We start from the raw sequence: 237,963 nt of genomic DNA on the forward strand, positions 1-237,963 counted from the left end.
CGCACACGCGGTGCTTGTAAACATTCAGACACGAGATTTTTCCCAATCAAAATCCACTTCCACTTTTTTTTTTGAAAATCTTCCAAAAAATAGTAAGCGAGCGGGAAAACGCGAAGCGAGGGCGAGGAGGGAATCCCTCCCGGCGCGGCGCGGCGCGGCTCGGCTCCCTCGCCGCCCGGTGCCGCCCCCCGCCCCAGCCCGAGCCGGAGCGGCGGCCGGGCGGGCGCGGGGCGAGGTCGGGGTGGCGGAGCCCCGCACGGCGCCGGCCCGGGGCGGCGGGGAGCGGGGGGCGGCGGGACGGCCACCCCGCGGCGGAAACAAAAGGGAGGCTGCCCGGCTCGGCTCTCCCCCCCCCCGAGAGGGTGCCGCGGGGCGGGCGAGGCGGAGGGGCGAGCCCGCCGGCAGCGGAGGGGCTCCGGCCGCCGGACTTTGGCTCGCCCCGCAGCTCCCGCCCGGCCGGCCACGGCGTCCGGCGCCCAGCCCGCCGCTCCCGCAGGAATTTCTTCGCACTTTGGGCCGGTTTTGCCCCCGGCAGCCCCGCACCTAGCCCGTGCGGGGCGGCTGCCGCCGCTCCCGGTGCCGGGGCGAGAGCTGCCGCTCTTGCCGCCAAAGAGCGGGGCGAGCGGGAGGCGAGTGGGGAGAAGGGAGCGGGGCACGGGCGCTGCGCGCCGGCGGGCGAGGGGCACGGAGAGAAAGAGAAGAAAAGTGATCAAGGTGATTAAATTAGAGAGGGAGAAATTACCCGGAATGCCGATAATCCCGAGCCGGCGTTGAGTTCATTTTTTTTTTCCCCCGACTCGCTCACTCGCTCTCACTTTTATTATTTCCACACTCCCCCGCCCTGCTCTCGCTCAAATTAAAAATTAAATCCGTGAAGGGGAAATTAAATAAATTGCTCTCCGGGTTACTTACGTGAAAATTCCCGTTTGCTTAAGTGCTGGGGTTTGCCTTGCTTGCGGCGCGACATGGTGGGTTGGTGGCTTCGGTGGCTTGTGAGTCGCTCGGTTCACATCGGGAGAGACGGGTTAGAGAGGAAGGAGACTCCAGAGAAAATATCTTCATCAATGTCTTTTGACATCCAAAATAAATTAGAAATAATACAAAGATGGCGCAGGGAAGATGAATTGTGGGATAGCAGTCATGGCTTTTTTTTTTTTTTTTGTGCAAGGGAAAAAAAAGAGAGAGAGAGAGGGAGAGGGAGAGAGAGGGAGAGAGAGAAGGAGAGAGAGAGATGAAAAAAATGGCAAAAGCCCCCCTGAGCTGCAAGTTCAAGTGCGGACGTGACGTCCCTGCGAACTTGAACGTCAGGAGCCTGGATGGACAGAGACATACAAAACATGGGCAGGGCAAGCCGGGGAGAGGGGAGGAGGGAAGGCGAAGGCAACACCAATGGACACTCATCAGGGGCTGGACATGAAAAAGAGAGCAGGACAAGCCAATGGACAGTGATCGCAGGGGGGAGAGGGGAGGGGGCGCGGCGGGGGGGGGTGCACCGGCCGCCCGGCGCACGCTGCCGAATGGAGCCGGGGGGCCGGGGGCGGAGGGGGCGGCGGCCGGACCCGCGAGTGGCCGCGGCGGAGCGGGTGCAGGAGGGGAGCCGGGAGAGGGGCGCGGGTGGGGAATTGAACACGCACACGCGGAGAAAGAAGGGAGGAAAGCGAGGGGGAGAAAGCGAGCAGGCAGGCAGGCAGCGGCAGCGCACGCACACCCCCGCTGGAAAAGCAAAGCCATCGGGGAAGCCAAAGGCGGACAGGGAGGGCTGCGGGGCAGGCTGGCCTCGGGATGTGCCGAGGAGGTGTGAGAGCTGGGGGAAGCCAGGTAGGACCGGAGACCACCCAAAAAGCAGGGGGGGGCCATCCGGCTCCCGGCTTCCCCGCTCCCCCCCCCCCCCGCCCCCGCCCGCCTCGAAGCCGCAGAGTCCCCTCCTCCCGGGAGCCGCGGCCCGGCCCCGGGGGACGGCGGCGGCCCCGCGGAGAGCCGGGGGGCTGCCGGGGCTCGGCCCGGGGCCGCGGCCCGCGGGAAACTTCGGCGGGGAGCGGCGGGCCTTGCCCCGCCGCCCAGCCGGGCTCCGTGCCCCGGGGCGGCCCGGGGGAGAAGCGAGCGGAGTTTCGGCAGCGAGGAGGCGGCGGGCACGGGAGGCGAAGCCGCAGGAGCGGGGCGGGAAGGGGGAGCAGCGGGGCGGCGGGACCTCGCAGCTTTCCCCGCCGGCTTCCCTCGCCCGCCTGCCCGGAGCCCCCCTCCCCGGCCGGCTCTCCGAGCCCTGCCCGCAGCCGGCACCTCCTAACGAAAGCGAAACGCGGGACTGCCGGCGGCGGAGCGGCGGGTTGGCACCGGGGGAGGGCGGGGAGGCGGGGGGAGCGGCGGCGGCGGGAGGCACCGAGAAGTGGCTGGAGTTGGGAGGATGCGGCGGCGGCGGCTGCAACTTCGCCGAAAACGGAGGGAGAGACGCGGAGGCTGCCGGCACGGGGCGGGAGCAGGTTGCGGTAGGAATAAGCTCCGGAGGCGAAGGGGCGTTCGGAGCCAAGTGCGGCTGCGAGAGGGATAACGGAGCCCGGGACGGAGGCGGGGAGCCGGAGCGGCGGGAGAGCCGGGCGGGGGGGCGAGGAGCCGCCCGCCCGCCGCCGTAAGACGGGGTTTAACGCGCGGCGCCGCGATCGCCCTCATGCCGCCCGGGGAACCGAGGGGGCGGCCGGGGACCTGTTGGCGAGGCGAGCACGGCGGCGGAGCTGTCAGAGGCCGGGGCGAATCGCTCCGACGTGGGACGGTTTCAGCTTCCCGCCAGCAGGTCCCCCCGCGCCGCCCGCGGCTCCGCCCGCCGCCCCCCCCCCCCCCCCCGCCGCCGGGCAGCCCCGCCGGTGCGCGGAGCCGCGGGCGGGCCCGGCCGGGAGAGCCACCCCGGCGGCGCGGGCTGCAGCGGGGGAAGCGCCTGTCCTGCGGGACTTCCCGGGGGACCCGGCCGCAGGTGACAATAGCCGCGCTGCTCGTCCTGGGCGCCCGCCGCCTCTCGGGGCCGGCTGCTGCAGCCCCGCGCGTTCGGCGGGCGCACCCGCGCAGGCATGCGTGTCTAGCGGAGAGGTGTCTGTACGGGGCTTGATTTATACCTAATGGCACGTATAAAGCTCTTCAAGGTGGCTGCAATGTAAAAAGTAATGACTTTATTACCCCTGAAAGGTTCTGTGGTTCACAGTTAACAGTCCTCTGAATTACAATTCATTACGCAGTTGCGCGCTCTCCCAAGCCAGCCTGCATCAGAATACCTATCTGTGGTTATTCCCAATAAATAACGGGCAATGTTTCATTGATTTTCTTTTAAAAAATCATAGCAAATTAAGCACTTAGTTACAACTAAATCTGTTTTATTATCGCACCGTCTTGGAGATTCCAGAGGCGACTCCCCAGACCGCATCTTAAAACCTACAGTCAGGAGCTAATTTTACAGATGCTTTCATGAATGGCAGCGAGGATGTTCCTACCATTAGCATGCCCTTAATTCCAGCACCGTAAAATGCTTCAAATTAAATGGAAACTCGCTGCCTCTAAAAACAATATTTCGCCCTGGCTGGAGAATGATTAATATTAGCATTTGATCGCAACAGTGCTGTGCTGTCCCCGTCCCCCCTCCCCAGCGCTTCGCATTGTCATGTGATTGGAGGGAGATAACAAACCTCAAGAAAGAAAAGGAGTCAGAAGACATTTTTAACACGGCATGACCGCAGATTAATAATGCAGGTGGGTTTTTATTTTATTGTGTTTTTAGGGGAAGGGAACGAGGCTGTTTAACGAGCAGTCGTGGACGCGAAGTAACTATATTTACAATCCTTGATGTGGCTTTCGGTGGGTAATAAATTATGACAATATTAAAATTATTTTCTGGCAGCCCAGTTAACTGCGCTGGGGACCCTAAAGCCCTTACTGATTCCATTTATGCCTTGTAATTACGGTCCACGGGCTCTCTCTAAACCCTTTGGTGTATATTGTGTGTAAACTTTTAGCTAATAGACCTTTTTTGAATGGAGGGACTTTTCTCGGTACTTCCTGCAGTATATATTCTGTCTCTGATCTCTGTATTTAATGGCCAAGTCCTGGTTTATGCTTTATAATGTGTTGACAAGTTTTCTAACAGACTTTCTGAAATAATGCACATATATTCACGTCGGTTAGAAACTCCACAGTATTTTTAGAGTCGAGTAGATCTATATCCTAATGCACTGAGAGGGAGTGTAAATCATAGAGGATTTCATAGCCCTTTCAGTAGTTTTCTGTATGAAGTATGAGCAGCGTGGCCTCCAGACGTAACCTTTTAGAAAAAAAGACAGTGCTTTTATTTTATGGTGTAAAGTGCTTTTAGCTTCAGGGCTCTGAACGTGAATGTGGTCAACAAACAGCTCTTGCGAGGGACTTTGCTACAGCCTCAGCCCCAGCGCCGGGGCTCTGCCTTCGTGATGGGGAGGGGTACGGGGCCACCTCCGGCCGCCGGACCGGGCTCCCCGCCCCCCGGACACGCTCCCTCCGGGAAAGCCGCCCCGTTGCAGACCGCCCCAGGTAGGGGGGGCTCCGTGCCCCGCCGGCCCCGAGCCGAGCGCCGCCCCCCGCCGGGACCCCCCGCACACCTCGGCCCGGCCAGCCCCGGGGAAGTGGGGCCGGGATGGCCCCCGCGCTGCCGGCCAGCCTGGCGGCGGGGTCAGCGCCACGGGGACCGCTCCCGCACTCCGGGCCGGGCCCGGGGGGCGGCCTCCGAGCTCGCCCCCGCACCGGTGGCAAAGGCAGGGCCGGGCGCCGAGCCCGGGGGGCAGAGCCCGGGGGCGGCCGGAGGCGAGAGTGCTTCAGGAGAGCTGTGGGAGCAGGGGCAGTGCACCCCCCCTGCACCCCAAGCGCTGCTCCTCCTGCATCGTCCCCTCTGCTCCCCGCGCCCGGCGCAGCCACCACCACCGCACCTCTGGCACACGGAGCATCTTCAGCCTCTCCTGTGCCTGTTACACGGCAGTGTCACTTCACTCGGTGGTACTAAAGAACCTAGTGAACGTGGTGGGTAAAAGCCGTTAGAAATGCTTGTGTACTGACTGCTAACACCTAGAAATGCTGGTAGATGAGAAGGGCGGGTGAAAACAAACCCAGGCCAGCACTGAAGGTGACCCAGTGATTAGGCTCTGAGGACTGACACAAACTTCTGTGTCACCTTCTACTCCTCCACAACCTTTCTCCGCCCAAGCCATGAAGGATGCCCCACAGTCCTGCTGCAGCGGTTTGAGCTGCTGTCACCCCCAGCCATTTACCAGCTGCTCTTTGGCCACAGACTCTCAGCCCCAGAGCAATGTCAGCTGGAGGAGTTGTGGCCCCCCATCTCCGCTGCACGTGGGCAGACTCTGAGGTATACGCTGAAACCAGGGCCATGGTGGTTTTCAGGCTGCCTACGAGGAGAACCCTCAGAGAAGGGTCTGCCTCATCAGCTGAGCAGCCATCCCGCTTCAGTCTGTCCCCTGGGAACCAGAGCCCTGAGACACCAGCTAACGCCCTGGAGCAGCTGAGAGCAGAGGTGGGCACCCATCCTGCTCTGCTGTCCCAGGGCAGGGGCAGGAACCTGCAGCAGCAGGGCAGAGTGCCCAGGGGAGAACATTTACACCATAGGTATTTAACATTTAAATCTTGCCAAAATGTATCTGTCCCTTTCCTCTGTGCCTCAGCACTCTGCCTGGGAAACAGTGTGATCCTCCCTCCAAGCAGCATGTGAGATGCTTAGAGGTTGCTGTAGAAAGGAGATAAAACTGCCTAAAATTGAGAAGCGTGGCCTTCCTCTGTCTCACAGACAGGCACTCCGTGGCCCTCCCACACAGGATCGGGACCCAAGGGCGCAAAGGATCGTGACACAGTTTGTACCGCATACTGCTGTCCCTGCTTATCTGCTAATTTAGTGACAGACTTGGCAGTGGGTGAGTTCAGCAACTTTGGTGGGCAAATGTTCCTGCTTCGAAGCTCCAACTGTCATTCATTCAGAGCAGGAATCTCACTTGCCAACTCCGTACAGAACATTAGGACCAAATACAAATTCCAAAATTCTGCCAGTTCTCTAGAGCTGGGCTGCATTATATAACGGCAGATCGCGCGGGGTGCTTTCCGACACTGACTTGATAGTCTCAATCAGGCGGAGGCAACGTGGGTGGAACTCTTATCATACCAGGCTGACTCTCTGTGAATGAGCAGAGGACTTGCACGTTCTAGAAATAGTATGTGCATTAGTATTCCCACATGAGAAACTTGGGCACACTGCTTTTCCTTTTCTCTCCCCCCCCCTTCCCTTTTTAATAAAGGCTCAAAATAAACTCCAATTCTGCAAGCGCTTACTAACAAGCACAGCACGCACAGCAGCGAGTCCGTGCAGGATCACAAACATCTGAGCGCCAGGTGACAGAAAGATTTCGCTATCGGCTTGCCCTAGGCAGGACCCAGAATAAAACTCTGAACCTGGGGAGACGTTTTCCATGGGTTTCAGCAAGGTCTGGGACTTCAGCCTGCCTCTGCTTGCACAGCACCTAGCACAATGGAGCCCTGTACCTTGACTGGCCTTTCTGGGGATGACTATAAAATAAATGGCACAAAGCGCTCAGGAAACAGACTTTTGAATGGCAAAAAGTCACCTCTGAAGCATACAAACAGTTTTGTTTGTGCATGCGCAGACAGAATAAGGCAACAGTAAATGCCCATAAAATCTCATTTTTAATCAAATCTTTGATTTTTGCCAAACCAGTTTTAGTTTGTACTGCTCTTGTACTTCCTCAGCTATTTGTCCTTTTGTATGTTTAATATTTAGGTATCTTTTTTATAAGTAAACATGTAACGTGCTCCTGGCAGTTTCTATCCCAGGTTTCAAGGCAACATGATTTAAACTCCGTGCATTTAAAACCTCCCAGAACTTGACCTATAATGCAAATCCGTACAGTCTTAATTATAGTAGCACCAGCAGCCACCGCACGAGTGAAATAGTTGAGCTTTCGTTACTAAAGAGGCACAGTAGTTAAGGTCTGTCAGTGCTCCTGTTACAATCCCCATCTTGAAGAGGTTATAACTTGGGCTGTGTAAATTTGATTGAGCTGAAACTTGGGACTCAGACTGTCAGTCCATATAGGGAATTATCTTATGAATAATTGGCTAACCCATTGCTTGATTCACAGACCTTTATAAAATGATTTTTAATGGGTTTTAATGTTTTTTTCTTTTACTGACATCTAGGGTATGAATTTGGTACTTCTAGCTCTTCTGAAGCTCCATACTGAACAGCATATATATATAGGTACCCAAGTTAAAGCCACAGCTACCCAGAGGAGTTCCTGGGGCACACGTGTCCCACTTGCCCACCTATGTGTACCCATACACCGATAAGAGACTGTGAACAAGAAATGGCACTTAAGTCTATCTCAAAAGAGAGTCCTAAATGTGTAAGATAAAGAGGGCATAAAGGAATCGAACAGGAGGGAACTAAAGCTCATAAAATGTGTTTGCTTTGTACATCAGCTGCATCACGAGATGCTGCTGGTCACACACCTCATCACGCTGGGAATGGAAAATGCTCACTGAACCCATGATCCAAAATACAGCTCTGGCACGTTACAGCACAGTGTATAGGTCAACTCCATTACCTATAGATGCAGCAAGGATAGCTAGGGACAGGAAAACATCTGGCAGGCCGTTGGTCACTATCATCTTTGCTAACAGTTTCTTATAATCTTTTCATCTTCCTGGGCTTTATCTTCCCCCAAAAAACATGTGGAAGTGGGTCTCACATGTGCATTGGCATCACTTTAAAAGGGATGAGCCATGCAACTTTGAACATTGAGGGTAAGCTTAAGTATCACTTTGTGTTACAAAGGATTTGACTGACAATTGCTCTCTATAACACTTTTCTCTAGCTTTAAACTTCTCAGAGGCGGTGTTTATCACTTCAAATCACAGTAAGCTGAAGTGTGCATGGTTGGTTAAGATGCAGACTTGCAGTTTTCCTTGACCCTGACAGAAAAATACAAGCCCAGGGCTAGAAAGATGAGCCACAGGCTGTGATCACACAGGTTGCTCTCATGGAGCCAGACCCCACAAAGTTTCCATCCCCACCTCACCAAATGGGTACAGAGCAGGGACACCATGCTACATGCCCGAACTCATGAGCATCATCTCCATTGGGTTCAGGAAGTGTTTTGACCAAGCCAGGCTGCAGCATTGGGCTCTCTTACTGCAGGGTTATTGTGCACAAGTCACAGTGAAGCAAAGCGCGCTGAGAAGCCAGGCTCCTCAGCAAGATATTCCACACACCCAAATCCCCCGTTCATCAAGGCTGCTCTATTTGGCCTCACAGAAACTGATGATGGCACAAGCACAGAGAAGTCAGTCCTTTTGAGTCACTGCTGAGATCCCAAGTAATTTACCTAAGCAGGTCACTACCTTCAAGCCTATGAGCTTGAAGGAAAACAGGTCATCGACACAAAACATCTTTTTGATTCATTTTCTGACTCTAGCTCCTAAGTTTGGGGAGATGCCCAGCTAGCATGAGGTGAAGAATTACAGCCAATTCAGGCCACAGGGAGATAGCGCCCAGCAGCACAGAGGCAGCTGAACTCGGAAGGGATAAGCAAGTCACATGGATAGCAAAGGCTAAGCGAGGCTCCCAGCCCCGCAGAGGCAGACTCTTGGGGAGTTTCAAACCAAGAACAAATACCGAGGTTTAAACTAGTCACATGTCCAAGGACGGCACACAGTCACACTTCATCTCCAAAGTATCTGCTCATCAGTGAAGAAGGGCAGGATTGCTGGACACACTTAGTCTGATCCTGACCAACTAAAATCTGCGGGGTGACTACTGATCTTTTAGCACAGCAGTTGTTTATGAACAAGATCTTCTCAGGATCGTAAGGAGAAGCTTTGCACACTTCTGTGCAGGATTAGATCCAAGGAGGTCAAACCCTCCCTATGAGGAAATCTGGAAAGTTCTACTCTGTATGTGGCAGGTGGGAAAAGGAGGAATTGCAGACATTTTGTCTTGAAGAATAAATCCAGCTAGAGCTCAAATCAATTTTAAACAGAAGTAGAATAACAGAAATAATTTGCTAACCTGAGAAACCAAATATCAGCAATCAAAAAAAATCAGTTGAGAAATTTCCATTGAGAAATTAGTTTTGCTGCACAGGATGGGGAAAGATATAGCTGTTTTCTTGTATGCTGCTGAACACAGTCCTTTCTTCTTCCTAGCACACTTGGTGTGAGGGACAGTAGAGAAGGACAGTGCAATAAAAAAGGATTTTCCTCCTCTAACCCTGCTCAATATATCCCCTACCAGAGGAATCTACTTGGCCTTGGGTACTGCAAAATTCTTAAGCACATATTTGTCTTTGGGCACATCAGCTGTACTTACATGCTTAAAGTAAGCGTGTACTCAAGCATGCTGTTAGATTGGCGCCTTAACATCTTCTGTAAATAATGTCTATTACATCGCTTTTTAAAGCTTCAACTTTTAGTCACTGAGGATGCACTGAACTGAAATTTAACATACACAATCATAATTCTCTATATTCATTTTATATTACTATTTCAGGTGACATTTCGGTTTAGCTTTAGCAAAGAAGAAATGCACACGCTTTGCAGAACATAGCGTAGCTTGTGTGATGATCTAGATGAAAAAGAATTAATTGTTGAGATAGCAGAGATCTTTCTCTGCATTTAAAAGTAAGGAAAGCTTTACCATGGGCTTTCTTCTTTGCCATATTTGTTCCATGCATTTATTTCAGCTTAATTGTTAGAATGCTTACAATAATATTTTAATGCAACTCTCTGTAGTCAGAAGAATGTATTATCATATAGCCCAAAGCTGCACGGAAGGACACAGTGCTGAGGGGCAGCAGGAGAGGTGGTGAATAACCTGTGATAAGAGCCCACTTCTTTGAGCTGTCTGGATAGTTTTGCCACCATTTGTTAGTGTCAGCACAAATAATTTTTATGGTACAGTATGAATTCTGACTGCAGTGAAAAGAACGGTTTCTACCACCAGTATGAATAAGATTTCATTCAATTAAAATAACGTGCAAGTACATTGTATAGTATTACATAGAAAGCTGATGTGCATTAAGTATGAATGCTGGAGTTGGGGGGAGTTATTGTGCTAATGCTATTGTTCAGTGAGCAACTATTCCCCAGCATGTAAAAAAAAAAAAATAAGTAAGGGAAATTAAATACAGAAATCAGAAACACGTACAATGTTTGATATTATCATACTGAAATTAATGTATTCACAATTTAGACTTTAATTTGCCCTATTGTATTAAGTTTCACAGCATCTGAGCACCTAGAGAGAGAGAGAAATAGAAGTAAACACATGGAGAGAGAGATCCATAGCCTATCTGTGCTGAAATACACCACCCTCAGAGGCTGCAGCGATAGGCGCTGTGGATAAACTCTGGGGAAACACAGGCCGTGTCATAGCACCAGCCTGAAAGTGCTGCTCCCCACCAGCAGCAGGGAGAAGTTTGGTCTAGATGTGGCTGGAGCGGTGTGGTCTGCTGCGACCCTCTGCTCCTGAACAGCTTTGGAGGGCTCCTCAGCATGGGGGTGAGGCGAGCTACAGCCCCCCAGTACCCCTGGTTCACGCTACCCAGAACTGAGGGTGTCTGAAGGTGGAGGGATGTATGGGGACGCAGCCATGGCAGTTCCTAGGAGGAAGGCGAAAGTGTCTCGGAACTGAGGTGTATCTCAGACAGCCGTTGTACTCGGAGCCAATAAAAATGAAACTATTCTCTACTGAGACCTAATTAGCTTTTATATTCAAAGCCGTACTGCACATTTGTACATTGCTTATGAGCAGGACTAAAAAATATATGTACCATGACACTATACTTTTTAAGTGTCTATTGAATGCTTTTCCCATTCTCCAAGGATTGCCTTCTTCTTAGATGTATACATTCAGCGAATACGACGAGGCTAATTATTTTTCCCTGAAATGATCAGTGCTTGTCTCTAGCAGTTTGCACAGAAGCATGGACCTCACATCTTCAGCCTGGGAACTTAAAAAAAAACACAAACCAACAACAAACAAAAAACACACACACAAAAAAAAAAAACCCCAACCAAAAACCGACCAAAAAACCACAACTGCCTTCGAATCCTAAGACAAAAAACTGTTCGGTAAACAAATTTCCTGCCACAGGCTTTACAAGGCTTACTCTTCTATCAGAGCCCCCGTGCACGTCTGAGCCTTTTTGCTATTTTTTTACAGGGGTTATATATTTTTTCTGTTACCTTTCCTGCCTGTAAAGCAATCACGGAGAACGGCGGGAGGCACCATCAATATGCAAATTGCTGCCAGATAACTGGTTTCGCTGGTTCCGCCTTGGGAAGCGGCCCCGCCGCCGCGGGGGGGATCCGCGGGGCCCGGCCGCCCCTCCGCGCCCCTCCGCTGCCCCCTGCGCGGCTCAGCCCCGGCGGGGCCCCCGGCGCAGGGCTCGGCAGAGGGCAGGCACCGAGCAACGCGCTCCTTTGATTGCCGCTAATTCTCCCGAGTCGCGCCTGCCTTCCCGCTCGCTCCCACGGCCTGGGGGGCTTTTCTCCTTCTGAATCTCTTTGGCAAGGGGGACGCGAGCCCCCGTCCCTCGGCCTGGGCGGCACTGGCAGCTTGCTGCCGCCTCGCCCTCCGCGCACGGGCAAGGTTTCTGCGCCTCCCCCGTCTGCTCACCTGCGGGGTGCTCCCAGGCGAGGAGGGGGAGCAGACTGGCTCACCCTGAGCTCGGGAAAACCTGGGCACGCTCCCGGACAGCTCTGCAGTCTGAAATCCATGCCAAGGCCCTCCCTTTTCTAACGCAGCGTTTGGGGGGTTAAAAGGAACCGCTGGTTTCCAAATTAAAATGCACGTATAATTCACAGGTAAACGTTTGCAAAAGTACACGAGACCATTTTAAAAATCACAAAGAGAAACTGTGATCTGGGTTTGCTCTGCTGGTAAATTCAAAGCAGCGCTTCTTATTACACTAACCTTTTGCAAGGCATCCCTCAAAACCATGGACTGCGCATTTGGGCATCTAAAAAAACCCCAAAAAACAACCAACCAAAAAAACCAAACAGCCCAAAGTAAACAATACAGCTAATTTGTAAGCATTCAGATGTGCAGTAAGTTTAACACAAACATTCCTGTCGGTATGGCGGTGGCCCCATATAACACAATAAGATACAATTCAGACCTGTGACGGTCTATTGCATGCATAATATGCGTTTTTAAAATTGCCTGGAAACGTATTCATACGGTGAAATCTAATAGTTCAGGTGGAGCTTTTACTCTTGATCAAATAATAAAAATTGTTAGAGACCACTCTGTCATCTCATTGCTTACCAGCTTCCACGAGGACTGTTTTACGTTCCCATTTAAATAGGACAGGAGAGCAAGAAGGAAAACATAAACCACAGAAGAGTTACTACAGACATTAACTTTTAAGCCAGAAAAGCAAGAGAGCTGAGAAAGAAAGCAGGGGAATTGTCTTCATCGCTCTGCACCCATGGAGGTTTCCTACAGCTGAGGCCTGGGGACGGCAGATCCCATTAGGGCAAGGTTGCGCTCATCAAGCCCCAGGAGCTGCCTTGGGCGAGGTGTCACCAAAATACCTTCTTTTTGTGCATTTCTGCCTGCCAGGGCAGGGGATTAGTGTGGACAGACAGAGAGAGCTCGTGGACAGATGAGACTCCCTGTGGGACGGAGTGGGTGGCGATGGCCTTGTCCACGGAGAAGGAACCTGAAGTGCAGACTAGTAATAGTAATGGTGATTACTATTAAAGCGTGGAGCTTTTCATTACTGAAAACTTCAAATAACCCTCCTGAACTATATTTGAGACGGGCTTTTTTTCATGTTAACTCCAGGTTTGATTGCTGGAAAAGGTTGACTGCTAGAAAAGGAAAAGCAGTGCAGTGCACAGCAGTGAGGAATCGAAGCCCTTCTTTACCAGAACCCCTGCCATATACGTACTGTCACTCACCTTCCAGACACTCAGTACAACCATTCAATCTATTGAATCAAGAGACTGTTTGATCTTATCTGCATCTGTGAGCTGACTGTCAACCTGCTTAGGCTGCATATTAAATCATCTATAGTAGCTGTATCAAGCTGGGATGATCTGTTAATTCTAAATTTATTAACCCTTAGAGTGCAGTCATCATGTTTAATCTAGTGTAGCCAGCATTTATTTTACAAGACTAAATCCTTCTTTAAGATATGGCTGTACTGTAGGTTAAAGAATCAGTAATGTGGAGGAGAGGGTGACTGGGAAGAGCTCACTTTGATCTCTGAAAGCCAGCTGACAGCATCGCTGCTCCAAACATGTAAGTTGCATGCTTGTGGCACGCTCGTGCATCCAGTGTGCGGTGGGGGGGGTGCACACATGTATGCACCCAGTAACACTTCCTTGCAGGCTTTTGCCCGAGATGAGAGAGGAGAGGCCTCGAGCAATGCCCGAGCCTCGTGTCTCCACAAGAACTTAAAAATCAAAGTGCCAGCATGCCACCACAACACAAGTTGAGGGTGGCTGCAGGTAGAGACCTGCAAAGGCCCACCAACAAACCTCTCCTCCAGGTCAGCTCCCCGCTTCTTGGTCTGTAACTGCTGTCCGAATCAATTAACAAACGCCCTCAGAGCGCTGAGGACCACAGCCGCTGCAGGACTCGCAAGTCAAGTGCTGCTGTCTGCCTAGGTACACATGCACCCCCACTCAGACGCATATATGTATAGAAATGATTTTGTGTAGATACATACATACACATCAATATGTTAATCTGTTCGTTACACACACACATCTCTCCCTGCCCCTCTCTCCTGTTATCTATTATCCTTGCACATTGCCGATGGTTATCAACATATTCACAGCTTTTATTTCAGTTGCAAACTGCTAGGCATGCTTCCTTTTTTGGTAATCACGTGCCTGGTATCTCTCTAATGTAGCCTAATAACAATTTTAGCATTCAGATGAAGCGATTTCATTCTGTGACTGCCTTTTCTATTAGATTTGATTCTGAGAAGCCCCAGTGGGTGCCTCGGAGGCAGAGATCTATCTGTGAGGCTGCAACCGATTCAATAGCAGCCTGAGCTAACCTTGACCTTTCCCTAGACCCTGCTCCATCTGGTGCCAGCCTGGTCCCCCCCTTCTCCTCCTCCTTGCTTCGCAGTCAGCATTGATCAAGGCGGAATCGAGCGTCTCTCTCCCTCCGAGGGCTGGGCAGTCGCGGAAAGGACGGCACATTTCAATATATGGAAATGATCGAGCCTCTTATGCAATCATAAACCTACACAGAGCCTCGTGATTTGATATTTCATTCACCTCCAAAGATTCTCCCCCCTCCCTCCCGCCAGCAGGGATTTATAAACTATAAGACAACGGCTTTCCCCAACACCTGGAAATTATAAAGCTTGCTGTTTATTGGGAATGAAAGCCTGGCGATTGCAGCCGATGTACTTTGAGGTTTATTTATTTATTTATTTGCCGCTCGCCCGGCGCGCTCGGGGGTTTGGTATTTTTTTTCCCCAGGGTGGGTGCCCCCTGCCCCGTTCGGGCGGCGGCCCCGGCCCCGCGGAGGGCCCCGCCGGTGCCGCAGGCGCAGCGGCTGCAGCCTGCTCCGGCCCCGCCGGCCCGGGGCCGCGGCTCCCGCGGGGCCGGGCCGCGTCCCGCTCCGCTCCGAGCGGGGACGGGGCGGCTCGGGCGCGTTTCAATGGCTGGAAACGAGCAGCGGCTCCGGCAATGAATCGGCGCCGGCCGCTTCGTCACCTTCCCAGTTCTGCTTCGGTTTCTTCTCTGCTCCCCCGCGCTGGCGCTCGGCTCCCCGCTCCCCCCGGCCACGCACCACGGGCTCTGCCCCCCCCCCCCCGCGGCCCTCGGCTCCCCGCAGGCGGACGGCCGAGCTGGGGGGTGCTGGGGGGCCGACAGGGGTGCGGAGCCGCTCGGCGCCCGGGGGCTGTGCCCGCACAGAGCGCAGCGTGGCTCCCAGCCGCCGCGCCGCCCTCGCTGCTACGACGTCCGCTTCCATCGACAAGCAATTTTATTTTTCTCCCGAGGAATTCTGACATAACCACTTTTTTTTTTTTTTCCCCACCGCATACCAGCCTCGAGATTATATAACAGATTATGTAAAATTATAATTACGAGATAATATATGCAGGCTCTAATTATTATATAGTTTCCTGTGTATCTATAGGAACACGGCGCATATGTTCAGAGTCGGTTCTGCAATATTTGCATAGCCAACATTTCTGGCTGTAGACGTGGTGTAGAAAAGGAATGGATAAATAGTTGACGGCACACATGTATAAGGGAGATATATTACTTAACGGGAAAAAGTACCTGGAAATACATTTCTCTCTGTTTTGAGGAATTTGGTTTGCTTTATCTCCACGGGTAGTAAAAAATAATAGGAAGAAACTGTGAATTACACTGAAAAAATAGATATATTCAATTTGTCAGTTTAATATTACACTTCCTTCCTGCAATGCTACAAAGATTTAGAACATTTCCAAAACTTTCAGCTCTAATCTGTGTCTTGGGGTTTGTTTGGAGGACCTGCCACCACACGCCGGCTACAAATGAGTGTCAATTAATAACAAAACCCACTCTTCCTTATTTCTGCACTCACGTAATTTAACAGGTTTTGATAAAACCACGGATGCAATGGTGAGAAATTTCCAATGCATGTAGTATTAACAGTTTTCATTCTAAAGCACCAAAACTTCCTGAAATAGAACTGCTGAATATTTCTTTGCTTTTCCCAATGGCCATCTACACGTAGTTATACACTTGAAATATGAAGAATATTCATCTTAAAAAGGGGGGTTTGTTTTACCAGGAACCTAGCTGATGGAAACAATCTCAAATCTAGGCAGCTGAAGTAAGTACACTGTCTTATTTGTGGCCTCCAAAATTAGAAATAATTTGAAAGAAGAAGTAGGAGAGTTTTTAGCTAGTGCTTTCCACCACGTAAGAAGTAACTGGAAATCATTCACCCTTATAACGCAACAGGATTCATAAACTCTTTGCTTTCTGAGCTACCTGAGCAACGACGTAACCTCTGCAGAAGTGCCTAAGCCCCCTTTGTTGTTGAAAAACATATTGTACTTATTAGTAAAATGTGAAATGGCTTAAAAAACAATTTGAGCTATGAATTGCCATCTGCTCAATGGGGGGAAACAGAAAGTAACTGAATATATTTTCTCACCTTTTTTTATAGCAACATAAACAACGCTCCAGAACACTATAAACTTCTAGCTGTACAAAAGGCGTTGGTACAGTTCGTCATGCTTCAGGTCAGGACTTCGTCCACACTGTCAAACATTGTTTCTTTTATTTATCTGCAAATGCCCCAAAATGTTTTTCCTTCCCTATTAAAGTTAGATGTCCTTTTTCATTTCAGGGATTAAAAGTTTGATCCTGCTTCCCACATGATACTCTGGAAACTGTCCCTGATAGGGAGCTAGCCTGAGATGCGTGCATGCCTGGAGCCGTCAAAATAAGGGTAACGCAGCATATACAACTTGTTCTGGTTCTCCGCGTGGGAGGGTAAGAGGGAAGAGTTTATCTTACCCAGCTTTTATGTAGGGCTTTGTATTGCTAGTGTCCATCGCAAAAGAAATTCATCTTTCTGCTTTCCCCGTCCCTTTTTGCAGAGAAAACCGGAGGAACCAAACAGGACTGATTCCTCTGGTATCAAGCTTTGCCAGTGCTGAAAGCACATTCCTCCAGTGCCTGCACACTCGGTGACCTCGCCGGGTGCTGCAGGGGCAAGGCTCTGAAATGGGCTGGGAGCGCAGGGAGGCCTCTGCCTGTCCCAGGAAGGCCACACAGCAGCGCAGTGCCTGCCCAGGTCTACGCCAGGAGCAAGTTTCCCTGGGAATCCATCCATACTGGCACCTGCCGCTCCCCAAGACTCAGCTCACAGCGCTAACGCTCTAACGGAAAGAACAAAACATATTTTTGTTTTGGTTTTTTGTTTTCCTTTCTGTGTAGCTGGAGTTATTTCTTTGCTCTCTTTCAGCTTTACACACCTGGGAGCCCAGACTTTTTTTAACCTGTTTGTTTCGTTTCTTGCTTAACAGCAGCTCAGCTAACCTGCCCTGAACACTCTGCTCCTACCAGCTACGGATCGGAGGGGAGAGCATTTCTGGAGCGCAGGGAGCCATCAAACCAAATGGCCAGGTTCAGGCACGTGGAGGACGTGAACTGGAAGACCTTGGGTTGGAGTGAGTTTTGCAAGGGGCGTGAGGACAGCAGAGCTGTGAACTGTTATGGCTCCATCCCACAGGACAAGCACATGTTAGACAGTAATCCTGCAGTGCAGAAATTGTTTTTGTTTGCCTGCCTAGTGCCCAATGCTTTCTCCTCTCTGAAAGACCAACTCGTCAAAAGCATCATTTAAAAATATTAACAATACGAGGAGCAGCTTTTCTGCTCCCATGGAACTTGGCAGGAGTATAAATATGCAGTAAGGGAAGAGGGGAATCGAAAACTTAATAAGAAATGGAAATACAATGGCATACAAGTAGCCTGCACCCCTCACATTTTAATTTCTACCAATGTCCCTAGCAGGGCAGGGCACAGCAAACTGCCTCAAGATTTATATGCAAAGCGTGTGAGCTCATTGCAATAGCTGTATCCTCGCGCACGCCTAGGTGTTCTACACCTCACATACAGATCACCCTGTAGTATTAAGATTCAAATCGCCTGTCCTCTGTCGCTAATAAAAATGAAATATATTAGGGGAAGTTTGAATACAGTGGCTTGACAGAGCATGTCATGTCTCACACATGAAAAAACGTTGTGAGTGTGTGATCAAAAAGTAGCTGCCCATTTTTGTGGCATAAGATTTTCCTGTTTCAAAAGGCAAAATGTGTGCTTTGAGACAAGGTAAGCCTGAACCCTTAAACTGCTACGGCCCCCAAGAGTGCAGCGTGAGGCCAACTCAGAACTCCCTGCTACGCTGAGAAAAAACATACATTTTTATAAGACTCCCAGATTTTCTTTTTGTTTTCCTTTTCAAGTGTGCAGAACATAAGCAAAGCATGAGGACCTGTGCTGTACTTCGAGTGGTCCTTCTGTGACTAAGAAGTTACCGCAGCAGAACACCACCCTACGGTGGAAGCTGCCAACATCATCATATTAAGGGTTTGTCAGTGTTTCCATTCTAAGCCTGAGCCATTCTAGCCTAAGGGCTAGACCCTACCAAGGCTTTCTTGAAAACAGCATGTCAGCCAGGTAGATAAGCACATCTCCTGAGAGCTGACAGGGCTGATGGCTTTTTCAGCCTGTCCTGGGCTTGGTTTTTCAGGAAAGCAAGCAGCCAGCCAGACTTTGGGATGGAAAGCGTTTGGGACAGTGCCTCTGTGTTACAAAGCAGCCCAGGACAGACATGCGAAAAGCAGTATGCCACTCTAAGTGAGATGCAAATAAAGGAGAGGACTGTCATTAAGGAAACACCCAACAGGTTATTTTGTTCTGCGGAAATGGCTTTTCCAGTTTCCAGCTCCTCACCAGTGCTCACTCTCTGTTGGAAACTGCACCCCTCCCCTAACTGAAGGGATAGAACTGATTCACAAAGGTGTATTACAGCTCTAGGTGCTGGAGTCAGAAACATTTGTAAAGCCTGTTCGGTGTGGATTCATGCAACAGGCAGCGACTGCTCCAAAAATTGCCTCTGCTTCTAGGAAGGATGCTTTCAGAAGCTGCCAAGAGCCCAATCCCAAGTAGCCTCTGGGAAAAGCCCCATGGAAGTGCATCAAATATGCCTCCAAATCCACCTCAACAGGTAGCCCTGATGCTGGTTTCTGTGAAACAGCACAGACTCTGGGGTGCCCTCTTCCTCCTGAGCTTGTCCTTCCTGAGATTGGGCTGGTGGCAGGGGAAGATAGAAGAGGAAAACTTAATGTGCCACTGCTTGTGCCATACCTGTTCTGTAGATAGTGTGAGGACTTTGTTCCTAGGGTCTGTCCGTGTGGTGCCATTCCTGAGCAATAAAAGCTCACCCACAAGGTATTTTAAAGCAAACACTTGGTCTTATGAATTCCTTAATACTCCTGTAGCTAGACAACAATACCACAAATAGTAAACACTCTAAAAATACCCACTCAGTGTAAAGACCCCAAGTTCATGTACCAGCTCCTTCGGCCAGCAGGAGACAGGACCCCACAGAGGTTATGTGTTCATCTCATGGAGGAGTGACTTCTTGTGTCACTCCTCAACAATTCCCCATGGCAAGAACACCAGCACAGTTTCCCAAAGAAGAGGTGTTTCAGTGACCCTTGAACTTGGTGGAAAGGTGAACTGGCCGCCAGTGCGGTCTCTTAGAAAGTAAATGGAAGTGTGTCCATGGGTGTATGTGCACTGACACATGTGTGCATGGGGGTGTGGGTCAGGCATCAACTATTCTAAAAAAATTGTGCTCTACACTGTACTGTTTTCTTAAATCTTTTTGTGTTCTCTGCACAGATTGTGTCCCTGCCTTCATCTAATTTAAAAAAGCAGGGCCACTGAAACAGCCTCAAGAGCCAAATACTATGTCTGATTCATCAGAGCACATCATGCACAAGAGCAATAGCTGATTTCATAAGATACCTGGGGGAAAAAAAGAAAAAAAAAGTCTTTATCGTTTAAGATCAGAATTTGCTTACCAGGGTTGTTATTTAAGCTGAGAAATACAGGCAGAAATCTGTAAATCTGACTTTAAATTACTTTGTTCTGATCTGTATTATTGTTCTTGCAGTTCTCTCTTTTTAGGTGACTTTACGGTAGGCAGGCTCGAGAAAACACAGGACCAGATACTCCGTGGAGATTTGCATCCTAAGCTCTGAATTCCCCAATTTGGATTTTGTTGGTTCAAACACAGATGCCCCTTTTTTACTTTTGAAACTGTTTATTGTGTGAATGTAAAATAATTACAGAAACCAGGTGTATATTGTACTTATGGAAGACTTACGTTACCTTAAAGAAAAAGAGCACTGTGTGGAGCTCTTTTTATTTTTTTTAAACATGGTACATTCAATTAATTCACGCCATTTTATATAATTTTACCTTTATACCTTCCACCTAAAATGAAAGCAATATCAATTCATAACCTCCTTCTAGTTCAAATGATACAGATAAAAATTAGGTCTCTTACTCTTTTTAAAATTAAGTGTATATTCCACTAAAGGTACAGGTCTTTTTTCATGAAAGCAAGTGCTATTTACCATGTGTGGCTATTTCAGTGAGCTAAATATTTATTGAAAACTCAAAGCATTCACTGGCCTCATTTTCTCTAGTTGTTGCTTTCAGATTAATAAACCTGTTTCCTACTTAAAATGAAAAAAGAATTCAGAAATGTTTAGCATGAAGTTGAAAAAGTAGCAAGAAAACGACTAACAGATACCAGCACATTGCATATTTATTTTGTCCTGTCAATTATTTTTAAAGAATTCCCTGCTTATGGAGGAAGATTTTTAAAAGACCTGGACTATCAAATAAAGATGTACACAAACACCAGTTTCTTCATTTTTCCTCATTTTAGAGAAAGTGAATCTGAAGGGTTTGGTTTTTGTTTGGTGTTGTCCCCCGCCTTCCCCTTATTATACTTTTACCAGTGCTGGAAAAAAAAAAAATCACGTTTCAAGGGTCATAGAATAAACCAGCATAAAGAGTTTATGACTCTACAGCGACGCGTTTATGAAGCTGAATACTCATCAGCACTTGCAACATTTGGAAATCGCAAATATCAGACCTTCTTTGCAACACTTCAAAGCAGCAGCCATGTGTAAAGTTCCATAGGTACCAGCTACTCCAGGGTCAGCGGTGGCTCTGAGTAAACACTTTGAGAGGCCTAGACCTGGAGGTAATTTCAATGTGTTTGTATCCAGTCATGAACACACAATCACCTATTGAAAGTGTCTGGCGTGGAGTGCAGACAGATGGAGAGCACAGAGGTTAGTACAGCCAGGCCTTGGACTGACCTTTGCGGAGAGAATTAAATCAGTCTGACCTTGTTGTGAAGCCTAAATTATATCCATAGACCCCCAAATAATGCATCTTTAATACATCGCTGCCCTCTTTTTATCAGCCTTTTTACCTCGAGGGTATCTTGTTTGCTAACTACTGATGTTAAATTGCAGCTATTTATGCTTACATTTGTGACCTTGGTGGACATCTTGTCACATTTTTCATGAACACTTGAAAAAAAAAAAAAAGAGAGAAATATTTATATTGAGAGACTATATAAGACTAAGGTCTTGTTTCACTTAGGCATAAAATAAACATGAATAGGAAAAGAAACCTGCTTCAACCGGAGGGCACTGTATTCATTGTATAAGTCTAACACAATAGTCATTGTATAATCCTGAGCTTCAATATCATCCATAACCTATCATCCGGACAGCCTGGAAAACAGAGCGGTGCCACGTAACAGGATTTCCAGTATCTTAGAAACACCTTTTCTTCTAAAGATATTTTTAATATTTCAGGATTTTTTTTTCAAATTCAAAACGCTACTAAGAACAGAGTAACCCCCGTGACACCTGTCAGTTTTGGTAATCCAGACCTCTGGACAGAAACAATGCCGAGTCTCCAGGCTGGGATCTCAGCTGGGAAGCAGCTCGGTGCAGACTGGGCAGCGGTGACTTGGCGCTGGGTTAACTGTGACAGCAGAGGAGCCCAGTGGAAGCTCAGCGGAACTGCATCCCTTCCCGCCGGCGAGAGCTGCGACTTGTGCTTTACCGGTGTACCTTGCCCCAGCAAAAGGTGCTTGGATAAAAAAATAAAAGATCTTGGTCCAGGCTGTTGCTTTCCAAGGACCTTTATTCTAAGGTGCATTGAGTTCCTTTTCGGTTTTTGTTAATTAAAACAAAACTCGGGTTTAAACTACAGAAAGGAACAAGGTTTTGTTCCTCTGCGGTTAGTTTGGGATTTGGGCTCTGCCACCATCTGTCTTCGTACTCTTGGGCAAGTCAGAGGCCCGCGACAGAAAATCCTCTGGGAACCTCCGTATGGAAAGCTGTGACGCCACAGGTTGGCCAAGTCCACCGTCCGCAGGGGTGGCACCACACCACCTCTGGGAACGCTTTTCCCGGCAGTGGTGAGCTATTAGGGTGGCTCACCCATTTTGCGGAATCACACCTTGTGTCCACACAAGAGATGCTCCCACCCCAGGTTTGGCACTGCCACCTTGCTGACCTCATTTAGCTCTCTAAGCCAACAAAAAAAATATTTGCTACCTTTTGCCGAGACAGTTTCCTGCTGGTTTAGCAAGCTGCATCAAGCAAGGGAAGGGAGAGGTGAGCACCAGAAGCAGCGCACAACAAGAGCACACAGCTGCAGGGCGGAGAAGAGAGCAAACCTGTGCAGTGCTGATTCAAATCAGCTACAGAACCACACCATTAAACTGCTGATGAAGGTTAAGTTTGGTCTAATACTTGGCACTGAAGCAGATGAAATGCAGGAGCACAATGCTTTCTCCCAGCTTTGCTCTGCAAGAGGAGCAGACAGATCAGTAATTCCTTAAACTGAGAAAAGCCCAAACCATCAGAACCCTGCTATTTGCATTGCTAAAGAGCTGCTCTCCAGGGTGGGCTACAACGATAACACTCCTCAGATACACTGTTAAGAAAGGTGTTTATATGCTAAAATAAAACCTAATACTTTACCTCTTCCCTGTCAAATGAAACACATTATTCTCAAAATGGATGCAATGTGGCCAGCTCCATCCCAAACTGCCCACTATCAACTCTTCAAGAAACTCCTTCCTTACCCCAGAACCGAGCTTTGGGATCAGATCAGCTACTCAGCATCCTGCAGATCCCTCACTGCTGATACAGGCACTAAGTGTCCCTAATAGTTTTGCCTGTGCTGAGGGAAACCTGTCCCCCAAAAGTAACGACTGTTGGTGAAAAGCAACTAGACACAGGAAGAGTCACAACTGCATGCAATGGAAACTAGATGTTATTTTAAAGGGGGTTCTTCAGCTTACAAGCCTATAGGTTCTCCTGAGACCTGTTTAGGGCTAATCGCTTAAAAAGTAGAGGTCAGTGCAGCCCATGGAGCTGTGTTACTTGCATTTTCTGCCTGCAAACATGCTAGAAACCCCCAGAAATGCAAGTTTCACATGGCCAAAAAGCAAACTGCAGGGCATGAGCGCCAAGCTCAACCATCTTTCCTGCGGATCTTCCAGATATTTTAAGGGTCTTTCAGATAAATACAGATTCCTGTATTTCAAGGAACAGGACCAGCAGCTGACTACAACAGCAACCGGGTCTGTCAAGTCCCCCGAAGCCAGGATTACTGCTGCTGTTGCTGTCACAGAGTGAGTGCTCGGGGTGGCTGCTGCAGCCCAGCTTGGAAAAGCAGCTCCCTTCTGACAGCAACAGTCTTTCCCTAGCTTCTGACCTCTGACACCTCCAAGGTCACCAAGCCTGGTCCCAAGATCTCATGGCTGAGGCAGCAAAATTCAGTCTTGCCAGCCCTGCTGAGAAGTCTTGCTCCAGCTCTGACCCCACTACTCTTAGCTCTTCCTCTTATTTTACGTAGTTCCCACGTGGTTCTTGAAGGTGTATGGAGCGAGAAACAGAGCCCCCAGGAATAAGTACATACCTATCTCTGTTTCCCCAGCCATGGAAGAGGCAATCATGGGATGGAAAGGATGTGGGGGAGAAACAGGCTGGGGGAAAAAAAGTTCTGTGTCTTCAAGATCATTTAATCCTCCAGGGTTTCAAGCTCCAAAAAAATCAAGCCCAATCTAAACAGTTATATAGGAAATAACTAGTACAAACTACTGCCTACTTCCTTTGGCTACACAAAGCCAAAAAGCAGTGATAATCACACTATTTGATTCCATGATCTGATTCCTGTGTTACCTTATTTCCCAGAGACTATAGCTCTGCGTACCACAACATGCCTGTCAAGATGTGGATTTACAGGTTACGCTGTAGTAGAACCTGCTGGTTTTCAGCTCCAATCGACATTTGCTTGTTGGTACATGCCTGATGGAGTTGCAGTCCAGATTAGGAAACATTTGTTTATGCCCCAAAATCCCCAACATATTTTTCCAGCTCTGTTCCCAGTGCTAAGCTCCATGCCACTCCAGCTCTCTGGTAGTCAGCTCTCATACTGCTTCCTGGTATAAAATTGATTAGAAGCAGCATGAAATGTCATCAAGCTGACCCTCGGGAGGCTGGGCCCAAAAATAACAGATGGGAAAAGTGGCCTTTTGATTAAACTTTCAGTTGCCAAAAACTGTACATTTCCCCTCACCGTGCATGTGCACACACGTTGCAAGTCAAGAAAAGTCTACACGAGCTGCAGACACAACAGTGAATTTAGTACAGATCTATTCTTAACAACGTTAGTGTTGCTGAAGTCAGCAGGATTCTTGCCATCAGCTTCAGGGGTGGCAGGAAAGGGGTCCTTTGTTCCACTTTTTATTTCACATCTCTTTCTTCCTGGTGTTGCTCAGATGATACCAGAGAGAGGATGCGAAGGTAAGGCAGAGCAGGCCCAGGCTGGCTGTTTGTGACACAAGAGCTGATGGTGGGGGTGGTGGCAGCTTCTTGGGAAAGCAATGCAGATTTTCAGGTATTCTGTGAAGCCCATGCCAACGTGTTTTCCTGGGGGGAGGTGGGTGAGTGAGGTTTGTACCTTTCCAAGGAGCTGCAACTGTTAAAAAAATGACTCGAAAGCTCTTCTGATAGGGTCCCAAGACACCCAGGTCCCACTGTGGGGAGGCAAATGAGCCACAAAGGTTTTTGGTGGGAAGAAAAACAACAAAGAAAGAAACACAGCCTCATGCACACCTATACTGATATGAACCTCTGATAATACAAATCTGGTTTACATATTCATATATTTTTATGTCTGACTGTTCCCATTTCAAAGAGCCTTATTACCTAAATTGCTGCAGAATAGTCAGATGCAAAGGAATGAGGGAAGGATGGAACAGTAGACTTTAGAACCTGAATTTCCAGGCCTGGGTAGCTTTGCCACAGTCTTGTTTGCATAGGTTTTTTACTCTATCCTAAGAGTGCCAGCTTACATTGAGCCGCTAGTACATATAGCATCTATGCTAGGGATTAGTAAAAAAGCAGCTTGACTAGGGGTTGCAGGACAAACGTTTATGTCTTCAGGTCCAACATTCAGAGCTTGTCCCTCATGCAGGTAAAACTGGTGATATCCAGCAACAGACCACGAGCTTCTGCGGTTCTGAGAGCAGCGTACATCAAGATTTATCACTGCTTTCCGGGACAGTTCAGTGCTGTCCAAGACCAGAACCCGCCTCTGTGAGGTTGTGTCTGGGCCACAGCAGGATCCCATGGTTACTTTTTTGCATGTCGGCAAAGCCACAATCAGTCTAAAACTGTGTTTGAGGCCTACAGATGAATAACAATAGCCAGCCATTAGAACAAATAAAGACTACCATTATCCCAAAAAAAGGGCTTGAAATGAGCCGGCAAGAGCTAAGGTGATGTATGGCAATACATATTCATTCTGCCTCCTCTCACTCACACTTCTCTTTCTCTCTTTTCAGTGGATCGGAGGACCGTTTTGTCTTAGGCCCAGCTGTAGTTCCTCAAAATTTGGGGAGGGCAGCTCCCTTACTACACTACAGGTTGTTTTGGGGTTTTTTTTAGACTCATTTTCTCTTTCCTTTCCCACTGTCTTTGACCACTGAGTTTGCAACGTGTCTAATAGAATTGAAAAAAATAGTTTCCAAAAGACTTTTCTAGTAATTCCCAAGGATTTCCAAGTCCATTATTGAGAGGGTATTTGGGAAGCAACGGAAAGAAAGAAGAGTCACATGTGCATGGTAGGGCACATCTGTCTTGAGCAGGGAGTCAGGATTCAGGCAGCACAGTATAGTGTACCTATGCGAAGCCTACACACCCATAGCAATCTAAGGTAATATTTTGGTCATCAGGTGGAGACCCCAAGTACACAGTGGTTTAAGACCAGATTTGTGAGAAGCAGAAATTGGAATCACATTCTAGGGCTGTTGTTTAACATTCTACGTATGTGAGAGAGAGAACGAAAGAATAAGAATTATCTTTAAATCCCTGCTAAATCATGCCCTGCTTTCTCAAGGCAACCTCAAGCTTTAGTAGTTCAGACAGATTCTCTAGCTGACAATTAATATTAATGGGTAGATTTCACAATGTGGCATTATCACACTGTGAGATGGGTGGGCATACCATCTGGGTTTTGGCAGGTATTAGATGTAATCAAAGGGATTACTTGGCTCAGGGAGAAAAAGAAAACCTTGGGTTTGTTTAGGCCTTTTCTTTTGTTTGGATGCAGCTCTAGGTGTACTTAACTATTTTCCCCTTGTATCTTGTTTCTTGTGATGAGCATTTCTGAGTTTACATGGGAAACAAGAGCCAGATAGTCAGCATATTTTATTAGTCGAGTCCGTCCGATTTGCCTGAACACTTCTCTCTCAAGCATTGTTGTTTGGGATCGATTGTCAGCCCGTTTAGGGGTCAGCTGCTGCATTTTAGAAGGTTAAGCCGCGAATATAAACGGTGCAGGAATTAAAGGCAAAATATATTTAGATAATCAACCAATCGGACCTTTTTCAAGATAGAAGCTGAAGAAGTCAGGTGTGCAAACAGATACACACGCGAAGAAACAGACTTTGTACTCTTCTTCCCACAAAGCAAATACTACAGTGCCAACTTTCCGGTGGGTGGGGGGAAGAAATTCCCCTCCCTCCCTTTTCCTCCTCCCAACCCAGCCACCACAAGCTCCCGAGCATCAGCAACACTAAACGGAGGAGGTTAAGTTTTAAACTTTGGGAAAGCTATTGATTTGGCAGCCTTTCTCCTCTCCTGGCTGTGCCCCAGCTGATTGTAACTAAGTAATCCTCATCAATCTGTGGTAATGCAGGACCATGTTTATTGCTGTAGTAGTTAAGTTGTTGTTAATTTTACACTAAACGGTTGTTATGATGATGAATGAGTAGCTCGAGCTGCCACCCAGGGGACTTCAGCCCATACAACCAACAAAAGGGAGATCCAAAGGGAAGACCAGGGAAAAGCCAGAGCGCCCACGCGGTAACATGGATCTTATTTAAAAAAAAAAAAAAAAAAAAAAAAAGGGGGGGGGGGGGAGAAAAAAAGTAAAAGGAAAAAAGCTGATCTTCAGGTTTACATTTGAATTTGGATGCTTGGGGGGTAAAAGGTGCTGCCTAAGCGTAATTGCAATTCTTTTACATACCGGCTGGGATCAAAGAGGGGAACGAAAGTACAAGCGATTTCCCTCCCCGGCCCACTCCGGCCTGGCAAAGCAGCTGCTGATGGGATCCTGCCCAAAAGCATCACGCTCGTCTGCTCTTGAAAAAATTCCGTCCCTCTCGGGGTTTTCCTCCGGCGGGAGGGTTCAATAATGTAACCAGCCAGCTGCAAACGGCGGGCATGAATCACCGGGAAGCCTCCGCCACCGCCAGGCACTCTTCGGCCGGCAGAGCCGCTCCGCGGGCCCGCCCTGCCCCGGCCCCCGGCCGGCCCCAGCCCGGGGCGGTGCCGCCGCCTTTTGTCCCGCCGCGGCCGCCGCGTCCGCGGGCAGGCGGCGCCCCCGTGAGGCCAGAGAGCGGCGCTGCCGGCCCCGCGCTGCCCCCCGCGCCGCCGGGCGCCCCGTCCCCCCAGCGCCTGCCGCCCCGGGCCGCTGGCCTGCGGCGGGATGCGGGGGCTCGTCAGCCCGAGCAGCGGGCCCCTCGCTACTGCTCGCACCGCGGAGGGGTTTCCCCCTCCGGCTGGATGATGCTGAAGGACGACACGGATGGACAAGCTGAAGGCTGTAAATCCGGGCACAAAGTTCTTCCACCCCCCGCCCCCCCCCGCCGCTTCCTTTGGCTGCCGTAGGAGCGTAACGGCACCGGGAGGCATACCGACACTGCTCAGTTACATGGCAGCTCATCCTCTCCCCTTCGCTGGCCCGAGGAACTGGTACGGAGTCGGGGTGTACCTCACGGTGCAATAGCCACGGCTGGGCTCGGGGAGCCCAGGGACATTTCCCACCCTGGGTTCAGAACTGCAAACCCCCTCCAAGTGAACACCAGCAGATCAAACGGGTCTCTCCAGGCCCCAGCTGTAACCCTGCTGCGCTCCACAGCTTGGCACTGCTGGGAAGAAGCGCCCAAGGCCAGCCCTCCATCCCACAGCACCCTCGGACACATTCCACGGAGGATGTGCCCACAAGGAAGACTGCCCTGGAAACACGCGTGGAAGGGGCCCACAGAACGTCCATGCAATGCACTCCCCCAGCCACCCGCATTTACCCCGACAGCTCTCACACATCAGCACGCAGGAGCCGCCGCCTGCACCATGCAAGACCGTTAAAGTTAGCGTACCCTCCCATGCCAGGTTATAAGACCAAGAAATAATTGGGATTGCAGCAGGTGAAGTTTTATTTCCTTGCATCTCTTCAGTCTGATTATGGACATGAATGTACAATTTTCCCAGCCATTATCGGTCAGCCGGGTCAGGTGGCATTGCATTTCCATTCTGTGTCAGTGCTCAGATTGAGCGAGACAAATGAAATGTGGCAATTTAAGCTGAGAGGCCCTGGGGGGGAAATAATGAGAGAAGCCAGGAGCTACAGAGGTCCCCTATGAGGGTTCAAGGACCAGCTCCCAGCTGAAGAAATTAGAGGCCAAAGTCAGAACTTGAACATTATAAGTTTATCAGGCTTTTCTTTTCCCTCCTCCGCCCCCGCCATTCTCCTTTCATTTCTTCCCTGCCTGCCTCCTGCCGTCGTTCACTAAAGGGCTGCAAGAGGAAAGGCTCCATCAGGCCACAGGAGAGGTAGAGAAGAATACAGACGCCTTTCTGGGTCGGAGCCAAGTGTGTTAGTGGGACAGCAGAGGAACCACATTCAAGAAGAAAGAAATACATCTTGTCCAGGATCAAAAAGAAAAGCCCACCACAACTAATCTGGGCTTTTACTTCTAAGCAACAGCCAAACATGGGAACAGTTAAGGGTGTGATCAGAAGGTAGCAATCAGTATGTCTTGCTATCTTACGTTGCCACACCCTAGGGATGGGAAAATACACCAAACAGACCTTCTGATCCCAACAAAAGCCATAACTGAAGGGTTCAAGTTCAAGAAAATACTTATCTTAGAAGATTATTGTAAAAAGTTAAGTCTCACAAAGCCAACATTGGTTAAAAACCCCATCAGTATCTCTACTGGAAAAAATACCATGCCTGTGTTGCCTAGATGGTGCTTTTTCCCTGCCATGACAGCACCTCCAAAGCTTAGATTCAGCATCCACAGGAGTCCCCCACTTCTGAGGGGCGACCCATAGCAGCCCGCAATGCTGGAGTTACAGTAAATAGCTCTATTGTTGGGCAAGCTGTTCCTCAGTACCAGTGTTCCTCAGACCCCAGGAAAGCAGCTCAAGCCCCTGAGAACCAGAGGGGGCCAGAAGACAAGATTTCAACATGCTCTGACTTTGGCCCATCTCCAGACAACACTAGGCTGCTCAGTAAAGGTCCACAGTCTTTTCTGGGGGACCAGAGCTGGGCAGCTCAGAGTGATAATGGTCCAGGTTACATTTCAACATGCACACATGCCCTAGAGCCTGACTTATCTGGATAAAAGTCAGATGTGGGCAAGTCTCATGACACAAGACTCCTCAAGAATGATTCCTAAGATTTTAAAGGTGTCCATCTTTATTTCCCTATCACAACACGTGAAGCATACTGGAGTGTTGAACAAGAGTGCCAACAACTAGGCAATTGTGAGAACCTTTCTTTGGTCATGCCACCCATCCTAGATTTCCATGACCGTTAGCATCTCCAGACTCTTAGCCTAGTAAGACAACCATCCCTCTCCAGACTCTTTGGGACTCCAGCTCCAAAGGGTCTATTGCATGAGCATTCCAAGGGCTGGAAGCCTCCATAAGCCATATATATGGCTATTTTATACTTCCCATACTTATAGTGAACATGGAACCTGGCATACAACTCAAAGCATCACCATGGTAGCCCCCTTTCCAGATAATGCCAGCCAGCCCTGTGCAGAGATGTAGTGGTGATAAACAGGATTCTCTCATGAATGCTAACACCAAAAAAAAAATTCTAGATGGCACTGAAAGCTCAGCAGCCTATCGCTAACCCTCTGCACATTCAGCTGGTACCCATGCTGAGTAGGTGACATCTATCCGTCTGGGATTCAGAGGTATCAGTTACAGACGAAAAGCATCACTCCAAGTACCAGACAAGTAAAGCACTCCATTAGCTTGCTCCATCTCCTTAACTTCAACACCACAGTACAGGCACTGCTCCTACACATTGTGTAACTACGGTATTTGGACTCTTGGAAGTCTTTTCTATTCACAAACTTTGAAACTACCCACACAATGTTTCTGAAGATGGCCCATTTCTAGTGCAGCCTATCAATTCAAAGCAATGCCTGCCTTAAATATACACCTCATTTACAGATTTAAAACTTTAAGGGCATATAGAAGACTACCAAATGTATTTTTTTTAAAAAACCACCATAACTCTCGATTACAAACAACAGATATTCTTCTATGCTCTTAAACTTCACATAAAGCAACAGAGTACACCATTCTCAAAAAGAAAAACAAGAAATAGCATGCTTATGCTGTTTCAGACACTTAGTTCTTCTTAGACCTCCCCCACGGCACTCTGAATACTTTGCAATTGGCCACAGCTCACAACTGGGCTCTGCCATACAGTCAGCTGCCTGCCTCCACCTGCCAGCTTTATCTGGGAGCAGGAGGGGATATGTGACAGGCAACCTTTGAACTCTTGTTCCCCAGCTAGAAATAAGGCTTCATGACATCAGGTGCCGAGCAAAAAGACAACTTCTGCCACAAATTGCTTGTGATCTGATGTGTTCCTAAGGCAGTGGCCAATATTTACTTCCTGTTACGATTAGCTGCAGTTGGACTACTGAAAACAGACAAGCACATCAGCACTCCTTAAAATTAACGGCTAATAAAAGAAATAAATGCTAGCTCTTCCTTATTGACGTGGCCATACCTGTTTTGAGTACACTGTTACTACCTTCTGCTGTAAGAGGAATACAGCTCCTATGCCACATGGGCCTCGCGGTACCCTAAACTGTAAGAGGACACACAGAGAGCCCTACACAGTGGTGGTCTCTGAACATATTTAATCATACAACACTGGTGTTATTGTACGAAGAAAAGGCATGAGCTGGAGCATATGATATTCAAGTCTTTTCACAGATCTGCCATTGCCTTTCAGCATTGCTTTAAGCAATCAACTCAGCCATCTGCATTTATCCCCCCCAGTCAACATGTAGCGCATATGAAGCCAAAGGACCCGATTCATGGCCACCTTTGTGTAAGACTGAGTTCCCTGCTGGATTATCCTCTGTGTATATGTATCCGAGCTCCCACGCAAGACTGCCTTTTGCCAGGGTCTCATGTCAGTGACAGGCAAGGAAAAGGGGCTGCTGGGTGGTCCTACCCCTAAATTATTTGCTGACTGCTTCCCTAGGGACCATGGCAACTGTGGCACAGACCAGAGAATCCCTAAAGACAGCACTGACTTGGGTAACAGCCAGCCACTTGCAGGAGAAGAAAAAGGGAGAGGCCCTTGTGTTGGCATGGGGATGAGGTACCATCCCAGTTCTGTTGAAGCCAGAACCATCTCTGGCCCCAACGATCTACACTCTAAATTAAGGGCCAGTATCCATGTGAAGAAAGGAAAATGAAAGGAAGCAGTAGCAATGCGAAGAGGATAGGCAGTTATTCCTGGCTCACTTGCTCTTAATGGAGATAGCAATACCTCACTCCTTGACAGCAAAGCAGGGAGACTTAATGCATGGAAGTTTGCCAAGTAAATTGAGATCTTTGTACAAAAGGCACTTTCGACATGCACAACTTCTGGCTTATTAAAGCAAAACAAAAAACATTCACCTTGAAGAGTGTTCAGAAATTAGGAGCCACAGTTCCCCGTGGCACAGTGCCCTGCATGATTATTTAAGCTTGCACGCATCCAAGCAGCAATGCTTGACTAGATTAAATACCTAACACACAAGGTGGAAAACAGTGAAGATGCAGGACTGCTCCGTCTCTTCCACACAATTTGCCAGTCATTCTCCAGGGCCCTGCTCTGTTCCCTTTGAGCAACATCTAAGTCAAACAAGGCATTGCATTGTAGCCTTATCACATAATTACATCTAGTATAAATGCACGTACAAGAGAGGAAGGATTGCAAGTAAGTGGCCTATTCAGAAAGGTCCCGGAATACTTTTTGTGCAATTTTCTTCTCACTTCCCCATCCCTCCCTCCTTCTGAAATGGCAGGTAACCTGAACAAGAGCAGTGTGTGAATTGATTTGGAGGCGATCAACGCATTGGTGTTCAGCTCTGGCCAGCTGCCGTGTCATTGATTGCCTCGGGATCGATTTGCACACCATTCCCGCTCAGCACACCTGCCAAGTCAGATGGAGAAGGAACAATGAAGTGAAAAGAAAATTATGTACTTGTGGTAGACACTTTCACCTCACTCCACATCCTCCCTCGGGAGAAGTTGAGGGACCTGGACTGATTTCAGTGCTACTTTTAGCAAGCGCTAGGAGAGAAGTCAGTACGAAAAGGGGAACAGCAGGCATACATACACACCCAACAACCACCACCTAAAAAAGTTAAAGAAACTAACATTTCTGCCTATAACAGAGGCAGAGGTACAGCAGGCCAGAGTTTTGCTGGAGAGACCATCTGATATCTGCTATACTCACTAATATGGTCTATTGGTTGTCCTCTGTGGAAAAAAATAAAGGCTTCTAGATAGGGCAGGTAAGTCAGAGTTTGATCAGCAATTGGGATACTGTCCATGGCAGAAGTTAGTGGTAACTTGGCTCATGTAAGAGGTATGTGCTGCTAATGTGTCCTTATTGCCTGTGCTTTTTTCCTTTGCAACCAGCAGGTTCTGATGTTGCAAACTTGCCAGTTATGACGTTTTTTTCATCAGATTGTGACCCTCTGTCCCCTCCATGTCATCGCTGCTCTCCTGGAGATGGCAGGATTCTTTGTGCCAGGTCAAAGATGTGTTGCAGATTGATGCAAAAGCTCTGCAAAGTGGCACTTGCAAACACCTCCTGCATTAAGAACAGTGAGGAGTTACTTTGCCCATCTTATTTCAGTTCTCTAGTGTCACATGGCAAATTCTCTACTTAAATCCTGGATAACTTCAAGTTAAACGTATCCCATTTCTACTGTCTTCCCCCCCTCCCCAAACACAAACCAGCGTTCAGATGGATTCACTACCTTCATTTCCAAAACCCCACACTGATTCTGGCAATATTTTTCCAAAAATTGCTACAGAACTCAACTCTCATCAATAATAGCCAATGACTTTCAAAAGACCTGGTTTCTTATATCACTTTTTGAAAATGGCTGTTAGGCTCCTAAAGTAAACTAGAATGCACTGCAGGTAACACCAAACTGAATAGGAAGACCTAGATGCCAGAAGACAGAAGCAATCTTAAAGCAGATAAATGCATTAATAAGGGAAAGCACCATTCTGGACTATTACAGAAGATGCTCTGAAAGCAAACTCAGAGTCAGAAAATTCCAATCTACAAACTGCTGAAAGCAGGAAATTATAATCCAGACAGTGTCCCCCTCTGCTTGCCACACTATCTTTTCTCCCTTATGCATCAGCTATTGGTCACCCTTAGAGACAAAAATATTGGGTTAGAGGAGACATTCCTACATTCTTGTCTGTGAGGAAATCTAATTTTCACAACATGTGTGAAATGGGTGTTATTTTTCCTTCCTAAAGAGTTTGGAGAAACAGGCAGAGTAATTAAAGGTTACACTTTCAGATACTGTCACTATTATAGTTATTACACAATACAGTCATACTATTACAGTCACCAGAGTGTTGTGTTCCTCCAGTTTTGGTTTTATCAACTAGAGACACTTGCTTTCTAGTTTTCAGGTACACTGCAGGCTCCTTGTGAAATTTGGGTCCGAGTAGCCACCTATTTAAAGGAGCTAGGTAACCTTTGTGTTGTTATCCTATTTTCAGAAGAACTCTGCTTACGTTTAAGTACTGCCAAACAAAACAACCTGGTACCATAAACTGACCACCAATTTATAGGACACTGTGCATAACAGAACCTGGTGAATGAAGAGAAATTTTAAAAAGCACAGAACTATTACAGAGTTTTGTAAAGGCCCTGCCCTTAGAAACCCAATGCATTTATGACAATGGCTGGTAGGCCCCAAGACATTCCTCTGTACACTCACCGACGGGTTGTACGCCACTCGGTGCTGTTGACAGACAGGGCACAAGTACTCTCTGCCCATACCATCATTTTGAGTTGCGGCCAGGGTACAAAGGTGCTCGAGCAAACATTATCACAGGACTCATGCTGCCTTCTTTTCACAGGTGAGATTGAGGGCTTGGGCCCTTCATCTCACCACACTTCAGATATTCACATAAGTGTACATATATACACTTACACACATATTTATGGGTATATATACAGAAGCAGCCCACCCACCTCTGTGCTACTTCTAGATTCCCTTTAGAAACCATGGGAAAAAAAAACCCAAGTCTTGGATATGTAACTCAACCTAACGGAAAGAAAATGTAACAGTATTCCCCCCCCCCCCCCCCCCATCTACTATACAGGAAATTTAAATAAGCTGAGGTATCAATACCTGCAAGGCAGGCATCCACATTTAGTCAAGCAACTTCTGTCCTTTTAGGCTCTTCTACAGTAATTAGTTTCAGATAATAAAATATTAATCACCTATTTCCAGGCAGAGTAACACAATAACCCTTCTTTCTGCCCACCTTTTCCCTCTGGGCTCTTCTTGGTCCTTTCCACCCCACACAGATTACAGAGGTAATGTTCCTTGCTTTTTGCCCCAGCCATTTTACTCTGTGCTTTGATTTCCTCTAACATCCCCTACTGTTTCATCACATCATCTTCAAATGCCTTGTTCTGAGCTTCCAGCTTCTCCTCCCCACTCACCCTTGTTTTTTCCCATACAGCCCCAGCACCCTCAGTTCTGCTACTAAGCCATCACTACTGTCACACACAAACAGCCACATGCCCAGAAGGTCCTCTCTCACCTTCACCCCCCCATTAACTCATCCTGTAAGGCCCTGCTCTTCCTTGGCAGCATGACACAGGACTCATTGCTTTGGTGTTTTCATGACAGCCACAATAAACTGATAATTAAACCAATAATGAAAATGTTATTGACTATTTAGGTACAACCAGTCCACATTACACAGTTTTTTAACAGCAAGTAAAACAAAAAGAGCAGCTGAACACAGTGATAAGTGATTTTGGAGGTCTCATTTTCCTGAGCTAAGAAACAAAACTGTGCTAAGCATCTATCCTCCAAAAACTTAAGCTTTTAAAGAAAAATACATCAGGACACCAAAAACATCTGAGGTGACCCTGCAGTGGTATCAGTGATTTCGAGTCTCAGATACAACTATTTTTTAAAAGAAGAAAAGAGAAAAAATGCACTTCTTCTGAGTACAACCTTTTCTCCATTGCTTGTATGTCATTTATGCTTACCGGATCAAGTTCCAGACACAGGCAGTAGGGATGAATAAGTCCTTAAAGTTAGTTTCTCAGAAATATATTGCAAAGTCATGATTTCAGCTTTCCTCAGTTCCAGTGGATTGCCAACTATCCCCTGGGTGTTTTCTGAAACTTGAAGAACTTCCTGAAGAATAACTAGCCTGAAGACAAAGGAGACTTCAGAGGAGGATGGAAGACAAGAAATGTTTTGAAGACGGATTCTGATAGAAAATACCTGAAGGCAGCTAGCCCAAAAGGCAAAGAAGTGCAGTCACCACTTCTCTCCACCACAGGATGCTGTTGCATGCATCAACTGGAACACAACTTCCTTTATCCTGGTGGCTGCTGGATAGTGACATAGGTATACATTTTAATTTTTTTTCAGTCCAGCATAGTAACACTACATCTTATTCCAGCTTTTGTATAACTTCAGTGGAGGTACACACCTAGAAGGTTAAAATGTCCCTCTGAACCCAGGTTCAGAAATACAACCCTAGTCCTGCTGCGAACACAGCAAAGTTAAGAATGTGCAGTCATACTGCACTTAAAATTGCGTGGCTTCTCTGTTGATATATTGTGGAGTGAAGCAGCACACTGAGCATTGACGCAAATGTCAAATTACTAAGCAGCTCTGCATAAACTTCCTCCATGGCTCACATTAGACCTGGTATTTTGGCATATCTTAGGTGCTCTATAGAAGAGTTATTTATAGAGTCAAGGCTCCAAAAAATATGTTCTGTACCACAAGCTTTTGTTTCCTGCCTGAGAAAACAGAGCTAGTCTTTCCAAAATGAAAAAGAAATAACTATGACACGCTGAGCTTTAGTAGTGGAACAGAAAAAGGTTCATTTACCAGTAATCAATCCCATCAAATGTAGTTGCTTTGAACTCAGTTCTGAATACAGTTCAGCATGAAATACATCCATTCTATGAAACATAAGAAAGCAAACATGGCTGGATGAATCACAGTTGGTTGTGAAACAGAGGGAGAGGGAGCTTGCTCTGTCCTGTAGGATAAAGCAAGTCTTCACCAATCTCCCCCTTCATTCTGATCATCTGTAGAGGGGAGTGGATTGTGGTAGGCTAGTAACCTCCAAAACAAAGCTTCTTGTACATTCTCAAAACCGCTTCCCTTCTGAGGACAGCAGGAAATCTTGTCGCCTCACTCACAGCCAAAACACGTAGCCTGGTGGCTGCCTCTGTTCTCTGTATACCTTGTATCAAGCTGACTTGGATCATCCCAGGACATCAGAAAAATTCCTGGGCCACTCTACTACTTCTATGGTGACTTGTTTCTCAATGTTATCTGTAAAGCTGAAAGCTAACCACAGAAGAAAAAGGGATTAATGTAGGGACTCTGCAGATAATCTACTGAAAACCAGCTTGAACCAGAGAGTTGCAGGGGGTGGAAAGGAGGGGTTAGTTTTAGAAAGAAAGTGAGCTCTCACTTTTTTTTTTTCTAACAGTACAGCTGTCCAATCCAGAAATATCTTTCTCCCTACAGATGTGGCTATGACTGATGCAGCTCTATTTCTCTGTGTTCAGCCATGTCCACACACAACAGGTAGTGCTTTAATTGTATTATAAAAGACCCTGTGAAGACAGTTAGGCCATTGACAGATAAGTTCTTCACAATCCAACTGAGGACAGTGCTGCTGTGAACTGTTCCTCCCCATCCACTCTTCTGCCAGCGGAAGAGATCAGATACTCACTTTCTGATGCATGTCAGAGTCAGCCGGGTGAGTTCAAGCCAGCTGTTTGAACTGGTTAAGCTAGACAGGCTACTTGAGCTTGAAGCAGATGAGAGGCTTTTGGTGCCGATGCCTCTGCTGCCTCTATGGCTCTGCCAGCCACCTTGGGCAGCAATCAGCAGTATTGCCTTTGGCCTGCATGGAGGGAACAGGGAGAGGGCACCTCGCCACAGCATGGCATTGCTAAGGGACATCAGTCCCTTTCAGATATTCCTATGAAGGAATAAGGATGGGCAACATGGAAACAGGGCACTTTTGCACCAGTGTTTCTACCTCCACATAAAGGTTTATATTTGTTAAATTATTTGGATTAAAAAAAAAAAATCACATTAAGTTTCAGCTTTTATGCCCTCACATTTATACACACACGCCAGCCTAAGATAACATCTTTGAGATTAGTTAACTGACAGAAAACACAAAACCTTACTTTAAGCAACCCATTTTATACTGTAGGTAGTTAATTAGCATTCCCAATTTCTTTGAATCTTTTTCAGTTTCACTTACATTTGTGGGCTATGGACCAGTCATTAAAGGTTCACTGTAAGTATCAAGTATTTCATGCAGAGAGGAGACCACAGAGTATCTGTGCACTGCTCTACCCCTTACAATTCTGCATAATATTAATTACGAACTATTCAGTTTGTGAAATCTGTGTCACAGGAGTTACATGCTGTTGCTTCTACTCCTTAAATGGACTAGTGTAACTCTGATAAGGATCTAATTGAAATCAGTCTGTTGCTTAAGGTTATCTAGATGTTTCATGTACCACGCTGAATCATGGCTTATGTGAGCTCACCTTGTTGTATGATACATACAAGTCCTATTAATAAACTTACCCTTGTATCCTTGCATCTGGTACCTACGATCCAAACCCATATTTTTTCACCTACAAATCCAAGCAACAAAAGCCAGAGATGTACATACTACTCAAACAGGTAATTATTCTGTTTTCCAAAGATTCTTTAAAAAGAATCAAGGTTTTGAGAGCTGGACACCAGAAATGGGTATTCAGATTTATCATAATGTAACTGACACAGAAAACTTGTTTCTTGGATGTAAGCAAAGGTTTAAGCCAAAGATTTGGGCAACTCATTTAGAAAAATTCAGTATGGGGAAGCAGCTCTATAAGCATTGACAAAAACTCGTAGATCTCGCACACATTTCTTTTTTCCTTTCACCTTCCACTCTCTTCTAAGTTGCTGAAAGGAAAAGAGTTCAGATTTTGGAACAGACAGGGATGTATATCCCAGAAAATTCTGGGTAATTGTTGACTGAAAGTGAGCAGCTGCTCAGACAACACAGAATCAGCTACAGGTTTGAAATTGATATCAAAGAAGCTGGCAGTCAGTAGACTCTAACGTGTGGAGCCCAGAGAAGCATGGAATAAGAAAATAAATAAAAAAGATGATAAACCTAATCTCTAATCTAATCTAGAAATGACACTGACAGAGGTCAGAGTGTGACTAAACCTCAAGCTCTTCTATCAAGAAGATCAAGAGCAGTAACATGGCCACTACCAAAAAGGGCAGGAGAATAATAAGGCTGAGACATCATCAATCTAAGCCCCACACCACTGACACACTAAATTCAAAGCCAGGAGCTCCGTTCTTCCTACTTGATGTATTTTTTGAGCCTGAACGGCATATCCCAGTTCTATGATGTCTGAAATTTTTTCTGCTGTTTGACTGTGAAAGAGAATCTTCAGTTCATGCCCAGAGGTTTAACCAAGACAATGAAACCTACCCAAGTCAGAATCTCAAATAACAACCAAGAAATGAAAACTCTCTCACTTACCTTGGGATGTTAGTACCAAAGCATAACAATGGCACATAAGAGGTCAGCATCAGCGGTTCTGCTGAGAGCATTATAACAGAAAAAAAAATGGGACAGTGGTGAATAGCAAAGAGAGTGGGATTTGGAGCTGCTGCAGGGAAAGGAAGAATATAAAGGAAAAGAAACAGAAGAAAGGAAGGGAAATATACATTGGTCGTAAAAGAGGGCACATTTTCCTACAGAACAGGGCTGTAACGAAGCTCTAAACAGCAAGGAAACAGGATTATCACTAAAATAGTGAGCACACTAAGACATCTTTGTGAACTCCTTCCATCAACGCCAGTAGCAGTGCTATTGTAGACTGAAGGAAGGATAGTTTTACATTTACACATTAGCTTACAGATCAAACCTAAAAGTACAGATAGCTATTCTGCACCAGATTACTTTTAGCTCACTAATTTAGACAGATCCCTGCATTATTAAACCCATGAGCATCTGAGGAACAAAGTAAAGCAGATGCTATTTCAGGAAAACAAAACCAAAACATCTGCCTTTTAAAGTTTAAACTATTTGAGGCCTGTCTGGCGAAAACTGTAAGACAGTTTTGCTGTTAATGACACTTGCGACTGGAACGAATTACTATGCATCACACAGATTCCATCATGCTCCACCACCGAGAGGTCTGTACATGCTCAGACTGAGGGAGGAATGTTCGTATCTGCATAGCTTAGCAGAAAAACTCAAGAAACTCTGGAACTATTTGAACCAACCAAGGAAACAGGCCAATAACTGGCTTTTGCAGGTTGCTTTTCTTTGAAAGTTTGAGTCTCTTGGCAAACGCATCAAGAAAAATAGAAGGAAACTACATTAAACTGAGTTCTATTTTCTGTTGTTAGAATTTAAACCTAAAAAGTACTGGCAAAAATAAAGGGCTGATCTCAGCACTCTCAAAATTCAGAGAGGTGGGAGAAAGGAGTACAGGAAGGGGTGAAATGTAGGTCAGAGGATGGTGTCTGAAAAGCACATGGGAAAAGCAGAAGTTTAAAACTGTTTATAACCTAACAGCTGAAAGTGAGGCCTGTAACGAGTAGCTCAAAGCAGACAGTCTCTGAAACCTTTTCTGCTGCTCGAGTAACAGCTGAGACTGCAGATAACAATATAACAACTAAATCACAATTTAACAACTATAGATCTTAAAATATGTATCGAGCCTGTCTTTTTATGGCGAATGTTTTGCTGTAGGTTGACAGTGATGGACACACACTGGTGCTCACCACATCTCCCTTCTCCCAGACCTCGTTCGGCCCTGGGGAAGCAGCTATGCAAGGCCCCAGTGAAAGCCTCTGGCTGCTGGTTGATTAGTCCTCTTCCCCCCTGGAGTCTATGGCCAGGGTGCAACCTGAATCCAGAAGAAACCAGAGCGAAATACAATCGTGTTGAAAACTCTTCTCAGTGCTCAGGTACCCGTCAGCAGGTCTAGCTGCCTTCAACCACAAGTGCAGCACTTGCCATTTCTTCTTTATCTTTCTACCTTGTGGTATATTCTTGCCAAGGCAACTCAGCACAGTGCAGTAACATGTCCCCATGTCCCTGACCTTCTCGTTTGCTGGTTTTTTCGGTAAACTGTGTCACCTTTTCTGCTCACCCTCTGCTTTCTACTGTCATTAAGGACAGTCTCCACAGCACCACTCCAGTACACAGCATGGCACCAGAGATAAGCTGTATCAGCAAATACGATGGATAGCTAACAATTATATGACAGTTTTATGCCTGAAGAGTTCTATAAACAGCATATGCCATAACTGTATTTAGAGCTGGACTTTATATGGAGTGAAGGTGAACCCATTAACTGCTTGATTATATCACTAGTCAACAGTGAGATAGCCATTATCTCATGAAAATAAGTCTGGTATCTTTGGGGTTTTTTTGCAGATACATGGGAACAATTCATTTGCAAAACAGGACTGAATTTGATTTCTGAAAGGTAGTAACAGGGCTCAAATCAAAGAATAGTTTATATGTTCCACCTTCTTCTATAACCAGAGACCATTATTACTGTGCTTCCAGAAAACTTGTCTGCTTTTACCTCCCATTTCCAAACAGGTGTACCTGTCACTTAAAGAACGTTAATTAAGATGGATCCATTGTGATTTCAGAGTACTTTTTGTCTAAGCTTGATAAATTTATCACAGACAGCCTTAACAATACATAACGAGTTATATCTGCACTTTGTGCAAGTCTATGCAATTAATTTTCTATTTGTGAAAGGAAATAGAAAATGAAATATTGTGCCCTTTCTAATGCAGAGGCAGATGTAATAAATGGCTTTGGCAAACAGTTGTCAAAGTATGTTAACTAGCCTCTACAAATCTTTTCCTTCCCCAACAATAGTTTTAGGGCTCATGATAATTCACTTCCCGTTTTTGTCATACTGATATGACATACTGAATTTGCTGTATCTAGATAAAAGAAACATAATTGAATTAAAGTTGCAAGCCAATTGTCTTTGTCTTTTAACCACTGGCTTAAGAGATCCCAACTGCAGATTAAAATCCACAAAAAGCTGCTCTTCTCAGTGTTCCCACTGGAGAACAATACTCTCACCAGAAATCTGGTAGGCAAATGCTTGAACAGAAGCCTTCCCAGTTCTGGAAGAGGGCAACAACACATACTGATCACTCTTCTTTCAAAAGGAAGAATCACCGTACCCTGTGCTTCTTGTCAGCATCCTCTTTGGGTGGGGACTGCAGTACCCGCACACTTCAATCTGGACTTTGCAATGGACTTCAACACCGTTAAGTCTTACCCGTACTGTCAGAAAATATCTAGAAGAGTCTCACAAACAGAGCATTTTACCCTGCTACCAGGCCATCAGACATTTTGCTGCAGCTTTCAATTATTCCACCAATGCAAACAGCGAATATCCATAGGGCAGACCTAAAGAGCACGTCTTCTGTTGTTTTCAAAACATGGGAAATGATTCACTAAAACCAACATGAGTTTAATCATTTAGTTTGCCAACTTTAAGCTTTAAAAGATTAAGAAACCTTAAGATGAAGATCACCAGTAATGCCTTGAGTTTGGCCCTTTGGAGCATTTTAAAGTGTCTTTGATTATATGACCACATATATTGTACCCCTGCCACCAGATCTCACTTTCATTCATGACCTGCGAACGCAAAGCACGTTTTTTCAAACCTTTAAGTTCTTCCACCCTCTCACATGATTAAGGTCAATTAATGCTGCCCTGAAAACAGGCTAATATCCTGAATTTACCACAGAATTACTCTGTTATGTTAGGCAACCTGTAGTAACAGTACAGCAAAATTAAACTCTTTATAATTTTACCAGGTTAGCACTGTATATATTTTACCTACATCTAGGAAAGAATCTGTGGTTACAATGGCAAGGAGGACTCCAAACACATAACCATTTAATTAAAACTTGCATCATTCTCTGTCTTAACAAGAAATCTGAATTAAAGTTCTCCAAGCAGTTTTGACTCTGTCTTTTTCTACTTTTGGAGGTCTTGCAGCTTTCCTATAACAATTGCTTTTAACTTTTGGACATATGTGATATTAGAGTCTTGCTGTTTTGCAGCACCAAGTGATTTGTAAAGCCTGAAATAGTATAGCAGTCAAGGACAAAACAACAGTGCACAGAAAGAAAGCAACACCAAATGCTTGTACGTCATCAGTGGAAGTACTAAGCTACAATAACTTCCTCAGCATTACACAAAAGAAGAAAGCACCACCGCAGCCGCCAAAGCAAAACTGAAATGGCACAGCAGTACAACAACCATACCATTCAATCTGCAAGTACACCAAGGAGAAAGAACACTGGGTTAAAAAACTCAGCATGCAAGCCACTGTTCCACCTAAACAAGTGAAGTCGTGAATGCAGCAGCACTATTCTTGCAAAAAAAAAAAAATCTATCCTCTTACAGATTCAGCATTGCAACACCTAAAGACAGGGATGCAAGCTGTTCCACAAGCACAGAGGCACACCTAAGCAGGGAAGATTCCAGAACCAGTCTCCTAAACTGGCCAGGCATGAAACATATAGGCATTAGTGGCATTTCAGCATCTCTGTCTCTACACAAAGATGATCCCCCACAATCACAAACATCAAGTGAAAGTTTCCTTCCAGCATCAAAGCAATTCAGCATTCAGACCAATTTCCCCACGCAAAGAAACAAGTAGTAAGGGAAAGTCCCTGGAGTAATCAGCTACTTACTGGTTCGAGTACTCCCCTAGGAAATTCACATTCCTAATCTGCTCAATTTGAGCAGACATGCAAACTTCAGTTCCCTGTACCTCAGGTGAACACCTTAATCACCAGACTAGGTGTTTTGGACAGTTCTCTCAGCCTCCCCTCTTAAGTCACATTTCCACGTTGTATAAATAGCAAACCTATACACAGAGTTAGAGAGCAAGCATATGCCTCTCTGAGCCAACAGTAAGGGCCTGTACAGGTCAAAGTTTGGGTCCCTAAAAAGTTGAGGGAGCAGATCAACCATGTTTTGCAAGTGTAAGTGGAATATAAGCATCTTTGAAGACAACAGCACCCATACACGTGCACACACTCAAAGCCCCAAGCTCAGAAAGGACTGAAATCTCTCTGATATTACCAAGATGTTTCTGAGATACTTTGATATCTTCCAGGGACATTACACCTGAAAACAATCTAGCCAACACCTGCTTCACCAAGTACCCATCACATCAGAGAAAAATAATGGAAGCAATAAAATAAATGCTGAAGAAGGCATCATTACTGAAGTCACAGAACCCACAAACTGGATAAGCAGCATGAGGCTATTGAAAAGCTCGGTAAATTGCATTTTTGCACAGACAGAAATTTTGCAAAGCCACTGAAAAGCATTCATAAAGAAATAATACCTGACTCGGCAGAAGCAAACAGTCTCTGCACTCATTGCCAAAGACAGATACAGGCATGAGTTCGCCTCACTGTATGGTGAACATCAGCAGGTGGATGTAGATGGCAAAGAATGCCATGTGGGACCTGGCCTGCCACGTAGGAATATTAATGTCATCAATGACATCAGCCAAAGCAACCAACAGGACCTCTGACATTCAGAATCAAAACTGATGGTGTTCTGGTGTACGGGCACAGGAGACAGCATGGCAGAAGAGGTGGCAGAGCTGTATCTTCAGGTGTTTCCTAGAAAGCACTAACATAGTAAAGTTAAACAAGTTGAAACTGGAAACTGCAGTAAAACTATACACAGCCCCTCCTTACTTTTATTGCAGGAGGTACAAGCCAAACTTGAAAAGCAGCTCAGAAGATACCACAGCTGAAAATACAGCTGGGGTCAGAGGTTATTAGGATTTCTTGACCCCATCTCTTTTGACCCTCTCAGATACAGACAAACTACTGGTGTGAATAGCAGACAAAACTGCAACACAGACATGGTGAATTCAGTGCAGCACAGCCTTCCTGAGGAGCTGGTGAACAAGGACACCATCCTCAGGATGCTGCATGTGAAAAGGGGGTGTTCAGTGAAGCAGAATGTAGGCTTTCATTCCCAAGAGCTGAACAGTACTGATGTCAGAAAACGCATCCATCCAAACAGAATGGGCAACTGCTGCAGCACTGCCTGAATGTGCAAGTTGGTTACTTGTAGTCCAGGAGTGGAAGAAGGAGCCAGAAGTCACAAAATGACACTTTTTAAAGCTTACAACCTGGGCTCAGCCAGGGCTGGCATGCACTATCATAGCAGGTCAGTACAACTGAAGTCCAGTTTGACACACAAACACTTCTTTTTCTACCCCCATTACACACAGTTAAATGGAAATAGGTACCCAAAATACTTTTACCATGTGATGCAAAAACTACTATGCTGTAGTTTTAAAATACAGGCAATAAAATAAATTAGTAAGAGAATCATACTTGGCTTCTGACAGCAGTGTGGCAGCGTGAAGATATGGTACCTATAAAAGACCTTGAAACAAAACCAGAAAATAGAATAGAGACAATAATAGGCTCAGCATGCTTTGATTGCTGCTCTGGAGGCTGGGATGGAAAGAATATGAGAACAAATGCTACAGGACCAGTTGTTTTACAAGTGCTTGTAACCATCTTTCTCTCAGGATGTCTACTCAAAAAGACAGTAGCTCAGAACATGCTACCCAGGAACAGTGTAAATACTGTATGAGCTGAGCAGGCACGAAGTCATATACGAGGCAGTCAAATCATAAGGCACAGGTCATCAGAAAGATGGAATCCTCTTTCTACTGTTCTGGAGTAGAAGCCCAAGCGTGGAAAGTAATAGATACTGTATGCTGGCCAAGCATGTCAAATGATACCAACGTCACAATGAGTAAAAATGAGACACATGAGGAAGTGTAAGCAAAGCAACAAGAAGTAGCTGTGAACATAGACAAGACTCCTAAGAGACCATGAAGTGAGACAGGAACGGAACTCTGACCCTGTTGTATTTAAGTCATCATTATTGTAAATGAGTACTCTGACTTCTGAGAACTAGACAGGTAGTCTTTCACTACCACAATAGTCACCATTAAAAAAATGCTTTGTACTTATGGTGTACCACACCATGTAGATTCAGAAAATAAGTTTTCAGTTACCAAGAAAAGACAATTTGGCTCCACCACAGCTTCACTGTACCCCATACACATCAAAAGGTCAAACCAAATTGGTAAGTTATGAACAGCAAAGATAGGCAAGTCATTCCAGACTGAGGAACATCTGGGAAGCTACTGAGAACAGCCCTGTGCAAATTTTTCCTCTAGACGCACATCAGTCCCAGTGCTGGTCTCCCAACAACTAGTAGTAGGTAGAAAAAACAATGGATGAAAGAGAAGGGGAAAATGTGCAACAGCCAAAACCTACCTAGGCTGAAAAGATAGTGACCAGAACTAAAATCAGACACAACTTAAAATTATTTCCTTTGCCAAACCAGGCACTCCTAAGTAGTGCTTTGAACAGACAAATTTTCATTCTCATAACATGGCCATGGTTGCATCTTTCTTACTGAAGCAGCAAATATGTTCGCACACCCCATATGTATCAGATGTACACATGAATGTGGAAAGCGAGAAAATACTCACTTGAGCTGAATTTGTGGAACAAAAAAACCACGTGTGCCAGTAAGCTCATGAATGTCTGGACACTCTTTCAAAATCCCCCAGAGAATAAAGCACAGTATCGAACTCAGGGAAATTTCAATTTACCAATCAAATAAACAGATGCTTTAAAAGCTGAGCTCACTTTGTATGTTTGTGCATTCAGGTGTGCATACACATGTAATATTACAACCCTTATGGAAATAGGGTAAGAAAGTTCTGTAAGCATGTTTACTTTTCATCGAAGATAAGCACAACAGAAAGGAAGTGATTCATACTTGCCCAGAAGGCAGGCATTCTACTGAAAATACATGTGTCTATGGTTATGTCTAGGAGCCTTTAGATAGGTACTACTCGTGAAGGAAATATTAAAGTAAGCTTTAGAGCATTGCATTGAGGCATAGGTAACAGACTAGTTGTGGCAGCCTGGAGCTCAGCAGGGGCTAATTTATCCTGCCAGGAAGTAAATCATCATGTAATTAGTGGAAACACCAGTCTTTATTTTGGGGGGTGAATGGTAAATCTACCACACAAGTTGTTAACTAAAGTAAGTTTGTGAAATACTTCCACTTTTTCCACTGTCATGAAAGAACGCTTTATTTTATTTGCAGAAGCTTTTTTGGGGGGTTGGGGAGGGGGCACAGTGCATGTGTGTGAAGAAGTGACTAGCAGACCATGCTTACGTGATAGGTCACAAGAAGCAGGTTTCATGCATCGAGACAAGAGGGGAGCTCCACCCTACCCTAAACTTCCAGTTTCAGGTCTTGACTTCATGGCAAAAGTCCTCAGAGACCCTCCCAAGATTACTGCTTCCTCTTCTCTGGTAAAATAAAGCTTCTGCTTCTCTCTGCTGCTCTGTCCTTCTTTTGGGACATAGTTAAGTATAAGCAACTACAGTCTTTGAAGTCTTTCCTCTTCTACACTGGGAAAAATTAAGCCTTCAAATGAATTGTGATAGCAACATCCCAAATGAAAACAAGGGGCACTGTCTCCGCCAGCATTGCTTTCATAGTGACATAGCTATGCTGACATAGATCTGCTGATAGACATCGATAGATACACTATATCTCGTAAATCGCAGCTTGTACTGGAGTAATTTAGCTCAATTATGTTTTAATATAACACTTGCTTTGTTTAACGGGCTCGCATCTTAATGGCATTTGCCACAAACAGGAGCCAACTACCTCCAGTCTAGACAAGAGGTCTGCTACCCAGGAGGGTGCCATTACTCGAGGTGAAAATACAGCCGCACTGTCACAGCCTGCTCCTCACCAAGTGCCTGTCAACTGAGGAATTTACACAAACTATCTTCCAGTAGCTTCATTAGTTACTCAAAGTTAGCTCAACTCTTTCTACAAAGTGCTGAACCACACCATACAATCCCACCCAAGGCTGCTCCTCAGTACTGTGACCCTTACTTTTTGAACTGGCTCTTGCTCTCCACAGAGCTGCGTTCCTGCATGTTCTGACATGCACAGAAGTGGCTAGGCAGCTGGGCATTACTAGCATCGCAAGCAGATTACCACAGTAACACCTAGGTGAGTTGAATGAGGTGGGCCACTGCTAGCTCTTCAAAGCATTTCTCAGGGCATCCCTACTGAACAAGCACGATCACTTATTTTTGAAGACGACATTCGCCACCACAGAGGCTAAGAAACACTAACGCATCATATAAAACCATGCCAATACAAACCCAACCAAGAAAAGAAAAAAATCAAAAATCAACTACATGCTACATTACATAGCAGCACTGCTTAGGCTGCCAGTTCCTGAAGATATCACTTATTTTATTGTTCCACATTCTTTAATTGCCTAACTCAGCAGAGTTCTGGCTAGCTACTTGGGCTTCTGGGCACCATAGGATAAATATTTAATGGTACCAGTAGCTCACAACAGGTGAACCCAACCTCCAGGCTTTTCCTGGTTATCATAATGGGGGCTTCGTGTCCTTCTCTCCCACCCCACTCTATTCCCTTCACTTCTTTTGTGTCTCACCCAACAAGTTGCATTCTCAGTGAATGATTTTGCAGGAGGGGGAGAGGGGAAGTAAAACAAATATAAAAACACACCAGCAAATACAGTATGAATATTTTAGTATTTATGCAAAGCTGTAAGGGTTTTTGGGAATTACAACATGCCCTTCCTCCCAAGGACCTTCAATTTAATTCATACAAGCTGTAGTATGTAAGGTGAGAGTCAATGTAAGTGAAAAGCAAGAGGACACTGCAGTGAGAGATTATAAAGCACCCTAAAGCTTTCACTGGAGCAGGGGGAAGACTAGGACATTTAAAATCCTTTCAAGCTGAGGTATTACACGAGATATTATATCCCTACCTGCACCATTTCCAAGGTGGTTTTTATCCATTTGTTTTTAGGTACATATGCATTTCTGACTGAACTTCAAAAAATGGAACTCTGCAGTAAAAAGACTTATAGACTTACTATAGCAATGCAACACCTACACAAGATTTCTTGGTCAGGTTAGACAGGTGAGAAGAAAAGTAGGGCAAAATGCTTCATAAACTTTTATTTTCGTAATTCTGAGACTATTCATCTTTGAGAAGTGTAATGGTTATGCAAATTCATACAGGTGTCCACCTAAAATTGCTAGTTTCAGAACTCACATACCTTAATTTTGCAATGATATATGCAAACAAATGCTGTTGTTGGTGTGTCAGTGGGTAATACAGGATCTTTGCACCCAGATGGAGAAGGATCATAGTCAAAGTGTTTACATGAACTGAACGAAGGCCGGGGAAAAGATGGCAATTTCATTTCAAATACATCTAGGGCTTTCTCATTAGGCCATGAAACTCACAGGTATTAATCACGAAAATAGATGTTCCTTGCCCCTAGGTGCGACACAGTTCTTACACAAGAGAAATGACCAATACAACTCTTTCTCTGATCAAATTACCGAAGATGAAATGAATTTTAAAACAATATCCCAGGTGGATTATGCATTTAGCTACTTAAGAAGAGACTTTGTAAGGACCCCCATTTATTACTTTGAAAAGCAAAGCCAGTTGTTGCCAATAATTAAGGCACAATCTTGCTCATGTCTCCCCTTAAAGGCACTGGAGCTGAAGAGCCTATGGATAATAGCCAGCTGCCCTATTGTACCTCGCACTTTGCTTTGAAACAGAAGTAAAACTAGGTAAGTTACATGGATTCTTTCATCAGCACTATTATGCTGACCTATTATAGAAAAACACAAAACAAATGTTTCGCCTATTGTCATTTAAAAAAATTGATAGAACTAATCCTACAGATGCGTACTTACCTATATGCTATATGTAATCTCAGTAAAATAATAAAAAAAAATATCACTGAAAGGCAGATGTTTAATTAGCTCTAGACCCACAATTTAATAGGATTTCATTTAGGTTGGGCTTCTCACGAGTATAAAATGAAGCGTGTGATGTATATTTGCAGGATTAAGGCTTGTGGGCTGATTGCCAGACCTACACTAAAGCTCCACTGGGGTTGTGTGCAGCCAGAGCTGCTCACACACACGCTGCACCCTCCAGCAGCAGAGCCTACAGTGATACAAATCTTTTGTGCCATTTGGCTGCCTCTGTGGCCACTTCCTCTACTCCACTTTAGCCAGCCCAGGACATTTTAAAAAAATAATCACAACTCTCATTCCAAAAATATCAGAGGATTGGTTTAAAAAGCATGACATTAGCAGCCAGTTAAGAAAAGAGGGTATCTTTTCTACGAGAACTGTACCTTCTGAACTCTTTTGAAGTCTCAGTCAATGGAGCCATGTCATGTTTAGGACACATTTTCAGGCTTTCCTTCACAATGCCAGCAGGGCTAGAGAGTTTGTAACAACAGCTCTGAATTTCAGAAACCTCACTGTTACAAGAACTGGTGCTTCAGTATGAAAAAACCCACTAAACCAAAAAAAATCCCCACACATGGTTGGAAGTAAGATCATGAGCAAAAGCACTACTGTTCTTTAACACAGACTACAGAAATGCGACCTTTCCAGCCCCTCTCAATTAGCACTGCTCTTGGCCTACCCTTCTCCTCACCACGTTGTACACCCCTGTCCTCTTCACTGCACCTAGAACTGGCATGGGTCAAATCCCACAGTAAGACATCTAAAGAGTCTGACTGTCAATGTGAAAGCTTTTCTGCAGACTTAGGTTCTTGAACCTACTTATACTAGTGTGCGACAAGTTCCTGCGACACTGTAAGGGAGGCAGGGTGGACCTTCAGCACACCAGCTTAGGTTTCAACTGGTCTGGAATCACAGTTACATTAGCTACAGCCCAACAAAATCAAAGCCACCAGTATTCAAGTGTCCAGAGCAATTATTCGCCTTGAAGAATGTTTTCAGTTTCTAAAAAGCATAGAAATAAGCTCGTCTTTCAGACGTGCCACAGTAAAACAGCAGAGCTAGTGACAGCAATCTGCTCAAATTTACCTCAATGTAATTGACAATAGCTTTTGGCACACCTGACAAATGCAAGAGGGATGGTGTTTTAAAACCACATCTGAAGTTCCCAGTGCAAGGGTTGTTATATGAACATCTTTGTAATTACAACAGAACTATTACATTTTATATTCAAGTAAGCCTCAATGAAGTGGCAATTCTGTGTAACATGATTAATACCCAACAATCAAGAGTTTCTTGCTAATCTGTGTCCACATAGCAAAGCCTGTAACCTAAGCAGCACTGAGTGAACTTGGAGCTTTGATGGAAGATTTTTAGGACACTGAGAACTTGATCCACGTCCCTCAGAAATCTTACAGCTTTTTTTTTTTTTTTTTTTTTCCCTTTTCTTTTTTTAAGCTGACCCCAGCAAACTCTGGCCCTGGAAGTGCTGCAGGCAGCCATAACTAAGTTCAGTAGGTAGCTCTTCCTGCAGCAGAAGTGACCCAACGCAGTACCAAGAATTTCCTAGAACAACATAGGGATCACTGGGGCTATTCAGCTAAGGATCCAACCACTATCAAGATTCGTAAGTAACAACAAAACCAAAGTGATGGCAATTTACAGGCACTTGAGTCCAGATAATTCAGGCAAATTCCAGCTTCCATGATTAGATTGTACTGTTTCCAAATTACCATTGTAATCAGAAACGTGTTTCTTCCTGAAGTGTGGTAAAGCCTCACTCTGCACCATTAATCAGCTGCATGTTTAGGTGTTAGGTGACAATCAATCTATGCCATTTGTAGTGTGTTACAGGACTAAAAGGCGTTCTATAAATGAAGAAATTATCACTAAAAAAAAAAAAAGGAGTAGTGGCAACAGCACTGAGGGGAATGTTTTGTGTGTGGTCTTCTTCTCATTACTGTTTTCTCCCAACTTAAAACAAGAAAATAGTTAAAAGAAAATCAAGAGTGAAGGAGGAAGTACAGGGGAATTACAACTCTGAAGTGTTCCAAATAAGAAAAAAAAATAATATGGAAAACTGTACCAAAAGGAGTACATGAAATTAAACTCTGAACTTTTATAGACAATCTACAAGAGCAAACTGTATGATCTACAAAATAATTAATTCTAAAGCTAATTCATATGCCTATAAAGTACTAAAATATAAAGTGGCTACTCCTGAGGGTTCTCCATTTTTGTTAACTTTTTAACTAAAGACAAAAATTTTAAAGGCATATTAAAATTATTATCTATCACTAAATTACATAGTATACAAATGTAAATGTGATCACACCACACTTAAACTCTTATAACAATAAACTATTCTGTTTTCTTCCCCCGACATTTACAAAATTCATTTGGAGGAGTAGGATATACCTTACAGAGATTAGTGATAAATCATGTATTTTTAATGAATATCAATAGGAGAAACCCCAGGACATAGCCCACCATCTAATTTGATTAAACTGTGCTTAAGGCAACACCACCTCTCTGGCTGGGGAATAGCACTATAATGACTTTGTGAGCATTATTGCAGGCTGTTTTAATGATTTAATGAACTGCCTCTATATTTAGTTCAATAGCCTTAAAATGATTAGTGTTTAAGAAAAATTAGCTCACTTTGATCTGATTCTATTTGATAGTAAGTTTAAATAACCTAACCCTTCAAAACACAGTGGAAAAAAATTCCTAGAATCACAGCCAGCTAACTGCTAGAAAACATTATGGCAATCATTAATAACAGTTCATTTATGTTTAGCTACAGCATATGGAATGACATATTCATCCCCCAAGATGGGACACAGTAGCATACATTAAGTTGTATTATATAATTTTTCTATATTTTTGATGTGAAAGATGTATCAAGAAAGAGCCTCCTGTGTGCCCATGTAATGCAAAAACCAATTATTCCTCCATCAACAGTACCACTTAAGAATTTTAACCTGTGAGTCCAGAGTATGGTTCTGCTTCTCAGTGAGATGCATGAAGAACTGATAATTACCAAGGCAGGAAGATGAAACGTTGGCTGAGGCTCTGCCGCTCTCAGATGTAGCGGTAGAAGCAAGGTTACGAACCTGGAACTACTCTAGGAAGGGGCAGCATGGCTTCAGAGGTAGATTTGCAAATAGAATTTGCAATCTACCATGGCTGACAGCTATGTGTATGACTAGTGTACAACGGTTATTGGGGAGCATGCTACAAAAGTATCTTTTGTTTACATTTCCTGCATGTTCCAGAAAAGAAAAAAGTTACCAGAACACATGACCATTCACACAAAAGCAAAAAGCTGGGAACTCTGTGAAAAAGGAAGCTAAGTTTATTATACAAGTATATTTTATTTCTGTGCTATTACTTCTATGGCCACTACTATACAGCACTATCTAGAGACTGGAGAACTGCATCGGGATTCCGGAGACCCAAACTATGCTTGATGGCATTAGTCAGTGCTGGCAAGTTTGAAAACACTCAAGCCATGAATGCAGCACAACCCTGTTGCCAAGAAAGGAAAACACAAAAAAAAGCCATAATGTTAAAAATGCAGTTTCCAATAGGTGGCTTATGAAGTACTAAACTAAATTGTAGCTGCATTGCAGCAGCTGATTTTCTGGAAGAATGAAGGCAGAAACCATCTACTCTGCAGGGTCTTCCTTGCTTTTAGCCTGTGTAGACACAGCGTGATCCAATTCCAAGCCAGCCTGGGTGTATCACATTAGCACCCTCCCTTACACCAAAGGGCTAGAAGCAAGACCACAAATGTCCAAAACTGCAACATGCTATGCAAATTCAAAAGCAGCCACCCAATCCAACCAGGAATCAAATCTAGGTGTGGAATTCCTCTCAAGAAACAGCACTAGCAAGCAGATTCTTAGCAGTTTGTAACAGATACCTGAGGGGAAATCCCAAGTACAAGCTAAAACAAGATACCTATGCAAGATACTCACAGATCTTGTATTCTGTTTTTACACTTCCCTTTTCCAGCTGTGTTTCTAGCACTATAATTATGACTAAAAACCAAAGGGCTAGTTCATAAGCAGTTCAACTATCATTTAAAGTGAACTCAAATTTAATAGGCAGCAAGCTCCCTTCTCTGCCCCCACTGAAAAAGTGCAAATAAGTATATGTCGCCTACCAACCCACTGTAGTAGCTGGCAAGTTGCAACAGTAAATCCAGGAGCTGATCCCATCACCCCAATGAACAAGTCTCAGTGCCCCTTGGCAAGAGACAACACCAGGCAAGTTGTAAGTACAGGAGTTAAATTTACTGAGGGGTAATTTCTTGGTGGGATTTATCTGTATAAACAGAGTTAGGGTATATCCAGGACCATTATATTGCCTTTGCCTATGGTTATTGCCTCCTGTCTTGGTGCCTGTTCCTGATTTCCAGCCATCCACCAGGAACAGCAGGCCGCGTTCTCCCCCAGGCTGGGTTTCCAAGTTATTTCATCTCGTCTCCTTGTTCCTACAGTGCCTTTTCCCACCCCTCTGATTTCTACCAGGTTGGTCGCTTTGTGTGTTCAGTAGGGACTTTCCAATGTTTCTGTCCAGCCTGTAGCAGTATCTGGGCCTACTGCTTTCTTTCCAGACTGACAGGACTGACCAAGATCTTTTCCTGATAGATTTGATTTATACTGGGATTTGGTTTTTATTCTGACAAGCATCCCTCAAGATGAGCAGAACTTCTATTTTTCAAGAAGTTCCAGCTCTTTTAATTTTTATTTTGTTCCAACCTAGAATAAGAAAAACAAGTAACATTCTATGGAAGTGACATTTGGTGAGAAATTGTGGCTACCCACATGTGCCATTTTAATGTGAATTATTGTCAAAAAGTATTGTATAGTTGATAAAATACTTTATAATATTGTATACTTGAACTCACATCTTGGTAGATTAATACGATTACTTTCATTCTGCTTTGAAACACATCAAACAGTTCAATAAGGCATACATTGTCCAAATAACTCGTACTATTAAAACACTGAAAAATTGAGTTAATTTTCTCTCTTCCTGTCAAAAGCTAGTCAGCTTGACAGTCCCATGAAACATTTTGATTTCCACTAAACTGCATTTTCTAACAGAAAACTGTTCCATAAAAAAAAAAAGTCAGCCAGCTCTAATGTGCCTGAAGTCTATGCAATTAAAAAAGTTTCTAAATATAGCTTTAATCATGGCCGACCCCAATCTTCTCAGAAGTCCTTGCCCTCTAGGCCATCCCAAAGGGATGGGAACATCCAGTAACAAGCCAAAAGTCTCATGACAGTGTATTGACCCCATTTGATATTTATCTCTAGCCATTTGTGAGAGCTTCCCATGAGCTTAATTAAGCTCATTCATTTCCACAAATTGTGGCATCCTAGAAAATATCAGGCTTTCCTTTGATAGATGAGATTCAAATGTTCAAAGTCTTATGGGAGGCTAGGTGTCTCTCAGGCTATTTGACAGAGTAGTTCATGAAACAACTTATCTAGTCCCTCCCCTCTAATGTGGAAGTGAAATACACATAGGATTTTATCCAGTCCAATGCAGACCACAGCAAAAAGCCACTTGCTACAAACTTTGAAAAACCATACACATACATTGGGGAGGAAGCTATACCCTTTAAGAACAGGAGCAGTGCTGCGCAGCCACAAAATTATTCCCATCCTTTAAGGGGATATTTAGAAGGAAAGACTCTTGCATCAAGAAGAAAAGATTTGAGAAGCAAACAGGGTGAGTGTTTCTACACTGGCGTTTGGCTCTAAGTAGTTTTTCCTACATTATATTTTTCTATTTGTGCTATATCTGACTGCCTTTAGCAAAGCTGTTTTGTGAAACAAAGCCCATTTGAGGGGACACTGTAACAGTTTTCCACTATGCAAAACGCTGCTGCAAAGATTCACTAATTTTATTCAACACAGAGAAGACCAGGAATAATGGACTTGGATTCTTACATATCAAGTAAAGATAGCCAAACGTGAACAGATGAAAGCAGGAAGACTTAGTTTTTATCATAATGGTTTTAAAAGGGAAGCCAGACAAGCTTCTCTCTCAAATAACAGGTAAAATTGATCCCATCTCAGGGCAAAATAACATGCTAGCAAATCCCTCAGAGTTGCTTCAAGCTGGGTTTTTGTTGTTGTTTGGGTTGTGGGTTTTTTAATATAAGAAAATCCATGCTAACTGCAGGCTGGAAAAAGCACACCTTAGTATCCCATAAAAATCTCTTCCTAATATTAAACATAAGCAGAAAAAAAATCTTTTCCTAACACAATAACCCCCCCCCCCCCGATAACCTAGCTTTCATTTATTTCACAGCAAAGTGTTCAAGCACAAGGTATAAGCTTAAAACTTGTCCATTACATGATTTTTCTCCCACAAATGTTTTCCTTTACAAAGCTGCTTCAGTCTAGTGTGTGCTCTCTTGAAGACCAGTGCTAATATAATAATATTTTCCTTTCTTGCACATATTTAAGCACTTCATTTATTTAGGAATCATGGTTCATAATTCCTATGATATTGTAATTACTCCCTACCAAGGAGTTCAGGCACTTCATGTAAAGGAGAAGCATTTGGTCCCCACACTAGTTCCATCATTCCTTATTTATCCAGCTCATTTAACACCTTTTTTACTGTTTTATGCATATTGAACACCAGTATCACCTCAGCTGTGCTACCACAGCTACACCACATCTAACTTGAAAAACATTTTCATCTTGGGGTCTTTCAGTTCATCCAGCACCTCAAATGAAAGTTTTCTTCCCCCGCCCCTTGTATTCAATCATGAAATATCTTGTTGCTATAGCACACATACAGTGTTCTGTTCTCTCCAGTACACAGAAGCGTAGGATTTTCAGTGCTTACATTGTTCTGGGGTTACAGTGAGTCCGTTTACCAAATTGTTTGCCTGAAACAGACAGCTACTGCACAGGTATCAAAGCATTTGATTACTGTAAAGCTTTGTTTTCCAGTCAGCAAGAAATGAATGTATTTAAAATGTTCCCCTAAACACCATTTTTTCTAGCGCAGAACATCATACAAGACTTCTATGAGAAGTCCATCTGTAGAAGCCAAACTTCTGGAAAAGCTGAGATGTATAGTCTTTCACAGAGAGTTCTGAATAATTAACTTTTCTTAGACCACCAACACTACATCATGGACTGTTTCCTAACAGTGGCTTCTGTACCCTATAAAAAGCAAATAGGGTTTGAAAGAGTAACTACATCTATCCAGTTGCAGTGGAGCATGTGGAAAGGACACCAAAACAGACTTTCTGAAGAACATACTTCTGAGGTCCATGAGAACATCCTATAGCACAGAGAAGTGGCAGTTCACTAAGTAAAAAATGTCACCTCTCCCTCCTTGCCTGCAATCCTCTGTCAAGCCCCAAAACATAAGGTCAGAACATAAATCAAAACAGAGCATCTTGCACACTCTACTAGATAGTACAGTACCACATACAAAACCTTTTCCAAGTGACACGCATTTCTTTTGTGTTTGGTGCCACTGTTAAGTCTCTTTTCTTGCAGGAGTTAAAATAAGTCATCTTCTGTAGCCAAAGCAGCCGTTTTTCTTTAATGTTTCCTCTTTCTAGACAAAGCTTGCCTGGAAAAGTGTAATGGATATAAACCAGCCCATCTTAGATTTTATACTTTGCTACACATTTATTATTGGACTTCACAAATTTAAAGTGGCAAGATAAGACATTTCACATAGATGAAGGTATCTGTGGATGAAGCTGTCTAAAAATCACCAAAGTAGTCAGTCAATGAGTACTGAACAGCTTCAAGGAAACTCAGCCACAAGGATCCATTTACACAGATGCTGATGCCCTGAAGTCTAAAAGAGTGGCTGGTTTGTTGTTGGTTTTTGGTTTGCTTGTTTGGTTGTTGTTTTTTGGTTGTTGTTTTTTTTTTTTTAAGAAACATTTGTTGCTTTGTTTTGGCTTTTCCCTCCCCAATTATCCATGTATTTCAGGACACAACATGGGCGCAGCAGATGAAATCAGTACTGAAGGGAAAGGGGTGAGAAACAGAGCAAGAAAGAAGCAGTTTTGCTTCTCCATATCTTGGCCCCATACCTACAAAAATAAATGGCTTGTGGACAGCTAACGTAAGGTCAGCAAAGCTTCCACTATTAAGCAGTTGCAGCTGGTAGGGATTTCCTAATTCCCCACTTACAGGAGTCTATCAAATTACTTGTTTAAATTCATGCAGATCTGGGATTCAAGATACAGATTTTAGAACAGCAGCCACCAAAAAATAATACTGCACCATAAAACCAGAAATCCTAACTCAAGCTGCAAGTTAAATTATAACAGCAATACCTCCAAAAACTGTGCTTCCTATATTATGCTTTTAGGCACAAGGCATGCACACACAGAAGTAGTCAAAAGCTAAAAAAAAAAAATGAGCACCAACCTTATTCTGTCAACGTTGACCTATTTTGTTCAGGTCTAACAGCTCAAAAAGCTACAAATTTGGTGAAATGTGGATTGTAAAACTATAACACTCCTCAATTACTTTTTGTTGGCCAGACAGGCAAACCTGTCATTTGACAACGCATCATGATCCAAGATAGTAAACTTTATCACTCAGGGGTCATGAGAAAATGGCCACAGGTACAGCTTGCTAACCTTCACTAGGTAATTTTTCACAGTTATCATCCAAAAAAGCGTAAAAGCATAGAAGATACGTTATCTTTGAGCTCAGTTTATTGTAACATGGGTGAGATTCCCTATAAAACCACTTACCAAGTAACTGTTGTGTGTTCTTCAACACAGAAAGTCAAATCAGTAAAACATCTTGACAGCGTGTCAGGAATAAGACTACATGTCTCCTTTCAGAGACTCACACATTATTTATCATGCTGCTCTGGGTTGCCTTTCCTTACCACCCACCACTAACTCCAAAAGCACTTCCCTACTTAATTTCTTACTTACTACAATATTTGCTCCAATACTTGAAGCCAAAGCTTGGCCTGCGTTTTCCCAAATAACAAGAATCCTTTGGAGTTTTGCTCTTATCTGTGAGATAAGTAGACACTTGACCAGAAAATGTTGGCTTACGTTCACCTTCTGCGTGGTATAGGATGAGTAGTTCCTGTAAGGGAGTTTGAAGATCAGCTTAAATTCTCTTAATTTTCCTAATAAAATTTTGTCCTAGTAAAGTTTTGCACTACATTCATTGCAGGTACAAGCTCAAAGACTGGTTTCAGAGCTCCCTGGCTTTCCCTCTCAAGGATTTTGGGTTTCTTTCCTCCCCTTTAAATGAAAACAAGGTCTACTGGACTATGGTTTCAAGCGAAGCACGTCCAGCAGCCCACGTGGAAGTTCACAGCCAAGTTGACATGCAAATCTTAATACCAGATTTGAACTCTGTACAGAATCAAACTCAAGTTTAGTATCAAAACCTCTCATGCCAATTCTTACTTAAACTGGAGTCCATTACACTGCTGGGAAAAGTTATCCCTTGTGTCATCCAAAGACTTTAACACAAATAAGGACGAGGTACCCAAAACTTCTTTTGGGAACCACAAAATTATTATGGGCTGAAAAGTATCATTGCCAGCTTGAATTAAAACAGGAAAACCTTAGCAGAGTGCTGCGTACCCAGTTTCCTCTAAAACTGGGCAGACACAGCATTCATTAATATTATTGAAGAAATCATAACTTTGTCCCTCATCTGGATTAGCCAGAGCATGGCGGTGACAAAACAGAAACAACTGTCATCCTGACAACTTCATAGTGAAGTCAGTTAAAGGACCTGTAATATGAAATGCTGAGCTCTCACAAATCTGTTTGGTTAAACATGAGCTGGGCAAGCTTGGCCCCCAATTGAAGCATTTTCCCAGTACAATAGCTTGTCCTTAGATTACTTATTTCTTGTTAATCTAAGTCTGTTCCTCACAGGAGTTAGATCCCTGCATTTATGCAGCACCTGGTTGCTGTTATATTCTTCCTAGTACCGTGAACTAGCAGAAGTTTTAGATACTTTTCAGTTTCCTGATCACCAGGTTGCTGGGTTTCTTTTTTGTTTGTTTGGGGTTTTTTTTGTTGTTTCTTTTTTTTGTTGTTGTTGGGGTTTTTTAACTTCCCTAGCTCTTTGAGACAGGTTTGGAACAATATAGATCTTTCACCATGTAATTAAAGTCTTACCAAAATGACTTTGATTACTTGGATTTATCATTGATAGCAGAGCTCCAGAAATTAAAACTTATTCCATGCTATCCCAAAAATGATTATTCCTGACTGTTTGTACGGCACTTCAGCCTCTCAGTTTATGACCTGATTAATACCTCCCTACAGTCACAGCAAGCTCCTTCCCTCCTCCTTTGCATTTTGGAGTTAGGTCTGACCATAGGGCAGCGGCAAACACAAGAACAATCTACATAAATAGACACTGTGTGCAAGGCTCCTATTCTGAAATAACTGAACTGCACAGTTCTCTGGACCCCAGCACGTGTATGTGTAAATTACATATTCCCAGGAACTTTAAAGCCAACAGCAAATTCAAGCAGTCAAAACCATCTCAGAGATGCCAAGCTACAGCTCAATAAAACAATTACAGAAGCAGCTGCACAGTTTCAAACTCACTATCATTTTCAGAACAGAATCATCAGTAATAAGGGGAACTGTTCAAAGAGCAGCCAAAAGCTTCACTGGTTTCCAGTGACACAGAAAACGTTGTTAAAACCAGAGTGAGCATGAGGAGATGGGACAGATCTTCGGGAAAAACATAAAGAGCCTGACTTGCCCAAGAACCAGGTGATGTGCTTCACATCAAGTGTGGCAGTCATTCCGCTAGCGCCTACTCATTTCTTACACACATCCCTAAGCGCACTGCAGGATCAAGGCAAGAGCACTCAGCTACTCATATGTCTCAATAATACACGTGATGGGCAAGTTACAATACTAAAGAGGAGGACCAGGAACAAACAGTTGCTATGCAATAACAAGTCTCATTTGAGAATGCTTCCATTTGTTCTTGTACCAACCTAATTTCGGGGTAGTCCATAAATAATTCATTACCCAATTTCTATTTCATGGTGTGTGAAGATAATTTATAGTTTGTTGTTTGGGTGTTTGTTGGTTGGTTTCGGTTGTTGGTTTTTTTTTTGAACAGCTGAATATCTTACACTCCCTCCCACCTGCACAAACATACTCCAAATACAGCAACATTTCTTACTACAGCATTTTATTTTCCAAAAGGCCACTAATAATAGATTCCTAATATAAGGCCATAGGAATAAATTAGCATTTGTCTTAGGAGACCTACTAACTTGCAGTGGAGTAAAACCATGCCCAAAGCACACACTCGTGCATCATCTGATCCAACACAAAACTGCAACCTTTATATTTAAATCCTTCTGTAGTCAACCCTAAGGAGCACCACTTGGAGTACAAGTAGAGTAGTACAAGACAATCATGAAATGGAAGAATTCCCCACCCCAGACAGCAGTCCTGAAAATGGTCATGCTACGTGTAGGGGAATAATATGTTTGCAGGCAGAATCCCAACAAACGTATACTCAGTCACTTAATAAAAGAAGCAGACTGACCACCTTGCCTCTGCATTTTCTGTCCAACTTCTAACCTTGTTTTTAATCCTTTTGCCATTGTTTTGCTTAGTGGGTTATTTGCAAATTTTTATCTGCTCACATTTTATGTTGAGCTGATGATGAGTAAGGATTATACTTAGCAGATTCCTTCCTTATATTTAGAGCTACTCTTCGATAGTCCATTGTTCAGTTCCTCCTATTCATTTACACTTAATCTTTTTCAAATACCCAGGTCCAAGTCCCCATAAGAGTATGTCTACACTAGCAATTTAAAGCATAACGAGTTTGAGTACTTGATGCAAATATTTAATTCCAAATTAACCTCCCACCCTGGCTAAGTAGAGATATGAGGAGCTCAGAAGCAAGTGCTTCAGGCCAATGATTTTCTTCTGTTGCCATGAGAAATTTGTCAGTGTAAACACTGTCTAATTCTCTGCAGCTTAGTGATTACTTACACATTTGTTGAATAAGTCGTACCTAGTAGTGCCTTGCACCCACTTTCCTCAAATATAAATGATTACAGGAGGTGACTGGCACTGCAGGAAGATCATTGAAATTTTTTGTTTGTTTTAAAACTAAATTATTTTAAAGCAGCTGTAGGGATGGCCATAAAACTACATACTTCAAAAGATCTGACCCCTTAACCTGTTTGTTGTGCTGGTGTCTTCTGATTATACCTTCTAGCATGAGAAACGCGTTTATCCCAACCCTAACCACTGGACTACACCTAAATTAGATATTAAGGTATAAAAGACAGAATCTTGGTTGAAAAATCAGCATCTTTTTAGCACATGGTAACTAAAATAATCTATAATTTTAGGGCAGATAAAAGTTGTAATTTTTATTTGCATTAGTTGGATAAAGTGAATTCCAAAGAGATAGAAATGATTCTTTAGGCAAAAGAAAAACCTATATAACTTCAGAGTTTGGTTTTTTTTGTTGGGTTTTTTTAAAATGCAGTTCCTATGTTTGCTTCCCCCTAGTCAATCCAAAACATTAACGGTAAAGCATATTAATTACCATGTACAGGAAGACTTTACCTAATCATATGGACTCTAACAAGTATTTTCTTCACTAGAGCAAATAAAAATATTACAAATACCTGTGAGAGGCAGAGTAAAATTTGGTTATAATCAGAAGTTATCAGCACCAGTTTGAACCTGTTTGTTAACAGGTTTAATCCTTGAGTGCTCAGGCAAACTCAGAAGTGAATATCTTGGTTGACATCTCTTAACACAGATGCCCAAAACCAACATCTTCCTTTATTTGCCAGGGCAAATTCCCAGGGTATCAGTAGTTTCTCAGTTTCTAGAGGTGCTTCTAGATTAGCTATACATAAGGGTTTGTCTTTTCAAGAATTTTTTATAAGAAAGCACAGTTTGCCCAACTATTACTTGGCAACTCTACATATGCCAGATCAAAGTACAATCAGTTGTAGTAAATCTTATACTAGACTGGCAGGACTTTGTCATGTATGTATTTTCATGGATATATTAAGAACTTTGTTCTACATTATATTTAACAGACAACTGGGCGGGGGTATATATTCTCATACACAGCGAGTGTGCACGTAACTATGTGGCGTGCATTTTCATCAATGAATAAAAGCTTTGGGTAAACCTTAGGTGAGATAGATAAAACCTCTGTCCACAAAATAAGAGATTAAATTAGTTTGCAAATCACTTCTGATGTTTAATATTCTATCTGTTGTATTTGCATTGGCTAAAGATTTTTTTAACTTGAGCAATTTCTGCTCTACCTAAATGACATGTCTAACTATAACACTTATTTTATGACTTATTTTTCATTTGTCTGAAAAAGCAAGAATGCCCCCTTTTGACAATTCCATATATTTCCCCTATAAGGCCAGGAGAGGGAGTAGTAGGTTGTATTTTTCCCCAGAAAAATCAACACTCTGGATGCCCAGTATTACATTCAGTTCCCCAGCAGACAGATTGCATCCTCTGTTCATTATTCTTTTTAAAAGACCACAGAGATGATTGGGGGTTTTTTTGGCCAAGAAAACCTGAACTTTGAGATAAAAGCATCTGCCACAAGAAAGTTTCTGACAGGAACTACACACTTTGCAAAAAATGAGTAAATCTTACACATTGATGGATGGAAAGATATGCAGGTGTCTACTCAGATTAATCTGTGCAAGCTCTGTACTCACCCTGCTGAAGGTACAACATAAAACCAGATCACCTGCAAACATGTAATTGTGCAGATGCTGGCCAAAACATGATATTAAGGTAAAATAAAACCAGATCCTGCTACTCTTCTGCCTTTAGCTATACAAATTCTAGTTAAAAAAAAAAAAAAGGCAAAATACATATTTTTCCAAATTTTGAGGCTTTTGTACTACTGCTGATGGAAAGCAAAGACTTTGCATATACTTTTGCTTCAAGTTCATCTGCAGTGAAACCTGAAACATACCCTATAATTTTTCAAGAATTCTGAAAGATTCACCACCAGATCTTAACCAATTTAAATTCCTGTGTTTGTAAGATAGTCTTTGCGAGCTCTCTAGAGAGATACTGCTGAATGACTTGGTCTTCCAGAAGGTGACTCAGAAAGGAAGGAAAAAAACCCCAAAAGGCTAAAAAACTTACTTGTGTATTTTCCAGCTCTTCCAAAGGGCTATTATCTCAGTCTGAAAAACAAAAGGGAAAAAGCCCAAAAATGAAATCATAGAATGTATCAAACAAGGTATTTCCAAGAGAGACACAAACAACATGATAGAAGGCACTAGTCTGATACCAGTTTATGGTTATTGTCCCCCACATCTCAGACAGCAGAACTAGAAGCAGAATAGCTGCACAGGCTTGGACCAGAGAATCTGCTTCTCGTGACCTCAGGGACTGCCCAAGTGACTGACAAGCTGAGAGAGGAATTAGTTAGGCAAGCCACCCACAGAGAGCAATGCCACTTTCGATCTCTCACACTGAAATTGAGTATTAGCAGTTTTGAGGGTGCTGGGCTTTGAATCCTCATCCACACTCCTGGATTCTGTTTCTCTAGCTCAACTAAGGAACTCCTTGTACCTGTCTGATCCTGAAAAACAGAGATGACTGTACTGTTCTTGATACTCCTAAGTCACCCTACATAATAACTAAGTATTATCTGAAATTGAGGCTTCCTCCTCCAAGAGGCAAAGGTGCTTATGATACTTGATGTACAATATACAACAGTTATGACAATCGCAAAATATCTTACTCAGCTGGAAAAGCACAAGTGTCATTCGATGCTGCTGGCTTAGCAACTGAAATGACAGTTTGGTGGCAAATCTCAGGTCAAACCTGGGAGAAAAGTTTTTACCTGACCAAATAAGGAAGTTTAAAAAAAACACCTAAAATCACACATGCACAAAGTTAACCTACATCTGTCAAAGAAAGAACATCATAGAATTCTGCAGTATACTTCTGCAAAAGAAAACTCTTTCTTTCATGAAAGATCCTTTCTGCATGAGAGTGAAAAAATAATTTGACTGATTTCCAACTTCAAGTTTTGGACCATCAGATAAGTTTCCTCTAACAGCACTGAGTTACTGGGTTTAGAGCACTTACTACGAGTCACTGTGGCTTGTTGAAATCCAGCTACCTCATTTTCAAAGAGCTGTATGGGTATTTAGCCACATAACTCCTATTAAAGCTACATTGTGTTAAAAAGAGGCATCCTGTGTCTTAACTACTACAGCGCCTTGAGAAATTTTAAGAAGCTACATTCATATTACATTCTCCCCTCTTCCATGAACTAGAGGAAGGAATCTTCCTTCTCAAACAATATTGCTTGCAAACTAAGATTTCACACATTGCATTAGCAGCATTCACTACTAGTAGAGGCCTTACCCATTTAAAAATTACAGTCTTCACAGTGCTATAGAAGGACTTGAGGTAGCTGCAGCTAAACTGTTTAAGTTTGACTACATATACAGATTTTCACCAGCTCAGAGTCTATCTCATTATTTTTCAGTGACAAGACCTACAAAATTAGCAACAGGAAAAACATAAAACTAAGCGGTTTGTGAAGCATGGCATTGAACATGCTATTTGTGAACTGTCACACTGAATACCTTGTGCTTTATCACTCAGCATAATTTACTTTAGTGTGATGTGACTTCACTCACATTGATATTTTTAAACTATGTTTTGCTCCCTAAATTCTTTCACAAACATTCTGAAGCATATTACACGTTACCTGCAGCAGGGAGTGTTCCAAAATAAACAAAGGTCCCCTTACATCAAAAATCAAAAGCAACTTCAAGGAAATCTTTGCCATCACTCCATCTTTTGCTTGTCCTTCCCATTTGGCAACAGCTAAAGCAGAAGCCATAAGTTTTCTAGCAGAATTTGAAGAAACAGTTCAGGTTCAAAGCGTACCACTTCAGTCTGAACTTGGCTCCATATCAAATCCTGTTCCACTTAGGTAGGCTGCTCACTTCTTAGTGACTTTCACCTTTTACAGTAAAGCTATAGTTTTAAAAGTAGCCTTTCATCTTCCTTGTATTATCCAGTTTTTTTAGTTGCCTACACAGCAGCAGGCTGTATTGTTTCCACTCCTCTTTAATGTTACCAAAAGTTTTGGTTTCTTCTTTTATAAGTGCAAAAGTAGTACACTCAGTTTTGTTTCCAATTTCCTAAAAGATGGCTGTGATCACAGATAATAATCACTTTATGAAAGACTCGGAAAATTAATTTTCATTGTTTCAGACTTTTTCTCCCACCTCCAAGGACATTCACTGCTACACACCTCTGACCACTGTTTTCATTATTAAGCAGCTTAGTGAGGATATTACTCTGATTTAGAGAATGTTTTACTGGAAGCAAGTTCCTAAGAGCCTCTTTCCTACTACATTCAATGTGTTAAGCATTCACTATCAGCTTTGGGATTTACCAAGAACTCAGAAAAGTCTGTTCTTATTCTCCATCAAAGATTAGAAAATACAGGTATTTCTATAGTTACAATGAACTAGTTTCTGGAAATCCCTTTATCAAGAATGAACTTTGCTTCACTGAAATTAGATTTTCCTTATTGTTATTTTTAAAATTCTCAAGATCATCTAGGCAGTATTAAAGGGATTCCACTAGTGACTATGCAACCAGCATTTTCTATGCTCTTTCTTCTCTCAGGAAACTGAAGCCTTTTTTTTTTTTATCTGTTGCCGGTCAAGAAATATACACTAGACTGAAAATCTGCTGTATACTTTCTGCAAAGCTGCAGGGCTGGAGGTAAAGGCTGAAGAGCACAGAGGTTTCTTTTCTGATCTTTTTCAAGTCCTGCACTTCACAATGGCAGGCACTCCTGAATGCTGTTAATTACAGTACATTATGAAACCAGCAATTTGAAAATCTATTCTCTGCCTAAGTAGTTGAAGGCAATTAATACTTTTTATCTTCCTATGTGCTTCATTGATGGGGTACATGAAAGGTAAAATGGAACAAATTAACTTGTAGTTTAAAAAAAACATTCAATTTATAAAGTTACAGTCCCAGGAAAGAGTTATGGCAGTCTACACATTAGTCTCTTCCTTCCCACACGATACAGAAGAATTCTACATAAGTAAAAAAAAACCCCAAAACACCAAGTTGCTGAGCTACAGGGTAAAAGTTCTAGATCTGTGTATGTCACCACTTCAGATCCAGCCTTCAGGAAAGACCTTCACTCAGAACTTACATTGTACCTCATACAATTACGTAACAAGATCTGCACAGTAATGAATCCTTTGGCAAGTAGGTTCTTCCCACAGCCATGACTAGCCAGGGGCGGAGAACACACACCGCAAAACACCTAAATGCTTAATCACATCATTTACGTCTCAAAAAATTAATTTTACTTCCTGTTTCTTGCCTCAAGAAATTTTGGGTATTGAAAGAAATCCTAAAGCAAAACCAGACACAGATGCTGTCGCACTCCTGTGGATGCCACATTGAGGACAATTCTCACAGCAGCAAGGTCACTGTAGTTTCATTGCTAGAAGCTCTCAGCCCTGAGCTTAGAGCTGGACTCTTCTCTTGCTATGCTTGTCAGGCAGGTGGCCTGGAAACTCCATGGCATAGCCAGGAGGGCCACATGCAAAATAAGTCAGGTTAGAGAACACACAGAGTCACAGAAAATTCCACTTCATAAAGTATGGCACATGTAGAAAGATTTTATGCCTAATAAAAAACCCTGCAGAAACCTCTGGAGCCTAAAGTTTATACAAGAATCATTCATCTCAGCAGCAGCACACTGAAGTGACACAGATACAGTATACTAATCACCCAAACTTCAGTGTTAACATATGATTCATGAACAAGAAGTTCAGCACACAGTACCTATTGCTTTCTAGGATTATTGCAACAAATTGTATTTATCCAAACTGTAGAGTGTATTCAGTGTTACTATTCATTTGCATTATGCAACAGTCCCCAGGAATATTACAAACCTGATGGTCATCCATCAGGGGAAGGAACCAACAATCTAACGAAAGAGATACTTGCACATATGTGAACAATCTGGCAAATTTACAGGCACATTAAGACTACAGTTATTCCTTCCACTTCCCCTTAAATGTTGCAACTGAACAACACCCCTGCCCCCAGTTCTCAGCTATCTTAAAATAGCCCACCCTTTTCATGGCTACATTGATGTGACCAGAATTATTTTCTATATTAAGCTGTGTATGATTTTAGCTGTGTAACTCTAATCTTTGTAAGTGCTGGTTATTTGCACAGGTGATACAGCAAATCATGTATAGCTGAGCATTAAAGTATGAGTTTTGAGCTCACGCTTGTCCCTGATTTCACACTAGGGTAAAAAAATCCCTGAAGTTTAGCAGATGAAAACATAATTAAAAGCAACCTTGCACACATTAGCATTATTTCCTAAATATCTGAAATAAATATTTCTGTACAAAATAGCAAAGAACACTTGGAGACTCCTCTTTGAAGAATGACCTGAGCCATCCCAGAAAGGGGTTACTGTATCTAGTTACCATCAATTAAGAGCTCCTCAGGGAAAAAAAAGAGCGCTTCAAAGATGGAAAACTTAACTGGCAACAAATTCCTACTGAATCAATTTTCAGTAATCTCAGAAAACAATAACAATACATTCAAAATTTTCAGAGCAATCTTCCCTGTGAACACCTCCCTTTTGTTACATTGCTGCAAACAGCAAGCAAAAGGAAAATACTACAGACTAAAATGAAATCTGTTAATAGAAAAAAGACCAAATGTACCTTATTTAAGAGGAACCAGGTGGATGAAAGTACAATAAAGACACAAACTTGACTGCTAGATACACAGTAAAAATTTGTGATCTCCCATAGAATGGGAGCTTATTTGCACAATTGCCATTTTCTTCTTTTCCTACAACACAGAGAAAATTTTAAACAGGAATAAGTTATATTTATAACCACCTGGAAACCCATTGTATTTTGGTAATTTGGTGTACCCGCAAATGAACCCTGTGTTTGGGAGCTCGAAACATTTCAGTGTTTCCCCACACAACGGAACACCCATCCCAGGCACTACATTCCTGAAGGCAGCCTCGAACTGCCTTATTTACAAGCACTCTTCATTAACGTTACATTCATGCTTTCTACTGTTCATTTTTGTTCATCTTTTGCTCTTGTTTTCTGCTCTCTCACTCAATTTTCACCTGTATCTGAGAGACTGCATAACAGATGTTCAAAAAATTCTAACATAATTGGAAGCACTTTCATATTTGTACGTAATATTGATTCTGTCCCATACATTTGTTTGCCAGTCATCAAGGCAAAAGCAGTTGGATATGCATATCCACATGTACAAACACAGATATGCAAGAGGTCCTAAACGATACTCACATAAACTATATAACTGTAATAATTTTGTTCTCTGATGTTTCTCCTCTTTTCTCAATTTTTCAGCCCATTACTTGTCACTTCCTTTTTCAATTAGAACTAAAAAAAGAAAACTTGTTTATGAGAAAGTCAGCAGCATTACTTCCACACTTGCACATACCAATGCCCTTATTAGACAACTCTTCAAGCAGAGAAGAACAATTATTTATCATTTACTTTATCAGCTACAGTGAAGAAGCCCCGTGAACAATGCACCAGGCTGGGTACAGGTGCCAAAACCACAAAGCCCTTCACCAGAAGATGAGCTGTAGCTACGCCTGTACTCTTCTTATACCGCTCCTCTCCAACTACTCTATATTTTTACTTCGGAAGAATACGGCAGTAGGCTTTAAAGTATTTCCCCTTCCTTGAAATTTGGAGGTATAAGTAAAGCAGAAAAGCCTGAACAGTGTTTATGTCACTACGTTTTCCAAAGGTTTCATCTCTTTCATTATTCTATAATACAGTCCATGTAACCCCTGTGAGCTGCCCCTTCACGATTACTCAGGAAAAACACCACAAATATAAAAACATCAAATGGAAAGCCCAGAATGGAAGCAAGCATACAGAGAACACCAGAAGATTGTCTTTACCTTTCATTTTCTCCTTCCCCATTTTCAGTATAAGTAATATGGGAACACACACACACTATGGGAAAATAGAAGCTGTCAATTACAAAGGAAAGTGTTTTCCTTTGTAAACTCGATGAGACTGTGTCCCCACAACAGCACAGCCCCACCTGGGCAAAAAGCATACATATTTGGATGCACTGCCATCACAACAGGCCATATCAAGAACTGGTTAAGACCAAGCACACCAACACAACCGCTCTAGAGCTTTCCCAGCTAAAGAGGTGAGCCTCTGTTGCTTCAAGCACAGGAAACAAAGTAGATGAAGCCAGCCAGCTGAGAGTTCTCTTCTGTGGGCTCAAGTTTACAATCAAATTGATTATTTTAACAGATCCTAAGTTACCACGTGAAGCTGAACAAAATACTACCACATAAAAAGGACGAGAAAAAAACAGCTTCAGCAAGATCTTACTACAAGGTTAATGGATAGGAAGACTTCTCCCAATTCTCAGACAGAATTGGGGTGTTTCAGTAATTATCAGTATCCATTCCTCTCTTTAAAGTTTCCCTGCAAGCAGCAATCAGAATTATATACGATCTCTGCATGAAACTAATGAATTCATGACAAAGACGACTCAACATGTTAAGAGATAGTGCATCAGGGGTATTAGCATCAGGCTTTAATGCCCAAAACCAGTCTCACAGCCACGTTCGAACTATAATGGAACTAGAACAGATACCAGTGCTACACAACATCAGCTGTCCAAGGACTTGGGTACCCACACCCACCCAGAAGAAAAGTAAAGAACAATGCAAAGATTAAACAGATTTGTTCTCTTCCTCTATCAAGAGAAAAATAATATGTTTCTGCTCTCTATGTAAAGCTATTCATAAATAAAAATACAGCAGATTCAGCTGTAGAAACTTCTATTCAGGTCAAAGAAAACACTTCTTAAACCTTACCTAGTTACACTTCTTCATTACTACTATAAAATAAATATTACCTCTAAAATGAAGGTAGTTTGGTAAAGGGGGGAAAAAAAAGTACAAGGGCATATCCCATTAAATTTGGGCAATACCTTCCTGGTAGCTGTTTCCATCCTAAGAGACTTCCCGAACCAACACCTAGCACATAAGATCTTTTTTCCCTTCTTCAGGTGTTAGCCAGCAGAGATCACTCTTCTTGCCATTTAAGATTAACTCTCTAGAATAAGCGCACTTCCACTCAACTTTCCTCTCTGAAAGGGAATACCTTAATAAACTGCAACAGCAAAGAATTTTATCCACATAATACCTTTGGAGGGTACCAGAGCTCAAATCAAATCTTTACAGACCCAAAGCATCTAGGTTGTCTACAGGAGATGCAAACACTTCAGAAGGATGCTCAAACTCACCGCCTTAGTTTCCCTTTACAGCAAAACCCCAAGAAATTCAAGAAACCTACAATTCCATATGCTGCTGCTTATGCAAATGCTAGCATACATAAACCTTGTTAAACAGCCCCTTTGCTTGCACTTAGCTGTCAAGCATCAAAGGCCCTTTCTGCACTTCCATGTAAATTAATATCCCTATGCTATGTCTGATGCATGCTGGTGGAATCAAAGGAGACTCTTTAAGGTCAGAGAAGATTGTTGTATGGGCAAAAATGAGTGAAGAGGAAAGGCAAATGGTGCAACAAATACACAACATAGGAAACAGTTGGAAAAGCAAAAAATCCTCAACACCCTCCACTATTATCTTGCTAATTCCTAGACATTTAAGGCTGTACCTCACTATCATATAGCAGAATACCAGAGTCCTTTATACGACTGGCTCGGGTAACCAAAGTAGAAAACAGCTAGAAATAATACTGCCATTTGATTAGAAGAGAACTGGTTGCAAGTTTAAACACCATTTTGATTCATTAATCTCCAACAGCTAAAGACAAACCTAAAGCAAAATCAACACGATTGTAAACTAAGCACTCGTATCCTGTGGCTATTTTTTGGCCTGCTGAGAGAGAACGAGCTGATCAAAGACAGACACTTCATTGAGAGCAGCAAGATTAGTGCTGCTTCAGTGAGCTCACAGTTAGTTCCTATTAACTAACCTGTTTCAGAAGCTGGTAACACCGTAATTTTAGCTTCAATTTGAAGTGAAACAAGGGAGTGACCCCTCCTGCTGGCATTGCACCTGCCCTACAAGCTAGTGCAAGTTTATGCATAGTCTTTTGTTGTTGACCAGATGAAGAGCTGTAACTAATTCCACATTAAGGGGCACAAGCATTCAAGACTTCCCTGGAAAAGCATAGCAGAGGTACTGTTCTTCTGGCCCAACATACAGTGGCAAGTTGAAATCCTATCAAATGATTGCAGTTAAGCTAGGAATCCACTACAACCGATTGTGTGAGGAGCTAACAGCTACCAGCAGCAAGCCAGCCCAGAAAGACATACCACAGTTCCAAAGTCATGCCCTGCAAGGCAAGCCTAGTGTTCCAGCAGCAACAGTTCAGATTGACTTAAAATACAATTATTTTTTTTTTATGCATTATTTCTGAGTAACTCATTAGGTTAATCAATATAACCACATCACAGAGGAAAAAGTTATCAGGAAAAGATTTTATTCAAACTTTGGATTTTTCTTATAAATGCAGAGGAACTTATCTGTGTAATGTACCATATTTCACTAGAGAAAGATTTTTGTCAGCAATAATTTGTGTATATATGTTTAGGCCTTGATGAATATCAGCTAAAAATAACATGAAATTCAATTCTGGGAAGCTGCATTTTGTAATAAATGTTCTCAAGATTGACTAATCTATCACATTATGTGGAAAGATACATGGTAAGAGATAACACTGAACAGTAGAAGGTGGGGTTGAAGACAGATTTCAGATACATTGATTTAAGCAAGTGGCAGTTGAAGGGGGGGTGTAGTAGTTTGTTGGGGGTTTGGTTTTTTTCTTTTATCTTTGAATTTCAGTCATTTTACTTGAGGGACATAGTTCTATATTGCACATTGGTATTTTTTGTCATGTGATACTTCAAATATGTGATGTGGACAATATTTTAATATCACACAAGGACTTTCTCTGTAGCAGTCTCACCTTTCAGTCAGATTTTGTATGTTGAAGCAGAAAGGTTCAGGTGCAGTAGCTGGTACATAACTTTTCGTGATATACCTAAAATTCCTCTAAAAATCTGTTTAAAGTTTCACTCTCCTTTTAACAATTAAAGTATTAGAACATTAAAATGTAGTAAGAGTCATGAAGCACTTTGCCAAATAAGATACAATAAAAAACTTTTTGGGCAAAGATGTCTTCTTTTATGGTTTGCAACACATAATTCACCCCAGGAAAAAAGCTACAAAACTAAGAAAACAGTAAAATACCACACCTCTTCCACTCACATAGGCACATTGTTCATTGTTACCATCATCACATGACTCCAGCTACGCTCTTCCTCATAAATATCAGCCCCTCAGAGACATCCCGCTTAGTAAAAGATCTCGAAACAAACAGACAACCAACAGTGCCAGAAGGCCAGCTGATGGGTGGTACGTGCGTTTATAGGAGCGATCTGAATGTCCCCACCTGTCAGGGGCCGCGGGCCCGCCGGTCCCTGAGGAGAGGGCCCGCGGGCCCGCCGGTCCCTGAGGAGAGGGGCCGCGGGCCCGCCGGTCCCTGAGGAGAGGGGCCGCGGGCCCGCCGGTCCCTGAGGAGAGGGGCCGCGGGCCCGCCGGTCCCTGAGGAGAGGGGCCGCGGGCCCGCCGGTCCCTGAGGAGAGGGGCCGCGGGCCCGCCGGTCCCTGAGGAGAGGGGCCGCGGGCCCGCCGGTCCCTGAGGAGAGGGGCCGCGGGCCCGCCGGTCCCTGAGGAGAGGGGCCGCGGGCCCGCCGGTCCCTGAGGAGAGGGGCCGGGGCGGGGGAGCACGGCGTGCGGTGCCGCCTCAGCCTCGCAGCGCCAACAGCCGCCAGGGGGAGCGGGAAGGCGGATCTGCCGGCTGAGCCCCGGCCCGCCGGGCGGGCTCCCCTGCGCCGTTGGCTGTGCGCCGCGGTGGGCGTCGGGAAAGAGGCGGTGGCGGCGCGCAGTGTAGAAAGGGCGAGGGCCGTTAGATGGCCGCCGCGGCTGGGGCAGTGCGGCGTGTGCCATGAAGGATATGTGCGGGTGAGGCGGCGGCCCCAATCCTTCCCCCGCGTCTCGCCCCATGAGGGGTGTGGGAGGCTGGGGGGGGTTTGGGGTGAGCCTGGCCTCCCCTTCTCTCTCCTCCGCCCTGGCAGGGATGGCTTTTTTTTAAAAAAAAAAAAAATCATGCGCCTCGAATTCCCCGTGTGGTGTGGCACGTGTGCGGGCGCGGCCCGGGAGCTCTGCTCCGGCGGCTGGAGCCTCGACGCAGGACTGGGGCTCTGGTGGGCGGAGCCTCGCGTTCGACGCGGGACGGGGGCTCCCGTGATTGGACCCCTGCGTTCGATTTGGAACGCCGTTGGGTTGCCATGGCTGCGGGCCGTTGTCATAGCGACGTCCCTACCGGCGACGGGCCGGTCCGGCCGTTAGACGCGGGCCGCCTACCGAGCGGGTAGCGCCTCTGCGCTCCTGCTGCCGGTTTGGCGGCTTCGGGACTTGTCCTGTTGGTTTCGGTGGTCCAGCAGCGGATTGCCAGCCATCTCCCCGCTCAGCGGGAGGGATGGAGCAGGCCCAAGCGAGGCGACCCCGTCGGGCCAGGGTCAAGACCAAGTGGCGGCCGTTGTCCCTGGCCCCGGAGGGCAGCACCCCTGCCCTGCCAGCGCAGGAGCAGCAGCCAGCGCCTTCGTAAGGCTCTATAGGCATAAGTGACAAAAAGTGGGACAACCTCTGGTGTGAAGTCAGGGGCGGTTTGAGCAGCGGCAGCTGCGGGTCTGTCCGCCGGCGACCGTTGGTGGGGCTGGCAGGGCAGCGGCAGCCGGTGGAGCTGTGCGCTGCGCCGGGCAACTCCCGGCAAGGGTTGGCGGAGCGTTGGACCGCAACAAACTTTTGATTTTAAAATTGGTGTTTGCTGTAAACACAAGGCTAAGGGATGAGCGGCTAGTGTGCCGGCTGTGTTACTTTGTGTCTTAAGATCCCGCCTGCGCTACATATGCCCGGCGGTGTGGTACGCTTGAAAGAGCAAAGTATGTTACTATTATCTTCTTCAATTCCCAAAGCGGAATGAGTTCTGTTGGGTGTAAGTTGGTCTTTCAATAAAAAACATTCCAAGCACCATGTTCGTCAACTTTTAAGTTGTGATCAAACTTTTGGTAGTACATGCAAGCAACGGAAAATTGTCTACTATTGACTAAAATAATTTGATCTTAACAATACCCAGTATGTCTAATTTATATTGTCCTTTATGTCAATCTCTAATTATAGTTTCAATAGGAGGAATGGGGCAATGAAAGGCAGATGGTGCCCTTCTGTAAACTGGTAAGATCTTGAATACCAGCATAGTCTAAAACCCATTCTTGTTTTGTGCAAAGGTTTTGAAGTACAAGTGGTACAATGCACATAATACATAAAGCATGTAGGAACTTGCTGCTGTAGGTGTTTTAATTTAGATGTAACACACAGCAATTAAGCTTTATTTCTGTATTTGTTATGAAAATGATATCATAAGAAGGAAAATATTAATTGTGAATAGTTGGATTTAGGAGGTAGACACATGCCTATAAACAAGGAAAGGTAAATTAGGTCAGAGCCTAGTTACACTTGCAAGTGAACAGCTCTTCTGCCTGGGCAGATTGGTGGATAGGGCTCAGTCCTGGTACCCCTCGGCTTTTTAGAAAACACATAGAAGAAAGTTTGGAAAATAAGCTCATAGAGAGGAGGTGGGGGGGGGAACCCACTAGATGACTAAAAGCTATGTCTGTAGCTGGATAAAGCTACTCTGAAAGAGAGAGAGAGAGAGAAATCCATCTTCTCTCGGTGGATGAGTAAAGGCAACAATTAGAAATAAGGAGCTGTAATAGCCTGTCTTTTTATTTTTTAATCAAGTATTAAAGCTGGTTTTTGAGCATTTCCTAATCCTATTCTAGCCAAAAAGGGTCTGATACTTCAAATAGTTATAAGGATGCCTTGACTAACTCGGCTAATATTTGAAGTCATCCCTATGTGAAGCAGGAAAATACCTAGTTTGAATAATGGCATAATTAATCCCTTTAGCCTTAGGGTCTGGATATGGACTCTGACAAGCACAATGAGTTGTATAGGTCTTTCAATGTGTCTCCCCCTTTTCATACTAGTGTATCTGTAGAGGCCCTTGACCCATTAAGTACCATTCTTAGCTCCTGTCCCACTCCTTTCTCTTTCCCGGTTTCAGCTGCTAATGCAATGTAGGGTTCTTTCTCAATTTTCCCCTTTCTAAACCGAGGGTTCTATGGTGTAAGAAAAAAACCCAAACAAACCAAAAAACCAAACCCAAAAACAACTAACACCACCTTTAACTTAATGTTATCCTGCCATGTGAGTCTTCTGCTGGTTTTGATTGCAAGTAAGTGTAAAAGTGCAGGGCAAGCAGAGGGTTGGAGGTGGAAATTATGGCTTGCTGTGACTGGAGTTCCAGGAGCAGTCACCCCACCCCATGGGTGTCCAGACTCGGGTGCCTGGTGTCCCGCTCCACCTAACGGGGCAGTGAGCTAGCTAAGTCAGATCCGAGCACCCACTCCAAACGGAGCTTAACTTGTGCTGCTTTATATGCTGACATAAAATCATAGAACAGTTTAGGTTGGAAAAAACCTTTAAGATCCTCAAGTCCACATACATCTCTTGGATTTAGATAAAACAGATGTACAACAGAGGTACAACTAAGCCTCTGAACTATAAAAATTGAATACTGTTAGGAGCATGAGGCTTTCTTAGTAACATTAGGTGCAGATTGGTTGAGGTTTTCATTCATACTCTTCCATAAATAAAAACAAGGTAACACTGAATTTACTGCATCAAATCTGTTTAACAGACAACTTTGTTGTCTGTCCTTCCTCTAAATTAGGGGTCCTCAAACTTTTTACACAGGGGGCTGGCGCGCGGATGAAGTGCCAGGCAGCCATCTGCGGCTGCTTGGTTCCCCCCCAACCCCCGGGGGGGCGGGGGGGTCTGTAAATACCAGGGGCTGGATTGAGGACCATGGGGGGCCGTATCCAGCCCACGGGCCATAGTTTGAGGACCCCTGCTTCAAATCAACTATAATGCCCTTCCAGAATCAGTAGAAGGATAGCAAATACATTTAACTAAAATAAGCCAGTGTTAAATTGTCTTGTTTAATGTTAGCAGGAAGCTGATGGGAATATCCTTAAATCAAAACTGATACGAAACAGAAATGTGTCCAGACCTTCAGCTGTATGTAGTGTCACCTGGAGTAGATTTCAAACTCTTTAATCTCCTGGTGATCAGTCCTATCTAGAGCAATGCAGATAAGTTGTATTAAGATGGTAACAACTTAGATCGTTTCATATATCCACAATTATTTTCTTTTAAAAGTAGTTGTGAGTTCAAAGTTAGGTCCAGTTATCTAAAAATCATAAGCAGGATTTTTTGCTTTGCTGACTTATGTTAACGCTGGGTAAAAGAACAGAAGTTGATTTGGAAACCTCTAAGCTGAAGGGTGGTTTCCAATAATATTTTTTTTTGGTTTTGTGAAGTCTTCAGTATTTTGTTTTCTCCCGCAGTACTCCTAGACAGCAGAACCAGCCTCAAAAGTACTACGGAATTACACCTCCGACTAGCTTTGCTCTTCCTAAGGATATAGACCGCATTCATACTCAAAAGCTAGTTGAAACAATGAAACATTTTGGGGTATTTGAAGATGAGGAAGAACTGAATCACAGGTATAAAAAAACTTGTTATATGTTATGTTATATGTTAATGTCTTGATTTGCCTTTTTTTTTTTTTTTTTTTAAGGCAAACTTAACAGGAGTTTTCTTTTGCAGGAGGGTTGTTCTTGGGAAACTGAGTAACTTGGTCAAAGAATGGATTTCAGAACTTGGTGAGAGAAAGGTAAGAATTTTTTTGTATGTTCTTATCAAAACAGCTGAAACATCTTTATTTCTTTTAAAGGCCATACTAGTAGGATTTATGCTAAAGTTCATCTTTAACTTTCTTTTGAAGTATTGAGTAGAGCTGTAGTAACTGCCATTGAAATAAGGTATAAAAGATACTTCAGATCAAGATCTTGAAGTCTTTGGGGCACCAAATTTGTGAAGTGGCTCTATAGGTTGACTTGTAGCAGGTAACAAAGCTGAAACAGCATGTTGTGAGGGGAGATTGATGGTAAATGGGCACTAATCTTGCCCCAGACAGTCTACAACACTCAATCTAGCTTGAGATCATTACACACACTAGACTTGCCTTTTGTGTAGCTCTTAGATTGTGTTAATTCATGTCCATCTGCTGCAGGGAAGACTAATAATAGGACTTAATTTGTGTCAATTAATGAAAGAACTGCTACGTTAATCTTTTTTTGAGTTGCAAGCACTTCAGAAAAACAGTATCAGTCTATTAGACTAACCCCTTAGTACAGGAGTGAGAAGACATTGTTCACAGAGGCTGTTGTAGTCCTTCTAAATAGCTTGTATGCTAGTTAAGCTTGCACATAGGTCAATGTATATCTTGTATTTTAAAGTAAACTCTCTCTCTTCTACCCACAGAATCTTCCCCCTTCAGCAGGAGCAGCAAATGCTAGTGGCAAAATAGCTACATTTGGTTCCTACAGACTTGGAGTACACACTAAAGGTACAGCTTTTATTGTGTGGTCATAGTTTTAATGTTTGAAAGTGACTTTCAACAGTAACAGTAGAAATGGAATCTCTTTGCAGGTGCTGACATAGATGCTGTCTGTATTGCTCCTAGACATGTGGAAAGATCGGATTTTTTTCAGTCATTCTTGGAAAAACTGAAACGTCAGGAGAAAATAAAATGTCTAAGAGTAAGTTCTTTCCTTGATAGAAACATTCCTTGACCCATAAGGTCATAGCATCTCAGGCTCAGCAGAAATTAAGAATATGGGAGACTAGAGCACACTGTCAAATGTAGACAGAATTTTTTAGGTTTCTCTGGATGTTAACCAGGAGTAAGATAGTATCTCTTACTTTTCTTCTTCACTATTAAGGTAAATACCTTATAGCCACTGATACTGATGGTTTATTGCACACTATTCATTACAATACATGATCAGTCTCTGTATCTCTTGGCTAAATAATTTTTTGACACTAGTATTAGTACTGTATTAGTGTTATACCACTTGTAGCTTATTAACATTATTTATTTTTTTTAGTTCAGAAGCACCTCAGTCTTTATACTGAGTAATTCAGCAGTATACATTCTGTATTTTATCATAGTTTAAGAAAACACAGTCAAGTAGCACAAGATGTTTTCTTACATTTATCGTCTTCTTCACAGGCAGTTGAAGACGCCTATGTACCTGTTGTCAAATTCGAGTTTGATGGTATTGAGGTAAGAATTTTGTTCTTTTTCTTTAAATAAGAAATTGTTTTTTCTTGCTTTGGAATAGGATAACTTTTCCAGGAACCTGTGACTGTGATATATTACAAGGTTATTGGTACCTGACAGTGTATCCAGGAAACTGTAATTAAACAGCCTGGCCACAACCTATCCCAGAAGGCTCTGGAATAAAATGGGAGCTTATGATGAGATGAGCCCCTGGGCAGCCTGGCAGGCATGGGAACATCAGGAACATATTTTTTCTAAACCTGTGCTGTAGACCAGGGTGGCCTGCTTCAATAGCATTTATCTCACAAGGATTGTGCAGAGTGGGACTAAGGGCAGTGTCCTGGCTAAGTCGTCTTAGCTCGGACAGGCTAGCGTTCTATGTATGAACCATGCAAGCAGACAAAATGTTTTGCTGCAAACGAAAAATGAAGTGGTCATGAGACAAAGATCTGGAAAATGAAAAGCAAAAGTACTCATGATTCCTGCCTGCGGTTGTCAGCTGCGGGAGTCCTTGTACCTTGAATACATCTTATACAGTGAATAAAGACCTGCGTGCTGTAGTACCTAAGCAAGTTACTGCCTGGTATCACTGTCATGAAGACAATGACCTTTCTGTGGCCTTTATCTGGTACAGACATTTACAGAATAATTGTCTTGCCTCAGACTGTACTAAAACCCAGGTACTTCAGGATCAAAAGGGCTTACTGCTTAAAGAAAATGCTCTCTCCTTTGCTGAAGTATAGCTGAGGTGAATGAGCTTGTATCTTAATGCCATGATTAATTCTAAGTTCCCTTTTAATGGAAATTCTAAGTTTAGAGTAATCTTTTCAACTTTAAAAAACCCCTTTCCCTAGCTTAAAAAGGAGTGATGCAATGAAGGTTTTGTAAATAAAATACAGAACTCCTAGCAATTTTCTTGAGTTTTCTGACAAATAAATCTCTTGGGAGGTGTATTTATAGTCATGTAATTCTAAATCTAAATATTAACTACTCTTTTGAGTATTAACTATTCCCCACTAGTGTGCTGTTCACAAACAGTATGGCATGTTTACTGATGGTTGGCACTTTTTTTGCTTTTAAGATTGACCTTGTGTTTGCGAGACTGTTAGTGCAGACTGTTTCTGACAATCTTGATCTCAGAGATGACTCGCATCTGAGAAACCTGGATATAAGATGTATACGGAGCTTAAATGGTAGGCATATTTACGAATCTTTAGAAATAAAGTGTTATTAGAATTTGTGTAGAAGGCCTGAGTTTCTGTACAAGATGCAGAAACTCATCTCATGTATACTGAAGACCTGAAGAGGTGGTGAGTTGTTATACGTTTCAAGGAGTTGTGTGTTTAGATAGACCTTTATTTCGTGTTTGATCAGGGTGTGTGCATTGTTTTAGTTTGCCACAGACACTGCTTCAGGTGAATACGCAGAGGGTTTGATAGAGAAGAATGTGTGATAGTTCATAAAAAAAGATATTTAAAATACCTGAAGCCTAACTTGCTCACTGTTTAACACTGACTGGTTTAATTGTTCCTGGCTGTCAAAACAGCCCTAGCTTTTGGAATCCTGTAAAAAGGCCTTATTAAAAATTGTTGACTGTGGTCTAAACTATGAAAAAGCTGTTGAGGGCACCAGTTACCTGAAGTGATACTGAATGTTAGGTGTAATCTATAATTTTTAAGGTAATATAAAGCAAGTAATCCAAACTTGTTATCATAGACTTGAATGATAAACTGTAAGCTATGGATCAAGTGTAGTATCAAACTGACTTGTACCTGTTATTAGGAAGTTCTGTACCTCAACCTCTTTTCTTACAGGTTGCAGGGTTACTGATGAAATACTAAATCTAGTGCCAAATAAAGATAACTTCCGGCTCACACTCCGTGCAATCAAACTGTGGGCCAAACGTGAGTAATGTATTTATTCCCAATCTTTAAACTTTTCAGAGGCGCATCATCTTGAAAAAAGACCATTAAAAGTGCTTCAGCTTTGGATAGCTGATTAAATGATAGTTTTTAAACTAAAAACTGCATTTTGGGTTAGATGCAAGGTCTGTCTATGTGGCAGATTGTGTGGCACTTTGTGTAAATGGATGTAGAGGAGGGAGAAGAGGGGAGTGCCTACAGGACAAGGTGCTGCGATGCTTATCAGGAATGCGATTACAAATGATAAAAATGCCAAGTATAAAACTCAATATGTAAGTAATAAGAAAATACCATTTGCACGTGTGGCTAGAGCAGGCGCTAGAAGAATGACAGAAATTTTCTTAAGTGAAATTGGAGTAAAGGAGGAGCTATGGCAGTGTGGTAAATGTCAGAGTAACAGTATTTTAGGAAGTGGTGCGGTAACGATTCTTTTCCTCATCCCTGTAAGGACCAGCCATTTTGGCCTTGTTGCACTGCAAAAATAACGGACTTTGAGTCTGAAGTGCATTAAATATGCTATAGATAGTGAAGTTGGTAAATTTGAAGGAATATACTTAGGTATTGAAAGACCACAGGCTAACTGCAATGTATCCATCCCTTCTAGAGCGCGGCATTTACTCCAACGTTCTGGGATTTCTTGGTGGAGTTTCCTGGGCAATGCTAGTAGCAAGAACATGTCAACTCTACCCGAATGCTTTGCCTTCTACACTTCTTAACAAGTTCTTCTTGGTTTTTTCAAAATGGTAAGAGATATTGTTTGTTATAATTAGCATAAAGCATTAACACTTTAGAGGTCATTCTTTCTGTAAGATTTACATTGACAGTCCTACCCTGAATTACATGGCAACATTTTAAATGGACAGTTACTTACTGGCTTTTCTTTGTAGGGAATGGCCAAATCCTGTAATGCTGAAACAACCTGAAGAGAGCAACCTTAATTTACCAGTATGGGACCCTAGGGTATGTAGACATTGAATTTGGAAACCTTTAAACTTTCTCCTAACTTGAACTGATACTAAGCAAAATTTTTTAATATCCTAGGTGAACCCCTTGGACCGTCATCACGTAATGCCTATCATCACACCTGCCTACCCACAACAGAACTCTACATACAATGTGTCTGTGTCAACACGAGCGGTAATGATAGAGGAGCTCAAACATGGTAAAGTTCTCTTCATGCTTATTAACTGAATAAAAAGTACAATTCTTGCTATGAAATCACATTGTCTGAATTTGTTATATTCTGTCAGGTGTTCTGCCCTGTTAGGTAGGCTAGGTCTCTGGGAAGTACGCCTGTTGCAGGCAGTAAGGGACCGGTTTTACAATGAACTGTTGTAGTAGACCTGCATTGTGTCAAGGGAATTTCTGCTTTCTGATCTGGCAATTACTGTTCAAAACCCTTATCTTGTGAAGTTTATATTGTGCTCTGCTAGTCTTAAGAACTAAATGGTAATATGGTTTTCAACCTTAATTCTAGGTCTTGCAGTTACAAATGAGATTCTCCAAGGAAAAGCGGACTGGTCAAAGCTCTTTGAACCACTAAACTTCTTTCAGAAATACAAGTATGTATGAAACCTATTGTCTGAACTTGACATCGCTTAATTATTAGCACAGTGAGTTTTAACTTGCAGTCTAAACAGAAGATGGTATTAATGCTTGTTTTTCAGAAACCAGAGGTAGTCATGAATTTTAGTAAAGATAGGTATAGGGAAGATAAAAAAACTGTATGTGTTATGCCACTGACACTGTTTATTAGAAAAAATCAACTATGATACTTAGAATGCAGCAGAACACAATTTTAAAGGATGTAATTGGGTTTTCTTCAGTTAATACTGGTGCTGAATAAAGGATACAATCTGCTATGTCTGGAATTCATATCCTATACACTTAAGGCAGTTTTGGTTTCACTTGAAGGAATATAAAGTCCTGAGCTAGTATATTCATTTTCCTTTTCTTCTAGACATTATATTGTGCTGACTGCTAGTGCCTTTACGGAAGAGCATAGCTTGAAGTGGTAAGTCTTGCTTTAAATGTGGATTCAGTGCATAAGTGAAACACAACTCAATGTTGCAGTTTATTGTTAACTGTATTAACAAATGAAGTATTAAACTGTGCAACTAGGCTTGGAATACTAAGTGAAGCAGACAGTTCATCAGCAAAATTACCTTCTCTTCACAAGAAAGCTTTTAACATAAATCTTGCTGTTTAAGAAGTTAACCTAAAGATCTGAATCATGATGAGAAGGAACAGAGGGTTAGTGTGCATATGCCTGAAGGTCAGACGTGCTGGGTCATCTGGAGAAGCAGATGCAATGAGTCCAAGGACACTGCTTCCCCCACACTGCTTCAGTTAAGATGATGTTCCTTGTTGCAGAGGCTGAAGCAAATGGGAATTACTTGATGTAATCAGATGCATAATGGAGCCTTCTAGAAACTGCTCTTCTTGATCTTTGGGGTAAAAAGGAGTTTTGCTGCACTTCAAAATGCAGCCAGAGGTGCTGGGATCTGCTTCTTGTTGATATTTTCATCATAGCTTATAGGCTGAAGTGTTGTATCTGAACTGTTAAGAGTACAAGTTAAAATTATTTGCCTCTGTCTTTGGAAAATTTAAAGCTCAAATGTCATGCAGAAACATCTCAAACTACAGTGAGCGTGGTATAAAAATGCGATATCTTCTCAGCTGAATGAAACTTACCACTGATTGATTGGTTAGCCAGTATTGGTTAGCATATAACTACTGCGCTGGTTACAGTCAAAAATGAGTAAAATACTCTTGTTCTTACTAGGGCTGGCCTTGTCGAATCTAAAATTCGTCTGCTGGTTGGAAGCTTGGAGAGGAATGAATTTATAACCATTGCACATGTAAAGCCACAGTCTTTCCCTGGCAAGCAAGAACCCTATAAACAGTGAGTTTCATTACTTCTCTGAAATACAGTTTGGCCAATGTTTTGTAACTTCTTTATATGCATTCACCTCAGCTCATCTGTGAGAGATGTTCAATTTTGTAGGCATGTGCTTTAACACATAAGGTTCTGAGCCTGTGAAATCTTTTCAGAGAAGGGAGAACTTCAGAAAAGTACTCTGAGAACTTCAGTTTGGGCTGACTCTACTCTTTAACTGCTGTGTAGTTGCAAACTGTTTTGCTTATTCCCTTGTTGAGAGTAGCTCCTAGCATCCAAATAACTGCCATCTGTGCATCAATGATAATTTGTGAATCTCTTTTTTCAGGAACAGATACGTGTCAATGTGGTTCATTGGAATCGTATTTAAGAAAGCGGACAATTCAGAAGTTGTTAATATTGATTTAACTTATGTCATACAGTCATTCACAAATACAGGTAAGCTTATATTTTGTTCTGGTCTGGTAAGGTTTCTTTTTTTTATTCTAGTGGAAGTTGTTTCATGAAGTGAGTTATACTTCTGGTATTAGCTATTAGGTATTTCTATAGAAAGCAACATATAGAAGATCAGCTTTAAAAGCATACTATTTTGACACAATGAAACAGACTTTCTAAAGAAACCCTAAGTAACTTTGATGAATACCTAATGCAAATGTCCCCGCTAAGCTACAACACAATTCCATGTTAGTTTACAGGCACGCTAGCAACCTCAATGTGCTGAAGGAAGATATGAAGATTGAGGCAACTTATGTGAAGAAAAAGCATCTCCACTATTTTCTGCCTGAAGAGGCCTTACAGAAAAAAAAGAAGGTATGATACAAATTTGGCTCTTCTAGCAATATTTTCTTTGCTTTAACAATTACTTAAAGACTTTATTATTTTAACTGTGATTACAGCAAAGTATGACAATTTACAATCAAAATATGTATGGGCTTCAGTACAAAACGAATCCTTCAGATGGAAGCTATTTGGACAGTTCCAGAAACATGGACTCCAGGACACCAAAATACTCCTCTTCATTCAATAAAATATCTACATGGGACACCTCTCCAGCAGAGATACAAAGGTTAGCACCATAACCTTAGAACTGTGAAGCTGCTGCTTTTAACTGACTCACAATGTCAATGAAGTCTAGGATTTCTTGTTGGAATCTGTGGATTGTAAGCGTGTGGAGGGCTCTAATGGCTTCAGGAGCAAAGCTGGCATCTCCTTTGGGCACATGGGCGGGAGACAGGTTAAAGAAATCTTTGACAAAATCAAACATACATTAACACATAGGAATGAAGAATAATTTGATATCAGAGAAATTATTTGGTCTTAAATATAAATCCCCTTAGGTTAGTGTGTAACTTGAAGCCGGAGTATTTTATGTGTAGGTAACCATTCTTTCTAACAAAAGTATGGTTGATGCCAAGCAGGATTAAGTTCTAACACACAATCTTGATCACAGAAACACTGGAGCTGCTGCTGACTTAGTGGAGGGGTATGAGATCTTGGGTGGGAAAAGTTTTTCACTTCTGGGGAAGTCTGCTTGTCCAGAAGCTACTTCAGCACAGGAGGAATATGTAATCTTGAGAGTAATAGCCCAATATTGCCAAATGTGTAATGCCTGCTGTGTTCAGGCTTTTGGATGCTGTAGGAGTAGCATAAAAAAAAGTGCTGGTACGGATAGAACAGATAAATCTAGCACTCTGTGCTGCTTTTAATGAATGTACTAAGCTGGAAAACAATACTGGTACATAGTGTTTTCTTTAGCGAGTCTCTTAAGTATGTATTTGTGGTCTGATGTTCAGCAAAATGAAAATACTGTGCTAGATTGCCTGTGAGTTTGTTGTTTAGTAGACTTGGTGACAATGAGCTTAGAAGGTAGATGTTTGTCTTGCCTGTACTTTCTGGCAATGAAATGTATAGAATTTGGCAAACTAGCATTTTATGACTCTAGCGTCTGACTTTTACAGAAATTCTATGTATCTGAGATGTAACGGTACTGGTGATCAAGAGAAGATGCCTTGTGTATTTATGCCATCAGTGCCTAAGGGACCCTCCGCTCCTGTTGTTGATTCACGTATGTATTGAAATAGTGAGTGGAATGCAGTCTAATCTCATGGCCAAACTAAAAGCTCACTGTCTCCCACAGAAATGGAGGCTACAGTTGCAGTGAGAGCATCAGGACCTCCAGCCGGTTTCACCACTCCAGGACCTAACAAAACTTCTCAACTTGGAGCATGTTTTGTCAAAGGACAGCATGAATTCAGCAGGACTCCAATTGCGGAGCCTAATAATGCTGTGCCTAAATGGCCTTATTCACAGAACTCTAAGGGATATTATTCACCTATATCACAAGAATACCCAAAAAAAGCAATAAGTGGAGACAAGGTAATGAAGGGGGTCTAGGCCAGGGAGGGTTTCAAGTAGTATTAATTATTGATGTAGAATGAATGAAATAACTGAGAAGAAATGCATATATGCATCCCCAACAGATTCAGGAATCTAAATTTAAGCATAATGATGGTTTTACCAGGATATAGGTATGAGGAATTGCCTTGAATATAATGTACAGCTATTAAACAAATTTTTTTTCTAAAATCTGGTATTAGTGACTACACTGTTTCTGGTCCAGTGGCAGGGTCTGTAGATACTACTGTGTTTACATATTACTGCAGTGACCAATTATGGAATGAACTGACTTATTTGGAAGCATTTCATAAAATTAAAAAAAAACTTATCTCAAAATGAAGAGGATAAAAATACAAAAGCATGAGCTAATCTTGTTCTGGCAGATGATTTTTGAATGCCTATTGAAAGTTTTGCTGCTTTAGAAATCAGCAGCCTACTCAATAGGTTGTCCATTGCTGAAAAGACAGTGTGGAGCTGTCTGTTAAATCTTGTTTCTGTGGAAGCTTCAGATTAATGTTTGATTTGTTTTATTGCTATATATAAATCTTCTTAAATAGCTGTTCTAGTGGCTTGACCTCTGATTTGAGGCAGAGGCAAAGAATAACTAGAAAAACCTCAATTTTGACACTTGTAAAGAATCAACTTGTGGAACTCTTACCTTAGTATTGAATATTTCAAGTACAGATTTCAAGGTTTGGGTAGCAAGACTTTTTGAGAGGCTTGAGGTTCCTGTGTCGTAATGGTAGTCTTGTCTAAATGTTGTGTTAAGGATGGCCACTAATATGTTTAATGTGTTGACTGTAAGCTGTACCCAAATATGAAGGTAACTTTAGTATAGCAATTATTTTGAGTCTCTGTATTCTGTTCTTCCAGTTAACCAGACGGGACTCTGTGTTCAAAGATGCTGGCAAACCACAAGATGTCAGAAGATCTATGGAAAATGTAATTTTGAAGTGGTATTACTCAGTGGGCTAACTGAAAAGCTGAATGGGCTGTTCTAGTGTCTAGGCTACCTCATATAATACTGTACACATTTATTGATGTAAATTGAAATATGCTTTTTAGTTTAACTTACTTCAGTCTTTATTTCCCAAGTATTACACCTGTATGACTTATCTTTTAAATGTTACTATACATGATTTGGTAGTATCTAGCTTCTTGTTATGCTTGAAATTAGATTTGATTTTATTTTTTTAGACCGCTTGATTTACTGATGTGAACTAAAACTACTACAAAGACTAAAGCATTTGGCCTCTCAAAGGGAGGATAAAGAGCTTTATATTAGTGTAGCTTGACACTGAAGCACAAACTTTTGAGGGCACACCCTCAAATCAACATATGGTCTTGTTGGTAAAGTGAAAGTTGAGAGAGATACCTGAAACACTGTGTGTGTGCTTATAGGGCTTAAAAAAAAAAAAAAAGTAGAGGTTGTCAATGCATGTATGTATTTAGTTTTTAAGTATCCTAGCTGCCAGACCTTGCTGTTTCTCAAGTTGTGAACTTGACAGTACTGCCTCACAAATCCTTTATGTTTTTTTTTTTAGGGTGGCCTTGGAGGAAAAGCCACGCAGGTTCAATTTGTCAACGGCACAAGATCACAGGTATTATTTATTGTCCGTTTGTGTTCATAGGTAAAACAAAACTAGAATTTTCATTTCATGTATATAGATGTGTATACTACTAATGTGTAAACTTGGTGGTTTGAAGTAGTTGGTAAGTTTCTGCCTGTCATGCCTTCACCAAACTGAATAGGTGAAAAATGACCTTCCAGGTTTACTCACAGAAGTGAAGCCAAAGTTTCCAAGTTATTAGACTTGAAAACCCATGTACTCAAACACTGACACAGTTTGTCTCCTGATTCAGCTTTTTTTCTGAAGCAAAAAATCTGTACTCCTTGCAGATCTTTCATGAGGCAATCTGAGCACTTAAATACTTGTATGCTGATTTCTGTGATGTTACTTGGAAGCTTTGAAGTGTATAAGTGGCTTTAGCTCTTCGTCATGTAAAATGTTGTGAAAAGGAGGGTTTTAAGACTGGAAGTAATCTGGACAGCAGAGGTACTCTCTTTTCCTGATCCATGGATCTGAGAACAATGGTAGCTTCCACTCCTATGCTGTTGAGCAACATGCAACTTACTTGCCCCACTCAAGAATATAATTGTCTCCGTTGATGCCAGGAAAGAAGTGTGCAGAGGGGAAAATGCTATTGCTCTGTAAACTGGTGGTAACTAAACAAGTGGTGTGGTGAAACAAATATTTATCTGTAAATGTTTGGGTTTGGGCCATACTGTTTTGGTACATAAAACCTTTCCTAGTTGAATGTAACATTCTTTATCTGCTGCTACTTCTGAATTAATGAATTTAAAACTTTTTTTTCCCCTGTGACATCTTTTTGTGTTGTAGAGGCTTTCCAGTAACGAACTACCAGATTCCTCATCTCCTGTTCCAGAAAATAGTGTTAATGTTGCTAGAAAAGCCATCAAATTTACTCTTAGTAGATAGTTGGTATTTCTTCAGGTAAAGAATAACTTGTTTATAGTGTTCCAGATTATCAATGTGTACTGTAGTTACCAACAAAGTATGGAAGGTTACTGTTGCCGTACTGCAGTTGGCCAGTCAAAAATCATGGTCTTATTTTACAGCATTGTTATATATTTTGAACTACTCTTTGCATTGTCTTGTAACTTATCCTTACTAATCTTTTTTTAAAGTCTTAACTTTAACAGCTTTTGAAAAAGCTACAAAATCAACCTGTCCTGTGACCTGGATTCAGAATGTATGTAAACAGGGTTAACCAGTCACTGCAACCACAGTCTGGTTTCAAGTGTATATGAATGTGTTTGTATTAATTTGTGGCTTCCTTGTTCATGTGCATATATTGTTCTTATCTTAAATTATTTTCCCGTTCGGTGCGTGCAATCCTGTGTATCTACCACAATGGTGCTCAGCTTCCTCAGTGAGTGGATTTCCACTGTCTAGCACAGTCATGCACTGCACAAGTGTTGCTTCCCATGGAGGCCCATAAATAATGTAAATATTGAAGGAAATGCAGCAGAGGATGCTACCAAGACGTGGAGATGATAGACATGTCCCATGCCATGTTATGTGATGATTTTTTTGTCTTAAGATTGATCCAGCATGAGACTTGAGGGTTTTCTGTTGTCACTGGGTAGTAAAAAAGCTAAACTTGGAAGACATAGCTGAAGATGCACTTAAACATTGCAACAGCTGAGGCTGTTGTGACACTGCTACCCATCTGCAAGCTGCGGTCCTGAAAGCAACCAGCGTGCAGAAAGTGGCCTCAGATAAACCCTGAAAGCTGTTCTAAATGGCTACATGTAAACTTGTAGGTCTTAAGACCAGTCCTGTAAACTGATAACACTGCTTACCCAGCTAAATGTGTTTGGGTTTTTTTAGGGGTTGGGAGAGATTCTGATCATATGAAACAAATGTTATGCTATCTCACTATTGTAATTTCCTTATCACTTGGTAATTTTGTAAATGAAGTTGTATTTTTTCCAGAGTATTTTTGTATGTGCTATAAAATACTATCTTCCAAAGAGAAATTTAAAACCTTCAGTCTCTCCTTTTTTTAACTCAGATGGGATCTGCTTAAAGAAACGCAACAAACAAAACAAAATGTGGGGCACTGCCACAAAAAATATGCTCTTCAAAACTGTAATGTCAAGCTAGAGTAAACTTGAGGGGACTGGGGACACTGCTTTCCTGCTTCTGGTATTTCCACGTTTTGAATTAACACCCTCTGAATAGTGTGGTTTGCTAACTGTGTTGACAGCTGAAGCCCCAGCTCTTTGTGGATAACAGGTACCCCTGAATTCTTTTAAAAGGAGTTATTTGGCTTAAACGACAATTCTGAGCTCTAATCATCTTAAGCATCCACACAAATCCCTAGTGACAATAACCGAAGGAGTAAGAAGAGGCATGTCTCTTGTAAGGGCTTTGTTCTCTAGCACTGCCCCTACTGCACGTACTCCAAACTTGTGGTGAAGGTATGACTGTATCGCAACAGACTTTGGTTTTTTCCTTATGACCTCTGGCTTCCAGCTTGCTTCCAGTGCAGTTTATAGCTTAGAACATTGGCCTCAGTGGGTTTGAAAGGTCATGTTCTTCTCTCTTCCCTCCTAAAACTTAAGACTGCAAGGCTTAAGTTTAGCCACTGGTTAAAATTAAGAAACCACTCATGTTACTTACGTAGCTTTTAGCAAGACTGCAACTTGAGTTTATAAAATGGTTTTAATGGTCACAAAACTGAGGTAACCATGGTACTCAAATATTGTCAAGTCTGTATACTAGTTACAGTATACATACAACTTCAGCACCTGTGTAAATAAAAATCCGTCATGAATTTGGAGTAATTAAAGCTGAAGTAGGTGATAAGATAAACAACAAAGCAAATATGCAAAGTGTTTTGTGATAATGCACAACCTGGTAATATTACCATGCTTTTAAACAAATTCTCCCGCAAAGACTGTTAAAGGCTATTTTGTCCTTAACCTTTATGTCAACACGTGCATATTTGTAACTAGTCTCAAACAGACCTAGCTAATGGGTATCAAAGTATACGCCTTTACACAGATACTTGCTTTACAGTTATTTTCTGTTTGGTCTTACCTTTTTTTTCTTTTGTGTTTTTTTCTTTTTTTTTTTTTTTTTTTCCCATCTCCCTCTTAGGGTTTTTAAGAAGAATATTTAGGAAGAATGTAGGTTACTAGTTTCTTGGATTTGATTCAGCATAGGCGCGAACACATTTTGTTTTAACTCAACGTTTGATCCAGTGCAGCGTGACATCACTGTTCTGGAGTTTCCCTGGATGTTGCAGAAGTTCAATACTGCCCCCGGATTATTCAGCTTAGATCTTACTTCTTTCAAATAAAGTTCAGACTTCAATAATTAAACTTAAATGTTCTCCTTTCCTTGTGGAGTTAAGTCTTCTGTTAAAGTGGTTGCAAGGAGAGTTACTCACGCTTACAGACTCAGCGAGGGAGTCTCTGATATCAGACTTCCTACAAACTTTGCTGTTTTTTAGCTGATTGCTGTAGGTATGGCTTGGAGGTCCAGGTGGAAGGGGTGAGGGGTGCGTGATCAAATTCCTTAAAGAGGAGTGGTTCTGTATTGAAATTGTTTATGGTTAGTAACTTTGAGCAAGAAATTCCACTGCAGGAAGTAACTTCTTCTGTAGTTTTACGTGTTAGGTATAAGCAAAGAAACAGGTAACATGAAAGTTACATGCACTCCTGCTGTGGTAATGGATACCCCTGTTGAAGCTAAGGCTTATATATATTATATATAAAATATATTTTATACATAATATATATGTAACATGTTATATATGATACATGATATATATAATATACAGTATATGTAATATATAATATCGTATATATAATATATATTATGTATAATATATAGTGTACATATACTATATACTATATAGTATATATACTGTATACTATATAGTATATATTTTATATTTATATATATATATATAAAGTGTCTATCACCATGTTGATAAACATTCTTTGGAACCACTCTTGACAGTTTTTTGAGTTACCTTTTGCCTTAATGAATAAAAAGCAAAGGCGGGGGGGGGGGGGAAATTGTTTATCTCGACTTTGGAGGGAGGGGCGTTATTAATACTGCTTCTGTGTAATACTTAGTGACATAAGCTGTTTAGCCTAAAAACACAAGCAAAAATTCCTAGCTGTGTATTTGTCATTACCTCATCACACTTCTTATAAAAAGTTTGGCCTTGTGCATTATTCCAGTAAATGAAGAGCTGTGGTTGTAGTGTGCTGCGTATCTGTGCGCAGCCGAGGGACTAGTAATCGCCCTGGGCTGGAGGTGTTATTCATTATAGACGGTTAATTTTTTTTAAAGTAAATATTTCTTGTATCAGAGGCACTCGGTGCCTGGTCAATAAAGGAAATCAAGTGGCTGTAGGGAGCACCTCCCCCTGAGCAGTACCCTGCTGCTGGGAAAACCGGCATCTTCCCCTCCCGCAGGACCCTGCCGGTGGGCTGCCCCCCTGTCCCCCGTCCCTTCCCCCGGCAGCGTGGCCGTGGGGCTGCGTGCCCTTCCCCAGCGGGGAGAGCTGAGGGGGCACGGGGAGCTGTGGCGAGGGTTTCATGCCGTAGGGCCCAGGCGGGCTGGGGCCGAGGGCTGCGCGTGCTGTGACGGTGCTGGCATGTGGCTGCACCGCCGCGGTGCTCGGGGCCGGCCGGGGAGCCCCGCTGCAGCCCTGCGTGGCTGCTTGGCCCCTGACCGCTGGCCGGGGCGACTGCCGCAGCCCCCTTCCCTGCCGCTCTGCCTTCCCTCAAGCCCTGCTGGGCCAGGCCCCACTAGGCAGGGTACCGCGGGGTGCTCTCCAGCCCGGAGCTGGTGGGCTGTTGAGTGGTCCCCGCTGGTCATCATGGCCCCCCTTCCCGTGGCCAAGGTTTCCCTCAGCCGCCATCCACCCATGGGTGCCGAGCTCGGAGCGTGGCCCAAGGGCCCGGGGCTCCAGGCTGCTGGCCTTTGTGTGGGCTTTGGGGGGGGGGGGGGGGGGGCGGGGAGGGGAGGGAGGATCTTAGCAAAACAGTAGGGTGGGGGCTGATTTTTCAGTTGTTCCAGAAGGTTCAGCCTGTTGATCTCTCAACTATCTGACCTTTGAGAAATTGATAGAACATCAGACTGGGATTGCTTGTCCTTGGGCGGTTCCTCTTTGCTGGGAAGACCCTGTCTGAATCATCCTGCTCTCCTCACCTAACCTTGTTCCTGATTCATGCCTCATCTGATTCTGGACTCTCGCCTCTTCCTTTCTCACCCAAATTCATCTGTGTTTGAACAGGGTGGTACAGTGTTCTGTGCTGATGGAGTGAAAAATCCCAGGAGTCCTGAAACCCTAGGTGAAATAACCTACCCCGTTTCAGTTCTAGTGTGTGGTCACCTGGCAACCAGCGGACCGTCCAGCTTGCTCTCCCCAGGATGTGCCATGGAGAGAAAGCTGAAAATTTTGGCTACTTAATCAGGTCTAGCAAGCGTGTGTAACTCCAATGTTTGCAAAGGTTCAATACATGCCCAGATATGTCTGTGTGTTTTTCAAAGGAAGAGCAAGAAGTCCGGTAGTGACACCAGCACAGCCTCTGCGCTACATTTCATGTCCCTGTTTCTGAAATGTGAAGAAGTTAAGAGTTTCTTAATCAAAGTTTTACGAATTGTTTAAATATAATTAAAGCAGTATATGTTCCCCGTGATCATTCTTAGAAATGACTGAGTCATTTCTGTTCTGCTTTTCCTAAAAATCAGCTGAAGGTGCAGTATGTGTAATCATACGCTGAAGAAAAGTTTTTGGCAAACTTGGAGTAACTGAAAATGTGCACTTAAAATAGGAAGTGTCGACGAGCCATAACCAACAAAGTGCGTTGATGGTAATATGACAAAAATAACACACGCTACCTACTTGCTACAGCATTAACTAAAGCTAGAAAACGCTAGAATTTTCGTCACCTGCAGTTTTAATTCTGCTTTGTTTTGCCTGTGTGGTCACTTGGCAAGAACAGAAAGTTATCATAAACACTATATCCGTGTGTGTGTGTACACAGAAAAACAGCTGAGGTTTTGTGAATCACTCGATGTGTGAGTGCTTGGCTGTATGCCTTCAGCACGGCTTTAGTGTGTTTGTTGCGATGTTTGTTGGGTAGTTTTTTGTCTCTTACTTTTTTGATACCGAACTTACGTTTTGGTATGTACAGCTCTTCTACCGCTTGAGCAGAAGGACATAAACCTGTCATTGTGAGCAACACAACAGGGATTTCTAATGATTAAGCTAAGGAAGCAATAGCTATTCTAGGTTACACACTTTCTGCTCTCCCAAATGAGACAGACACTAAGGCTGTCGGGAAACCAAAAGCTGGTCCTGCTCCTCAAACGTACGTAAGAAACCAGAAGTCTGTAAGTATTTCTTGCAAGACTTGTGGCTGGGCATTACCTTCATGTCTGGTTTTGTCTAGGTGGTGTAGCATATGTTAATTTATTTATTATGTGTTATTTATATGTTAATTGTTCCCACTCATTTTGAGTGTCTACCATCTTTTGCGGGTCTTTACCAATACTGCAGCTTTTCTGCTATGTAGGACAACAGCTGTTGGTAGAGTCTGTAAAGCAACCCAGTGTAGGTTTCGTTCCATGCCTTAAAAAAAAAACCAAACAAAAAACCCCAACAACCCAATTTGTGAAACCATGAACAATAGGAAGATCATGGATGCAATATTTTCTGTACAGTGATGGTTTGCAGTAATTTAATTAAGAAAAACAAACAGGACACAAATATGCCTCTGGGAGTTGCATTTTGAGGAAAAGGACTATGTTGCAAACAGCGAAGTCCTAATGATGAGAAGGCAAGGGAATCCCCTGTTTCTGTTCCTCTGTTCACCCACTAAATCACTGGGTTACACCAAATGGTAAATTGCAGAAGTACAGAGATGTTTACTTTTCTGTAATTCAGGGTAAATATTTGGCACATGCCTGTAAAATTCTAAATCTGTTTACTGAATTATATTTCTCTTACAGACACAAGTAATCAAAAGTGTGTTAATATTCTCTCTCATTCTTATGTGTTGTGACCTCAAGTGGGGAAAGTTCAGTAAAGGTAATATCTCACTTTTTCTCCACAGTTATTTAAAGCTGTTTTCAGTTCACCTTTCAGTAACAAGTAAGCTGAGATGGATTGGCCAGAAGCCCAACCGTGGAGCTCAGATAGAGGTTTGTATGTTCAGACCCAAATCTGGTGTGTGTTCAGCCTTAAAGGTCATCCGTGATTTCGGTGGCTGTGATGTCAGTGGGGAAACCCTGCTGCACTTCTGTGTGTCCTTGTGTGAAGGTCTAAACACGTCAAATAAAAGCAAAGCAACTACTTAGAAAAGTTTAAGGCTTCAGTACAGAAACTAACCACAGGTTCTTAGTGAGTCCTAAGGCAGACTGCATTATCTCATCAGCTCCTGCTTGTAAGTGAACCTGGGGTTTTCTCGGTCACTATTCCTTCAGCTTAGATTGCTTTGCTTTTCAATGACTTGTTAAGGAGAGCTTTTGTTGAGAAACATGGGGTGCCCTTGTATTTGTTAAGTAATGGGTGCCACAAACAGAAATGTTTAAGATTTCCTATCTGAAATAATGGTGCCCGCCAAAACTTTCTGATTTGCCTTCAGTTTTGGCACTGTTGTGCCAAGGCTTCCCCTGACACCATGTTCTTTTTCAACACTACTTAATTCTTCACAAGGTCTCTGAGAAGGTTTTTTTCTAAATATCTGCTTTAACAGATAAGGAATCTAAGACATCAAGATTAACAATTTATAAAGGGTCAGACAGAAATTTTGTGGCTGATACCAGAAACTGATGCCAAATTCCCTGAACGTGTGAGATTTGTGGTGTTTGACCCTTTTTCTTCAGAGTCGTGCTCTCCATGCTTGCCATGGGGATTCCCGGTACAGAAGAGTTTCTGCGTCCAGCTAAGGACTGTTGTATCTCCAGAGGCTAGAACTGAAACCGACAGCTGATTCTCGAGCCACCACATATGTGACAGCCCACTGTTCTTTCTTGTTGCTTTTTTATAAGTTTGCAAATTAAACAACTTTTCCTTTCAGACCTTGGTTACTTTCTTAAGAAGAAAAGAATAATAATTGATTTTTTTTTCTTGCTTATTTTTGGTTCTCTACAAAAAAGCCTTGCTAAGAATTTTAGCAAAAAAATGCAGTGCCATAGGACAAGTTTGCCCTACTAAGTGCTGAGGGGTAAGTTCTTATATCTTACAGTTGTGGGGGTGGGTGAGGTTGGCAAGAGGGGATCCTAGTAATTCCTGACAGTAGAATTGTAAAAAAAAAAAAAAAAAAAAATGGAAGGTGAAATATTCTAAGGAGTTACTACTAGTCTCTACAGAAAATGAGTGGATGTAAAGTGTACATCCTTTAAAAAAAAAAAAAAGAAAAAAAAGGCAAAAATACTAGAAATTTAACTGTCCAAATTGTAGGTGGCTTTTTATATAGTCTTCATAGAGATGCCTGATTAGACACTCTGCTAGAGATGTCCTTTGCTGCTGCTGAACTGTTGCTGTGGCATCTAACCAGAATTTCTATGTGTAAGATGAACGTAGCTCTGAAGTGATTGAGTAAATCTTTGCAGAAGTATCTTGTCAACTGTTATGAAAAACTGGATATCCCATGGTATCATTTCAGCATAGGAGGCTCCATGCTTAAGGTTGTGCGTTGAAGCCACAGAGGCCTTAGGCATCACAAAATAATGTTGAACTACATGGGTGGGAGAGGCTCCATCACCTGATGAAACACGAATCCCTGAGATATAAGTACTGCAACACTGAGCAGTGTAGCACCTTGGTGTTGCCACGGGTTTGCCTCCAACTCACAGCCATGATACCAGACTTCTTTTATTATCATGCCCCAAATAATCCATCTTTAGATTAGCTGTTAAAAATTACTCTTGGCTTCAGTAGAAGCCAAATCCTTTTATTTAGAAAGGGTTGTAGCTACTGAGTCGAGGCGGTTGAATTATGAATGTTATGTATGTCAACTGGTGCATTGTTACAGCTTTCTGAATGAATGATAAGAGTTTACAGCAAGTTGCTGGTAGCCATCTCCCTTACGATACTTAAATGAATGTCACGTTTGCAGAGCTGCCTATTTTTATCACTCAGACATGATTCCAGTCAACCCAAGTGGAAGCTGTGCCTGTAAGAGAGGTGTGTGATGGGGTTCTTGACTCTTTCCTGTATTGCTATGAGCGTGTGATTGCACAGCCCCACATTTAATAAACTTGTTCCTGTAATCTGCACTTGCTCAGTGTGATGAACAAGGACAGTGAGCATGCCTCCAGGGCTGAGAACATGCTATCGCTTAACGAGTTGCTTAAAGCCCCTCAAACAAAGGTGGAAGAACCACTGGGCTGAGGAAGGTTGACATCCCCCTTCTGTCCAGTTTTAGGGGTGAGAATCCTCCTAGATTTCCGGAATAAAGCTGCTGATCAGTCTCTGTTGCTTGAGTGTGTTAGAGCAGAGATGAAGATGCCCTTGTAAAGGGAGCCGCAGAGTGTTCTGGTGCTCCCCTCCATCTTTCTGAGCCAGAGCAGGAATTTATGGGGGTACCAGGCTGCTGTTCGTAAAGCGCTGCTATGCACACTGTGTTAGAAGGCTCTGGGTTGGAAGACAGCCAGTGTCTTTTGCAAAAGTTAAATGGATTTTGGGTTAGAGGCTTAGGAACGGGATGATATTGCAAAAGAAAGGAGAACTGGACAGGATTGCCTGAGAATAGGGTGGCTGTGGTCGCTATTAAGGGGAGGGGAACACCCCCACCCCCCCAACTTTAGCCTGTTAAACAGTAGCTACTTTGCTGTTTATTGTTTTCATAAACCATAACCAATTTGGTTTTTATCACTGTAGGAGGTTCTTGCCACCACCTTCATCCCTGGCACACTTGAGTCCTCCTCTTCTTTCCTGGCTGGAGACTTCTGCTTCATCAGTTGTGGTGAATCAACTCTCTGTATATGGCTACGGAGCCAAACGCTCTGTTAAAGGGAGCAAAAATAACACTACATGTATTTACCCCTGGTTTTTATTATTTCAAATTAATTACAGGGATGTTTATGAGGCAGGGTTGCTGACCGCACAAATATAGGTTGTTCGTAATACATATAGTCTGGGAGAAACTATAATTGCTATGCTAAATATAATTTATTCTGTGGTTCCATTCAGCTGTATATTTAATTTTATTTTTCCATTCGTCTTCTAGGGCACTAGTAAACATTCTTCCAAGCAGGGATAGTAATGATGAGACAGTAATTGTCTGAGTAAATTATCCAAGCGGCCTTTCTGTCTTGTTTTGGTTTTTTTTGTTTTGGTTTTTTTTTTCACTTCCTACATTTCTGGTGTCCTCTGGCATCAGAACAGAAGTATATGTTAGACCTAGGCTATGTAAATGAAAAGTTCTGTCTACATTACAATTAAGAACATGTCAAGTCACATGGTTTCCACTTGACCAGCTACAGCAGTGTTGTTTTGCAAGTAAGGTTTTAACTGTGTTGCAAGTGTGAAGTCCTGAACTGACCAAATCTGTAGTAACTGGGTCACCTGCCGCAGTGGTTTTTGTGACATAGGTCCTGGGAATATTTGCAGAAGGAAGAATGCTGTAATTGCATAGCTGTACCAGTATTTATGTTGACACTGAAGCTTCAAGACGCATATTCAGGAAGCAGGAACAATACCATGTGTAACTAGGGTATGTAAAAGGGATATAAATTCTAGTTTTAAAAAACCCAGGCACTAAATGATGGGGACTTTTGAAGAAACACTGTAATTATTTCAGGTTTACATCTTAATGGGCTTTTTGCACCCTGAGAGCATTGACATTGCCCACTGTTGGAGGAAGAGAATTGGCAGCTGCAGCGTACGGAGCTGCGGGACCCCAAGAAGAGATGGCTGTACCGCTGGGTGGCTCGCTGTGACACCAGCCAACAGTTCCTGGCCTGTGGAGCTGGTGGCTACGTGCGTGACGGAGTAAGCACCATATATACCTGTTGTGAAGCAGAGAGGCTGTGTAACAGTATGTAGATACTATCATAGTTGCCCAAGCATGTAAGAGCTCAGAGGGACCGCAGGGGTGCCGTGCAGCCAGGGACCTGCAGCCGCCGACCAGCCCGTTGTGCTGCGGGCAGGACAGTAAATGCCCCGAACTGCCCCAAAGCCCTAGCAGCCTCAAAGCAGAGCGAGAGGCCAGCTGAAGGTGGGGGAACGGTAGCGCCAGCAATTTACAAGACAGCGATCGGCTTGCTGACAAACGCTACCTGTAAAGGAAGCTGGAATTCCAGCCTTCCTTGCGGCAGGACCTTCCGCTGGGACCTACGGCCCCCCTGGGCGGGCCGGGTCGGTTTGAAAGACTTGCAGCAGCAAAAGTCTCCAGAAGTGAATCGTGTGTCAGTACCACTTTCTGAATTGCAGCAGTCTAGGTGGGGGTGGGCCGTAATGAATCATAATTAAGCGTAGCAGCTAGCTGTACTTCAGGCAGGTCTGCCTGCCGTTAGCGTGCTGGGGCTGCTGGAACCAGCCAGCCACAGAATTCCCTTCTCACCGGGCTGCGCGGCACGGATTTGGTGGCTCGCTTACTGAGCTATGGGTCTCTAGGATCTCAAAAGCTTTGAAGTGGTATTAACTCTGAATTGGTTTACTTGCTGTTTTTTGCTGTAATGGTTTTGTAAACAGGGTAAGAGAAAGCAGTAACAAAAACTAAAACAGCTGTGTTAACTTTTTTGAAAAAGTTTTGAAAAAACTTTTTGAAAAAGTAGCAAAGTTCTGTAAGTGGAACTATAGTTCTGGCTTTTTTGTCTGATTGGGATTTTTTCAAGCAAATGGTTATGCAGATTCACAGAAATACTTTGCAAATGCAAGTGGGAACTTTGGCCTGACTTTATTTTCTGTTATGCAGATTATTTATGCAGGTTTCCTTTCAGTGGAAGCTCTTTGAGAAGGCGCAGTGAGTGATCTTTGGCTACTGCTCTTGGAGATGAGAGCTCAACTCCCCGCAGAGACTAACGCCCTCTGCTTTGTGCACGGCGCTCTCTGCACTCTTGCACCGGAGGAAGCACGCCAGTACGAGGAGGAGTTGGATGCAGGCATAGTGGCATTTACTGGGAAGGTAATAGTTTGCGTGGCCTTTCAGGAAATCATGGTAGTGACCACGAGAGGGCATTTTTATTAAGACACCGCAAACCCAAGTGCATTACTCATGATGGCCAGGGGAGTGGCATCAAGGCCCTTGACAAGCTGTTGCGACAGCCGGGTACGGGCAGTTCAGCAGCAATGAGGTGCTTCATTCTAACTGCCCGACGCCTCTTGGTCCTGACTCTTCTGATACTGGAGCCTGCAATGCTTATCTGCTCATCGATGGGGCTGGTTCGAGTGAAAATTTTAGCTAGTGGCTACCTGCCTCAGCCGTTGTGAATGAGACGGTTCCACGGGTTGATTTTCAGCCCTGCTGACTTGGCTTGCAGCCCAGGGTCCCATATGGAGACTAATCAGAAGTGGAGCTAGGACAGCAGGGGCTTTACTACGTGTAATTTGTCTTTTCTACCTCCGCATGTTAAGGCACCTTTCCGTTAAGCAGTTTTCTTTATATTCAACTTTACATATGACATTGCCCTTCTAGCTGACTCCAGGTCTTGTTCTAATTAATTCTCCTTGCCACCGGCTCGTTTCTGTCATCTCTCTCTTGGGTTAGGTCTTCTCCTTCCTCTGGTTTTACTTGCATTTACTTGCCAGAAGCAGCTTGTGGTGGCAATTCTCCCTCCGTGTCTGCTGTGTTTCCAGTCAACTGGCTGTGTGTGTCTAGCACAGGGCAAATAATCCGTTCAGTTCCTTTCTCTCACCGTGTGGTGTGCAACAGATGTCTTGAAGAATTATTATTCTGCCTGGCTTATTGCTCCTCTTAATCAAAAATAAGAGTCAGAAGATTGATATGTACGTCCTTTACTCACATAGAGAACAGTACTTTTTCCAGGCATCTGAAAATGTTGAGGCTCATGGTGGCTGGCACATCTGCTATACCTAAGGCACAATATTTCAGACTGGAAGCCAGGAGGATGTTTGAATTTTATCTATTTTCTGCAATATTAAGGTTCATAAGCGGAATTGTGTGCAGATGAACATGTATCAAACATATTGTTACATGAGAGGTTAACTGCTACATTGATTATGAGAGGGATGTCAAGCTTTCCCCAAATGTCCTGAAAGCAAAATTGACAAGTCGCGCAGCGACTGCCAAATGAACAAGGCTATGAAATAGCAAAACCCATCACTGTTCTGTGTGAGAAAGCAAGGGGGTTTTCAACCTTGTAATTAAGAAAGCTTGGACTAATATGTGTAGCCTTACACGAATGTTGGCCTTTTTAGTAAATCTAAATTATTTTTGTTGTGGCATGCCAGTAAATTGGATGTTCACTCACACACAAAGTGCAAACAGGCATGGTGGAGGCTAGCTGCCTGCATGGGATGAAGCAGCAGTGTGGTGGTGGCTTACTCACACTCTTGACGGTAAGGCCTCGCATGGTGAGGTGGCACTAGGACACACAGCCCCAGGCAGTGCAGGGCTAATGCGGGTACAGATAAGAGAGCAGCCGGCCAGTTTACAACTTGCTGATACGCTTTGCATACGTAGGAGGATTTTATGCATACACTGGTCCCAAAAGATGTTATGTATTTATGTTCAGCCTGAAGAGTACTGTCACTTTCTGTGATTTCTGAGTATAATCTTTTAACTGTACAAGTCAGAACTACACGAGTCATTGGGCTAGAGATTAAAAATTAAGGTGTAAGGCTCCAAATTAAAAGGAGATGCATCTGGTGGGGCCTTACAGAAACAAAATGCCTTATTATCTCTTTACGATGGGCTGCTGATATGGCTTTCCGAGACTCTTGAAGCTCAAGGTGATGTTAGGTAGCCTAAACTCGTTACAAGCCCTGAGGAAAAAGGGAAGAAGGCTTGTAATAAAACCCTGGATGAGTGATTGCTATCCTCTGTAGGTGGATTCGGTGCATAATGGCTGGCTGGTATGTGCTGGGGTTTGGGGCATCAGGGGAATTAATATGAGCGTACATTGCCCATTTTTTTTTCAGTAGGTAGTTTTCATGTTACAACTAAGGTACTCTAATAGCTTGCTGTTGCCAAAGGAACTATTCCCATCCTTCCTTCTGCCTCTCTACGATTTATTTTGGTGTGTGGCTGCTGTTAAAGCAATTCTACTGCTTCCCTTTGTACCAGCAATAGTGATCTGGCTTGTAGAGCTAATCTATTTGAAAAAATCATTCTGGGCAGAAGAAGGTTGTTTTCTGTTGATTTGGGTCCTTATGCCCAACCTGAGCTCATCCCTTCCCTATGTCCTTTCACTACAGCACTACCGGATCAGATAAATCTTGATTGTGGCATAAGGAAGTACTGTGCAGTTTGTCCCATTTCAGAGGTCACTAGATCAGCTGCGCTGTAATATGAGGCTTTTATATAGCGCAGTGGAAAAAGAAAACACTCCTCATTTTTTTTTTTCTTTGCCTGCCAACAAACATGAAAGACTTTTCTCTGTTAAAATAATGCAGCAACTCCCAAACTGTGGTATGTGTTCATAGCACTGGATAAGGAGAGAGGAAAAGGAAACACTTGAGGGCTGCAGGAGAAGGTGCCTGAGAACTTCTGCTCTGAAAACTAACTCTGGGAAGGCAAGACTGTGAATTAGAAAGTTCAGAGAGATTTATCAGTTTCTTGAGCTGAAAATACAGTGTTATGCTGCAGTGCCACAAAGCTAGCACTCTGGCAGGAACCAGGCACCTCTGCCCAAAGCTGTCTGCCAGAAACTTGTTCTGGCCTTGGTGCCACCACATTCCTTGCTGCTGGCACAGTCATTTCTGTGATTGTACCTGAACTGGCTCAGGAAAAACTGAACCAGCAGAAAAACAATCTTTTTGTTTCCTCCAGGTTACTTTTAAGCAAGCTCCCATGTGGCCAAAGCAGTGCTTGCAGCAGCATTGGAACACATGAGTTGCATACAGGTAAGGAGAGAAGGAGGGGAGACTGCCTTTTTCTGACACCACCGCAGCCTAAAGCGCTCCTGGAACTGTCATTTCATTGTGCTCGCCACTTTCGTATAAGGAGCAATTCATCCGCTGAAGAAATTGCATCATGAGTGAATAAAGTTGAAGTGTGGGAGCAAGGAAATCTCTCCTCTGATTTCTGCCGGGGAAATTGAGGCTCAGAGAATTAAATGACTTGCCTAAGAGTAGAAAGGCTGACTTGCCAAGAGCCAAATTCCAGCCTCCTGAATCATAGCCTTGTGCCTTATCCACCAGACCAACCTTTCTCTGTTAGCACTTCCTTTCTCTCCACCCTGTTTTGAGAGGAGGCACAGCAGCCCTGTTCTATGTCAAACAAACTCCAAGCGTGACACAGGAAGGCTTCCAGCAGAACGGCTTGAACAACCTTTGAGTTTATCGTTAATCTGGAAGCCATGACTTTTCTGGGAATGGTTCCTGCATTGGAACGTTCCTCAGGACCAATAATTACAAAAGCTTTAGCCATCAAAAGGCCTGAGCGTGTTTAAGTAAGAGGCCTTTGAGATAAAAAAACATACTTCAAACAGCAAAAGGTTTCTTAAGGTATCGAAGATTGGAAATTGCTAATCGGGAGTATGTGAGGCTGGAGATATAGTGGGCAAGAAAATAGGACTTAACTTCATTCCATAAGGAGAGAAATGAATGATTTTATTATCATTATTTTTATTCCTAGTATGATGCAGCTTATTAGGAGAGCCATATTCTAGAAGCACCTCAGCGCCTGCTTGGCTGCTTAGCCAGCCAGGTGACAAGCGACTTATCTCCGATGGAAGCCAGATAGCTGGGAACAGGAAACAAAGGCTTCAGGGTCTGCCTGGCTGCTCCTGTATCACAGCAGGCTTCCGTGGGCAATGCCCCTGCTAAGCATCACCAAAGAGCCATCATCCCAGGCTTGACAAATATCCACTCAGCCCTCTGCTGTAGGAAGTGTTGGTGGTGATTTGGGGTTGGCTTTCTTTTTTTCCCTCCCACTCTACCCTTTTCTCCTCCTGCTTGCCCCATGGCATTCCCTGCCGGAGCAGGAAGCGTAATTCCGTACAGCAGCTGTAGGTGTTAACTGTGCTAGTGCAGCAGCCAGTGAAAAGCAGGAGGGAGGACTTGTCTTCGGACTTGATAAGTGGAGGAAAATGGGATCTTAAAACAGTTTGCTTTAACTGGAAGACAGGAAGTGAAGCACTGGATCAAACTGGTCCAAGAATTCTGGTATCTTGCCTCTGGCTATAGCCAAAGTCAGCTGACAAAAATAATAGTGATGCACCTGGCTTTTGTTATGCAATGCTACAGGAGGGGAATTCCGTCCTGCTTTTTGCAAAGATCTGCACATGCCCAAAGTTATGACACCTTCTTGCTCTTCATGTCAGCTGCTGACAAGGTTTCTGTCATTACCATTGCCTCACTGTGATTCTCTAGTTCACATCGCTCTCCTGGGGTAATCCCTGTGCCATAGAATCAGGTGGCAGCAGAACAAACTGGTGTACAGGATAGTCACAGGAACAGAGGGATCTATCTGTATGCTTGCATGCTTTTCAGTAAGGCCTCATTAATTTGCTCAGGGTTTTGCCTTTTACTTGGGAAGGCTCTGTTTCTGTACAACTTTCTGTTAGTTTAGGAACGTGAATGTTTCAGCCATGCTGGGCTTAGCATAAAAGATCATTTTGTCCCACTATTGTGCTTTTCCCTGGGCATCAGCTTACGGCTACTGCTGGAGAGAGGAAAAACCATCAAGAAAATGTTCCCACTCCCACTGCCCTTCCTCCGATAACTTAATTCAAGGACTTCCCCAGCCAGATCTAGTCTCTATGTCTTCAGATGATGGGATCATATAGATTTTACACAGTGAAACACTTCGTACAGTTGTTTTTCCTCTAATTTTATTATAGGTTGCTTTCATTGTGGGGAAAGGGCAGGGGTACGAAGCAGCAGTTTGTGCCATAGATGCTGGGGGGGGTGAGATACCGCCTCAATTTCAAACATGCAGTCTTAAGGAGTCTCTTTGAGCAGCCTGTTCCTGCAAGCCCCAAGACTTAGAGTTCAAAAGAGCTGGAGAAAAATAGGGAATGTTTATTGATGTTTTAGTCATAACATGGTATTCGTATTGCCTGGCATACTGCCCTTCGTTTCACACCGGTTTAGGCTGTATACCCTACCATAACATTTTCCCTCTGAAGAAATGAGTAGGTACTCCTGTTTTGAGCCACCGAGCTTCCCAGGTGCTTTGGTCTGCGTCCATCCAGTAGCGCCGTGGGCTGGAGAAGGGGATGGGATCCAGGGATATAAACTATACTTAGGGAAGCACCTAAATTCATTCTTCCTGAAATGCCATAGTTTTCCTTTCTTATCTTCAGGCTGGTTTGCACAATCTCAGATAGCGAAGTGTTTAAGTCGCTTCAGAGGCCGGCACTGACAGCTCGCTTTACATCCAAACCTCGCATCTGCACTCCAGCTCAGGGGTAACAGCCTCGCAGGGCTTTTCCAGCTTCAGCTAGCCAAGCGGAGCAGCAGCCCTTTCCCTTTTAAAATCCTGTCCAGAGCACTCCCGTGACCTGCAGGGATGCCCTCAACTTGGGAGCATTTCCCCAGCTGTTCAACCCTGTGAATGAAGGTCGTCCAAAGCAGTTGTGCCACAGCCAGGTGATCAATTAAAAAAAATGAAGTAGCTTCTAAATATTATATGTTAATTAGCTAAATGCGCTTGGATGCGGGCACACAGCAGACAGAAATCTGGGCTGTGTGTTTTCCTATTTGCTGCTCTGCTGCTGTGTTCACGTGCCATCACGTTGGCATCTTTTAACCCCAGTGCTGAAAACGCAAAAGAAAAGCACCTACCCTCACCTCAACCTCTAGCTACCACCCTGAAGAACGTTTTGTTTGCCATCGCTGTCAGTGCATGCTTGTAGGATGCAGTGTGGATGTGTAGGTCAAGTCTAAGTCTGATTTAGAGTATCAGAACAACTTTCCTGCTTTATTTTACATCACCAGGCATAGGGAATCCAAGAAATCCCTGAAGACACAAAGATCTAGTCCTAATTTTTCATAGTTTTAGGGCTGTGTTTGTAACTTTTTTTTTAGGGCTGCTGGTTTGTGACTTTCTTGGGTTTTGGTTTTGTTTTGTTTTGTTTTGTTTTGGGGTTTTTTTGAAAGAAAATGAGAAATGGCATTCTTCTGGCAAGAAACTAACCTACAACCATATTATTGTTTCAGCATAATATCTACATATATTAATGTATCTGTTCTTCCCTCTAATCTTCTGGAGCTAATGTCACATTGATTATCCTCTGTGCTCCCTAGGATTCTTCTATTCTGATTCCAGTTATAAATTTGACAGGGGTGCAACCATCCTACCATATGGTGAACTGTGGATTGTAATAAGGAAAGCGTTGCTTGCAGGATGGAGAAAGATAATTTCTGTTTATAGGAAATATGATAGTTAGGCAAAATTAAGGTTCTAAAGGAAAGTCCTGTCAAGTTGAGAGGGACTACCAGGGCAGGAGGAGCAACAAGCACTGGGCAGCCTTTTCTGCTTAACTACCTGGGTTAGCGTATGGATCTGCAGGTTATGGAACAGCATTTAGTGCTGCGGTTCATTTCTATACATCCTGTTAAGCTTTGCTTTCAGAAAGGATAATGAGGAAAAGAAAAGCAGAAAAACTACCAGTTATGCACTTTGCTTGAGTGCCTTTGGGGGCTTTTCTTGTTATTTTAGTAATGTTTCCTTTTCAATACTAATTCATTTAACTGCATTTTCACGTGACAGTGTATTGCATACCTGAAGTAAAGATTTAAGGGGGAAAAAAGTAAATCTTGCTGATTAAATGCAGCCTTGTACCACAACTAGGTGTGGGCTTGGTGTTCCCCTTTTTACAGTGTTTTGAATCCCCTTGGACATGCCCGTTTGCTGCTGACCCCTCCACCCTGTCCAGCCGTGGGTCTGGGGGCTGTTCCCATGTGTCCAGACCCTTCGCCTGCCCAAGCTGGGTCAGGGCCGGGCTGGGATGTTTCGGATTTGGATCTGCAGTAGCGCTCTGAAGGTTGGGTAGATTTTCAGTTGACCGTTGCGACTTAATCAGCGTGCTGCGGATTAATTTTTCCTTCCCTTCAGTATCAGTTTAATTCCTAGTACGCGTGGTTCTGTTATCGCTGGCTGTGTGTGCAGCGGGGAAAAACATGGATAACGAGGGAGCTCGGTGCGGAGAGGTTTGGGGAGAGGGGAAGCGGGGTGTTGGGGGTGAGGGGTGCGGGGGGCTCCTAGCTGCTGCAGGGGAGGGTGAGGGCTACGGGCTGGCCCAGCTGCTCGCAGGAAGCGGCTCGGAGCGCCCCCGCGGTGGCCCACCGCCGAGGGAAGGGAGGGGGCCGGCGGGCGGCCCTTCCCCGCGGCGGGACGGGGCCTGCCCGGCTCCACTCCGCCTCCCCGGCCTGGGGGCTCGGCCCCGCTGGGCGCTGGGGGGCATCTCGGCCCCGCTGACGGGAGCTCGGCCCTGCGGGGGGACTCGGCCCCGCCGCGCTGCCCGGGGGCTCGGCGCTGCCCGGGGGCGGCCCGTCGTGGGGGCTCGGCCCCGCGGGCGGGGCGGGCGGGGGCGGGGGGCGGATAGGGCGCTCCTCCGCCCGCCGGGACTTTCCCCCTGAAAAGGGCGGCGTGCGGGGCGCGGCGGCGCAGCAGCCGGGGCGGGAGTCGGGCCCGGCTGTTTGTCCCTCCCTCCGCCGGCAAGTGAGCTGTGCGGGGCCCGGGCGGGAGCCCCGCGGCGGCAGTGGGCCAGAGCGGCTGCGCCGAGCTGTCAGCATGGCCGGTGAGTGGCGGGACGGGGCGGGGGGGGGGGTGTGTGCGCGGTGCGGGGCGAGCGGCCCCGCCGCCCCATCGCCGCGGTGCGGGCAGCCGAGCCCCCCGGCCGCCCCCCGTGCGGAAGCCCGGTGGCGGCAGAAGCGCTGCCCGCGGCGGGGGGAAGGCGGGCTGGCGCCGGCCCTCGCGCGGGGGGCGCTGCGCCTCTCCCCGGCCCCGGGGCGCCGCAGCCGCGGGGTGAGGAGGAGCGCGGGGGGTGGCAGCGCTGCCGGCCGCCTCACGGGCAGGCGGGGCCCGGCGCCCTCCGCAACGGGCCCTTCGGCCTTAACTGCGTCGTTGTCGCGTTTGGGCCGCGACGGAGCCGCCGGGGGGGGCCGGCACCAGCGCCCCCGGGCAGGGCCAGGGGCCGCGCTGCCGCCACGGGGCACCGAGAAGTTTCTCTGGGCTAAAACTGAGCGATGGGCGAGCCGGGGGCTGCCAGCCGTGCGGGGGGCGGCTCGCGGGGACCTTCTGTAGCGTTTAAAGAGCCGAACCTGCCCCGCAGCTGAGGCGGGGCTGTGCGGGGCTGGCGCGGCGGGAGCGGGCACGGCTGCTGGGGGGTGCCCGCAACTGGGGAGAAACCAGCCGCCGCTGTACGGCGGCACCTTTGAAAGGTTACGTTTTGTTCGAGCACGGCAAAACCTCAGCAGGAGATAGGGCGCATTTTGTTGCTTTTTTTTTTTCTCCTGGGCGTCTTTAATATGTTTTTAGTGTAATCAGGAACCAGATAAGGAATTTTTCAGTAGGGGAAGTTCATAACTTCCTGGTACTAGCAAGCTTCTGTAGTTGCGTTTTTTTGGTTGTGTTTTTTTTTTTTTTTTCCTCCACCCCCCCCCCCCCCCCCCCCCGCTTTTGGTTGCTGTTCTGCAATGTAACACGACAGCAAAGAGGAAGTTCCTGAGCGGTTTTTAGTCTCTGTAGGAGCCGTGCAGTTTTCGGGCTCCTAGCTAGATGACTGCGTTCTCAAATAAAAACGCGTTTATGCTTTCAGTTATTTCAGACTGAGCTGGACTGTGCTATAACAAATCTTCCACCATCATCTCCTCTTGCCCGAGGTGTTCTGGCCGGTTAGAAGCGTGTGCGCTGCCTGCTCTGGCTTTCCGAAGCGGCTGTAGGGTCACCAGTGACCTGCAGTGACAGCCAAGCTGAAGGGTGACACTCCTCCCGCCTGCGCCGGGCTGCAGTCACCCCGGGCACGGGGTTTCGGGGGACACTTTCACATCTGCCCCAAGGACGCGCAGCTGCTTGGCTTGCACAGGCGCCCGTGGCCGGGGAGTCTGTTCTGGTTGTGCAAGAGACTGACAATGGCGTGGTCCCTCCCGAGCCCGCTTCCTCTGGGCGAAGGAACGAGGCAGAGAGTAGGAGCCCTCGGTCCGGCTGGCTGGGCTTGGTGGCAGCGTGTCACGCTTCCTCACGGCACAGGCGCTCTTAAGCTTTACGCTGGCCCAGGTTTCTCACTGTGGAGAGGTCTGATGGAAGCGTTGAGGTTTTGGGCTTCTTCTTTTTCATCTTGCTCAAACCAGATGGGAGTAAACTGACCTTTAACTCCTGAATAAGTTGGCTGCACTCTCGGAGCTGTTACTGCTTTTGCCTGTTTTCCTTGTGTGTGTGATTGGGATGCTGGATCTCCGATATTCTCTTTTAAATTATTTACTGTGGTATTCAGGGCACGGGGAGGAAGAAACCATTTTATAACAAAAAGAATAAGAGGCAAGTTGTAATATGTAGCACAGTGTTTCTGTTGCTAGCATGTGTATAAGTAATTATAACTAATTACAAATGTAAATTAAACTCTTAAGCACTTAGATGAAGGATTAGCTAGTTTTTGCTTTTCTTCTGTTTGGAATGCTTTTCCCCAGTTGTTGCGGGCAGGTAGGTGACAGGACTAGCCATGCGTCCCTCTCCCGGAATTAGCAAAAGAGTTTGTTTTTTGATACTGCTGGTATTTGCTTGGCAAACGCAGCGAGTCCTGAAAAGGGCTGGTCGTTAGCAACTGTGTGGGAACGAGCAGACTCTGTTAGTGGGAGAGTAGATTGTGAAATGGTGAAGCCCTGCTGCTTCACAAGCGCATCGCTGATGTATGGAAAGAGGGAATGCCGAACAGACCTCTGCTTCGCTGCAGGGCGCTGCCACTGCCCCTGCCTCGCACACATGCTTTAATGTGTTTCCTCTCCACACAAAACGTGACGACACCGATAATCACGGTAGAGATGACGACGTGATTCTTAAGTAGAGTGAGAGAGAACAGAGATAAAACGAAGCTTAATGTTTAATCTCTGGAGGCCACCGCATCATTGAGCTTTACTTTCCCACAAACACACCTGCTGTTAAGCGGTGGGTTTGCCTTCAATGACATTTGTTTCAACCACAGCCCCGTAAAGATCACTGAGCCCAGAGCTTTAAAATAAAGTGCTCTTCATAGGTGAGAAGAAAGCCCTTTTAGGGAAGTCTTAGTAGAGCATGAAGGGAAATCGTTGGTTAAAGTAGAGAGAGTCAAAGGACTTGCAGTGACAGTGTTCTGTTGTAGTTTTGACCAGCGAGGTTCTAGCTAGTTTTCACAAATACGTCATCTATGTGGGTGTACTGTGCGTCTGGTTAGCAGCTATGTAAGCATGTGCATCTCTAAAGTAAGATGATTAGTAGGCACTTTGCTGCAATTTTGTCATTATAACTTCTAAAATAGATTTTTAATTCAGTACGTGGATATGTGTCTGTATTTGTGGTGTACCGTGTTACGTAGGAACAGAAGGGTGAGGTTCTTTGCTCTCCTCGATTGTGTGATGGGCACGGGATGCTGGCTGATAGGCAGCGGTCGCTCCTCGCTGCTGGCAGAGGCCCTCTGTTGTCTGATCCACTGGACTGTGCTGAGAAATACAGTAGCATAAGTAGATTTAAGTGTGAAAAATAGCTGTACACTGGTGTGTGAGCTTGGCTCAGACTTTGGCTCTCTCTTTGAAACCAGTTTTAAGTCATTTCTTGGCTTTTTTGTTATTGATGCCTCCGCTTTGCTGGACTTGCTTATTTTTCAGAGGAAAAAAATGCAAAGCTTATCTGAAGGAGGGTTAGGCAAGATCTGGGAAGTGTCTAGAAAAGGGACCGACCTTGTAAGTGACCGAACCTAGAGTAGTGAGTGGCTAATGTGTGTTTAATGTCACAGCTTGCTGTCTGCTCTCAGAAAACTATTTAAAATCTACTTGATGGGAGGCGATTGGTTTAGATATTGTATCTTGATGAATTGTTAGAAAGGAATATAGAGAGTCCTAAACCATAGTTCTCGAGTGTTTGGCACCAAATACAGCCTGGAGTTGAAATGCATTGTGCCATTTTAAAAGGCATTTGGGTGTTCAAAAGGCACGTGCTGTTGAAGACAATTGCAGAGTAAGAGCTGCTTTCACGTACTGCCGTTGCACAGTTGTCTGTAGGTGTGTTATAAGTAAAATGTGCGTTCAGGTCAGACCAGGGTGACTTCTTGGAGATGTTCCTTCCATCCCTTCTCTTTTAATTATCTTCTAGGTTGTAATATTTTTCCGTCTTTGAGCATGAACTGTTGCAGCACTGGAAATACTTTGCGATCAACAAGTCCCGGGCATAAAGTTCAAGCTTTGTGTTGGCAGGTATTCCTAAATGACTGTAGGTGCAACAAAAGAGAAGCTTTTATTATGGAGCTCAGATGGGAGTCCGCACCTCTTTGCCAAAACTCATACACTATGGACTCATACGCTGTGTAGACCTTGGGCAAAAGGAAGTAGGGGATCTTTTACCCTTTTAGCACTTTCAATATATTTAATAACTATTTTGCTTGTTATGTTGAAGTCCAAGCACTTTTTTCAGTGCCATGCCACAGGACGTTGCCTGTCATGTTTGTTTGTGATGCTCAGCCTTGCTTGAGTAGGATGCTATTATATGAAGATGACAGAGAGCTCAGTAGACATTTCCATAAGCTACGTTCTTCTGATCGTGCAGCGCCATGATGATTCAACTTTTACAATATTTACTTACCCTGTGTTATTTGTTTTTCACATGCCATCCCACTGTTGTCACTGTTTGATTGACTATCCTGTTTGATGTTCTCGGTGAGATATATTAAACAGCTTGTTACTGCATGGCAATAAAATACCGCTTGAAGAGTACTTACGCTCTTGCCAAGTTAATGTCTTTCTAAACCTCCCCCCCCCCATTAAGAGTTCTGCTGTCTCTTGTTCTCGTTTATCAGTCGTGTTTCCAGAAGACCTCTTTTTGACAACTGCCTGGTAGCTTTTACTGAGGTTTCGTTGTCTGGGGAGATACTGCAACTAGAAGCAAGCCCTGTGGGAGGTGGGCAGCTCGAGATGTATAGAATTCAGTACCAGCAATCAGGTATTTTCTGAGCCCACAGTGGTAGTATTCAACCCAGTAGGGTGGGGTTTTTGTGTAATTTGCATAGTTTCTGCTTCACTATGGTAGGGACTAAATCAATTGATTCTGAGGAAACATCTTCGCTTTCAGAGGGCATTGAAGAGAACATGCACTTGATGGTACCTGTACTCAGCAATTCGTAATAGTGTATTATAATTAAAGATATTAAACATTCTCTCAAACCAGTGATTTTTCTGTTGTTTAAAAGCTACTTTCATCAGACACGTATTCTCTGATGGCTAACAGAAGCGAAGTTGTAGGTGAGATGGAGGGGAGGGCATCCTTTGCTAATTACTTCTGTGGCATTGATACCTGGAGGCTTCATTTAAATCTGTTCTCTCCCCTCTCCCCGCACTGTCACTGTGTGCGTGTACATGAAGAGTGGATTGTCTGAGAAGGTAAACAGAGTGGAATGATGGTCGTGTCAGTCTAAGACTCTGGATATTCCAGTTCTTACATCTTCTGCTGCTTTTGAAGCTCTACTGTGTCCTAACACTGGAAATGTTTTGCTTTGTTTTCAAGGTGGCCCTGAGCCCTACATTGAAATATTTGAACAACCCAGGCAAAGGGGCATGCGTTTCAGATACAAATGTGAGGGAAGATCGGCAGGCAGCATTCCGGGAGAACGCAGTACTGAAAACAACAAGACGTTCCCTTCCATACAGGTAAATACCGCTTTTATCTGTGAATTACCATTGCCCACATTAACGTTGCGCTGCAGCAATGTGTTGGGCTTGGTGCAGTAAATAAAGTGCTGTTCATTTTATGTTCTGTTATTCTTTCCTTGGCATGCAAATGTAGTTGCAACAGAGTGGAAAAAGAGTTCCTTGCTCCTAGTCGTTAAAAGATTTTGTTTCAAATTTACAAAAAAAGGGGAGAAGGTGTAGAGGTAGTTAACAAAGTACTGGTAGAGAGGGAACTTGATGAAGTTACTCATTGCCTGGGAACCATTCATTATTAGCTTTTTCTGTGTGCGTATTTGTTCTGGTTTCTTAGTTATGTGACTTGGGTTTGGTTTTGCTATTTGGACTGCAGCATGAATTTTGGGAGAGCTTTGAAGGAGTTTGCGTACAAAATTTGAAAAGGCTTTGAAAAGCTGCTGGGCGCAACATGAAAGAAGGCACTTTGTACGAGTGAGCAAAGTAAGAAAGTGACTTGCAGCCAGCGATTTGGCGATTAGGCTCTGCAAAAGAAACTACCATGAAGTGTGTGAAGTCAGAAGGGGATACAGAATTTAAAAACGAGCTGAGAAAGGGGAATTATGTGGTCAGAGCACCTGCAATGAAGAAGAGTTGGGTGGTTGCATTATGGATCGGCTGGGAAACCCAGAATGAAGGGATTTGGGGTGGCACTGGCAGCTGCGATCAAAGCAGGGGCAAAGATGCAGATGGCAGAGGTGGACTGGAAGCACTTTAGCAGTAGCTTTCATATGTGGGACAAAGGAATGTGTCAGGGACCCTAGACAGGTAGGGTAATGGTAGAAGAATTTCTGGTCTTCTATTTGAGGTTGAAGTCGCTGGTGTTTCCTTGATCTCTTGCAATTTGGAGAAAATCTTTCAGAGGTGAGGTTAGAAGAGAAAGCTCAAATACAGATGGAAGTTAAGAGTACTTGCCATCTTGAAGCACGTTATGGTGCCCAGGAGCAGAAGCTGTGTATCTGTTTGTGCTGTGTGCCAGTATGAATAAAAAAAAAAAGTGAAGCCAAACTTGGAGTCTCTGGAATCACAGCAGAGAAAGAACAGGCATGCAGGACGTGAGATCTGAAAAATAAGAGGTTTTAGCCCGAGGCGTAAAAGTTCTTTAAGAAGAGGTAGAGCTTGGGAAAGGTAGTATTGGCAGTCATGTGTTAAGCAGCGGTGAGTGGCTCCTGCATAAAGCAACAGTGGAAGCTGGTCTAGCCCTGAAGCCAGAATGGCCAAGGGAAGAAGCAAGCAAGAAGGTCCCCCCCTTGACTATCACAGTGCCAGATTTGCGTAAGGAATGCAGGAAATGGAGATCTTGCCAGACTCTGCTTTTTTTCAGCACTCTACCGATTGAACAAGGAACTACGTAGGCTGCTGGCAAGAGTAAACGCTCTCACAGACTCTGCCTAAGGCTGTGCCAGGGCACAAGCTGAATGGCGGCTATAAGCCCCTGATTCCTCTTGGCCTGGGCTCTGCTGCACATGAAGGCCAAGGCCAGCCAGAACCCAAAGGGAAGGTGGGACGTGGGCAGGTGACCGTGCAATCCTGGCAAGGTTTGTGCCTTTTTAAAGGTGACTGTTGATGACAGAGCTGATTGTTACTGATAGCAGGTGATTTCTAGGTGAATTCCTGCCTCCCTGAAGTCCGTAGGAGGCCTGAGTGCTGATTAGGTGCTAGGGGAGTCCCCTCTAGAGATGGAAACATCAATGAGGATGAGAACAGAGAGGCCAGGAAGAGATTAAATTTTGCACTGTGGTTGTGATGAAGAACATCAAGGAGGAACTGGAGAATCACAAGTGGCTAGATTGGGCTTCCAGTTCAAGGGGCTGGGTGTGAAATGAGGGAGAAATGATGTAATAGATGAAGAAGGTGAAGTAGGAGTGGAAGTTTTATTTTAAGGGTAAAAAGTAACGGTGGCTTGTATGAAGGCCAAGAAAGAAGCCAAGCAGGAGACAGAAGCAGCTAACAGCTGGTGGAAGCTGGAAGAGCACAGGTCAAGTCAAAGGTCAGAGGTGTTGGCTCAAAAGGATGTATGGTGGATCCTTGGCATCTCAGGAGGAGGAAAGAAATGGCAGGAGGAGGAGAGGAACAGTTAGTTATAGGGCGGGGGAAGCGGAGGAGGAGAACACGCCTCTGCACAAACGTGTGCCTGAGCAAGTCTTGCATTTGCTTTCAAGTTGTTACGCTTCAAACAATTTAGGCCAAACTGTGTTTTTTCTTTTTTTTTTTTTCTTCTACACTCGCCCACACAACCCTTGGTGACTTCACCAGTAGCCGTCAGCACAAGGGAAGACTTTATGCACCTGAGAAACATGTATTGAATTAGGCTGACGACTGCTGTGAAGGCTCTTGGAGCTTGAGAACTTGGTGCCACTCTGCTTGAATATAAGACTGAATGTTCATCTGAGAATTAACTAAAAAGAAAAAAATGGGGGGGAAATAAAGACTTCACAGGGGATTGTGTCATGCTATGTTTATTAAGATCCTCTTTCACTACTTAGTGGTGTTCCATGCCTAGATAACATCCTTATCCCTGAGGCTTTAGGATTTTTTTTTTCCTAAGATCTTTGGAGCTAGACCTCTCCTTCAGTAAGCATTTGTATGTGGTCACCAATGTAGAATCTTGCATCTTTCATGCTAAGGCTAGTTATAATAATGAAATATGTCCTGTTACAGTTGGTCTTAGGGTATTACAAGCTGTTTTACTCTTAGGTTTGAGCATCTGTGTTACATCTGGCCTTTTGCACAGGGATGAATTCGACTCGTGCAAAAAGCCCTGGTAACATGGTGAAGCCATAGATCTCCAGCCCCAGGGGAAAAAAAAACCCCAAAACCCCAACCACCCAGCAAAAATAAAAACGCAAAAACATTCTTTAGAGCCATTCTTGCAGTAGGGTAGTTGAAGAGAACTGAACGGGTTGAATGTCGAATTCTTGCACCAGCAACGTTTTATCATTACAAATAACCAGCTGCTTTGGCAGAACTAGCAGGCAAAGTATGTTGGTTTTATTTTCTGAAAGAGCCGAGAGATGCCTCTGAAAAAAATTTTCACTTTTCAAGTATTTGGCCAAAGAGTTGGTTTTTTAGTGTCAAATGAACAGAACTGAAATGGAATGAACAAAACTTCTGAATGGTCCTGGCTCTTGCAGGATCATAGAATTGTTCAGGTTGGAAAAGACCTTTCAGATCATAGGGCGGTGTTTCTCCTATAGACTATTTTAACATGAAACTTATTTTCTGTTACATACAGGGACTTTACTAGCCCTGATATCTAAAATCTAGAAATTACCTCACGTTTTTTGGTAGATTCTGAACTATTTTGGAAAAGTCAAAATAAGAACTACGCTGGTAACGAAGAATGAACCCTACAAGCCACACCCTCATGACCTGGTGGGAAAAGACTGCAGGGACGGCTACTACGAAGCGGAGTTTGGGCCAGAACGGCGAGTCCTGTCGTGAGTAATGGTGTTGCTTGGGAGTTCGATTAATTATGCAAGTGATTTGCTAATCTTACGTTTTAAAACTCTAACTAGCAATTAAAAAAAGAGTAGTTAGTATGCTGTCTTTGCCTAAGTTTACTAATCCATCTCTCAGAGAGAACAGCTTCTCTTTGAAGTATTTCCTTCTTTTTAAATACTTCACATATCCACCTTTGGTCCTGTTCTTTTCCTGGCATCCTCTTCTTTCCTTTCTTTGTTCTCCCACTGTCTGTCTCCTTTTCCTTTCTCCCACTTGTTTGCGCTTTTTTTTTTTTTTTTTTGGTCTGGTTCCTTAACTCTGCTCACTCTGGAGCATGACTCTCTCCTACATGTGAAAATGTCAACCAATAGAATGGGTAACGACAACATTAGAATTAGCACTTCACAGTGATTAGGGAAGTTTGCATCTCCCATGGGGAATGGTATTTGGACTTTCTGGAAACTGGCAGAGAAAGTTTGTACTGACTGAGCATCACATCATTTAGAAGGTAGTGGTTGTGACACATCTAGAAACGTGTTGGTCGGTGTCACTGGTGTTGCTCTTTGTTTGGGCTGGGGTTCTTCTGAGTAAAACCACCGATCCTGCTCAGGCCCAGCGCTGCAGAGCAAGCACACCGGGGAAGGATCTACTGGTGGATGCAGGAAGGAAAACTCATGATTATGAGTTTTAAGATTTGTTTCTTGGTGCTCTTCAGAGGCATGTTAAGAATATCTAAAACGCAGTTGTATTCGCTGGCATTTCCTGCAAGTTTACCAAGTCTTTGTTGCAGAGTAAACTGCAACAAACGTAGAGGGATTATTGCCAGAGAGGAGAAGTCAAAATAGACAAGCTGTTTGTGGCTCTCAGTTTGCGATGTAAATTTGGAAGTAGTCTGTTGCTTTGGGGTAAACCTAACAGAGCTGGGAGGTAAATATTTCAGTGTATAAGTGGCTGTAAATATTTCAGTGTATAAGTAGCTCCTGCGCACTGTTCTGGGGCTGATGTGATTCTGTTCGCGTTGGTGAAATTACTGCACGTTTATGTGGGTTTAGTCAGTAGGAGACTATTAAAGGAGAGAACTGAAGACAGTCTGTTTGAAGATGATGATTGCCTGATGGTGAAATAAACAGTTGTAATAGAGGAAATGCTTCAACGTACAGCCCAGGCTGGAGTGATCATGAATGCGCTGCAGTGTATTCAGGTGGCACGTAGTGTGTTGACTGTACTGCCTTTTGCTGTTACAGACACTAAGAACTCTATTAGTTTATTGGTTTTAGCTCTGTTTACAATGCAGTCCTAACTGCAGAATGGTAGAAAAGGATTAGTAAATATAGTATTTCCTATAACATTTTCCCCACTGTCATACCTCTCCAGAAAGGTAGGGCTGTCCCTGGGGGCACTCTACCTTCTGTCTTGATTGTTTTAATTTCTCCCTCATCAGCTTCCCTGCAAATAGAGTTCCCCTTCACCTGGTCTCTAAAAGGCAGTTGCAAATATCCGAAACCTTGCACCTTCCTCTGACTGTCCATTCACCAGCTTCTCCTTTGTCTTCTCCAGTTCCTTACCCACGGTCAAAGGATGCCGGCCCTTCGAGCCCATCCCACTTCCCGCTCTCGGCTCTGCGCCTCCTGATCCGAAGCAGAAAGCCCGATTGCTTAACACCTTTTCTGGTGATGTGTTACATGCACCGGATGCAGGAGGACACTGGTGATTGCTTTTCCTCTTGGTGTTTTGTTGCACAAGGTTAAGCCTGTAAGCACAAGGTGCGCCTGTCAAACGGATGTGCAGGCTGTAATGCCAAAAAGCGCTGGGATGCTTTGCAAATACTTATTTGCAAAGTTTGATTTCATCTCTGTTGTATGTGTGCATCAAGTCCTGTTCTTTGACATAATGCTGTGTCTCTGTTTCACTCAGAGGCACTCATGATTGTTTGCTATATCCATGAATTCTTCTCAGTATCGGTAGGTTGTAAGCCTCTCGGTTTCTTACAAAATAATAAGTGGGCTACTTTCAGTTTACTGATAATGTGAAACTGCAAGCTTCAATTGAGCTTGGCACTGGAGATCCTGATGGGAGGAGGCTCAAAACATTCTCTTTGAAATGTTTCCAGCATCGGTGCACTCATATTTTTAACAAATCATTGGTTGCTTTAAGATGAAAGAACAGTATGATCCATAATTGGATCTGGATGTTTAAAGTCATTTTCCTTTTTGTGGCTGGTGACTCAGTCTTTGCATTCTTCTCTTCGAGTCCATGTTGGAGAAAAGCCTCATACAATACTAGTGAGCAGGAGATGTCCTCTCTTGGTAGTGGTTCCAGCTGTTTAGTCTTGCTGAGCATCCCAAATTGGAGCAACAATATAATTCTATTTTTTTTCCCTGCAGAAGTGGGATTATTAATCCCAGCTTTTGGGCTGGTCTGAGTAATGACTCTGCTTTCTGCTTGTTTGAAGTTCTCCATGTAGTTCTGGTTGAACAAAGTGTGTTGTTCTGCTTGTGCTGTGGTGATCTTTGTCCTGCTGCCTAAACTTGATCAGAGCCCTCCCTGGCCACAACGTCAAGGTGAAAGTATGAACGTTGGAGCTTGTGTGACTGCCTGTATACTCAGATTCTTACTTCCTAGCTTGCTATCTCTTGATGTGGATGGTATCATAGGTTTTTTTAAAATGTTTTCTTTTTTTTTTTTTCCTCTCTCTTCCTACTTCTCCCTCTCCCTTCTCGTTATCGTGCTTGCTTCCTGTCAGCCAGCGCTGGTGTGAAACCCCGCAGCCCTGCGGAGGTTCTCGACGGTTCCTCCTCTGGTCTGACCCTCTGTTCAGTGACAGTTAAATAGACACTTTCGCTGTGAGCGTGTGTTTTAGAAAACATTTATAACCTGAGAATTACAGGCTGTTCGAATGCCTGGTTTCTGTCCCCAAGAGGCTTCGTTCCCCGTGGCTGAAGGGTGTGCGGCAGCGGCTGTCCGGCCCCAGGATGGGCAGTGCTGTCACTCCATGTGCGCCTGCTGCGTACCGGTGACCTGCAGTGGGTTGGGGATGGAACGCAGGACAGGGCTGGGTCATGGGCTTTGAAGCATGCTTCACACTGAGCCTGTGGAATAGAGTGGGTGTTCTGGGGGAAAAAATAATATGTGCTGTGATCAAGCCCTAAAAAAAAAAAAAAGTACTGCCTCCCCGAGAAGGTAGAAATAGGATTGGTTGCGGAGGTGCCGTACAAATCTGGCATGCCAGTAGCCACAACACGAAGCCGAAGTGCTTTAGTGAATTGTGAGATGCTGCTGCGTTTTACTTTCCTCTAGGTCGCTGTATCATGTTCAGTTTCTAAAGGAAGCTTGCGCGTTCCTCTCACGAATAAAGGTTCGGGAAGTGGAGCCTGACTGCAGGGGATCTGGGAACCTCTGAAGAGAGCATGTGGGGCGCAGGCAAGGGAATTCAAGGAAATTAAACTTAACATCCTGCTAGGATAGTTGTTCAGAGCAGGGAAACGCGGAGCAGCTCTCAAGGGAGTTGGCAGGACTTTGGGTGCATGGAGGTGTTTTTTTCTGCATAGCCAAAGCCCAGAATATCTGTGGTGTTTCAAAGGAAGGGAAATAGCTGGTACTTCTGGAGAAAGATGCCTGCTGGCATGACCTATCTTCTGAGCTTATTGTAACATCATGAAATGTGGGGGTTTTTATTTATTTTTTTTATTTTTTTACTTCCTGCTTTACATCCACTCAGCTTTGATGATGTCATGGTTTTTCCATGTGGGAAGGAGTCAGCTCGCCTGGGACTCCCCCCACCTCCTGCATCAGGGTGACCTGCACTTTTATGCAAATAAAGAGGAGCTGCAGCTCTTCAGAACTCTTCCTAACTATGTGAGATCTAAAAACCTGTTTTGACTAGTTTCAAAGAACCTTTACAATGATGTTTGAAACTTACACTCCCTGATAAAAGCAGGAAAGCAAATCCTTAACAGATACAAATCAGCAAGTTTATTGATAACAAAAATAATTGTCACTTCAGATCACCCAAGATTATTTAATTTTTCATCTCTGTAGGTTTACTGCAGAATAACAGTTTTTAATATAAAAATACATATTCTTAATAAAGAATATAAATTCTTTAGAATATTATTTTGGTATTTTTCACTTCTGTTTCCGCTCTTATTTTGGAAAAAGCAGCATCTCTCCTTTTCAGTTTTTACATCCTTATCAAAACAAGCTGCTTTTTTTTTCCTCACACAGTATGTTATCACACTAGTCAAGGTCAAATAATTTATTTAATATTCTACACTTAAGATTTTTATTAGTTGCTGAAATGCTGCCACATGTGCTTCAGTTTTCAGAATTTGGGCATTCAGTGTGTGAAGAAGAAAGACTTGAAGGAATCAATTTCTTCACGAATCTCAAAGAAGATTAACCCTTTCAATGGTGAGTAGAAATTAGCTGGCTCACTTTGCAGGGTGGTGGTGGGGTTGCGCTTTGTCCTGCCTTTGCTTTTGTGATAGACTCCCCCCCTCCCCCCCCCCCCCCCTCCCCGATTTTTTTTTTTTTTTTTGGAAACTGTCTTTCTGTTCTGTTTCCCTCCTAGTCTTTCCTCACTGTCATCACATGAATCTATTTGGATAGTTGCCCCCTTTTTTTTTTTTTTTTTTTTTTTAATCTCCAGCAGCAATGTGAATTGCTGCTTCCAGGGAAGTTTCCGGGGAAGCTTTCTGGACAGAAGCGATGGGATAGTGGCAGAAACCTTCCCCAGAAACTTCCACAAGTATCTCAGGAATTGGATTCCCTAGTTTTGGCAGCTATGAGCGTGAAAGACTGAATTGGCATAACTCTGCCACAACTTAAACAGATAACAAATCTAGCTTGCCACCGTCCCATCTCCTCTTGTGATACTGGTGTCTGTGACCCCAGCCAGGCAGTTTGGGGAGCTGCCCCCCGACTTGATTTTGTAGCCCGGGAGTGGGTGCAGGCACATGGGAAGCCTGCAGCAGTGCGGGTCTGAGGCAGGTTGTGCTGCTACACACAGAACCGCGCCTGTGCGGGCCTGCCCGTGGGCTGTGGTGTTGTACAACAGCTGATCCGTGGGCTGCTCGCAGCCATCCTGCTCTGCCCTCCATCCCCAGTCGTGCGCTCAGACTACTTCCCTCGCACCGCGTGCAGAGGCTGCCTGGCTACGTGGTGAATGGACTCAGCAAGTTGTACCAATGGAAACCCAACTTTCCAAAAAAAAAAAAAAAACCAACCCACAAAAAAACCCAAAAACAAAAACAACAAAAAAAATCCCAAAAAACCAACCAACCCAAACCCACCAACCAAAAAAATTCCTGATCAGACAAAAAACACCCCCAACCCAACACCACCACCCCCCCTCAGATCAACTTGCTAAACCAATTAATCTCCCAGCCACATAATTGCACAGTTCAATGCACAGCACAGGTGGGGAGCATGCAGCAAATTGTAGGGCCGACTGGAGCCGGACCAGCACTTCCATCATGCAGGCGCAGCTGGGGGGAATTAGATGAAAGGCATAAACACCCCTGAACTATTAGCTAAGCATTATGAATGCAGTCATGTATTTGCTTAAGTCTAGCAAGAGCTTGGAGATTTTCCAAATACTTTTTTTAATACCCACAGAGGTCTTGCTAAATTCAGGTAAGACCCTTCTTGGAGAGTCTAGAGCTGGATTTCTGGCTGGCTTCAAAACACGTGTCCCTGAATTGGGACAAAAAGAAGCATGTTGAGCTTATTACAGGGTGAGAAAGGTTTAGATACTTTTCTTAATTTTAGAACAGCCATTTGGAGTCAGGCTGATGGTCTTAATGGTCCATCTCAGCAGTTGTTCTGGTAATGGATGCGCACAATGGCATCTGTTTTTACACAAATTTAGCCCATCACAACAATTTAAACAGTTGAAGTGTTTGAATTGTTACCTTGCCTCAGCCAGCTCTACCTGGATTTCAGATAAAAAGGGGAATTTTTCTGTTCAGCCCTCTTGGCTTTCTTTTACTCCATAAATAAAGAACACGTTGACATTTTCTCTTGATGTTGTGCAGTAAAGGAATGTGATAAAATCCCTGTTTGTGCATGGGTTTTGCCAAAGAAACTTTAAGAGGCCACATAGTTAGCTCTGTTCCTAGCACTGCTGGGTGTAGTAGTGAAGCAGTGTTTAACTAAAATAATTTGGCAGCAGATTTTTACAATGGTTGGCACGTAACTCCAAATTCACTACCCGTTTTTGGGCAATTACGGCAGGTTGTGCTTGGAGCATCAGGGCAGATCCTGGGCTGCTTTCCACCAGTCCAGCAGCGGAGGAGATGACAGCCCTGCCCTGGCAGCAGGGGAGAGCCTGGCGTGGGTGACACACAGGGCAGCACCCCGCTCTGGGCAGGGGCTGTGCCGAGAAGGGGCCGCTGGCAATCCCCAGCCTGCGTAATTGCCTTTCGGCACTTGGTAGCATGTCAGCACAAAGCAGAGCTGCTTCAGAATGGCCTCCAGCTGCTCCAGGGCAGTCCCACGCTAGGCAGAGCCCAGAAAAGCGTAGGACCAAGGTCTAATAAAACGGGATTGGGTGACAGAAATATTTTTACAGGTGTACTTGGTTGATCAAAAGAGGGTTGCATTAGCAGCAGTCACCGTAATGTTCGCTGCTTGATAAGATTGGGAGTTTTTTGTATGGATTCAGTTTGTTTTTTAAGGTCAGAAGAGTATCATTACGTTCTCCAGGATTGCACAGGCTGTGTCGTACCAGTCCTGCATTGTGCTTGATTTATGTGCCTTCAGAAAGGCATCTGGCTGTTTTATTTGGAGACATTTCGGAGTTAAGTGCATCCTGTAAGCAGGTCGCGAGTTGGTCACACAAGAAATGAGTAACACTATCATAAAAGAAATCTCATGGAGCTGAAAACTAGCCTTCAGGGTGTTTGTGTGATGGTTGGTTTTACTTTTTCTTTCCCACCTTCATCTGGAACAGTCAGATAGTCCCTGTCCCGAGTCTCCTTTCAGGGCAGAGGTTCAGTATTGACCCTATGAACAGATGCAAAACGCCTCCAGCCTGCCAGTGTATGTGTTACTTGGCAGTAAGGGATGAAGTAGCAGCAAGGCGTGGGGCCGTGAAGTCATGTTCCAAAGTTCCTTGTGTAAAGGGGCCATCGTCTTCCAGGGAAGCACAGGTACCACAGGCAACTGGGATGGCAAAGGGAGAGCGAGCCCTTAACGCAGATTCTCTGGGGCTGTCATCCCTCCGCCGTGTCTTCCAGTGTACAATACAGACACGTACCGAATAAGGGTCATAATTGGCAGCAGTAGGAAGTTGCTTGGTTGAGGTGTGTGGGTTTGAAGATTGTTTTCTCCAACACTCTTGCCTATCCTGTTGAAGCAACTGATGTCTGCCTCTGAACGCCTGGATGATCAGGAGTCGGTGTTTGCAGGCCATGCCGTGTGCCTGGTTGGAGCTGTCTGCATGAGTCATGCTGCAAGCGTACCTGTAAGGCTGTTTCACCGAGAATTCCCCACTATTAGCTGGCAATGTTTATCCTTTGCCAAGTTCAGTACAGGCTGTACGGATCGTGTGCGTTCGCTAGGATGCAGACAGATGCCTTGCGCTTGGGTCGCTCCTCTTGGGTTAGCCTTGTTTGAGAGAGAATTGCTGTTCCCACACCATCCCTGGATATGTTTGTAATCCGTTGCGTTCATGAGGTGCATCCCATATATTTTTGTCCATTAATAAGCTAAATGATTCTAGAAATCTCTCTTGTCTCATCCCTGAGCGTGCCAGGGAAGTGGTGTGCGGTGGTTGTAACTAGGACTCCTTGGCACGATGATGATATAAATAGCGCAGCATCGAAGGAGCGGAGTTACTCCTCCAGCGGAGCTGGTCCATGTCTGCTTTCTAGGGTGTTTGTTTTCTTTTAGTAGCTGTTGAGTTGTGCCATATCCTTGTCTTCCCATGTACTGTCTGATGTACAGCCAACTCAAATTAAAAGAAGAGCCAGTCTTCAGTTAAGAGCTTTTTGTGGGTGGGTGTGACTTGACATAGAGACAACAATTGAGTTAATAACAACTCAAGTTAATTATCGATGAGGAAAAGCCCTAAATGTGTTCTTTAAATTTAGGGGGAAACCGTACTTGGTATGGTATTCCAGAGGACTAAGCTTTTTCTAGGTGAATGGATGGCAGCATGAAAACCCTAGGCTTGTCTTGGAGTGAGAGCCCTGGAGGATGGCCAGATTTCAGGCAGTTAGAAGAGAGGGCACGAATAGGCTTCCCCTGGAGCTTGACATACGCTTCAGGTTCCTGTTCCTTTGTAATTGCTCTTGCTAATAAGCATTTAATTCACTTGCAGGCTCGCCCCTGTACCCCACAACTAATTCTGCTCCGTTTGCCTCCGCAGTCTTTCCTTTGCCGTTTCCCCTTTCCGCCCGCGAGCAGCTGACCCCGCGTCGGCTTCGCACTCGTCACAGTCTCCACGCCACCCCTGCACGCCCCCGCGCTGCGCCCGGGCTCGTCCCCACACCAGTCACACTCGCTTCCTGCCCACGCGCGGTCACCCTCCCCACAGCTTCCCGTGCTGGCCCTGGCACGGCTGCGCTCCTGAGACCACCCCCCCACCCCCCCCTCTGACGCCACTCACCCACGCCAGCCGCGGTCACCGGGATCCCTCTCTCCGGCCGCTCGCCACAGGACAGCCCCTGCATTGTTGGGGGGCTTGGTGGGCCGTGATTATGTGAGCAAATAAACAAAATATTATGAACCCAGTGAAGACTCTTAGCAAGAATTTGGGAGCTGGGAATAGCTTGAAGTGGAAAGCATCCCTGTAATGAGTGCATGGGATGTTGCACTTCTGTCCTTAAATTAAAACAAATGTGTAACAGCAGCACCCCCAGCTAAAATCTTGTGAGAGATTGAAAAAAGTGAGAGCTGCCAGCTTTTTGAGAAGCACAGAGCAAATCCATGTGTGGAAAGCTAAATGTCCTGATTGTAAGGTGATGTTAGTTTTACTTTTGGAAAGCCTCTTTTGTACCTCATGCAAATGCTTCTTGCTGTTTATGCTGAAATGTGAATGTTAACCTAAAGGACAGCCCCTTTTCAAATAAAAATGAAAAGGAACGTTGCCAAGTAGAGATGCGAAAAATGCTGCGCTTTTTTCTTTCCTGTACTGTAAACAAACTGCTAAAAACGCGCTAGAAATGTGCAGAGGCTGATGGATAGATCTGCTTAAATCTGTTCCGATTTTACATTTTTCAGACTGAACTTGGGAAAAGAACCCAGATTCAAGAGTAACATTGCCTAGACAAAAAAAGGACTGAGTTTCAAAAGTTTGAATTTGTATTCGCAGTTCTTCCCTTGGCTTTTGTATGAGGCTAGGCCGTTCATCTTCCCTGCGTTTCTTTTCTTGGTAAAGCAGGGAAACACAACCATGGTAGTTTAGGCATTCGGTCACTGGAAGTTAGCATCAGAGTTTTACAGTCTTTTGCATTAATCAGCCCTCAGAATGCTTTTTTTAAAAATTATTGATAGTCACTGATGCATGTTCTGTGTATAGGTATGTGCAAATGTTTCTTTCTTCTGCAGAATTGGTTGGAACTTACCTCTTTGTGGATCACAGAGGTATAAAGCAGGCATGGGTGTATTGGCAGAAGAAACATATGCTGCCATGGTCCTTTCCTTCCCCTTGTTCCCAGCTTCTACCTCTCAGCAGGTGCTAGTAGATGGTATTTTTGCCTCTGGATGTGTAGCTGAACAGCCTGGCCTGTCATCCAGCACTGTGTCCAGGTGCTGGAGCCCAGCTACAGAGCGAGCACAATATTCTGCTTTTGACAGCAAGGGACAAATAGCATAGCAGCACATCTGCTCCTTCCTTTGTACCTGTACGATTTGTAGTTCACTTAGGAACCGCTGCTGTAGCGTTGAACTAGCTGGCCAGGTCCTTTCTGGCTGCGTGGCGTTCGGTGGCAGCAGTCACCGCTCAAACGCCTGGGCAGTTTAGTACGTGCTGCAGGTCCTTCCTAAGGCTAGCTGCCCTGCGGCCACGCAGCCACCGCTGCGGCGAGGCCATGGGCTGGGGGGGCATAAACGGGATGCAAAATGCACCTCCCAGGCGCTACACAGGGAGGAACCTTTGGCTCGGACCCCGTTTCCCTGCCTGGTTGATCCTGGCCTAAATGGGGAGCAGCGCTGGAAGGGGCAGCCCCCCCTCGCTCTGCGTGTGCCTGCTTCCACCCTGCCCCGTGCACCAGGGCTAGCGGTCGTGGGAACAGGCTGCCTGAAAACAAGCCGTTTCCTCTTTTCTTCTGGCAGGTTAGTGGTGAGCCAGGCCAGTTCCTTGGTCTGATTCACCACGTGAGCGCCAGGCCCAGTGTAAGAGCAGTGCTGGCCACGGAAGGGCGGGCAGAGCCAGCCTTTCACAGAAAGACCTCTGGCGCAGACAGAGTTAGACCCCCCAGTCGTGCCGGGGCTAAGGGGGGGATCTTTGTGCTCCAGGAGCAAAACGCTCGAGGCAGGCCAGCTCTGTGTCATCGCTGAAATGACACTGAGCATCCAGCCTATCCCCAAATTAAACCTCGTCATCTGCGTAAGAGAAAAGGCAGAATACAGCTCATCGTGATTATTAATGATGTGTGTTCCCGAGCGGTCTCAGTGGTGAAGTGTCTGTGGGAGGTCATTCTCTTTGTTTGAGGTCTAGCGTTCCCCCCGCAGCCCCTGGCTGAGGAGGGAAGGTCACAAGATGTCCCTTTGCAGGGGAAGCTGGTGTTTTCAGCAGAGTCCTCTCTGAATGTGTCACACCACATCATTTGCCCTGGAAGTTTCCGTGCAGGTTAAGTTTAGATGCTAAAGTACCTCCAACTCCACCCACTCCAGAAGTTTCTGACATCATCGGTCTAGAAGCTGGGTGGAGGGCTGTACGTGAGGAATCTGCGATTTAATCGGGTATCGTGTTATCAGTGAAAAAATACAAACACTTCATCATTTCTCTTCAGTGTTCAGAATAAACTTTCACTTTCCCTGTAGCATCACCTTATGAGTAAACTTCAGAGCCCTTAATCCCCCAGTAAAATTTGACAGATGAATGGTATTTTATTGGCCTTTCTGGCTGTTGAAGACTGTTAAAATAGTAAAAAACATGAGAAATAAATAAATAGGAACAAAGAGGAGGCTTGATATTATCTGCATCTTGAACTTTGTGCCGAGTTGGAATTGCACGTTGGTGGGCTGGACCCAGGAAGTCCCCAGTTTTGTGTTACAGAAGAAAATCCCAGAAGTTCTCTGATTTGGCAGAAACCCAGCAGGGCATCTCTGGGCTTCAGTGACAGAAACATCTGAGACGGAGCCGAGCCCAGTGCCTGCGTGGTGTGAGCTGCTGGGGATGGAAGGAGTTCACAGTGTAGCTTGGGGGGGTGTGTTTCTCTGCCCACACTGGGACAGTGTCGGTCTCTTCCCATGTTAACGGATAATGGATTAGAGAATTATTTCAAAGGTCATTCTTTTTTTTCAGTTGGAGCATTGGTGTTTCTTTCAGAAGAGTTCTACACGGATTTACAAAGAAAGGATTTGCTAGTCCCCGTAGCCCCTTTCAGGGCAAACAGCTGATACCCCCCAGGTCCAGCTCTAGGTACCGCTTTTAAAATCCTGGTGCCAGAGTCTTGGTTAGTTTTCTTTTACCATTGTGCCCGTGGTGTTTTTATGGGGCTTTTGGCATCATGCCCCATATTTACCTTAGAATTTTAATTCTTCTTGAAAATAGTTGGGGTTTTTTTGTGCTTTGAGTTGCTAAGTGTTACTTTTGAAAGCTCTCCTCCTTGTAAAGGAGCTCCACTTACTAGCATTCCTTCATCTACTCCTGTTTGCACAGATAACTATGGACAACGAATTTCTGCCAGGGCAAGGCTAGTTTATTAGATTGGGCCATCACAGGGACAAGCAGAGATTGTTGGTTGGACTCCTAGGGAGATGGTAAGGTGTAGTACCACACAGCGAGAAGCAGTCAGAAGAGGAAGCTGGACTCCTGCCAAACCCAGAGTACCTCTTCCTTTTATTCACGTCGGGTTCGAGCCTTTTTTTACCGTATCTGCTCCCAACACTCTGCCTTGTGCGACGTTTTTTGCTTCACGTGTGTAACGTCACTGGTTTCGGTAGGGCTGCTGGTGCAGAGTTTGCACAGGCTGATGGAGCGAGTGCCTGCTTCTCTTCTCCGGGACTTACTGTTCCCAAAATCTTCAACAGCATTTCTTAACTTTAATAACTTCAGGTTTGTCAGGTTTAACCCTGTCTGTTGTCCTTCTGTAGAGAAGTTGGTGAAGTAACACTGACTGACACGACCATCCTCCGTACGGCCATACTCCAGGCATTAGTCAGTGTGTTTGTCTGCCTCGTTTTTGTTTGCTTTTAATATTCTTCAGGTCAGCATCCATTCCACTTAGTGGCTGCTCTCAAATTGACTTCAGAGGGAGCAGAATGAGACGTTTGTTAAAAATAACAACATTTTATTTTGTTTGGATGATTGTCTTTTAGGTGGGAATTAAACATGTTTTGGAATTGATGAAAGCTGTGCGCTTCTGTATATGAACATGGAATCTTGCCTTGTATTTTTTTAAGTATGTCATCACAAGATGGGAGTTGCAGCTGTCTTGTTCTCCTTTCTTGCTGCTACGTTCTTCTCATCTTGTTAAAAATAGCCCAAGAGGAATCGCTCTTGACTGAACACTTCCTCTTTCAAACTACAGATTTTTAAAAATTGTATTAAATCATTTATAAGAACATGCAAAGCAGGAGCAGTGTTTTTTGCTGTAATCCAATGAGCTGTACGCCACAGCTCTGTTCTTTGCAATTATTGGCACACCACATCTTTCCTGTGTCAGGTTGGTTAAACAGATTTATTGGGAATTTGCAAAAGTTTGTAGCGTAGGAAATGATGTTATTTGAACATTAGCATTACTAATTTCCTCCGTATCTAGTATGTATTTATAGAGTGCTTTCAAGCTGTAAGTCTGCTATTATTTGTTTCTGAGAAAGAGGCTGCTGCGCCTGTGGAAAGTGTGGCGCAGGGCTGGTGCTGCTGTACCGTGTGAGAGAGAGACTTGCACAACACAGTCCTCGCTTCTCGTTCAGAATCAAAAGCCAAATCCACATTTTGTGCTTGGCTTCTACCTACAGGGAGCTGGCTTAGACAAAGGTATTTCATCTCGGTGCTCAATTGAATTGAATTTGATTGGCTGGCTGTGATGCCAGCATGGATTAGACTCACCTGAGCTGCTGGGAGCAAGGTGGCAGTGCCCTCCTGGTTATCCCTTCTGCAAGGCGCAATCTGCAGAATGCACTTTTCTTTTTTAATTCTCCAGATCAGGCTGTATCAAGAGGCAGTTGGGCTGTGGAGCCTGCCAAATCTGAGTGAGGCTGAAGAGCCGTCTGTTCCAAACCTGTTTTCCAAAGATCCTGTTTTATTAAGTTAGCAGGTCAACTAGTGAAGTGCATTAAATCATAAAACTTTGTGTACCTGGTAATACAGCCAGCCACCAACCTGCAAAGCGCAGGCTGGCAGGACTGCCCTGGGCCCCACCATTTCTGAAGCTACATACGTAGTTGCTGCTTGGTTTTGTACTTGCTGGTGTATTTGCTTGAAATATTGCAGATCATGGGCTTGTAAAAGGGAGCGGTGACTTGAGTTCTCTCTGCAGGAGAGACCAGGAGAAACTGAGATATTCAGAGCACAAGAAAGACTAAAAATGCCAGTGGAAAGTACTCTGAGCTCAGTGCATTTGTTATTTCACACGATCAAAAGGCAAAAGGAAGAAATCTTTCAAGTGGGCATTGTGGAATCTCACTCACGGCAGGGTGGAGACCAACCTGGTGATAAACGTTAAAGGTCAGAGTATCGCAATCTAATCAGTACAGTGGGATCCCCAGACTTCTCATTGCAGCCACGTTTAATCTCGTGTTCTTGCAAGAGGCCTCTGAAAGGGCAGGGGAAGGACTGAACTCGAGAGGTTGTGATCTGTTGACTTGCCACGTTTGCTGTAGGCAGTTGCAAGGAGTAGCTGAACTATGCTGAACTGCTGCTTTGAACTATCTTGGAAAAGAGCGCCATGGAATTAAATCAGTTTCTCATTTTGCTAGCGTTGAATGTCAGCATAACAGTTTAATGTCAGACCTCGAAGGAACACATCACATTCAGAGAGGGCTGCTTTTCCCAGAGTCACCCATTAAGCAAGGGGTACCCGAAACGTTCAGTGATGGGATCCCAGGTCCTGTGTCTTGAAATTAAAATGAGAGCAAACACAATGGAAATGCTGATCTCGGGTTCTGCGTTTCCTGTGTTTTACGCCGGGAGGAATATGTAAGGAAACGGGTCCTTTCCAGCAAGGCTTCGCCGCTTGTATTACGAAATCGTACCATAGTGACGCCGCTGAGCACTGTTCTCAAAGGTACAGAAGCGATGCAGGTAGGGGGGTGGTGGGGCTGGGGATGGTTTCTGTTGTTTCAGCTTTGTCCTTGCCCCAAGAACTGCCTTCTGATTATTTTTCTGCCTCAGTTTCTAGAGAGAAATAACGGTACCACGTAGCGCAAGTCTTTCACTGCCATGGAAAATGTTCAGCTAGGTCCTAGGACATCTTCGTACTGAAATATTTCTCTTCGGCAGCAGCATTAATTTTGTGAAATTTATCGTGCACAAACAAGAGAGAAACACATCCAGGGAACGACTTTTAAACTATAGATGTATGAAACTGGTCCGGCAGGCACGGTGAGGAAACCAGACGCCAGAAACAGCTGCAGAACTAGGACAGTTTAGCCTTGTTTGATGAAGGGGAAGCATTAGCGGCTTCTCTATCGTTTGTTGTGTCCAGGGAATTTACTCAGGCAGCCCCTGCAAAGCTAGCAGGGACCACGGGCACGTTTCGCCTGGCTTGGCAACGCCTTTGCTTCCATCGGTGGAGATTCGTCCCCGGTTTGTCAAAGAACTACTGCTGGTTTTGATGACTAATCCTTAGTCTTGTCTTTCCTTCTGCTGTTCAGTGCCTGAAGAACAGCTGCACAACATCGACGAGTATGATCTCAATGTCGTCCGCCTCTGCTTCCAAGCTTTCCTCCCTGACGAACATGGCAACTACACGTTAGCTCTTCCTCCTTTGATTTCCAACCCGATCTATGACAACAGTAAGTACCTATTCGGTCAATTGTGGGTTTGTTTTTTGTTTGTTTTTGTTTTTTCTTTTCCTTGGGATGAAAAATGCTAGGCCAGTTTTTGAGCTCTGTGCCAGTCTTCTGGGTCACTTCTGTGGCTTGGGACTTGCAGATGCATGTCTAATGCGTGGCAAGTCAGTGAGCACGTACTCAAAGGATGATCCCAGGGTGAAGCATTGGCCAACCAGAGTAAGAATTGTCCATCGCATCTGTGGACTCGCACACCGGTGTTTTTTCAGCCCTCGGTCATATATCACAGCAATGACTGCAAGGAAAGGCCTGCTCCTGATGTGCCGAGGGATTCAGGTAAAGGGTAGCAAGATGGGCGGCTGTAAGAGCGATCTGCTGCCCAAGGCTGTCCTCCGAAGCCTGTTACACCTACGAGGAGCCTTGCCTTTGCCTTGCGAGGGCTCTGGAACAGGGCTCGAGACAGAGATTTATCCCAGTGGGAAACTGTCTTAACGCTTGTCTGTACCCCTTTTGTATCCCGGCCGGCTGTTGTTTTCAGTGTGGAGGCAGGGAATGGGGGAACGTTTGATCGTGCTCTGGGAGGGTGCAGAAGTACGTGCAACCCCCCTTCTTGGCACTGTTTTCCACATTCCGCAAAACTGGACTTCTGTATGGCTTTGGCAGGTGATGGCTGCTGAGGATTTTAGCCCTCAGCGTGTGCTGGACTTCTCTCCCTGAGCAGAATAGCAGAAGAACTTTTAATCCTTGAAAACTTTGTGGCAGTGTTTTTTACTTCTGCAGTGAAAGTGTTTCCATGCTAAGTATTGAAGTCATTACTTTAGCAGAAACTATTGAATAAAGTGAGGTCTGCGTTTATAAAGTTGATGTGGGCCTAACCACTATGAAAGCGTTGAATATGGACTCGGGTGGTTTTGGTATTCTTAGAGTATATTTTAGAGCATTCTCTAGAAGCTGGGACTGTGTGCATTGTTATTGAGAACCCTCGTAGTACTGAAGTACTTGGGGATGACATAAAATTGATGTATGAGACTTGCAGCTACGCCTCGGATGCTATTTAGAAATGTGCCAAATCATGATTACTTGTCTATGTTGATTGACGTCAGTCTTTGCTAAGCTGCTGAAGTGACAGATAGCTGTGTGGTGGGGAAAGCTTGGTTTTTTGGTGTGGGTGTATGTGGGCAGCTCCTGATACACCGCTGCTACGTTACGTGGAGGATTTTAGACACCTATAGTGTAAATAAAACGGTGCGTAACTGCAACCACAAATTGTGAACGTTATGCTGCTCTTGTTTGGGACAGCAGTTTCGGATCTGAATTTCTTTTTAAAATGTTAGCCTCTCCGAACCTGCTCTGTCGTACCGAACTGGGGTAAGGTCAGGTTGTAACTTTAGATAACATAAAATTGTGCAGTACACTAGGCTTTGGAAATCCTAGGCTGTTAGATTTTGAGCTTTTGCAGATCTGTTCAGATCGGGGGCAAAAAGGCATGCAGAGCTTTTCTGAAAATCAGCTTGCACATTTTAAATCTAATATTTTTTTTTCCCTTTGTAATATTTTCATAGTCTTGACCTGCTTTGGATAGTAGAAACACATAAGAATAACACGCAGACAACTGCAAGTGTATAAAATTCAGTATTACAGGCAGCTTCTGTTTTCCTTTGCCTGTACTGTTAACTGGTTTTGAACGGAAATTTCCCAAGTTGAGTATCTTACTGCACTGAAAACTCTTGGGAAGAGTCGGATAAAGCAGCTTACTGTTTCTGAGAGATGAGGTTAGGGAGAATATGTTGTTCTGCTGGTGTTGAAAGCGATGTGGTTTTTGGCGGGCAGCTCATTTTTCTAGGGATTTGTTACCAGGGATGCGCTTTTGGGGAGCGAGGAACAGGAATTGCGCAGGAGACAGGCGACGGGGAGGGGAGGGCGTGCATGGGGGGAGAGATGCGAAGCGGCACTGCGAGAGGGGCCGCAGGGAACATCTCCTGCTGAGGCTGGGGTCCCGCTCCGCGGTCCTGCCTGGCACCGGGGCTGACAGCAGAGCAGAGCATCAAAGCCTGCTGACATCTGTGTCTCTCTGTTTCCTCTTCTGAATTCTTTGCCTAAAAAACGAATGACGGAAGTCCAGCCTAGACCTTCCCCCAAACCTGTTAAAAGGACGCCAAGTGCCATTCAAAGCACACAGAAGTGAAACAAAGGTAAAATTAGGCTTCTCCTTGCCATTCTTAATTTACCCTTCCTGTGAAAATCGCACGATGATACTGTCAGTCATATGATCCTGTGCTGTTTCTGGGTTTGTTTTGTTTCCCCTGCCTTCAAAGTTTCTGATTCATTCAGCAAATCAAGTGGCATGTGGCATGTAGTAAAGAGGCTGTAGCACCTGCTTCTCCTAATGATAGTAATAGCTGCAGATAGTAACTACGTAATTGGGCTCTGGCCTGAGGTTACCAGGAGCTCTGTTTTAAGCATAGTCTGCGCCGTGCTACGATGTACCTGTACAGTACCGTGAAAGATTGGGCAGGAATTGACTCCAGCGGAGAGCCTGAAGTAGGTATCCCACACCCTCCCTGCCCCCCTTCTGTTTTTTGAGGGTGACTCCATAAGCTTTGGTTTTGTACGTCATCTCTGTGCCTGGAATGGGGAGCGCATGGCGGTGGAACATCGCACTGCTGTGGCGGTAGGAGGATTGGTTTCTGGCTCGTAAAGCAGCAGCAGCTGGATCATTCCGGGCATTTTAAATACATTTGGAGTCAACGTGTTGATGTAAGAAGATCAGAGAATGTCATGGCACAGTGTAGTTTTGTTCTGTGGGGATTGGAGGGGTGGAAGAAGGTGCAGTAGCTCAGTAAACTGTGAATATGGTCACAGACAGCAGCAGAGAAAGTATCATCAGTTGCTTCGTGCGTTAAGTGAAGACGGGGTCTTAAAATCGGTATCTTCTCACATATTTAGAAGTATCAACAGAGCATATAGGCACAGGGGGTGAACTTGAAATTCTAGAGAGAGTTTTTCTGTCCTGGCTTTTTTTTTTTTTTTGGTTCTTTGTTACTTCTGCATCACTACACTGTGACATCAGTGCCCTTTGAAATAAATGGTAAGGTGCCCACCGAGCTCCCGGGGGCTGTTCTTTCTTGCGGTGCTCTGTCGGCATGCTCCCTGCGGGAAAGCTGCAGGTAGTGAACGGGGCCGGACGCGTCAGGCGGTGCGTGTCTCCATCCTGCGTGAGTTGCCTGTTGTGTGTGCATGAACTTACTGTGAGCTACAGTGCTACGCAAACTGTGCAGGGGGCAGCTCTCCATCCCTAACTGTCATGAGCGCTGTCCGTGCACAGCCACAGCCTGGAGCTGACATGTGAACGTTTTGGGGTAAAACCTGTTACCTTGAGTAAAGGCATGAAAGTTAGGCTCCTAGACCTGGTGCTCAGGCACCTTGAGAGGGTAACAGAGGAGAGGCACGATGGGCAAGTATGCCTGTGCATAAAACTACCCCCGGATACTCGGAGAGGGGAATTTTCTTGACTGGCTAGCCCAGCTTTTTGCGGAGAAGCATGACTGTAACAGGTAATCAGTCACTCAGAGAAGTGCTTTGAATCGTACAGCTTGAAAGGCAGCAGTGCCACGCGCAGTCACATCATTCAGGGAAGTATTCTGGGGCTGCTCTAGAATAGTTAGAGAGTGAGTGGCACAGCTGCACTGGTATCTTGTCTTTGGAGATGAGCGGCTGAGAGCTGTAGGATCATGGAACGTCAAGCCTTGCTCCCGAGTTTCCTGTAGGGCGCGACTCGTTCCATCTGAATTTTGGGATGTCACACCCCTCCAGCTTTTGCCTTCCCTTCACATACCTTAACCCCCAGCACCCTCATCTTCAACAGTGACAGTTTCAGTAATTCTTTATCATCCAGTTTTCCTGTTTGTTTCCAGGAGCTCCCAACACTGCAGAACTGAGAATTTGTCGTGTGAACAAGAACTGTGGAAGTGTAAAAGGAGGAGACGAAATATTTCTACTGTGTGACAAAGTTCAGAAGGGTAATCTTGACTAGGTTTTTTTCTCTTCTTTTGTCCCACATGGCTGACACTATCACTTCCTAGCTGGGGAAGTGAAGCTCTTCACCACACTCCCGTCTAAGTGGTTTGGTGTTACAGCTGGGCAGAATAGCTTCCAGGTTCAAGGGCTCTCAGCACCTCTGAAAGACACTCAGTGCCTTTAAAGTCGAGCCATTTACTTGGCATCTGAATTCTGAGCCCGACTCCTTTCTTTATTCCCCTTTTCCCTTTTTTTCTGCTCCAAGTTTTCAGTTTTTCAGCTTAACAAGCATCTTCTGTTTCTAATGGACCAGATGACATAGAAGTCAGATTTGTCTTGGACAACTGGGAGGCCAAAGGTTCCTTCTCACAAGCTGACGTTCACCGTCAAGTTGCAATTGTGTTCAGAACGCCACCGTTTCTCAAAGACATCACTGAGCCCGTCACGGTGAAGATGCAGCTGCGAAGACCTTCAGACCAGGAAGTCAGTGAACCTATGGATTTCAGATATCTACCAGATGAAAAGGGTATGGTTCCCAATCGGTTGAGTTTCTGAAAAGCCACTATCAGTGCAGAACTTGTGTTGATAATGAACAGTAGCTTAATTAGTAAAAATTCTACAACACTACTTCTATCAAGTGGACTTTTCGCTTTTTAGAAGTTAACACTAGTCAGTTTGTTCCCTCTTTCAATGAGAGTATCAAGAATCACAGTTAATAATGCTGTCTTGGTTTGTTAGTGCTGTCATGTCTGAAATATCTTTCTTTAAATATATCTCACTACAATTAGGTGCCACTAGTATAAGTTTTAGAAAGTTCCTTTACTACTAATTACATCAAAGAGAAATGTCAAACTTTTCCCTTCCGCTCCTTTCTCTGTAGATCCATATGGCAACAAAGCAAAAAGGCAAAGATCAACGTTGGCTTGGCAAAAGCTCATACAGGACTGTGGTAAGGAAGTTATTTGTCTTTTTCTTGTTTGAGTGAACTTCCATTTAGATGGAGTTATTTTATGTAAGAGCAAACATTCAGTGTAGGCTCATGCTTTCCTCCACCGCAGGATCGAACGCGACAGAGAGGCCCAAAGTAGCTCCGTTCCCTGCTGTCACCGAAGGGAAGCTGATTAAGAAAGGTAGGTTTTCACTTGCAATCCAACGGTGGTTTGAAAGAAATCGTGTCCGATTGCTGTGGGGAAGGGCTGGAGCTTTCTCAGGGGGGCACTGCAGTGCCCAGGGCAGCGGTGGCACCCGTCTCTTCCTTTCCCTCCTCCAGATGCTTCTCAAAGCCTCAGCCCCACTGGAGCTTCCCCTTTGCACAGGAGAGGGCTACACCTTCTTCATCTCGAGGCGTTGCTAGCTTTCAGCCTTAATTTAGATAACTACCAATGCTTCTCCGTGTTCAGCTACTCAGCCCTTCAAACGCACACTCGGCTGCTGGCCTTCCTTCTGCTTTGCCTGAGATGCTAATGCTCTCCTGAGTGTTTCTTCTGTAAGATATACCAGTATTTTTGACTATCTGAGCTAAAACCATCAGTTCTTTACTTAAACGTAGCTGTCGCCTTCAGTGTTTGCCATGGAGGGGTGAGGGGGATGCATAGCTGTCTTGCTGCTGTCCAGAAATCTGGGGTCCACCCTGGAGAGCAGCGAGACAAGTAGGAATGTGCAAATGCACATACAGTCTTACTAAGATAGCATTGGTTTTGCTTTGCCTTTTACTTTTTTGCAATTTAAAACAAACTACAAAAAACAGCATTAAAATGCAGTCACGTCTTTCCTTTCCCTAGAGCCAAACATGTTTTCATCCACACTGATGATGCCAGGGTTAGGCACCCTGGCCCACGCGAATCAGATCTACCCTGTTTGCAACCAGATTCCCCCCCCGCCGGCGCAGGTGGGGCCAGGGAAGCAAGACACGCTGTCCGCGTGCTGGCAGCAGCTGTACAGCACCCCCCCTGCAGCCGGCGGCCTGCTCGGTGCGCACCCGCAGAACAGCTTTGGGGTGGAGGTGCCTCAGTCTGCCGTCCAGGGCGGCAGCGCGCTCCCAGCTTTCCACGACAGCTCTCTGAACTGGCCCGACGAGAAGGATGCGGGCTTCTACCGGAATTTCAGCAGCACAAACGGGATGGGAGCAGTGGCGGTGTCGACGGCAGACATGCAGAGCGTTGCCAGTAACAGCATCGTGCAGCAGGTGCATCCCACCACCATCTCCGCAGCCAGCATTGTGAACATGGAGACCGACGACATGACCTGCACTAGTATAAACTTTGAAAAGTATAATCCAGTGTTAAACACGAGCAGTCACAGGCAGCAGCTCCAGCAGGTGCCTGCCCCTTGCCCGTCCGTAGCCGCGCCCAGCAGCGCGCCTTTTAACGCGCAGTCTAACTTAGCTGACCCGGCAGTTTACAGTTTTATAGACCAAGAGGTTTTAAGCGAACCAAGACTATCCGCCAACCCGATGCCGAACCATCAGAATAGCATTGCAGATAACCAGTACTATGACACCGACGGTGTCCACGCTGATGAGCTCTATCAGTCTTTCCCATTCGATAGCATACTGTAAAACTATAACCATTGAGCCAGCAGTGCCGGGCTGGAAGCGGGTGCGTAGAGCTTTTCAGATGGCTAGCTGTGTGATGAAGAGGAGTAACTCACCCTTCTGGAGTCCCTGCTTTCTCTTTCAGAATATTGCTATGCAAGTTTCATGATGTAACTTAAGGTTATCTATTGCAGCCCAAAGACTGGTGCCCATAAAGGAGAGAGGTGGGAGTAGGGTTTGGGGTTCTGTACCTTGTACTTTTACACTGTTGGAAAAGGGAACTGTTAACACTTAAATCTTGCTTACCTTTGGGGACTGTAAAAGCTGGCATCTTCAGAAGGGTTAAAATTTCAAATGCTTCACAGGGTTAAAACTGTTTGGAAAATAACTATTTTTGCTATGGAAATTAACTTTAAATTTTGATAGGACAGAAATTGGGGGGAAAAAACCCCCTGCACATGGGCACTCTAGTTCAGACTCGCTAATATTGTTAAAGTTTTACTCAACTTACTTGAAAAGTTTAGGTTTCTTACCCTCTTTCGTATAAAATAGTCTTCTCCTAAAACAAGATCACGCATTGATTTTTCATGTTTTCACCACACTCCATTTGCTTTGAAGGCAAATTTACTCTAAAATTTTTTTAATGACTATGTCATTGTTAGATATATTTTAAAAGACCGGAAGGTTTGAGTTTTTAAATAGTCCAGCTCTGTGGTAAATGAATTACTGCACAGAAGAATGAGCAGAAAGTAAGGACTTCTCTGCACTTCATCCAAAGTGCACTATTTTAAATGACAAACCCCTGTTGCTTTAGGAATGGAGCACACTGTTATTTCTCTGGAAGTTGGGGGTGTGTGTGTGTGTGTGTGTGTGTGTAGCTGTGATGTGTATGTTATTTTGAACTGCAGAAATACGTTGAGCCATAGTACCTAGCTACTCTTTCCTCAGGTATCCTGGCAGTTTCCTGCTATGCAAGTGACTGCTCAAAAGGTGGCTCAGATCCTGCCTCCCCACCACCCCTTCACACGAGAGCTTTGGGGCAAAGCCAAAGGCAGTCTTAGTGTAGCCTCATCTAGATGCACTCTGTTATAACTTAAGGCCATTTCAGTCAGTACTAATTAAACACACTCCTCTATACTCTGTATCAGAAGGCAGAACTTCCTCCCTTCCCCTTGATTCCCAGTCTTTATTCTTAGCCTGAGTTGCGAGATGTTCAGTGACAGCTTGCGTGGATGTAACTGGCTAGGTAAGACACTCTACTCTGCCTTATAGGGCTGTGCTATTTTATTATTTTAAGAAGCAACACAGCAAGAAATATATGAGTATTTCTTAAGTTATACAGCTGTTTTATATGGCAAATAAGGCTTAAGAATCTAATTGTTTTACTGTTTGGCAACATAAAACTGCTGTGGAAAGAAGAAACAAAAAAAGCACACTGATGTATTAAAAAAAACAAAAAACAAAAAACAAACAAACAAAAAACACACCCCCAAATCAAAAAAAGCCACTTGAGATGCCTTGTTGTGCACCAGGCAGAAAGGACCTCCACAACCCCCTCCGTGGTGTACAGGAAAGCAATGACTCCTTACCTGCACTCACTCGTTGCGTTCAAAGCAGTAAGGTGCTGCTGCTGGAACGCATTGCACCGAGGATGCAGGACTGATGGAATATGCTCCTTAGACAACATGTAGAACATACAAAGTTTGGAAAACTGCTTCCCCTAACTCCAGGTACACAACGCAGTGAATTGACTTGCTGTGTTATAAAGCAAGTTTTCCTCACTTCTGCATAGCTCCTCTGCAGTCTTAAGTAACAAAGACCAAAGAAATACAAAGAAAGCTTGAAATGTGTTGTTTATTCAGTTCTTTTTTTGAAGTTCTCAAATTTAAGTATATTAAATGTAAACATTTTACTCACTTCGTAGAAAGCTCCTTATAGTACAATTGGTTTTTACTGTATAATTAAATATTTACAAAGTTCTGTTTTCCTTTGTAAACAAGTTGGTTTGGTAATTAAAAAACTGGTTATACGAAGTACTCCGCTTCCACAACCTTCTCAGATTCATGACATCTCTCAGCGCAGGAAAGCGAGAGAAAGGGGAGATGGTAGGTTCTGGGTTGCGTATCCTGGGGGCTTTTTAGAGTATTTTCTGCTCACAGTAACTGATGGCCACTACAAAACCCAAAGCGATGTGTGCAGTAAAGGTTCATCTACACTCGGCCATCGTTTGTGGCAGAGCAACTGACTTTTCGGGGGCAGGACGGACCGATGCTTTCGTGCTTGGCTAGAGCTGTGCTACTGCCACAACTTTTCCAGGAGCAGCTAAGCCGACGCAAATAAAATGTAGGGGGGCATTACAGGCCAGCAGTTGTTTGGAGGAATACAATGGCTTTGAGTCCTTCCAGAGCAAAGGAGGATGCTGCTAAGGAACACTGGACCTCATTTTTTAGCGTTTTTCACATAACGTGCTAGAAAATACCTACTTCTTTCACACATGCCCAACAAACCAGATTAAATCTTACTCTCACAAAACATCCTGTTTGAGTACTCACAAGCAGGTATTGTACTTATAAATAAGATGAAGGCCAAAGTACAACATTAATATTATTGCTGCAATATTCGTTCCAGATTACAAATGTTCAAAGTGTTTATACCTTGTATTAGAAGCTGCAGACTTTAAACAAAGTTCGAAGTAACGGATTACATCTCTCAATTTCAGATTTTCACATGATCACTGAACAATATCTAAAGACCATAGAGATGTTTGCATCATTAGTCCTGTCCCCCTGCATTTTGATACTTAACATTTATCACCAAAAAAAACCCAAAAAAAGAAAATGGGAATTTTTGGTGGACCTCTCTACGTCACATAGAGAACAGATTACACTTGGAACATTTAGCATAATCTTTAGAGTCTTGTTGATCTGCACTTTGATTCTTACCATGATCTCCACTGTCACCATGATAACGTGCAGCACAGCAAGAGCTGCAGATGGGTGCACCTTCAGTGTCCTTGCGCTGTGGCAGGAGCCCTTTTTATTTCTAGCTTGATTTCCTTCTTGGAACATCTCTCCTCATGGCTGGTGTGCCCATGGTGCAGTCCTGTTTACACTTCCCCCCCCGTAGTTTATGGAATTTATAGATCATATTTTAGCTCACTTTGAGTTTCAAGAAATCACATAGATGTGAGACTGAAATTCTCTTTTGTTTGTTTTCCATCATTCATGACACTTCCTTTCTGGGTACAGATGATTATCTGAGACAACTACTCCTGGAATATGTTGCTCATAACAGCTTTTAGATTAAAAACAAAAAAAAAATACTGCTGTCTGAATCATGTTCCTATTATTTTTGTGATAGAAAAACAGGATCTTCTGAACTACTACCATACTTACGTTACAGTGGACTAGGAAAACAACAAAGTTTTGACAGCCCATGACAGGCAGAGTATATAATATTCAGACTAATTTTTCAAGATTTTTGGGGTTTTAGTTTTCAGGAGCTCCTTGAAAATGTATTTATTAATACCTTTTTGAACCTTCAGCTAAAGTTACCATGCAGCTGTAGTATTACAAGGTCCTGGCACCACTGAACTGAAGGTAAGATACCTCAGTGACTCTCCCTGTCCCAAACAGTGGTTTGTCTTGGCAAATATTACTCTCTTTCTTTCTGAAACGTTAATTATTTAAAAGCCCTTAAGTTGCAATCTTAAGTTTTTGCCAATAGTTAACTCTCTTCTGTACTTCAGGTAAGCAGAAGCATTTTCCAAATCGATTAACTTCATACAGGCGTAAGTGGCTTTTCCTAAAGACACAGGTGGTGCTTTGTATGAAAACATTTAAAATAAGCAAAGAAAAAAACCTCAGCTCTTCCCTATTCCAGGGAAGTTCCTAAGCAATGTTCAACTCTTCTGGGCATCCATCCAAGGCAAGGTACTAGAAAAAATGTATTACACTATTAAATCAAAGCTTTCTATCTCTTGTCTTGGTCTCTCAATACTAACATTCCTTGGTATATTTATATTTGCCTGCACTTTGAGGTTCTTGGTATTCCTGGTTTTCTTTTTTATTTCCATCGTGCACCACTGCCAGGAGTTCCCAATCTTTTTATATAAGGCGACTCAACTGGGGAAATCCTGCGCCTGAAGAGGATTGTAACCCGGCCAGAGAGCTGCTGAGGCCTCAAGTACCTCAGCTGTTGTTTCTAGGAAGCACTGCTCATGTTTTTAAATGAGAAAAACCTCAGTTTTAAGTGCAGAGTTTTCCCCTGCAAACTGTTTCTTCCCTTTGATTCGCTTTTGGAAAAAAAATTTGCCCATCTCTAAAACTGACGCTGACCAAAAAGCAGTCCTGCGCAGGGAGCGGAGCGCTGCCTCGGCCAGGCACTCTCCTGCTGGCTTCAGGGTGAGGTCCCTGACTTGCGAATTCCTGCATGCGCGGCGCTCTGAATCAAGTTGGGACTGGGTTTCGGGTAACTCGGTGCTACCTGCACCCAGGCAAGGAAAGCTGTAGCATCCAATAAAAAAAGAGTTTGAAAAAAAACCAAACCTGGCTTGAGGGAGGGTTATTTTTAACTAAACATTTGAAAGTACTGCAGAATGTATATTTGATGTACTTGTGCATTACACCATTTGCATGTTACATCATTTGTCTTTTCCTTAATTGCTTTTTAAAAAGACATTATCAATACATTAGCTTACCAAAATCTTTCTATGCACAGAAGAAATTAAAATAAGGCCAGAAGACTGAATGAACACTACCTGTTCCAGAGCGTTTAAGGTTGATACAAAGTTAACAATATCCTTTGGCAGATCAACATGATCCAAATGTTGGACAGAAATACTTTGCAACCAAGCTGTACCACTGCACGGTGTTCAGGAACCAGCTGCTGACAGCAGAGCCGCTTCTTCCTTGTCCCAACTTGAAAAGTTAATCATCCAGGGTTGGAGGCCAGTCAACGTCAACAGACTAGAAGAGCGGGGAGGAGCGGGGGGGAAGGCAAAATTAGCAGACTTGGTATTTTACATACATAAGGAGATTTGGTAGCAGAACTCTACTCTTGTCAGCTATAGGGTAATAGTGGGAAGAAACCGAGTAAATAAAGGACGCTAAGATAAAGAGACATGTGACAAGACAAGCAGGAGCCAGTGGCATGGAACAGCCACCTTCTGGTGGCTCCATCTGTGTCTGGAGAGAGCTCTGGGAGCTGGGCTTGCTTCATAAAGCAGAATCGCAACCTCCTTGTACTACTACTTTCCAGCATCATTTGATATTGGGCTGCATTTACAAGTGTCCAGAACTGTTAAGTAGAAATATGAACCATCTTCATCTACCCATCCTGCAGGTGGGCCGTTATGATGTGAAAACAAACAAGCACGGGAATATTCAGGTATTGAGCAGTGCACGCAAGGCTCGAGTAGAAAACCACCGCCTGTCCCCAAATCTGCTTCCTGAGGGACAAAACACGCCTGACACTTTAGTAGAAGCAGGCATGATAATTACTGCAACTTGAATTGTATCTTTCTTCCCTGGCCTCCCTGAGGCTGCATCTCCAGTTCCCTTTGGGCATGAACTTGTTGCTCACCCTCTTCCAAAGGCAGCACACCCTACACTGCCACAGCTATCACCATTTGCAATCACAACACAGGGATCGCCACACAACACGTTAAATGCCTTGGCTTCAAGACTGCCTACATTAATCATACCTACTCCTTGGCTAATCTACAACTTCATCAAAGGATTAGGCTCTTAGGCTGATCTAAAATGCGTTATTAGCAAGATGACTAATTATTTTCAAGTCCCTAGACGTCTTTCATAGCTATGTCCGATAACTGTAGTGACACCTATCCGTACAAGAGCGATGCTTATCAGCCCGAGCCCCAAGCCAGGCTTCTTGCTTTCAGAACTGAGGTGCCCTCTGCGAGCTCTCTTTCCGTATTGTCCTACTAAAGAGATAAAAAAAAAAAAAATGCAAGGCTGTTCTGCAAAATTTAACATGTGGGCAGCTTTCCAGAAATACATGAGAACAAGCATGCTGATCACTGGCTACTTGAAAAGAAAACGCATGTTTTAAATGGATCTTGCCAAACCACTAGGTTGGATATTAAATCTGTATCTCTACCTACAGTCTTTTTAACCACAACAAATTTTGGTTTTACATCTAGACTCCAGCAAGTGAACAGACACAATTTCTTGCTGTGTATGAACCAGCGTTGAAAGAGGACGTAACATCTCTCCTACTTTTCATCTGACCCTGTTTTGAAAAGAAATTACGTGGTACATGTAACATTGCTAAGGTCTGTTCCAGCAGGCGCTAATCACGTCATCAATTCATGGTACGTCCTCCCATCCCTCCCCGACCAGAATTCAGCAGAGGAAGCCTGCCACATGTGGCAGTGTGGTACAAACCACTGTTTTTGCATTAACACTAATTTTTCTATTAACTGTGGTAAGGAATGTTGATTCAGTTAGAGCAATTCTACTGAAAGCATCTCACAAATGCACCTACCTTACTAATTTCCAGGAAAGATAAATAGCAAACAACTTACTTCCACATCCAACTCCAGAATGTCAGCGGTTCTGTTCAGTAGGGAGCCAATATTGGGCTTTGTTCTTCCAAAGTCTCCATGCACAAATTCTTTAATGTAGCTAGAAATACTGGCTAAGGAAAGGTGTGTTTTACCGTGAAGAAATCAAAGGGGAAAAAAAGAAAGAACAAAAAAAGGGTATGGGGAAAAACACCCAAAGCAAAAATAGCGTCTTTTTCTACTAAGCCAATTTGCTGCAAATGTCCTGTTAAGCCCATACCCATCTTTAAAAGGCTTCCTAATTCTTGGCTTCTGACTCTAATGCCCAAAACTGCACTATTGACCTGTATCTTCTGTTTTATTCCAAAGTGCATGGAGACTTTATGGCAAAACTGTTAACTTGTAAGTAGCAGCAATCTCCAGTCTGCATTGCAGTGCATTAAGTATTGCAGAAAAGCTTATTTTCTAAGGTGAAAAGTTTTCAGTTAAATTAGGAAAAGCTTAAGCATATCTTTAAATACTTTTTTATAGTTATCACATACTTTAAAACTATCAGAGCGGTCATCACAAAAACACGCACACGGACATTCATTTTTTGAATGAAAGCCTGAATGTGAAATTCTGACATAAAAGCGAACATTATGCAGCCGCTTAGGACTGCTGAAGAGCAGGCAGTGAGAAACACTGCAGCAATAAAAGCAGGAAACTTCACATTACCCGAATCACTCTAATCAGCAAGCTGTTTCCTAAATGCATTGTGCAACAGCATCTAAGGTTACGTTCCTGCTTGAGTCTTCAGATGCAGGCGAAAATGATGCTCGTCTATGTACTCAGATTTCATGGTGTGGATGATCCGACACCTTACAGCTAGAGGCCTCCTGTGAAGAACCCGGAGAGGTGTCTTCTGGTCAAGTTTTAATTCCTGTTACAAGAGGTTACAAAATAAACAAGGAAGATAGTGTGCAACATACTGCGCAGACTGTAAGAGTCATATGTATTGTTAACCAATCACATCTTTTTTTATACTGTTTTATGGTAGTTGAGTAATCTCCTTCAGGCAAGGCTAATTTTTTCCATGTTTATCAAAGGAGAAAAGGACAGCCATCTCAAAGGCTAAGCGAGAAGGCCTCATATGAACACAAACTAATGGAATCACAGATACAGAAGAATAACCTTGAAATCTCCATAGTCCTTTGCTGGAATGGCTCCAGCATGTAGAAGCTCACTGAGAGCCTCAGGGCAATAATAAAAAAAAGAAAAAAAAAAAATCCCCCACACAAAACGCTTTGTCTAAACTACAGCCAACCCCCCTAGAAATAAAAGTGAGGAAAAAAACCCCTGAAATGAGATTAGATCTAGTAACAGTCTTTTAAAAAGTTCATTTCCCCACCCCCTTTCCCAAATGAGATGCAGCAGTTTGAAAGGCAACTTTTCAGGAAGTGAGTGGGCATGCTAAAAAGCCCAGCTTCACAACAGTTGTCTCCCTGAACCGTCACCGCTTGAGCCCTTGCTCTGAGAATGCTTTCATGGCCAAGGCCCATAGGAAATGGTGCAACGCAACAAAAACCGAACATGCTTTTCCATCAGCAGTACCTCCCTGACCGGTATTTGGAGAAAGTTCTTGTTAACACAGCATTCTTGTAACACTGAGCACTTTGTAAGGCCTCTTTGCATTATTTTCCATAGATATTTCAAGTTCCTAATGGCTGCAGCTGTGGAAGAATGGCTTTAGAGCTTGCAGAACAAAAGACCTTCTCCGCTCCTTTCACTTCTGCAAAGCTATCCAAGGTGGTGCAGCGGCCAGACTTCCTCCTCTCCCATTTGCTACTTTTTATTATTTGGTTTACTGGAAGGTCAACGTTATACAATGATTTGTTGTCTTGGCTAACAGCCAGCTAGCTATATTGCTAGGATGACAATGGTGAAGTAAGGAAGGGGTGAGAAAGGGGAAGGGAGGTATGAAAGTCCCCACAGCCAGAGAAACCCTGATGAAAACCCCCCAGACACAGAGAAAGAGGTATGTCCACGGGTGGTGCATGTATATTAACTCTCCCCTAGGGTACCAGGACGGGCACTATATAAACTAGCAATAAGACCTACAGATACCTTGATATCATCCAGCAATGCAATATCTTCTTTCTGTATGGCTTTGTCTGTCCATATTAAGGCACTATAGGTCTTTGTCTTTTCCTCTTCACCTTCCTTCATACGACCAATTGCCTCTCTAAACAAAAGAAATTAATTACATAACATAAGCATAATTATATAACGCTGTAAGCAAGAATGCTTGCAAAACTCCCAAAGCATCCGCTTTCAAATCCCTTGCCAGTGACGACAAATACTGACCTGGTGACAAGCTGTAAATCTCGAACCTGTATTTTGTCTGAAGAATTATTAATTGTCTGTGATATTTAAAAAAGAATCAGTTAGCAAAACTGCTCAGTTAGAGAAGAAACACATGCTTTATGAGTTCCGTGAGGTGCAAATGATTTACCTGCTGAAGTCTCTTCATTTCCTCAGCAGTAAAATGTATTCTACGAGGATTCACAAGCTCAATTGCAAAGGGCCTTCCTAGCAACATGCACAGTCATAAAACATAAAAACATGTTGTTCTAAATTAACGTTTGAATTTATGCAGTAAGGTTGGAAGGTGTGAAGACTGTCTGCTGTTATGCAAACAGGGATAGGACTTGTGGGTTTAGGGATGTAGCATCAGATGGAAGGAAAGAAACAAGGGACTTTTTTGGCTACTAAACCCCAGTATCAGCAATAAGTGCAAATTATGACTTCCCAGAAGACATCTTGTACAAGTCTGTGCTAATTAAAAAATAAAATAAGAAAAAAAGTTAATTAGCTTATTTTCTGTCACCTACAGCAATGCCCAGGTGCAAGATGATGTTAAATCCCGCTCCCTCAGCTAAACATCTGTTGCAATAGCTGCACTTTCTGTGCTCAGGGCCAGGGATGATCCCCAGTATAAGCGATGCCAAGAACCACACTACAAATCAGACAGCGACTGAAACGCATCATTGTTAATGTTTACTTTTTCTTTCTGCTCCTCATTTGGCTATAGAAGCTTCAGTATATTGGAAAGCAACTGACTTTTATAAAGGACCCAAGCTCAAAAAGAAAATAAGGCTTCCCCACTCCCCAGCGACAGTGAGGCAAAGTAGAAGGACCCAACAGAAAACAAGATAGGAATCAGTCTGATATAAATGGCTTAAAAACAGGAAGTGAGTAAAATAAAATAAAATAACAAGCTATGCATTTCCCTGCATCTGTGCAGCCAAGGACACTGACAAAAGGGCTCCTCTTTCAGCTGGTTTTATGAAACTGTTCAGTCTTTGCAAATAAATACATAAATATCACTACAATGTTTCCGAGATACAGTTTCAAAGCATGCCTAGTCCACACTTACGCACTTAGCATTAAGCAAGATCTATCAGGGTAGCTTCAGTTAACCATTTGGTTTGTTTTCTGTGTTTCACAAGGGATATTCCAAGTCTTACCACTGCCTAATGTTCTCACATCCACATCTTCTCTTCCAGAGGAAGAAAAATTAAAGCCTATAACAGAATTGAACAAGGCAGGTAAGATTTTATTTCACATTTTTAATACTCTCTACAGCTTTTAAAAGGTGAACGATTTTCTTCTAAACTTGTTTGCAAATCTACTTCAAAGAGCTATCTTTATAAAATGAAGCCTGTACTTCAGGAACACATCTGGGAGTGATTGTTTGTTGTGTTAGATACACAAGTTCCTTGAAAGGCACTCCTAGTTCCTTAGCCTGAACGAGGCTGCTACAAACCTGAAAATGTCCAGAAAAAAAGCAATACCATCCTAAAGGAATTCCACTTACTAATTAATTTTTTCCGTTTCTTATCCAGATAATTCAAGTTTATGACTAAAATCAAACCAAGTCATCTTCCTCCAAAATAGAACTTTTTATCCTAAATACACTCAATGGTTTTTTTTAAGATACCAGAAAAATTTCTGCTAGTCACACACATCTGGACAAAAGAGGAAGAAAATTCAAGTCCAAACTGAAAAGTAACCTCTGTGTCTACGGTTTTTTTCCCATTTTTGAAGCTACAAAAATGTACTATTGGGTATTTAGTTTCCTTTGTTATTCCCCTTCCACCTTCACGCTTTGCCTGAAGGAGGATAGGGGACCAAACCCTGCATCAGAGGTAACTTTGCAGCTCTGTTCCAAAGGGTCTCTGAAAACAACGATGGTTTCAAACTTTTTTGCTCCACAGGGAACATACGAAACGCATAAAGATTTCCTTGGGTTTTATCATGTCCCATTTCTCTGGTGATATTATGGCAACTACAAAACCATGAGAAAATTATTCCATGGTCATGAAGGTCTATTTCGGTAATGCTAGAAGAATTTTCTTGGTTGGTAATGCTCCAGACCCTTAATCATCTCCACAGCCCTTTGCTGAATTTGCTTTGGTATCTCCATGTCTTTCTCGTACTGGGGAGCCCAGAACTGGATCCAATACTCTAGATGTGTTTCCCCAGTGCTAAGTAAAAGGCAAGGATCGCCTGCCGTGACCTATACTGGCAATAGTCTTTCTATTCATTTATATCTCTTGTCAACATTACTGCACAAGCACTTCTGGTAGCTACCTGTGGTAATTCTGCAAGCTGAACTCCGGTGTCACATAGCACCTGGCCTGAAGACACAGTTTGAGGATTTTCCTAGTGTTCAGACTAACACATCATTCGCTGGGAGGAGGGCAGAGAGGAGAGGAAAGCAGCTGTTTTTTCCAAACTAATATTTAATGCAATTTTTCCTTGGGCCTTCTATGTCTCTAATTCCATGTCTAGTTGATGACAAATGATAGGCAGTGATTATTTCATCTGGATAATCCCTGGATAAGCATTTAGCTTGTGGAACTTTATGCACTGAAGAAAATAAATTAATCAAGGTAAGAAACATGAAGGGGTTGAAGGCTAGGCAGATATTACGGAACGCTGATGGCAAGAACCTTCTCATTACAAGTAATTTTATGAATTACCAACCAATAACAAGTATGGCTAGGCAAAAATACTACCATCTAAAACCATAATATCTGCATCATCTGATCAACTGAGAAGATATTTTAGTAGGATAAAAGACACTGCATAAAACAAAGCACTCATCTAATTACTCGCAGATCACAGCTAAAAAAAATGTACAAGCGTTGACTTGGAAGGATACGAGAGGGATAAAGAAACTTTTTTTTTTCCATTACACTCTTGTATTAAGTGAGTAGGTACTAAGAAAAAACATTCTAGTAATCATGAAAAATACATGCGGCAGAAGATCTCCTAGATACTTACTATCTGCTTTGAATTCTGCCATTAGATGCTCTGAAATCAGTTCTTCCACTGAAGATTCCAGCTTCCGCTCCCCATCAATAATCCAGGGAGTCTGAGGTAAATTCCTTGAATATTTGTTGTATCTTCCTGTATAAAACAACGATGTTACCCGTAAACATTCTAAAGCAATGGAGAAAAGCTCCAGTATGCACAATGCATTTAACTGTCACCAGAGCCTTGTGAAAATAAATTTACAGGCTTAAACTTGTTTTACAGCAAGAGCATTACAGCACCAGGACGAAACGCATGCTGCAGCACCTCGGAGAGCCGCAGCACCCGAGATGGCCACCTCAAAGGTAGACTTGGAGAGCCTGTTGATGCAGCCATACCTTCAGGTGTAACCACAGAAACAAAACTGTATATAGCCTGACACGGCTGGGACTAAATCCCCGAGGTTCAAGTGCCTAGTCTGAGTCAACTTAATTCGGAATGGAAAAAACGATTTTTTTGTAATCGCAGCATGGTCATGAACCAGCCTCCCACGTCCAACCTATGCCTGCTCACCACTGCCTGTGTGTCCCAAGCAAAGAAGTCCCCACATCCTCCTGTATCAAGCAGTTCAGGTTTCAATCCAAGTTCTGCCATTGGCTGAATGTTTATCAAAAGCAACCCAAACTAAAATGCTTTGGCTCATTACGAGGAAAACCATGTGAGCAAAATGTCTCAATAATAAACTGGTACAAATTTCAAGAGCCTTGAAAAGATGCCAGATAAAGAGATTGCCACCCTCTGACTGATTGCAGTCATTGTCTAGAGTTATGTCACACTGCATGCCACCTCCCGTGACACCAGGGCTGCTATAACAAGTCTGACATGGATGACCACGATAAGCTTTCTTATTGACAGGTTTTATAAGAAGTGGAAATATGCACAAAACAAGGAACTCTTTCATAAAGAACGAGTAATCCCCCTGCACAACAACTTTCAATCTGAAACCTTGCATATAGAAAATAAAACAAATTTCAAAGTAGCTACGCATATTATACCGTGCCTCTGTCATCTCATTTTTTTTGGTTTTCAGTATCACATTTTCCTATTTCTAACAATGTTTCGTTCTTGCATTTTGATCTGCAGAAAAATCCACACAAACAAATGGGGACTCTGACTAATAGTGTTTCACTAGGGCAAATAATGAAAGTACTATGACTAATCATTCAGAAGTCAGCTTCACACTGCTAAATTCTCTTTCCATAAAATGGAAAAAGAAAAATAACATTCTTTTTTCTCATCTCCCTATTCTAATAATTTTAGCTTTTAATCTGAACAACAGTGGGTTAAAAAAAAAAACCCAGAAGGTGTTTCTTGGTTTGAGATCTTCTCCCAAACCCTTAAAAAACAAAGCTGGGGGGAAGTGATCACTAAACATCATAAACAAGGTCAGGAGGGCAATACCAGCTCTGAAACTGTGCTTAAAAATTAAGATCCCATCTCATTTAATAGTAGCAAAATAATTGCACTGTACTCAATAAATTCTATTCTGAAATTCTTCAAAAATTAAAGACAACATTCTGCCTGTTTTTTGGTGGTTTGTTTTTTTTTTTTGTTGGAGCAAGCTATAAACTGTAAATTACATAATCAGTAGTAAATTACATGCAGAAAGCTAAACACTGCTCCCCCCACCCTACCCCCTCACCCCCTCTCTCTCCATAGAGATGAATTCTGATAAAACCGTCCAACAAAGTGACCTAAAATAAAACAGCATATTTGGAAAAGGCTAAAAGACACTGGATGTCTTGGATTCATGACAATGTACATCTTTCGAATCAGTAATTAAAAATAAGAAGCAGGTATGTATCAACTAGCCTGCCATGAGAACATTCACTTTTGCCTTTTGTCTTTTCATTTTATGTTTTCCTTTATTCAGGATTCGTACCATCCTTTCAAACTTAGTATGCTGAATTTAAATTGCAGAGTTTTTTAAAATATAATCTCCTTGCAAATATTTAAACAAGACTGGGGGAAGGGTAGATACTCTTCCCGGCAGGTGATAAAAAAGTTGAATCACCTCAACTCAAGGACACCAAGGGCTGTTATGCTAGCTGTCTCACCCAGTTTTTTCAGATGTTATCTTGGAGGGGGACGATGACGGGACTGGAAAGAGCTAAACTCCAAAATTTAACCTTTATTAATCCCATTAAGAGAGGTAGTTTTGGATGAAATAATATGCAGATAAATCAGATGGTGAAAACCCCTGAATCCAGATCAAAATTCAAGCAAGTGAACAGCACTGCCAGCAGGGAAGTGCCTTTCCCAAACCACGTGCTTATTACGAAGGACATGTTACAACTGCAAGTTTTGCAGGGATAAGCGTTTTCCAAAGAAGAGAGCAAGCTTTGACGACATGGCAAAACTCTTCGTTTCATAAACTGCTTCTGGATAAGCCCCTGTAATAAGCAGGGGCACAAAGGAAGTTTCTTTAAATCTTCACATCACCCTGGGCTGTCTCTAGAATAGACAACTGTTCCATCTGTCAAAGCAAAAAAAACAACCCACCAACGGCAAGGAAAAGCAGAATCTCCTTAAATATCCAGAAGGTATGTGTGCGCGCACACTGGGAGCAGCCGAAGTGCCGCATGCCCCTCCTGCAGCTCCCAGCATGGGAACCCTACGCGGGCCCTGATACAGCTGTCTGCAGATTCCACTCCTCTTCAACCATATTCCACCACCCACTATCTCCAAGTTTAAATTCACAATCTAAAAGCAGGCAAATAGTTTCGATTTTAGCTTGTTGATCTGTAATTTCTAGCTTTTGACAAAATCATGTCTTCAGCAAAGGCCAAGTATATTTTCTTCCCTTTTCAAAAAAGTCCACTCTTGGACAGAGCCAGATTTGTTTCTTCACTGCTCCTTACACTTAACTACAGGGATCAACAAACAGCAAGAATCTTCTGGGTCTCGTGGCAGTATTATGAAGTTATGTTTAAGACAACACAGCAGCAAATAAATGGATCACTTTACCGGCCACAAAAACTGCACCATTATTGCACTGAATTTCCACAGCAACACAGAGGTTCTTTGGTGAACCTGGGGGACATGGAAAATGCCTGTATAAAAAAAAATAATAAAATTACTAGTAATACCAGAACATGATGGAGCATCACCTGGGGGACACGGAAAATGCCTGTATAAAAAAAAAATAAAATTACTAGTAATACCAGAACATGATGGAGCATCACCATAGCGATAATGGCATGAAAGATGACAACTTCAGTTGCACAAAACACAGCTACAGCATAAAATCAGCATTCACATTAAAAGCTGGAACACCAAGAAATGGATAAATGTTAACCAAATCAAGAACACTGCATTGCAAATATGTTTGTCAGTCTGTCATTGAACATTACTGAAGTAGAACACTCCAAAATGGGCTAATAAGATACCATAGGTACCGTGCTATTGCTCTAGCAAAACCAAAACTCAATGCCACATGAAAACCGTCTTCAGGATCTATTACCACATCTTTGCTGGGAATCAAAGAAAAGAGCTGCAAAGACTTAGGGCAATTAAGCACAGTGAACCACAGAGAAAGTGTCTGTTGAAGTCTTCCCCCTGCTTGTGATTGTTACCACATTACAGCATTTGTTCTTTTCTTAAAACTCAACTCCTAACACTTTGGAAATACAGGAAAAAGTCTTTCTTGTAAAGAAAAGCTTGCCTTACAAACTGTAAGGATCAAAATACAGAAGGAAGTTCCAAGATTTCCAAATCTCTTCTGTGGTTTTGGGGATGTACATCAAGATTTTTGAATGTAAATTATTGTCAATACTACACCAAACTGTTTTTACTTCTAACTGTTCTAAATCCCACGCCAGCCCAGAGAGTTGCAGTGATGCACTGCCGAAAGCACAGAGCAGAACTGCAGCTCTCTGACCCATGATTTCTCCTCTGTGCTGCTCCTGAGATAATCAACCAAAGAAGCACTTTTACTAATGGGAAAAAGACCACATTTGTGTCATGTCCAGTTCTCCATCCTCTGTGAATCAAGCATTTAAAGATTACTCCTTAATTAAAAGATCTAGAATGACATTCTATTACCAGAAGAACAGAAACCACATTTTAACCAATAAACTAGCAGAATTTAAACAATTAAAAGTTCTTTTATAGACATCTTACCACTACTTACCCATCTAGTATTTTCCTCCCCATCCTAATTCTATACAAAAGCACAATACTAAGAACTAGTTTCAGTACATACTTACTTGAGAAAATCATCTTCTTTTATCTTCTCTAGGGCTTTTATAACTGCCATTCTAGTGAAAACAGACTGCACAGTGAAATGAAAAAATGAGTCAAGAACTAAGAGAAGCTAAGAAAGGATATGCCTAAGGAAGGAAAAAACCCCACCCTAAACCATACACACCATATGCTTCTCACAATAGGTTTTTTCACTTGTGTTTTGTGTTTTCTAAAAGCAACTCTGTTATCAGCAAGAATTCAGTGATCTTAACCTTAATAGGGCAACCAAGAGCAACAGGTAATTTTGCCAAAACCTATTCAAGTAATTTTAGGCACAACATGAAAGCATTCCAACTAATACAGTTGACAGATTGGAACACAGCAGTTATTTAGCTGTAGAACTAAGATTTTCCCCTTTGTTTCTAGAATACATGTACAAACAGTAGTGTACATTCCCTCACTCCGTTCGCACAAAAAAACCCCAAGCACCACTGATTTTGAGCAGGTCTAAAGTTACTGTCACGCTTCCAAATAAACCTACTCGAACTCCCTAGAATATTCGATTGCTAAGCCTGCCCTTTGGTTAGCTGAAAGAAATGCTAAGCGTATCTTTGGGATATCGTCTTATTTCAGATTATATACAAAAGCGTGCAAAAGTAAGAACCAAAAAAGTAGTGCTTGGGAGCTCAGGTACAAATTGCAAAATAGAATAAAACCAGAATCCTAAGCCCATGAACAGAAACCTAAGCTAGCCTCCCCATTTTCAAGAGTTAAGTATGCCCAAGCCCCAGCTTTCATCTCAGCGACAGCAGGCAGGCAGCTCTTCTGAAAGTAAGACTGTTGAGTAGGTATCTGTTTATAAAGTTCAAAGGTTCATTCATACTCAGAAGTAAGGGCTCTGAACGGTAGGGCTTGGCAGCTCCAAAACTGTGGAAGGCAAGCAACTTCAGACTCCCAAGCTGCATCAATTCACAAGGGTGAACCGACAGTAGAAGTAGTAATAATAATACAGTAGTGGCAGGAGCCATGACTACCATCCTCTATGCAGACAGGTGCTGCTGTCGATAAATCAAGTGAGGTTAAGGTAGAAAACATGGAATTTAGGTTCCTGGAACAGGAGAAGCAACTGTAACATGTGAGGTGGAATCCTACTTTAGGAAGGCTAAGGAGAGTAGGTCTCTAAATGAACATGCTAATCTAAGCATGGTCAGTTATGAGATCAAACCGTATTACCCAGGGTTTTACCCAGTCAGGTCTTGAAATCTTCCATGGATGGAGCTTGCACACCCTCCCTTCATAGCCTGCTCCACTGTCCAACTGTCTCATGGTAAAAAGTTTTTTCTTATATCTACACCGAACCTCTCATTTCAACTTATTTCCGCTGTCTCTCATCCTTTCACCGTGCCCTGTGATTAACAGCCTGGCTCTCTGTTCTGAAAAACCTTGGTACCAGGGGGAAAAGCACTTCAGCCCTCCTGAAAGCCACCTCTTCTCCAAGCTGAAGAAGTCCAGGTTCCCCAGCCCCTCCTCCTAGGGCCTGTGCTCCAGCACCCTGACTGTCTCGATGGCCATCTGCCGAATTTCCAATTTAATGATGTCTTTTTGGCAAAGTGGATTGAGGCTTTGGAAAAAAACCTGAAAAATACTGGATTGTTGTTTGGGACAATTCAAGTCTTTGCTCTAACACACAGTTCCTGGCTGCCTTCAGGAAAGCTGCTCTTTCTCCTTCTTAGCATAAATTAGAGATAATAGTGCTTCCCTTCCTCTTAGAACAGATGAACTGGAAATCCCTTAAACTAGCAGCAGGTTTAAATAACTATCTACAGCAGATGACAGAAATTTTCACTCAGAACCCAGTTTTTATAATACTTCTCTGATTAACACAGCCCTTGAAGCTAGCTTCAAGCACAGCTTCTTTGTAAGGATAAACCTCTGACAGCTCTTCAGAGCCGGTATTCTTTCCTTTAGATTCCCCTACATCTTGTTACCTGTGTGGTTTTAACAGCCAGACCCTGCTGGTTTAGCTCCTTATGTGGGATTTCCCCCCTTTTAAAGGAAAGCAATGCAGCAAGCAGTGAGTTATAACAATGCAATTCTTCTAAAAAAAGACTTGCATTTATTGGTCAGGTGGAGTAGAGTAGGCAGAATTTCTGGGTCAGACTGCCTCTGCCAAATGTCGGTAGACACTTCACCAGAAAGAATAAAATGCCTTGCATAGGCTTCTGATAGAAGTTACTTGTTCTCCCTCTGATCACATCAACTGTCCTACTTATATCAGTTTCTCTCCGACTGTTTTTTTATTCTTACATGTCCTCTTTTCCATCAATGATTGTGTGCGTGCTCAGGGTCTGCAACAAGTAGCAAGGTCCCTTTTTTTTCCTCCCCTCCTCCAGAGGTAGACAGGATAAAACCATCCTGCACGTATTGTGTCTTTCATTCAGATCAGAGAACATGAAAACTGCAGTGTGATCATTTCTCTTTTGGCTGCGGAGTCTCATCTTCACAATGTGACTTATCTGAACTGTTTCACCCATGGAGAGCTTGAGGATCATCCTTTATGCTCCTTTTAATGCATGACAATCAAATTCCTAGATCTTAAGGGAGGTATTTACAGAGAACATTCCTAAAATTATGGCCTTTAGACAGTCTGGAAAATGAATGACCTAAAGAAAAGCACCAAGCTCTTAGTATTCCTAAGCAAAGAAATGTTAAGTGAATAAAGGAGACAACTTTATTTTCAGACAATTGAAAACTAGAGAGATTTTTCATGAAGGAAAACCAGACATTAAACACTGACTGAATACCCAGATAAGTTCTTTGTTGTAGCTACTGCTGTGAAAATCTGAATGCCAGAAAAGAAATACAACAATGATGAGGTCCTACCTGTTTGTTCTTCGCTCGTTTGAAACACTCAGGACAAGCTGTGGCTCTAAACACAGAAATGAAAATTAGCTGATACTCTTTCAGAAAAATTAAACAAACAGGCAGACAGACTTAGAAGCATAGCATGTACATGGACTTTCTATCAATATGTCCAGTATCTCACTTCCACAACCTAGCACAGAGCAGAGTTTAAAATTAACTTTATCCTAAACCACAAATGGCAGAAGGCGTGCGTTGCTTGATCTAGAGAAAAAATATGGACAAAGCTGTGTAAGCCTCTTTTGGTCTGGCCAACACAAATGTGTCTCAGCTTTGAGATAGGATGGAAAAGCGCACGAGAAGTTTAGCTTTCAGTCCTTTCCAATCTTTCTCAATAAAGGTCATGATTTATGTTGAAGTTCTGTGCAAGACTTGCTGACATCCCGAAATCTGCACTTGCTGTTCTTAGACAATGCATACTACAAACTAGAGATTCAAATTGCTGCTTCTGGATAGGAAAATTCAATTTACTACAGGAAAAGTCACCCCGGGTGTTCAATACCATTTGCGCTCTGCCTCTTCAAAAGGAAACTATTGGTTGTTTCATGAAAGTGAAAGCCAAGTCAGTGAAATACTTTTTCTGAGTACTGTAGAGGAAGTCGCTGTTCCTATTAGTGGATTTCTATGTATGCAGTTAAAGATGATTTCTAGCCTGCAAGACTATTTATCATTTCTTGCTGATGCTTTTCAACACCTCTGTGACTATTTCAGACTATAAGGAAGCAGGTCTGATCTCTTGCTGTTTCTATACAAGCAACTTGCATGGCCAGTTTGTGACACAAAGCATCGCAAATTCCCTCTTCTGGAATTTCAGTACCACCATACCTTTAAACATAAATCTCCAAATATAAACTAACAAAAGCCAATTCAATCTTCCAGGCCAAACGAAGAGTCATTTTAGCACACTTGCCTACACATAATTGAGTAAAAACAGCTTGAAAGATGAGAAATTGCAGACGCCATACCTGGAAATCCCACCCCAAAACATACCTGGAGGACTTCTCCAGGTTGACGCATGGTCCTACTTTGTTTCCACAAAGAGCATGACTGTCATTACTAAAGCTGTGACAATTGCCAAACTTACCATATTTACATTGAAACCAAACCATTGCCTCAGAATATGCCCAGAGCCAGCCATTCACATATGCAGAATGCCTTGACGCCTGACAAACTACTATGTAATTAAATTAGGTAATACGCTGTTACTTCAGAAAAATGTCTAAAACCTTAATTGCTGTTTAAGTATGCCACAAAGAGAAGGCAAGTAAAAGGATATTGTCAGGCCACATGGAATAAACCTGAGTAGTTGGAACGTGGAATGGAACTTCTTTACAGCTTTCACCTCTAACTATTCTGCTTGGAGCGCTAACATTGGCACCATAACATGCTCGACATCAATATTTTTGAAATGTCACAAAAAGGATGGAAGGATGAGCTGAAAATAAGAGCCGAGAGGTTTCAGAGGAAGGAAAAGCACTGCAGAAAACAAGAATTGATCAAGTAACATTAAATAAATAAGAACAAAAGGGTGCAGGATCCAGAGACACTTGAGTTTGTACAGAATTGCAGGTACTGTTATACAGAATCGTAGTTTGGCCTTACTACTTTCTCCCTGTTTTGCCCAGTCTTGAAGAAGCTGGAAAGGGAAGCTGTTCAGCAAACACTGGTAATCCATTCTCCCCGATACCTGCTTTGTCACCAAGCATGGTCACTCCCTCATCCCCCCCGCCCCCCCCCCCCCCCCAAGCCAAACAGAAGATGCAGTTGTTGAAAACCGAAAAGGTTCAAACACAGATCACAAATTGCTAGAGGGGGTCAAATCAGGGAAATATATAAAGGCTGCAAAGGCAATCTCTAGTTTCAAGAGACGAATTCACTATGCAAGACAGAAGACTATGCTGAGCCTCCTTCTATGCTAAGATTTAACTTGCAGTAGGGGCACAACTGATGAAACTGACTGAAACTTAAGTTTTCCAGGAAGCATCAGCAAACAGGAAGAGTGAACCTAATTATCCAGAATATACTACAGCTAGATTTTGAGAAATCAGATTAAATGGCAGCAAAATTCACAGAAATATTTTGCTTCTGTTTGTATAGCAAATGCCCTACTGGGCTAGGCCAAAAACGACATGTGGTAGCCAGGGAACTTCTGCTTATTTTAATCAACCAGCTAAGTTGGATTAATGCACTTCAAAGCCTTCCCTCCCATCCATGTTTCCTATAAGAACAGGAAAACCTAGGCACGACCTCAAAACGATTCCCTCACCTGCAACTACCTGGTTTTAATCTATTTTTTAAATGATACGGCTATATTGAAGAGGGTAGTGACTTTGAAAAGGGCTGAAATTGAACAATTTATCTGAATGTTCTCCTTCCAGTTCAAATCAAAATTCTGGATGACTTTGTTCATTGGCTTTAAAGCATGGAACTAGAGATGGTGTAACTTTAAGCTCCACAACTGTAACTGAATACGAGGAAGTTTAGATGCAGGCCCCATTCTAGTTTATAAACACTGCATATTCTCATCTGTAGCAAATCCAAACCAACAATGTTGCACAATATTTAGATAAGATCTTTTGTTATTTATATAAAAACTTACAGGAAATGGCACTCCTCGTCTGTTTCTGGGTGAGCAAAGACCACGCTAACTTCAAACAAACTCTAAATCAAAAATAAAAAAAAAAAAAGGAGGTAATAGGTTTTTTAAAGGAACAGGGAGGATATTCTCAAGCACCCTTATTGTAGCATTAGGAAAACAGTCAAGAGGTAGACAAAAGAGAAAGAAACCCATTTACTCTACAACATCACCTAAAAACATCAAAATGTGCCATAATAGCATTTGCATTTCTGAAGTAACCGAAGACTATCTGAGAGCACTTCAAACACATGAGTGACCTACACATCATAGATAGCGGCCCCATTTCGCACAGGGGGAACTGAGTCAGACAGTGTACGCTCAAAGCCTATTACGGTCACCAAACTTCACAAACCTTCTGGGAGAGCAGTGCATAGCGTGGAATAAAGATAAAAACCCTGTAATAGTCACCACTGTAAAATTTTGTCAGGGGCTTCGTTTGCAATGACTGGATGGCCTTGGGGCAAAGAAAGGCAACATGTCCTAGTAGACTGACAGCTAGACCAGAAACTCTAGTGTAATCTCAGTTCTACCCTCAATTCCCTCCTTGGCCTTGGGCAAACAACACTCATTACTTCTGTTATTCAGATACCAGAATACCTCAAGAGGGCTATTGAAAAGATTGGCTAATATTCAAGTGCCTTGTAGATAAAGAGCACTAGACAAGTAACTTTTATAGTACAATGATGTCTGGAGTGGCTCAGTGCCTAAGTGTTGTAGAGCTTTTGCTAACTTTGTATGCAAGAAGTTTGTTTCTACTTGGATCATCTTCTGGGTAACCCAGTGTTTCTTTCTTCGCTAACACAAAAGGGATGCTTTCAATTTGCACTCCTGGGAAAAGACAATCTGTAATTATTATGGAAGTTGAAAAATCAACATAAAGGCTAAGCGACTCTAGTCCTAGGGTCAGTCCTATGGCTGATGACAAGTAAAAACTGCAGACTGCCTTGTCCTCAGCAGGAATTTGAGCCATGTTTGCAGAAATTTTACATTCACGATGACGGTGTTTCTGAATTTGTCTGGCAATATCTGAACGTCACATTCAGTCAATGCATTTCGGAAACATTTTAAGAATGTTAGTCAGAATCTCAAAGTTGGAAAAAGGGTTTGAAAAAACATTTCTAATGCCTACTTAGAGGTATTGCGGGTTCCAACATGCCTATCTCTATCATTCATTAAAGTGAACAAGAACCGGTATTTCCTCTTTCAGTATGTTCCTGAAATATATTTTATCGATAGAATTTAACATGCTAACAACATGAACAATTTATCTCAGAGAGCAGTAACAGCGTTGGCAGTTAATAGGAGGGCAAAGAAGGAATGTGTGAGCATTCCTTAGCCTCTGGAAAACTGAGATCCTGGAAAATGAGAAAACTGAAAAAGCCTCATTGATCAAAGGAGGATGGCAGCCCAAGAGCAAGAGATTTAGCAAAAGACTACGACGGTTTCAGAAGATGCGATGATCTACATATACAAAAATGAAGATTGGACCCCTCAGTATTGAGACTGGGAGATCTCTGGTTAAAAGAATTTCCCCCCTGCTTCCCCCTACAGCGAGTGTAAGAGCAGTGCAACTGGTTTGTCTGTTAATGAAGGGGAAAAAGTATCTTTCCCCGCCCTCCTGTTCATATATATATATATAAGTATATAAATATATACACACACACAAACACATATATAAAAAAAAAGAAGAGAGGAAAAAAAGTGTTTTCTTATTTATACAACACCTTTCCATCAGCAGGAACACCCAACTCTTCTGACAACTGGGGATGAATAATCCACTTATAAGCTTCTTTCAGTTGAACAATGTCATCCTTTGCCAAGGAAAGGCCCAGATTTCTGAATCACAAAGAAATAATAACTTGCACAAGGGTCTGTCAAAGACAGATACATGACATATAATATTGCAAGACAAACTGAAGTAACTAGCACCAGGTAAACAAGAAATGCAGAAATAAAAAAATACAAAAGTACTAAGCATATAGACCATGGCATGAAAGAATGAAAGGCTGTTCCAAGACCTCTATAACGGCACTATCTCTTTGTACTGAATTAATAAACAAAGTGTTGTGGAAACGTTAAGGCCAGACCAGGATTCCAAGTAAGATGCTTCCCATTAAATCCATAGTTTGGCAGGGAGTAGCTAAAGGTGTAGCTACTTAAGCTACAGTCTGCTCAAGCACAGGAAGGACAAGGTTGCCTCCTCCCTGCCTCTGACTGTGCATTCCTGCCAGCACCTGCACGCTGACACTACACAGCATGGTAAGTAATACCAGCCCACTGATCCCATTTAAAGCAAATGCTAATCCACCAAAAAAGGTTTTAAAGGTTTTGTTTTTCAGCCTGCTCGGTGAGCTATCAGCTGTCCCAGTCAAATAAGCACTTACGTTAACATAAGAAAGACAGAAGGTATGTGCAGATGAAGGCAAGATCCTTCTGATAGTAAAGCCACATCTAGTTCAGCTTAAGTAAACTGAGCATCTGGATCCTGCAGGGCAGCACCTGTACTACTTGCCAAGGAGCCTCCTGGACAGCTTCCACACTAAGTGATACCTTGTTTTGCCCTTTGTTTAAAAAAAATATGCAAAAAATATCTTGTTAGACTTATTTTTATTGTTAAAAGGGCGTTCTAGTCCTTCACTAAAGGAGGGTGTAAACTCCAGTGGGCACAAATTCCCAGACAGAAAAGCTGAGATGACAATCTCAATTGATCTTGTTGGGACAGGCTCAGCTACCTCTGTAGGTACAAGGCAAGGCCTTGACTCCTGTGTCATTGCCTGTGGAGAGAAGTTAAAAGGAGCAGATGCCTGTGAAGGGTGCCAGCATATGATTTCAAACCACTTGCTGCAAACTCACAGAGCAAAGCGCACGTCCTCCTATACAAATGGCACCAATGGTAGGCTCTGTGGACAGTATTTGCCCTACAGTGCCTCATTCTCTCTCAAGCAAGTTAATGAAACAATTACTTTAAAATTAGTCTCAAAGTAGGAAGTGATTCATCATTATTTAGTCTAGCTTTCTATGAGTATCTTGAAATGGTACTTTCAGCCAAGACGGCTTCCACCAAAGACTATTTCAGTATCCGCAACTAACCCTGAGACAAGTGGATTTCTTTCCTCCTGAGCACGAAGACAATTCTTCCATTCAGAATGTCTCTAATATGTTTGCATTTGGCCAGGGGTGGGAGGCATCCTAGAGCAGACAAAGACTCAAGCATGTAAGCTGATTTCAAAACACGGAGGGATAAAAACCAGAAGAGTCAAAACTAACTTGTACCCACAGCACTAATATCTTTCTTGCTACGCTGCTGACTTTTCACCGTTACCTGACTAACAATTTTCAGTCACTATTGATGTAAGCTAAATCTGATACGGTGGCAAAATGAAGAGGTCTGTACTTCATTACGTTTTCCATGTATGAGAAGATTCTAGCTCACAGATGGCATTGTGGCATCTCTCAGGACCACTAAGTTAACTCAAAGCTGTACAGTTGGACAGACAGCCTGCACTCCGAGCTGAAACACCATGTCCTAGCTATAATCACACTATGAGGCAAAAGATATAAGAAACCCCAATTAAGGTCAAACCAGGTAAAAACCCAAAGAAACAAAAAACCACACAAAAACCAGCTGCCATCTTATCCTACATAAGCATCAAGTAAACTGGGAAACTGGATAAGACTATATAATCAGTTTCTCGTCTGCTCAACATTTATATAGACAAACGGTGTCCATATAAGAGAGACAAACAGACCACAAAAATTATGGACAATAAAAGATAATTTTAAAAACCCCAACAAATAAAATGACAGCACATCCCAGTTCTGGATTACCTTATGATTAGTTTTGAAGGTACAAAGTAAGTTAAAATCTTCGCCAAGGACATAGAAGTGAGTCTATATCTTCTACAACTGTTAGCAGAAGTACCTTTATATGAAACCAACTGTCCTGACCTTGAAAATATAGCATTAATTGCTTGGCTAAAAGTTTCTCTTAACGTATGTGTCTCAGCAGGTCCACTGCATTAAGTGGTTTCTCATTTCTACTATGTTGGAAAAAAGTTACAGTAAGAGTATCTCTCCTTTCTCTAAATCTGGAGAACTCTCTAATAGAAGTGGTATGAGAGTTGCCAAAAGAAATTACTCACCTCATTTCCTGTTTTACCAGCAGCCAAGCAGCACGCTATAGGTCACCAGCCATGCCCAGGAAGAAGAGAGGGGAAAAAAAAAAAAGAAAAAGGCAAGTGAAATTCAGGCTAAAAACTCCCAACAATCTGAGAGACTTAGCACAAGGAAAAATGTTTTATAAACTCAGGGAAAAAAGGAAATATTAGGATTTAAATTTAGTTTTTGCTTTATAAGTGGAAAGATAGAATTGGAGCTTGTTTTTATTTGTAAGACATCACTTTGCAATTCACCTCAAATCCTATCTGACTAAAAAAAAAAAAATCAGGCTGCATTAAACACACATCGAAACTTGCTATTAACTCTACAACTAGAAAAAAGACTAAGTCAAGTGCAACTAACAGTTATCTACCAGAAAAATTAAAAAAGAAAGGAAAAGAAAGACAAAAAGGAAAAAGGAAAAGAAAGACGAAAAAGGAAAAGAGAGGGAAAAAGGAAAGAAAGGGAAAAAGGAGGGATGCTATATGAAAACTGATTTGACATGTAAATTAAAACAAAACATAAAATTCCATTAATCCAGTTATCCTTTTTAAAAAACACAAAATAAAAGACATACTTGGTCTTACGGAATCACAAACCCTTTCCCTGAGGACTGCCCCCTTATTTAAAGCATACCCCTTAGTTTAGGAGACATAGGCTGAACATGAGAAAGCTGAGGAACAGAAGGAATAATTCCAGAAATCAGAGGGAGCTTTTAGTACAAACGCTTGAGTTCATTAGCAATTATTGATCACATAGCATATGTAGGAGTGGCTGCAAGGTGTGATCTGAGATAAGAATCAGATGGGCAGATTCAGCCTCGAATTCTCCTTTTTTATTTCCCAGTTGCCCTTCTGTTGCTTTGTGCAGATTCTCTGTGAATACCACCTTCTTCGGCTCCTGATGCACTTCTTTGAGCGGAGTTTCCAAGAGGTAATATTCACTTTATTCATGTGACCATAGGATAACTCAGGAAGCTCAGGAGGTCTCTGTCCAACCTTGTGCTTATAGCAGGATCGGCTATGAAATCGGACAAGGTTCCTCAGGACTCTGTGCAATGAGTTCTCAAAAATGTCCGGTAACGGAGACTGCACCACCTCTCTGGACAACCTGCTCTAGCTTGATTCTCCCTAATTTGTGCATTGTCAACAACTCTTCAAACTCTACTCCTGTCCTCTAGCAGCCTTATATGTGTAAATAAACATGATGTAGCAGATCCCTTAGACGTGACACTGCCCAGGGAGGATGACCATGAACCATCACGCAGGTGTCCCAGCCAACAAATGAAACTCAGCAGTGTAAGAATCAACAATGGTTATATGAAAGGTCAAAAGCAGAATTAAAATTACCAGTGGTATGAAAGGCAGAATAATACAAATGTAAGCCCCAAGCAACAACAGTCTGTTGAATCAGTGCAACAATAACAGACTTGAACAAATTTAAAAATTATGAAGAAACTGAAGACTTCCAAACAGCACTGCTTATGCTAAAAGCTTCTAAAAGCGTATCTTTCCCAAACTCTGCTCTGGGACCCCAATATTTTAGAGGTGCATCTCTTTGCAGTCTCACTCACTTCTCTTTGTACTGATATATTGATTCTACAAGATGATCTATTACTTCAGTGTAGTAACTGTTCAGTGCTTTAGGATTTAAATTTTGACTCTGTGTGGGCCAAGAGTGACTGCCATTCTCTGCACCACAATGAAAACACACCTTACTAAACTGAAGTGCATTGCAGTTAACTAGAATTTTAACTTTGACCACAAATTCCCTTTCTACTAGGTCTAAATAAGTGTGTGTGTGCTGGGGGGCGGGGGGGGGGGAAGGTGATGTTGGACGCATGTATTCAGAAGACCTGTACAATGTTTCTATTTCAACAGAATGCCTATCAGTGCAAAAACAATTAATAAGAAGAGAAAACCTCTCCTCAACCTCCTACAATGAAGCAACAACAACAACAGCATTTTCAGTTCTTCCTCTACTCAAAACAACAACAAAATACATTCAGACTGGCAGGATGCCATTTAGGCAATAGGACCTGTGCTGTCAAGACAGTCTGGACACCTAGTCTCACCATCCTCACTGAAGATGAATTCCAAAAATCAAGTTGTTTGGGTTTTTTCATTGTAGTTGTTTCAAGCCAAAATTGGTAGTTTTCAACCTGTGGACTGCACACTACTAGTAAAGTATCATAGAAAGGTGACTCCATATGCTTGTCATACAACTATATATATGTATGCAACTTCCAAAGGAGTTAGTATTGCAAAAGCAGCGAACACCACTGATTTGAATTCTTCAGAATTTTAAATCCCTTCCCTGTCTTTCATTCTTCATACAGTGCCTGTCGAAAGAATTACTGTCTATTGGTAAGGAAATAATTCTGAAAAAGGGATTTGAAAACATCCATCAAGCTTAAAGCAGCAGAGCCAGGATCACATCATCTTTTCATTGATATCAGAAGGACCCACATCATAGATCTCTGTTACATGTTGATAGAGGAACTCAATCAAAAAAACCACCTACTACCCTTCCTTTTGTACATCTAAAAAAATGAGGGAATCTTAAAACCAGTGTTAGAAATATTAAGGGGAAAGAGGGATGGTGAAGAGAGAACATAAACTTTGTTAGATACATGATACACAAAACTGCAAACTACTGAACAAAATACTGTATTCATGGAATACTGTTTGCTCAAATTCACGGTGATTCATTATCCTGCATATGCAGACAGTAAGACAAAACACCATGAAGCCTACTGTAATCTTGTTTGCATAATAACACAGACAAAATCATCAATAAAAAGTTTCCACTTGAAATTCCTTGAACCTAATTCTGACCTAGAGAATATGACAACCACAAAACTGGTCTAGAAAGCTGCATTTGACAAATGCCAATTAAAGAAAAAAATCTCATATATCTTGATCTAAAGCACATGTAGGTTTGGTACTCAGTTGGGTGGCTGATCTCACTCCTTTCCCATTTCATAGGGGTATAATTACAAAAAAGAGAAAACTTCTGCATGTAAGTAGCTATGCTAAAATGAGACCACAGGTCAAATTTCATTTCCTCTCTCTTGACTTCAAAACTGAAAAAGAATTGAAGAAATTACTTTTCCCCTTCAATTAAGAGGAAACAATAGATTAGGGTACTGCGAGCACAGAAGCCAAAAGATCCCAAATTCCAAATCACATTCAACCACCAAGCCAGCCAAACCCCTCCACTGTCTCCCAGCTGTATGTGAAGCAGGGGATCAGATCCCTCTACTTCATAATTACTTTATGTTTGTGGTTTGAAAATGAAAAATGCTCATTACAGAGCTCAAGCCTGCAGGGCAATGCTTAACAGCAAATATATTTCTGAAATACACTAGCTTAGGCACTATATTGATTACAAGCTGCAGGATATTATTCAAATGCTGAGGGATCACAGTGGCAACAGTTGAAATACCATGTGCAATCTCAGCCACAGCATTTTTTTCACTGTATTAGAAAAGAGCTTCGAGATGGGGAATTCCATGATGAGGTATACACAGTTCTACAGGGAGTAATGACTACAGATGCTATTTGCATCAATGTCCTTGTAGCAAGTACCAGGATGATGGATCACAACTGAGACTACAGAGCTAACAGTCACCCTTCTGAAGGGCATGACTCACTTCATATTCTAATATAGTTGTCTGACATAAACTTGGGACTCCTGTGTTTATGATTTATTTTAATCAAATATCCTACTTGTGGAAAGAGGTGATAGCTTCTTTGCATTACAGATACAAATACTATGCAAATGTAAATTTTATGTTCCAGTCTTCTTCAGCTCCTATCGTACATTTTAGACTTGGCAGGATGACAACTGTCATAATTAAATTAGTTGAAGGTAACATTAAAAGGCAGTTCCTGATTTTTTTGTTAAAAAGAAGCCAGAGAAAACCTTTGTGTCATAGAAAAGGTCAACGGGAGGGAGGCTGTCTTTGGGGTGTCCTCTTATGATGAAATTACGTATGTTTTTGTACAGTGCAGTTCAAAGAATTAAAAGCAGAATTTAACAAAAGACCTCTTTTCAACACAAAGCATTTTGAGATATCTGAGATATCCTGACCTATTATATTACTTGCTTCTTCTCTGTAACGGCAAAACAGGAATGGTTTTTTACCAATTATTTTTTAAAGCAATAAACGGATAGGTGGTAAATAAACCCCCATGATTTTAAAGAGGTTCTTTCGCCACCATCACCCATTTTCACCTCTCCAGTTAGGGCACAGCTACCCAAACAGCTGGCTTAGCATTTGGCAAGACCAAAGGGGTGGAATAGAAGGGACACAGCAGGAACTTCCTAATGCAGACCTCCTCTCAGATGGACCGAAACTGTTTCCAAAGAGAATAGATCTGGTTTTGGAGCTTCCTACTCACTCATCTCACTCCACCTATTAATTCCTGTACTCTCACCACAACTTTTATTCCTTTGCTTGTACACCAAGCACTGTAGTATTGTTTGTTTGCTTGAATATAAGCACAAGATACCTTCAATGAAGCAGATGGACAGGTTGAAAATTAGACCTCATCCCTTTTAACAAACTAGCAATTTATTGTACTTAGAAGACAAAGTTATTCTAAAGTAATAAATCTGGGTTTCTACCAACTGCCTTTGCCAAGTCAGTTTTCCCAATCCAAACAGTCTCAGTGTATCATCAACATTTCAATCAGCAAGAGGAACTCTCTGAAGCATAGTACTAATTTTTTGCTTCCATTTACAGCCAAGGCTGCCTCAAAGTAAAGACACTAGCCCTGCTTGTTCAGATTAGTGTCAGAACATCCCTGAGCTAGAATTGCAATGCAATAACACCCTCTACCGAGGCATTCTGCAAAGACCCACAAGGAGGGTGAGGAAAAACAGTAGCATCAAATTTTTCTTTCCTCACTTCCACCGTTATTTAGCTATGCTATGGGGGAAAAAAAAAAAAGAGGTTATTTTTAAGCTAGATAAACTGTAGCTGTCAAGCTAAAGATGTATAATGGAAACGTATTAAGAACTTGCTAACACGGGAATTGCAGTTGGGACTATAGCCAAAAGATTCTGTGCATCACTTTGTTTTTCGCTCATTGAGGCTATAATGAATAGAGAGAGGGAGGCCTCTGCAATGACTAGTGAAGGTAGACTGGAAATGAAAAAGACCTGATCAATAGTACCCCAAAAATACCAAGGCTCCTCTTTTTTTAAACACCTAAGCTTACGGACTAAGTTTGACCTACATGTGGAGTTTTACAGAGCATCATAGGCACACATGCATACCTAACCTGGAAATGCTTTTTTGGCATATCTCATTTTTTGGATGCACATAAAACCAATGGGAATAAAGGCAGTGCATCCAGCCAGAAAGCACAAAGCAGTTTGTTCTGGTATTGTTTTACAGTGGCAGCTGAAGCAAACACACCAACTATATTTAATTTCAGATGGGAAGTAAGGAATTTTATGTTCAAGAAGACCTAGAGGTAAAATATATGTTAGCACAGTGCAGCTATTACACTGGCATTTTCCAAAGATGCCAGAACTAACAGTACAAATCAACACTAAAATTGTAATAGATTATTTAACAATCAATTTGTGTGGGATGAGAATAGACATCACCACAGGTTTACACATAAATCCAAGACCACCTACGCTTCTTTCTGCCATGTTCACTGAAGCTTCTACTACATCTTACCACAGCAGGAATCTATCGTAAAGATTTACATGTTGCCCTTTAGAACAGTATTTTTGCATCACTTTATATCACAAAGCAGGGGAACATCGTAAAACACCTCATAACTAAGCAAAAATTGTTGCTTTATTAATCAAGTTATACTATACTTAGCATCCTCCCTTGATTAAAAAAAAATAATAATTACCAGGGTTATACACTCCTCTCTACATTATCATTATCCTCTGCAATTAAATGACTGAAATGTAAACAATTTAAGTTTTATTAAAATTGCCATCAAAATCAGTAGTTTTACAACTGCTATAAACTGCAGTTTTACAAATCTAGACTTTCAACAATGCCCAAGACAGGTGACTATTAAAATGCGTACTTTCATGTAATTTAAAATGCTGAACAGTTAAAGAGTTCATCTTCAAATTCCTTCATTTGTATTCTGCACTACCAATTATCATTTATTTCAGGAAAGGCACCAGCTGTGCAGTTCCTCCTCCGAGAAGATCCACAAAGCAAAGCTGGCATCTGTACCAAAGGGAACAATACACCGAGGATTTAAAGAAACTCCTTTTAGATTTTCAGATGTAGAATAACTCCTGGGCTAACTGAAAACCGAAGCTACTCGGACACTTTATTAATCAAAATAATAACAACAAGGAAGGGGAGCGCAGACTTCACTTCTAGCATGTGGTTTTTGTGTTTTGGGGGTTTTTTAAACAATAGCAATTAAAAATCAAACCACCTCCAGCTTGTATATTCCACAGTTCTTTTATTTAATATGCATTTAAGTTATGAAGAAATATCTGTAAACACTCACCTCCCTAACAGACAGCTGTGGGGGTAGCGACACAGAAAATACAAAACTAGTGAACTGGTAGTCAGCAGAATTAACTTTTTGGCACACCTGTAAGAAAAGGATTTTAATATTAAACCACAGTAATGGAACTGAGTTGATAATCTTTTAGGATATTCTTTATTCCAGCATAATCGCTGTAAATCCATTTTAATACACACTCAGATAGATGCTGAACATACAAACCAGAGTAATCCCTAGAAACTTATTGAAATACAAGCTTTTTTGTTCTGTTAAAAAAAAGAACTTACTCATAAACAATCCTTATTGATAGAAAACAAGCAGCTGGCTATTTTAAGGCTAAGACCAATTGTATACCAAAATCTTAATGCAACAAATTATACCACAATGACCAAAGACTCGAACAGCTGACACTGTGTCTTTTTTTCATGGCAGTGACACAATTCTGTGACAATAAACATGTTTTAAGATGCCAGTATCATACAGGAACAAACAAATATCCGTAGTACTAATTCATAAGCATTCCTCATCATAAAAAATCATGTTTGTCACTGGAAATAAAGTAAGAACCCAAACACACATCAAATGTTTTAAAGTAGGCTAGCAAAAGCTGATGGTTAGATATCCCTACTGGAAGTAAGCTTAAACACAAATGAAATTGCTGTCCAAAACATCAGTGACTTTAGTGAATGTTAAAAGACTAATTCTGAGCTTTTAAGGTGAAATCAACATCTCAGATAAGGAAATTTCCTTGTAAAATAATCAGTTTTTGTGATGCCTTAACAAATGCTGTCAGATTTTCCATTCCTACTCAAGAAGAGTAACTCTGAAACAAGTCTTAGAAGGAGATGGTGTAAAAATACATATACTCTGCCAACGGAAACAAAAAAGAAACATCATACACTGCAGCAACAGAAACTATATACTATGCTTTCTGTTTAGTCCCATTTTTAGATATATTCACGCTATTAAACCAAATTATTTTCTATTAAAACTGTGTTTAACATCTCAAATGCAACAGTGATTTTTCTAGCTGATATTTCAGTTTGTGACATAAGCAATTTTATTGCTCAGAGGTGATGTTTGCAATACTTGTTATACCCATATTCTCTCCTAACTCACATATTCTCTATTACCTACAACCTGCTGTATCACCAAAGTATTCTTCTTCCTCTGTGGCTTTCTAAATAGTAGTACGTTGTATATATGTATATATATTCTAATAGTACATTGTATATATTCTAAAAAATAGTACAGAATCATGCTGTATTAGGAACATATAGTTAAGCTTAAGAGCACAGCAGTTGATGCCTCCTCATTTTCCCTTCACATAAGTGACTGTTAGGCCTTTCCCTAGGAAAATGTGCTCCTAGCAGTCATTCCGTTGCACCTGCGCTGCTATTTTTTTACAAAAAGTTACATTATGACAAGGCCTGGGTAAAATACGGTCACAGGGACAAGTTGCATTTCCCAGCTGCACGGCAAGTTTGCACACAGTGTCAATGAGCAGTAAATAGTCGAATGGCGCCACCTACACTTCAAATATTCAAAACAGGTACATGTTTCGATTTGTTTTCCAGTACCTTTCTCTTAATTGTTTAACTGCATGGTGTTTAAAATCATTAGCTCTCTCCTGTAGGCCCTAACATACACAACCTCCAGAAAAAGTACACGGAAAGACTAAGAACAGATATTTACCTTTTTCACAAAGTCGGCCTCGCAGAACTCCTGAAGAATTCCCAAACACACGTTGCAAACCTTCACAGCTGGGTTCTCCACTGCGGTATTTCCATCATTAACCAAAGGTATCTGCTGGAGAGCTCCGTTGTGGTTCAGAGCATCAGGCCCTTCTTCTGTCTGCTCAAGTCTGATTCTCTTACAAGGAGGATCAACTACATCAAAACAATCCGTATCTTCTTCCTCTTGATTATTTTTCAGAAATTCTTTTAAATCCTTCATCAACTCCTAACATAAACAGAGGAATCATACTGTTGTTGTTTCTTCTTCTTTTCTCCAATGCTGTAACAAGCACTTATAAACACAATTGTAAAAGGCAGCACTAATCATTTCAATTTAGCCGTAGTATATGTAATTAACAACTTGGAATTTATACCAAAAGACATCTACACCATTAGAAAGCTTCAAGCTGTATTTCTCTCAAAATATTGACCAGAGAAATCGAATTCTGCTGAACAGACTTCTTTACCATCCAAAAGTGAAAACATTTTACAGACCTGACTTGCAGAAATGCATTTATCTTTGGCCTCATCACTATTCAATGGGAACAGATGTTTATTGCCTTTTTCTCATTTAGATTATGTTAGAATTTAATTCCTCCAACTCCATTAGCCCAGATGACTAGGAAGAGTTGGCTAGCACAGTATGAGAAGAAAATGAGAGCAGATACAGGTGAGGGTGAAATTAAGTACATAGAGGATGAACTTCATATAAAGACAGAAGCCCATAAAAATTAAAGGATGTGCTGGTGAGAAGACAGAAGAATTCCTGCATGTCTCTGAATTTTAGGACAGATGAGAGATAGAGGCAAAACATAGTTTAGAAATGAAGATTTATTAAAAGGTCTTCAGTAACAAGGACAGCAGTTGCTGTGGTATTGCAACTCAGAGGAAAATTAGGTAGAGGTGCAAAAGAATAAACAATGGCATACAGAATGAACACTTCTCAAATGATTAATAGAAAATGGAAAAGGATAAAGACGAAACAGGTCAATGGAGGCAATCCTCCCCCTCTGCTCCACTCCTGTGAGACCCCACCTGCAGTACTGCGTTCAGCTCTGGGGCCAACATAAGGACAGGGGCTTGTCAGAGCGAGTCCAGAGGAGGCCACAAAGATGATCAGAGCTGGAGCCCCTCTGCTATGAAGACAGGCTGAGAGAGTTGGGGTGGTTCAGCCTGGAGAAGTGAAGGCTCCGGGGAGACCTTATAGCAGCCTTGCAGCACCTACAGGGAGCCTACAAGTAAGCTGGAGAGGGACTTTTTACAACAGCATGTAGTGATAGGCCAAGGGGGAAAGGCTTTAAGTTGAAAAAGGGTAGATTTAGACAAGGTATTAGGAAGAAATTCTTCACTGTGAGGGTGGCGAGGCACTGGCACAGGTTGCCTGGAAAAGCTGTGGATCCCCCATCCCTGGAAGTGTTCAAGACCAGGTTGGATGCGGCTTTGAGCAACCTCGTCTAGTGGAAGGTGTCCCTGACCGTGGAACTAGCTGATCTTTAAGGTCCCTTCCAACCCAAACCATTCTACGATTCTAAGAAAGATGTTAAAAATGAATTCTGGAGAAACTAAACTGGAACAAAGGCGAAACAATCAAGACAAACACCAGAAGATGCAAGCATAAAGACAAGGGGTTAGATCAAGTAAATGGAGATGTTTATTTGGCCTACACAATGAAAGGAGTCTCAAAGAACCAGTATGGTTGAAAAACAAATGGCCAAAATTAGTTGAAGAGTATCAAATACAAGAACAAAGGCAAGAATGGTTGTGCACAGCTAGGAAAAATTTGAAGTACACTCAATTTTGGTATTAAGGTCAGCTGAAAAGGATGCCTAATAACACTGTGTTTGAATGACTGAAAAAGGAAGATTTATCCTTAACTTGTGCTCCACAATTCTTCAGTTACATCCCTCTACCAATTCTACTGAAAGAAAAAGGAAGCATGAGACAAAAAACCAGTTTGGAACATAGATGGTTCTCCCTCTGCATCAGCTACACTGCCCACAATGACTTTACTACTTATTACAATAAAGGAAAAAGAACAGAGGGAACGGTCATAGCTGCTCTGCTTCAAAAGTGATAGAGCCATGCTGTGCAGAAGCTAACATGCCACGTTTTCTGGTGTTTTCAGGGAATACATAGCAACTTTCACAGTCAAACTTAACATTTAATCCACAACGATTGTGATATTCTATGATTCTTGTAATTTGTCAAAATTGTACAGTGCAGCAGCAGTAATTTTTCATAACACATTTTGCAAAGCGTTTTCCTCTCAGGCAAAGAGCCCAGGAATACAACAACGACCTTCAAGGTAGTGTAAAGAGCACTGCATTCACATGTTCACACATTCTAATTGGGAATACAAAGAACAAACCTTGTACGGATGTCTATAAAGCATCTGTGATCCCACACAGCAGAACCTCAAAATACATCGTGGGCAAGTGCCAGTGTTCAGTAACAGCTGAACAATTGGTCTGTCCTTTTCTGTTAGTGAAGACATGCTGGATAATGCTGAAGTTTAAAAAAGAAAAGAAAAAAAGCTTAGAATAAACGCAATTCAGCAATGCAACAATAAAAGGACTCACTTAACAGCACCATATTTAGAATCACTGGATTCTTTTTTTTTTGTCCTTTAGAGAAAGTGTAGGATACAATGTTCTCTCAAATCAAAGGCACAACAGAATTGGAAGACCAACCCCAAAAGACCACTGAGTCATGGAAAAGCTTCTGTACTTCCTAGAAAAATCTGAAGTCAAGAGTTCTGACAAACATATGCAGAGCTTTTGTCCAGAATTTTATCTTTGATAAAGTGCATTACATGACACATTAATTCTTTACTAAATGGCGAAGGGTGGAGCTAAGACATATTAAGCCAAACGTAAAATGGGCATTCCTTCCAAAATTGCAGCAACTAAAGAATCAATGCATTAAAATCACGGAGGGGGGCAGGGGGGAAGCCCCAAACAACAGATGCCATCCCCTTTCGTCATACAAAGCCCTAAAGGCAAAGGAAGTTAGCCCCTTCAATTTTTTAAGATTTGTTCTTTCCCATCTCAAATACAGGACTCCTTTGGGAGTTTTTGGGAGAGATAATGGGGTTTTTTTCCCTTAAAAGATTATAGCTAATTTGGTTTTCTGTCATTCTCTCTGCCCAGAACTGCAGAACAGACTAATTTCTTTGGCTGAAATTTAATAATGGGGTAGAAATCTCAGCAAGTTTCCCAGTGAGATGCTCAACCTTACCGGCTATCTAGGAAACTTTAGGAGGCACATAAGAATAACCACAGTTGTTCAGGCCAAAGGTTCAATTCTGCTGTCACCCAGGGCAAGTATAAACAGGTGCCACAGGAAAATATGTGTTTGCAGGGCATATGCCTCTGCCACGGTGTGCTCCCTTCCTCCAGTTATTTCTGGTTTGGGGGGTTCCTTTGACCTAGTGTGGTTTAACTGTTGGTAAACCTTAACAGATCTTTCCTGCAATCCTTCTTCAGTGTCTCTTTGAAATTCTCTTGCCTCTACATCCTTTGGCAAGGTGCTCCACAATAACCAACAGATGAACCACCTGATTTTGTTTGGGGTTTAGCTCCTGTAAGCAATGTTTGACAGGTGCCTAGTTTCTGTATCGAAGAGCCGGTGTAGAGGCTGGATATATGGGCGTCCTCTGTGCCAGCACAACCTGTCACACCTCTGGTGTCCTGTCCTCAGGAGCACCCTGCACAGAGAGAGCTCAACCTTCTGAGCACAGGAAAAGTTATTAATTCACTTAATTCAGTTTCTCCTGGATTTGGATTCTTTACATTAAGCTGTAAAAGCCAAGGACTATCTAGAAACCTTCAAACCTGCTTTTAAAAAGCATAAAACGAACAAAGATACTTTTAGGCAACTGCTAGCTCTATTCAGCTTCGTGAGGCTTAAATATTGCCACCCTAACGCCTTCATGCTACCATCGCCTGAAGCGAGGGGGGAAAAAAAAAAAAAAAAAAGAGAGAGACGCTCCAGACGCAATGTCCCGCTTCCCGGGCGCGAAGGCCGGCAGGCACGCCGCCCCCGCCGCCCCGCACGGCGCTCCCCGGCAGGCCCGAACGGCGAAGCCCCTGCCCGCCCGCCCCCGCGACGACAGTCGGGTCACTATCGCGACAGAAGCCAGACCCGGCCGGCCCAGCCGCGCCGGGGCAGCGCAGCGCTCCTGCCCCCGGTCCCGGCCCGCCGCCTCAGCGCTCGGCGAGGGGTGGGGAGGCGGCCCCACCGCCCGCGCGGGCTGCACCGGAGGGGGCGGGGGGGATGAGGGCCCGCTCCGCACGGAGCCGCCCTGCCCCACAGGGCTCCGAGCTGCCGCCGCCGCCCCCCGCCCCGCCCCACTCCCCCGGGAGAAGCGATCACCTCGCAGCGCCCCCGGCGCGGCGCCGAGCCTTCCCCCTTTTCCGGGCGGCCAGCGGGCACGATACAGGCTTGCGCAGAGGCAAAGCAGAGCGCATCGATGGCCCGGCGCGGCGGGAAGCCCTGCCCGAAATGCTGCTGGTGAATAGCTCGGGGCTCGCGCGTCGCGCCTGGCAGTGGGCGGGCGGGCGGGCGGAAGAGCGGGGCGGGCCGGGCCGGGGCAGAGCGCGGCCCGCAGCGAGGCGGACATGGCGTCGCAGCCGCCGCCTCCCAAGCCCTGGGAGAACCGGCGGCTGGCGGGTACCGTGGCGCCGGCTTTCCAGTGAGTGCGTGCTCCGGCCCCCGGTTCTCCCCTGCCCGTGGTGGGATTAGGCGTTCGCCGCCTCAGGGCGCCTGCGCCTGCTCCGCCTCGGGTCTCCCGCCTCGGCCTTCTGCGCTGAGGCGAGCGCAAAGGTCGGGCTCGGCCGAGCAGCGCCTCTGCGGGCTGAGGGAGCTCGCTCGGGGTGTGTGTGTTATCCGCTGCGGTGGTTTGGGGTCGTTTGCCTTGCTTTGTTGAGGGGTTGTGTGCCAGGCGGGGAGGGGGATCTCTGGTGGATTCCCCTCCTCGGTAGGGAGAGGGAAGGAGAGGCCCCCGAACGGTGCTAGCTAGTCTCGAGCTCTGCTTGTATCTGTAGAAAGCTGCACGTATAGTGAGTGTGGTGAAGGTAAAGCTGTACGTGTTGTCAGGGGTGGGCTGAGTGCAGGCGGCCGTTCCTGGGGATCACGCAGCTGTGTAAGCGTGCACGGTAGGAGTGGAGAAGCGGTGTGTCACCCTCAGGAATTGGAAAAGATGCCTCGGTGTGTCCGTCTCAGCAGTGTTCACCTGGGAATCTGAGCTTTCCAGAAAATCCAAGCTCATGGAGAAGGATGTTGCACAGAAAGTGTTTGTAAACTTCCTTTTTATCAGAAGTCAAGGAATGCTTGGCAGTTAAGATCAGTCTTGTTTAATTGCAGTCACTAGTACCAAATGAAAGAGCCAGCTGAAACTGGGCAAAAGGTTAGTCCAGGACTAAACGTTCAACAGATACTGCTGCTTGCACTGCCAGCTCAAGCTTTCTAAGCAAGAAAATGGATGTTAATTTTTCTCAGTGGGGTTATCTAGCTCATTTTAAATTGCTTCAAACAGCTTTAAAGTGAGGTGTCCTAAGTTGACTGTCAGCAAGGGGAATGGAGCAGTGTCTTAAGTTACAGTACCTCTGTTTTCTGTGATAATGACTTATTTTTGCTTCTGTTTTTAACTGCTAAGAGATTTAGTGTCTATGATGGAAAAAAATCAAGCAGTGTAAAGTTGTAACTTATTCTCTGCTGTGAAAATCAGAAAGTTTTGCTGAGAGGAGGCTGTTCCCAACCTTACACAGAAGTAGTATAGCGAGCGTGCTTTACACTGAAAGCAGTGCAGAAAAAAGTAGCACCATAGCACTTCAAACTTGAGTTTTCTTCTTCTGTTTATTTTTCTGTGAATTTAATGGTCTATAGAAGTGGGAAGTCATGGGATGAGGCAGTAAACGTGGGAAATAACCAAACTGTTTAACTTTAAGGGTCATAATATGTGATTAGCTTTTTAATGACACAGCAAAAGTTGGACAGCTGTTTGACACAATTCCAATACCAGACTAGAGTTTGCAGAGGCTTCCTATGAAAGGCATATAGATAAAGTGACCTAAACTTATGGGCATACAAAGGAATGTTTACTGAAATAAAAGCAAATAATTGATTTATAATACCTCTTCCTGCCAACAGTTAACTAATAAATTCAATCCTTGATGTGCTACGTAAAAGTAATTAGATAGTTTGTGTAGAAGGGGAAATTGGGGGACCCAAAGCCCTTGCATATGTTGTATAATTACTTGGATTCTCAATTAGGTCACGCCACCCTTTTCTCTAAGGGTGGATTCAAAGGAGCTCACAAACTTCCTTCCTGCTGTGTCATTGGTTCATTGTATAGAAGAGCTTAGAGTAAGTATTGGAAATAAAACTTTCAGTTTGAGAAGTTCAGAAATATTCTCGGTAGCGCATATGAGAGGCTTTTGTACGCAGAAAAATGATCTAGATGTAGCATTTCATGCTTTCTTAGTCAATACAATAAATAGATTGAAACCTTTTCCATGTGTACGTTTTGGATATGCTGCAGTTCCACATTTACACTGAATATCTCATTATGTTTTTTCTTCCCTGAAAGACCTGTATTTCCTGAATTTTATTTACTTCCCACAGATGTTGTGCAACATATTGAGTGTTTGGCTACCAGGTTCCTTGCCCTGGCACTGCTGAAACGCACTGTTGTATTTATATAGTTAGCCAAGATCTCTGCAGAAATGAAAATATAAACTTAGTTTGAGTACTGATCTTGCTTGTCTGAATTTGTTTAGGTCTGCTGACTTGGGTGACAACCTGCTGACCAGGCCTGGACAACCCACAGTTGCACGAATACCTCCACCTATTTTGCCAAGACCATCACAGCGAACAGGAAGCAGTAGTCTGAGCACTTTCAGGCCAGCATATAGTAGTTCTTTTTCTCCAGGCTATGGTTCATATGGAACTTCTTTTTATGGAAGCTATAGTCCTTACAGTTACGGATATGGTGGTTTGGGTTATAACCGCTTTCGTGCAGATGATATTCCTCCCAGCAGGTTTGTTCAGCAGGCTGAAGAGAGCAGCAGAGGTGCATTTCAGTCCATTGAAAGTATTGTGCATGCATTTGCCTCAGTCAGCATGATGATGGATGCTACCTTTTCAGCTGTCTACAACAGTTTCAGAGCTGTGTTGGATGTAGCCAATCACTTCTCCCGCCTCAGAGTACACTTCACCAAGGTGTTCTCAGCTTTTGCTTTAGTGAGAACTATAAGGTATCTCTACCAACGTCTACAGCGATTACTAGGTCTGCGGAAGAGCTCTGAGAATGAGGATTTGTGGGCTGAAAGTGAGGGGACAGTAGCTCGTGTTGGCCTTGAAGATAAGGCGACTAACTCTGCAAAATCCTGGCCTATTTTCTTATTCTTTGCTGTTATAATGGGAGGTCCCTATCTGATCTGGAAACTGCTTTCTACATACAGTGATGAAGAAACAGGTAAAGGTGATTTGCAGCACAAGAGAAGTGCAGCATATATTTATTGTTCCTTCTGTTACCATGTATAGCTATTAATCTTACATTACATTGATAGAAGTTGATAGATACTGGGGTACAATACTGAATTTCAGGCACGTTACACCAGTAACAGCCTGCTTCAGTAGCCCTTAGTTGAGCTGGGATGCAGCTTCCTGCTAAGCTTTCTGTGATTCCAAAATCAGGGTTTCTTTCTGTTTCCTTTGTATTAGATGTGGCAGTTGGGGCCAGGGGAAAAGTATCAGTTGGATTGACTCAACAAATCATGCTTTGTTTGTTACTTCTGTCAGTTCTCTATTGGGGAAGTTTTAAGCAGGGAAGTTGAAGTGTTTTCTTCATTTTCCTTTAAAAAAAACAGGGAAAAACCCTTCCAAACTTTAAAATTCAATGCAGATAAACTTTAAATTTCTTTTTGAAAGCAGTATCTAGTAACTGGGCAAGCGGAGAAGATGATCATGTAGTTGGAAGAGCAGAATATGATTTCAGTGCGCTCTCTGAAGAAGAAATTTCTTTCCGTGCTGGTGATGTGCTAAAATTAGCACCCAAAGGTAAACTTTCAGTTTTGTATATATTTTCTAATCACATGTGAAGTCCTATTGTTAGAGCCTGAAAATGTAAACAAACCACCACCACCTTATTTGATGAAACTCCTCATCCACGCTGATCTTTTTTTTTTTTCCCCCCATAAGTTATTACTTGAATTGTCATAAAACTTGCATAGTTTTGTTCAAGTTCCTGAAGATGTGACACAGCCTAAACTTATTCAGGGAGTGCTTTGTAGTTAGCCTTGTGGTTACCTTTTCCTCACGTGGGCTGTGTAACTGTGAAAATCCTGAGGCATTTGCAGAACGGTGGTGTTACTGATTGCAGAACAACCTGCACTTTGCAGTACTCTTCAGTTCACCTCATCGATGCAGTTGTTTCTCTTGTGAAGTAATTTGTATCCACCTTTTATGGCAGAGTTATTTCCTCTGCATGATGAGCTGGTATGTCATCTGTCTTCTGGTCTGCTTGTGCCTCGACTGCAGTATATTTTGAATTGTTTTGTAACTTGATATGTTTGCATTTTCTCCTTCAGAACAACAACCCAAAATCCGTGGTTGGCTTTTGGCTAGTTACGATGGCCAAACAACAGGACTTGTGCCGGCTAATTACATCAAAATCCTGGGGAAAAGAAGAGGTAGGAAAACGGTGGACCTGGAAAGGATTACAGAACAACGGCCAGCATTTACCAGCAGAGCTGTTACAGGATCCACTGCTACTGTGACTTCAGAGGAGCAGGAAGCTGCTTTTGATTCTGTTTTTGCTGGAAGTAAGAAAGATCCTGTTGCGTCTGACTCCACTATGGTTAGTGGAGAGAAACAGGAACTCTAGTGCACTTTCATCAACAAAGCAACTGAACTGTGCTTTATTGATAAAACTTAGGGTTTGTTGAAAATCTGTATTGTAGTGGAACACTGATGGGTCTGTACCAGTTACTGCCGCTACTGACTGGTGAAGGGATGGAGAAATGATTGCTCAAATCTTTAGTATTTATTTTTGATTCACCTAAGGCTGTACATTAGTGATTCTACCCAACCACCTGGCAGTAACTCATAAGATCTTGAGATGCGGAGATTTGAGGCATTTATAACAAAGCAAACAAAACAACGGAGGCAGCTAGCCTATTCCTTTTAAGGAGACAAACTGCTGGTGAATTCTAGAGTTTATCATCCAGTCTTCATTGGGTTGTCGGCTTGACTAGAGGCCTTCTCAATACATGTGCAAAGGGAAGATAGACTTCTGTCCTATGTCCTCCAAAACTGGATGCCGAGGACCATAAAATAGTAATAGTGCATTGTTTCCCACACAAAGGAGGGAGAATTGCAAGAGATTTAGGTGACACAACTGAAATGTTAGAAGTTCTAAGTTAACTTGCTTTTTGCAAGAAGTAGGGCTTCTGTCATAAAGACCTTAAACCTTATAAAAAAGGGACTTATGAGAAAGGGAGGAGAAACACAGTTTACAAAGGAAGGGCGGTGAAGCTTCAGCAGTAGTTCTAACGAGTTCGTTTTTGTTTATTAAAAAAACATCAGAATAAAGGGTATCCTGCAGTCAGGCACTTGCCAGCGCACTTACTGTTACTCCCTTCTGTGGTAAACTAACTTTGCATCACTCCTAGCCTTTTTGTGTTGTAGCCTGGTAACTGCCTATCAATAGTCTATCGACTGCCATCTGCATCTCAACTTACTTCTGTTCTTCATTGTTTTTATGGGAGTATCAGAGTATCTATCCTGCCTTTTAGTGCAGTAGGAAAGCATTAGATTGAGGGAAGTTTAACATAATTGGAGCAGCAAAGAAAAAGTACCATTTCTTGCTTAATTGCCCCAGTTAGCCAAGGGCTTGGAGTTAACGCTTTATGCTGCCATTCAGGTGGTAAATTTTGCATCTGCCCATAAAATTTGAGGGCTGTGGTTTATCAAGAGCCATAAAAACACTATGACTGTTCAAAGTATTTAGTATTTTCTTCGTATTGATGTTTGAGAATTCCATCTTGTAATACTGTTTTTGTTGGGGTTTTTTAAATGAAGAAAGATAATTAAAACTGTTTTCCGTGTAGTATATATGTATAATATGTTGAGCTTCTGAAGGTTAAAGCAATGGATAAAATAACTAAAGCTTGTCTTAATCATTAAAATAGCATTTCCCTTTTATTTTAAAGGTACTCAAAAGTATTAGTAAAAGTAGGGTGTGTGCCTTTGCTTTATGGACCCACTAGTTTCAGTTTGAATGTTTCTACAGAGATCTTCAACACCCATTATATGTTACCAAAGCTTTCAGTATTTATACTTTAATTGCATTTGCTGGCTTTGAGTTCTTCTAATTCTGTTCACCACAACAAAACTCTTGACAAGAAAGATGAAGTGAATAGAGTTTTATTGAGGTAGAGTGGCTGAAAAGATGGAGGTTATGCTGGAACCTTGGATTTTAAAGTAATCTCGGATTGCCCTTTGTTGATAATTGAACAAGAATTTTAAGTGGTTGTGCTCAGGTATTGGGAGATGGCAAAGAATCATTTTTATTAGATTGTTAGATCTTCAGGTGCAGAGGAAAAGGAGAGTAGTTAAAGGGCAAATGAGAAACTTGAAACTAGGTTTAAAACGGAACATGTTCCTGAGACATTTCCCTGTGTACCAGGGCATTAAAGAAAATTATCTATATTTGGAAATGACATCTGTTGTTGAAATAAAAATAGCAAACAATCCTGAAATATAAAATATACAGAGGAAAGAAGGGGGGCGGGTATCAAGTGTACAGTTCTGCTTATGGTGTGTATTCCTGAAGGGAATTAATTTACTATTGTGAGATTTAATTAATGGGCTGTCAGCCTCTTCTGTATCAGTGAAAGATTTCCTCCTTCAGAGGGAGGATCTTTTAAATAAATGAATAAATAAACTCAACCTTCTGTAGACATCTGTGTTCCTGCTCAGAACAAGTTGGGAAGACAGTACCATGCTGATTGTTGAAATCTTTAAACCTTACTAATTTTTAGAAAGATGAATTTAATTTCACTTTTCAGGTCATACTGTTTTGGAAAAAAATTCTTTTAGTGGCAAGTTATTAATAACTGACTTGGTTTTGTAGTAGTTTGACTTAGTCTACCAATTGCTGTCATAACTGTATCTGCTAAATCTTGACAAGAATTTTGATCCTTTCAATCTTGTGATTACTTTAATGAGGAAAGAAGGCTCTGAGGAAATTAAGCAAGTTATTTAACTCACAATTAATTGTACTGATTGCAGAAGGATATTAAAATGCATTGAAGTAAAATACATACTGTGCTTTAAGGTATTTTTTTTTTTTTGTAATGCATGAACTAGCACAAGGGAAAAAACTGTGAGTCCTCCAGTTTCATTGCCTTACGTTTCTGCCCCTATGTCAGACTATAGAAAAAGATCTAAATGAATGTTGATTGAAAAAGGGAGGCTGGTTGGCAGGCTGCTCAAGACTTGCACAACTTCAGAAAGGTGAGATGGCAAAGGAGCAGGTGTGGTTGCAACAGAAGTGTGTAGGGGAGGGGGTCAGAAAAGAGATACTGTTGAGATACTGCTGAACTTAGACATTAGGCAGTTGAGTCTTATTTTGAGCTATCTACTTACTAAGTTACCTGTATGTTATTCTTTGGAACTACTTATATACCTGTAGCAGTCCTAGAAGTCTGTTACAGACTTCTATGACGTTTATATAAGGCTTTAGTTTAACCTCACTTGAATCTTATTGATGCTGTTTAATATACCGAGCATTTTCTGCTTGAATACTATCTGAACTAATGACAGAAGCCAGTTTTGACTGGTTCTGTGGATGCTAGCAGTATGGGAACATGCACACATTCAAAGCTACGTTCAGGTTTCTGAATAATAAATTTAAAGTACTCTCTTTGTCTAGTAGAACTTAATAAAATCAGCTGCCTTTGCACAGTTTTGAAACTTCTTCCTTCTGTGGAACTAGACTGCATTTGAGCTAGTAAGGTTTTGAATTATTTGGGGACCTTGGTGACATTTGCTAGTAAGGTAAATAAAAAGAAAATATGGTTTCTTACAGATCTGATCTCTCGGCAATGAAAAATTTCCAGAAGAGGTATGAACTCAGAAACCAACACAGTGATTTTTCTTGACACACCATTGTAGAAATACTCTTGTCTGCAATAGTAGTGGAACTGTATTTATTTTACAAAACATTGAAAATATGAAACCTTATGTTTTTAAGTAGCTCCTGGTTTTTCTTATCCATGTAGGTGTGGCTGTGTGTTGGGATTAGCAAACATTTTTGGCCGTGTTGGCAAGTAGTAATTGAGTGTGTCAACAGGTGGTGATACACTGAGGTTTTTTCTCCTTTGTGTCTTGGCATCAGGTGTTCAGCAGACCAATTTGAAGCAGGTTTGGGATTATAAATCAGTCTCCTGGATTCTGTGGTGATACCAAACACAGCCTTTAAGCAGCTGGGTAATCTCTCCTTGAAAGAAATGTACTCGTATAACTGGTTTAAATAGTAACATAGGCATGCTGCCCATGCAAGGCACCCCTGGATCTTTCTTATCTACAGTTTCTAAATCTACTTCAAGATACTAAAGTTCCCTAAATTTCACAAATCAGAAAACTACAAGATTTGAGCAAATGACATGGATTATTTCTGCTGTCAGAGGGTATCTTGACAGGTTTTGGGTTTTAGAGGTGAAAATGCTGTAAATGCAAAAAAATAGTTCCACTACCTTTGAATTATTGGTAACAAAACAAGCATAGTCTAGAGACTATCAAATGAGTAAAATTTAAGGTATGCTATTTTTTTGTTCTCAAATATTGATATTGGTGGCTTTTTGTTATTAAATAAGGGAGGGACTAAACTTTTGCCTAACAGCACAGGTTAATTTTAAAACCATGTTGCCAGTTCTGTGTGACATACCATCAAGCTTCCACAGCATTAATGACTTTCGTGTTCTAATAATATCGCAATATAGGAGCATTAGCTTATTCCTAGGATTACTGTGGGATGGTGTGGAATGGGATGGAAGTGCCTTCTGCTCTCACTGAAACCCAAACGAAGCTTTCGTACTGACTAAAGAATTCAGATTTCATATACTTCTCTAGATGGGTGCAATTTTTTTATTTTTTTTTTTGTTAACTCGTCTGTGCTGTTTTGCATTCTCTGGCCTTGCTGTATTACTCCAGATTTTAGGGGTGGGGTTTTTTTGGAAGAAAACGGTTAATATCCCTGTGGCCATGATTATCTCGGTGATTCCTCCCAAAATACCAAGGAGGAACAGAAATTGTAGCATGGTACAGTGAGATTTAGCCAGAGGCAGGGCTTGGGGAGGGTTATTCCGTGTTGCACACAGGGAAAGGGGTCATGGTCTGGTCCGCAGCAGGCATAGATGGCTTCCCAAGGGAGGTGATTTTAAAATGTTTGGGAAGACGTGATGCAATAGCAGGCATGGGGTAGGAAACAAACCGATGAGGGATGATGTGGCAGGACTGGGACTGTCTGACCTTTTGCAGCATAGCTCTGGTTTGAGCGGAGCCTTGAAGGAAGGGCTGTGGGGCGCTTGGGCTGTTCTGTGTGATTAGGTCCAAGTCCATGTTCTGTTACTGCTGTTAGAGCTACTGATGTGTCAAATATTTAGATGAAAACCTGGGAAAAGCTTAAATTCAGGCTCTGTAGCTTTAGTCAGCATTTTTTTGTGGGTAGAGCACAGCCTTTACTCAAGTGTTTTAACACAAGCCCTTGCTTAATTGATTTGCTGTGCTTGTATCGTTCTCGTTCCTGCGGTGTTACTTGGGCAGGTGACAGGGCCTTCACGTGCGAGGGCTGCCCAGGCTTAGCCCTCCGGGTACCGTTCTGCGGGGTAATGGCGGAATGAATGGCGGCGTGGGGTTTTATGGAGGAAAAACCCGAGTTTCTCCAGTTATTTTCTGAGTGATTGCGGTGGGGTGCTGGGGTAAGCGGGCTTGGCTGGCTGTGGGTGCCGGCAGCAGCGGGAAGGGTTGGTGTGACGTCATACTGAGCTCAGCTGAGCTGGGCGTGACATCATTTGTGGTCTAGAGGGTCGCTCCGTGACGAGGCGGAGGCGCAGCCTGGCGTGGCGGGCCGGTACCGCCCCCGGGCCGGGGCGGCGCGTTGCTAGGCTACGGGACGCGGGGCGCGCGGCGGGAGGGGCGCCGCCGCTGCACTGCGACAAGGCGGGGCGGGCCGGGGCACGGCCGCCGCAAGACGGCGCCCCGGCGCTCCCGCACTGCCCGGGCGGCCGCAGCCCCGCCCTCCGGCCGCCCCATTGGCTCTCCCTGGCGCGAGGGGGCGGGGCTACGCCCCCCGCCCGGCGCCGATTGGCGGCTGGCGCCCCCCTCGCGGCGCTCCCCGCCCGCGCGCTCCCCGCTCACGGAGAGGGTGGGGCCGGGTGGCGCCGGCGTGTGAGGGAGCCCGTCTCCCGCGCTTCGGGCGCGGTGGCTGGCGGCGGACGGGGCTGCCCGCGGGTCCCGCCGCGCCGAGCAGCCCCGGGGCGGCTCCGCTGTGGGGCCTTGCTGGCAGCGACCGGGCCGTGCCGGGCTGCTCCCGGGCTCCGCGCCGCCCCGCGTGCCGTTCGTCCCCTCAGGGGAGCGGCGCCGCCGCCCTCCCGCCGCCTGCCCCGGCGGCCGCGCCTTGAGGAGGAGCAGCCGCTGCCCGTCCCGCCGCGCCGCCGTGCCCCTCGCCTAGGGGCCCGCCAGGTAACCCCCGCCCTGGCGCGTCCCAGACAGCGTCCTGCGGCCCCGGGAGGGCAGCCCGGCGGCTGCGGGGCGTCTCCGCCGGGGGGGGCTGGGGTGGCTGGCGGGGGCCCCGTTGTCGAGGGCCCCGCAGCGGGCCGGCACTGCGTGAGGAAGCTGCTCGCACTTGTAGGATCTTGCCCCAGAAAACTGGGAACGGTTTTTCTTTTTTTGTTATTTTATTACCTGGGTTTAGTTTTTATTTTGACTAGTACGCGGGCAAAGCAAACCGCAAGCCAAGTTGCTGTTCTTTCTCTTCCCGCCTCGCCCTGCACCGTCCCTTCCTTGCGTTTGAGGGTCCCTCAGGAGACCCCGCGCTCACCCCCCACCATCTTTACCTTCCCATAGGTTATGCACATGGGAGGGGAGAGCAGTTCTTCAGGTTTAGATGGATTCTTTCCTTTAAATAATTTAAAAAAAAAAATCAGCCTTATATGAGGCGGTGAACTCCTGCAATATATACCAACTTCCTGCGGAGTGATTTAACTCTTTATTTAATCATACCAGTTTTATGAAATATTAAAGTGTTGGGAATCGCTTACACCCCTTACTTTAGAATTTTAAGTATTAGCAAAAAATCCTAGTCACATATCTCTCCATATGAAGCACATCAAATGACTTTGTCAAAATTAAATAATTAAACTTCCCCCTCCTCCAGTTTGCATAGTTGAGGAAGGAGTTAACTGAGCTTTACTTGCAGGAACAAACTGGAGAGAATCTGTAGAAGTTGCCTTCTGTTTCTTGACGGTACAATTTATTACAGGCTTTATGTTGCTGCTCTTATGGAGCACACCATTCTTGCACGAGACAGTCTTGCATGTGTCTTTAACTATACTTCTGTCAGGATTTGCTAAAGGACAAAAAGGCAAATGTTAAAATGTCATGTATAAAACCACAAAGAGGAGTCCCATGCTCTTTCGAGAACAGAAAGAAGAAAACTTAACTTCTTTATGCTTGTAGTTAATATGCCGCTTTATCTTTGCAGTAACCAGCATACATAAAACTGTGTTTTAATGTAAGAATAAGCAAATAAAAAATATTTGAGAGACAGAGGCTTCTTTCTCTCTGAACATCTCATTACATTTTAGCGTACCTGTCATCCTTTCATGGTCGAGTTGCTTCATGGTCCACAATGCTGATGCATACATAAACTTGTTACCAGCAAAGTACTCAGCATTTTTTCCTTTAAATTATAGACTTAATCATACCACAGAAATAGTCCTTAAAATGATGGCTTATGGAATATTGACCTTGCTAGTAATGTGAATTTCATTAAGCATATTTTATGGTGCAAGACCAGAGGATTCCAATACTCTCTCATTTACTTATGTCCTTCAGACTTTTTTAAACCAGCTGCTATGTGCATCTAAGGTAGCACAAGAAGTCAGTTTTGTATTTTATAACCACCCAGGCTGGTTTGCCACTGGTGCTGATGTGTTCTGGCCCGGTTATTTCTTTTCATGACAGTGGAGATGGTGGATATTCAGTGGCTTGAATATAATTGATACTGACATTTGGCTGTGCGCTGACAGTGAGAAGTCTCCACCACAGAATTACCACAGCGGGCCACTTGATAGTGCTGTCAGGGTGAGGGTGAAGGACTCCAACGACTCCATGCCTGCAGGAACTGATCTACCTTTAACTCGTAGAGGCATCTATCTGAGTTGGAAAGTTTGGGCTCATACTGGCTGTGAAGGATCTTTGTCCTTTAAAAATGGCTATTTCGCATGCTTTGCAATAGATTTAATTTAGATGTTCAAAAGGTATGACACTTTCTATTGGACTTCTGTGTTTTGTTCGTGGCGCTTTTTTTTCCTGTTCTTCTTTTTGAAATCTCATGAGTATAGGAAACCTAAGAATTGTCTTGGTGGGTTCTGAGTATTCTCTTTCTGATGGTTTCAGTCAGCTGATCTTTTCAGGAGATGAAAGCTGACAGTTACTTGCAGCTGTGATTTCTGTTTCTACCAACAAAACAAACAAGTGCTGGAATAGCTTCTAGAGTCAGAAACAAAATCAGTGCTATTTTGTATATTTGAAGCATCTTTTTTTAGAAAAAGGGTGATGCAAAGGCAACATCTGTGTGTAGTATGCTTTTAGTAACAAGTGATGAGTTAATTCTGCTACCATCTAAGTGTGTTTTCTCTGAACTTTTCTGTAATCCTTGCTTTATAACTCAATTTTTTTAATGTAACTTTTAAGTTCTGTGATTTATGTGATCGGTGTAAGGTACTTCAGAAAAGATCCAAAGTGCATTCCAAATATGAGTCCTTACAAAGCTCTTCTGCTGTGCATTACTCAAATATGGAAGTCTTGATTAATGCCTGCAGTTTTCTCCCAACATATGCTGAAACAATACTTTGAACTCGTACTGTGTTCCCTGGTGCTACACATAAAAAATCCATTTGGAAAAAGAAAAAAACCCCACTAATTTTCAAATTAGAAGAACTGCCTTTTTTTTAAGGTGTTCACTGCTGTCCTTACATGCTTTGTTCTGGTGTTCAGCTTGAAAGTGAAAGAACAAGGTTTTTTGGCCCTGATCATCCCAGCTAATCAGGAGTTAGGAGTGCCTTAGGACACCTCAAAACTCGAGTCTTCAGGATGAGAGCTGGAAGACATCCAGGTGGGGCTCCAAAGTATTATTGATGGCCGTTAGCTGGGTGCCTTGGTTGGCTCCTGTGTAGTGGAAGTCAGGTGTGCGAAACAAATAGGCAGAGCAAGAGGAGACCAAAGTTGAGCCGCTGAAAGTTTGGGGGAACAAATAAGTGTATTTGAATTTAAGTAAATTTACATTAAAATGGCCCTCTGTAGCTTAGGCTGTTTATTCTGAGTTTGTGGGAGGCCGTTTTTTTTGTATTGGAGGGCTCAGGGGTGTGAATCCCTCCTGGAAACGGACAGCTGAAAGAAACTGTGGGTAGTGCCTGCTGCTGCTGAGTTGGTTTTGGTGTGTTTTGCACATCTGCTCCTCCCCCCAGGGTTTTGAGGATGCAGACATGAATATGTAAGTTTTGTCAAATAAAGCATTAGTACTTCACTGTAATACTGTGATAGACATTGCCCGTAGTAATTTATGGAGTGCTGCAGTTAATGCAGACCAAGCTTTAGCAAACTGTGCAGTGAGACCGGCTAATAATGTTTTCTCTTCTAGGCTTAAGTAGCCAAAGATGAGTCGTGGATTTTCAGAAAACAATAACTTTCCGTATGACAACAATCAAATGGTTTTGGATATGATCCTGTGTTCCCTCATTGGTGTTCCTCAGCCTATCAACTGGGACAGTGTGGCAAGGCTAGTTCCAGGATATACATCCAAAGAGGTGAATTTACTAAAAAGAATTCATATACTTTAAGCAGTACTTTATGAAGGAGAAAACATATTTGGGTGAGGGAGGGAAACTGAAGTTAAAGGATTTTTTTTGTCTGAAGTAATTTATACCTAAAGAACTGAATGTTAAATGATCAGGAGATTGAAAAAACCCTGTTTCTACAAAATCTGAACACTGAGATTAAGAAATACATTCTCCTTTTTTATTTCATTAGAACTAATATAGAATAAGGAAAATATTACTGGAAATTAAAAATTAAAAAGCGGAATACAAAAGGTAGTTGTGCTAACATATTTCAAATTACATAGCTAAGATTCTAATGGAAAGGATGGTAGTACCAACTAACCACACGTAGATTGTAGCGTACATGGTAACTTTCTATGGTTGTCATTGCACTTGTAAAGAAGTGTGAGTTACGGATCTCCATGGGGTAGTTAAGAGTGCACTTGCCTCTTGTATGGTTCTACAAGATGTAGATTTTTCTTTACTTGGTCGGAGTTGGAAGAACCTAGTGCCTCCATATACTTAATCTTTCTGGATTGCTGAATTTCCTGTTGAAATGCTTACATTTTTAAAAAAAGAATTTTGAATTTTTCATTCCTGAGGGGCATTAAGCTAAGAGAAGAAAATGCCTTTTGCCCTTGTGATTCAGCAAAGCTGGAAGAAAACAAGCCAGCATTCTTCACTTTCTTGCAAACTTAATCAAATGTGTCAGCTCACATTGCTATTGGGCATCACTGTAACCTTGTATTTAGAACATGAAAGTGAATGATTGGGAGTAGAAGCTTCTGTGGAATATTACTGCCTTTTAAGTGCTTGGCAAAGCATTTGGTGGGGGGTGTTTTCTACTGTATACCTTTCAATTTGCAGACAGTATTGTGCACATTAAGCAAATAAAATAATTATAAAAGTATTGGTGAGCACTCTCATATTAATTAAGATTATGATTGATTAGTACATGTCTGATTACTCTGTTTAAAAAAAACCAAAGTGTCTCAAATATGTGGAATCCATGTTTAAGGCAACTAAGTAAATTATAGCTGTGCGTTCATGTATCTGTTGTATATAGTAGACTGGCATGGTTACAAATTTGAGATGCTATGTTAATATCAGAAGGATGTCACTGTGTGCACCTCTCCCAAAGGGGCAGGTGGCATGCAGCAATGTCAGTTAGCTCAGTCCTAAATAAATAGATAAAAACAGCTGCTTGAATGGAGCCTGATGAGCTGTGTCACAGGAGAATCACCTGTAGAGTTAAGTAGATTTACTTGTATGTGTAAATTACCTGTGCGTGGGATTCCTCCGAACTAAACTCATAATTGTCATTGTATCACTACAAATTAACAAAATGATAAAACTTTCTAGTTAATCAAAACAAGGAATGGCAAGTTAATAGAATTGCAGTGGAAATTGCCAGTCCCTTTTGTTCGAATTGAACGGGAAGTCATGTAATAATTATGAACCAGTTACTATAGCTGTTTTTAATAATATTTGACAATGTTTATGGTAAAAGAACTAGCTACAAAATGAGAATTTAAACTCTCCCCATAACTTCTGTTTTTGCAGTTCAGGCTTAAAATCACAGTTTTTAAGGAAATAGAAGTTGAAACAGGTTCTATCTTACTTTTTCTATTAGAGTATTTAATTATGGTAAACCTTACTTATTTTACTGAATATTTATGTACTTTCCTGATACTACTAAATAGGAAGCATTACAAGTTTAATATCTGTAACTTCACATGCAAAAGATATATGAAATACACTATCTGTCTCAAATTACAGTTATTAAAAATGTACTGAAAGCTACTGCTTCATTGTTGTATCATTACATTTTGTGACAGTGTGCAAAAAGGTTTGATGAACTAAAAGGCAGTGGAAGTTCACCTGTTGACAACCAGTATAACCCCCTGATGGCCGCTGGTGGGAGTCCTGTGGAAACTTTAGCTACGTACATCAAATCCTCCTTGCTTGATACACAGACAGAGTGTCAGGAGCCTGCTATTGGGCAGGATTCCGTTACTGTAACTGGTATGTTTTCAGTCATTCTGAAATATATTGGCTTTGATTATAATCAGTATGTGCATGCTTTTCTGCCCTGAGTGGTAAGTCCACCCAGGAATAGTAGTTGTTCATCTTTTGGAAGACAAAGTTAAGTTTCAATATAATGCTTATGTGAAGCTACTTCCAGTTAGTTTAGATGAGAAGTCAATGTTTGTTTGGGCATTTTTAATAGCTTGTCCTTCCAAAAGGCATAAATCCTTAAGCTGAATCCTCTGTTTAGGATTTCTTGGTGGGGAGAGGAATTCCTCTCTGGTTTTCTATCCCCAGTGTTGTACTGTTAAACCTAGAGCCATTTGCAATCTCACTGAGCTGTGCTGTAAAAATAACTAGAAAGGTTTGTGTAGAAGAGCTGCAGCAAGCTGAGAAGGTGATTCCCTGAGGTCAGACCCTTAACCTCCCAGCTAAAAGCCCTGTTTGCCATGCTGCTCAATGGCGAGATGGCTACATAGGAGTTGGAGTGTAGTGTAGCTACTTTTTGATGCAAGACAGTCTTGCAATGGCATGTAGAGTGTCTTCCTCAATTATGTGTCCCAGTAATTTGGCAGAGGAGGGCCAGTCCTAACAGTTGTATTTCAATCACAGCACAATTAAATATTGTTGACATTTCCTTAAGTACTTCTCCTCTATGAAGTTGTAACTAACTGTGCGATAGTTATTCTCTGACTTTCATTGTAGACTGAGATGTCTTCAGTGCCTTGTAGGACTTGGTAAATGTATTGCATGTGAAATTCACTTCAGTAATAAATTTCTGTGTTAGGAAGACGTGTTTAAACAATATGTTCTCTGTTATTATGCAGTCTTCTAGTCACTGTTCTCTTTGCATAAGGAAAACAGCTGTTTGACCTTTGCTGGAGAATGAATAAGTTGTTTTTAATAATTTTAATCAAGAGGTGATATTTGAAAAGTGTATATGTAGTATCTAGATTGAAAATGCTTCCAGTCAGCTTTCAATTATGTACTTGTTACGTGCATGGTGTGGAATAAATGCTTCTTGCACCAACAGATGACTACTTGTAAGATTAGTAGCTTCCCAGTAAGCAGTTAACAAGCTAACTCTGCTTATAGAACTTTTTAGACAATTAGTGCATGTTTTCTTTTTAACAATGTAACACATGTAGTAAGTATTAATGCAGTTAAGTACCCTAACGTTGCCTACTGCAAGGTCCTAGCTTGAGGTTTTTCTCTGCTTTCTCTGCAAGTTTGGATAAATGATTTTTCCTGTTGATATGTAATTTGTTGGTATGAAATCAGGCTAATTAACCTTTTCTCAGGCTGGAGTGAACTCACCTGCTTAATATTTGTGAGGTTCTTGTATATTTCAGAATTGGAGATTTGTGAAAAGCCTATTTGTAATTTTTTTTGTTGTTTAATTAATTACTTCCTAGTGGATTTATTCACATCTGCTTACTGTTAGGATCAAGAATTTTGAGCATGTTTGGATTTATTTGTAGATATGAGTCACAGCAAGAAAAAGCAATCTGACCAAATTAATTTCGAGCTGGATTCTGGTTTGGCTGAGTTATAAAAACTCTTTTATTACTTGCCTAATTATAAGGCAAACTGCTGTTTGCCTCTGAATGCATATTATGGCAGTAAACAAGCATATAGGATAGCCTTTTACCCAAAGTATTTATTACTAACTTTCTGAAGTCAAATGATCTATAAGCTTTGAGGGGAAGATAAAAAAAAAAGGTAGGAGGAAATGTATGGTGAAGTTCAGACATCCCTGTTAATTTGGCTGTCTTGCATATTCTCATCAGCATTATTTCCTTTAATAAATCACTATGTTCAAAATAAACTTCTTAATATTTGCAGACAGAACTGTTCCATATTTTTTTTTGTATAGGCCCTTCCTTTAAAATAGTCATCTTACCTTGCATTCAAAACCTAGGACTAGTGGGGGTCATCTGCCTGCAGTGGCATGGCTGCCCTCGAGGCTGTGGCTGACCCAGCCCCTTCCAAGGTTTTACGAAGGTCTGCCTAGTAAATCTTCCCCTTTTATTAACCATGTTCCCTCTATTATGGCCTTACTAAGGCTTAACTGTGTGAAGCCTTAGGCTGTGTCTTTGGAGAAAGTTTTGTTTCTTCTGCCTCTGGTGCAGTAACTTTGCTTTCCTGAAGGTTGTAACAACTGTGTTCTGAACTGTACAGAGCTTCCAGATAATTTTTGTTGGTGGTCTGCTATAGTGATTTAGCCATAAGGTGAAGAGGTCTATCATAGTTGTCTTCAGAAGAGTACAGCCTCTTACATTACATGAGAGGGAGCAGGAGCTTCTGGAACTCTACTCCTTACCCAGATTTCTAGGAAGTCATGGAAAATCATGACCTTATGGATTTTCATCAATGGGAGACAGATATGTGCACTTCCATTGTTAAAAAAAAGATAATGATCTTTATGATTTGTAATCAAGATTATCAAGAGGTTTCAGATTGCAGCAATTCATTAATGTCAGAAAAGTTATTCAGTGTTGGAGTGCTGAGGTTATCTTAACCCTTTGCCCAGAACTCTCTGGATTTGGTGACTAGACCTCGTGGACTTCACTGGGTTTTGTGTCCAGGTTCCACTGTTTGTAGTGCGTTTGTGAAGATAATCTATTCCAGCTAGAGCGCAGCTGTCCTTTATTGCTGGGATAAGCTATGTGATGTAGCTCTAGGACTAGACGCATTTCACGGTCTGCTTTCTTTGGTCTTGTTTTATATAATCTGCTGCTTTAAGCCTTGTGTTTGAGAAACTTAGCAAAACCACACCTGAAGAGACTTCTGTGCTTCTGTTTGGAGACAACTTATTTCCAAAGCTAACACATTATGGATAGGAAGCGGAGTTAGTCTCAAGTTGTTATATCCTGGCAGCAAAGCTTCCTGAAAACAGAAGTTTTGATGTGACAGAGTATTAAGACCCACATTCCACAAAGCAGACAAGGAGAGCTAAAAGAATGGGTTGTGTTCCCAGAAGGAGATGCTGAAGACTGCATGAATCTTCCAGCTCTATATAGAGACTGGATGTGTTTGGGTTTGCAGCCAAGTGTCTGGGCAACCCAGCCACGTCGCTGGTCCGAGTTTCCAGTGCATGCCATTCAGAGCAGGAATTTGGATTATATAGTAGCCCTTATGGTAGCAGATTTGTTGCTAGTTGTGTAACATTGCTCCACCATGACAGCAAAAGGTCAGGCATTTTTGTTCTAATGCAGCCTTTTTTCCTTGCATTTAAGGAAGGCCCAGCACAACCTCCACAAGGAATTGTTCTTCAGAATCCGAGAAAGGTCCTGTGCATAAAAGTGGAGAAAGCACTGATGAAACACAGGGGTAAGAAGATCTTTATGTGTTTGTTATCTAGAGGATTATAGAACTGAAAGAAAACTGTGTAGATTGCTCGTATTTTTCTACTGTTGGAAAGAAACCAGCTGGAATAAATGCTGTAAGAAATTTTGAAACCTTACATTGCTACAGAAATACTAGGGGTTGGTTTGTGTTGTGGTTTAACCCCAGCTGGCAACTAAGCACCACGCAGCTGCTCGCTCACTTCCCCGGCTTCCCTGGTGGGATGGGGAGGAGAACTGGGGGAAAAGGTAAAACTTGTGGGTTGAGATAAAACCAATTTAATAATTGAAATAAAATGCAATAACAACAACAATTATAATGAAAACGAGAGAGGGGAAAAGGAATAAAATCCAGAAGGAAAAAAACCAAACAAGTGATGCACAATACAGTTGTTTACTACCCACTGACCAATGCCCAGCCAGTCCCCCAGTAGTGATCACGCCAGCCAGCCCCACTCCTCCCAGTTTATACACTGAGCATGATGTTCTGTGGTATGGAAGGAATATCCCTTTGGCTAGTTTGGGTCAGCTGTCCTGGCTGTGTCCCCTCCCAGTTCTTGTACCCCTCCAGCCCTCTCGCTGGCAGGGTCTGAGAAACTGAAAAGTCCTTGATTTGGCATAAACATCACAGAGCAACAACTAAAAACCTCAGCGTGTTATCATTTTCATACTAAACCCAAAACACAGCATTGTACCAGCTACCAAGAAGAAAATTAACTCTTATCTCAGCTGAAAACGTGACAGTTCAAAAATTTCTCATGTGCAATAGGGTTAGCTTATTTAAAATCTGACCATAGCATTCCTCCTAGTGATTGATTGCTGCTGTGGTGAGAATGGGAAACATAACCTGATTTCAAAAGGAATGAAACAATATTGATGCTCAGTAACATTTTAATAAAAAAAAAAATTAAATTCTGTGAACATAGATTTGTCCTATGTGAAAACAGGAGAAAAAAAAGCTGTAAATGAAAAGTGCAAATGAAAATTTTTACTACAAATTCAAATAGCCATGCATGTGACTGTTTTTTGTGCTATCACATCTCAGTTTTCCATACTATACAAGCACACACAGAATAATGTGTGTGTTTGAAACCTAACAGTAACCATCTTTTTGTAGTGCAGCATTTACTGATTCTAGCTATGACCTTTTCTTAAGAAATAGATGTTTTAATATACAATACAAATTTTAATTTCTACACACAAAAATTGCTGTTGTATGCTGTTACGGTTCTTGGGTGCCTCAGTAACTTAGGAATATATTTCTGCCTGTTTTTTCAAGAAAATGAAAAAGGAAAAGAACAAATAAGTTCTGTGTGTAATTCAGGTAGTATCCCATAACAAAGTGGTGTGACTGCATTGGCGACTGGAGTTAGAAATCTTTTTCTGGTCTCTTAATAATTAAATTGCACTGATTATGTGTCAGAGGATATGGATCTGTGTTCTTCACCTGACAATGCTATCTGACAGTAGTTTCTATTAATAGTTTTTATTAATAGTTAATAACTGCAACTTGGTTTGCTTCTGTTAATAAAAACCCATTAGTGACATCAGTGTTGCAATGTGTGATCCAGATTTGGAGATGAGGTCTTTGTTGATTGGTTTTGGTGTTCTAACTGGCTTATGGTGCTAATTTGGTTTGTGGCTTGTTTTCTTTTTGAGGCCAAATATGGTGATCCATGTGTGTGACGAAGCAAAAAACCTCAAAGAAGATTTTGTGTGTCCTCGAGACCTTTTGATTTCAGAAATGAAATACTTTGCTGAGTATCTGTCAGTGGATGCCCAGCGCTGGGAAGAGGTGGACATCTCAGTGCACTGTGACGTTCACATCTTCGACTGGTTGATAAGATACGTTAAGAGGAACACTAAAGATTCTGAAGCTAATGAAATGCCAACTTTAGGTAAAAGAAAGTGTGTAGATCGTTTGTTGTAGGTTCATTATGTTCTGTGATAATGGAAGACTAATGTTTTTGATAAAGTTCAGCCCCAGTCTCTTTGTTTCTGACTGGTGTGCTGAAGCCTGTAATTTGTTAGAAAAGTGTTGCAACAGAGATTCTCTGGTCAGTATGGCAGTAGTCTCTGATCTGTCAACACTGACAGCTTTGAGGAAACATCTTGATAGCTGAAGCAGTGAAAAAGGTCTAATATATTTTGGGGTCTGGTGTTTTAAATTAAAGATTCTTCAGACTTGAACAAGAACAGAGTGGTAGTTTTAAAATACTGATGATTGTTGGGGTTTGGTTTGTTTCCCCTCACCTCCCCATTGGGGCAATTGCAATATTTTCTAAAATTTCAATGCAGTCTGATCCAATGGTAGAAGAACTTCTGCCTTTATGAATCTGAGGCAAGTTTTTAATTTTTTGATGAGCCTTTGCTACCATTTTTAAAAAACATAAACCGAGAGGATAGAGTTAGATCTTCCAGTGCAAAGGTTATGTTAAGCGAAGTCTCATCTGGGTATGATGGATACAGATGGAAGTTAATCTTGTTGTGTAATTGTTTAGTCATTGTATCCCTATGAAGCCACCTTGTTCAGTTTTTATAAATTCTGGTTTGTTATAATTGTACTCTGGCCACCTAAATGACAAATCAAAACTTTGTTTCTTAAGATGGAAAATGCTCTATACATTGGAAGATGGAAGGACAGGTTGACTGGTCAAATAATACTTAAAACAGATACTAAATATGCAGAGGGAGGGGTGTGATATGAAGTTATCAAAAGGATTTATGTAAAAAAAACCAACCTTTTTTTTGCCTTTTAGAACCATCAAATGTGATATCAATTCTTATTTCCTCTGAGTTTTTGAAGATGGATTCATTAGTAAGTATTAAGAAAGAAGGAAAGATTCTCTGCCATAAGTTAATTACCAGCTTGTTTGTTATAATTTGGCTGTTTCAAAATCTTCTCATTGCATCATCTGTTTCTGTGAGTTTTACCACCTTTCTTATTCAGTGCAGTAATCTAATATTTGCAGAATACTTAATGCAAGAAAACTTAGAGTAAATTAATTCTAAATGTGGTAGTGGGATCTTGGATTTGCCTTCTGATGACTGATCTAGAATAACATCAGTAGCTGACTTCTGATCCTTTTTTATCAAAAAGGATTATTAAATGAATGAGTACCTTTGTTTTGTATCCTTTTTACACGAATGACACGCTTAGGATATGGTTCTCCAGCTCTGTATATCTACTGACTTGTTAGTTAAAATGTTTGTTAGAAGTTCTGTTATTGGGGTGACCCACCATTAAATACACAGTAAACATAGCTGTTTAAGTTGAGATCCAGGCAATACTATGTATAATGTGTACCATGGATCTTTTTTTACAAGCAATTGGAAGGTACCACTTGTTGAAGATGAAACATCTGTGGAGTTGTTTTTTGGACTGTAGAAACCTTTTGGAGGAGAACATGAACTAACACAGAATCATGTTAATTCAGAGTCTGCTTTAGACAAATCTGAGACTTGTTTTTTATTTTTAAGTTGAAATGGAATATTTTCCAAAACACCAGACTTTAAAAAAATAAAAATTTAGAAGCAATTAGTACATCTTTTGAGATAGCTTTGTCTAGAATTCCTTGCCATTATTTTTAACGTTTCTGTTTTTCCTAGGTAGAAAAATGTATTCATTATTGTCACAAAAATATGAATGCTATTGTAGCCACACCATGTAACATGAATTGTATCAATGCTAATCTTGTTACACACATTGCTGATCTCTTCACGCACAATGAATTGGAAGAGCTGAAGGACAAAAGAGACAAATTTAAGAGGTAACTTTTTGCCCTGTAATACACTACTGAAGTGCTGTCAGGCTTTTGGATCGTTTTTCAGAACAGCTAAGACACTGTGGGGTTTCAAGTGAGACACATATACAATTCGTATTCTCATGTAATGTATCTTTAACACAATATCATGAAGTTCCTTCAGAATTTTGTATTCAGAATTTTGTATTAAAATTATGAGCAAAAGCAAAGAGCTTTTTTAGGAAAGGATCAAAAGGAAAGGCTGTACTAGAAGTGTGGCATGGGCAAATTATTCATGAATTCTCACATGGGAGCCAGGATTAGGGTAAGGAACTTTTTACGGGATGACATGCTCCTAATTTGTAGAGAATGGTTTGGCTTCAGCGTCCTGTGAACTCTGACGTTTAGATGTAGAATTTAGGATGGCTGGAAGGCTGAATAGACATGATGGAGTACTATTTCATAAGGACTCCAGCTTAGTCAGTGTCAAGATAAGGGCCAGTTACTGGAGGGCAGACTGACAGACAAGCAAGGTGAAAGAAAGAAAGAATTTTAATCAGTAGGGATGAAGACATAACTTTAATTCTAAAAGTTCAGCGTAATTTCACAGAAGTATTCATTTATAGAAGGTCTTTTAGTCAAGGTAGAAGTTGGCATTTTATATTGGCAAGCAACATAATAGAGCAAAAAAATTTAAGGGATCCCTTTCTTCACATCTGTGTAAAAATGAGAGATGACCAGGTCAGGAACCAGTTACCCAAACAGTTTAGTTTAAAGGAAAATCATATTAAAAGCTGGATTCTGAGAGAAAGGTGGTGACTTTGTTTATTATCAGAATATAATTGTTAGTCTCACTATACATAAAACAATTTTCAGTTTTTTCTAATGGATAAGCTGTGTTGTTGTCATTAATAGTAAACTTTTCTGCAAGAAGATTGAGAGACTGTTTGATCCAGAGTACCTAAATCCAGATTCTCGAGGAAATGCAGCAACATTATACAGGTATGGCTGTTTTATATTACTGCTTCAGTTGCAAGGACAGTCCCTGTGTTTTGAAGTCCTGCTCTTACTCCAGTACTTTATTTCTTTCTTTTCTTTTCTTTTCTTTCTTTCTTTCTTTCTTTTTTAAATAATCTAGGTGTTGCTTATGTAAAAAGCTGCTAACTAAAGAAACTGAAAGAAGGATTCCTTGCGTACCAGGAAAAATCAACATAGATCAACATGGGAATATTGTCTATGTTCATATAAGGTAGTGAATATATATATATTAAAAACCTTTCTTCAACTATATGATCTTGGGTGATTTTACAAAACACAAAAAAGTTTAGGAATTACCAGATACCTTACAAAATGAAGTCATAGATGCATGAAGAGCAGTATGAAACATTTCAACTTCTTATATTACCTAGCAAAAGGAAAAAAAGGGGTGATTACCATATTGTACTTCTGAAACTCATTCAGTGGTGCTGCTGCTGAATGGAAATGGAAAAACTACAGCCATGATTACTGGGAGGGCTATTTTGGGTTGTGCTGCCCTAAACAGAAAATACTCACTAATTCTTTCATCAAAAAAGTGTTAAGATATATGTAACTGATGACAAATTAAATTAAAGGCTGCATTTCTACAAGGTTTGTTATTAAATGATGGACCCATCTCTGCCAGCAAAGAAAGGCTAGAGTTATTTTCTAGACTGACTTTGTACTGTCAAATCAAATATGCAGCCTGCTTAAAAAGTACTATAAATAAACCTTGCCAGTTGCTTTTCTGTTCTAAAGAGGAGCTCCCAGGACCCATTCTATATGTATGCCTGATTTGTTTGGCACAAATGGTTAATTCAGATCTGTCTGTTTGATCCATGTTTGTGAACAGCTGGATTGTCTTCTTAATGAAGATCAGTGTGTGATCAGCTGCAGTTCCCTCCCTCCCCGCATGCACCTTTTAAGGAAGATGGTGGGAAATTAATAACAGGAGACCTTTCTCAACAGATCTATTTCATTCGGAACAACCAAAACACTGTTCAGTATCAGCTCCCAAGGTAACATGTATTTGGTGTTACCTCCCACCAGTAATTCCAAGGTGTCGATTAAGTTCTGCCTAACAGTCTATAAACAGAACCAAATCTTGTGACCCTGTCCTGACCTTTTAGGGTCATTGATGATTAGCCACATGAAATTCATTAACTGTATTACGTCACTTAAGATGACTGTATGTAGCTGCTATACAATTCCTAGCATATAAATGTGCAGGGTTGTAGAGTTACTCAGAGGATTATTTAGGTTCTAATTATTTGCCTTGTGGTACTTGTGACAGCTTTTCTAAACAGAATCAGTTTACTGTTCCCTAGGCAAAGTGACACTGGCCACTAATGAATTCAGGCTTATGAGCTAATACAAGCCTATCTTTAATGATTTAAAAATAGGTTTATGTTTATTGGTCCTCTAGTGGTGCCTAGAATTAATTTCCAGTTGGAAGTACTGCTCACTTAGTCTGGGTTAGATGTATTATATATGACAAAAACCAGTTCAGGCCAGGGCTTAAAACTGTGGGAAAACAGTATCTGCTGTTTCTGAGGATAACATGCGCCAGTGCAAGTTGCATATTCTCTTTTGGATTCTGAAGAAGCGCATGTCATTTTATCACCAGGAAGGAACAAGGTCTGTATTTTTAAGACTGGAAGTCTCAGATACATGTATTCATCAAAAAGACAATCTTATATTTTCAAACTTTAATTCTCAACTGAATAGTTGCTGTTGTGTTGCAGATACATAGTAACATTATGTTGGCTTTTAAAATAAAATACAATGGTAGTACTTTGTTTCTGTTGCACAACATATTGCTTTAAAGACAGAAAACTGCAATATGACTGAGTTTGACTGTTTGCATGTGCATATTTTGATTTCTTCTGCTCTGTGTATTGGGTTTTCCTCTCCTTAATGGTTCTCCTGATTTCCGAAAGGTTTGATATTTATCTTGGTTTATAATTTGCAAGATGTGGAGCTTGAGATGAATCAAGCTGTAACTCTTTGTTATAAGTAAGTTTAGGATGTTGCGGAAGAATATAGGCTCTTCTGTCATGGTCTGAATTTAGTAATGATTGTCCCACATTGTATCCTTCTTGTTCTGAACTCTTCTGTAGGCTTTTCACCAGTGGAGCATGTGTTGCTCTCCTCCTTCTTTGCTTCACCTTTCTGGTGGCAGGATCAAAACAGAGTTGCGATTCTGTATGCAGCTTGACCTTTTGCTTTTTCAGAGACAAAACCTGGGAAGTGCATGAGTACTTAATTTGCCTTCATGAGGAATTGAAATCCTGGAGGGATGTTTATTGGCGTCTTTGGGGGACTGTCAATTGGTTGACCTGCTCGAGATGTAACCAAGTTAGTATGTTTTGACTTTCACTTATTTGTCTGTAGATGGCATGTTGTGGGGGAGCAAGGCAGGGATTAAAGCAGTTTGGAAAATATGTGGCAACAAAGCCTAGTATGCATTCTTTGTAGTGCAAAATTTTTACTTCTGTAGCTAATATTACCTCTCATTATCTCTCTTTTTATTCTAATGTAGTCTTTCCTGTGTACTGAATTCTCCCATTGCCAGTACCATTTGCAGCCAGTTCTTTATCCAAGTGTAGTAAGTGCTCTGGGCTCGACTGCGACAGGAGTATATCCCTGTTGTAACCAAAAAGTTCTTCGATTTGATCCTACAACCCTCCCAAAGGTACTTCAATACTAGCTCACTTTTAAAAGTGTGTGATACATGTTGGGGGAGTGACAGTGTGTTATGAAAATACATCTCTTTCAAAAGAAGGATTGTAAATTGTTGAAGTGTCCCAGGGCAGGCTAGGACCTTTGGAAACAAGAACTGAAAAGTTGAAATCTGTTATGGTACTTACTGAAATCAGTTTGTTGTATTAACTCAAGGTTTTGATCTTTTGTGTATGTGTATCGCAGGGCTGCCAAGTGAGGGATCATGTGGTTGATTTACCTTCAGGAAATGAAGATGGGGATGCTTTGCCATCTCAGACTACTAAAATATTGAATGATCTGCTTCATCATAGAGATGTTATTGTTGTTCCTTTCACTAAGGATGAGAATAGGTAAGAATGTTGTGTTACTGACATAACTTAGCTTTCAACATTTAACATGTGTGCACGTTACATTTAATTTCTTTACATTTTGAAATGGGATGTAGGACTTCTAAAGGTAACTTATTTTTGATTGCTTAGTTGGAAATTGGGAAAAGAACAAGTACTTTTTCATTTTAAGCTTCAAGCAGACATTTAGTCATTCATCCTCCATAAGCATTCACTCCTTTATGTTTTAATGGATTGTTTATCAAAATACGTAGCTGACTTGGAGGTCTGTTTTCTTTCTTGATATTTGATGAGTAAAGAGAGACTGATTCTAAAGTTGTGAAATAGAAAAAATTACTTTCGTTTCACATCTTTCTCTTTAAGTGATTCTGGCATTGGGCTCTGTGATGAAAAAGGCATTGAATGTGATGTGCTTGTAGAACCAAATATGCCATGGGGTCCCAAAACTGGAGAAATCAATGCTGTGAGTGCTAATTTTTTTCCCCCCTTTTTTCTGATAATGAGGTTTCTTACAAGGGTACTTTGAAGAATTCATTAGACAACTTTTAATAAAAACAAAACCCATACATTCTTGGAGGAAGTAGTGCACTGCTGAGCATTGCAGGATAGCATAGGCTAGCGTAGGTGCAAAATACCTAGTTGGTGAAAAGGCAAAACTTTTACTGTCTGCTGGAAATATTTCTGTGTATCATACAGAGGCAATTCTCTGTATGTCTCTGCTTTCCACCCCATTCTTAAACTGATGATATTTAAGGATCCAGTCATACTTTAAAATGCATCACTTGCCAAATATTCAAATGATTGCTACCTTTGTTTTGCCTCCTGATGTATCTGGGTGTGTCCACATAGCTTTTGCAAGAGAGTCCATAAATCAAGAGCTGTAACTTGGGTTGTGTTTTGGTTGGGGATTTTTTTTGTTGGTTTGTTTTGTTGGTTGGTTTTGTTTTGTGGGTTGGTTTTTGTTTTTTTTTTCCCCCCAGTGTGTGAAAGTTTTTACTTTCCAGAACTATGATGCATGTATGTTACCACGTGTATGTCAGGTCAACAGAATGCCATCACTTGTCTGTCAGATTGTCAACAGTCCAGACTGTTTATAATACTACCTCTGGTTTAAAGAGAGCTTTCATGCAAAGATGTTTTTGAAGTTCTGCACCCTTCGTGGAACTTCTGCTAACTCAACAATCCTGATAGTAGCATAGTGTCTGCTGATTCCATGAGGATTTCAAACAGGAGCAGAAGCTCTCCTGCAGTAAATGTAGGAGGATTTAAACTCCATAACCATCTGGTACATAACATCCCCACCCTGCACCAGACTGCTTTTTTAGATTAAAATCAGCTGTAAATATTTTTAGTGCTAAAGTTAGGCACATTAAAGCATGACCAATTCCACTGCATTTAATCGGTCAGTGGCTCATAACCTGTTTGAGGTTAGTCATTCCACCAAAATTTATAGTTGCAGGCGGGAGTGGGCCTTCTAGGAGTTACCAGTGTAGATTGCTGTACATACCACTTCTGTTTTCAGAATTCCACTCACATTTTTAAAGTTCTAGTTATTATTACTTCATTAATTTCCATGCTTTTCTTTCTCTTTCTGTGACTACAGTTTCTTTCTCTGAAGAACTGGACTTTACAGCTGGTTAGTAAAGTATTTTCTTCATAATTTTAAATATTTGCTCCTCAGCACTGGCAGAGAACTAAGTTTGATTTTTGTCTTATCTTCTAATTAATTGGGTGAAAAATATGTTTTCTTTTGCTTTAATTTGGAGGTTGCAGTATAGCAACGCTTTTTACAAGAAAGTATAAAGTATGCGTGAAGTACTACTTTGGCCTGAATAAAAATAAAAATGTTTTTATAAATGGCAACAAACAATGGACTGGCACTGCATGCATCAGTTCTTAATAGTTTGTTAGGCTGACCAAAATGTAAATCATCAAAATCAGCTTTTGATGGTCTTCTCTTTGATGGCTTGTCTAAGTTGCCTCATTGCAAAAAAACCTTTTATCAGAGTTGAGGGCCTAGCCAAATGCTGAGAATGGGCAGTTGTTCTTCCAGTAGCATAGGATGTATCATTTACATACATTATTTACTATTTCTGTATGTAAATGCTACAGAGCAGCAGTTTGCCTCTGTCACTCTTGAGGATTTGTGTTGCAGTCTGATGTTCCTAGTGTCCTATAGTAAGACCATTCTTGCAAAAACATGTTTCCTAATCTTTTTGACTTGTAGTTCATATTAAGTGTCATCGTTTCTCATGGATTACTAAGTAGTCATTATCACTTATTTTAAAAGATATATGTGTGTATTCAAACAATGTAAACATCACATTCCTTAGTATTTTCATTATTCTGTGCTGATCAGTTAGGAACTATTCACTGTGACCCCATCTGTTGCTATCTTGGAGCCCATAGTTTATGATGATGTGTAAGAGGTAGAAAGAAAAAAAAATAATTTAGGTATTAGGGTGAGTTCACAGGAAAAAAAGCCAACCAGATATTCCAGAACAACTTGCAATAAATTATTAATGCAAGTAGCTCAGGTGTGCAGAATGCATGTATTTGTAGTGCACTGTGATATGCATGCTTTGTGGTATTTAATTACTGGGTGTCTCAGCAATTTCAGGCAGTTTGCAAGACCCAGCAAGCCTCAATATAACTGTTCATAAACTTGTACTTTCCTGTATTAGTTGATTATGTGGCTAGCTCAGACATGTGCTACTGTAACAAACTTTCTTATTAATTAGAAAACTAATATAGCCAGCAATGCACTGGATAGTAAACACTGAATCATATGATAATACAGGTTGGAAGGGATCTCTGGTGGTCATCTTATGTATTTCCTCCTGTTCTCAAAGCAGGGCCATCTTCAAAGTTAGATTCAGCTTCAAAGCCATAACACCTTTGCTCAGGGTCATAGCCAGTCAAATCCTGAGTATCTCTGAAGGTGGAGGTTCTACTGCCTCCAGGGGCAACCTCCTACAATGTCTGACTACTTGGAAGAAACAGAAATACAAATACTTACCAAAATATTCTAAGCAAAGATTTCAAATTACTTCCTCAACATTTGAGAAACATGTTCTCAGACCTAACTGTGCATGCAGTTACATCGCTACAGAGCCGCGTTGGAAGTCCGCTCCTTCAAGAAAGATTTAATGTATTATTTAATAGGAATCAAGCCTCACTTATAATCTGTGGCACTCTACTCCTGTTGAATAGAAACAGCAGTCATTGTTATCTGAAGAAGAGGAGTATACCACTGGCTCAGAGGTCACTGAGGATGAAGTGGGGGATGAAGAAGAAGTATGCAGGAAACCAGGTACTACATGTCTCTACAGTCATCCTCCCTGGTATTTAGAGATAAGGATTTAAGGCAGCAGAATTCTTCTGTAAGCAAATCTTTAAGATTAGACATTTTTAAAATAAATAAAAACTAATGTTATTTGAATTGCATTTCTAGTTTTTCTGTGTTTAGATACATAGTTACGCCACTGTTCAGTGCCACAAAACCCACTGACAAACAAGGAAAGCTGCAACTATTCATGTGTGAGATGTCCTCGGAGTTGATCAAGAGTGTATTTTGCAGGAAACTATTGCAATGCCTGCAACGCTTAACAAAATGGAAATAGCCTGTTCATTTACTCTGTAAAGAAGTAGAGAGAAACAATTCTTTTGTAGCTGTGTAGATGAGAAAATCGAAATATCTGTGACTATATGAGTAGATATTTCTTCAATTAGCAGGGAGAAAGGAGAAATTAAAGAAATCCTACAAGCACCCAAAGAAGGTGGTTTCTTCACCTAGTGTTCAGAAAAAGGAGAAGCCATCTGATAAGGTAAATCCTAGCTGTGATGCCAGCCTCTCTGGTTGGGTTGAATAATGAGGAATTCTCTTAAGTTTTGAACTTGATCTCAAAACATATTTAATGTGTTTTTCTGTCTTCAACAGTCAAGTTCCCGAGATGCATCTCCATTCACGTAAGTAATTTTCAAAGTCCTTGAGAACATATTCTAGTATATCCCTTTTTGTAAACTGTTACTGATAACATGGTGTACATCTTTCTTTTCTAACCAGCGTGAGTATGCAGCAGAACAAATGGGATGCGTCAAGGTCACTAAGATTCAATCAAGATGCTCAAAGAGAAGATGGTCTGTTCTTGCATGAGTTTAGCTTTCATGAAGTTAATATTATGCAAAGAAAATAATTAATTCATATAAGAAAAATTTAATTTTCTTAAAATATAGCTACTTGGAAACCTTTAGGTTGAATTCAATCTCAGATATAGCAATAGGGTTTGGGGTGGTTTTTTTTTATAGTTGCTCCTTATTTGGAAATAAACAGATTTCAGCTAGACTAATCATTAGTAATCAGCCATATCCAAACCACACATCAATCTCAGATTCCTCCAAAGTGTACATAAATGTTCATACAGCTAAGAACTCCGTTTGAAAATATTACTTTAGGATTTGATTAGCACTTATTAGCAATTTCACTTGCTCTACAGGAGAAGATATGTTTGTGGCAGGAAAATGGAAAGAAAATCCACAGCATAAAACTATATATTGTAGTCTTGCATACGGATTGAAAAATAAATGGGCAGCATTGGGCCTATTGTCTTGGAAAATATTGGAAAGCAGTTCAAAGTTTGCAGGAAAAAAAAAAAGTGCATTATAAGTGTTTGTTAGCATGGTTTATGTTTTTTATTTAGAATGTCAGCACATAGCCTACAGAGATTATAGTTGTGTCATCTGATGACTGTATAAGTATGTGATTATTTTTTCCTGCATCCCTGTGCCATTTGTTGTCTGTGCAGATAAACATTCACTTCTATTTCTTTCCCAGTCTTTCTGACTAGAATTATTTGGACTTCTATTTATTTGTTCCACCTTTTTTAATCTTTCCTGAGACTGTTGTGCATTTTTGCTGTTTTGAAAACCATTCCCACAGATTTTGATCTTGATGTAGTGTTTCAAGCTGAATCTGGATTCTGCCAAGAACACTGCTATAGCTACATTGCATGTATGAGCATTGGTTGCTCAAGATTTTTATATAAGCTGAAAAGAAAGCTAATTTTACAAATACAATATCACTAAAGGGTGCATCTAATTCTTCTTTCTTTGTATTCAGTAGCAAGGAAAACCTCTGTTCTAAATATTCTTTCTTATTTCTGACAGATCAGAGAAGAATGTCTGAGATTACAGGGCACTTGATAAAAATGAGACTGGGAGACCTTGATCGAGTCAAGTCAAAGGACAGCAAAGAAGTAAGATTTGTCCTATCACAATGTAGTGTTTACAGAATTGAAGTGAGTCTTGATTAACAAAAATATGTAACACAAATGAAAATACCATCTATTCAATACTTAAGATCAACAACTGAATTTTATCAGTCTTTGTTTTGTTCCAAGCATTTTTTTTTGTGGAAAATAGTTTAAAATAGTATTTAAAACTTACTGTCTTTTAAAAAGCTCTGTGTGGAAAATAGGATGGGTTTAACAGTTTTCAGTACTGCGTTGTGATAATGAAACAAGGAATGCTATAGGTTCTGCTGAATATAGTGATTTTTATGAAAAGTCACTGATTAAATTGGAATAATGTCAAAACCTGGTGGGTTTTTTTTTTGTGTGTGTGTGTATTCCAGTATGCAGGAGGCATTTATTCTAGACTTGAAGCTCAGATAAAGGCCTCAGCGCAGGTCAGTGCACGACAAAACAATGCTGAGAAGAATGCCAGGTAAGATTTTAAAATAAAAGGGAAAAGCAGAACATGGATTTCAGGTGGGGAGGTGATGGATGTCTCCAGAAAAACATGCCTCATTTCATATACTTGTTTTGAATCTGCATCCTCTCCAGCAGGTTAACCCATATATGGTGTGAAAGCTTTCTTTGTCAAATGAAAGAGGATTTTGTTGTAGCGACGGAGGGAAGACACAGTCACTCAATATGAGTGATCAGCAGACTTCGTTTATTGTACCTTACAGTCACCTTTTATGCCTTCTTATAATTAGCTCATACATATTACAAAAGTTAAGCTCATTATTGGTTAGTTGCCTAAATACCAAGCCCGCCCCTTGTTTCTCTTCTGTAGTTATCTGTTCCCACCTGCAACATTCTTTTCCCACCAAAATCTTCCTGTTACTGTGTAACAAGGACAGCCAAAGACAGTGTATTTTGCTTTACTTCAGATAAGCTGAGAGCGATGTGCATTTTTGTCCAGCCAGCTGGACTATGTCTATGTGACCCTTTTCAGCTAGCCAGTTATCCACATTTTGTCTCTTAGTATGGTTTTCACCATATTTTCACACCATATATGGTGTGAAAGCCTCCTTTGTCAAATTAGAGCTAAGAGAATGAAACTCTTGTATCCGTGCTGGAAGAACAGCTTTATTGCTTCTGTGTTGGGATGTTGACTGCTGCTCCCGATAAAGTTTTTTGCAAAATTATGGATAACTGGAAAAGCATTAGCCAAGATTCTTTAGCATATTCTTTGGCCTGCTTCCAAAAACAAAACCAAAAAACACCCACACACCAAACACCTATGTTACTGCCTGTTAGTCTTGTACACCTTAAATGGGTAAACCAAAAATGAACTGAGAAGCTGGCACACTCTGCAGGTGTAGAGCCTAGAACTGCTCATAATTTGGCCAGCAGCTAAGCCTCTTGAGCTGAAGCTTACAGCAGACTTGCTGACCAACTTTTAAGGGATGGGTTGGAAGCCTCAAATAGGTTGTCAGACAAATTCCTCACAGGTCTTACTTCTGTCAAAAAAATATGCATGTGACTTAGTTTCTGTAGTCCTGTGTCAGGGGGTTTGGAACTAGATGGTCTTTGAGGTCCAACCCAAACTGTTCTACAATTCTAGGACTCTACAACATCACAGTTCTTCCAGATTGTGTACCTTTGTATGAGTATGTAGTTTGTATGTACAGGTATCCTGGCAGAAAGTCAACTTTCTCAATAATAGATTTTGGGAGAGGGATTTATTTTTTTCGCTATCTTCTCTCAGAAGACATTCTAATGTGAAAGTAATTTCAAACAAATACTGTACTGAAGAGCTGACTGGGCTATAATTTAAAATTCTAATAGTAATAATGTACATACATTTCTTACGTGTTCTTAATCCAGGTCAAAATCCCGTTTTGGTCAAGGCCGTCCTACATAAAGACTGATGAAAAAAACTTTAGCCAGAATTCATTACTGCTTCCTGAAACCGTACTGCACCCTGACATACGGAGAATGCACATCTCTGAAAGCTTTCCAGTGACTTATTTATTACTTTAAGCTCTGTAAATTATTTTGTGTGATAAATGAATGCAAATCCAATAAGGTCTGTACTTATTTTAATTGTAAATATACTATTTCTTAAATTTAAATGTAATTGCTTTTTTAGGCTATTGTGTTAAGTTGCATAGAAAATATTTTATAAATCTACAAAGTTAAATTATCAGACTAACTTTATTTATAGGGAAGACGTAAATATGCCTTTTAGTATGCTAGAAATACTGAAAAGGGAAAAGCAAGACTACTGAATTCTGAATACAGTCAGCAGCATTAACACAAGTCGCCTAGTGTATTTATATTGTGTAGTATTTGATGGTACATTTTAGGTCAGTCCTCTGGGGATTTGCATTTAAAGTCTGTGACAATACCTGTGATTTAGGCTAGTTTAAGCAAAAATTTTAATGCGGTTCTGAGGCTTCCTTCTGTATATCAGACAACTCCCATTCGTGTGAAGGTGGGTAGCAGGTAGAGACTAGACCTCCAAAGATTATATAAATGCCATTATGATGCACTATTGCATCTTGCACGTGAAATGCTTGCTTTACTTGGATGTGAAATAAATACCCATTCCTGTTCCATATCTGATTCCTCTTGCACAATACAGTGTTTTGTTCCCTTCTAATATCCAGACCTTAGGACGCAAAGCAGTTCTGTCTCTTAATGATGCTATGCCACTAAATTTCTGAACAGATATGCTATTAATTCTGCATCTTTCAATGGAGATGTATCATTATGAAGATTTGTGCATGTAGATCTTTTGGGTCTAGTTACTTTCTGAAACCTGCCTGAATAATACTGTTTAGAAGTCAGATGCACTTTCAAGTTCTGTATTTGGAGCAATAGAATACAAGTTTGTGTACGTGTGAAATCCAGGGCTACCAAATAAAATAACTTGCCTAGAAAATACGTTGCATATTAGCAAAGAAAATGGCAATAATGGCAATAATAATGGTTGAATTCAAGTAAACACATTCTGACTTTTTGAAACAGGTAGAAAGAGCGCTCAGGGAAAGCTTATTCCAGGCCACAGCTGTACAATAAATTGTGAGTTTGGAATTAAGTCAGCAAGATCCTGGGTGGGAGGGTGGGGAGGGGTAAGGAGGGGGATCATGGTTTAAATGCACTCTTCTCTCCATCCAGACTTTTTTATTTGTCTTGTTTCTTGAGGATTTTCAGTAGGCATTAGAAGACTAGGATAGCAATACTTGAAAACACTGCTTTCAAGGTGGAAGATTTTTATTGAAACAATTAAAAATGAATGTTGTTTATTGTGTGTTTTGTCTAATGTTACAGCAGGTTCCGAGCCCAATGAAACCAACAGGCAAAACTGGATTTCAATGGCTTTGATTTGAAGCAGGAGTGGTAACTTTGCAGGAGTGCTTTAATCTGTTTCAAATAAATCAGGCTTTATTAATGCCTCAGGCTTGTTTGCAAGTAGTAATGCAGTTTTAAGCACTTACAGTAAACACTGGAAAACAGATTGTTGTTTGCTGAAAGGGGAAGTCTTATAAAATCCACTGGGTATGAAAATGCAGTAGAATAAGTGTTTTGCTACAATTTTGTGACTTCAGATAGAGGATTGTTCCAAATTCCTATGGTAAATTTTGCTATGAAAGTTGCAGGCTGCATGTATGTGTGTTTAGTTTTCATAGAACTACTGACTAGAAGAGAAGGGAGAATTCTGCTGGTTTTTTTCTGTGGGAAAATGCCAGTTCTATGTGCCAGTATTGTTTTATTCAAAAATATTTTTGAGCATATAAAAATAACATACGCTATGTGCAGTCTGTCTTTTTTCCCCCTTGCCAACCACCTTGAATTTTTATCTTGTATTAATTTTGAAAAATTGTCTTGGTTTAATGGAAATAAATGTTATTAATTTAAGAAGTGTGTGAGTTTTTTATGGATACCTGTAAGAACTAAGTGTGTAAATGTTTGATGGTCTCAGTCATGCACATGTATTTGTGATTAAATTGCAGCATCATGGTACAGGCTTTTATCTGTGAAGAACAGGATATCATTGAATGCAGAGCTACTCCAAATCTATGAGGACTTAAAAGACTTTTTATCTGCATTGAGTTTTGAAGCTGGATTAGAAGTTCATGAGTGAGCTGACCTACAAGTGACCCAAGTATGCAAACTCTCAAACTAAGCTATGTTACAAACATGTTTAACTTAGCTTTCCACTGCTGCAGTGCTGAACATACCATTTAAACAGTCTGTTAGATCTGTAAATAGGATTAGTTTCCATGATTCTGTTTCTGGAAATTGCTCTGTGGATGTCCCATATATGTGCAGCTGGTATACTGGAATGTCTGCAGTCCTACTGTCATGTGTACTTTAACTCTCTACACTGTGAAGCTGTGCCTGTTTGCTTGATGTCCAGAAATCTTGGAGGAAGGGCCAGATTTTTAAATTCAGTAATGGCTCCAAGAAAATAAGATGTGATAGGAAAAATGTGGACATAGGGTTGCCACAGTTTGTAAACATAAATCCATGAATAGTATGGGCATATTTGACGTGACTCTTTCTTTGCCAGAAGGGAATCCATTTTTTTAAAAAAACATTGTTCCCTTTTCTTGTTGTGTGTACAGACATATACTGTATCGTGTTGGGAAACTGCTCCTGTGCATCAGATGCTTGCTTGAGCCCTTGTGGGAGGTTCATAGAATCATGGAGCGGTTTGGGTTGGAAGAGACCTTTAGATCAGCTGGTTCCAACACCTCCTGCCACGGGCAGGGACACCTTCCACTAGACCAGGTTGCTTAAAGCCCCATCCAGCCTGGCCTTGAGCACTTCCAGGGATGGGGCAGCCACAGCTTCTCTGGGCAACCTGTTCCAGTGTCTTGTCACCTTCACAGTAAATAATTTCTTCCTAATATCTAATCTAAATCAACCCTTTTTCAGCTTAAAGCCGTTACCCTTTGTCCTAGGTACCTCCCTCTCTACTCTAGGCAAATGTAAAACCTTACGTTATTATTGACATCCAGGAGAGCTCTATACATAGACGTACACTTAAGACTTTTCTCCTGCAGCTGTTCTTGCTGAAATTTAATCTGTATGAACTGTACCACTGTGTTCGGAGGGGTTTTTTTCCCCTCTGTTTCTTAATAATTAACATGAGTGCAGTCATCTTTACTTCCTAAATTTATCTTTCTACAGGAATAGATTTACTGTTGAATCTCCTATCGGCTGTATCTATAAATAAAACCAGCCAAAGGCTTTTCCAGGCCTGACGCCAAGTGACAGCACAGAATGGCTGTGCCCTGAGGTTAATGTCTCATCCTGTCTTTGAGCATCATGACAGTGGAGGTTGATGGAGCCATCAGCCAGTCTGAAGGCTACAGCAACTGACAGAAAGTTGCACAGGGCTGCATGAGCTCCTCTACTTCAGTATTCAAAGCCCTTGTGATTCCCAATTTGATAGGTGCTGCTGCTGTTGCAAGTGGGCAGTTTGGGGAGGGCTGTGCACTCCCGCACAGCCTGTGGTAGATCCCTGTCACTTGTCAGTCTGGTGTGGGAGAAGTGTTTGTCCTGCTGCTTACCATTGTTGTGTCCTGGTTCTCGGCAAGCGGTGTGGTCCTTGGTGATTACCTGGATGCTGGGCTGTTAACAATGTGGTTAATGGTGTTCAATGTCAGTTGAAAAAAGGTGCTGTTTCTACCACCCCACCCTTGCTGGGTTGTATTCCTGCCAGTTCTATAGCTCATTTGGTGTTACAAATCATCTTGCCTTAAATGCATGTCTCCATCCTTCTATTTCCATGTATGCTAAGTGTAGAAAACAAATGAACTTCATCTGAACTCTGTTCTGGGCCCGATTCCATTACGGGACACAGATGGCAGTGGCTGAAACTGTCACGATGCTTCTCTTTGTCTGGGCTTGGGAGTGCTGATCCCTGAGAACCACAGCCAAGCAGGAAGGAAGAAACCTGCATGGCAGCCTTGGACTAGGGCCCTCCCAGCTAAACGGGTGTTGAAGCTTATGGAGAGTGGGTAACAGCATTGTGCTGCATCTGAGCAGCAGGTTTCATTCTACACTGTAGGGGACCTCTGAATTATATGTGGTTTTGCACTGGTTTCATGTACATGAACAGCATACCTCCTTCAGCTTCTAGGCTGCCTCCCCAAAGATAATGAGGGAGATCTTTCTGGAGTTTTATCCTCTAAGGTCTCATGGCACTTCTCACCACTGAGCTTCCAGCTCTCTGGGATACCTCTTGCTAACAGGGGTCCTGGGAAACATTGAAGCTGGTTTGCCTTCACTGTGATTTGGAATATCAAAAAAGAGGTCTTTGTTAGCAGATTAAGGTTCCAGCACATAAATAATTTCTAACGGTCAAGAGGATTGGTTGCTAGAAGATCTTTTTGGTACCAGTAGCTTATGTCGCCTCTGGGCTGGTGATGATAGCACAAAGGTATGTGATGCTGTTCAGTGAACAAGATCAGAGAACTTCTCTTCCTGTTCCTTCTTCCCAGGAGGTGTTTTGTGCACAGATCTCTGTTTTGCCATGTAGACTTGCTAAGGCTTGGCCATCATAGGGAACAATCAGGGGAGGAAAAATGACTGGCTTGAGACTGGCTCTAGTAATAATGCTACTGGTGCATAATGGTGGCTGGATGTGGCCTTTGTTCAAGAGAGATGGCACCCATGACTGAATTCCTGTTAATATTTTTTTTAATTGCTTCTGCTTGAATTGCTCCCGCGTTTTCATTTCAGTTATTTAAGACTAGGAAAGCACAATGATAATTTAATTTTTAGTTATGTGCAATTTTATTATGTTTTGCATTTTCATTCAAACAATAGTAATTACTTTAGTATCCATGGTGGCAAAACATGCTAGCACAAACATGAGAAGACCTTCTGGCAGCAATTCCCTTACTGCATAATCCATTGCTCCTTTGAATTAAAGGTATGTTTACCTCCAAATGACTGAAACAAACTGCATAATTAGCTGTATCATTTGTAGTCTTTGAAAATTCTCTGCAAGCTTTTAGTGTCCCTTTTTTCTTTTTCAGGAAACGTCATTGAAGTAAAACAGTTTAACTGCCTTGTTAAACCTATTTTCAATGTATACTATCTGTAAAATACTAGGTACACTTGAGAGGTGTCTGTTTTCATCGCAGCAGATAGTAACTACTGTTTTCGCAACAGGAATTCTGTTCCACAAGGAGTAAGTACAGAGTTATGAGAAGACACTCTGCTATCGTTATGAGATCAAAAGGGGCAATGCTGGTGCCTTTGCCTTTTAACACACCATTTAGTTTGCTTTCCCAGGAAGTGTGTGGGCTTGTGGGCTTCCCTCATATTGGTCAGGACATCTTGCTAATTTATTTATTCTCATCTCTATGCTGAAAAGAAAAATAAAAATAGACTTTGTTATTTGTGCTTTTAACACAGAAAGTGACATTTCCTTGTTGGTCTATTTTTATTGCCCAAAAGGGACTTTGATCTCGCCAGCTGAAAATGATAAGCATGTTATATAGTTTGTGGATTGCTCTCAAAGGCTTATTCCAGTCTTTTGCCTTTCTCACTGAAACATTTGTCAAGATAACTAACTTATGGTATGGCAAATGAAATGATTCTTTGCAAGTATATATGAGAAACAACCATCTGTTTTTGCCTCCGGTGTGATACTTTTTCTGCAGTGCTCATGGCGCTTTCTAGATCTCTAGTTTTTGCTTTGATCAGTTGGGTTATGCTCATCTGTCTCGACGCACAAAGTAAGTAGTGTTATTTTTTATAAATGCTTGTGAGTCTGTTCCTGCTTTTATTGAAATTGAACAAAATTGAATTTATTAAATTCATATAAATCACAATCCTGGAAGTTTGAAGTACATTGATCGGTTGACTGATAAAGTCACAACATCTAAACAAGAAATCTGCTTGGTGCCCATGGAGGTGTTCTGTGATCTTTCAGGGTCTTAGGGATCACAAGTTGAAAACCACTGCTCTCATATCTACAGTGAGTTTTTACAAGTTCTCTTTGAACCTTTCTGAGCTTGATTATTTTATACCTGCAGTGGACATTAAATAAAATACCTAGGCTGAAGATGAGTCTGAGAATGTATAGTTTTGAACTTGGTATCAGTTGTGTTCCTTGCTAAATTCTGCTAAATTACATTGGAGTAGATACCATCTTTACATCCAGTATTCATTGTAGTGGTAAGGACTCCATTAAAAGTTCTTTTTGGTGTATTGCGGAGAGGGCTTCCAGAACGTGAAAATTGTGCCATCCATTAGTTGAATCCAGGAATAGAAACAGTGTCTGCATGCCTAAACTTGAGGTCTTAGTATAATTGTGGTCCTTCAGCCTTCCTAGAGAATCTTGACAACAGTGCAAATACTCGAGTGTCTTTCCTTTGTTTCTGTTAGCTCCAGAGGATCACCAGGAATGGCTGAGGGAAATTTTTTCTTTGGGAAAAAAGTGACAAGAGTTTTTATTTAATTACTGAACTTCCTTTATTCAACTGTGACATAAAATTCTGACCAATTCCAAGCTTCCAGTTTTGTGATCTTGTTAGTAGTCCGCAGCCCTGCTTTCCAAAGTAGGCTTTTGAATACTCAGAGATGGAGGCAGCAAATTAGACCCATAACCAGCAACTGCTGACTGCAGAAGTATCCTCTAGGGTTCTGTTCAGTTATTTGTCCACTGCTGACTTACAAATGAAATCCTATGAAGTGGTGCAAATATGAAGGCATCTGCCTAGCCAGGCAAAAACAGCCCACTACTTCTTTTACCAACTATGACTTTGAATATACGGTAAGGATGGCAAGAAGAAGAGTGGGGACACTGTTAGCCTTGGTGCAAACCCACTAAGACCACAAAAGCTTCACAGGTATCCCTAAGAGCATAGATTGCACTGGGGCAGCTTTGCTGAGTAATTCTGGTCAGAGAAGGAGCAAAAATCTGGTGGATTTCTGTGTGTATAATTTGTAGATCTAGAAAAAAAGTTTCACTTTTTATCACACAGAGAAAACGTAGAGAGTGGTCGCTAAGGTACAATAAACTGCTTACAAAATCCACTTCTTGGGGTGGAAAAAACTATACTTCAAAAGTGTCAATTTCTATAAAAGTTTAAGGAGAATAAATTTCAGGTAAATCTGTCAGTGTGCCTTTGCCCTAAGCTCTTGGATTCTTGTTAACATTTCCCTGGTGAACAGCTTTAAGTATGCAATTTTCTTGGGAGTAGAACACATTTGCAAGTCCAGAGTTCAAAAGTAATTTTGATTATGATTGCCACAAATGTTGCAGCAGGAAATAAAAAAACCAGTGATTCATTATTGTCAGGTGGTAAAAGCCCAAGTTTCAGTCTGGTCAGGGTACAAAGGAAGGACAATTCTGTTGGTAGACATCCTTTTTTGATAGCTGCTTTTTAAGATGTGAAATCCTCAATTGTAAATTTTTTGGGGGCAAGGATAGATTGAGTCCCAGACGCCAATATTTGCGTACTCTGTGTGAGATTGTATTGCTTTAAACCCTGAGATTTATGTCAAGGTGCCACCATGATAAATGTCTTTCAGCTTAATTTGAAATAGTTTGTGTATCTGGTTTTATATAGCATAAGCTTTTTTGTACTATTTCTGGAAACAGTCCCTCTATATCGTTTGTACATGACTTTTACTTTTCTTTTTAGAAACCACAAGTATAAATTGCGATGCAATACCCAACCCACTCACACTGTCAGGCTTTTCGGATGAATATACAGGTAATATCATGATTCTATCCTAGAATTGTATGATTTGCTCCCTAATGTGCTTAGTACTTTAATGCTTTACATACTGTATTTTGTAATGAATCTGTACTATTAATTGATTTACAATAGTCTTCATGGCTTGGTACAGCAGCTGTCTACATGGCACACTGCTTAACAGAATAAAGAAATGTAAAAACCAAAATTCCCTGATCCAAGGATCTCACTATCTGAGTAGACAGAGCAGGCAAAGGGAAAGGAAACAAGTATAGAAAAAATGATGTTTATGATTCTTCTTGTCTAGTCAGCCCACAAGAGCTGATCTCTTCTTTCCCTCCTGCGTCAGAACGAACCACTGCCACCGTAACCCAGCTCTGCTTCCAGAGCTCTGCTCTGCTTCAGACTGGAGCCTCTCTGAAAGTCATTTTTTTGTTTTATTGTGGCGGTAGGGAGAGCAGATGGGGTGTAGAGGAGCAAGCAGGGCAGGGAATTAGAGGATCAATGCTGGCCACTTGATGTATTTGCCTTTTCTGTTCTAGTTTTCTTTATTTGTGTAGCACACTGTATTATTCTGATGACACTTTAATCTGTGCAATCTGAAAGGTTTAACACTAATTTATCCCCACATTTTCTATGCTTCCTTAGCCTAGCTGGCAAAGTGTAACTATGCCTTGGAGGCAAAATCCCACACTGGGGGAAGTACAGTGACTGCAAGAGAGCACAGTGCAGAAGAGGAGTAGACTACTTTTTGGGGGGTATTTACATTGCAAATGCAGTACAGAGGATAACTCCATCCTCCTTTCCTCCCACCACTATCCAGAGAGGTTACTGTTGTTAGCTAAAGGCTGTTGTCTGTGGCTGAAGGCTGTTGTCTGTAACTATGCTGTCTGTCAGAGGCAGCCCTGCAGGCAGGATTTGACTTGCCTAATGGATGTACCACCATCTCACAATGCAGAGTGTTTAGTTGTGGCCAAAGCGTTCCTTTCAGGATATGTCATAACCCTTAGGATCTCATGGAAGCATACACCAGGCCCATGCTGACTGCCCGCAGGCAATCTTCATTGCTTCTGGCTTTCAGCAAGATACAGAAAATGGGTATGATACAGAGCAGTGTTTTTTCCAGTCACTGTTGAAACATTTCTTTTAAAGCTGTAAGAGCATAGCTGCTGTGTCTGACTCTTGCATGGAGACAGAAAGGAAAAGAATGACCTTTTACCCTGATTCCTCTCCATTTAATTTTTATGCATATAGCAAGAAGTCTGCCTCTTTGTGTGTGTCATATGTATGAGCGTACCTGCTGACGCACCTGTAATGAATATGCAAGAGACAATCAGCAACAATTTTTCCCAGCACTTCCTTTTTTGTTAGGCTCCCTGCTGGAGGGAATACTGTTTCTTAGGTAGCTGCTTGATACTTCCTGTCTGAACGTATTCAACTCTGGATGAAGGATTAGGTGGTATATGGGCAGGCTTGGTTTGGTTTCCTAGAATGTTTTCTTCCAACAGTTTTAACACTGCACATAATAGCGTGATACCACATGTTCTGTGCCCCTGAGACACAGGCCATTTGTTCCGTGCATAGTACCATGTGACTGGACTTTCTCCTTACACGTAATTATAGTCCAGTATTGCTGAGCTGGGAGCTGACAGCATTCCAGACACTCCCTGCTGTTGGAAGAAGACAAGGTTCCCTTTCTTTAGACACCTAGAGACTGAGACCACAAGCCTGTATGTAGAGATTAGAGAGAGGACTGCTACAGAAAGGGTTTACTAGCCTAAATTAGTAGTGATGGAGTACAAAAACAATGGTTTAAGAAAGAAACACAGCTAGCAGGCTTCCTGAAGATCATGGAAAATATTTGGGATGTTCAGGAAAGATTTTGGAGTGGAGAGGGGATTATGGGTTTGCAATCCAGATAATGTGTTCCATGAGAAGATAAGTATTCTTTCATAAACACAAATACCTCGATAACATAAGTAAGGTAACTTTAATCTATTTAATAAAATTGTCAGTAGCACCACACCGCGCAGTTTAAAAGGGTGCATTCCAAATGCACGCTCAAACATAGATTTGGTGTTTAACGAAGCAAGTAATACTCTCACTACTGAAATGATAGCAAGCCTAATATGAATCATGATAATTACAAATAACAAATTTTCATGTTTTCAAGACGATAGTTCCTAAATGCATCATTGTAGAAAATCACATTCAAACTGATTCAATGATTGCATTGTTTTCTGTTTCAGTGTATTGTATATATAGGAACAGGTTAAAGGAAGGGCCATACATTTACCATTCTGTACCAAAATCAAAATTTAAACAACCACAAGCCTGAATCCAGATTCACACCAGCATCTACCTACGTGATAGATTCAACTAAGAGACAAAATGCCCTTGTGTGTGGAAAATACTGAAACTTGTCTCATGCAGCCCTGACTAGCCTTTTGCTGATTTTGATTACGTTCCCTGGCTTTGATTACACTTCAATTACATTTTCACACTAAATGTGGAAAAAGTTTTGCAGCATAAATCTATTTCCAAAAAATGCTGGAAATGTTACAGAGTGTGAATAATATTGGAAAAAGTATGCTTTTGTGGTTTTAAAAACATAGCAATACACTTGTGCAGAACAGAACACTTAAGAGGATTTTAACAGATGTCATCATTCATCTGAAAATGCCAAAATACTATAAAATGTAACCAAAGGCAACCAGTAATCTAGTTGTCAATATGTATGAAATTAGCCTATGGATTTCTTGTCCATAGAGTGATCTAATTTGTTTCCCTTTCTCTTACAGGTGATATAGAATGGATTACAAATATCCCACCCAACGTAAATTTGAGATTAAAAGAGTATTTGTTCCCTGAACACTTACCATATGTGGAGCTAGTATATCATTCTGGATCTAATAATGCAACAGTGAGGACGCATCAGCCACTGGATATTGAGTTTATGGAGGTATTCTTTTCACTGCATGTAAAACCTAGATATAAAGATTTTCTTGACAGGTGAAAAAAAGTAGCACTGAGACATAAATTTTAATTGTTCATTATCTCACGATACAGGTTGGTATTTCAAAAAAGGGACTCATCAGAAAAAGCAACATAGGCTTCAGTGTCTACCTCTCAGTAATATCTGTTAAATGTCTTCGGTTTCCTATAACTGTAAACTTACATAGTGTCTGACAGTCAGGCAGGTTCTTTCCTAATCATGTATTGTCACTTGTAATGGAAGTTGTAAATCTGAGTTACGGTAAGTATCGCTTTTCTTAAAACCCATCTTTCAATAACATGAATTATTTCATCAAAGTGAGATTGATCGGGTATAATTTGGTAGAAGGCAATCCTTAATCATATGAATATTTATACAAGTGCTTAACTTCACACATGAATAGATCCTTTGGCTTCTGTTGGTTGATGTACAAAAAGATAGGTCCTTCTTCTTAAGCTATTCTTGCTCTGAAGGACTACCAGGAATCTATAAAGCAATATTAACATTTTTCCTGGCTGAAGTTGGCTCTGAATGTGAAAGTGGTGTAGTTCTGCAGAGTAAATGGAGACTGTTCTTTTACAAGTACTATTTCAGAGTAGCACTGTACTTGACAGAACTGAACCATACGTATTTTTAAAAACCCTGTTACAATCAAGACTTAAAACTTTTACATTTGCATTTCTCATTTCGATATTTTCTAAAAGAATATAAATTCTTTTTATTTCTTACACCTGTTCTTCTATTCTCTGTCAATTTTCTACGGAGCAGAAGAGTCAGGTACAGGGATGGGATCTGTGTGGGTGGATACTAGCAGTAGATGAATGGCAGACAAATGAACTTCACAATTAATAATCTTAGTCATGGCTTTGATATATAAGCAGTGTGTTTTGGTACGGCACATCTGAGGATTCAAGTACCAGAAGTTGTTTTGTATAATTTTGACATAAATATTCTTTGACAATAATTTTAGTAGTTCATAGATCTTATTATTTATTTGATTGATTGTTAATTTCTAGAGTGACCATCTCTTCTATGCTGTTGTTTGCCAAAGGATTGGAACAGTAAGTAAAAAGATGTGTTTTATCAACGGTATTTTTTGTCTAAGTTCAATGCAAATTACTGTTTTCCAAAATACTATTTCATTTAAAGATACAATTCAGGGAGTTAAGAGTACCTTGTTGAAGGTATATTTGTTTCAGTGTGCCAATTGGAATGGGTGTTTTTGTTCACAGAAAACCTACAGTAAATTTTAAAAAGTTAATTTAAAAATATTTTTACAAACTTTTTACTTCATTGTTAGAAATGGTAGTCTAACTCTCATTACAGTTTTTAGAACTAAAGGAGTGTCTCTCTGAAGGTCTCATTTTATATGATGAAATTAAATGTTAGCAGTATGCTGCTCCCTCACTGCTGTCATTTCTAACATGTCTTTTGCTTCCATTACAAAGATTAATGAGATAGAGAATGCACGGGATGTATTATTAGAAGACATAAATGACAATTCTCCACAATTTCTACAAACCCATTATAGCACTTCAGTATCAGAGGTGGGTTATGGCAAATATTAATGTTTTTTCTTGTGATATTTTAAAATTACTCTTTGGGGCCAAAACATACGAGGTTCTAATGTGACCACACTGATACTGGATCATTACATGCACTCTCATGGGACTTGCCTACACCTTCCTGTGGGTCTGGAAAAGGATGGCTGGGATGCATGTGGTTGAGGGGGAAACATTCAGCTATCCAACCTAAAATGGAAATGAAAGTAATTTGCCTACGCTAAGGAGAAGGTGCAGCTTTCCTGCCGGAAGTTAGGAATGATACCAAAAGGGGTGTTGACTGAGCATTTGATGATCTCTATTTCTTCAAGGTATCGGCAATAAATTTCACGGTTATAAAAGTGGAAGCTGAGGATAAAGATTTTTCACCTCTGTTCAGCCTCATTACTTACAGTCTTTGGGTGAGTACCCTTCGTTTGTCAGAGACTGTGAACACATGTCTACATTTCATATGAAATATAGCCTGGGACCTGATCAGAGTATGCCATTTTGCACTGTGTGGTTAAGATTACAAATCTGCAAAAAACTAGCATCAGGAAGACCATTTGAGGTTAGAACTTCAACTACAGGATTAGCCTAGCATGTAGTGAATCCGGAATCTTGTTTCTTAACATTTGTGAGATGTTTTGAGGCGCTCTTCAGCTACAGCTAAGGAACTCTTATGGGCCTTTTTAAAAGCAGGAGTGAAATAGTTTCCCTTCTTTTTAAAGTTTGTATTTGATTTGCTGATGATCTCCAGTCCTGCTGAGGTGCATATATGTAAGCCATCTGAAGTAAAATTATTTTAATATCTGCAATGGAGATTTTCACAGCAGAGCTTGCTGTCTCTGCTCCTTTCATAGCTGGCACCATTCATCTGATCTGCTTTAGTTATTGACCATAGGGTGAGATAAATGGTAGGAAGTCTAATGGTACTGATTGGAGAGGTAATAGAATGTTTGAAAAGGATCAGCATTCTCCTTTCCAGTGGTGGTGTTTGAGAGATTCCTGGTCCTTTATGAAGAGTAGTCCAGTGATAAAGGTGGTAAGAGAAAAGAAACTGTATTTCATTGTTAATCATGTAAAATATGTCTTTTATTCATCGAATAGGGTCCAAATTCTGATTACTTTTATATAAGGGAAGGAGATGGAAACATCATGGTGAATAAAACTTTGGATTACAACAAGGTCAACTTTTTCAATTTAACAGTCCAAGCAAAGGTATGATATAAATTAAAAGAAGAATGAGAGCCACAATAGTTCTACGATGATACTTCCTTTGTTATAACATCTCAGTTTCTACAAACTTACAACTTCACGGGTTCCCAAGCCCAAAGTTTGTATCTCTGCTTGTACTTCAGATGAAGTAGCACATTCTTAACATTTGAGCTATTGTTTAAGTCTCCTCTCAGATACCGGCCCAAGTTTCTTTCTGTGTGTATTTCCTTAAGTATATATATCATACATATTTATGCTCTACTATTCTAACATCTATACACCTATTCATTCTGGTGGATCTATCCTATTTTTTCTGCATTTTACCACCCACAGCTTTTTTGCACGTCTTTTTTGAGATTTGAATATGTATTTGCCTTCAGCTCCTTGTAGAACTAAAAAGAAGTAATTTTGCCACATTTATCGTGGTATCTAGCAAATAGTACAGCTGCAGCAAATGTACTGTTACTACATTCCACATGCTATCATGTTGTTTAACACCTGCCTGATATAGAGTTAATAACTAAGAACAATTACCTTTTGATAGTATTATTGATAGTATTATTCCTATTATTCCTAGAACTGGATTTCTAGAAATGGAAGTATCTGACAGGGTGAGAGTTCTCAGGTTAAAAATACTTAGACACTACAAAGCACATGCAATAATACTCTGCTGTATTTTCCACCTAGAAATGAAGCTCTTGTAATGTTTCTTATTTTCTTCCTTCTCTTGGGATGCAGGAAAAGAATGGAAACAATGATACTGCATCATTACTAATTAATGTACAGGATTATGATACTTTGAACCCCTATTTCAGTCAATTGGTGTATAATGGAAAAATCAGTGAAAACCAGGTAAAAACTTTTGACTCAATGCTGCAAATGTACATGGATTATTCCTCTCCACAGTGCTTTTCTTTCAAAGATTCTTCATCACTGAGCAGCTTAAGATGGAGGGCTGCTTTGTTTTGTGCTAACTGGTGAATTTTAAGGTTATTAACTGTAGACTTCCAAGTGCCAGGTAAACAGGCCACATATTATATGAAATGTAAAACTTTCTGCTACAGAAACAGTTTTTGGTGTTTGGAGGAAAAAAATGAAAAGGAATTAAAAACCCCAAACAAGTAAACAGGGCTTTTACTCTAAACTTGGAAAAGCTATTTACTGCCCATCGGTTCTGGAGTTAGCTGCCTGGTTTCAGTTTTAAATAGTATAATTCCTTCATGCTTCGTTACAATCAGGTAAGCAAAATAAGAATCTGTATGGTAAACAGTGGTTTAAATTATGTTGTAACTTTTTCTCTATAGAGGTTGGAAATTTCTGGGTGGAATGTATTTGTTTAACTCTGCAGTGTAGATTTGTATATTGTTTTCCAGGAGAGGAATGGAACTGAACTATCTGATGTTCTTAACATTAATTCCATCAGTGACTACTGGTTCATAGTCTGGTGTTTCTGAAATAGTGTATCCATCAGGCATTTTGGTCATCATTTTCCTCTGTAAAGTGTGTATGTCAGAGATACATTTTTTTTTTCTGGATCCCAGTGATGAAATGAGTGTTTCTTGTTTCTTAATCAAAATTGTGACTGACTTAATGAAGAATTTTAAGTTTATGTGATTTTTTTTCCCAAGTTAATCAAGTTAATGTATGTTTTCTAGTTAGGTCCTCTGGCTATTCTCCCAGAAAAGATATTGGCTAAAGATGGAGACACAGGTATAAATGAAAAAGTGCTTTACAGCATCAAATTAGGTAAGAGCCTTTGCTTTCTTCTAGACATTCACAGAGTAATCTGACAGCTGTATTACTGAAGAGAATGATAAGGAAATGCAGTGTACAGTCTGACATCTTAACTGCATACATCTTTATACTACAGTGCTGCTCTGCTAGCTAGATCAGCTTAAGTTTAGTCACTATAGCAGGGTCCAACTATTTTAAAAGTGTTTAAAAGTTTTAATCTTCCTCCAATAAGCAATTCCTGATTCAAAGTGGAAGTTGGTTTAGAGGCTTCCATTTGATCAAAGGATTTCCATTCAGGGCCATCTAGAGAGATCAGTTCCATCAGGAGCTTTTCCTCCTCCTGACAGAATTGCTGAAAGCTCATGAGATGGCTCATTTGAGACCCTTGGTGTGTGAGTGAATTTCCTAATGATTGTTTTGAGGACAATGTGTTTAAAAAAAACCCTCACCTTTTATCTGGAATGTTTGTTCATTTTTGCTACGGCTGAGAAGGTAACAGTCGTAAAAAGGATAGATCAGACTTAGTATTCTGGATCATTCTTAGTAACCCGTTGCAATTTGTTGCTTTTCAGTGAACCCCCCGGCCTATAACAACACCTTTTCGATCAATGTGGATACTGGAGTGTTGGAAGCAAAGACTGCAGTTGACAGAGAGGAATGTCCATATCTTGTTGTGGGCATTCAGGTAGTGATTGTTTTAGAGTTCAGTGTGGGAATACTGAGTCTCAATTTTGTAAAATAATATGTGAAGCTGTGTTGCTGTTAATAGCATTTCTTACAGTAATGTTAAAGGGTTGGTGTCAAGGCTGAATCCTGCCATTTAAAATGCAAAATAAAGGAAAACTTCAGTCATTGAATATGTGCAGTCATGTCATGTCCTTGGGTTAAGCTGGAACAGCTCATTGTTATCAGGGTATGGAATTTACAGCTACAAACTCCATTTTCTAGGCAACTCAGCAAGACAATATTTTCAAAACAGCTGATGCAGTAGTTCTGGTTACTATTGAAGATGTGAATGACAATCATCCAGTATTGTCACAAACAAGTTACAATGTCTCAATTCCAGAAAATTTACCAAATGGAACGGAAATTCTTCAAGTAACAGCTACTGATAAAGATGAGGTAAAATGACAATGTTGTTATGGTTGCTACAAATACTGCGCTTCTGAAATACAGTATAAAAAGCATTTGCATTATACAGGTGTAGTGAATAGTGCCATAGATATACCTGAATATGCTCAAACAAAACTTAATTTCACTTCTTTAAGTGGTAGAGTACTGCAACCAAAGAATAAATTTTGGCTGTCTCTGAAACTCCTGTGGTTTGTGTAAGGTCCCAAATGTGAAAGTGCAGAAGTACAAAATGGACACAAAGCTGCAAGTCACCCTCAGTCTGCATGATATATTTCTTCCATGTTGTTTGCTCCCCTCCCTTTTTCTTGGAACTGTAACTTCAATTAAACCAGAAAATCAAATGCTCTCCACTGGAAAACAAGAAGACAGCATCGTAAGGGGTTAGCTCAGTGATTGTCCTATTTAATAACAAATATCATTACTGTTTGCAGGGAGGCTTCCAGGGAACATACTTTCTCACTCCAGCTGACAGTCCTTTCCAGATAAGTCACACTGGGATCCTAACTGTGAGGAACTCTGCACCGTTGGATAGGGAGAGAATACAGTCTATTCACCTACAGGTATTAAAAATAAGACTACTCCTTTCCAAAGCAACCCAAGCCAAACGGGTGATACCTGATCTGTCCTGGCAAGAAGCTGACTCTGATACAGATCAGCAGCTTATTTGAAGAATCAAATCCAGACTTTCACATTAGAGCTATATGGAGGACAAATAGCACTAGTGCTACAGTTGACTCAGCTTGTAATTGTTGTTCATCCTTCTTACTACTTACAGAACATGCGTTTGAACAAACCAATAATTTTGCTCTGTCATTTTTAAAGGTCACTGCTAGAGATCATTTGTCACCTTTCTATGAGGTACACTCTACAATCAACATATTGTTGCTAGATGAAAATGACAACAGCCCAACCTTTAGAGGCACGCCATATAAACAGGATATTTTTGTCAACATGACTGCAGGAATGTCCATTCTTCAGGTACTACAAGTACTAAGTAAAAGTGACATTGTAGAGAGTTAAATGTATGCATGAGTCCTTGCTTTAATGTGTAGTGGTCCTATTGAACAGGCAGTCTTTTTTGAACTCCTATGAGTTCAGAAACAATCCACCTTTCATTTAAGAGCTTACACCTGTTGATATTCCATAATCACAGTGTCCTGGATGCTCTAATTGTATCCCAGGTCAGGGAGAAAATGATAATTGAATTTTATTCTTGATCTTAGATGCTGTGCACCATCCTGAATTCCACAAACAGAAAATAAGATTCTTGGATTTAGTTGTAAGGTGTTTAATGAAACCAGAATGTTATCAGAGTCTAGAAATTGAAACAATTGTATCATTTGTTGAAAGGCTGCTTTTGAATTTTGAATGCTGAAGCATTGTGGATAGTTCTTAGATACAGTATACTTTTTAAAAGATATTAAGCCAGATAACCACATAAAACAGGAAACCAAGATAGAAATTGCTTCAGAAGCTGAGATATATAGGTAGTCACTATCAAAACTCATACCCAGGTGTAGTGATTTAGTGGCTTCTGATATAATCTTTTGAACAATCTACCTCCAGCAACTTTGGAATTACTATGAAACAAACTTTCTGAGTTACAAATTTGGTGTCATTCACATTAGTTCCATAGAGGCAGGCTTTTACTGTCAATGCTGGAATGATACTGTGTGTGCGTCAAAGAACAAACGTTCTTACAGAGGTTTAACCCAGGAATCATATAGGAAATAGACAGTCAGTCAGAGTTATAACTGAATTTTACTGTGGCTATATTTATATATATAAAACTATCCAAACCTATTATTTGCTATAAATGAAAGGGAAAAAACCCACACAACTAATTCCTAATTATCTGCTATCTGAATGGTTTTCTCTGCAAACTGCACAAGAATAAGAAATTCTGTGTTACTTGATAAAAGCACAAGAAACTAGAGTAAAATTGGGGTTTTTTTTCTCCAGGTTGCTGCTGATGATCCAGATTATGGTATAAATGGAGAGATAAGCTTTATTTTAGCTGGTGGCAATGAAGATGAATACTTTGAATTGGATACATCCACAGGACAAATCAGTTTAAAAACAGTAATCCCATTAGGAATCAACCAGCTTAAGAACTTTGTCTTGTGGGTAACAGCTATTGATGGTAAGATAAGATGTTAGTACAGGTCAACACAGCTATTCCCAGTGATGGGGTTTGGGTTTGGTTTGTTTTGGTTTTTTTATTTGAAGGAATGCTGTCAAAATAGGTTCCCAGACTTTTTTTTTTTTTAATGCCATGTATTTTTATCTGCTCTTGTTCGTTGAAGATAAGAAGACAGCTGTCTTATTCGTCTGAAGAGTAATTGCTGCATCCATTGTAAAACTCCACTTCCTGCTGATGCTGTTACGTCAAACAAAATAAGTTTTCTTTATTGCTGTGGGAAGAACGTGCAAAATAACACACATCTCACACCTTCCTTTAACTTCATTACTGACTGGTGTTGCACCACACAAAACACAGAGACTCAGACAAAAGCTAGGAATTTATAACTCGGTCATCAGTCAACAGGGAGTAAAATGAAAGTAAAATTTGATGAGTAACTTGGTCTTTGCACATCCTTGTGTATGTTGAAAGACTAAAATGCAGATGCCAAAGCCATTTTTAGAATGACCAGCACAAATGTCATTTCATTAGCCATATTTATGGAGGGTTTCTTTGTTTTAAAAGAATAACAGAGAATTCAGTGAACGTTCATGATCTGAGTAAAGACAGTGATAAGTGTAACCTAGGAATGGTATCCCGCACCTGGTACCATGAGCATATGAAGTGTTTTTCAGCTTCCTAGTTATCCCCTGATTTGATTAGTATGAGCTCTCTGTCTTCAGATTTATGGCTGCATGGATAAAATGGGTAATGGGGGGAATATGGTTACAAAAGAGATTCATCAATCCATCCTTTGTCTGCCTGTGCTAATATTGTTGAAGGTATTCAGGTTCGTATATTGTAAATGTAACACCCAATCACATGAAACTCCAGTCTTGGTTAGGACCTCTCAGCAGTACCATAATAGCAGTAGTAAGAATTAAAAAAAAAAAAAAAATCTGTACCAGTGGAAAAGTGTGTGTGTGTGTATATATGTATATATATATTTTTTTAGGCAGAAAGTATTTTAGGCATCTGCTGGGAGATTGTTTTCTTTTGTTTGCAGGTGGGACAATTCCAAGAAGTTCATCTGTGCCAGTACAAATCTTTGCAGTTGGAGATTCCAGACCACAGTTTATTCAGAAAACATATAACGTGTCTGTGGAAGAAGAGCTAGCCAGTCCTGTTGAAGTAGCAAGAGTAAGAACAACGTTATTCTATCATTTGTATAGGATGTGACAGCTGTAAGAGAATCCTGTAATACATGTGCTGTGAATGTCTATATCCCTCTGAGTTATGGATAGCTAGATGTTCTGTTTACTGTGTATCAAGCTTTACATCCGTTACATACTGACTACATCCCTCAGTAAAGCCTATGATTCACGAAGCCTAAGCCTTCCATTGCAGACCTGTAAACAGCACCTGCTACCATTTAACGTTAAAAAAAAGCCCAAACAAAAACGAAAACCAACAAAAAGACCCCCATCCCCCAAACCAAACAAAATAAACCACAGAACTGCTTGAGAAAGTAAACTTTCATGCTTAACGCTTTGTTGACTTCAGACATTCTTTGGAGAACATATTGGCCCAAAGGCTAGGATAGGCAATATTCAGTCATCTGTTGGTGATAAATCTAAAACCCTGTGACATGATATGGCTAGGAAATGGAGATTTCCCATCAGAGAACTGTCATAAAGGCATTTTCAGAGAGGGCTCTGTAACTTTCTCCTCATTTTGATCAAAAAATGCTCAGACAAGCAAGCCACCAGAAGGCACTGTGGTATCTCCTGCCTAGATGCAGTTCTGGAGACAGATGGGAGGTCTGATACCAAAGCAGCAAGAAGATCATGTGTTTTAGTGGTTTAATTTATTAACTTCCTAAGTTAATTAATTATTCAAATTTTTTTGTATAAAGAAAGGCAGAACAAAAAGTTAAAGTGTGGTCTATTATCTTTATTATGTATTATACATATTCACATTTCTGTATTAGTGACATCCCATTATAAGGCAGTCCTCTCCAGCTGTATTGTTATGTATATTGTGGCTTGATTTTTACTACTTTTAACCAATTAGTAAAGTTAGTTTCTACATAGTTAAAACCGTTATTCTTTTTTAGACAGTGGTTTTATTTGGTTTAATTCATGTATGGATAATATGTTGTTATCTTACACAGGTAGAGTATGAGTCTTTAAATCCCCATATACAAGTTAGGTTTCAAGTACTGACAGAATCTGCCACATTTGACATCGATATCAACGGAACCATCTCGACAAAAACCAAACTGGACTATGAATCCCAGAAGAACTACATACTAAATATTTCTTTGTCAGATGGAAATGCTACTGACTATGCGACAGTGTTTATCAAAGTTACAGATGTCAATGATAACAGTCCTGTGTTTGGTATAACCAGCACTACCATTAATGTTCCGGAGAACAAGCCAGCTGGAGCTAGGATTACCAGTGTGTTAGCTACGGATGTGGATGAGGGCTTTAATGGATTAGTGGTTTATACTCTGAAAGGTGGAGAAGGAAGAATGGATATTGACACCTCAGGATCAATTTTGCTGGAAAAGGAACTGGACAGAGAAAAACAAGGCTTCTATAACTTAACAGTGATTGCCAGTGACCAAGGCCAACCCGTGCTGTCTGCAGCTCTTAATTTGACAGTCATCATTGACGATGTGAATGACAACCCTCCAGTCTTCTCATCAAGTAGATATGAAGTCAGTGTCCCTGAAGACGAAGTGCTTGGAATGCCCCTGCTGACAGTCTCTGCTACTGATTTGGATGCTGGGGCCAATGCCCTCGTGAATTACAGAATTGTTAGTCAGCAACCTCCAACCTCCTTGCCAGTCTTTCTTGTCGGTTTGAGCACGGGCCGGCTCAGCCTGAGCCAGCAGCTGGATTATGAAAACATAAAGCAATTTGAAGTAGAAGTGGAGGCATCTGATGGAGGGCAGCCAAGTCTCAGCGCTAAAACACTTGTTGTTGTGCACGTATTAGATGTCAATGATAACCCACCAGAATTTAATCAGGCAGCTTATGATGTATTTGTGTTTGAAAACCTACAAAAGGGTAGTCCTATCTACACGTTCAATGTTACTGACAAGGATGAGGTAGGTACCGAATTAATCTCATCCTGATAAATCAAAATGACATGGTTTTCTCCATCAATCTTCAAAAAAGCATGGTAGTAGAGGGGTAAAGGGAGAGTCCTTAAATTGTTGGCAATAAGTACATTTTGGGTCACAAACACTTCATCTTGCTTTCTACAGAGCCAGCGCTAATACTTCCTTCACCAAGGAAGTTAAGACCTTGGACAAAATAGTTTACTGGCTATATCAGCAAAGCTAGGGAGAGCTTCTCTCCCTATACATATGTAGTCCAGAACAGAAAATGTTCTTTTCTGTGCATGTGCATATGAGATGAATGCATGTATATTACACCAGATAAAAAACAGATACTTTTTTTTTTTAAGTTCTATGTTATTGCTTATTATGTCAAAATAATCGATTCTTGTTTAATATTGCTTGGTAACTTGCTTCTGTCTGAGAATATTTGTTAGTGCATTTCTGTAATGCAGTCAACCTGCCCTTAGTATCAGCTTAGTCAGGGAGAAAAGCAGTTTGTAAAGCTGATATGCGTTCCACTTTAATAGGGAATCACACAATTTCACTCTGCTTTATAAAAAGTTGTTTCTTTCTCCCCTTGTTAGATTAACACAATTCATATGTAGCTGTGGCACTGTGAGCTGGCTTGCAGGAAGAGATTTCTGATTTGCTATAATATTCTTGCTCATGTCCATTTTAAAGAAGCATAAATACTTCTCTCCAAGTTCAGACTGCTGAACGGTGTGTTGCTGCTCCTTGCATCATGAGGATTGGTCTTAGAGAGCTCTAGGGAGGGAATGTATAGGACCCAAATAGTTAAGCCTACACAGGGGCTTCCACCTACCCCAGTTTCTGTTTGCCAAAGAAGTTTCATTATTCCCATAGCTCAGGGAGCAAGATTTCATTTATTAAATCTTGCAAAGCACTTGCACTTCTGTAAGAAGTCCTATAGAAATGTCAGGTATTAATAAGATTAATTTTTTAAACTTAAATATTCATCATTTTAATCTTAAATGAACTACATTTTCTTTTTAGGCTGGCTTTTCTCACGGACACTTTACTCATAACAGTACTTTGTTTACTGTGACTATCCCTGGAATACTTTCATTAAGGAATGACACAGAACTGGACAGGGAGACTACATCTGGATTCACTTTACAAGTAAATTTGGGGATAGACTCTGCAGCTTTGGCTCATTTCTGCTTCATTCCCTTGAATCCCTTTTTCTGTCTTCATCAGATGGTTAAAATGGTAATACATTCAACTAAAATTTCATTTTTGTTTCGTACTTTGGCAGGTATGGGCAGTTGATGCTGAAATGGATGGGCTTAATTCAAGTGCCTTGTTCCACATCACTGTTCTGGATGTCAATGATAATAACCCTGAGTTTCAGATGCAGCCATACAGTTTTGCAATTCTGGAAGGAGATTACATGTTGGATGCTCCAGCTAGAGTTGGACATGTGACTGTTACTGATTCGGATGAGGGAGAGAATGCACGAATTACTTATTACTTATCAGCTGAGGATGGGGATAATCCATGTAACATCCAACAGGTAAGGGTTTGGATATGCTGAAAACAATATTTAGATACTGCTTTTCATGAAGTTACCTGACAGAGTAAGATACATCAGGTAAAAAGTAGGCAGTAACCATTCTAGTACACACCAAAACCCACATGCGCTCTGTAGTTTGGAAATAAGGAAGTCTGTGTTGAGAAACTAGGACATACTGGTCAGATGTTGCTGGGGAATCTGAACTATATTCGTCCAAAGGAGAAAACATAAGATTTCCATCCCTCATCTCTTTTGAGAACTTGGTGTATGAGAGTTATAAAAATGATCTGTGCATTCAACAATCTTATCTTCTCTAGGATGGAACCATTATGGTTAATGGCTTTGTAGACCGAGAAGCTAAAGAGAAGTATGAGTTGCTGTTGGTGGCAGCTGATAACGGAGTACCTCAAAGGCAGGTAATGGAGAGGAACACATTATTCTTTATTTGCAACTTCCTTTTATTCATAAATTTAAGTGTCTGCATTTTCTGAATCGTGGCTTTCTCCTATTACATGCCAGAATTTCACACATATCAGCATTCAAGTATTAGATGTGAATGATAACCCTCCTCGGTTTACAAAAGCACAATACTCGGCCAGCGTACGTGTAGCAACAGCAAAAGAAGGACTCTCTGTACTATTCGTGTCTGCTACTGACCTTGACACTGGGAACAATTCTGTTATTTCATACAGGTAAGTATCTGTGAGGTTAACAAGTATCTTTTGTTAAAGAAACAGCAGGGTATACTCACAAAGTATTTTTATTAGTCATAAGAAGGTAAGGCCTGTTCATAGATATTTTACAAGTGCTATAACCAGTAATGATTTTTAGACTTAGGAAGAAGACAGTCATTACTCTGTGTTTTAGAGTTTATCAAATCACGATTGCCCCATAAGAAAGAGAATGCAATCAGATTATAAGCTTAGCAGCAAGAACCAAAAGCCAAGATTTGTTTGAATTTCTGAAAGTTTGAATAATATGTTGGAACTTCTGAGTAGGAACTAAATGAATCTCAGAGAATTACTGTCTTTTCACACATCTTCTGTTTGCTAGGAGGAGGAGGTCAAGAAATACTTTCATTATGCACTATGTGTAAAAAAAATTAATTGAGAAAAGTTTTTGTATGATCTTGGAAAATACTGGGATACCTTGACATGGAAAATATAGATTGAGAAGGACAGATGAATGAGTCAGTAACCTGTGGGTGTTTAAAACTAGTGTCTTGAAAGAGAATATTTTTAACTACGAAATGGCATTCTGCTCACCAGAAAAAGTAATGTGTTTAAGGTAATCCAGTTATCTGTGAGAGTTTGCAGAACGCTGGGAATTAGCAGGTCTGCAGCCTTCAGATGAATGTCACCTGGATTTCTTATATTGCTGAATATGCAGTTGAACGTGCAGTATCTGCCTTCTGTTCGTGGGAAGATCAAAGGCTTTGGGGTATAATGGGAACTGAGGGCATGAATGCTGTCTTTTTTCATGATGGGAGACGTACTGGGAAATAAAAAGGCCAATATATTTAGGCTAATGACAGCAATTAAAACATGTTGCTTAGCCATTCTTCATAAGTAGGCAAATACTGTCTGCTGAGTACTTGTTACAGAAGTGACAGTAAATAGATGGTACTTCCAAGGTCATTAATACAAATATTATACTGATTTCTCTTTAATCAGCCTCATGAAACATTCTGATGATTTCCGTATAAATACCGGCACTGGAGAAATCATCCTCACCAATAACTTGGACCATATCACAGTTGACACAGTTGTTACACTGATAGTTATTGCTACAGATCATGGAATTCCTCAGCTTACATCAAATGGTAAATAATGTCTTTCTACCTTACTTTTTTTTCCCCCTTCCAACATGAACGAAACATTTGCAAACATAGAAATTTGAAATTAATCCTGTCACTGTCAAGTCAAAGTTAATTAGGTAGAGCTAGAATCCATGTTACATTTCAGCAGTGATGAATATTTGGTCTTCACCCTATGATTTCCTCCCAGCTGATCATATTAACAGAAAGTTTGGTTTAGTAATCCTGGTTAGAAATACATTTATTTTTTTTTTATTTACTGCGGTGGTGCTTCTGGTAGAAAAACAGGTTTTCATAATAGTAGCCACTCTAAAAAGATGTATTAAAATAATATCGATAATCTGTGCTTCTCTTTCAGTTTTCCTTTGTTTTATTAGGATTAGAAACATTTAAACAAATTAGAAACTGGCAGACAACCCCCTCAAACAAGCTTCTGCTCTTTCAAAAAATATTCAGTCATGCGGTATTTTCTGTAACTTTTTCACGTATTTTTAGGGACTACCTTTAATTTATCATGAAGAAGAAAACCAACTGATTTTCTTAAAATGGGATGAGTGACCACGACAGAATTTGTGCTCATATGGTTTTATGTATATCCCTTCTCTTTTGTTACAAAGCAATTTAGCGTAAGATCTGCAAGGAGTGGAAAACACCTGCATATTCCATTAACTCCAAATTGGTGATCCTTGCTCTCATATCCTATTGAAGCAAACTGCTGTGATCAGTGAGGTGGGATTATTCTGGAACATGTTACGTATAAAAAACATAATATTTTGTGTGTTACATGTTAATCCTTACTACTGTTATTTTTTTGTCTTCTCATTCCTCTTTCCTACATGCTGGTTTCTGTCATTTTCTATTAGTTCCTCAAAAATTTAGGAAAATAGTGCACAGATCATGATGATTTTAGCAGCAACTTCACTATTTTAATTTGTTTTCTCTCGCTAGCCTCTGTTTCTCTCTACTTGCTGGTAAATGACACTGGCTTTGGACTGACTTTCGATAAGTCCAGCTATGAGTTCAGCGTTGACGAAGATGAGCCGCCAGGGACAGCTGTTGGCGCTGTGAAGGCGCTGTCAGGAAGCATAGCCGTACAAGTAGCGTACGCTCTGAAATCTCACAGTGACAAGTTCTCTGTTAGTGACCAAGGAGACATTGTAGCTCTTGACAGGCTGGATCGAGAAGACAACGACCTATACAACATCATTGTAGAAGCTGTTGATTCTGCGGTGCCACCCAATACAGCAGCTGTTTTGGTACAGTATACTGCATTTTAAAATGTGTTTTAAAGAGGAATAGAAAATAGTATTAGAATATAATATTAGAAATCAAGCAATATGCAGGTAAGTGTCATCTCTTATGCAAGCATGAGGATTTTGAGAGCCCTTTATGTAGTTTCTCTTTCTTTTCCTAAGGAGGTATTACCATCTTGAAATATTGTCAACTTCACAAATTGCATCACTTCCTGAGAGTTCCTTTGTGAACAGCCCATAACCAGAGAAACTGATTAATACTGAAACCAGTTCTGTCAAATGCATGAGGTAGATGAACCAAAAAGCCCCAGATTATTAATCCTGCTCATCTCTTCCAGTTAGAGTATACATTACCTCATTTGTAGCAGCTGAAAATAAAAAAAATTAAAATGCCAAGATGCTGAAGCTGGGAAAATGCTCAAATGCTGAAAAATGCTGACGTTGTTACATATCCCTTTGGGTCTGGGGCTTGGTTGATTGGTTGGGGTTTTTTTTATAGGCTTCCATAGACTCAAATGAATCAAAATTCTTCCTTGGATACTGTTTTTACAGCTGAAATGTGTCTCTTCCCCCTCTACCCCACCCCCCCTTTTTTTTTTAAATACAGGTAACTGTGAGAGTTAATGACATCAATGACAATCCTCCAGTTTTCTCAACACTGATTCAAACTAAACTATCAGCTCCTGAAAATAACGCAGCTAGTCTAAATTTGGGCATATTTTCTGCTACTGATCTGGATATAGGAGTTAATGCACTTATAAGCTATTCTCTTCAAGACGATTTTGCTGGAATGTTCCATATTAACAACTCTACTGGCGAACTGATGACAAAAAAATCATTAGACAGAGAGACAGTGGACAGTTACGAATTGAGAATAATAGTAAGTTGACAAATTTGATGCAAGTTCACAAAAAAATTCTCAACATAAAAAAGAGAAAATACCAAATCTTCACAAGAAAAACACTTAATCTTAGTGAATTCCATTACTATTCATTAATGAATTTTGACTGTTTTGTTTTACACCCAGAGCTTTGTTTTCTGCTGTGTAAATTGGTGTTAGTGAATAAATGACTCAGAAACATCAGATCTTAAAGGTCATGGTCACATGATAGCTTCTTGTGAAATCTGCAGAGTCTTCCCATGTCCATTTTAGTCCATGCAACTGCCATACTGCTGTATTGCTTTTACTGCTTTGCCAATCCATATTTTGTCCTTTATTTTTTTCACTTTTCAAAATGTATGCATTTAGACCTTTTTAAAATGCCTGAAATATAAATTTCCAAGTTAAAAAAACCATCAAAATTGAAAGCATAAAGTTTCATCCA

At 42.1% G+C, this 237,963-nt stretch overlaps 7 protein-coding genes and 1 long non-coding RNA gene across 39 annotated transcripts in view; 6 read left to right on the plus strand and 2 right to left on the minus strand.

Annotated features, from left to right (window-relative positions):
• BCL11A (BCL11 transcription factor A) overlaps window positions 1-1,497 on the minus strand; it is a 75,094-nt gene extending 73,597 nt beyond the window's left edge. For all 5 annotated transcript variants that reach the window (XM_055725402.1, XM_055725400.1, XM_055725403.1 and 2 more), the window contains exon 1: window positions 913-1,497. In XM_055725402.1, coding sequence (XP_055581377.1) covers window positions 913-967 — 55 coding nt within the window. In that variant the 5' untranslated portion in view covers window positions 968-1,497. The remainder of the gene's footprint in view (window positions 1-912) is intronic.
• LOC114017653 (collagen alpha-1(I) chain-like) overlaps window positions 1-20,505 on the plus strand; it is a 22,366-nt gene extending 1,861 nt beyond the window's left edge. The window contains exons 1-3 of one of the 18 annotated variants that reach the window (XR_003562822.2): window positions 1,317-3,729; window positions 16,409-18,156; window positions 18,320-20,505. Coding sequence is in view for 2 of the 18 variants with exons in the window: in XM_055725405.1 (XP_055581380.1) it covers window positions 1,317-2,483; window positions 3,597-3,710 (1,281 nt within the window). In the remaining 16 variants the exon portion in view is untranslated. The other 17 variants (XR_008734871.1, XR_008734873.1, XR_008734870.1 and 14 more) reach the window with 17 other exon arrangements.
• A 6,908-nt stretch (window positions 20,506-27,413) lies between these two features.
• On the plus strand, window positions 27,414-91,492 carry PAPOLG (poly(A) polymerase gamma). The gene is made up of 23 exons (XM_055725994.1): window positions 27,414-27,856; window positions 72,958-73,062; window positions 77,180-77,338; window positions 77,442-77,508; window positions 78,159-78,243; window positions 78,327-78,436; window positions 78,910-78,963; window positions 80,042-80,153; window positions 80,775-80,864; window positions 81,487-81,625; window positions 81,770-81,842; window positions 81,924-82,044; window positions 82,360-82,444; window positions 82,843-82,896; window positions 83,668-83,787; window positions 84,110-84,219; window positions 84,470-84,591; window positions 84,678-84,847; window positions 85,740-85,846; window positions 85,919-86,157; window positions 87,052-87,120; window positions 87,723-87,779; window positions 90,870-91,492. The coding sequence occupies exons 1-23, from the start codon at window positions 27,414-27,416 to the stop codon at window positions 90,876-90,878; spliced, it is 2,700 nt and encodes an 899-aa protein (XP_055581969.1). The 3' UTR covers window positions 90,879-91,492.
• A 5,795-nt stretch (window positions 91,493-97,287) lies between these two features.
• On the plus strand, window positions 97,288-103,251 carry LOC129737298 (uncharacterized). The gene is made up of 4 exons (XR_008734996.1): window positions 97,288-98,455; window positions 98,543-98,733; window positions 99,659-99,868; window positions 102,695-103,251. It is a non-coding gene; the product is annotated as an uncharacterized LOC129737298 (long non-coding RNA).
• A 4,169-nt stretch (window positions 103,252-107,420) lies between these two features.
• REL (REL proto-oncogene, NF-kB subunit) lies at window positions 107,421-139,890 on the plus strand. The gene is made up of 10 exons (XM_055726162.1): window positions 107,421-107,612; window positions 112,559-112,701; window positions 116,026-116,174; window positions 120,497-120,588; window positions 131,167-131,307; window positions 135,219-135,323; window positions 135,635-135,847; window positions 136,202-136,270; window positions 136,380-136,451; window positions 137,103-139,890. Exons 1-10 carry the CDS (start codon window positions 107,606-107,608, stop codon window positions 137,876-137,878), a joined length of 1,767 nt encoding a protein of 588 aa, XP_055582137.1. The 5' UTR covers window positions 107,421-107,605; the 3' UTR covers window positions 137,879-139,890.
• Window positions 139,690-176,391, minus strand: PUS10 (pseudouridine synthase 10). The gene is made up of 18 exons (XM_055726163.1): window positions 176,261-176,391; window positions 174,255-174,391; window positions 171,846-172,112; window positions 170,151-170,237; window positions 163,629-163,663; window positions 161,211-161,322; window positions 159,448-159,509; window positions 156,810-156,855; window positions 153,950-154,014; window positions 152,709-152,794; window positions 149,712-149,837; window positions 147,890-147,946; window positions 146,875-146,951; window positions 146,727-146,782; window positions 146,487-146,604; window positions 145,160-145,302; window positions 144,402-144,501; window positions 139,690-142,821 (listed from the first exon to the last, which is right to left on the minus strand). The coding sequence occupies exons 2-18, from the start codon at window positions 174,378-174,380 to the stop codon at window positions 142,783-142,785; spliced, it is 1,602 nt and encodes a 533-aa protein (XP_055582138.1). The 5' UTR covers window positions 174,381-174,391; window positions 176,261-176,391; the 3' UTR covers window positions 139,690-142,782.
• Window positions 176,392-176,454: 63 nt separating this feature from the next.
• PEX13 (peroxisomal biogenesis factor 13) lies at window positions 176,455-183,213 on the plus strand. 2 transcript variants are annotated; one of them, XM_055726164.1, is made up of 4 exons: window positions 176,455-176,579; window positions 178,666-179,363; window positions 179,819-179,947; window positions 180,478-183,213. In XM_055726164.1, exons 1-4 carry the CDS (start codon window positions 176,506-176,508, stop codon window positions 180,771-180,773), a joined length of 1,197 nt encoding a protein of 398 aa, XP_055582139.1. In that variant the 5' UTR covers window positions 176,455-176,505; the 3' UTR covers window positions 180,774-183,213. The 2 variants fall into 2 exon arrangements, with proteins under 2 accessions (XP_055582139.1, XP_027670388.2); XM_027814587.2 differs by having other exon boundaries at window positions 179,822-179,947.
• A 3,096-nt stretch (window positions 183,214-186,309) lies between these two features.
• On the plus strand, window positions 186,310-212,373 carry SANBR (SANT and BTB domain regulator of CSR). 10 transcript variants are annotated; one of them, XM_055726013.1, is made up of 22 exons: window positions 186,311-186,634; window positions 189,173-189,290; window positions 189,816-189,981; window positions 191,832-192,018; window positions 195,261-195,354; window positions 197,028-197,266; window positions 198,128-198,186; window positions 198,978-199,138; window positions 200,027-200,113; window positions 200,250-200,360; window positions 202,363-202,486; window positions 202,671-202,823; window positions 203,057-203,202; window positions 203,563-203,662; window positions 204,803-204,835; window positions 206,413-206,512; window positions 206,932-207,026; window positions 207,140-207,168; window positions 207,266-207,339; window positions 208,366-208,454; window positions 208,832-208,923; window positions 210,315-212,373. In XM_055726013.1, exons 3-22 carry the CDS (start codon window positions 189,832-189,834, stop codon window positions 210,349-210,351), a joined length of 2,160 nt encoding a protein of 719 aa, XP_055581988.1. In that variant the 5' UTR covers window positions 186,311-186,634; window positions 189,173-189,290; window positions 189,816-189,831; the 3' UTR covers window positions 210,352-212,373. The 10 variants fall into 10 exon arrangements, with proteins under 10 accessions (XP_055581989.1, XP_055581991.1, XP_055581992.1 ...); XM_055726012.1 differs by lacking the exon at window positions 189,173-189,290; XM_055726014.1 differs by lacking the exons at window positions 189,173-189,290; window positions 204,803-204,835 and having other exon boundaries at window positions 186,310-186,634.
• Window positions 212,374-237,963: the final 25,590 nt, after the last annotated feature.

Source organism: Falco cherrug, chromosome 13, assembly GCF_023634085.1.
Source record: "Falco cherrug isolate bFalChe1 chromosome 13, bFalChe1.pri, whole genome shotgun sequence".
NCBI classification, from domain to species: domain Eukaryota; kingdom Metazoa; phylum Chordata; class Aves; order Falconiformes; family Falconidae; genus Falco; species Falco cherrug.

Excerpts from the sequence above, each read along its gene's own strand:
- PAPOLG (XM_055725994.1), top strand. The coding sequence starts at position 27,414 with ATGAATCACCGGGAAGCCTCCGCCACCGCCAGGCACTCTTCGGCCGGC. Across the intron at positions 81,626-81,769 it reads TTCTTGGTTTTTTCAAAATG|GGAATGGCCAAATCCTGTAA; the intron begins GTAAGAGATATT and ends TTTTCTTTGTAG. Across the intron at positions 84,220-84,469 it reads ACAGTCATTCACAAATACAG|TTTACAGGCACGCTAGCAAC; the intron begins GTAAGCTTATAT and ends ATTCCATGTTAG.
- REL (XM_055726162.1), top strand. Across the intron at positions 120,589-131,166 it reads GAAGATTAACCCTTTCAATG|TGCCTGAAGAACAGCTGCAC; the intron begins GTGAGTAGAAAT and ends TCTGCTGTTCAG. Across the intron at positions 136,452-137,102 it reads AGGGAAGCTGATTAAGAAAG|AGCCAAACATGTTTTCATCC; the intron begins GTAGGTTTTCAC and ends TCCTTTCCCTAG.
- PUS10 (XM_055726163.1), bottom strand. The coding sequence starts at position 174,380 with ATGTCTTCACTAACAGAAAAGGACAGACCAATTGTTCAGCTGTTACTG. Across the intron at positions 154,015-156,809 it reads AACGAGCGAAGAACAAACAG|TCTGTTTTCACTAGAATGGC; the intron begins GTAGGACCTCAT and ends TTCACTGTGCAG. Across the intron at positions 145,303-146,486 it reads CATTGCTGGATGATATCAAG|GAATTAAAACTTGACCAGAA; the intron begins GTATCTGTAGGT and ends CTCTTGTAACAG.
- PEX13 (XM_055726164.1), top strand. The coding sequence starts at position 176,506 with ATGGCGTCGCAGCCGCCGCCTCCCAAGCCCTGGGAGAACCGGCGGCTG. Across the intron at positions 176,580-178,665 it reads ACCGTGGCGCCGGCTTTCCA|GTCTGCTGACTTGGGTGACA; the intron begins GTGAGTGCGTGC and ends GAATTTGTTTAG. Across the intron at positions 179,364-179,818 it reads ATACAGTGATGAAGAAACAG|CAGTATCTAGTAACTGGGCA; the intron begins GTAAAGGTGATT and ends TCTTTTTGAAAG.
- SANBR (XM_055726013.1), top strand. The coding sequence starts at position 189,832 with ATGAGTCGTGGATTTTCAGAAAACAATAACTTTCCGTATGACAACAAT. Across the intron at positions 203,203-203,562 it reads TTCACTAAGGATGAGAATAG|TGATTCTGGCATTGGGCTCT; the intron begins GTAAGAATGTTG and ends TTTCTCTTTAAG. Across the intron at positions 204,836-206,412 it reads AGAACTGGACTTTACAGCTG|AAACAGCAGTCATTGTTATC; the intron begins GTTAGTAAAGTA and ends CCTGTTGAATAG.